This window comes from Heloderma suspectum, chromosome 3, assembly GCF_057233095.1.
Source record: "Heloderma suspectum isolate Gila_16-S chromosome 3, 16-S_ref, whole genome shotgun sequence".
In the NCBI taxonomy this organism is placed as follows: Eukaryota; Metazoa; Chordata; class Lepidosauria; order Squamata; family Helodermatidae; genus Heloderma; species Heloderma suspectum.
In genome coordinates, this window is record NC_139460.1 from 286,042,117 (window position 1) to 286,330,474 (window position 288,358).

A 288,358-nucleotide genomic window follows, 5' to 3' on the forward strand; every position below is an offset into this window, starting at 1 on the left:
TTTTTGCTACTCCCCCCAGCCTCTCACCCACATTTCCACTGCTTTCCTGTGAATCACAAAACCAATCTCTACTCCAGGTGCAAAATTAAGTTCTAACTAGCAATATGACCCAAGATTAACATAGTCTAATATAATTATCTTGACTACTACAAAGGCCACAAATGGCACACAGTGTATCTGGACAAATATTTTACATGAACAGTATTTCACAGCAGTCTAAGGACCAGAGTTTCAGGATTCACTCCATGAACAGAAACCATTCATCCCACCCTCCGGTGCATCCTGCTAGCCATCTAACCAAGGTTAGCTGAAAATCAGCATCTGTTCAATCCATATTCATTCAACCAGACGTTTAACTACACAAGGTAAACTTCCTCTTTCTACTCTTGCATTGTGACACCATGTGGCCAACAGAGCAGGCAATCCAGAACTCTTCCCAGGGTGCGCAATCCTGGTCAAAAACACCCAACAGAAAACAGCACTGGCAATTCCTAAAATTAGCAATACAATTTAAAAAATGTGTATATGGGAAAATATCATGTACTGAGAACCAAACTAAACAGTTATCTGTATTTTTTTAAACATTTGCTTCTGGTGTGGGAGGGGGAAGAGGCCTAATCAGCACTAAGATCACAACATGTAGGGCATGAGCCTAGGAAAAATAGTTCTGAAGCTGCCAATTGTGCCAGTAAGAGTATATGGCACCTTGGCCTGAACCATAACTATTGGTGTCCAGATGTTTGGCCTTAAGATGCTAGTTCTAACGAAGGCCAGACCAAGGTGCATGTGCACAAAGGACCTGTTATCAGCCCTTGGACGGGCAGCAGCTACCATTGTCATATACAGGCTTGTGGACCTTGTGAAAGACTAGTGGGGTATTATTTTTAAAAAGCATTACTGAGCTAGTACTTTCACCTCTGCATCTGCATGATGTCACTAGAATCTTGGAAGTGGGTACAGTCCCACAGCAGCCTTGTCTACAAGCCAGGACAAGGAGAGGGGTAGCAGATATTCTGCCCTGTTTCCAAGGACATCTCTTGTCTTGGCTGCTGGGGCTGAAGATGGTAGGACTGAACTGCCTGCCCCTAAGATACAAAGTTTGTTGTATATTTGTTTGTATGACAAGGCAATCTGATGCATTAGCACATGGAAACAATGTCTATAAAGTTCCTCTTTAGGCAGAATGACAAGGTAAGCCCACTAGAAGCCCACATGCTATTAATATTACCTCTCTCAAATGATTCACTTTAGTTTTCAAGGTAACTGTACCATGTCTAATAAGAAAGTGAGAAGGGGGGGATAGAAGATCAACTGGATGTTGTGCTAGAACCTACAAAGTGTTGAAATTAGTGATGTTTTGTATTTATTTTGAAAACATCAGATTGACTTGACCCTTTGTCCCCTGTGGTTTACTCTGTAAGACCTGTTTTCTGAAATGGAGAACACATGCAATGGACACTAACCTTTGACAGCTTTCTTCTGCCATGATGTTTTGCTTGAAAACAAGAGCAACCCCAGTTGTCTTTAAATTATTTTATTCTGTTCTAGAGTTCAGTTTTACTTCTCAGGTCACAAACAGCTGGATATTATTTTTCTTCAGAATATGCATGCTTTTCATTTCAATCAGATGCAAATACTCGCCCTGTTGTGCACAATCCTCACTTGCAGCATTTTAATAAAATACAGGATCACTTGAAATATACAGAAATAGATTCTTATATAAAATTTCCATAAAAAAATAACAGATATTTATTTATAAAGTGTGTGATACTACAAATTAACATTGTCCTGTTAGAACAGACACATATTTCTAATAGCAACGGTCTCACAGTAAAAGTATATGAGTTTCTTTGTATCTGTCTTCTGTCTCTTAAGACTCACACTATACTACCACATTTTTCAGACTTTTAACTAACTACACAAACTGTAAATATTATGTGGTAGTAAATTAAAATTATTCAAAAAGCAAAAAATCCAACAGCTTCTCTACAAAAGCATAGCAATAAAACAGGATTTTAAAGTATCTGATAGTTCATGAAGAATTAAATCTTCTGCACGTTCATTTACAAACTACAGACTAAACTTGTCACAGTGTGCTGGGCTGGTTTACATGTTGAGATATGTGTGGTAGCTGCTCCATGTGTACAGGAGCAGGCCACATGAAATATTGCATTATGTGACAAATTTCTATGCTGCCACAGTTCTACAGAGTGTGTATGTGCTGAGCAACATGTAAATAAGCCTTTAGATAATTTGGAGAAACATCACTATCAACATTTTGGTAAAGACAAGAATGCTTTTACACCAGATTCTGGTAGGAAAATAGGACACTTTATATCAAAAGTGATCAGGAACGGCGACATATAAAATGGCTGCAATTTATTAGAAAAAGCAGCTCATAATCCTCTGGCAATGTTACTGAAATGCACACAACAGCCTATTACCATTTTATTTAACTGTGTGGTTTATAGAACTGAGAGAAATAATCTTTCCCAATGCTGTGTCAAGGCTTAATTCATGTATAAGGTTTTTAGCATCACTTGTGTTAGTGACAGTAGTGTGTTCGTATGATGAGAATTACTGGTGGTAAGACTGAATTAAGGCATTTTTAAAATAAAAAATAAGCAATATATATTTTTCATAAAACATACAAATATCACACCTAGTAATGGCTCCAGTTTAAAAGCATTATTAAGAGCTTTTCAGATTGGATCTTATTTTCTGTGCCCACAGCAAAATTCCACGATGTGTATAACACAGACAGAAAATAGTTTATGAACATATTATTTTGATTGGCCCATATTAGTTATTTTTTAAAAAGTTTGAACTTTTCCACCAAACTTCATTCTCCCCCGCAATACTGGAGTACAAAAAGAACATAGCCAAAAATAATGAGCTAGGTCTTCTATACTATTGATGCCATATGGACAGTCCCTTTGGCTAAGGTATATATTGTCTCTTTCCCAGTTAGGATTGCCAGTTTCTTTTGATGAAATTTTAGGGTTCAGTCCAGTCCCATTATGAGTGCAGCACTTACATGTGGAGGGATTCCCAGAGGCATAACATTGTAAAGAATAGGGTGTCTGTGTACTCCTCCCATATCACTGTCCACCCCTTCCTACTCTGCTTGATCAAGGAATGCTGGCCTCCCATTCCCTATGCGTGGTGCCTGTGTGTGCAAACCAAGGGACAGAACAGGGTTCAGTTATGCTCTGTGAGTAACACTCTGCACGCAAATATTATGGCTGCAAAAGAATTGGACTGAGCTCTATTGGTCCAAAGTTTCCTTTTGAGCCTGATTAACGAATATAACCAGAGTTGTACGCATACTGACTTCCCTGAAATGGAGAAAAAGCACAGAATGTGGTATGCGGTACACAGTAAATCATTGCAAAAATAATACAGTCAAGAGAAATTATGGAATTCAATTTTCCCTGGCACAAAATTTGAATTGCCTGGGCACATACGTACAGAAAATGTTTCCTCTTGAACATACAAGTGGTCAGTAGTTTCATGTAACCTTTCATTTCAAAAGGTCCTGCACCAAAATGTATCAAATGTCTGTTAAAAATAAAAAATTGAACATGGGTAATTATGCTGATTTCTGATCATATGTACTTCCTAAGACCTAGATCCAGAATACCCACATGCAATGCAGGGGGGCCAGGTTAGGTTTCTTGGGGCGGGAGGGTCCAACTTTGAAATCTCATTTGAACTTGAAAGCATTAAAAAAACAAGATCCACAGCAACATCCAGAGCCTTGTTCTTGGATATACTCTAGATTTCAAAATGTATTTAAGAAAATTCGTTGTTGTTATTTTTTTTACACCACATAATTACCAAATTCTAGAATTCCTGAGGAGTATCACCTGCTGTCTGAAACACGGGAGAATGGACTTAATGTCCCTACTGCCCTTCCTACGGGAGTACAGGTACTGTGTGCAACCAGACCACATGCAATACTGCGATATCCTGTATTAAGACATACACAGCTAGCCTAGAAAGACCTACTTTCTGTACTGCACCAGTATTGTGCCCATTTGTACATGCAAAAGTTGCACATATGAAAATGGGTCTGCAGATCTCCACAAATCAACATGGAACTTCTGATCATTTGCATGTAGCCTGGTATTTCACAGGTTTGAGTGCAGAAGACAGAGAAATGAATATGCTGTCTTCTGAAAGCAGTGGGAATTAGGTATGTCAGAGCACATGCAGAACAGATGTGTCATACATGAAAGGGGAATACTGCTTTGAAGTAAATGCAACTTCAGTAAATATAATTTCCCACATTTTTCCCTAAACGTCCATCTGGCGGCATCTTATTCTATATTTCATGTAATAATATGAATAATTAATTACTAAGTAATTAATACTAATTCTTTCACTTGCTATAAGGCCCAGATGACAAAGGCAGACCTGCATCTTTAAACATGAGGCTGTACATTTTTGTATAAAATGGGAGCGGGAGCATGATTTCAAGGCCAAATAGTTGTGCAGATGGGGTCTTACAGGCTCTTTCCCTGCCCTCAGCTCCTCCTGATCAGGCACCAGCTCATATCGGGTATGAAAAGACACATGGGAAAAAAGCCATTGGAAGGATAGGTTGCAGGAACAAAAATGGCGGAAGGGGGGAGCTATGGCCCTTCAAAGTGAATTTAGCAGTTAATACTCATCTATAGAAAAAATAATTCTAGGATGAAACTAGTACATTACATCCCAAGTTAAAAAAAGTTTCCTTTTATTTTCCCAGAACTAGATCACAGTACTCTTGACTGAAATGGCTTTGTTTTATATATTAAAAAAACAAACTAAAAATGTCCTTAGATTATAGTATTCATCATCGTGAGCGATGGTATCTTTCCATCCATGCTGTTACTCTCAAGACTTTATCAGCACTGCATGATTTACAGCGACAGATTGTTATGGCTCTATAGATCAATTTCTTAAAACCTGAGATCAGAAGTGTTGCTACAATTTTACTTCTTTTAGGCCTTTGAGGAGAGTTGCACTGAAATATTTGCAATATTTCACAGGTCTAGCATACAACATTTAGAAAGCAAATTATTACTGTTTTAGAATATACTTCCTTATCATCTAAAACTGCTTGGGTTTGATAAAAATGCATGGAAAAAAGGTTACAGTTTTGCTACAGTTTAAACTCCCTTAACCTTTTTTTAAAAACCCTTTCACTATAAATTCTTCATTTCTGACTTTAAAAAAAATGAACATATGCACAGAGAATACTGTGAGTATTGTCCCACTGCTTAATAATGGATAGCAGAAAGGGAACATGGTATCTTGTTGAAATACTAATGCAAAATTTGGGATAAACTTAAAGTAGAAATTTTCAAGCTCAAAATATATTTGCCTGCATGAATTTATATTACTACTACTGTCCATAGCAAGCTGATTAGTATGAAACATACATCAATAGCCTCTCTACTATAATCTTATTAGACACTGTGGCATTAAAATATATTTTGTAGAAAAAACAGAATAGAAAATTGCTTTGATAGGAAACAATGAGCGTCTTATGTGATGAATGGGACAAAAGAGGGCAACTAAGGAAGCATTATCCCATGATACAGGAAGGAGTATGGTGCGCAGTCCCCCTTCTGCACTGTATTTTTGCTCTACGAGACCTTTTTGGAAGGTGTTCTATTCCTTGACTGTAAAAGAAAAGGCACTGTGGGCTAATCCAACTGCTCTGCATGTGGGCCTACTAGGGCAGGTGTACAGTTGCATACTGACTATATGCCTGTCAAAGCCTGTTGGAGGAGGGCACCCAATGGTTGTCTGTTACATCCTTTAAGGGGAATTTCAGATTTGCCTGGCAGATTACAGACACTGAGAGTCAGGTAGACTCAAGTAGCCACCCTGCATCAAGAAAGAATAGTATGTTTGGCCAAGGAGGCCCCTATTCAACCAACTGCCCAGGCCCCCTTGCAGCCCTCTCCTACTGGTAACGCTTTAGTGAGGACTAGAACACATAAATACATACACATAGCTGCTGATGCTCCATGCAATCTGAGGAGCAACCCATGCTCAAGGGCTCAAGATTGCCTCAATCTGCTGTGCAGGTATAGGGGTGGGGGAAGGAGAGAAGACCCATGTTACTCCTGTAGACTGGATGCAGGTACCAATGACACTGAATAGTGTCACACCAAAGAGTCCATTTTCCTGTTTGAGGCCCCCACATTTTATCCTATGTGCATAGGTTCAAGTACTGAAGTCTGTTCTTTTCTTGCTCTGTGAAAGTACACTGCCTGTACTTATTATAAGCAGCTTTCAGTCTGACAGTGGATAAATGTTTTCCAATCATTAACAAAATGCAAAGGGCATGAAGCAAAATGTGGAAGAAAGCTACATAAAGAACATAAGCTCACACAAATAGTGCACAAGAGCAGCATTTCATATGGCTGGTGTGTCTTTATTCTGGTGAAGACGAATCATCTTCATCCTCATCCTCATCATTGAATGAGCAGGGGGTTTCACCACGTGACTCTGAGTAGTGTGATGTTGCACTGCTGGATTGCTGACTGCTGGGGGCCAGCAGTTGTCCTGTTGCTAAGGCCACTTCAGCATCCAGACATAGTTCTGGATTTCCACTATCAAAGGAGCAGAAAGAATCCGCTTATCTGAGAGAAATGTTTCTTATTTAATAGCATTTTAGACTTGTTTTAAATTATAGTTCACCAAACTCTACTACCACTGATTTGCTTCATGCATGCATGTTCATCTCTCCTCAACTGTAGAATTAATCCATGAGTTGCAAGTGTGATTAAGCCATTACAGACCTATTTCTATAGACAGAACCTTCAAATGACCTGTCATCCAGTCAAACAATACTTTTCAAAGAAGTAGGAGTTCGCACATTCCACTGAGCTTCATTAAATGTTGAGTAAATCAACTGATGAGACACCAAGTGATGGTCATGCATATGTGAACAAGCCAGTCATTATAAATAATTTCATTTTTCCCATTCACCAAAATCCATAACATATATGTTTCAGCTTAAACCTACATGCATATTAACCTTAAACCCATTCACAGTTTAGAGATTAAACCAGAAATGTATACACCAAAAGGCAAACTAAGATGTATCTAAATGAGAATGTCTTGCTTTGTGCAGCACCGATGCAATACTTACTGAAGTAAAGGTTCTGGGCTTGGTTTTTCCCACAGGGAATTTCAGCTTGTTAACAACATAGAAGCAAATCATCCATTCAACATTTACCTTGACTTAAAAATAGCAGTATCCCCAGCTTTGCCCAAAGTAGAACCTGGTTGAGTCGAATTTAAAACTAACTCCTCGTTCATCCAACCAACTCCTGTAGACATATCTAAAAGAAAGCATGAAATCAATTATAATCCAACACACAGCACCTGCGATTTAAAAGCTGTATGGCGTAAACATGTAATAGCAGATGTTTACTACTTTTTCTGTTCAGAACCATGTTGTTTCCTTCTCTCTAGGCCAGGAATGGGCAATTTGTTTTGGCCTAAAACTCCTATCATTCCTCACCATTGGCTATACTGGCTAGGGCTAATGGGAGTTGTAGGCCCAAACATCTAATGGGCCACAAGTTGCCCATCCTGCTCTAAGCATCAGCCCATTCACCAAGCTACATGTCTGGAACCTTGAACAATCTCAGTTTTTATTTTACTCTGCAACCACAGAGCAAGTTCTTCCAAGACATTTAAAGCTAGAGGGACCTGCAATGCTCTATCTTCTCTCCTAGTTTCTAAGCTCTTTCTTATGTTGTGTACCAAGTGTACATGAACTTAGGTTGTGAGCAAGAGCTGTACCATCTCTATTTTCTGTACAGTACCTTGTATGCTACCAGGAGTAAACATATGTATGTTTACAATACATGCTGATTTGGGTAAAATCTGAAAGTTAAAACTCACATGAAAGCAGCATTTTGGGGATAAATTAAATAATTAGCTTATAATTCTTTACACAAATAATAGTGTAAAAGTTGTTATCCTGTGGTCTATTTTTAGTAGAATTGGCGCCAGCTTCTCTCTATATTCTAAGTAGGAATACCTGAGGGGTGTCTCCACCAGTGATTTACTCTGAGCTGGCTGCGTGTTGAGGTCGTTAGGGATACATGACATCGTGGCCATCCAGCAGCCACCCCAGAGCTTATCAGGGAAAACTCGCATTTCCTGAGACTGCTTAAAGTCCGATTCTTTTCCTTAAGTCAGGTACTCCGCATTGTAGTTGTTGTGTGCCCCAACCCCCACATTTGGCTCAGATATGCTAGCCCTGTCCAGGGGTGTTTCCTTCCCAGCACAAGCATATGTGTTGTCTACTCAGAAGTAACTCCCACTGAAGTAATTAATTTGTCCCCCCCCCCATTACAGCAATCAAGGGCACCAACTGGCTAGAAAGAGGCTTGAAGGGAAGCAACTGATTCTGAAAGGGCTTATGAGGTTTGAAGGGAATTAATTCGTACCTTCCTTACCAAGAAAGGGGCAGAGAGCATGGAGGGAGGAGGGCTCTTATTGGTTGAGCAGCCCCTGCCACTCAGATGACGTTCACTCCACACTCCCCCTTGAAGTATGTTATGTGATGCGAGTTGGAATGGTGCAATACCCACCAGCGTGGAGCCCTACCCAAACCAAAAGCAGCTCTTAGAAAAATGCAGGTAAGCCACTCCCCCCTTTACTTTTTGTTGTCATGGAGACACCAACCTGGATATCAAACAGGAGTTTGCTGATCTGAGTTTATGCACACTTTTCTTGCTACTTTGGTTGATTTTTCATTTCTTTTCCCATATCATGATTAATATCAATATTATTAGCAATAATATCGATATTAGCAATATCAATATTAGCAAAATTTTACCTAACCTCTTAGAGGATAGGCAAAATTTTGGGAAAACATAACTTAAGACTTATCAAAAAGAAACTCTAGTGAACTTTCTACCTAGCTAATTAGCTGCATAGTAAAATGGAAACAGGGTTTATTAATTCTTAAGTTGGAAAGAACTCAACCATCCAGAGCATCTTAGAAAACAAAACAAAATACGTTGTCTTCCAGACTTATCAGAGAAGTCATAAGCTGGGTGAAGCTTTGAGTCAAAACCTCTCCACCATAGTATGAATTAACTTAGCAAGGAAAAATCTATTTGAAAGTAGAATGACATCATAGATCCAGTGAAATGAATTATCTGGAGAGTCTTTGAAGTGTTAGCACAATGGGTTATTTGCGTAGGTCTAATGCGCTTTGGCTGTTCAAAAGGAAGGGAAAAGTTAACCTTTGAGGTATCTTACTAAATTAGTCAAATAGACATGCCGTTATTTTTTGCTCAGGAAACTTTAGAGGCAAAGGTAGAAGGCAAGGCTTTCTCTACACACACACACAAGAAACTAAGAACTATATGGCTCATTAACCCTTTCTAGATAATACAACGAAGGCTGCAGAAATTAATACAACAGAGGTAACAGTCATACAACATTCAAGATCTCAAAGGTTTATTCAATACACCTGAGAGGTATGCCACATATTTTAGCTGAACTATTTATATCCTTGAATTTTTCCAAAAAACTGCAGGCTATCAGATCATTTCAATATTATTGCTCTACTTACAGGAGAGGTGCTGAACAAATTTGCAGTGGGGAGCCCATCCCACTGGGCCCTCTGCAAGATGATGTCAGTGGGCGTGGCCACAGCCACTGACATTATTGCCCCACCCCATCCATTTTGCCTTTCTCTGTTCCTCTCTCAATATGGAGAAAAGGACTCCGCTGGCACAGGGAGGCCCAGTCAGTCCTCCCAGCACCAGCCAAGTCCCTGGCTTGGGACAATGCACGGTGTCCCTATGGGGGTGGTACACGCTGCACTAAAGGACTCAGCTGGCACTGGGAAGACTAGCCATTCCTCCCAGCACCAGCTACTTGCTGTCCGTATCCCCGCCATTATCTGTGATCAGAGATAAGAGCAGGGATTCCTCCAGGGGGTGGGATTGACACCAATCCCTCTCCCCTGGAGGAACTTAACAAGGCTCTACAGGCTAAATGCAAAACCTCTGTGGCCTGGACTAGGCCTGCAGGAGGAGGTTCGCATCCCTGTCTTATGAAATGCCTATATAAGCAAACATTTCAACATCTTACGTTTCATTCTTTAAGAGTTTGAAACTTCAACAACAGTGCAATAGTTTGTTCACTGTCAGAGTAAAGTTGCCATGTGGAACAGTGGATGGCCTGTTCAGAGTGATCAAAACTGGAAGCCTGATTCAAAGATAAACTCCTTAGATTTATGCTGGCTATCAGCACCTTAAATCAAGCCATAAATCAAGGAATGTGATGTTATTCTTGGAAAGCTGTTAAAGAGACATGCATACAATCAACATACCATTTGTTTTTGGCATTAACTAGCCACAACCATGTGAAAAGAAATACTTATTCTTATGTTTTCACTATCCTACAGTACTGGAAATAGAAATGGATTATGCCAAGGACAAGAAGAGAAGCTAGAAGTTGTTGAGAAAACAGTTAAAATCCAGCTACTATCTTCATCCTGAAAATGTTTACAAAGCACATTTAAAGCCACAATTTTGTACAGGCCTCTGATTTCAGTTAACGGTGCAAATCAGACCAAACTAGCCCCACTTCACATTTTGTAATTAAGTTATGGATATGAGAACATATTAAAAAGTCTTTGGAATAGCAGTTTGCATAAAGATAGATTCGATTAATAAACCACTCTCCCATGCTTCCCCAAGAAAGTGGCTCTCCTAAAATTGTGCGAAGAAAAGAACAGGGCCCATAGTGGGCAATGACTTGGGGGCTGCACGGACATATGTGCGCATGCACACACACGCATAATTCTCATATAGATCACTATTTCCTCACTGCTAATACCAGGAGAGAAATGGTGAACTTGATGAGGATCACTTGATGATGGCTTTAACCTTGCTCCTGCCCCTGCCCCCCACCCTACACTGCCTCAGCGATCCTGATCAGGAACATTGTCAGTATTGCTGGTGAGAGGGCATAATTAAAGCCTCTCCATGTCTGCTGCCCCCCCCCCCCCCCCGCAATCTTGATCAAGATTGCTAGGAGAAGTGAGATTGCAGCCTCTTCTCACACACCCCATTCCTAATCAGGATCACTGTTTTCCTGCTGCTAATAGCAGTGGGGAAACAGTGATATGTTCCCCACTCCATAGCTGAAGGCTGAATAGAGCTGGGGAATGGGGAAAAGTGGGCGGGACACTCCAGGGGTTCCGCAGGCTACACAGGGAGCTGCCAAGAGCAGTGTGCAGCCCATGGATTGTCCATATATGTATTAGAGCATTAAAAGGGCAGTTACATTCACTAAACAAGGAAACTTTAGTGAAACAATATTCAGGGAGACAATATGGTGTTGCCCGTTTGATAGCTTGTTCCAATAAACCAGGTATTTTGTAAAAATAAATGATTTAATATAGAACAGTTCATGTAGTTTAGCATCATTAAAAGGGTGACTGCAACTGCTGAGAGTACCCCGAAACAGGATCTAAATTCAGGTTACCTAGGGCTGTCCCACTCCAAACTACATTGAGTTATAAAAATCCAAGCTAACATTCTTTCCTTTAAGTTAGTAATGTAGCAATATTATGCAAATCAAACTGCATAAAAGCCAAGTAAGAGGAGAGTTCAGTAAGAACTGTAGGCGTGGCCCTATTCATATGCTTCTATATAAGAAAAAGCATGAAATCCTAACAAGTATCTACCCAACTCAAGTGAATCTTCCAACATTCTTAGGTTCCAACAGGCATGAGGTGAAATAGCTACATCCACACTGAGGAATTCATGAGAAAGTCAGATTCAGCCAATTAATAATAAATGGTGCAAATTTGCTGTTAAAAAGGTGAAATAAGGTTTAGTCAAGCTGCTTCATGAAAGATTGTTCATGAAAGATTTCTTTGTGCTACTCAATACTTTAAGTAAAACAGTTATAATTCCAGTCTGTGGGTATCCGAGCCTTTGGTAATGTGGTGAAATGGGACTTCTCTCAGCACTGCTGTGCTGTGAGAACATGTCATCATTATGAGACAGTACAACTGTAAGACAGACCTCTATCAAAAGGCCCTGCAAGTCTTGTTCCGTTCTGCCTCAACAGTCACCTATGCACAAATACAGGCACTGCCAGAGGGAGAAATTGTACTTTAAATTAAAATCACTCATCGAAAGTTAAAATCAAAAAGCCAAATTCTCACGCCTGGAAACGCAGAAGTTCTTCACATATGTATTTGCAACATGACTTGTATGAACTGAGGAGGTTGCGCAGCCTTGCTTGAACTTATGGAGAATGGTAGGAGAACACAGGAAGCTGCCTTATACTGAGTCAGACCATTGGTCCCTCTAGCCCAGTATTGTCGACACTGACTGGCTGTGGTTCTCGAGGGTTTCAAGCAGAATTCTTTCCTTGCCCTACCTGGAGAAGCCGGGATTTAACCTGGGGCCTCCTGCATACAAAGTATGTGCTCTATCACGCTGGGCTATGGCCCCTCCCAAGAGCACAATTCTTAACAGACCTCACATTCCAGAAAGGGTATAATTTCTCATATGTGGGAAGGAGAGGCCAACTGAACTATTACAACTGGAAATTATGTTGCGCAGATACAGTACCTTTATTCCAATATGGTTTCCTAGAATGCAGAAAGTCTGAGAAAATATGGACATAAAGGCAAGGACATGTGAAATTTAGTAGAGGGGGGGGGGTTCCAAATACAGTGGAGAGCAACTTCAATAGTGGCTCACGCTTGACTACATTTCTTTCCTCTATCTCTGCCATGCCCCACCCATCTTTTGTAAGAAGCTAAAGCCTAGCTGTCACTTTCAGGATAGTGGGCACCAAGCATGTTTTTGGAGCATCCCATTTTGTGTTTAAAGTATAACCGAATCCGCTCTATTTGTGTCACAGGTTGTTTAGCAGCAAGTATATGTGTGAAGGTTTGAGGCCTACAGAGGCAAGGAAAAAGGTCAGGCTTAGAATTATAGAATAGTCAGGTTGGAAGGGGCCTATAAACCAGCGAGTCCAATTCCCTGCTCAGTGCAGGAATCCAAGTCAAAGTATCCTTGATAGATAGCTGTCCAGCTTGATCTTGAATGCCTCCAGCGTGGGAGAGCCCACTACCTCCCTAAGTAATTGGTTCCATTGCTGTACCGCTCCAACAGTCAGGAATTTTTTCCTGGTGTTCAACTGGAATCTGGCTTCCTGTAACTTGAGCCCATTATTCCATGTCCTGCATTCTGGGATGATCGAGACGAGATCCTGGCCTTCCTCTCCTTGACAACCTTTCAAGTACTTGAAGAGCGCTATCCTATCTCCCCTCAGTCTTCTCATCTCAGGGCTAAACATGCCCAGTTTTTTCAGTCTCTCCTCACAGGGCTGAGTTCCCAGTCCTCTGATCATCTTCGTTGCCCTCCTCTGAATGCTCTCCTTTGTCTGCACCGTTCTTAAACTGTGGTACTCAGAACTGGACAAAATATTCAAGGTGAAGCCTCACCAGTGCTGAGTAGAGGGAAACTAGTACTTCATGTGATTTGAAAGCTATACTTCTATTAATGCAGCCCAAAATAGCATTTGCCTTTGTGCAGCCACATCACACTGTTGGTTCCTATTCAGCTTGTGATCTACAACAATTCCAAGATCCTTCTTGCTTGTAGTATTGTTGAGCCAAGTCTTCCCCATTTTGTAACTGTGCATTTGGTTTCTTTTTCCCAGGTGCAGAACTTGGCATTTATCCCTATTAAATGTCATTCTGTTGTTTTCAGCCCAGTGCTCCAGCCTATCAAGATCACTTTGAATTTTGTTTCTGTCTTCCAGGGTATTAGCTATCCCACCCAATTTTGTGTCATCTGCAGAGGCCTGGAGTTTTTCTGTTGGGAGGGGGTATCCCTAGGAGAAGGAGTTTCATTTCCGCGGGTAAGTTTCAGCTTCATTTCCCCCGTTAAGTATCATTTCTTCAGGTCTGAAGCCGTACTCTCAGTTTTGAGGAAGGAGGGTATATAAAGAGAACGAGACTAGAACCTCAAGAGGGAGCAGGAAGAAGCAGCCTGAAGAAGTCTAAGTACAGCTAGGGTAAAGGAACCTGCATTTTGCAACTTTTATTTTCTCTTAATGTCTTTTGTATCACTCAGCTCTATTGTGTAAATACCTTTAGTGTGATTTTCTTACTTTAATTTAGCAGTAAACTGTTGTGGTTAAACACCAGGTATCTAGAGTGTCAATCACCCCATGCCTACAGCCTAAACCCCACGTTATTGAGAAAGGGAAGTTTAAAATACGGAAGGTGGGACTCTTAAGGAGGCAAGGAACCCTTAACGAGTTGCTCAGGGGGTTGAGGTCATAAGGGGAACCTTGACAATGTGTTTTTAGGCTTAGCTGTTTTGTCACATGGTGTGTGGCAAGCTTCAGTTGAGCATGCATGGTGAAATGTGCTTGTTTCAGTTAAATGAAATTTGGTTCCAACCAGAAGAGTCTTACTGCAGCCAATCGGCCACTGCCACTGGCCCCTTCTGTGGTTCTGCCCATAGGCTTGTACCCTAGCTTCAGACACAATCTGTAATGTACCTTTTTATTGTCAGGATGTTTGCTAGTTTCCTGTACTGAAACTGTGTAGCACACCCTCTCATAGGGCTTTAAAAATATGTAGACACGCCCTTAAGTAGTAGAGTGGAAGTAGGAATTATTAATGGGACTACTTTGAATAAAAGTCTATTCAAGCACCTTGGTTCATTTACAAGTTCTGGAATCTCTAGCTGAAAGTTAATTATAGAGCTACCAGTTGTGCAAGCCTGCCAGGTTTCATAAGTCACTCAGTACTGCCATCCTCATGCAATCTGACATCATTAGAAATACTTTACTAAGATGAAGATGTGCATTTAATCATCAATATGCAAAACCCACAATTAGCTTACCTGTGACATAGTTTTCTAACGCTTTAGGCACTAGTGATTTAGCAGTTCTTAGGTCTTCTGGTGAGCATTTGCCTGCCTCTAGGCCAAGTGACATTCCCATTCGCTTCAATATTTCAGTGTCATCATGGATCTCGAAAGTATTATCAAAATTAAAAAGATATTCAAATCTGTAGGAGGGAAAAACGTGAGATTATTTCCTATGGAAGCTTAGGTGCATTTTCTAAATTATATGTTAATAAGTGTCCAAATACAATTACACTCACAGGATTACTTCATGAGTCAAATATGTATTAAAAACTTTGCTAGATTCAGCAAGAGGTCTGATAGCATTTGTACAACTGCCATCTCAGCAGGTTCAAATTATTATATTTCCCAATTAAAAACACTTTTTCCATGCAAGGCAATAGGAGTCCATAAACCTTTCTCCCTCATTAAACAGATTCAATTTGAGGAAACATTTTGTTTAAGCCAGAACCTTTTCTTGTACTAAACCCAATGGATTTTAAAGGTCATCTACAGAATCGTCACCAAAACACAGTATTTTCCTCCATGCTTTTTCCTTCAGTGTACGTATATTTCATCCCTACTCTGGACCTAGGCGATATAAACTGGTGACAATTAATGTTTAGGATGGCTTATCATTAGGAAAAGCTGTCCTTGAATAAATGTTTATTGTTAACAATCTTTATTATTATAGTTTTAAAAATAAAACGTTATATATACACAGTCATCAGTAAATTACATTACCAGTGTAACTCATTTTAGAATTACAGTAATTAAATATGCATATGCTATCAGAGAAATGTGTGTGCTTTACTTTCTCTTGCTTCTGGAGTTAACCATGCAGGGTAGGAAGATTAGTTTGAATATTTAAAAATCTTGAACACTAAATTCATAAATGTCAACTGGTAAATTAATTTTTTAGTCATTATGTCAAGTGATACTGTGAAAGTTACCAATTTATTTGCATTGTTACAGAAAAATAAACTGATAGGACAAAAATAAGCACACTATAAGCAGCAACAACTGCATACCTTGGGGCATCATAAATGGACTCTTGGTAGTGTGCCTTCATATAGGAGATGCTTATAACATAGGAAAACTACATGAATTCTCCCAAAGAGATTCTACAAAGCCTTTGCTGAAAGGTAGCAAATCAAGCCAAAATATTTTGCAATGAGGCTTCCCGATACTCCAGTTAAAGACAAGGGACATGCTGCCTGTTCAGTAGTTTACCAAGATACCACTGGTCTGTACCAGAGGCATCCTAAGAGCTGAGACTGAAGGGTCCATAAATATTTGCTGGCTGCAGTAGACAACCCATTATTTATGGTTGCCAGTCTGCTGTCCCTCCACCATCCCCATTCTCCAGTAAAGGGGGTTGTAGAAAATGAGTGTGAGGGTGTAACATGTTGTTGCTCCAGACTTCATGCTGGGCAGGAACACAGTCCAATGGCTTGAGATTTGGGCACCTTAAGGACCACTTTCTTCCATCTGTTCCTCCCCACATGCTCCAATCATCAACTGGGGCACTACTTCAAATCCCCCAACCTCATGAAGCTAGGTGAACAGCCATAAGGTCTAGAGCCTTTCTGGTGGCTGCACTGTCTTGTGGAATGCTGTCAACAGAGGTTTGTCAGTCCCCGACACTTTACTCTTTATGGCAGTACATTAAAGGATGGCTGTTTAAGAAGACATTTAGTTAAAGTTTTAATAGCCCTTTTTACAGCCCTTATGATGAACTGCTGTTTTTATAATGTTATTGTTGTCTGCTTAGATTCTTAAGATGATTTGAAATATTTCTGATCTTGGTTTGTTTGCCATCTTGAGTTCTCTTTTGGGGAAATAGTCATGATATAAGCTTCTAAAATAAATAAATACAAAATAAAAAATGAATTTCTCTTCAATTCTGAGTATGTGCCAGGCTGCAAGGCAATCAAAAGTGGCAAGAGATTCTTGCTGCTTTCACATACCTTTAAAGCACAGTGAGAAGCCAATTCTTTTCCATCAGGAGAGGGGCAGGATCATTCATTATGCTAGACTAGAAGGCACTTGTAAGTGGGGAAAGAGACTCTTTTCTCCCAGCCCAGCACCAGGTAGGTGAATGATTCAGTCCTTCCCTTAGGTTTAGAAATAGAATCATAGAGAAAGACTACAAATGACCAGGAGCCACATTATGCCATCTGATAACAACAGACGATCTGTTATTTTAGTCAGCTAAGACGACTACATTGTGCTTGTCATTATGTGGATGCTGGCAGTGGTATTTAAGATAAAGGAAAGTCCAATGTGGACAGCTTTAAATTCCAAAGTTCTGATGGATCAACTTCCAACAGAAAATAACTTATCTCCCACAGATTAAACAGCCTCCAATGTTGCTACAGGTTATGGCAGAAACACTGAAGAAATCTCTGAAAATAGGCATATATGCCAACAGAAATACATCACTGTGACACGTAATCTAGCAAATGCAAAACTTGCATGTATGATACAAGCAGAAGCAAGTTCTAAGTTCAACAAGTTCTCCATAATGTTTGGTGCATTTCACATCTGCCTGACATGTTTCAAGACACTGCAAATTTAAAGAGTAACCAGAAGCCACCCACTTACTGCAGAAGCTAGTATGCTTGCAGAAAGATAAATGAACAGGTTCCTAATAGGCACCCACTTCAACTGATATAAAAAGGGTATACTCTTAGCTGATCTGGAAAATTATAGGAGTAAGTTCAATGTATTTTTTTAAAACAAGGCTCCCACTCACTTTACATCTGATCCAAACTACCCCATCTGTGTAAAAGGTTATAATAAATCATAATTCCATAATTTGGAATTACTAATATTTTATACATCAAGTAGGGCCAAGCAGCACTGTGCTGCTTTTCCATGGTCTCCTGCATTTTCGATGAGAATTCTGCATATGCTTTTATGAAACATCTTAGTTCTTAAGTAAATATCTTCCTTTCTGAAGTTCCTTCACTGTTTCATCTAAAGCATCCTAAATGAAACAGAATTCACTGAACTGGAGGATATTAGAAGTTGTAGCTATGAGTCATTTTGGTGATTTGTTGCTTCTGGAGTGTGGTCCACTGCTCAAAAGCTATGGAAATATATTTACCCCCTTTTTAAAGTGTCACGTCTAAGAATAAATGCTGTGTCACAAATGGCTTCCACTTTCATGCTGCTGTCGAAGATAGTGCTCCCTTTTCTTTGATTACCTACATCCTCCAGCTTATTGCCAACATATTGTAATAGCTTTCTGTCCAGATGCTGAATACACCTGATAGGTCTTTGAAATCACATTTATCAACCTTGGATTACCAAGCCTTATTTTGCATTTGTGTATCCAAATCAGATGCATTTTATTTGCAATTATGGACTGCTCAGCAAAAGCACACATAGATTCAAATGCAGCTCTATGTGCCTTTCACATGATATACCCTGAATTCTCTTTATCTTTTGGAGAAGTTGCCTTCTGCTCCTTTGGTGCATGGTGCAGCATGACCATGGCAGAACTTCTTTGCCAATGAAAACTACATCAACGTATCAACATCTAGACATCCTTCTAAATTTTTTATGGTGTTTTTCATAATTTCTCACTGAAAGTTGAAATAACTTCAACTCCTTGATATTCCTTGTATTCTTTTAGGCAGAATATGCAGTTTCTTGATTGCTGTGTGGTGTGTAGTTTTTAGCTAGTGATGCAGTTCTCATTGTTGCTATTCACAGGAATGAACTTGGTTGATGCTTTGGAGAATTAACCTCATTTCTCTTTCTTAGTGGTCTGACTTATATGGGTGATAGACTATGAGGGGAAAATATATCTACAAATTGAAACGTGTGTTCACATGTTGTAACTTTCCTCAGTTGACTAAGGAATTAGTTGAGGAATTAATTGACTTAATTTTTTGTGTTTGAAATGAGTCCACACATGATACCATGGAATCCCAGACCAGGTGCTGCTTTGAGACCTAAAAAAAATTATGATGGTATCTTTCGATTTCAAAATACTTACTAAGCCATATGCAAGGCCGTCATTTAAAAATGTGATGTTGATTCCTCTAAGTACCAATATTACCTACATCTATATTCATCTGGTTCAGAATACAAATTTCTCCAGCTTGAAATGCTTGACTACAATATGAATTGAGCACCATTTCCCTGAGAATTTTCTCTAGTCCAGAATGCAACCACAGCTTCTGAACATTCAGCAAGGGGTGGGACATGTGTATTCTAGCCAGAGAGAGCAGAAAGCAAGAGAACCCTTCCTCTGAGATCAAAAGGGGAGGGATCACTTGCTTTGTCTTCATCCCCAAATGCATATCCCCAGGAAGAGAGATTTATGGAAACACACTAAAATACCAGGCTTACACATCTTTATTAGATGACCTGACACCACCCACTTGCAGCTCAACCTACTGCATTGTGACCATTTTGTTCCAGTAACTTTTTACATCACAACCTCACAGAAACAGGTGTGTTTGATAGAAATGGCAGATGCATTATTTAGGTGTACACATTTCAGCAAGAAAACCTAGGAAATCTGCATACCCTAGTAAGATTTAAAACATCAATTTGCTACCAGATTTAAGAAAAAAGGCTCTTAGACTTACTATAAAATAGGGTCAACAAACCAGCATGTGCTTCCATATCATACTCACTTGTCAGAAGATATGCTGCAATCTATAACTGTTTTTTTGCTGGTGTTTATTACTAGAAAAGGCAGTTGTATTGTAGAATTAACAGGTGGGAGTCCCCGAGTCTGATGTTCATTTTGTTGATTTCTTTGTACCAAGTTTTTGAAAGCAATTTGCTGTACAAAGAAGTGAAAATGATCAGATTTAAACACAAAACAAAATCTTTCCCAAGTTATTGTCTGGGTTCAGACTACCAGTGGGGGAAACGACACAGCATTGGTCATTTCCCCTCCCCTCAGCATGCTGGTTATGTGACTAGGATTACCCTAATTACCTGTGCTGCATTGTGGGTTGCTGTGTTGCCTGAACCTGGCGCGCTGTGTCGCTGTGGTAACTTTTCATCCAACCTACAACTCATTCGGTTGTAGGGGTTGAAGGGTGGGTGAAAAATCACCACAGCGGCATGCCGGGTTCGGACGACGTTGCGCGGGTAGTCCCAGTCATGCAAACGGCACACGGGGGGGAAACAACCAATGCTGCATTATTTTCCCCACTGATTGTCTGAACACCCCCACTGCCTCAGAATTTAATAAGAATGCCAACCGTAGGTGCAGCACCAGGTACTAGGAAAACCGACATTTTAGAATCCAATCAACAGTAGGTTTTGAACTATAGAATGTCAAACTAAACAAATGAAAGTTAATTTAGAAAACATCACTTAGCAGGGTGATGGTAGACAGAGCATGATATCGGATCTGAGACGCATTTCTGTGTTCACAGGTATTTCTGACAACATGGTAAGAATCCTTACAGGTTGTATTAGGAGTTAGGCTGTATTTCGGACAGGCATACAACTTAAGCATACAACTTATGTGGATGGCAATAACATTTCAATGTGCCCTTTGCGATTTAGGAATCCTTATATGTATAACAAAAACATCTGAGCTGCTTAACACTGTTAAACACAATGGTTTTGTATGCAAGTGAGATCTTAAATTTTGGAAAATCTACCTGCAGTAGAAGTTCTTGGAGCTGAACTCTCTTCTGTTTTATTCGTTCTATACGTCGTTGCTTCTCTATCTTCAAAAGGAATGTGAAATTAAAGATAAAGATACAAAAACAGTAGATAAATACATTGGTGTGCATCTTCCTCTGGATAAAGCTGAAATCTTTTGTGAAAGCACCAACTGTTTTAAGGGATCTGTATCACAGCCCATGATGTATACTGCAGAATTCCCAGAAACATTTTAAATGCCACCACGATCTTTTGCCTCATATGGATTAATAAATGGAGTGGGGATGTCAACAAAGTACATGTTAAACAGTATTTTCATAGGAGCCAGCGGTAACCAACTGGCAGTCTGCATAGTCATTTTGATTGAGCTCCAAATGGCTGTACAAATTTCAATCAGTACATGATATAAACGCACTTCAGTACTCTTTTATTATAAAGTAATGTGCAAATAAGAATGTGAAGAATTAGAATTCATGTAAATCCCCTTTTTATCAACAATGTCCACCAGTATACATTTCCCACCCTTTACTCACCTCTAGATTTTGACATTCTTGAGCTGAGTTTGTAGGAAGGCCTATCCATTTGATTTCTTTTTTCTCCTTCGAAATAATGTTCATTGCCATCAACACATTGAGGGCATCATAAACTCTCCGCCTAATATTCTTCTGATCATAAGCCTGCTTAAAATGCAGTAGTTAAATATATCATCAGCTCACTACAGATGTCAAAAATTATCCTTTTAATAAAAAATATATATCAAGGTTTCACCATACGGCTTGAATTCTTACTGTAGGCAGGTTATTACTGTGAACACTAGAACTATTATTTATAGCTAGGCATGTGGCAAACCAAGACACACACGCTGTCAAAATAGCAGTGATTCTCTGTCCCTATCACACACATCCCAGTCTGGTCTAGCCTACAAAAGGAGTGTTTTTCATTTTAAATTAATCTAGATCTTTGGATTTCTTTGAAATCTGCAAGATTAGAACTTTATCAGTGTTTCTTTATTCCAAGTAATGCCCTACACAGAGGTTTTCAAACTGATCTGCAGAAAGGTTGCAGAACAGTTGATAAAGGGAGGGTTTGCATGTCATGCTAAGCCACCCAGCAAATTAGCCATGGTGGCTTGGTTGTTTGCTGAACAACCCATGGTACGCCTGACAGACGATCGGGCTTCCCGTGGCTTGTTCTCCACCTCCTTCCCCCTCCGTCCTCCAGCCAGCTCCAGCATGTATCCCAGGTGCCTTTGCAGCAGACCTTCTCGTCTCCTCACTCCGGCTCCCTCCACAGCCTGTCCTTTCACCACCTTAAAAAAAAATTGGCGCTTTGAGATTATGCAAATGTGTTCATAATTTTTTAATGTTATTTTTTCCTTGTTCTTTTGCAAGTGCACAAGAGTCACTTGTCCATTATGTGTAGTCTTGCCTGGTCAATTTCCTTGTGTATTTCAGCTGTCAAACGGAGCACCAAAATGGAGTAGGTAACATACCAGGAGATTGACAAGATGAGGCTCCATATAGACTAACCTGAGCACCCTTGAGAAGGATCGGGGGAGAAATAACAGTAAGAGAAAGGAGGGAACCAACAGCAAAATACAGAATCACCAAAAATGGGGGGGGGGGAGGCAAATGGAGTAAGTGCACCAAAAGGGTGTGTGTGAGACAATATCTCCGCCTTGGCAACGCAATCCTCTTGCTTTTAAGTGCCAAACTGACACTTCTCAGTGTCCTCCACAGGTTACATGGTCCTCCTCCTCTCCACATCCGCTGATGTGCAGTATCCACAGCAGTAACTGCTCCAAAAAGGAACAGCGAGAATGGGGGGAGTTAATATCTCCCCTTTCTGGAGTCGCTAGAGAAGTGGGGAAGTGCTGAAAATGTGAAAAGGGGTTGTGATCCCAGTGGAGAGGGGGCCAGGATGAGAAGACAAGACAGGCTCTGCTGCAAAGGCACCTGGGATATGTGTCAGATCTGACTGGAGGACAGAGGGGAAAGGTAGAGGAGAATAAGCTATGGCAAGCCCGATCATCTCTCTGATGTACCGTGGATTGTTCAGTGAACAACCAACCCACTATGGCTTGTTCGCAGGGTGGCTTAGTGTGACGTACAAACTCATCCACTGTTACAGTGTCAGCTGAAGATGGGAAAGGAAAATGATGAAGCAAGAGGAAAGAGGGAATTGGTCTGCTTAAGCCCTTAACAGCTTCTAGTGAATAACCTGATGTGTGTGTGTGTGTGTGTGTGTGTGTGTGTGGTGGTGGTGAGGAAATACATGTTGTGTGATCACACACACCCCCCGCATTATATAGGGATGTTTCAGGAGGAAGTATCTTACACAGCTATAAGATGTGATACTTGAGCATACTATTATAGGGTTGTACAGAAAACAGTGGAAGGCCCTTTATGCAACAGGCCTTTTGCTCCCCCTCCATTGCAGTCCCATGAGCCCCCCCCCCCCCCAAAGTCTCATGTCACAGCAACCTCAGGAAATGTGGGAGTTTAGGGTGGGGAGAACAGGCAGCCAGAGGAGGGATTAGCTGAGTCACCTTGGGCGAACAAGACCACACAAGCTGAATCTGCCACATTTTCAGGCATTCCCACCTCCCACTGCAATCCTCTCAAACCATATTCTAAGCCTTGCCTGGGGGTCCCCCAACCCTCAGGAGAGGCTTTTCAGGGGGCTGCAGTGATGAGGAAATTCCCATTGTGTGAGCAGCCTTTCACTAATGTAATTTCTGTATATACCATTATAATCACTGCACTAGCAGAAAACACTTCCACACACTGATCCCTCTACCCAATTCAGCCCCTTGTACTTTTGGAAATGCAGCTCCTGAGTATTGGAGGACCCTGTATGTGTGTGTGTGTGGGGGGGAGAACAGTGAAAATCAGAAGTGTTTGCGTGCTTTTCACTAGTGCAAAACAATAATTGGATACAACCCAAAATGTTTAATTTTTATCAAGTCAGGAAAGCCAAAACACAGAGACATAAGAAAATATTTAATACTTTCTACTTACTGAATCTGAAGCTAAGTGGCTATTAGAATTTGCAAACTCTGATACGAGCTCATCTGCAACTTCATTATAAGATGTTGTTCCTTTACGTTGGACCTTTTCACATACTTTCATTGAAAAATGCCTTAGACCCTTTCCATTTTTATCTCCTTTTTTGCTTCTTTTACTGTGGAGAACAAAAATTCAGATCTTAAGTTGACCAATTACTGACTTTTCATAATAGGTACTGTCTTTTTGCTTGTTACTGCACTATTTGAAAATGGTTTATTTGTGGGGAAATGAAAAATGAATATGTATTGCTATAATCAGCCATAAGGTTTTAATATCAACCTTTATTTGATTTGTACTCCACCTTTCTACCAAGAAAAATGGCACTCAAGCAGCTGACAATCATAAACAAAATGTGATTAAATCAATAATAAAACAAATGCATTAAAACACAACAGTAACAGAATAAAAACAGCATCGAGCTGAACAGACCCACTTGCATGCCAAAGGCCTGCTTGAATAAAATGATCTTTGCTTGCAGGTGGAAGGACAGCAGAGAGGGAATGAACCTATCCCCCCCCTTAGCAGGGTGTTCCACAGCTTGAGAGCAACCACCGAGAAGGCTCTCTCTTGTGTCACCACCAAACACGCCTCTGAAGGTGGCGGTAACAAAAGAAGGGCATCTCCCAAAGATCTTAAGATCTGGGCAGGCTTGTATGAAAGAAGGTGATCTTTCAGGTCGCCTCTCCTTTTAGTGCTTTGCTGCCCCCCAGCAAAAAACCTTGTAAATTAAGCCAGGGATCGAAACCATGGCACCTGCAAGGACCCCTGAGTGCATTCGACAGACCCCGTTGTCGGACCCCCCCTCCCCACTTTTGCCTCCTGCTGTACTCAGCAGCTTCATTTTGTACACCAAGGCCATGCTTGCCTGTTATCCTGGTGATTTCTTGACTTCCTACTTTAGCATTCCAATCCCCTATGATGAAGAGGACATCTTTTTTTGGTGTTAGTTCTAGAAGGTGTTGTAGGTCTTCATAGAACCGATCAAAGCTATGGTTTTCCCAGTAGTAATGTATGGCTGTGAGAGCTGGACTATAAGGAAGGCTGAGCGTAGAAGAATTGATGCTTTCGAACTGTGGTGCTAGAGAAGACTCTTACGAGTCCCCTGGACTGCAAGGAGGTCAAATCAGTCAATCCTAAAGGAAATCAACCCTGACTGCTCATTGGAAGGACAGATACTGAAACTGAAGCTCAAATATTTTGGCCACCTAATGTGAAGAGAAAACTCCCTGGAAAAGACCCTGATGCTGGGAAAGATTGAAGGCAAAAGGAGAAGGGCACGGCAGAGGATGAGATGGCTAGATAGCATCACCGATGCAGTGAATATGAACTTGAGCACTCTCCGGGAAAGAGTGGAGGACAGGAAGGCCTGGCGTGCTATGGTCCATGGGGTCACGAAGAGTCGGACACGACTTAACGACTGAACAACAACAACAGTACTCAGCAGTGAGGAAGCAGGATGTGAGAAGGCAGCAGATTGGGAGACATCTCCAGATCTGCTGGCCTCCTGCTTTCCTACTCCTGAGATGGTCATGGAGGGAGGTATAAGGCTACACTTGATGTTAAAATATGAGCAAATGTTATTTGAAGCCCAAAACAGAAGCTTCTGTACGTGGCAGAACTTCTAGACAGATTAAGATCAGATTAGAAAGAGCTTTTCAATAAACATGGATTTTGTCTTCTGAAAAGAAGTGATAGTTTCCAAGGACAGTGTTATAAAATGTCCATTTCTACCTGCTTCCAACAGATGCTAGTTTTGGACTATACATGGAACATTCCTGACAAAGTTCAAACACATACAGTATATTACAGAATTATTTCATTATGTAATGCTAAATCTTCTTGAGTGAAAAACCTCATATGAAGAACAACAGATAGCATAACATCACAAGAAAGAAGAAAGCAAATACTACTTGAAACCTAGGATAAAAGAAATAAGAGGCACGCTCCTGTCGAAGATTTACACAACTTTAGTTTTGACAAGAGCGAGCATAAAAGTCCTCAAGAACAGAGGATTCCAGAACCAATCCACTACTACCCACATCAGCATGCAGTTTCCAAATGTTTTCTAATTCAGAGAATAGAAAGGGATTAAAGGAGACTGAGAACCTGTGTCAGTGGGCCATGCTTTAACTCCTTCAGGCTTTAAATGGCCTGTTAACGAAGAAAGCCTGGAACACCCTCTCTTGCAACTAAACCTCACAGAGGTCATTCATAAGGTATGGAACTGTAGCAATGTGCTCTGCACCGCAGCTACATGAATCCTTGCTTTGAGTAATTCCCCCCCCCCCCAATTGTAACTACGGGGGAAAAGTTCAGTGGATGAGAGGGGCCAACAAAACTTCTAGCAAGCTGTTAAAAGCAGAAATTGACAACCCTTAATATACGGGTCCCCTTCATGGAGCACTGCCTTGCTGTGGCGAAGGGGCTTGCGTAACTCAGTGAAGCCATAAGCTATGCCGTGCAGGGCCACCCAAGACAGACAGGTCATGGCAGAGAGTTCTGACAAAATGTGGTCCACTGGAGAAGGAAATGGCAACCCAATCCAGTATTCTTGCCAGAAAAAACCCCATGGAACGTATCATAACATTGTTCAGGAGGCAGCAACGAAATCCATCCCAAAGAAAAAGAAATGCAAGAAAGCCAAGTGGCTGTCTGATGAGGCTTTACAAGTAGCTGAGGAAAGAAAGGAAGCGAAAAGCAAGGGAGAAAGGGGAAGATATACCCAACTGAATGCAGAGTTCCAGAGAATAGCAAGGAGAGACAAGAAGGCCTTCTTAAATGAACAATGCAAAGAAATTGAGGAAAACAACAGAATGGGAAAGACTAGAGATCTCTTCAAGAAAATCGGAGATCTCAAGGGAACGTTTTGTGCAAAGACGGGCATGGATAAAGGACAAAGAAGGCAGGGACCTAACAGAAGCAGATGAGATTAAGAAGAGGTGGCAAGAATACACAGGAGAACTATACAGGAAAGATCTGAATGTCCCTGATAGCCATGATAGTGTGGTCACTGAACTTGAGCCGGACATCCTCGAGAGTGAAGTCAAGTGGGCCTTAGGAAGCATTACTAACAACAAAGCAAGCGGAGATGACAGTATTCCAGCTGAGCTATTTAAAATCCTAAAAGATGATGCTGTTAAACTGCTGCACTCAGTATGCCAACAAATTTGGAAACCTCAACAGTGGCCGCAAGACTGGAAAAGGTCAGTTTAAATTCCAATTCCAAAGAAGGGCAACGCCAAAGAGTGTTCAAACTACCGCACAATTGCGCTCATTTCACATACCAGCAAGGTGATGCTCAAAATCCTACAAGCTAGGCTTCAGCGGTATGCGAACCGAGAACTACCGGAAGTACAAGCTGGGTTTAGAAGAGGCAGAGGAACCAGAGATCAAATTGCCAACATTCGCTGGATCATGGCAAAAGCAAGAGAATTCCAGAAAAACGTCTATTTCTGCTTTATTGACTATGCTAAAGCCTTTGATTGTGTGGATCACAACTAACTGTGGCAAATTCTTAAAGTGATGGGAGTACCAGACCACCTTACCTGTCTCCTGAGAAACCTGTACGAGGGACAAGAAGCAACAGTAAGAACCAGACATGGAACAACCGATTGGTTCAAAATTGGGAAAGGAGTACGACAAGGCTGCATATTGTCGCCCTGCTTATTTAACTTATATGCAGAGTACATCATGAGAAACGCCGGGTTGGATGAATCACAGGTCGGAATTAAGATTGCCGGGAGAATTATCCACAACCTCAGATACGCAGACGATACCACCCTAATGGCAGAAAGTGAAGAGGATCTAAGGAGCCTCTTATTGAGGGTGAAAGAAGAGAGTGCAAAAGCTGGTTTGAAACTCAACATTAAAAAAACTAAGATCATGGCATCTGGCCCCATCACTTCCTGGCGTATAGAAGGGGAAGAAATGGAAGCTGTGACAGATTGTATTTTCTTGGGCTCCAAGATCACCGCAGATGGTGACTGTAGCCATGAAATTAAAAGACGCTTGCTCCTTGGGAGGAAAGCTATGGCAAACCTAGGCAGCATAGTAAGAAGCAGAGACATCACCTTGCCGACAAAGGTCCGTCTAATCAAAGCTATGGTTTTCCCAGTAGTAATGTATGGCTGTGAGAGCTGGACTATAAGGAAGGCTGAGCGCCGAAGAATTGATGCTTTCAAACTGTGGTGCTGGAGAAGACTCTTACGAGTCCCCTGGACTGCAAGGAGGTCAAATCAGTCAATCCTGAAGGAAATCAACCCTGACTGCTCATTGGAAGGACAGATAGTGAAGCTGAAGCTCCAATATTTTGGCCACCTAATGCGAAGAGAAAACTCTCTGGAAAAGACCCTGATGCTGGGAAAGACTGAAGGCAAAAGGTGAAGGGGATGGCAGAGGATGAGATGGCTAGATAGCATCACCGACGCAATGAATATGAACTTGAGCACGCTCTGGGAGAGAGCGCAGGACAGAAAGGCCTGGCGTGCTATGGTCCATGGGGTCACAAAGAGTCGGACACGACTGAACGACTGAACAAATATATGGGTGGCTGATTTAGCAATAGTCTCATTAGCAAATACAAACAGATTGCTTACTTGAAATTAATATACATACACTGTGTAGGCATAGAACCTATGTGTCTACAGGGAACCACAAAGAAGAACTAAAGCCAAACTGGCTTAGTGTTGGTTCAAAAATGATCATCTCTAGGTTCTGACTAGCCAGTTACCTGAGTTCTGCTTGGGAACTGGCCAACCTGCCAATGTAACCTGAGTGAAATGGTGACCTTGAACTATGGCTTTATTAGCTTATCATTGAGTGTCAGGGCAGAAGCACAAACAGACACAACTCTGCCTGAATCTGAGGGACCAGCACAGCAAGCCACTGGAGCTGATCCCCCAGCATACTTCTCCAGCTGTTTATAGTATGTTTTTAAGTGGGTTGCTGTTTGCCTTAAATAGTTAAATATAAAATAAAAAGTCAGATGCCTGGAACACATCACTGCTACTCTGGAGCAGGACAGACAGAAATTTATTGGATACAAAATTGTTACTTATTTAATTTATATCCCACCTTTCTACCAGGAAATGGCACTCAAGGCCATTATTAACTATTATTAACTTACAAGACACTGTTTTGATATATAATAATTAACTTACAAGGGACTTTTAGTTTGTCTGGAGAAAGTGGTCCAGTTTGGATGATCACATCTTGGCTTAATAATCCAAGGTATGTACGATCCTTTGGTTCATGCACAGAGCCCTTTTTCTCCTCTCTTTGCACAAGTCATGATTAAATCAGGAAATCTATAATTAACCACAGTTTATTTTGTCTGAACCAAGAAACGATGGGCAGTACCTAACAGGGCACTTAGGCCCCCTGCCAATTCTCTTGTGCCCTGCAGATTCCCTTCTGCAAGCAGCACCCTCTACTTATGCAAGGGAGATTTAGCGCTTGCAGGAAGAGCCTGAAATGATGGGGAAACAGTCGCTTCTGGAAGGAGACAGGTTGACGAAACTTGCATAAGGAAGTTCCACCAACCTGTCTCCTTCCAGAAACAAGCTTTTCTGCTCGTTTCAGGACTTCCTCTAGGAAGCGCTAAATCTCCCTTGCATAAGCGGTGGATCCTGCTTGTGCAATGGAATAAGCAGGACCCACCACTTGTGGAAGGGAATCAGTAGGGGTGTAAGCACCCTGTTGGATTCTGCCCGATAGTTACCAAATTAGTCATGACTAACTTCACATTGATTTCAATGGGTCTACTCCAAGTATGACTAAGTATGGGTCCAATCCACAGAATTCAATAGTTAAAACATGTTTATTAATACTATAACATGTTTATGATATTAACACCAATAGGTACTGTGCCTCTGTGCCAATACTGCCACTGTGCCTCTGCTCGTTCCGATGCACCTGCAAGACCAACTGCTAGCACAGGAGTGGGGGACCTCTTCTGCCTAAGGGACAAATTCAATTTTAGAGATGCTCTCAGGGGTCCCATTCCAGTGATGGGTGGGGCAAAAGGGGAGGAGCCAAAATACCAACATATTGTAGCTTAAAGGTCTTACTGCCAGTAGCTAAGTTTTAGGAGAGGGATTTCAACCCTTGAGAACTGGGGAAAAAACACACCAAAGCTGGGACACTACCCAACAACTGGTGGTCAGGGAAAAGGGTGTTGGCCAGGAGAAGGAGGGCATGGGTATCTGGGGAATCTTGGAAGGCTGAATTGGGACCCCAGGAGGATTGGATTTGGCCCACAGGCCTGAGGATCCCTATCCCTGTACTAGCACAACAGGAACTAGCACTTCTTAAAGAAACCCAGAAACAAATGGAAACACTCATTTCTGATATGGGACAGGTCTGCAGAGCTCCCTTCTGGGAGCTCTGTCAACCTGCTCCATTCAGGAAATGAAGATTTCTGCTGGTTTCTGATTGGTTCAGGGACCAGTAGCTTCCCACTGCACTAGCAGTAAGAACATATGAGCAGCCATACTGGATCAGACCAATGGTCCATCTAGTCCAGCATTCTGTTCACACAATGGCCAATCAGCTGTCGACCAGGAAAACACAAGCAAGACATGAATGCAACAGCACCCTCCCGCCCATGTTCCCCAGCAACTAGTGTACACAGGCATACTACCTCTGGTACTAGAGGTAACACATAGCCATCAAGCCTAGTAGCCACTGATAGCCGTCTCCTCCTAGTGTGTGGGCAGCATTAGATACTGCTCATTACCTTTGAAAATGAGCTTCACGAAGCATTCTAAAACTATGGCTTGAAGTGTGAGGTTTATTATTCCTAGACAAGATGCATCACCAAAACTACATTTGCTGGGGACTGAACAGTTGCACAACTTATGCATTATAAATATTTACCTTCAATAACTACAGATCTTATACGGCTTTCTAAAAATGGGTAGCTGAATTCAATTGCTATAAAATTTTATAGTTGTAGCCCCAAATTGTATAGTGATCCACAAATATTTGTACTAAAGTAATCAGAACTGGGCCTGTGGAAAGCTTCTACTAATTTAACCAGATTTTTCTCACAAGGAAGTTATGACTCATATTGCCTCCACACAAAAAATTCTGACACTGGTAAACTGTATTTTTCAAAGAAGATTCCAGATTTAAATACACACACACACAGCTCTAAATAATGTAATTTTATATTAAAAATGTAGATGAATATAGCTAAAGAATGTACAACAGAGCATTATTTGGTCTTATATAGTAAACTAAGCTATTTCAGGGGGTGGGGAGAACAGATAAGACTCAACATTAAAGATGGAATATTGCTACCAAATTCAAAAGCAGGCAGTATATTTTATCTTGAGTTTGGATACAGTCAACAGCAATACACACCTTCCTGAAAAATCCGATTCCATGAAGTCTCGAGTCCGTTTTCTGTCCCTGTGAATCAATTAAAAAAAAAAACCAAACTCAAAATATGTATTGTTACACTGTACTACACATTTTATATCCCAAAGTATGCAGATTCTGAATATTTTAAGAATTTCTGTTATTTTTAAAGCTAGTCATTATACCAAACATAATCTGCAAAAGATAATTATAACTGGGGCCCAATGAAATCAAGCTTAGCCTTTGACTTAAAATTGAGTCCAAATAACTTAAATGGGTTGGATTTGGATTTGTTTTGCTAGGACAAGCAACTGCTACAGAGGAGCTCAGATGCACTGGCTCTCTGAACACATGTACTTTGTGCTGTGCATTTCATTATTATCTTGACACCTTGGCTCAAGAATCCATTTATTTCCAGAAGGAGCAGAATGGAAAGCTGCCAGGAATGACAATAAAGTTCTGTCCTAGCTGGCAGTCCTGGACAAATATCTTATTAGGGAGTGGCCTTGAACCTTCCCACAGGGGAAGGGCCAATGGCACTGGTCTTTCATTAGGCAAGTGGTGCCTTTCTTGAGAACACCTGGGACTATCAGAACCATGGGTGAGCCAGAGCTGGATGACAGACTGCTGGAAGTTGATTTGTGCTGGCTCTTGCACTGCTTGTCCCTAGATGGCTCTTGCAACAGGCCTTGTCTCTTTTTTGATCTGTGTGGGACTTATGCAGGGATCTGGAGAGGAACCGATAGCCACAACAGTTCCCATACTCTCATTTATCCAGTTGAGCAGATGCTGTGTCCCAGATCTCTCTTTAATAAAATCAGGTCCCTTTTGGGCTATAATTTCAGTCTTATGCTCTCTTATCCAAGTTTGTTTTGGTTATTCATTTTGTTGTGTTGAAATGCTTGATTCTCAGACAGATCTGGGAAAGGGGAGCTTTACTCTACCTAATTCTAGACTTTGATGGCTCCATCTTCCTTTGCTAGTTATTTGCTCAAGATTTGTGAGCTGGCAGACTGCTCCATAATGATGGCTGTTTCTCCTGCCACTTTTCATGCCTTCATCTGTGCAATACCTATGCAGTAACATTGGTGCTTGGAAGTGCCTTTCCCCTAACATGCTTTCCTTTACTTGTCCTGACAAGAAGGGAGTTAAACAAGTAGCCATATGTACTCTGCTTGCTACTCTCCATCACCAGACAATAGGGAAGCAGGAAGTCCTAAAGGTTTGGGTGGATGGGCTGAAGCTGAAGATTTATTTGTCTCTATGTAGCTGTGAAATCCCATGGCCTGGCTAGAATGTATAAGACTGATAAAATTAATAGTTGTCAGCAGAAAATGCTACAGTAATAGAGAAAATGAACTCTCTGAATGTTCAGCTGAAACCCTGCTTCCCAGCAATTGAGGAGGACAGGCTTGGGAGTAGGTAGGAACCCCTTCTATTGGAAAAGGCAAGCAACAGCTAACCCACCTGCCCCTCCCTGCCAGATCGGAGGGATTAAATTGAAGGATAATTAATGCCATCCTGCATAACAGGGATAATTTTGCTCTTTCTAGTCAACAAAATAGGAGATAGCCTCTCTATATGTTATTCAGATTATAACTAGATACAATTCAAGAGATCTTTATTTTTATTTAATTTATTGCATTTCTATACCGCTCAATAGCCAAAGCTCTCTGGTCAGATGTTGGCTAACTAAGGGTGCAATCCTATTTGGATAGATGCCAGCCTCTGAAATTGGAGGCTGCTGACTATCCTATGCAGGGCAGCTGGAGCACAGAGGGGGTAATCTCCTCGCCTCCTTGGGGACTGCTCCCTTTCCCCCATCTCCGTGCTGCATTTCCAAGCGCAGCAATGTACCCAGTGTGGAGAGAACCACGCCAGCTATGAGGGGGCAAGTGAGGGGAGTACGGTTTCTGGTCTCTGAGGTCAGAGCCCTGGTTCTGACCTCAGATCCCAGAAACTGAATATTCCTGTTTGTTGTCTAGGGGGCACAGGATTGCTCTCTTCAGCAGAGAAAAGCAAATAAAGTCACAGCTACCCTATCTGTAATAACCACGATAAGGTATTTCACTATCTCTACACTGCATGGGTATTACAGGCATTTAGGAAGTATGAGAACAAATAAGTCAAAACAGTTGCTAGCAAAGCTTATTTTAATGCCAAAGTCCTGCTGCTTATTTCAGAATGTTTATACTTCATACTTTCTTTATAAGTTTATCAGCATGAAATCAAAATCTTTAAAAATTTAAACTGCATTGAATGTGTAAAATGTTTTTTAAACAGCACTACTCAGAAACTGTTCAGAACAGCTTCATGATAGGGTCCAAAAGGACTTCATTCAAATGACTTGAAGTTGAGCAGTTTTCAATGCAATAGCAGGCCATTTTACTGTTCACCAAGGGAATTTACGTTGGTAAAATAGATTGTGCTATATTTTTTATTAAAACACCAGACATTAAAAATTTCCCATTCTTATTGGGCCTCTTCCCTTTGCATCCCTCTCTAAAGTATCCTGTTTTCCCTCTGTCTACAGTGTCCTCTCTTAACCCACAATTTCATATGGCACATACCTTATTCAATAGAAATTTAAAGAAGTAGTAAGGACACTCTCCATTATTCCTCATCATCCCACAGATGAAATTATGTAACTTAATGAGCGTTGACCAAAATGAAGCAGCAACATGTTTGCACACAAGAGTCAAAAGGTGCATAACACATGCATTAAATGATGTCGTGAGCTATGAAGAAATCATGGAACTCCAAATGAACATGCAAGAATGAGGAAAGGCAAATTAATTATTTACCCTGGAATCCAGCCAGCGGCTTCTGTTATATGTGTCTGCATGACCATGGCTGGCGCTGTGGTGTATGGACTCCCAATCAGAACACCTCCTGAATTGGTCAGTCTTTGTGGCGTGCTTATAATCTATGAAAATTAGACACACAACAAATTAAACTCTGCAAAATAATTCTGTAACACATAAAAAGCTAATTAAATCTTATCCAGAGCTCAGATCAGAAAGGGATATTTTGATGATGATCAAGTCCACAGCAGACATTCCACTCCAACCATTAAAGTACCATGGCTAAACCAATTACCAGAGAAGAGTGTCATTGCCCTGCAAACTGTGCAAGAGGTACCGTTGCCTTTCTAATTTACCTTCCAGTGTATTTTTTTTAATATAATGGGTAGGATTCATGAGCAATTCATTAAGGAACCCTGTGCTTGGTTTCTGCAATACATCAGCTTCCCTTTTCCTTGTCATGCGCAATCCCAGCTGCAAGTCTAATGAAGATTTCTGTCATTACTGTGGATGAGTAGGTGGAGATTCACAGAAGGGGAAATGTGTTGTTGTTCAGTCGTTAAGTCGTGTCCAGCTCTTCGTGACCCCATGGACCATAGCACGCCAGGCCTTCCTGTCCTCCGCTCTCTCCCGGAGTGTGCTCAAGTCCATATTCATTGCATTGGTGATGCTATCTAGCCATCTCATTCTCTGCCGTCCCCTTCTCCTTTTGCCTTCAGTCTTTCCCAGCATCAGGGTCTTTTCCAGAGAGTTTTCTCTTCACATTAGGTGGCCAAAATATTGGAGCTTCAGCTTCACTATCTGTTCTTCCAATGAGCAGTCAGGGTTGATTTCCTTTAAGGTTTACTGATTTGACCTCCTTGCAGTCCAGGGGACTCGTAAGAGTCTTCTCCAGCACCACAGTTCGAAGGCATCGATTCTTCGGCGCTCAGCCTTCCTTATAGTCCAGCTCTCACAGCCATACATTACTACTGGGAAAACCATAGCTTTGATTAGACGGACCTTTGTCAGCAAGGTGATGTCTCCGCTTCTTACTGTGCTGTCTAGGTTTGCCATAGCTTTCCTTCCAAGGAGCCAGCGTCTTTTAATTTCATGGCTACAGTCACCGTCTGCAGTGATCTTGGAGCCCAAGAAAGTAAAATCTGTCACTGCTTCCATTTCTTCCCCTTCTATATGCCAGGAAGTGATGGGGCCAGATGCCATGATCTTAGTTTTTTAATGTTCAGTTTCAAACCAGCTTTTGCACTCTCCTCTTTCACCCTCAACAAGAGGCTCTTGAGATCCTCTTCGCTTTCTGCCATTAGAGTGGTATCGTCTGCATATCTGTGGTTGTGGATAATTCTCCCAGCAATCTTAATTCCGACCTGAGATTCATCCAACCCGGCGTTTCTCATGATGTACTCTGCATATAAGTTAAATAAGCAGGGCGACAATATACAGCCATGTCGTACTCCTTTCCCAATTTTGAACCAATCGGTTGTTCCATGTCTGGTTCTTACTGTTGCTTCTTGACCCTCATACAGGTTTCTCAGGAGACAGGTAAGGTGATCTGGTACTCCCATCTCTCTAAGAATTTGCCACAGTTTGTTGTGATCCACACAATCAAAGGCTTTAGCGTAGTCAATGAAGCAGAAATAGACCTTTTTCTGGAATTCTCTTGCTTTCTCCATGATCCAGCGAATGTTGGCGATTTGATCTCTAGTTCCTCTGCCTCTTTGAAACCCAGCTTGTACTTCCGGTAGTTCTCGGTTCGCATACTGCTGAAGCCTAGCTTGTAGGATTTTGAGCATCATCTTGCTGGCATGTGAAATGAGCGCAATTGTACTGTAGTTTAAACACTCTTTGGCGTTGCCTTTCTTTGGAATTGGAATGCAAACTGACCTTTTCCAGTCTTGTGGCCACTGTTGAGTGTTCCAAATTTGTTGGCATACTGAGTGCAGCAGTTTAACAGCATCATCTTTTAGGATTTTAAATAGCTCAGCTGGAAGACTGTCATCTCCGCTAGCTTTGTTGTTACTAATGCTTCCTAAGGCCCACTTGACTTCACTCTCGAGGATGTCCGGCTCAAGTTCAGTGACCGCACTATCATGGCTATCAGGGACATTCAGATCTTTCCTGTATAGTTCTTCTGTGTATTCTTGCCACCTCTTCTTAATCTCATCTGCTTCTGTTAGGTCCCTGCCTTCTTTGTCCTTTATCATGCCCGTCTTTGCACAAAACGTTCCCTTGAGATCTCCGATTTTCTTGAAGAGATCTCTAGTCTTTCCCATTCTGTTGTTTTCCTCGATTGCTTTGCATTGTTCATTTAAGAAGGCCTTCTTGTCTCTCCTTGCTATTCTCTGGAACTCTGCATTCAGTTGGATATATCTTCCCCTTTCTCCCTTGCTTTTCGCTTCCCTTCTTTCGTGAGCTACTTGTAAAGCCTCATCAGACAGCCACTTGGCTTTCTTGCATTTCTTTTTCTTTGGGACGGATTTCGTTGCTGCCTCCTGAACAATGTTACGGACCTCTGTCCATAGTTCCTCAGGCACTCTTGTCTATCAGGTCTAATCCCTTAAATCTATTCCTCACCTCCACTGTATATTCATAAGGGATATGATTTAGGTTATACCTGAATGGTTTAGTGGTTTTCCCTACGTTCTTCAATTTAAGCTGAAATTTTGCAAGAAGCAGCTCATGATCTGAGCCACAGTCAGCTTAAGGTCTTGTTTTGACTGACTGTATAGAGCTTCTCCATCTTTGGCTGCAAAGGACATAATCAATCTGATTTCGATATTGACCATCTGGTGATGTCCATGTGTAGAGGTGCCTCTTGTGCTGATGGAAAAGAATGTTTGCTATGATCAGCGTCTCTTGGCAAAACTCTATGAGCCTTTGTCCTGCTTCATTTTGTACACCAAGGCCATGCTTGCCTGTTATCCTGGTGATTTCTTGACTTCCTACTTTGGCATTCCAATCCCCTATGATGAAGAGGACATCTTTTTTTGGTGTTAGTTCTAGAAGGTGTTGTAGGTCTTCATAGAACTGATCAACCTCAGCTTCTTTGGCCTCAGTGATTGGGGCATAGACTTGAATTACTGTGATGTTGAATGGTTTGCCTTGGATTCGTACTGAGATCATTCTATCATTTTTGAGATTGTACCCCAGTACAATTCCCACCCTTTTGTTGACTATGAGTGCTACTCCATTTCTTCTAAGGGATTCTTGCTCACAGTAGTAGATATAATGGTCACCTGAATTAAATTTGCCCATGCCTGTCCATTTTAGTTCACTGATTCCCAAGATGTCGATGTTCAATCTTGCCATCTCATGTTTGACCACCTCCAGCTTACCTTGATTCATTGATCTTACATTCCAGGTTCCTAAACAATATTGTTCTTTACAGCATTGGATTTTCTTTTCACCACCAGACACATCCACAGCTGAGTGTCCTTTCGGCTTTGGCCCAGCCGCTTCACTCTTTCTGGCACTACACTGAAATACCCTCTGATCTTTCCCAGTAGTATATTGGACACCTTCCGACCTGAGGGGCTCATCTTCCGGCGTCATATCTTTTAGCCTTGTGATACGTTCCATGGGGTTTTCTTGGCAAAAATACTGGAGTGGGTTGCCATTTCCTTCTCCAGTGGGCCACATTTTGTCAGGACTCTCCGCCATGACCTGTCCGTCTTGGGTGGCCCTGCACGACATAGCTTATAGCTTCACTGAGTTACGCAAGCCCCTTCGCCACAACAAGGCAGTGATCCATGAAGGGGAAATGTACGGGGGACATATATGAGTAGGTAAGCTATGACCTAGTATCTCAGTCCCAGGGACAAAATCTATGGTTCACCCATATTTAACTGGTGTGTCTAGGGGCGAAGGACTACTTTCCTTCTTCTGTTCAAAGTCTCCAAATACTGAAGAACTTAAACACAAATACATTTTGTACAATGCACTAAATTCCATTTCAGATAACTCAGAAGGAGAGGAAGGAGCATGAGTGCAGATGAACATCTGTCAACTAATGCTAGTAACTAATGAACAACCTCATTTTCTTCAATGCTGTCTACTTCTGAAGCCAAGAGGACTTTAAAAAGCAACTTGTGATATGTCATAGAAAATGGGGGTTCAAAGGAAAAAACCATTAATTCCACATGTTGTGTCCAAACTGAGCCACCTTAATTCTTTGGATCCCAGCCAATGCAGAACACTGATTTTGTTGGTGGCATGTTACTTTTACTGGAAACATGTGCTTTAAGTGTGCATTTTTATGCATACTAGGGAACACTATATATACCAAAAATACATGACCTTTCATTGGGTAAGTCAGGGGTGGGCAACCCATGGCCCACATGCAGCCCTTAGGGGGTCTTCCCTGTGGCCCACAGGTGCCCTAGCAGTTCCCACCTCAAATTCCCCTTCCCACACCAGTCCCACGGTACCTTTTTTGTTTTAGGGCATAGAACAGACTTTTCACCACTCTAGCTGGTATTAGACAACTACCGCCTAGTTACAAATGCAAGCCTTTTTAGGGAAGGTTCTGGAGAGGGTAGTGGCAGAACTCCAGGCACTCTGGGAGGATACTGATTATCTAGACCCATTTCAATATGGGTTTCATCCAGGTTACAGGACTGAATCAGCCTTGGTTACCCTGATGGATGACCTTTATCGAGAGAAGGACAGGGGGAGTACAAACCTGTTAATTCTGCTTGATCTCTCATTGGCTTTTGATACCAATGACCAGGTTTCCTCCAGGATCGACTCCATGGGATGGGTATCGCAGGCATTGTTACAGTGGTTCCAGTCCTACGTGCTGGGCCAATTTTAGAGAGTAACATTGGGTGACTATTCCTCAGCCCCTTGGCAATTGAGCTATGGGGTTCTGCAGCGTACCATCTTGTCTCCAATGTTATTTATCATCTATATAAAGCTGCTGGGAGCGGTCATTGGGGGATTTGGAGCCAAGTGCCATCAGTACGCTGATGATACACAGTTCTATCTCCCTGTGACATCTGAATCAGGAGAGGCTGTGCAAGTCCTGGACCAGTGCCTGAATTCAGTGCTGGGCTGCATGAGGGAAAAAACCCAAATAGAATACTGGCAAGACAGAAGCCCTGTGGGTGAGTGGTTCCTGAGTCCAGGAGATAGGCTCTTTGCCTGTTCTGGTTGGGTTGCACTCCCTCTGAAAGATCAGGTCTGTAGTTTGGGGTTATTCCTAGCTCCTTCACTGTCGCTGGAAGCCCAAGTGGCCATGACAGCTCGGAGTGCCTTTACCAGCTTCAGCTGGTTCGCCAACTACATCCTCTCCTGGACAGGGATAGCTTGGCCACAGTGGTACAGGTGCTGGTAACCTCAAGACTGGATTACTGCAATGCACTCTATGTGGGGGTGCCCTTAAAGCTGCTCTGGAAGCTGGAGCTAGTGCAGAACGCAGCAGCTCAGCTCTTGTTGGGAGCTGCCCCTTTTCAGCACGTACCTCCTTTGCTGAGGGAACTGCACTGGCTGCCTATTCGCTACCAGGCCAGGTTTTATTACTAGTGTACCAAGCCCTAAACAACTTGGGACCAGGATACCTGAGAGAGCACCTTCTCCCTTACCAACCGGCCCGGTCACTGAGGTCATTGGAGGGCATGCTCCTGGTGGTTCCACATGGACCTATGGCCTGACAGGTCCACCAGAAGAAGAGCCTTCAGTGTGGCAGCCCTTTTTCTTTGGAATTCCCTGCTTCTGGAGGTCAGGCAGGTGCCTCCTGAAAATAGCACTGTTCCAGGAGGCATTCCTTAACTGACCAATCATGGTTTTTATTGGTATTTTGTTTTTAAAAATAGCATAATTTTAATCTGGTGTTTAATTTTTTTATCCTTTTACTGTTTTATCTCTTGTGTTCACTGATCCAAAATCTGTTCTAGATATGGAGCTGTATACAAGTATTGTAAATAAATAATTAAATAGCTTGCTGTATTCTATGGACTCTCTCTCAAGGATATTATTCTCGAGAGAGAAATAAGAATAATATCCTTGAGAGAGAAAAACCATAAAACACAGCAAGCTGGAGTGGCAAAAAATAAAGGCATTTCACTATCTCTACACCATATGAGTACTGCAGACTTTTAGGAAGTATGAGAACAAATAAGGCAAAACAGAAGAGTTGCTAGCAAAGCTTATTTTAATGCTGAAGTCCTACTGCTTATTTCAGAACGTTTATACTTCATACTTTTTAATAAGTTCATCAGCATGAAATCAAAGCCTTTAAAATTCTAAACTGCATTGAATATATAAAATGTTTTAAACAGCACTACTTTGAACCTGTTCAGAATAGCTGCATGATAAGAGCCCGAAAGGACTTCATTCAAACTACCTGAAGTTGAGCAATTTTCAATGCAATAGCAGCCCATTTTACTGCTCCCCAATTGGCAAAGTATATTGTGCTTTTTTTAATTAAACATCAGATATTAAAATACCTTGTTCTTGACAGAAAAGCCATGGAATACAGATGGCTAGAGTGGCAAAAGACTCTCTAGCCTTGCATACTCACTCAAGAATAAGGTTATTCTTGAGAGATAAACCACAGAGCATCTAGTTCTCTTTCCTTAATAGGGAGAGGAAAGCCTTCTCTGCCCACAGAGCGAAGGTCCTCATGAAGATCTCTTTGTGGAGGGGAGATAAAAAGGAAGTCTGTGCATGCGTGCCCGCATGCAAGCATGCGAAAAAGGAGGGGAGTGTGAGTGCACGGGAGGGGAGTATAGGTGTGTATTTGTGCATATTTGTGGAGAGGGGAGAGGGGAGAGGGGAGAGGGGAGAGGGGAGAGGGGGACCAGCAGCACCCCCCACTGTCACATGAGTCCCTCAGGGACAAAAAGATTACCCACCTCTGGTGTGAATTATATACGTGAAGTTGTCCTGATTTTCAGAATTGGGACCACACTTAGGAAACAATAGCGTTGGGATATACTTTACAGGATCAGGTGAGTAAACTATTAGGATTTCATATTTAACCCATCCAGTCTACAGGGCTGTTTGCATGATACGACAGTCCACTGTGGGGTATTTAACCCATGGTGAGGCTGCAGCTCGTACAGTCACCATTTTGAATATGCAACCCCCACTTGGAGGTTGTTGCATTATGCAAACCCAGTGAGCGTGGATTACGTGAGGGTTAAACAACTCTCACATAACCCATGATCTGTTTAATCCTTGCATAACCCCCGCTCACCAGGTTCACACAACTCCTGAGTGCGGGTTGCATATACAACCTTGTGCCTGCGGGCACTGTAGCTCGTTGTGAGTTAGCTGTGACATGTCGTCGAAACTTGGTCTACATGTTCTTCTTATCTCTGAGTCAAAAGATCTACAAAAACAGCATGATTTTGCAGTGCTGGCTATACCCTTGAGAAACTCTTTTGCAACAAGGTCAGCATGATGGGAGCATATTAAGCCAGATGCTGTTCTACTGAGAGGCCACCTTCTTTTTGCCACACATCCCTAACAGCAGAAGATGCTCTTTGACCTACTGGCTCAGGAAACTGCATTCACCACAAACATAATGGGGATTATAACAAAATCTTTGACTTCCCAATAACGGCTGTTACTTACACAAAATTTCCAGGTTTGCCATCATAAAAAGAAAACAAATTTAACTCTTACTCTGTTTAGAGCGAATTAAAATTTGATTTTTAAAAGAATTTGTTCTTGGTTAATATACAAGTATAGTTTACTTTGAACAGAGGCAACATGTAATTTAAGGTTTTCTTAAACTGTTTTAAACTTCGCATCAAGGCAGGGTACAAATTAGAAGGCATAAAATGGAAACAGAAATACAAGTAACCAAAAATTGCATAAACTTTTCCTTTCATTACAAAAGATAAAAATATCAGCAACAGTTTATAAAATGTAGACCAGCATCAATATTTAATTAAACGTGGAATATTTATTTAAAATAAGCAAAAGCCCCTTTCATACAGCTTGTAGGTCAAATGAACTATGATGTCAGGTCCTGCTCCTGACTTACATGTGTTTACTACAAGGTCAGTATAAAGTTTACATGTAGGACACTTAACTTTTTCTAGTTTCCCAACTGTGAACCCAGCAGTTGAACACACACAAGTTCTATGGAGATGTTTAACTAAATTTGCATAGGTGGGGGATGGGGCCTGTCATCACAATCCCCACAGCCACACACTCTCATTCAACTCTACATGCTATCAGAAAAGGGAAAGGAACCAGGAATAGTTAAGTTTCTCACAAATTTGCCAAATCATTTATGTAAATGACTGCTTGCATTTTAGCTAGTCTTATGGCAACTTACAATATCCCATGTGCATTCAGTGATTTAGGTCCTTCATTGCTTTTTTAGAGCAAATATATCTTTAAGTAATGTTGGATTAGAAAAGACAATAGGAAAGCTCTTCCTCACCTTACAACTTTTTATTATGAAAAGCTAAAATTGTGTAAGAATCCAATTCTTCTGAAGATGCCTGTTCAGACAATGGTAAAATCCTGGGGGCAAAATAGTGTCTAAACAGGCCCAGTTTCAGAATGTGAAATTATTTCACATGAGTAGTATTCACAGCATTTATGAAAAATGTACTGTATGTATACTGATTGTTTAGAAAAGATAGTGAGACTTGAACAAAGTTTAGCCACTCTGTATGGAAACATGCTTTTAAATAGAAATTACCAGAAAGAATATATACCAATCCCAGATATAAGCATTAAACAGATGTATAAACATTAAGCAAATGAGCTTCCACTACACATTAAATACGTGGTTGCTTGTGATGCCGAAGAAGCTGAGGTTGATCAGTTCTATGAAGACCTACAACACCTTCTAGAACTAACACCAAAAAAAGACGCATTTTCATCATAGGGGATAGGAATGCTAAAGTAGGAAGTCCAGAAATCACCGGGATAACAGGGAGGCAAGGCCTTGGTGTACAAAATGAAGCAGGACAAAAGCTGATAGAGTTTTGCCAAGAGAACATGCTGATCATGGCAAACACTCTTTTCCAACAGCACAAGAGGTGACTCTACACATGGACATCACCAGATGGTCAATATCGAAATCAGATTGATTATGTCCTTTGCAGCCAAAGATGGAGAAGCTCTATACAGTCAGTCAAAACAAGACCTGGAGCTGACTGTGGCTCAGATCATGAGCTGCTTCTTGCAAAATTTCAGCTTAAATTGAAGAACATAGGGAAAACCACTAAACCATTCAGGTATGACCTCAATCATATCCCTTATGAATATACAGTGGAGGTGAGGAATAAATTTAAGGGATTAGACCTGATAGACAGAGTGCCTGAGGAACTATGGACGGAGGTCCGTAACACTGTTCAGGAGGCAGCAACGAAATCCATCCCAAAGAAAAAGAAATGCAAGAAAGCCAAGTGGCTGTCTGATGAGCCTTTACAAGTAGCTGAGGAAAGAAGGGAAGCGAAAAGCAAGGGAGAAAGGGGAAGATATATCCAACTGAATGCAGAGTTCCAGAGAATAGCAAGGAGAGACAAGAAGGCCTTCTTAAATGAACAATGCAAAGAAATCGAGGAAAACAATAGAATGGGAAAGACTAGAGATCTTTTCAAGAAAATCGGAGATCTCAAGGGAACGTTTTGTGCAAAGACGGGCATGATAAAGGACAAAGAAGGCAGGGACCTAACAGAAGCAGGTGAGTTTAAGAAGAGGTGGAAAGAATACACAGAAGAACTATACAGGAAAGATCTGAATGTCCCTGATAGCCATGATAGTGCGGCCACTGAACTTGAGCCAGACATCCTCGAGAGTGAAGTCAAGTGGGCCTTAGGAAGCATTAGTAACAACAAAGCTAGCGGAGATGACAGTCTTCCAGCTGAGCTATTTAAAATCCTAAAAGATGATGCTGTTAAACTGCTGCACTCAGTATGCCAACAAATTTGGAACACTCAACAGTGGCCGCAAGACTGGAAAAGGCCAGTTTACACTCCAATTCCAAGGAAGGGCAACGCCAAAGAGTGTTCAAACTGCCGCACAATTCCGCTCATTTCACATGCCAGCAAGGTGATGCTCAAAATCCTACAAGCTAGGCTTCAGCAGTATGCGAACCGAGAACTACCGGAAGTACAAGCTGGGTTTTGAAGAGGCAGAGGAACTAGAGATCAAATCACCAACATTCGCTGGATCATGGAGAAAGCAAGAGAATTCCAGAAAAACGTCTATTTCTGCTTCATTGACTACGCTAAAGCCTTTGATTGTGTGGATCACAACAAACTGTGGCAAATTCTTAAAGTGATGGGAGTACCAGATCACCTTATCTGTCTCCTGAGAAACCTGTACGAGGGTCAAGAAGCAACAGTAAGAACCAGAGATGGAACAACCGATTGGTTCAAAATTGGGAAAGGAGTACGACAAGGCTGCATATTGTCACCCTGCTTATTTAACTTATATGCAGAGTACATCATGAGAAACGCCGGGTTGGATGAATCACAGGTCGGAATTAAGATTGCTGGGAGAATTATCAACAACCTCCGATATGCAGACGATACCACTCTAATGGCAGAAAGCGAAGAGGATCTCAAGAGCCTCTTGTTGAGGGTGAAAGTGGAGAGTGCAAAAGCTGGTTTGAAACTCAACATTAAAAAAACTAAGATCATGGCATCTGGCCCCATCACTTCCTGGCATATAGAAGGGGAAGAAATGGAAGCAGTGACAGATTGTATTTTCTTGGGCTCCAAGATCACCACAGACAGTGACTGTAGCTATGAAATTAAAAGACACTTGCTCCTTGGGAGGAAAGCTATGGCAAACCTAGGCAGCATAGTAAGAAGCAGAGACATCACCTTGCCGACAAAAGTCCGTCTAATCAAAGCTATGGTTTTCCCAGTAGTAATGTATGGCTGTGAGAGCTGGATTATAAGGAAGGCTGAGCGCCAAAGAATTGATGCTTTCGAACTGTGGTGCTGGAGAAGACTCTTACGAGTCCCCTGGACTGCAAGGAGGTCAAATCAGTCAATCCTAAAGGAAATCAACCCTGAGTGCTCATTGGAAGGACAGATAGTGAAGCTGAAGCTCCAATATTTTGGCCACCTAATGCGAAGAGAAAACTCCCTGGAAAAGCCCCTGATGCTGGGAAAGACTGAAGGCAAAAGGAGAAGGGGATGGCAGAGGATGAGATGGCTAGATAGCATCACCGATGCAATGAACATGAACTTGAGCACGCTCCGGGAGAGAGCGGAGGACAGGAAGGCCTGGCGTGCTATGGTCCATGGGGTCACGAAGAGTCGGACACGACTGAACAACAACAAGGGTATTTTTAGAAATACAATGTTTTTAATGTACAATCTTATTGTTTTAAACTGCTTCTGTTGTTGTACATTGCCCAGAGTGGCTGGGTGACCAGCCAAATGGTCAATTGATAAATTTAATTAAAAAATAATAAAAAATAGATACAGAAACATCTGCACTCAAGCAAAGTACGTGCAGGTTATCTTGAACCAAAAGTAGTCAGACTTTAGCAGCAATTTGTACAGGAGACCATGAGATGCCATTAGCATAAAATACTTTTAGTACACAATCCTATGGAAATAGTTGGCAGCCTCCAAAGTAGGAGGCTGCCAAGTATCCAATGCAGGGTGGCTGGAGCACGGAGGCAATCAGAGATGCATTTTCGCGAGATGGGCGATTTCACCTGTCTAGCTATGGCACTTCCAAGTGGGAGGGAAGAAGGCTGGGGTGAGCAGAGGAAGCTGCATTAATGCAGTTTTCCCAGTCTCCTCCCCTTCTCACTCCTGGGACCACCCCTTTTTCCTCTTCACTGTGCTGCGTTTCCGAGTGTGGAGACATACTGAGAGCCACACTGACTAGAAGAGTGAGTGGGGAGCACAGTTTCTGGGCTTCAATTATTCTTACCTCAGATCACAGAAAAAGAATTATCCTATGTCCCCTCACACACTGTCTAGGGTTATAGGATTGCTCTCTTAGGCATTTAACTTGGTTTAGGCCAGTTTTATCTGGAGTTCTAGGCTCAATATACCTTCAATTTGACCAATTAAAGCTCTTGCCAATAAGCATGGGTAATTTTTTGGAGAAAGCAGTAAGTATGTTCTACCGTTTGTTATGTTGTGACACCCACGCAAAACAAAACTTTTAAACTACGATCTGGTTAACAGAACCAGACAACCCACCATGGCTGATCAGCCACAGTGGGTTGTTATGTTGTGTGAACCCAGCGTTGTTTTTGCAGAGTAGCCTATTTTTCACAAACAAGCCACACTGAGAACCCCTGATTAGTTTTAGGGTTGTTCATACCCATGGTGGCTTGTTGTGTCATCTGAACCCAGCAGGGCGACTTCATCGTGGGTTGTTGGGAATAGCTACAGAGCTGCCCAGCCAGAGAGACAAGAACCTCTGCCTCTCCTCGCAATCTTGATAGTGCTGCTGCCATTCTCCCTCATCCCTTCTCAGTGCCCTCCACCCCATGCTCCTAAAAATAGCAAAGAAAGGACACTGGAGACTGTCCTGAATGCTTTCACAACTTTTCTTTTTATTTTCAGTTCTGCGCAAGTGTGAAGGAGCAAATGTCTACAGCTTGGAAATTTGCATAAATTTCCATTTTACTGCTATGCTTTGAAATTGTGCAACTTTTGTCTCTGTTTTACTGCTCTGTCATGATATTTGTGTATGCTTAGTGATCCCACTCACTGCTCGGTAACCCATATGTACATGTGACACTTAGGAGGGAAGCAACAAGGAGGAAGTGGCGGGGGCGGGGGAGCTGAAAGTGGCTGGCAACCACAGGAGAGAAGGCGCTTTGCTGGCAGGTGTTCTTACGTCCATGTAACATGAAGCAGCCTTTAAAAGAAAAGGTGTTCATTAGCAAGGGAAGAGCCGAAGTGAAGGACAATGACAATAGTGGATATCATACAGGTGGTCTTGTGAGAGCACAATTCCCCCCCCCCAATTAAAAAAAACTTTGCACTGCATTACTACATTCATAAGGGGTCAGAAAATTAATTTCATTTGGTGATCTGATGTGGGGAGAGAGCAACCCCAGTGAACCAATTGCAGAAAGGGTGCTGACATAGGGACAAAGGAAACAAGCAGTTCTGCAGGAAAGTGCCTGGGATACATGCTGGAGGTGGTGGGAGGACTGAGAGGGACTAAGGGGGGAAACAAGCCATAGCAAGCTACAGGGTGCCTGACTGTCTGTTGGGTTAGTGAGCAAACAACCAACCCATGGTGGCTTATTCACAGGGTGGCTTAGCATGATGTGTAAACCTGCTGATCGTACCACTCACCAAGTAAATTATCTGTGCCAAATGTCATTCTAATGGAATAAATAATCTTGCTTTTATGATAACATTTTCAGGCTGAAAAAGCAGATCTTAACCTCCTTCAGCTCTCCACCAAATTAGATCACAAATATAAGCACTCAGGTGTGATATCAAAATACATCTGTTAATATGTTCAGAACTGAACATGTTAACACGTTTCCTTACATTGATATTCTGTATTGCTGATGTCACAAATCATGTCTCAATAAACAAGTGAAAGGGCTCAGAAGTGCTAATGTTATTCTAATAGCCTTTTCTAATGTTATGTTTGTAAATCAGTATACAAAGCTTTCCCATTTCAAGACTAACTTAAAGTGGATATTTTCCATTAAACAATTTAATAGGAGACCACTAACTGTACCATCATTATATCCTTTGTCAACTAGTAGAATATGCTTAGACTGAGAAAGCTACAGTTTATGTTGTATTTGAATACCAAACAGAGGCTAGCTTCCAGATGCAGTAATCTTTACTTCTGCTCTAACGCCATCTGCTGTAAAGACAAAACAATGTAGATTACAGGATGCATTCTTCAAAATAACTCATCCAAAAACAAGGACAAAGCTACTTTGATCTTTGCCCTAACAGTTTGGCCCAGGCATTGTTCACCTCCTATGAAGCTGATTACTTAGCCCCAATGCAGATATAACACTTCCAATCTAATAAATATATTTAGTTGACTGGGAGCATGCTGCTTGTGGGCTCCTTTTCTCCCATGCTGGGCCACAGATAAGTCTAAAAAGGAGAGAGAAATGGGCACAAAAGTAAAGTCCTCTCTGCAATTCAACAGAGCACAATGTTCCCTTGAGACCAAGGTAGCTGACAAGGAGATGCTGAGATAGGCATGGAGGTTTGTGGATGAGACCTTTGGGGATGTGATAGCGATGTTCCACTCCCAGCTCTTCTGTTATCATGGAGGATGAGCCTCAAGGAAGGAGAACATCACTCTGAGGAAGAAGGAAGCGATCCCTTAAAAGACACGCATTCCTTGGGGAATGAGCTGATATCCTCTCTTGCTGAGGATATGCTTCTGGGAATGCAAGGGCTCCTAGTAGTAGGTGATTTAGTCTTTAGACAAATGGGTTTGTGGACTGCATGGTAAGTTGCATGCCTGGTGTAAAGGTAACAGGTGTCATGCTTTGTCCAGATAGGCAGGTAGATAGTACTGAGGAGAAGCCAGCAGTCATGGTGCACATCAATGCCAATGACATTTATTTACAACATTTATATACCAATTCTAAACAGATTCCAGAGTGGTGAATAATAAGATAAAAGGGATAACAAAAAATATTAAATATTTTTTTAAAAATCAAAGTATCAGTAAAAATCATGGCTGGTCAATTGAGGAAGGCTTGTGGAAATAAACGTACCTTCAGCAGGCATTGGAAACAAAACAACGTTGATGCCTGTCTGACATCCAGAGGCAGGGAGTTCCACAGAGAGGGAGCTACCACACTGAAGGCTCTACTCTGGGTGGATTCCAACTGGGCCATAGGTCCATGTGGAACCACCAAGAGCGCCTCATCAGATGACCTCAGTGACTGGCAGGTTGGTAAGGGAGAAAGTACTCTCTCAAGCATCCTGATCCAAAGTTGTTTAGGACTTTATACATAGTAACAAAACCTTAAACCTGGCCTGGTAGTGAACAGGCAACTAGTGCAGTTCCCTCAGCAAAGGAGTTACATGCTGAAAAGAGGAAGCTCCTGACAACAGCTTGGCCTGTTGTTATTTGAGGATTGTTTCCCCCTCAAACAAGCCATGCCACCCAGGTTCGGACAACACAGCAAGCTGCGCCTAGGCAGGTAATTAGGCAAATGATACCCGGCATGCTCAGGCACATGCCATGGCTTGTATAAGCCGTGGTGATAGTGTAAACTGAGTCACTACGCATTAGTTAACAAAATGTAAAAGGAATTACACTATGGACTCTACATTTCTACAATGTCATCTTCCATTTCAACTTTCCCATCTACAATCCTCCCACACCGAAGAAGTCCCTCACTTATTGATATCCCAATCATCACTGTAAACTCAGGACTGGGATGACGAAGAGTATAAAGAGTAACTGCAACACAGCCAGACTGAGTTTGGATGATCACCAGGGGAAACAGTGCAGCGTCAATTATTTCCCCCACCCCCGCGCACACCGGTTGTGTGACCGGGATTACCTTAATTATCCACACTGCGTCACGGGTTGCTGTGATGTCCGAATCCAGTGCACGGCACGGGTGTGGTTCATTTCCACCCACGCTACAACCCATCCTGTGAAGTGTGTGTTGTAGGGTAGGTGAAAATGAACTATGCTCACGCTGCACATCAGGTCTGGATGACACGGAAACCCAAGTTGCGGCATGGGCAATTAGCATATTCCCAGTTGTGTGACCGTAGGGGCAGCGGAAACAACTGATACTGTGTTGTTTCCCCTGGTGATTGTCCAAACTCAGCCATCGTGTTCTTGAGCTGACCAACTCCAAACCAATTGTCAGTTATAGCTGGAAGAGTTTCGCAGTTCATCACAAGAACAGATTTTGAGTGAGGTTACAACAACCTATTTTCTGTGGAGTTCAAAAGTCTTATCAATTGTGCTGAGCCTCAATTCTGACATACATACACACACTTCTGCGTGTAACACCCAGTCTCAGCACGTATTAGCTTATCTCTGTTCTCCACAACACACCAGAGCCTTTGTAAAAGGTAGCAACCTGCACTTTTATACATTTCAAACCCCAGCTGCAAATGAATTCTGGTCTCAAATGCAGTTCTGTCTGCTAGAATGATTCATTGCTTGGGGAGATGTTGACTGGGTTCAGTTGTCATTGAACTGTGGGCAGTTTTATTATCTGAACCCAGCCATGTTAACAAACCATGGCTTGTTAACCAAGAACCACCCATGAAAATAACCCATGGTTTGTTGTTGGGCTGTAAACTATGGGTTGTTCATGGTTATTACACCATGGTTTGTTATCACAGCTGGGTTCAGACAACACAATAACCCACAGTTCAATGACAATCCACACTCAATCCATACTCAACTTTTGACTTTGGGTTATCATGTTGCATGAACCATCATATGAATTATAGGAGAAAAGGATACCTTAATCTGATACCTGATCAGACTTTTCAGAATTGCCAACAGCGCAAATGATCATTTCTGAATATTAAAAATAAATGATAAAGGATGCCAAATGAACTTTAGTATTAACATGTCCATAGAAGACTATAAAATAGGCAGTCTGAGGAAACACTTTGCTAATCAAAATACAGAAAAGTAGCTTGTAAATTGCCAAACAATAAAGTGTAAGTTAATCAATGTAAAATCAAATGCATTTTAAAGATTGTACAATACATATCTAAATAATGTTAGCTGCTTCTCCTATTAAATGCAGTTTGAAAACTGTTGTTTTATTCTTTTAGGCCACAACCACATGCCACATATGGCTTCTGTCCAGCCTACTACAGGCAGCCATGCCTTTCCCCCTTCTCCGTTTAGTTTGCACCCCCCTAAGCTGGCCACTCAGCTGTTCCCAACTCAGCAGTAGGAAGAGACACACACACACAACCCAGGATCTCAGCAAGCAGGGAGGGGAGCTTTAAACTTTCCCCTTCCCCACATGCAGAGATGGGGAGGGGAAGTGAATCTCTGTGTGGAGGGTGAAAGCATGCATCAGTGTGTACCCATGGCTGTCAGGGGTTTAGAGATGTGAAGGCCAGGGAAAAAAAATGGAAAAATTTGGGGAAAAAACCCAGTTTTTTTAATGTTTTTTTTTTTTTCAAGGACCATTCCCCCCCCCCCCCCAATTGAACAACTTTGGATTATGACGTATTTCCTTTTAGAATTTAAAACAAGGTGTTTATATATTGTTACCAACCCTTTACTCCTTCCACTCCAAAATAATTTCTAAAAACTATGTAATAAAAAGACTTTTATAGAAAGACTAGAGAAGTAAAATGTCTGGAAATAATGAAGTCATGGGGGAAAATATTTTTTAATCCTCTCCGTAAGACTCTCAGCATAGTTATTTCTTATTAAAATTCTTGATCTTTCAGTGATAGACATTTTGGGATACTCCAAGTCCTGCTAAGTTTTCCAAGATGTGAATAGAGTCACCATATCATAATATGGAAGAATATGTACAGTCTTAACAGTTTGGGTTTTGTTCTACAGTGTCCTGTGTTTCTGGACTTGTCTTCCTTGGCCTCCAAGTCTTCCTGCTTCTTCTGGCTTCTAGGATGATTCAGATATTCAGGGACTACTTGCTGAAGTTCCCTCTAGTCAGACATAAACTAGAAATCTAAAATATGTATAACTTGGTTTGCTACAAAATTAATCATGTTTGGTATATTAAAGTTTTAAAGTATGGTTTATTCAGACAACAATAAATTTACTGAGAGCCCTTTTTAAAGGTTTCAAATATGATAATTTTATGAGCAAACCATGTTCTACATAATATAACTTTTAAGAACATAAAGGTTGCTTTACATTCCTAAAGCAGCCTTCCTCAAACTGGTGCCCTACAGATGTTTTGGACTACAATGGCCAGCATTCCTGACCACTGGCCACCCTGCCTGAGGCTGACAGAAGCTGAAGTCCAACTATTTGGACGACACCAGGATGTGGAAGGCTGTCCTAAAGCAACAAAGTAACTTTAGATCTGTAAAGAGTGCTTTAAGAATTATTGCTTATTTTTCATCCCCCCCTTCTGTTTTTTCCTGGGGGGGAAAAACCCAGTAAAAAAATGCTTCCACCCCTCCCCATGGCTTCAAAATTTCCAGAAATTTTACATCTCTACATGGGATAGGATGGAGGTATGTGGGGGGCTGCTCAGCCAGGTCCTGCCTATACCCTAGCCTTCCATGTGGCCTTCCATACATAGAAGACTTGTTGACTTATATAAAGAAGACTTAAATATATATATTTATATATGTAAGATTGAAATTTACAGGATGGTCACATAAAGGCAGAGCTGATCTATATGATCAAGCAGGATATAGGCAACACATTTAAGAATGGGATACAAGCATTTTTTTTCTGCTTCCACCATCACAAGAAAAAATATTCTAATAATACACAGAAAATGCAGTGTAGACATAGATCTTTTACTCTGTTATTTAACATAAAGAAAAAAGTGTTAAGTGGGACAGAAATGCAGGGTAAATTTCCAAGAAGCCATACGTATATTATGGGTTTTCTCTTTTTACTACTACTGGAGCTAAACCAATGGCATCTATTTGTTAGAAGTGTGATTTTTGCCAAGAACCAAGAATACAATGGGCATGTGTTTACACTATGCAAGGAAATGATTGCAGGTGAGTAGTGGGAAACACTGTGTAATTGTTTCTGTTTAACCACTTAGTACAACAGCACAATAAGTCAATATCAATCAAGAACATCAACAGAATTGAATGTATTAATAATAGTAGTTATACTGGTGCTTTCAAAATAATCTTTCTATAGAGCATGCCTAGAAATCTGTGATACATAAAGGATCAATTCTGGTGTTCTCTTCAGAATCCTAAATGTTATACTAGCAGTACCTATACTCTTCCCACCTCAACACATCAGTTTACTGCAATTACCTATCCACAGAATGTATGAGACCATTGCTATTTTGTGTTCACCATGAAATAGACCAAAAAGGTGTCTAAAGCAGGACATTCATAACTAGTTAAAGGTCTGCCAAGTATTAGTTATCAGATACATAGAAAATCTACCCTATGTTTCTTCCATGTAAAGCTGCTAAAAGCAACATTACTTACCATTTGGGGTGCAACATTCACACTGATTGGTGCTAATGTTTTTGGCAATATCTTAGTTGGCAAGTTGGTGGTAGACTCTGGGAGTGCAATTATGGAAAAATACTTCCTAAAAAGGAAAACCACCACCATTATTCTCTTACAGAGAGAACTACATGCCTACACAAACGATTTTGTCTCAATAGCAATGTTACTTAGCAGACAGACAAACATGTTCCAACAAATGAGAAAAACATTATTTAATTTATAACCCAATTTCCTTCCAAGGAGTCTGTCCTCACAACTCTGAGGTAGGTTATGCAGATATAGTGACGTGCCCAAAACCAGCCACTGAGATTCACAGCTGAGCAGAGTATGCAAACATGATTTCTCCACACAAACACCCAACACTAGCAATTGTATCATAATGGCTCAAAACCATGGGAACAAAAATGAGCAGTGCTTTACGTAAAAGTGCCTTAAACGAATTAAGAGCTGTATGGAAGCGAAAAAATATTTCCTGCCCATAGGCTCACAACCGAATCAATACGATACAAAAGGAAAAAGGAACAGGGAGGGAAGAGGAAAGTAAACACTGGACCAGTATTTTTTCTGACAGGGGGGGGGAGCATATATTCTTCTTGCTCTCCAGTAGAGAGCAGCTGATGGGACAATAGCGCACTCATGCATTCATAGTGCTTGGGAGAATTTAACTCTATTCATGCAAGCTCCACCTATCCTGGAGGAACTTTGGTTCAACTTCTATTGCTTGAAATGGCAACAAAGGGCAAGGAGATTCTACCCATCTGAATACACATGCAATTCCTCTTCTTCCCATTCAAGGAATAAAAGGCATAGTGGGAAAGGTAAAGCTTTGTGAGAGATGTGAAAGTTTGAAAACTTACAGATGCTCTTAATCTAAAGATATGGCTCAATATTTTTCATATTCTACAATCACAGTTCAAACAATAATTACTGCTTTACTTATCAATTCTAAGCAAGTACTCTCATGAGGAGTAGAGGGAGACCCACTTTTGCTTCTGTTAGAGATGAAAAGCCATGTTGACTAAAAGAAAAATTCCAAAATCCGTCTTCACTGTAATACCTTTATTAGGACAACTCAAAGGTTGCAAAACACTGTGCAAGCTTTCTAGTTCTCCAGAACCCATCTTGCCTGATGAAGAGATTTGGAGAACTTGAAAACTTGCACAGTATTTTGTGACATTTTGAGTTGGTCTAATAAAGGTATTACTGTGATATTGATTTGGGAAATTTTCTTTTGGAATCATAGGCAAAGTTACAGAGGGAAAAACCTTTCCACATCATACAAAGTTTAAACACAAACTTTACCCACCCCCAAACATGTTTCCTTTCTAAATCAGAGCTAAGAGAACTCTTGATCTGATGAATCCAGAGCCCTAATACAGTTACATGTCAGTGCAGTAGCTGAAGCTGTGCATACATAGCCTTCATCAGATAATCAGCGATTGTGCCAGTCAGCTGTTTGGAAGGACTAAATCCAGCCCCTCAGTTGAAACAGCTGATTGGCACGTTCACTGATTATCTGACCAGGGCTATGTGTGTGCAGCTCTAGCAACTGGATTGAGAAAGTGGAGCGTGGGCAGAACCCATCTGCATATGTGGTTCCTCACCCAGTTAGGGGTAAATGTGTATATACTGAGTGGAAACAAGGGTGGATTGATTTAAATCAAAGCAATTTAAATCCATGATTGAAAGTATGATTTAAATCAGCAAGAAAAAACGTTGAATTAAATAAGTGATTTAAATCAAGTTTTCCATTGAAACTTTTTCATATATTTCCTGAACAATGGTGCAAATGTGACCATTAAACCATGTTAGTTTACAACTAAATAGAGTATTATTGCACTGTTTCATTCTTACAGGCTTTGCATCTCTTTGTCTCGCTGTATATATTTTCCATGCTTTCCTTTTACCTACTGAGAGAATGGCTTTAAAATATTCCTATAATATTCTCATGACAGTTGAGGTTGAGAGGCAGTGTGGTGTAGTGGCTAGAGTGCTGGACTGGGAGTTGGGAGATCCGGGTTCTAGTCCCCACTCAGCCATGGAAGCTCACTGGGTGACTTTGGGCCAGTCACAGACTCTCAGCCCAACCCACCTCACAGGGTTGTTGCTGTGAGGATAAAATGGAGAGGAGGAGTAGTATGTACACCGCCTTGAGTTCCTTGGAGGAAAAAAGGCGGGATATAAATGTAATAAATAAATAAAAATAAATAATATAAATAAACAACACAATATTATTATGCATGTCTACTCTGATATAAATTCCACTGAGTTCAGTGGGGTTTACTCCCAGGTAAGTGGGTATAGGATTGCAGGCTTAATATGAGAATACAGGAAGATACATCCTGGGCAATTTTGTTTTTTTTTCTTTCCAGTACTGCTTCCTTTCATCTTCACTCTGTCTTGGCCCAACCTTGCCCTCACAAAAAACAAAGTAGCAAAGAAAAACAAAATTCCCATGACTGATAGGTGAAAGGAAAGTTTGCTAGTTATTGGACTTAAAAAAAAAATCTCATTTGATTTTTTTTAATCCATTTTTTTGGATTTTTAAAAGCATTTATTTGTATCCCCAATGCTATATTGTGTCTCTCTCTTAATTCCTCTGCTGTGCTTGGCCCAATTCCACCATCACATAAGCACAGAACAACAAACTTTTCTAGCCTGTGTTTTTGCACATATGACTTTAGTCAGGGAAACAGAAAGCCCAAAACTTTCAAGAAGCAAGAGATAGTAGTTCGGCTGGACAAAGACATTTTCATGAAACATGCCCATGTTTGATTGGTAGGTAGCCTCATTTTTATTACATTACAAGTATAGGTTTAGCATGTTTATTATGAGATGTAATTGTTACTATGTTATTTTTTATGTTTGAGATAAATTTGGTATTTTATTTATGATGGGTTTTTTAAAATAAAAAATAGTTTTAAATTAATAAGTCCCCGCCCTTTTAAAGTAGACCAATTTTTATCCCTCCAGTGGAAGCAATTTAAAAATATGTTAAATAGCCTGATTGTGAAGTTATTTCTCTGATTAATATAAAAAGATCTCAAGACACAGCCAATGTAAATGGTCAAATAGTAGGTTGGTGAGACCTTCTACTGACTTTGTGTAGTAGCTAATGGAGCCCTTCCATGGGTGGCCCAAGCCTGCTGGCCCCGGTGCATGTGCAGCTGGCCCCGGCAGAGCACACATAGCCCCTACCTCCAGGGGGAAGTGCCACAACAAGTGGAAATGCTTGTTCTTGGAAGGGGCACGCACCACCAATGGCGGGGCCGGCCATACATACACCAATGCCAGTGGGCTCTGTCTACCTGCAGAAGGGCTCCACTGGATAATACCCTTTAATTCTATTTATTGCAATTCGGCTATAGGCCCTTCTTAGTTCTCACTTCATGTTACAGAGCAATTTTGCTCAGATTGCCTTTGAACAATATTCAAGAATTTTCTGATGTTAAACAGATTGTAACTAAAGTATCATACTTGAGTCTCCACAAACACGGCTAACTACATGAATAACTGAACAGCTCTCTTACAGACAGTTCCAGAAGTTGTTAAAACTTCTACTTCTACTAGACCTACTTACCTTTCACAGGTTTTCTATGATTTTCCTTGTTTCTTTGCTATTTCCAAAAGTTGTGTGATCCATTCTGGGAGACTGTTTTTCAGCGTCTAGATTCTCTGCTCACTCGATTGTGATGCAAGATCAGTTCTTTATTTAGGTTACCAATCTTTTGCGATTAAACTACAGGAAGATAATAAATTCAGTATAACAGGACTCCAGCACAGGATCAAGTGTAATCACCTGGATTAAAAAAGAAGAGGTTTTATTTGTGAAGACCAGCATATTCAGTAAACAGTGAAAGTATATTTCATAAAATGTTAAGCCGCCATTGTGCATTCAGTATTATGAGGAATACATTAACCATTTGACCCCAACAAAAACTCCCCCACTGCCTTGGGTCTCCCGCTCCTATGCATTTGGATCTTATTTAGCAAAGCCAAAGGTTAATTTAGATACTCCAAGGAAATAACTGTAGCCATAATGCAAAACAGACATTCACACATTATGGTGGCAAATCATGGGTTAATTAATCTGTCATAATTGGAAGTTGTGAGCATGACATCCAAACCTGGACTGAAGGGCTGTTTAGGGGCTAAACAACCCACCAGTTAACCCATAGTTTGTTGTTGGATTAACTGCTGGGTTGTTTAGCCCCCTAAACAACCCCTCAGCCTGGGTCCGGATATCACACTGCTGTAGCTGCTGCCGCCACCAACACCAGGCCTTCCCTGCGGACTTCTGCCTGGCAGACCGCCAGTCCCTGCAGGACCAGGCCCCCAGGTACTGAGCCAGCTGTGCTGCTTCCATCTGCCCCTTCCTGGAGGGGCTACATAAGCTGGCTGGCTGAGGTGGCCTGGGAGAGCCAGGCCGTGCAGGAGAAGTTGCCACCACCAGGGAAGAGGCATCCCTGCTGCCGCCGCCGGGCCAGCCGCCGCCGCTGGGCCAGCCGCGGCTGCGGCTGGGCCGGCTGCGGCTGGGCCGGCTGTTGCTGCTGGGCCAGCTGTTGCTGCTGCTGCTGGGCCAGCTGTTGCTGCTGCTGCTGGGCCAGCTGTTGCTGCTGCTGCTGGGCCAGCTGTTGCTGCTGCTGCTGGGCCAGCTGTTGCTGCTGCTGCTGCTGGGCCAGCTGTTGCTGCTGCTGCTGCTGGGCCAGCTGTTGCTGCTGCTGGGCCAGCTGTTGCTGCTGCTGCTGCTGGGCCAGCTGCTGCTGCTGCTGCTGGGCCAGCTGCTGCTGCTGGGCCAGCTGCTGCTGCTGCTGCGCCAGCTGCTGCTGCTGCGCCAGCTGCTGCTGCTGCTGGGCCAGCTGCTGCTGCTGCTGCTGCTGGGCCAGCTGCTGCTGCTGCTGCTGCTGGGCCAGCTGCTGCTGCTGCTGGGCCAGCTGCTGCTGCTGCTGCTGCTGGGCCAGCTGCTGCTGCTGCTGCTGCTGGGCCAGCTGCTGCTAGACCTTGTGTTTGTTTCTGGAGAAGCGGGAAGTGACCTGGAAGTCGGGGGTATATCCACCACCCCTTTGTCATGGTCAGATCACTATCTGGTGACATTAGACTTCTTAGTTCCACAACCCCTCCGCAGGGGTGGAGGACCCATTAAAATGGTCCGCCCCAGGCGTCTGGATTCCTGAATACGCTTGGGGATTCTCCGGAGCACGCTAACGGCCATTTGGTCGAGACCCTGGTGGGTGGCTGGGATGCCACAATCACTGGGGCATTAGATCGGGTGGCTCCAAAACGCCCTCTCCCCCTGAACAGGGCTCGGACTGCACCATGGTTCAATCCGCGGTTACGAGCTCTGAAACAGGAGGTGAGACGGCTAGAGCGCCGGTGGCGGAAGTCTCGCTCCAAAGACGATCAGACACGGGCTAGAGCTGTATCTTCAGCCTATCACATGGCGGTGAAGGCAGCAAAAAAGGAATATTCTGTTGCCTCTATCGCATCTGCAGAGTGGTGTCCCAGGAGGAGATTCCAAGTGGTCCAGAGCCGGGTCAGTCCTGTGGCTCCGGAAGCACTGGAGCATTCTAAGGCCTCATGTGAGGCCTTGGCAAGGCACTTTGCAGATAAAATCGATCAGATTAGGAGTGTTACTCCGTGCTCTGTGGATACAGTTAGTGAGCAAGAGGCGGCCTGTGGCAAACCAGTTTTGTGAGATCAGTTCCAGCTTCTTCCTTTTGATGAAGTGGACAAGGTGCTTTCATCTGTAAGGCCAACCACCTGCTTACTTGATCCTTGCCCATCTTGGCTCATTATGGGCTGCAGAGAGAGACACTGGGCAAGGGGATCAGGGCGGTGGTGAATGCCTCCCTTGAGGAGGGAGTGATGCCATCAGCCCTCAAGGAGGCAGTGATAAGACCGCTCTTAAAGAAGCCCTCCTTGGATCCCCAAGTTCTGAACAACTTTCGCCCAGTCTCGAATCTGTCATTTTGGGGCAAGGTGATTGAGCGGGTGGCGACGATGCAGTTGAAGCCACACTTGGAAGAAGCCGACTATCTAGATCCATTTCAGTCGGCTTCAGGCTTGGGCATGGGACAGAAATGGCCTTGGTCGCCTTGGTGGATGATATGAGGAGGGCTCTGGATAGGGGTGAATGCTCCTTCCTTGTTCTTCTCGACCTCTCAGCAGCTTTTGATACCGTTGACCACGGTATCCTCCTGGACTGCCGGGAGGGGTTGGGCATTGGAGACACCGTATTGCGGTGGTTCCAGTCCTTCCTCTCCGGCAGGTACCAGAGGGTAGCACTGGGAGAGGAGGCTTCAGACCCATGGCCACTCACTTGTGAGGTGCCACAGAGTTCCATCCTCTCCCCGATGCTATTTAACATCTATGTGAAGCTGCTGGGGGCTATCATCAGGAGGTTGGGGGTGCGGTGTCATCAATATGCGGATGACACGCAGCTCTACCTCTCGTTCAAATCTTCACCAAGGTTGGCCGTAGAATCCCTGTCCAAATGTCTGGAGACGGTGAGTGGCTGGATAAGGAGGAATAAGCTGAAGCTGAACCCTGACAACACCGAGGTACTTTTGGTGGGAGACAAGAGGAGGTTGGGGGACGTTGACCTGGTGTTGAAATGGGTACGGCTACCCTTGAAAGACGAGGTCCACAGCCTGGGGGTCATTTTGGACTCCCAGCTGTCCATAGAGGCTCAGGTGTCAGCTGTGAGCTGGACAGCGCTGTATCAACTCCATCTGATACGGCAGCTGCACCTCTTCCTTCCCCACCATCTGCTCCCATCAGTAGTACATGCCCTGGTCTCCTCTCGTTTAGACTACTGTAATGCGCTCTATGTGGGGTTACCCTTGGAGATGGTTCGGAAGCTGCAGCTGGTACAGAACGCAGCGGCTCACCTGATTAAAGGCAGCTGCCAGCAAGATCACATCACTCCAGTGCTGAAGGAGTTGCACTGGTTACCAGTTGTTTTCCAGGCCAAATTCAAGGTGTTGGTTTTGGCCTTCAAAACACTATATGGTTCCGGCCCAGCCTATCTCAAGGAGCGCCTCCAGCAACACCAGACAGGCTGCTTAAAAAGATCAGCCTCGGATGGCCTTCTCTCTGTCTCATCAGCCAGGACAGCTAGACTGGTGGGGATGAGGGAGAGGTCCTTTTGTGTGGTGGCCCCCACTCTGTGGAACTCCCTCCCTAGGGAACTCTGCCATGCCCCCTCTTTAATGAGCTTCCACCATGCATTAAAAACGTGGTTGTTCAGGCAGGCATTTGGGGTGGGTTAGGGTATTTTAGAAAATGTTTTATTGTAAAATTTTATTGTTTTGAACTGTTTTATTATATGCTTTGTATATCGCCCAGAGTGGCTGGGTGACCAGCCAGATGGGCGATTAATAAATTTAATAAATAAACAAGCCTCCAATTGCACCAGAGGATGTTAACAAAAAGTGAAAGCGGCTGTCACGCAGTGCACATCCAAGGCAAATTGTGAGCTAATTAATACATTAATTAATTAGCCCACAATTTGCTGCTGATGTGCGAACAGGCCCATAAACTACTGAAACAAATTTTGGCCATTTGAAGCAGTAAGTGAAGTTTGCCTATTCCCAAGGCATTATAGTGCAAAAATACAAAAAAGCATTGTATATTTTTATTCTACTACAACAGTGCAGAATAATAATAACTACTACCAGCTAAACACAAGGACAATAACATATCCACCAAAAATACTATGTATGAGAAAATAAATAACCACACAGAGGTTGCAACAACGTCTATGTAGAAAGACTGTAGTATTAGAACAGTTGCGGGATGGAGAGGGTGCACATGTGCTCTTCAGCAATGGAAGTTACAACTTATCAAAATTACAAGCAACTAATAATCTGGAGCTTCCTGGCTTGATTGTTGACATGAATGTCAATGTTAATAACTTATCTTGTTCACACACCTATTTAACTACTGAACTTATTCCTCTTCTTATTCTCTTAACAACAATTATCAGCTCAATTACTCCCCTTTCACAGATATAGCAATGCATGCAGTTACTGACTTTGCTTCTCAAATAAAGTGGTAAAAGTAGAATCTGCAAACATAATTCAGCTCTGTGTATATACATGTTCAAGTATTGCTACTACATTTTAAACAGATCATTAACTAATTATTTTTATTTAGCACATTTATATCACCCTTTCTTCCACCATGGAACTTAAGGTGGCAGTTATAAATTATAAGGTTTTTGATTAGGAAGTACCGTAAGTCTCAACAACTCCTGGAAGTTAAACACTCCTAGTAAACAAATTAGTTGTGCTTGGTTTGAAACAGAAAGCTGGAATTACCATGAAGTGTAGCACAGAAAAGTTACCTCTTCTCTCCTTTGGAAGGCCAAGCCAAATAGAATAGCTTTGGTCCCATTCTTTACCAGTCAGAGAGGAGGAACCCTTCAGACACAGGACTTGACTTCAGCACAGCGTATGCTAGAACAAAACAAGTCTTTCAAACCACAGAGGACTGAACAAGAGGAAAACATGCAGTAGGAAAGCAAGGAGGAATTCCAAGGAGTCCCTAACTACTTCAGGGGTACCACGCAAGTGTAATCTGCAAAAAAGGAGCACCAACCCCCTTCAACAGTTGAGAAAAGTTCCCCAATATAATATGGGAGGAACCGTATGCTGCACTCCCTGCTGAACAGAAGAACACTTCATGTTAAGTCCAACTTCCCATCCACAGAGTGACCTCAGCCAAGGCACGCTTATTAATTCCATAGTGGCGAAAAAGGTAGAGGGATTTGCCCAAGTAGCCACCTAGAAATATTTCAGAGTGGTGCATAAGTATGCAAGGCAACTGAGGTGGCTGCTCCCCTCACTAAATGTGGCTTAATCCCTTAAGGGGGGCATGAACCTGAGACCTATAGGTGAAGGCAATACATTCCCTAACTCATCTGTTGATGGTGCACCTGGACCCTTTTTTTTTTACTTTGTGCTCCATTCTTATACAGCACAAACAAACCATCCAGAGTGTCAAAATGCTTCAGTCTTTTTGATTTATACCCTGCAGCCCAACAAATGTTAAGCTCATGCCACTTTTCCTGGAAATGCGTTGGGAATAAAAAGTCTGGTAGCATAACATCCTGGGATCTATGGAAGTTAGAGCTTACTTTGGGAATAAAGGTTGGATCCAGACAGACTACTCTATTTCAGTAGACCATTCACAATTCCTGTCTGAGAGTGACCCAAATTCTCCCACACTCTGGCCAAAGCCAACACCACCAGGAAAATAATCTTCAGGTGAGCTCCCTAATGGGAGCAGAATGTAAAACCCATGACAGCTTGAAGCACCAAGGTCACATCCCAACTTGGAAATCAGTGAACAGGAGAAAAGACAAGGTGTTCGCCTCATAGAAAATGCTTCACCCCTGCTTTGGAAAATTTATTTGGACGATTTGACAAAAACTTACTGACTCTAAAGGGTCCATCATTGGACTGGATGATGTCGTATGTCTCTAATAATCTTCCTGTTCTACTGTTCTAAAGTACTGTTCTACCTTATTGTATACCCTTTTTGTGACCACAATTTGTTGTTTGTTATGTTCAGTTTTTGCTATTTGTACCAAAAATATATGCAGTAAAAATTTAAACTAAAAAATTGCTTCACCTGTGGAAAACCTGTGGCAAAATTGCTTTACCTTGGGTACCATCCATCACAGTGTGCTACCCCAGGTGACTGCTTTTGTTGTGAGGTTATTGGGAGCCAGCCCTTCTAAAGACTTATAGGTCTTATAGGCCCCTTCCAACCCTACTATTCTATGATTCTATGAAGGCTAGATCTGGAAGCTAGGCTATCTCAGGAATAACCTACTTGTGCCTACACAATGTCTGGAAGGCAATCCAAGTCATCTGGTATATCTTGTGGGTGGTATCGTATCATAACGCCAGGATGGTTTGCATTGCCCCTTTCAAAAATCCAGTTGGAGGTCGTCTGGGTGCATAATAGGGCCCTGGGAAAGAAGATGCAGCCAAACCCAGATTCTCCATGGAGGACTGACACTAAGGTCCATAACTTCCAAAAACCAGGGGTAGGATCCAACAGTGCCTGACTGCTGGCGGCCAACACCACCTTTCCCGGTGCATGCATAGCCCCTTCCACTGGCCCCTGAGATGTGGAATTTCCAGGAGCAAGCCCTCAAATGAGCAGAAATGCTAGCTTCTGGAAGGGCAGGCTGCACTTTTCCACATCTACTTTTAAGACAGTGCTTGCTAATTATTCTTTTCCTATGCCCACTCCTCATTCAGTTAGCAATCTTAAATGGCAGAATACTTCATCCATTTAAAATAAAGACTTTGGGCTTCGGTATTTCGAGTTTTTGTTCTTGATAGAGTCATAAACAGTATCTTTGATTCACAATCACTAGCTTAGCTCACAGTATTATGAAAGGAAAACAGTTGACATATCCCAATTTTGAATTTCTATTTAAGTGGCAAACTATAGTAACTTCACCACTCCCCCAGCATACTGCAGTTATCCCACATTCACCTTTCAGGAAAGATTTATTTTCACACTATGCATTTAGTTCAGTTTTAAGGGGCTGGTGAAGATAAAGAGTATCCAATATATTCTGTAAAATGCTCACACAGCAGAAAGAAACCAAAATGATATCTTGCCTGGTCTAAAGAAGCATGCCTCTTTTATTGCAGTACCAACACTGCACAGTCTTTGTTATCATTCAGAGAAAACTTGAGATGGTGTCAGACATGAATAAGCAAATGCAGAACCATTCTATTAACATCTGGATATCTAGAATACCAAGAAGATGCTTTGGGAAGATTGTGTCAATTTACTATAAACACTTAAAAGTATTCTATCTCCCAAATTAATTTTCAAATTCCCTTTTTGTTTGTTTTAGGAAATACCCCCCCCCGCCTTCTTAGGCTCAGAAGACGACTTTGATTCCTCCTTTTTTGAGCTCTGGCCCTCTTGGAAGCTTCTCAGCCATCATAAATGTAAACGAGCACCCAGGTGTGGGTGGGTCTGTAAAGCCCATGCCTAGGGTTCGGCTAGGAGGGGAAGTAGACTTGACACTTCTACAGACCACAGTGAGTGGGAGAGAGTCTTTGCTACTCCCTCAGGAAGGCTGGTCAAGATCTATGCCATATCTGTCACCAGAAATCCACCGCCTCAAGCACTCCCTTCTAGAGGACAGCCCAAAGTCTGTCTTGATGGTTACGCCTGGTTTTGTAAAAGCCTGGCAGTGTACGCACACGTCCACTTTATATCCTTCCCAAAGGCAGAAGAGACACAGGGAATGCCCATCTGTGGGTGGGAGTTTACTCCCACAGCAGACATATTTGTGGAAAAGTACCTGCAGGACCCTGAGGTGATGAGACAATCGAAAAGACCGTAAACAAAAATAACAAAACCAGAAAGATAGAGATAACAGTAGAACAAAAAGGTATGAATAAAAGCCTCAGTTGTCAAAAATAGTCTCACTGCATAACAACAGAGGTTTCCAACAAGGCTACCACAATGGTGGTCAAAAAAGAACTGAGGGAACAGGCAGGAACTCGCTAGGCACATGCACACTGGGATGGTGGGGAAGGGTTCTCATCAAAAAATCCTCAGCAATAGAAGTTTCCTGAATGGAGTTCTGTGCAGGTGGAGAGCCCACATGCACAGAGACCACAAACAAGAACTGTTATATTCTTGGCACACTGGTGGATATTACCTTATTCCATCTTTAATTGTGGTCTTCCCTAATCCCTGACAGGGAAAGAAAAGCTATTAAACATTACAGGGAACCTTCCAAACAAAGTGAGCAGCTAACAGTGATAAAGGGAAGGTATAGTACACTCCTCCCTTCCCACCCAGAGTGGGAGTCCTGGAATTTCTAGATCATAACATGAAACAATAATTCCAGTCTGTCTGACCAAACTTTGAGGTAAGGGCACAATTCCACAATCTTGGCCTTACCATATTTCTTAGCTAATTTGAAATGAGGTACCAGACAGTTTATTTTTATAATAGCACAATCTTTGCAACCACAAATTGTCTATGAGTGAAGGAAGAAGTTCAATATCATAACCTCTTCTCAGCTCGAAGGACATGCACCAACACTATATGGAAAAGAAAAGACAGACACTTACCTTTGTAAGTGAAGAGAGACAGAAACTAAGAGACCATACACTGAAAAAACTAGAAAATATTAGTAAAGGGGGAAAGGAACTTGCACTGCAGAGTAAACAGCATTTGTGGCAAAAGATGTATATATATATATATGTGTGTGTGTGTGCGCACGCATGCACACACATATTAAAACATTTTTCAGATGAGGATCAAAGAACAGTTGCTCTTCTGTTAAAGTTTAAGGGCGAATGGACTATGCCACCTGCTAATAACTTCTAGTAAGTTCACTGAAGTTTGCTGAACTATTGTGGACTTTGGCATTTTAAAGACCTTCAAATATTTAAAATGATCTGTCATAACCAATTGCAAGTGCCAGGAGACATTTCTCAGAGAAGAAATCATTTCAAGAAAGTCTGTAAAACTCAGTTATCTTTGTCAGTGACCTCTTAGGTCAATACTAACATTTGGCAAGCTTCCAGTCTTATAAACAGATTTTAACAGCTCAAAAAGCCAGCCAGTGTGACTCCACCATCTGTCATGACCTCCTCTGTTTCAGACAGAAGAACTCTTGAAGTCAATGTCAAAATATAGTCTTTTTCTCTGGGCTTATAATTACTACCACAGAGAATAAAACTGAAGCATAAGGTTTTTTAATCTATCCAATTTCTGTTGAAAGTGAAATGAAAAACCAAGCAAAGTTTTGCAGTTCAAACGAGATCTTTAGAGAAAATATTCACTTCTGTAAATTGGTCAACAAATTTCAATCACAACTGAATTTAGAAACTAGAGTTATTTAAGATATATTTTAATTAGTGTACAAACACACTGCAGCATTTACTATAATGTGGGCCACTTTTATCTCCATGCCTTGTATATGTGGGAAGCCAAAATGTGTGAATCAATAGAACCAACAAAAACATGTCAACCCTGGCCACCCAACGCCATGGATGCCCTACCCAGGCTAGCAACAAACAATGACATCTGCCTGGGAATGGATCACGGTCGCTCTCTCCCAGGTCTGCCTGCATCTCTGTGTACCCTTAGCATCCGGCACTCCAGCCCACCATACAAACACAGGAGTTTCTAGCTAAAGGCATGACTTCACCGCAATTTTATCTGTTTCTGGATTTGCATTCAAAACCTGGATAAGAGTGCTTTGGCTTGGTGAAGCCACTAGTTGGCCACTGTGTGAACAGAATGTTGGACTAGATGGACCCTTTGTCTGATCCAGCATGGCTCTTCTTACGATCTTAATTAAATTTGTTGGATCGTGTAGATATGTTTAATTCTACGTAAGAGGTGATAACAAGTTTGTTGTGCTGTTGCATTAGAGTATTTTGCATAGATCTTCAGCAAGGGTTAAAATTTATGCTATATTTCTTGTTTCCTAAACCAGCCTGCAATTTCTTATACATTGTTAAATTAGGGGTGTGTGTGGTAAACCAAAAGCTCCAAGGCCAGGTGCTCATCCAAGACCCAAATGACACCCCTCCACGTTAGCCATGTTGAGAGGCTCATACAAGCCCCCAGAAGTATCAACTTCCCTTTTTGGCCATGTCCAGACTCTCACCCTGCTGCCCATCAAAACCCAAAATGTAGGGGTGTGAGGAGTTCTAATTCCACATTAGGACCGTAGGCTTCCATTTTTACCCCACCACAATTAATTTTACTCAAGCTTATTAATTAACCTCCTATCTAGAGTGGATTTAGAACTCATTACTACTAATCTGCAAAAATAATGCACCACTTCTCAAAAGTGTGTGGTTTTTACTAAAGGAAGAGTGCTCCTACTAAAAGAGTAATACCATTTTTTCCTCAATCCACAAGTCATGCTGCCCAGTACCTGACCGTATGCAGGCACATATGACTGTGGTCAAAGAACATGGCAAACTATCCTGCTGAATGTTGGTACTGGATTGGGATAGGGGCAAGTTCAGGACCACTGCACATACCCACAAAATTCAAAAAAACTACTTGCAATATTTCTTTAGGCAAGATTAACTTTAGCGACCAAAGGGTAAGCAGATGAATTCAGCCTGATATCTCAGCAAAGCCAATATTAAATTTCCATTTACCTGGGAGTCCAGCCTCAGTTAACTCAATGGGATTTATTTCTGAGCAAAACATGGGTAACAACAGACTACACGATTGCCTTGCTAAACATACTTCAGTCACGGCACGCTGAACACTGCTGATCATATTCCCAAGCAGACATGCTTAGAATCAGGCTCTAAGTAGTTAAAGCAGTAGCCCGTATTACACCAACTTCCGTTGCAAGTCGGCAAAAGGCAAAATAAAGGAAGCTGGGGAAGCAGGATAAACAAAAACCTTCAAGCCCCAAGGCGGGTGCAACAAGGCTTGTCGGCGAGGTTAATGGTGGGTGGATTGGTGGGGAGAGAGAAGAGACTTCACCCTACCAGCTCGGCAACCCATACAAGCAACTTGGTTATATATACAATAGTGCACCTCAAATCCCAGCCCTGCTGGATTCCAACCCTCATAAACAAATAACCCAGTTTTCGCCATCCATTTGCGGAGGGGCCCAGAGAGACACAGACCTGTGTGCGCACTTTCCAACCAGCAGCAATGGTGCCCAAGGCCCCCGCGACCGAGGCAGGCAGCGATGCTCCTGAGGCCCTGCTAATCCCAACACGCGCCCAGGGCTAGGGCTAGGGCTAGGGCTGTGGCCGGGGCGGGGGCGGCCGGGCGTGAAAGCCTCCGAAGACGACGACGACGGGAGAAGGGTCGGAGGGCGTGTAGGGGGGAGAGCTGAAGGCGGCTGCCTCAAGCGGCGGCCAGGGTCGAAAGAGAGCACCCCCACTGGCCAGGGGAAGCACATTCACAAGGCTGGAGGAAGAGGAGGGGACGCGGAAGCGTCGGGGATGAGCCTCTCCTCACGCCGGCAGAAAGCTACCTCAGGGCGCGCTGAACGGGGAAGAGGAAGGGGCGGCGGGGCGCCGTCGAACAAGCCCAACCCACCTCTCCTCAGCCCGAGGGCCACCGGGAAAGGGCTGGACTTAACAGGAGTAACGACGGTCCCCAAAACAGAGGCGCCGGCTTCCGTGAGGAGAAAAAGAAAGCGACCGTGGGGGCGAGCACGGCTCTGGCGCGGGGGTGGGGGAAGACCCCAGGATGGAGACGTTTCCCTCAGGACAGCAACGGCTCTCGCCCACCTCAGCGCCGGCCGCCGTGACACCGTCGCCCTCGCCACAGCAGCCCGAGCAGCCGCCACTGTCACAACCGCTCGCGGGCTCCCTCTTCTTCTGCAGGTCTCCCCCGCACAAGCTTGGCGGCGTCTGGCAGCCGAGCTTGCCCATTGGTCGGCACGTCCGCGCGAAGTCAGGCGTCTCCGGCTTCCCATTGGCGGGCGGGCCCGTGTGTACACAACCTGCCCGCCGCTCAGCGGAGGAGGCCAGGGGAAAGGGGCGGGGCTAAAGCCTCGAGCGCACCTGTAGCGACTACCGGGGGAAGAGAAGGGGCGGGGTTTCGAAAGTCGCGCATTAGAAGGTGGCGCCGCCTCCTGCTCCCGGGAAGAGTCCGCGCCGGCTTCAAAGGCAGGCTTCCCTGCGTTCTGGCCGCCGGTTCAGTTTAATGAGGCTGCGGCCGCTCAGGCGCAACCCCAGCAAAGGTGAACTTGCGAGTATGTGAAGCAGGCTATTTAAAAGCACAGTGTCTTGTGGCAACTTAAAGACATCTGACATCACAAATGGTAATATATTGTTTTTTTAAAAAACACGGACATATCAACCTATCAGGAGGCCCTGCGCTGGAGGTGGCCATCCTTGAAGAAAGGCGTTTCAGAGAGACTGATGCGAAACCGAATTACAATTCATCAAGAAATTCTTTGCATTTGGGTCTTAAGCAAGATAATGGTTTCCTGTCCCACTACAGATTTAATTAGCTCAGCATTGCTAGGTTGATAAGTGTTATCACTACTGGTGTGAAAGGTCACTGCACATATTTTGCATACGCTGGCACTGTATTTTTACATTTCATTTTCGTGCTCACAATACCCACTGCTCCATGTGTATGTATACTTGAAACTCAGAACAATGTGTGCATCCGCTGAAGTGGACTCTAGGACACAAAGGCTGTGCCAAATAAAAATTTCTTAGTTGTAAAGGTGCCACAAGGATCCTGCTGTTTTTGCTGCAACAACAGATGACCATGGCTACTCCTCTGGCCATTACCTAAAGAGACCTCAGATTATATATTATGGCCAGACCCAGTCCATCTCACAAAAACAGTTAAGTCTACTCCACAAATTATTTGAATACTTGGATTTGTGTCACATATTGGTAGTTGACATCTTCACATTTACTCAGGCCAGGTTACATTTGTGACAGAGTTATATGTTCCTTTAACTCACAGAGGTTTAAGCTAAGCCAAAGGATATATTTTTCATTATTTGTTCCCAGGAAGTAACCAAGAAGTAGAGAATCACAGTCGCATAGAGGCTAACAGCCCAGTCCTAAGCATTTTATTCATAGGGAACTCCGAAGTTCAATAGAAGTGCTTGTAGGGTTGTGTTGAAAAGCTGCAACCTTCCTGGCTGTAAACCTCATTGACGTCTAAGAAAATGGTACAGGAGCAGGAAGGATCTAGCTTCATAGAATATTTTCATGCCCCAGTTTAGTGAAATCACAGCACTATCCATATTCAAAAATAGGAACACAGCTGAATTCAGTGCAATCCATGGGCATTAAAGCATGCCTAACTCCATAAAGGATTGGATGGTAAATTGAACTTTCAAGGCAACTTTTTATTTTGACATTTGAAGATCCAACTCTATAGGATGGAAAACAGCTTCCCAAAGGTGAAAAGGAAGTTCCTAGTTGTGTTTGGAACAGCATCCAGGTCTACTGCTTTCAAGTTGTAAGTGCTTCAGCACAGAAAAAATACAAGTCTCCATTACATTTTTTTTTCTCGGCTAACAGCAAGTCAAGGGCATCTACAACAGACCAGACAAAAGAAGTCTTATATGTTTCTAAGCAGAGCAGATAAATGAAAGAGGGAAATATTTTGAATGAAAAAAGATAGCTGGAGAGCCACACGTAATCTCAAAGGCAACATTATCCCTTATTGATGCAATTAAATGCCTAGGGAGTCTTAGTACCTCTAAGCAATTAAGCAGCAAGTTTCCTTGTCAACCTAAACCAATTCCCATTTGGAGTTGCCTTTTTCATGACACAGGGGAACACTTGCTGTGACATGACCAGAACAAAGTATCAATACACAAAATGATTAATCTTGAATGCAATAATTATATGGAAAATAAGTACATTGTATGTATAGTTTCAAATAGTTTCAAGCTTGGAATTTATGCTTACATTGATATTCCAATGTACACATTTAACGAAGGATTACAACGTAAATTAAAACATACTTGATTTAGCACTTGGTAACCGCTAGTTTCAGTTTACAAAACACATGTCTCCCAAATTTAATGTTTGATACAGATCACAGGTCATTCATAACATTTAAAATATATTACATAGTGTTACAAATGTCTCAAACACAGAAGAGTGGTTATAAGTAATAACCATCTCCATTTATTCAGAACAGTGCAATGATTTTATTAGAGAATTAGGAATCTGTTAGGTGTTTCTGCAAGCTAGAGTCAGCTAAGTAACTGTTTATAAGTTAATGTTCTGCCATAGAACTGGTCTACATGAAAAATGCTGCTCAAACGTTTAGTTCTTCTGCACAGGCTTGCTTTCTTGCTCTCAAACATACATACACAAATTCAAGTCAATCCAGGTACAACGGTCCACAATATAAAATATAAAAATAAAACCTACTACAAATATAAAATATAGTTCCTTAGATGCTCTAATTATAACCTGCTCTAGACACAGAGAAAGTAATATAGTACAGATTATCATGGAAAATCCCCCGCTTGGACCCTTTCCCTTATTCAGGCACTTGAAGACCATTGCTATGGTGACATATGGCAGGATAAACAGAATTCTGCCCTAAAAATTCTGACTACAACCCCAGATGCTCCTATTAGGGCAACATCATTCATTTGATTTCCATGCTTAATCGCACGTGCATATAATGTCTGTGGTCCTGAAGTACACACACCGGAGGTTTTCTGAAGGCTTCTCTACATGATGATGCAAAGCACAACCTAACCACATCTTCTCCTTTATCTTTTCCTTGTGGAATTCCCACTGTGGCTCTGTAGCAATATATCTAGTTCCCACAGCATGGGTTACAGATGGAAGGTAGGGCCTTGCTGGAGAGGAGGAGGCTGTATGGCTATATACCCCATTTTCTTGGCTTAAAGAGACTTTTGCCAAAGGTTGTTTTCATTTCCCTACAAAACCCTTTTTTATATTCCTCTCCTCACCTAATTTACCAAAAATAAACACCCCCCACCCCCCATTCTTTGCATGCTGAAGGTCCCAAGTTCAGTCACTGACATCTCCAGGTAAGTCTGGAAAAAGTCTCCTGTTTGAAACCCCTGAGCCATTGCCAGTCAGCACAGACAATGCTGAGCTAGACTGACTAATGATTTAACCTGGTGTAAGACAGATTCCGATGTTCCTAGAGCAGGAGTAGGCGACCTTTCTGGGCCCGTAGGAACATTTGGTACTTTAAGAATCTGTCCTGAGCACCACTACAAAATGGGTGTGCTGCAGATAAAAGCATCTGCCTGCAGCCACTTGCCATCTTCATTTCCTAAGAATGTCTCTGAACTCCATGTGTGGCCCAGAGGCATTTGTCGGAAAAGAAGATGGGAGCAGCCAGAGGCGCTCACTTTGCTTTGAAATGATCCCAGGTGCCAATAAGAAACATTATTTTTTAAAAGATAAATACCATGTGGGAGGGGTAGAACACCTTAGTGGGCACCAACTAAGGTGTCCAAGGGCACATTAGTGCTCACAGGCACCATGTTGCTTACCCCTCTCCTAGAGAGCACATGACATGACATGAGGCATGGCACCAGTCAACAGATATCCATGACACCCTGACAACTATTCTATGTAGGATTCAGTTACAAAATGATATTCTTGTTGGAGGGAAAATACATTTGACCAGTGAGAAAATATTGGAATGGTAGAAAAATGCCATTTCCAGGCAACAAAAAGTGCTACTTGCATAAAGAAGCTTGGATTCCAACACACCTGTACTATTATTGCCCTTAAAACAGTGCTTGGAAATGGGCTGGGAGTTTTCCCTTTGAGTGGCGCTTTATACTCTTAAAAAAAACCCCAAAACACAACACCTCGAGTCCTTTTAAATAAAAACACCAAACCTTTTGGCAGGAGAGCTGCTAAAGAAAACATTAGACATATATGCACTATTTCACATATACTCTATCTTGCATATTTTATATTGAGATTAGATTAGGGGGTGAGGTGGGGGAGACAGTGATTGGGGTAAGGTTTGAAGTATTTAAAGTAACAGATGTGCACAGTCAGGGAAAACTGAACAGCAGGTCAAAGGAATGGCCCTGGTTGTGTTGACCTTCTGGTAAACAGAAAACAATCTCAGCCAACTCTGGATTTGGAAATATATGCAGTAACCGCTTAAACGTAAAAGCTAAACACCTATTAGTTCCCCCAGCCCCAACCCTTTAAACATGCAGGACATGGAATAAAGGGCTCAAGTTACAGGAAGCCAGATTCCGGCTGAACATCAGGAAAAACTTCCAGTTAGAGCAATACAACAGTGGAACCCATTACCTAGGGAGGTAGTGGGCTCTCCCACACCGGAGGTATTAAGATGAAGCTGGACATCCATCTGTCAGGGATGCTTTGACTTAGATCCCTGCATTGAGCAGGGGGTTAGACTCGATGGTCTTATAGGCCCCTTCAAACCCTACTATTCTAAGATTCTATGAAAAGCTAGGATTCTGAATTCCATAGATTCTGCATTAGTAGTGATATTTCACAAGCAACAGCCATAGTGTTTCCTAAATATTTCCCCACCTCCTAGACCAGGTTGGGAAACCTGTGGCCCTCCAGATGTTATTGTACTACAACTCCCATCATCATCTGACTGCTGGCCATGCTTGCTGTTGTGACTTAAGAGTCCAACAACATCTGGAAGGTCACAGGTTCCCTACCCTTATTTTAGACATGGCAACAGCTTACTGATTTCCAACATCATTTGGATATTAAAACTTTTTCCCCCTGGTACACAGGACACAATTTTTTCAAGGCCTAACAGATCAGAAATGAAGATCATCGTTGCAAAGGGAGATCAGTCTCCATATTGGGTTTGCACTCTCAGTGTTTCCTTGTGTGAATCAATGCTCAAGTTGGTAAGAAGCCCCATTCCGTACTAGATTACATTTCTTCTTAGGTCTTTTGCATATCATGACAGCGTAGATGAAACTTTAAAATAGACAGAGAGTGAAATACGTTTTGCTACTCTCCACTCTGCCTCCTACCTATAGAGTCTCCTGTTTTCAGGCCAAACTAGATGTGTGAATGCATTTCTGTCTCTTTCATCCCCCCGCGCCCAAATTCTGTGTTTTTCCTACTGACTCAAATAGCAGATTTCCCCCCATCTCCATGAATAGCATTTGATTTTTTTAAAGAGATGTTGTATACACACATCTCTATCATCACATCTAATTTGGCCATTACAGGAAATAATCCCTTGGGACCATACATAACACTGGCATTCATTCAATCTCTTGCCTACCATATGGTGAAGTTTCAGTGGGACAATTGATATATTTTGAGTAACGTTACAGAAGACTAACTGCAGTCCGCTCTAAAGCAGTTGGAGCTGTGGGTTATATTATCCTGTAAAACCAAAGTTTCATAGATATTAAAGATACTAAAGTTTTGCACCAATCTCATCAGTGGGGCGTCTGACTGTACCAAGAGAGAGAACGTTGAACAGCTTTTATCCAGTTACTCATTGCAGGTTCATATTCCTTTGGCTTCTTCTGTGGCTTAAAAACCGTGTCAGTTTGTCTCAGCTTTTTCAGTTGTTCTTTGTTATTCCAAAATCCTATAAACAAAACAAAAAACACTATCAAGTTGACTATAAACGTTGTATCAGGAACAAGTGCAGAGGTATACATAAATCTAGTTTTAAGAATAGTAGAGCTAAGAAAGGAATTAGTCATAACATCTATAAAATGGGCATTTTTTTAATATTCTAGAACTAAATTACAGAATAATCTAATCTAAAAGAAGCACGCTAGCCACCAATAAGAAGCACGTAATATCTACTGAACTGAGATGATTTGGTATGTGTGAATACTAATACAGCCATCACCTGCAGCTTTTCTTGTGAGGGGCGATTAACAACGCGGTCCCTAAAACACTAACATCATTGTACATGAACTTGACCTTCTATTTGGGGCTATGCTCATGCTACTTGTGTACAGCTACTTGCATTGCATGAAACCAAACTTTCCTTATGATAAAGACACGTATGGAGGCCCCACCTACATATAAAGCCTCCAGTCTGCCCTTGTACATGTATTTTTTATTTTATTTGATCCATTTCTTAGCCACCTTTCAAGATCATAGTCTTCCCAGGGCAGCTTACAGCATAAAAATATTGTATTAACAAAATCATATTATGCATAAACAAATTTAAATAAAACCAGTTACAATAAAATAGCATTTCCCTTCAATGGGAAATCTACAGAGGAAAAGGTCTGATCAAGGTTAGTTCAAGCCCAAATCAAGCCAGGAAATGAATGACAAACCTACCCTTGACAAAGTAAACCTCAGAAAGATTCCTGCCTCATAGTGAGCCTCTCCAAGATACACCTGGCTAGCCTTGCGGTTCAGACGTCTATGCAGGTATTGTGCAAGCAGACCACTGTAGATTACCAAACCTCATATTCTGCACAGAGATAGCCACAAATGACAACACTGAGATTCTTGGGAGTTGGGAATGAAATAGGGAAAAAGTAGAACTGTATTTCATCTTCTGTCTCCTCTAGGCCATTATGGTGATGTGCCTGATGGTGACAACAGAATATATGCAACAGCTCCTTACTTTCCTCTGGGCTCTTGTGACATCATGACTACTTTGGGGGGGAGAACAACAATTTCCCTATGCAACAATTGCACAACAGGTGATTAAGGGTATTAAGTCTACTAAACGCATGAAAGCTATATGCAGGCAGGACCTCCGTATGTCTTTATCGTAAGGAAAATTTGGTTTCATGCAATGCAGCTGTACACAAATAGCATGAGCATAGCCCCAAATAGAAGGTCAAATTCATGTAAAGTGCCTTACAAATAAAGGTCAGCACCATAACATTTCAGTGGAACTTGTTCAACTTAGAGCTAGAGCCTACACAGGCTAATGGGAGTTGATGTCCAAAACATCTAGAGGGCACTGCACTGGGAAAGACTACTTTGCATCATAGTATATCAAATACTCTGTGCACTTACATACTAAATCTTATGCTTGCAAGTGATTACTTTGATAAGCTCCCTCTTCTAAAAGTGGTGTGCGTCCTAGGAAAGGACTTTTAGTAATCAACGTGCGCAGTGCAGCATGCAGTGTTTAGTCAATATCCAAATTACAGCACAGTTATGAAGGTATTAAACATAAACAAATAATTCTGTATTCTAATTTCACTTGATCAAAGTAATGTAGGTGGAAAACTAGGCAGCATGTCCTATAGAAACCTCCACTAATACTCATCACCTACAAATCTTTGCATTATAATATGGAATATGTACACAACCCCCCCCCAAATATAGCCCCTTCCCTAATTTTCAAGCTATATACGTACCTACAGCAAGGCCTGCTAGAAAAGCTGCTCCAAGACAAGACATGTCTGTACTTAGAGGCTTGTTTATCGTTTTATTAATTAAATCAGAAGTCATTTGCATCACAAAATTATTTTTACTGACACCTCCATCAGCTCTGCGAGAGGGAGAAACAAGCAGAGAAAAGTATTTAAGGGATTAAATTCCAGAAAATCTTCCTGATCTAAGTTTTATGTGCAAGAGACAAAGGAGCCTCTAGCAACCATTTTCTGTTGCTAATTCATCCCCAATCATGCCAAATACATAAATATTTAAGCTGTTAATTACTATATCCCAATTGTGCTGGCTACGTATTCTGTTCCGCTGTTCGGTTCCAACTTAACAACATATAAACAGTAGACCAAATGTATTAGTAGGGTAGGCCTGAGAGGGAAACTACAACATATTGTTGAACATCCAGCTTGGGGCCTTTTAGAGCTTGCACCCATTCCCCTTAGAACCTTGTGGATTTAATACTCTGATGCTTCTCTCCCTTGCTTCTCCTTTACCAAAATGCACTTTACAGATGCACAGAATTTAATGTTTTGGCAGGTAACATCACCTCTAGTGATTTAGTAGCCTCCTGCTACTGCTAAAGGAATGTTATTGGTTATCATGCGATTAGCCACTCAGGCAGCTTCTATACAGAGGGCTCCTAGGGCTACCCATCTTCGCTGTTCCACTGTAAGCTACAAGCAGAATCGCAACAGTTTAGGGGTCTAGCACATTTTTTTGCATGTACAACTTGCTATGTTCTGCCCACATGGTGGCCACTATATAGCTCTATGGCCAGTGTTCTCCCTTTCACCAGCCCTCATTGGTTGCCACCACCACCCTTTCCCCAACATTTTGAAGTGGGTGCTTCTCAAAATCATTTTAGCACTCTGGTGTGTGCGTGCGTGCATGTTCACAGTGTTCTTTACTGTTTTTGAAGCAGTGCAATTGCAATTAAAATAATAATTAAACAATGCCTACAGAACAGGGCAAGGGGATTGCACCTAAGCTAATTTCTAAATAATTCTAATTATGGATCATCTTATAACACCCATACATTTCACCTTGGAATGCCTGACCTCTAGTCTAGTCATTTTCACCACCGGATCTAGTCAGACAAGCTGACTGTATTGATTTGACTGCAAACTTAGCAGTCATGGGATAAGAGGAGAGGTCCCTTTATGGATTGGTAACTGGTTAAGGAAAGAAAACACAGAGTAGGAATAAATGCTGAGTACTTCGAATTGAGTATGTAAACAATGGGGTTCCCCAATAATTTATATTGGGATTGGTACTTTTCAACTTGTTTATAAATGATCTGGAGTTAGGGCTAGCAGTGAGGTAGCCAAGTTTGCTGAAAAGACCAAATTATTTAGGGTTATTAAAAGAAAAAAGAGATTGCAAAGAGCTCCAAAAGGATCTCTCCAAACTGGGGAAGTGGGCATTAAAATGACAAATGCGTTTCAATGTAAGCAAGTGTATAGTGATGCCTATTTTAGACAAACAAACAAAAAATCCTAAGTTCACATATATGCTGATGGATCTGAGCTGGCAGTGACTGACCAAGACAGAAATCTTGGTGCTGTGGTGGACAACTCAATTAAAATGTTGACCCAGTGTGTGACTACTGTGAAAAGTGCCCTTATAGAAATCTATCATGCGACCACACTTGGAACACTGTCTACAGTTCTGGTCACTGCACCCCAAAAGATATCACAGAGCTTGTGAAGGCCCAGAAAAGGGCAACTAAAATGATGAAGGGGCTGGACCAATTCCCCTGTGAGGAAAGCTTACAATGTCTGGGACTGTCTAGCTTAGAATAAAGGTGAGACATTATGAAGGTGTACAGAATTACTCATGGTGTGGACAAAGTGGATAGGGAGAAGTTTTTCTCTTTCACAGCACATTGTTAAACTATGGAATTCGCTACAAGATGTAATGATGGCCACCAACTTGGGATGGCTTTAAAAGGGGATTAGTCAAATTCATGAAGGATCAGGCTATCAATGACTACTAGTCATGATAGCTCTATATTACTGCCAGTATCAGAAGCAGTATGCCTTTGTATGCTGGTTGCTGTGAACGCCAGTGGAAGGGTGCTGTTACACTCGTAAGAGGGTGTTGTTGCACTCATGTCCTAGTGTGAGCTTTCCATGGGCATCTGGCTGGCCGCTGTGGGAAAGAATGCTGTACTAGATAGGCCTAATCCAGCACAGCTCTTCTTATCTAGTGAGTTTCACAACCTAGCTAGAAAATTTGTCAACTTGATTTTCCCTGCTTGTCAGCTGCTAGATAGCACACTTGCAGTAAAAAAAATAAAAAAAATAGTGCCCACATAATACTGTTAGAAAATTGCAGCCTGACAGGTTTACAGCTGGAAACTAAATGTGTATTCACAAGTGATGCTGTTTTCAATGTTATCTACTAACAAACATGCAGATGTTTAAAGACTGTCTGGAAACTTCAGTTAGTTGAAAATGTAGCTGCATGAAAGCAATCTGTGTTGTAGTATACAGAAGCATCCCAAGTATTTCATCGGCTTAAACTCTAATAGAAATTATCTCTTGTTTTATTCTAATGCTTTATTCTAGGCATAAGTGTAATATTCTTGAAATTACATTACAGGAACATTAAACTAAGGACGGTGACCCAAATCACGTCCAGAAGAGGACAGTCAAGCTAACAACATTCTAAATTTCCAAAAGGTAGGCCTGAAATCAGTGGTTTGCCAAGGCAGTATATGGAAGGTCACTAGGCTGCTGACAATAGCTTTGTCAACAATATACAGGAAACTAGGTGGTTTTACTATCTATTCAGGAGGATAAAATCAACAGGTAGGCTCCAAATAAATACACAATTCCATCTTGGGCCTTTAAAAAAAGTATTGGGGACTAAAGAGATAGATCTCATAGAATCATAGGGTTGGAAGGGGCCTACAAGACCATCGAGTCCAACCCCCTGCTCAATGCAGGAAGCCTGATTCCCAGGCTGTCTCCCATCCAAGTACTAACCAGGGCTGACCCTGCTTAGCTTCCAAGATCAGATGAGATCAAGCACATCCTAGATAGACAGACAGAAAAACTTTAGTTCCCAATACTTTTTTTAAAGGCTGAAAATGGAATTGTGTATTTATTTGGGGTCCACCTGTTAACTGGAGGAAAGGTAGGATATAAATATAACAGACAGATAGGTATCTTGCCTTTCCTCTAAGGAGCCCACATGGCATACACGTTCCTCATCCTCTTTTACTTTATTCTCACAACAACCCTGTGATGTAGGTTAGGCTGAGAGTCAGTGGCTGGCCCAAAGTTGCCCAAAGTTGAGTGGGGTCTTCTCAGTCCCTGTCCAACATTCTAACCACTACACCACACTGGCTCTCACACTGCTATACATACATACATACAACCCCCCCCCCCCACACACACACACAAATGTACAACTGTTGACATTTTAGACATAACATGAACATACCGAATGGATGTGAGTGGAATGCCTACATCTTTTGTGATGGTATCATAGAGCTGTTTGTTTCTTGCAAAAAAAGAAAAAAGGAATAAAAGCATTTATACAAAAGTAACATTAACTTTAGAAGCATAGTATACTGTGAACAAGTTCAGTCACAACTCGCTAGATAATTAGATACATTTTCAGAATGGGTTTATGTCAGCTAATGACATAAACTAGAGCTGCTCAGCAATTCAAAGTACTCCATATTCCCTGTCTATATTCTATTTATATAAAATATTTTTAGGCTGTTGTCCTCAAAGGTTAAAGCAGCATACATACATTCAACAAAGCCACAGAGCATAAAACATAATTAAAAGATACTACAAGTCAGCAGGCAAGCTACAAAAATCAACCAAAAGCAAGTTGAATAAATAAAGTTTTGCATCACTTGAAAAGAGATGAGGAGCTCCTGACCTCAATAGGTAAAACATACCAACGCCTACCCACAAAAGTATTAATCACCCTACTCTGTGTGCTATTGTTCTAATCTGATATCCTGGTCTGTGTACCATCAGATAATGATTTTTCCCAATTATTACTGGTGCATGGACTCTGCATACTACCATGGAAGACAGAGGTCACAACTAAAATTAATATACTTTTTACGAAGTTATAAAGTAGGAACACCCATTTGCATGGGCAGATAAGGAACCATTCTCCAGTCTTTTAAGTAATCAAAATATTGACGCAATCACCACAATGGCAAAGCATTAACAATTATCACTGTGGTATATTTTGTTATTTGTCAGCCATTTATCCAGCCACAGATGGTTGTCCATAGTGAAGTGAATTGAAAATTCTAGCTGCTCAACTTGAGTTTAAAACTTAGGAAGCACCCTGTTTTCAGAGAGGTTCTACTAGCTAATTTGAAGGCAGAAGAGGAGATACTGCACAAGGAGTAAGTGAGCATGTGGAGATTTTAGGAGGATAAATGATGAATTAACAATAGAACCTCGTAAAAAGAATAGAGGTAGTTGGGATGCCAAAGATATGAGGCTGGATCCAGAATTGCCCTTCTGTTTGCAGAGTTGCCCTTCTGTTCTCTTTCTGTTTGCAAAAAGGACTGTGATCCAGTGGAGAAACTTGCTGGAGGAAGGCAGGCGGGAGGCTGTTTTTGACAATTCCTCCTTTGCCTCCTCCCACAGGGGGGCCCTACCTTCCAGAACAGATTTTCAGGAGGTACAATGGGTTGCAGAGGGAAGGAGGAATTGGCGAAAATCACCTTCCCTCCTCCTCCTTCTCCAGAAAGAATGTCCCTTGAGTTCTGCTCATAGGGACTCTGGATCAAACTCATTGTCTTAGTCTAGGAGATTCTAAATACAAGTGGAGACTCAAACAGGAGATGCAAGTGGAAGGCTGAAAGGCATACAGTAAAATATCCTTCAGGCAGAGAAGGTAGCAGGGATTGGGTGGAGGAGTGCAGGCAAAGGCAAGCACAGGGAAGGCAGGCATGGAGATGGAGAATTAGGAAATTAGCTTCTGTAATTTCTGAAATTGTATGCCCTTCTGTGTAATGGTTCACTTTTGTTTTACATGTATGACTGGCCATGACATGAATGTGTATTTTAAGGTGGTTGCTGTTTTTGCCTTCATTTGCCAGTGAGTGGGCTTTTTTGAACTAGAAGCATGGAAGTGGAGATCCGTATCATTTAGTAGAAATTGGGAGTGCCCCCTGGTGAATTTTTTCTGCAAAGATGTCAACTCTGAACTACATAGGAACAGAGTGACTGGGTTCACACAACATGCTAACTCACACTCAGTGGTTGAGTGTGGGCTTTTGCTGAACTGTGGTTTGTTTGTTGAACAAAGTTAGTGTGTTGTCCAAACACAGGACATTTTCTGCAGGGTGGCTTGTTAACACGTAGTGTGGCTGTTAACTACCCTGAGCAATCCAACAACAAACCATGGGTTCTCAAGGTGGCTTGTTCAAGAAAAGTAACAAGCTGCCCTGTGGAAAATGTCCTGTGTTCAAACAACACACTATCCCACAGTTCAACAAACAGCCCACACTCAAGCACTGAGTGTGGGTTAGAATAACAGAATAGTAGGGTTGGAAGGGGCCTATAAGACCATTGAGTCCAACCCCCTCCTCAATGCAGGAATCTAAGTCAAAACACCCCTGACAGATGGCTGTCCAGCTTCATCTTGAATGCCTCCAGTGTGGAAGAGCCCACCACCTCCCTAGGTTAGCGTGTTGTGTGAACAGTCCTATTATGTCAAAGCTTGGAAACTGAGTTAAGATGGAAGCAGACTGGTGGCATGGATTGATGGTATCTGTATGTATATGCCAACCTTCCCCAACCTGGTGATTCCATGTATTTTGGACTACAACATTCCGTATTCCTGACCACTGGCCATATTGACTCAGGCTGATGGGAGTTAAAATCCAAAAATTTGGAGGGTACCAGATTGGACAAGGCTGGTTCATGCATATAACTGACCAAGAGTGTGTTGGGGAATCTTAGGGTCAAAACAGACGTTGCTTTCAATCCATATCTAGCAGCTACAACATTGGTATGTATCTATCAGCTTTGTAGGTGTGGAGGGACCAAATCAGGACTCTAGTGTGAGGAATAGAGGACTTTTAAGATCTGGATTGGGGCCCCTGCACCTACTCTAGAGTAAAAACCTGTAGCTGCTAGATATGGTTTTAAAGTAATGTCTGTTTTGGCCCTTAATTCAGCTAAGGTAACAGCACTGGCAGGTAGCCTGACCTAACTATAAACAACATCATATTTTATCTGGGCATGTCTGATCTAGTACCTGAAAGCTATAGATTCCAACACAGCTCGAACAAGATGTTTTTTGGTGGTGGAAGGTGTAATTCCCATAAAAGAAGTACATGCATATGGGTCATTCACTGGAATCTAAAATAAACAAGATATGAAAATAAGATATGCATGAATATATTCTGCCGGCAGATGTTTAAGAATGGACTGAAATATTAAGGAAAAAAATAACTTACAGATGACAATAAGAGGCAGCATAGTAAGAAGAAGAAAATTAAGACAGCAGTAAGCAGCATATAGGCATTTATCTTACATCTTGTTAATCAGAATGTAATTTTATAACCATTCTAATTCTACACTCATGTGGAAGACACTGAAGGCTGAATGGAATATATGTTTTATGATGAACTCTCACATCTAGGAAAAAGAGTCATATGACACATCAGTAAATAAATCAAGGGTAATACTTTTACCTGCAACCCACTAAAAGATGGGACAAAGCAAACTCCTCCTGAATTTACTAGGCTGTGGGCCATTTTTGATGTCTCTTCAGCACTGGCAAAAAGATCTGTGAAAACACCCATGATGTGGATTAGCGTGAGCACACACACACACAAACATCTTCATCTATGACAGGCAGTATAGTGATATTTTAAAATATATGTATGCCTTAATAAAATCTCAGTAGAATTTTTACAGCATGATGAGAAAATAAACATCCTTGGAAGTCAGAAGAAATCTAAAGGACATTAGAAAAAACTCAACCAGAAAAAAGCTGAAAAGATTCTGCAGTCTACTTTCAGCCATCCAACTGCGAGCGATATTAAGGTTACAATATACACAGTTTTTCACCATTTCTATTTTAAAAAATACAGAACAGCAGGTTTTAATGTACAGATATTTGCCTTAAATTTTTAACATAATATGGTGTCTCAACTGGCTTCTGCATCATAAGAAAGCAGATGGCAAAAGAAATGCTGAAATTTACAGTGCTAGAACCATCAAAAGGACAAAAAAATGAAACCACTTTATCCCTACACTGAGAAGTCAGCAACATAGCAATAACCATTCTTTACAGCCTACATTTACAGGCTCAGAGATTTAGTTCACACTACTTACCTAAGCTCTGCGCCCATTTTATAGCATTCCCAGTATCAGAAGCATTGCCTTCAGCTAAGTAAGTCACCTCTTCTCCAATTTTCCAACCAACCAATGGATACAAACCTTAAAGTAACAAGACATGAATTATTTATTTATTATCAATTGTATCCAATGGTGCCTTTCCATTCGCAGCTTCTGATCCAGTGGAGGCCTCCACTAAGAGAAGGGGAGGGAATTTTAACCTATTCCCTCTGCTCCCTATAGCAGCAGAGAGCAAACTTTTGGGCCCGTGGGAGCATGTGACAATTTTAGGTGGGTGGGTGGCCATATTTTCTTGCACCCCTTTCCTGGATTCCCACTTTTCTTCCCTCCTCCATTCCTCCTCCTCTGCTTCTTCCTGCTTGTGGTTTCCTTCCCACACCCTGCTCCTTTTCCCAGTTGCCTCTCCTGTCTTATTCCTGCCCCTGCCCCCCGCTACCTCCCTTCTCACTCCTGTTGTGAGGGCAGAGGAACTTTAGGGCAGGGACTGGCAACCAGGCGACCAGAGGTGCCCGCCAGGACCCCCCAGTGCACCTGCCAGACCCCTTTTGTCCCCCACCACTCACCTGCACTGCTGCCTCTGTCTCCCTCCATCCTTACCTCAGCAGCATGAAAGCCAGAAGATGGCAGGAGATAAGATTCCCGATCTGCTGACCTCCTGCTTCTTAGTTGCGGAGCACAGCAGGAAGTAGAAGCTGCAGTGCGGGTGAGTGGGAAGAACAAAAGGGGTCTGGCAGTTGCATGGGGGGGTCCTGACAGGCACCTGTGGGCACCAGGCTGCCAATCCCTACCCTAAAGTCTCAGAAAATCTGCTTTGGAGGACTAGGGGACCCTCTAATACAGTACAGCAGGCATGGCAGGGAAAGGGGGAATTGCTGACAATCCCCTCTCCTCCTATAAGTGGAAGCTTCTGCTAGCTCAGAGATCCTTCCTGAACAGAAAGCTTCCTTCCATTTGCAAAAGGGCACCACTGGATAAGCCCTAGATTTTTATTCCACCACTTCTCTAAGGAGCTGAGTGTGCTATACATTGATCATGCCACCTACCGCCACTTTATCCTCATGCCAACCCTGTTAAATAAGTCAGACAGTGACCCAGTTTGCACAACAAAAAGCATGGGTTAATCAACCCATTAATCAATCAATTAATTAATGGGTTAATTAATTAATCCAGTAATAATTAATTAACCCCTGATTTGCCAGGTTGTGTGCTGCACATGAGACACTTCCGCTTTGTGACTGTAGGTTGCTCATGCCTATGGCCCAATTGCAGGTTGCTTATGCAAAGCGGAAGTAACCCATGCACAGCACACAGCCAAGCAAATCCTGGGTTACTTAACTGCCGCCATGACGTGCGAACCGGCGGCCGTGATAAGAGCCCTCTGTCTGGAAGAACCCTCTCTCTATCAAAAGGCATTATGGAGCTATTCCATCTTTTCTTCCTTAATGGGTTTTTTATGGCAAGAAAAAAAAAGTGGAATAAGCGATGGGAAAATATGGGAGAGCTGCATATTGAAGACACTGTCTGGACCCTTTATAAAATTCCATTAAAGAAGCACTGTGGTTGCACAATAAAAGCCACAACTGGAAGCAACCAGAGACAAAGTGGCCCAAGGTCACCCCGTGAGTTTCATGGCTAAGTGGGGATTTGAACCTAAGTGGGTTTTCATAGTCTAAAATTCTAGCCGCTATACCACATTGGCTTTATAAAAATATTATTTGATGACATGTCAACATTTAGATTCTTTCCAAAGTTCCTAATGTTAGAAAATATTCACATGTACTTCTAAAAATATATGGTGTCTGTCTGTGTGCGTGACAGACAAATATCAAAGCCATCCCAATATTAAATCCAATATGATCAGTGTTTTATTAAACGTATACACTGAAATGATGTAGCCACAGGCCCTTGTTGGTGTCTGAACTCTCTTCAAAATAAGCATGTGTGCATGCATGCACAATGTCTACTAAGGAGAGGGCATTTTCAGTGGTGGCAACCTGGTTGTGGAATGACCTCCCCAAAGAGGCTTGCATGGTGCCTACATTGTGCTCTTTTTGGTGCCAGGTGAAGACCTTTTTATTCTCCCAGACTTTTTAGTTCTTCAGTTTTGTTTTTAAATGTATTATTGTATTTATAGATCCTTACCCTGCTGCGGGTTTTTACTTGGATTTTTACTTTGGTTTTATTTTGTTTTAAACTTTTAAAAGAGAAAAAAGAGAGCCAGGGCCTGCAGGAGAAGCCACCACCACCACCGGGGAAGAGGCGTGCTTGCTGCTGCTGCTGGGCCTGCTGCTGCCGCCGCTGCCACCACTGCCACCACCACCAGGCCTTCCCTGTGGACTTCTGCCTGGCAGACTGCCAGTCCCTGCAGGACCAGGCCCCCACGTACCGAGCCAGCTGTGCTGCTCCACCTGCCCCTCTCTGGAGGGGCTACATAAGCTGGCTGGCTGAGGTGGCCTGGGAGAGCCAGGGCCTGCAGGAGAAGCCACCACCACCACCACTGGGGAAGAGGCGTGCTTGCTGCTGCTGGGCCTGCTGCTGCCGCTGCCGCTGGGCCTGCTGCTGCCGCCGCTGCCACCACCACCACCAGGCCTTCCCTGTGGACTTCTGCCTGGCAGACCGCCAGTCCCTGCAGGACCAGGCCCCCAGGTACCGAGCCAGCTGTGCTGCTCCACCTGCCCCTCCCTGGAGGGGCTACATAAGCTGGCTGGCTGAGGTGGCCTGGGAGAGCCAGAGCCTGCAGGAGAAGCCACCACCACCGGGGAAGAGGCGTGCTTGCTGCTGCTGCTGGGCCTGCTGCTGCCGCTGCCGCCGCCACCACCACCACCAGGCCTTCCCTGTGGACTCCTGCCTGGCATTTTTAAGGGGATTTTAATTGTTTTGTTTGTTTGTTTTATTTTGTTGGGGGGATTTTGTTGTGTTTTTTGGGGTGGGTAGCCTGCCTGATAGGCGGGAGCGAGGAGGCATGTGTCCACCTGATGGAGGCAGTGGGGGAGCGTTGGGGGCCAGAACATACCGAGGCTGGGCGGCAGGCACTGGCGGAGCGCTAGGGGCAGGCCAGGTAAGGGGAACAAGGGAGAGATGTGTAGTATCTGTCCCCTGCTCCGGGCCTGTCCAGAGCCAAAGGATGGCTGGGGGAGGCATGACCCCATCTTCTGGCCTTCGTTTGCTGCTCTGCAATGCCAGGTCTGTTACCCAGAAAACCTCCCTCATCCATGACATGATCCTGGATGAGGGTGCAGACCTGGCATGTATTACGGAGACCTGGCTGGCCGAGGCTGCTGCTCCAACCCTTGCAGCCATGTGTCCAGCCGGATTTTCGTATGCACAGCAGCCGAGGGCTGGGGATCGGGGAGGGGGAGTGGCTGTTATCTACCGAGAGTCCTTGGTCTTCACCAGACCCCCTCTCCGGGAGACCAAGGTTGCTGAGTGCATGTACTGGAGGTTGGGCCCGAAGGGCAGTCTGGGGATTCTGCTCGTGTACCGTCCACCCCGCTGCACGACTGACTCCCTGGCCGAGGTGCTGGAGGTGGTCTCTGATGTGCGTGTACAGTCCCCTAACTTATTGGTGTTGGGGGACTTCAACGTACATTCGGAGGCCATCCTCACAGGAGCACCTCGGGACTTCATAGAGACCATGGCCTCCTGGGAGCTGCACCATATTCTAACTGGGCCCACCCATGTAGCCGGTCATGCACTAGACCTTGTGTTTGTTTCTGGAGAAGCGGGGAGTGATCTGGAAGTCGGGGGTATATCCACCACCCCCTTGTCATGGTCAGATCACTATCTGGTGACGTTGGACTTCTCGGTTCCACAACCCCTCCGCAGGGGTGGAGGACCTATTAAAATGGTCCGCCCCAGGCGTCTTATGGATCCAAATGGATTCCTGAACGCGCTTGGGGATTCTCTGGGGCACGCCAACGGCCACTCGGTCGAGACCCTGGTGGGTGGCTGGAATGCCACAATCACTGGGGCATTAGATCGGGTGGCTCCAAAACGCCCTCTCCCCCTGAACAGGGCTCGGACTGCACCATGGTTCAATCCGCGGTTACGAGCTCTGAAACAGGAGGTGAGACGACTAGAGCGCCGGTGGCGGAAGTCTCGCTCCAAAGACGATCAGACACGGGCTAGAGCTGTATCTTCAGCCTATCACGTGGCGGTGAAGGCAGCAAAAAAGGAATATTATGCTGCCTCCATCGCATCTGCAGAGTGGTGTCCCAGGAGGCTGTTCCAAGTGGTCCGGAGCCTGGTCGGTCCTGTGGCTCCGGAACCACTGGAGCATTCTAAGGCCTCCTGTGAGGCTTTGGCAAGGCACTTTGCAGATAAAATTGATCAGATTAGGTGTGTTACTCTGCACACTGTGGATACAGTTAGTGAGCAAGAGGCGGCCTGTGGCAAACCGGTTTTGTGGGATCGGTTCCAGCTTCTTCCTCCTGATGAAGTGGACAAGGTGCTTTCATCTGTAAGGCCGACCACCTGCTTACTTGATCCTTGCCCATCTTGGCTCATTATGAGCTGCAGAGAGAGACTGGGTGAGGGGATCAAGGTGGTGGTGAACGCCTCCCTTGAGGAGGGAGTGATGCCATCAGCCCTCAAGGAGGCAGTGATAAGACCGCTCTTAAAGAAGCCCTCCTTGGATCCCCAAGTTCTGAACAACTTTCGCCCAGTCTCAAATCTGCCATTTTTGGGCAAGGTGATTGAGCGGGTGGTGGCGGTGCAGTTGAAGGCACACTTGGAAGAAACTGATTATCTAGACCCATTTCAATCGGGCTTCAGGCCTGGGCATGGGACAGAAACGGCCTTGGTCGCCTTGGTGGATGATATGAGGAGGGCTCTGGATAGGGGTGAATGCTCCTTCCTTGTTCTCCTCGACCTCTCAGCAGCTTTTGATACCGTTGACCACGGTATCCTCCTGGACCACCTGGAGGGGTTGGGCATTGGAGACACTGTATTGCAGTGGTTCCGGTCCTTCCTCTCCAGCAGGTACCAGAGGGTAGCACTGGGAGAGGAGGCTTCAGACCTGTGGCCACTTACTTGTGGGGTGCCACAGGGTTCCATCCTCTCCCCGATGCTATTTAACATATATGTGAAGCCGCTGGGGGCTATCATCAGGAGGTTTGGGGTGCAGTGTCATCAATACGCGGATGACACTCAGCTCTACCTCTCATTCAAATCTTCACCAAGGTTGGCCGTAGAATCCCTGTCCAAATGTCTGGAGACGGTGAGTGGCTGGATGGGGAGGAATAAGCTGAAGCTGAACCCTGACAACACCGAGGTACTTTTGGTGGGAGACAAGAGGAGGCTGGGGGATGTTGACCTGGTGTTGAATGGGGTACGGCTACCCTTGAAAGACCAGGTCCGCAGCCTGGGGGTCATTTTGGACTCCCAGCTGTCCATGGAGGCTCAGGTGTCAGCTGTGAGCTGGACAGCGCTGTATCACCTCCATCTGATACGGCGGCTGCGCCCCTTCCTTCCCAACCATCTGCTCCCATCGGTAGTACATGCCCTGGTCTCCTCTCGTTTAGACTACTGTAATGCGCTCTACGTGGGGTTACCCTTGAAGACGGTTCGGAAGCTGCAGCTGGTACAGAACACGGCGGCTCACCTGATTAAAGGCAGCCGCCGGCGAGATCACATCACTCCAGTGCTGAAGGAGTTGCACTGGTTACCACTTGTTTTCCGGGCCAAATTCAAGGTGTTGGTTTTGACCTTTCAAACCCTATATGGTTCCGGCCCAGCCTATCTTATGGAGCGCCTCCAGCAACACCAGACAGGCCGCTTAACAAGATCAGCCTCGGATGGCCTTCTCTCTGTCCCATCAGCCAGGACAGCTAGACTGGTGGGGACGAGGGAGAGGGCCTTTTCTGTGGTGGCCCCCACTCTGTGGAACTCCCTCCCTAGGGAACTCCGTCATGCCCCCTCTTTAATGAGGCATGCATTAAAAACGTGGTTGTTCAGGCAGGCATTTGGGGTGGGTTAGGGTATTTTAAAAAAATTTTATGGTAGAATTTTATTCTTTTAAATTGTTTTATGGTATGTTGTACATCGCCCAGAGTGGCTGGGTGACCAGCCAGATGGGCGATTAATAAATTTAATAATAAATAAATAAATAAATAATAAATAAATAAATAAACTTTTAAAGGTGTTATATTATATTTTATGTTGAATTTCAGGATTAACATTTTTGTGAACCACCCAGAGAGCTATGGCTATTGGGCAGTATAGAAATGCAATAAATATCCAAAAGGCTATTTCATGCACGACCCAGAGCTTACATGTGTCCAGGGACTTTCCTGGTGGAACAGGCTGCCAACTTCTGCACTGAAGTGTTTTGCCAATTTTTAAAAAGGAAGAAAAAGAAAGGCATGCCTTTCTAGACCCATTCTGCTCTGATTTTCAACCTGGGTATGGGACCAAATCCACCTTGGCTGCCCTGATGGATGACCTTTATCGAGAGAGAAATGGGGGAATGCAACCCTGTTAATTCTGCTTGATCTCTCATTTTGATACCATCAACCATGGTATCCTCCTGGATCAACACTGTAGGATGGATATCGGAGGCACTGTGTTACAGTGGTTCCAGTCTTACTTGCGGGGCTAATTTCAGAGAGTAACATTGGGTGACTATTCCTCGGCCCCTTGGCAATTGAGCTATGGGGTTCCACTGGGTACCATCTTGTGCCCAGTCAACATCTATACGAAGCCACTGGGAGCGGTCATTAGGGGATTTGGAGTCAAGTGCCATCAGTATGTTGATGACACGCAGCTCTGTCTCCCTGTGGCTTCTGAATCTGGTGAGGATGTGCAAGTCCTGGATCAGTGCCTAGACTCAGTGATGGGCTGGATGAGGGCCAATAAACTGAAGCTGAATCCTGGCAGGACAGAAGCCCTGTGGGTGAGTAGTCCCCAAGACCATGAGATAGGCTCACTGCCTGTTCTGGATGGGGTTGTACTCCCTCTGAAAACTCAGGTTCATAGTCTGGGGTACACCTAGATACATCATTGTCGCTGGAGGCCCAAGTGGCCATGATGGCTCAGAGTGGCTTTTACCAGCTTCAACTGGTTCGCCAGCTATGACCTCTCCCAGACAGAGATAGCTTGGCCACTCAGGTGCTAGTAACTTCATGATTGGACTACTGCAATGCGCTCTACGTGTGGCTGCCCTTAAGGCTGGTCTGGAAGCTGGAGCCAGTGCAGAATGCAGCAGCTTGGCTATTGACCCTTTTCAGCGTGCAACTCCTTTGAGCAAACTGCACTGAGCAAACTGCACTGGCTGACAAATTTGCTACCGGACTAAATTTAACATTTTGCTACTAGCGTATATGCCCTAAACAACTTTGGACCAGGATATCCGGGAGAGTGCCTTCTCCCTTATCAACCGGCCCAGTCACTGAGGTCATTGGAGGTCATGCTCCTGGTGCTTCTACATGGACTTACGGCCTGACAGGTCCACCAGGAGAGGAGCCTTCAGTGTGGTGGCTCCCTTTCGGTGGAACTCCTGCCTCTGGAGGTCAGGCAGGCATCAATATTGTGCTACTTTCAGCACCTGCTGAAAACATCTGTATCACAAGAAGCCTTCCTTAATTGACCAGGCCCAGTTTTTATTGGTAGTTTGTATTTATTTTTTTAATATGGTTATTTATTCTTTTTTATTTTTTATTGTTCACTGCTCTGGAATCTGTTTAGATGTAGAGTGGTAAATAGAAGGTGTAAATAAATAAATAAATGCTACATCACCACACTATCAAGTAACCAGGTTTAACAATGCAAATGTATTCACCAGGCTTTCCCAACCTGGTGCCCTCCAGATATTTTGGACTTCAAATCGAACCATTCCTGACCATTGGCCATGCTGGCTGGGGCTGACAGGAGTTGTAGTCCAAAACATCTGGAGAGGACCAGGTTGGGGAAGGCTCTCTAAATCAAATACAGAGGCTACTGGTCGTATTCACAGGTGAGTTTGTGTATTAGCATAGAGGAGAGCAACATCTGCATGCCATTCTAAGTTTGGGAGTTTAATCTTCTCCCCACATTGGGATAGTTTGTCAATCTTCACCTTAATTGGTTAAAACCCTTTCTGTACCAATTAAAGGAGTTTCCCCATTTCAAATCTTTTTGTGGGTTAGCAACATAGTGCTTGATGAAAGAGCTTTTTCATGTACCAGGAAAGACTTTCCCTTTGGCTTACACAGAGGTGTGGGTGGGTGAGTGTGCATATGGTAACTTGAACCATTGACCTGTGCTTTATGATTCTTCTGCTCTAAGAGGCATTAGTCGTCTTTTTGATGGGGTGAATAAATGGGCTATTTTTTCTTTATCAAATTAAATACAACATCATAGATTAGGTGTGTACGAAGCTTCTATTTCCTTCTGAACTTCTCTACTCTTTAGGTACCATGTAAATGTATTTTTATTGGTATTTTTTGTTTTTTTAATATGGTGTTTTATTCTTTTTATTTTTTATTGTTCACTGCTCCAGAATCTGTTTAGATGTGGAGTGGTAAACAGGAGGTGTAAATAAATAAATGCCATATCACTGCACTATCAAGTAACCAGGTTTAACAATGTTCTTTTTAACTTTGATTACTTTTTAAATTATTATAATTGTACACCTGGGGTTTATTCACACTTGCCCTCCCAAGCCTGCTTGGCTGAAAGTGAGCCATAATAGGATTTCTTTTTAGGCTCTTTTATTGGGCAGGTATTCTCACGAGCCTATTGAAATTACTGAGATGATGGCTGCTAATAAGTTTTCTACAATTTGGGGGGTCCTCTACTTTATTTTGAATCCTCCACAGTCACACTTTCCCAAAAGAAAAAGGTACCTAGTGGGAGCATTCCTGACCCTTTTCAGGAACAAGTGAAAGTGCATTTAACCAGCATTAGCTGGTACACTAGCTGTGTCCTTTTTCTGCCTCCAAAAATAATTGAAACTATGTTTTAATAAATCCATGTCATTTTACTAGCACAAGGATTGAGAAGTGTTGAGAAGTAAATACTAGTAGCTGTACCAGTTGCAAAAAATTTCTCAATCGTGTGTGTAACTTATGATTTAGTAACTTCGTTGATCAGCTGCTTTACCCAATCTCAAGATTTCACAACTTCATATTAACTTTGTATTAAAGCTATTAGAGATAGACTGGTATAGTAAGTGAGAAAGTTGTTCAGTTTTGAAATCCTGACTTGGATTCCTGCATTAAGTAGGGGGTTGGACTCAATGGTCTTGTAGGCCCCTTCCAACCCTACTATTCTATGATTCTATGAAATAAAAAACAACAGAAATCGTGATAACCCACAGTTTTGGAGTTATACATAATAGAAAAACATGTTTCTCCAATTATTTTGATGAAATTAGCTAAAAAATTGATTTTTTGCTGAATCTGTATGGTAAATGCTTTAATTTAAAAAACAAACAAATATAAACTGGCCGAGTGGAACTCGAGATATTGATTGCTAAAGAAATTACTTCACATTTTAATATATATCTATCTATCATGTGGTGAAAAATTTCATAACAGAAGTGCACGTAAAGAATTCCAAGTGCTAATTCAAGCACTAAATGTTGATTTTACATTATTTATTTAGCTCTAAATGTCTTTGCCATTCCCCATCTTCAGTTAGTAAATTATGTGCTTGATCTGCATCTTTAAAAGTATCATATACTACCCCATTATATGTTCTAACATCTTTATAACTGGTAGCACCAACAACATGTTGTAATAGTAATCTTAAGAAAATACCTTTCTGTATCTGAAGGAAATACACCATACATTCTCCCTAGACAGGGAGAGCCCAAAGCAGCCCGCTTGGGGTCCCAATGCAGCCCTTCAGGGTTCCGCAGATAGCCACATACCCTTTCCCCTGATCACCATTATGGTTTCCAGGCTTTTTCCAGTTTCCTGTCCATTCTAAAAGGTCAAAATGCTTCTCCTAAGGCTTAGTGACTGGCAGTTAAGAGCTTTAATCTACAACAGGTTGGTATTTTTGATCCTCCCTTTTGCCTATGGCTCCGCCCACCACTGGAATGTGGCTCCCAACAGCTTCTCTGAAATAGAATTCAGGGCATACATCCTACAGCATGCAGTAGAGTTAGGGATGTGGAACCTCTGGTCTGTGGGCCAAATGCGAACCTCCGCGCCTCCCAATCCAGAGCTCCAGGCTCTTCCGATGCCACACCCCTTCATTGGCCCCACTCCAGGTTACAGATATCATTTGCTCCAACTACAATTATTGATTCCTTCCAACTACAAAGAGGGGTTCACACTTGTTGGGGAGGGACAATGCCTGGATGCAAATTTCTTTTTTCTCCATGTTGCGCGCTGGACAAAATTAAGAGTCGCTTCTGTAGCTCCAGCCATTTTTGCTCTGGCCCCACCATTTTTGCTCTGGCCCCACCCACTGCTGGGATGAGGTGAGGGAAAACCCTCAGACAGGTTTTGACTGAGGTAATGTGGACCTCAACAGGAAATAGGTCTCCCACCCCACCCGTACAGTCAGTACAGTGTTGGAATTAAAACTGGGAGGCACCACGCTATGTACTCAGTGGAGTACATCCCCCCAGACTTTCTTGGGAATATTCCTGTTCGTACAGAGCACAACCTGCAATAGCAATGGTGGGGAGCATGCGTACATTAGCATCGCAAGGTAATTGCATTGCAACACAATGAGAAGTGAGACCGTGCCTAAATTAAAAACGTTAACATTTAATTATCAAGGTTTTAACTAATTTTTAAAAATGGAATTATTTTTCTGCCATTCTAGACATCAATAGTGAATGTATGTGATCGTGTATTGCATACCCGTTTGGCTCTGCGATGCAAATTATTATACACTTTAACAAATCTAGGCATCAGCAGCTTTAATTTGAGACCATTCTGAACTTGATCAGATAATATTTAGGGGTCGATACAGAATGAACAAAAATTGGTGCTCCTTACTAATATATACATACGGGGAGGGAGGGAGGGAGAGAGAGAGAGAGAGAGAGATTGAGATTTATTAATGTTTATGTTAGGTATTTATGTCCTGCTTTGTTAAAAAAAAATGGAAGTAACTCACAAAATCAGATGGAAAAAATGAAATACGGCAAATTATGAGTATACCCTAGTAAGTAGGTCCAAAACCTGATAGCTTTTAATTGTGGTTTTTAGGAATTTTTCAGAGCAAACTTATACATGTTTACTCAGAAGTAAGCCCCTTGAGTTCAATGGAATTTACTCCCAGGTAAATGTGTAGGCCCTTCCGCAGCCTGGTGCCCTCCAGATGTTTTGGACTACAATGCCCATCACCCTCAGCCAACATGGCCAATGGCCAGGGATGACTGAAGCAACGCGCCAAAACACCTGGAGGCATCCAGGTTGAAGGAGATAAATTCCTGTGGAGGAATTTAAGACAAAATTCCTCCACAGGAAACTGAGCACGTAGACACCAGTGACAAGCAGCTAGAAATGGGAGAAGTGATTTGGGAGGTGAGTGGCTGGGTGACAGGACTCCAATTCACAATGGAAGTTATATGCACATACATTTGGTTGTTTCCAAATGAGTTTTTGGGGGGCCTCAGTTGTTCATAGGTTCTTTCCCTTCCCCAAACTCCAGTTGCTGATCTGACCGCTCCATCTGCTGACTAACACAGCTAAAGGTAACCCCTGTTAACTCTAGAATAAGTATTCTGGAGACATTGAAGATGGTTTGCTTGACTTATTAACGTACAATTTTATCTGATTTGTTTTTATTACATTATTTGTCAATTGGTTTTTTTTAACATCCTTTTTGTAAGCCACCTTGTGTCCACGATGGTTCCTGTCAGCCACAGTTTTAGAACACACAAACACAGGCTTACCTTTTCTAGATGCATGGACTTTGCTTCCGGTGTTAATATCCCAAAATGAACCAGTCCCCATGGTGACCTTAAGATCACCAATATCAAAACAGCACTGTCCAAACATGGCTGCCTGTTGGTCTGCCACCTACAGGACAAAAGTCAGACAAGCAAGCTGTCAGATAGAAATCAGCAGCTGCCCTGGACAACATTCAACATTTGAAGTACAAGGAAATTGTTGCTATATTGGAAAACTGATATCCTAAGCTTTTCTTGAAGTGAGGAAAAGCAACGGAACAACAACAACAAAACACCTCCGGCACTTAGCTTGCATAGTCTTGTATCATTAGCCCAGGGATGCAAAACCCCAGCCCACAGGCTCCCCAATCCAGCCTACATAGCCTCCTGGGGTTCCTTCAGGGTGCGGGGCAATTTGCAGCATGCAGCCCCCCCCCGGGGGGGGGTGCCAGGTGCCACGTGAAGCCAGCTGCTCCTCCTAGCACCAGCCAAGTCCCTTTCTCCATGCTGGGAGAGGCATGCATCTCCTACATGGTGGCTGCAGAACTATCAAAAGAAGCAAAAAGAGTGAGAATCCAGTTCAAACTGATTACCTAGACCCATTTCAATTGGGCTTTCAGCTAGGATATGGGACTGAGACTGCTTTGGTTGTCTTGGTGGATGACCTACACCAGGAACTGGATGAGGGGAGCGCAACCCTATTCGTTCTCCTGGAGCTCTTGGCGGCTTTCAATACCAACATCCATGGTATCATTCTGGACCACCTGGCAGGTCTGGGCCTTTGGGGTGTTGTTTTGCAGTACATAGGAAGCTGCCTTATACTGAGCTGGACCATTGGTACATCAGCCCAGTATTGTCGACACTGACCAGCAGTGGCTCTCCAGGGTTTCAGGCAGGATTCCTTGCTAGCCCTACCCGGAGAAGCTGGAGATTGAACCTAGGACCTGCATGCAAAGTATGTGCTATACCACTGAGCTACAGCTTCCACCCTCCTGTCCTTCCTGTCAAGCTGAGTCCAGAAGGTGGTGTGGATTACTCTTCAACTCAGTTCGGAGCTTTGGAATAAGTGCCACCAATACCCATCTTTACTGCTCTTGGCCACCTAACATCAAGGAAGCAGTTTAAACCCTCAAATCATAGCATCATAGAATAGTACGGTTGCAAGGGGCCTATAAGACCATCGAGTCCAACCCTGCTCAGTGAAGGAATCCAAGTCAAAGCATCCCTGACAGATGGCTGTCCAGCATCATTTTGAATGCCTCCAGTGTGGAAGAGCCCACTACCTCCCTAGGGAATTGGTTCCATTGCTCTCACAGTCAGGAAGTTTCTCCAGATATTCAGCCGGAATCTGGCCTCCTATAACTTGAGCCCATTATTCTGTGTCCTGCACTCTGGGATGATCAAAAAGAGATCCTGGCCTTCCTCTCTGTGACAACCTTTCAAGTACTTGAAGAGTGCTATCATATCTCCCCTCTTCTGAAGGTTAATCATGCCCAGTTCTTTCTCCTCACAGGACTTTGTTTCCAGCCCCCTGAAAATATTGTCTGGGTTTGTTAAAGGATTGGATGAGGGTGACCAAGCTGAGGTTAAACCCAGACAAGATGGACATGTTGCTAGTCAGTAGAAAGCCTGACTCAGGATCTTGCTTCAACCTGATCTGACAGGGATTGTGCTCCCCCTGAAGGTCAGATCAGTAGCTTGGGAGTGTTTCTTGATCCTACACTGTCCCTGGATCTTCTGGTGGCAGGGAGTGTGTTTGCACAAATATGTTTGGTGCACCAGCTGTCCCTACCTGAGACGGCTGGACTTGGCAACAGTTATCCATGCCTTGGTTACATCACGTTTAAAGTACTGCAATGCACTCTACATGGGCCTACCCCTGAAGAGTGTCCAGGAGCTTCAGTTGGTGCAAAATGTGGTAGCTAGGCTGCTAACCAGTGCAAGGTATTAGAATCATACCACGCTTATCCTGAAGGACCTGCACTGGTTCCCAGTTGCTTTCTGGGTGCAATTCAAGGTGTTGGTTAAACCTTTAAAATGCTAAATGGCTTAGGACCACACTATCTAAGGGACCACCTGTCTTGCTATGCATTTTCCTGAGTACTAATATCTGCACCCAACAGTGGCCACAAGACTGGAAAAGGTCAGTTTACATTCCAATTCCAAAGAAGGGCAACGCCAAAGAGTGTTCAAACTACCACACAATTGCACTCATTTCACATGCCAGCAAGGTGATGCTCAAAATCCTACAAGCTAGGCTTCAGCAGCATGTGAACTGAGAACTACTGGAAGTACAAGTAGGGTTTCGAAGAGGCAGAGGAACTACAGATCAAATCGCCAACATTCGCTGGATCATGGTGAAAGCAAGAGAATTCCAGAAAAATATCTATTTCTGCTTCATTGACTATGCTAAAGCCTTTGATTGTGTGGATCACAACAAACTGTGGCAAATTCTGAAAGAGATGGGAATACCAGACCACCTTACCTGTCTCCTGAGAAACCTGTAAGAGGGACAAGAAGTAACAGTAAGAACCGGATATGGAACAACCGATTGGTTCAAAATTGGGAAAGGAGTACAAGGCTGTATATTGTCGCCCTGCTTATTTAGCTTATATGCAGAGTACATCATGAGAAATGCCGGGTTGGATGAATCACAGGTCGGAATTAAGACTGCCGGGAGAATTATCAACAACCTCAGATACGCAGACGATACCACCCTAATGGCAGAAAGCGAAGAGGATCTAAAGAGCCTCTTGTTGAGGGTGAAAGTGGAGAGTGCAAAAGCTCTCAGGCAAGAGGAGGCTGGGGGATGTTGACCTGGTGTTGAATGGGGTACGGCTACCCTTGAAAGACCAGGTCCGCAGCCTGGGGGTCATTTTGGACTCCCAGCTGTCCATGGAGGCTCAGGTGTCAGCTGTGAGCCGGACAGCGCTGTATCAACTCCATCTGATACGGCGGCTGCGCCCCTTCCTTCCCAACCATCTGCTCCCATCGGTAGTACATGCCCTGGTCTCCTCTCGTTTAGACTACTATAATGCGCTCTATGTGGGGTTACCCTTGAAGATGGTTCGCAAGCTGCAGCTGGTACAGAACGCAGCAGCTTGCCTGATTAAAGGCAGCTGCCGGCGAGATCACATCACTCCAGTGCTGAAGGAGTTGCACTGGTTACCACTTGTTTTCCGGGCCAAATTCAAGGTGTTGGTTTTGACCTTTAAAACCCTACATGGTTCTGGCCCAGCCTATCTTAAGGAGCGCCTCCAGCAACACCAGACAGGCCGCTTTACAAGATCAGCCTCAGATGGCCTTCTCTCTGTCCCATCAGCCAGGACAGCTAGACTGGTGGGGACGAGGGAGAGGGCCTTTTCTGTGGTGGCCCCCACTCTGTGGAACTCCCTCCCTAGGGAACTTCGTCATGCCCCTTTTTAATGAGCTTCCGTCGTGCATTAAAAACGTGGTTGTTCAGGCAGGCATTTGGGATGGGTTAGGGTATTTTAGAAAATGTTTTTACTGTAGAATTTTATTGGGTTAAACTGTTTTATTGTACGCTGTACATCGCCCAGAGTGGCTGGGTGACCAGCCAGATGGGCGATTAATAAATTTAATAAATAAATAAATAAATAAAGCTGGTTTGAAACTGAACATTAAAAAAACAAAGATCATGGCATCTGGCCCTATCACTTCCTGGCATATCGAAGGGGAAGAAATGGAAGCAGTGACAGATTTTATTTTCTTGGGCTCCAAGATCACCGCAGACGGTGACTGTAGCTATGAAATTAAAAGATGCTTGCTCCTTGGGAGGAAAGCTATGGAAAACCTAGACAGCATAGTAAGAAGCAGGGACATCACCTTGCCGACAAAGGTCCGTCTAATCAAAGCTATGGTTTTCCCAGTAGCAACGTATGGCTGTGAGAGCTGGACTATAAAGAAGGCTGAGCGCCGAAGAATTGATGCCTTCGAACTGTGGTGCTGGAGAAGACTCTTACGAGTCCCCTGGACTGCAAGGAGGTCAAATCAGTCAATCCTAAAGGAAATCAACCCTGACTGCTCATTGGAAGGACAGATACTGAAGCTGAAGCTCAAATATTTTGGCTACCTAATGCGAAGAGAAAACTCCCTGAAAAGACCCTGATGCTTGGAGAGATTGAAGGCAAAAGGAGAAGGGGATAGCAGAGGATGAAATGGCTAGATAGCATCACTGATGCAATGAATATGAATTTGAGCACACTGCGGGAGAGAGCGGAGGACAGGAAGGCCTGGCTTGCTATGGTCCATGGGGTCACGAAGGGTCGGACACAACTTAACGACTGAACAACAACAATATCTGCAGGAGAGGCCCTTTTGCAGGCATCATTACCCCAGAGGCCTGTTTGTCGCACATGCGGGAAAGGGCTTTTTCTCCTGTGTTGCCCCCAAACTATGGAATGCACTCTCTCAAACACTATGATCCCCGCCCCCACTCTCCTGGCCTTTAGAGAGGGTGTAAAGTCATATCTTTTCAATTTAGCCTTTCAAAATGTGAAGTTTTAATGTTTTTACTATTCTAGTTTTTCCTTAATGTTTCATTGCTTTAAATTGTTGTACACTGCCTTGATGGCGTTTTATCAGATAAGGCAGTACATAAATGTTGAGAAATAAATAAAAAGATGCAGGATCTTGCAGCAGTAACTAGGGAAGGTAACCCATAATGTCATAATCCTGCCAGCCAATGGAGGGGTTTTTCAGTCTCTGCTGTTGCTAGTAATTATAATTTTATTCTGGTTGTATTGTTATATTGTGGTTTTAATGCTTTTATATTTTATATTGTTTTACTGTGTGCTTTTTGGTTTTAATTTTTGTGAACCACCCAGAGAGCTTCAGCTATTGGACAGTATAGAAATGAAGTAAATAAAATAAATAAATAATAGTTTAAGAATTGTACATTAATTACTGCAACAATTCTTGTTCCTACTGCTATTATTTAACAGAATGCAGTTATTGAACTGCACGAAATCTGAGAGTTAGGCAAAATCCTCATTAAAAAAACACCCTTTGATTCAAGAGTTATTATCATTTTTATTGAGTTTTAATCACATATTTTAAATGTAATCTGCGAGCACATAAAAATATTCTAACAAAACGCAAACATCACATAGGAAATCCAATTACAGTCAACAAGGATCACAGGGGGTTCAATATATTAATTTGTTGTTCAGTCGTGTCCGACTCTTTGTGACCCCACGTTTGCCATAGCTTTCCTCCCAAGGAGCCAGCATCTTTTAATTTCATGGCTACAGTCACCGTCTGCGGTGATCTTGGAGCCCAAGAAAATAACGTCTGTCACTGCTTCCATTTCTTCCCCTTCTGTATGCCAGGAAGTGATGGGGCCAGATGCCATGATCTTAGTTTCTGATCTTATGATCAGGATCTTAGTTTAGATGCCATGATCTTAGCAACAATATACAGCCCTGTCGTACTCCTTTCCCAATTTTGAACCAATCAGTTGTTCCATGTCTGGTTCTTACTGTTGCTTCTTGACCCTCGTACAGGTTTCTCAGGAGACAGGTAAGGTGGTCTGGTATTCCCATCACTTTAAGAATTTGCCACAGTTTGTTGTGATCCACACAATCAAAGGCTTTAGCGTAGTCAATGAAGCAGAAATAGACGTTTTTCTGGAATTCTCTTGCTTTCTCCATGATCCAGCGAATGTTGGTGATTTGATCTCTAGTTCCTCTGCCTCTTCAAAACCCCGCTTGTACTTCCGGTAGTTCTCGGTTCGCATACTGCTGAAGCCTAGCTTGTAGGATTTTGAGCATCACCTTGCTGGCATGTGAAATGAGCGCAATTGTGCGCTAGTTTGAACACTCTTTGGCGTTGCCCTTCTTTGGAATTGGAATGTAAACTGACCTTTTCCAGTCTTGCGGCCACTGTTGAGTGTTCCAGATTTGTTGGCATATTGAATGCAGCACTTTTACAGCATCATCTTTTAGGATTTTAAATAGCTCAGCTGGAATACTGTCATCTCTGCTAGCTTTGTTGTTACTAATACTTCCTAAGGCCCACTTGACTTCACTCTCTAGGATGTCCGGCTCAAGTTCAGTGACCGCACTATCATGGCTATCAGGGACATTCAGATCTTTCCTGTATAGTTCTTCTGTGTATTCTTTCCACCTCTTCTTAATCTCATCTGCTTCTGTTAGGTCCCTGCCTTCTTTGTCCTTTATCATGCCCGTCTTTGCACAAAATGTTCCCTTGAGATCTCCAATTTTCTTGAAGTGATCTCTGGTCTTTCCCATTCTGTTGTTTTTCTTGATTTCTTTGCATTGTTCATTTAAGAAGGCCTTCTTGTCTCTCCTTGCAATTCTCTGGAACTCTGCATTCAGTTGGGTATATCTTCCCCTTTCTCCCTTGCTTTTCGCTTCCCTTCTTTCCTCAGCTACTTGTAAAGCCTCATCAGACAGCCACTTGGCTTTCTTGCATTTCTTCTTCTTTGGGATGGATTTCATTGCTGCCTCCTGAACAATGTTACGGACCTCCGTCCATAGTTCCTCAGGCACCCTGTCTATCAGGTCTAATCCCTTAAATCTATTCCTTACCTCCACTGTATATTCATAAGGGATATGATTTAGGTCATACCTGAACGGTTTAGTGGTTTTCCCTACATTCTTCAATTTAAGCTGAAATTTTGCAACAAGAAGCTCATGATCTGAGCCACAGTCAGCTCCAGGTCTTGTTTTGACTGACTGTATAGAGCTTCTCCATCTTTGGCTGCAAAGGACATAATCAATCCGATTTCGATATTGACCATCTGGTGATGTCCATGTGTAGAGTTGTCTCTTGTGCTGTTGGAAAAGAGTGTTTGCTATGATCAGCGTGTTCTCTTGGCAAAACTCTATTAGCCTTTGTCCTGCTTCATTTTGTACACCAAGGCCATGCCTGCCTGTTATCCCGGTGATTTCTTGACTTCCTACTTTAGCATTCCAATCCCCTATGATGAAGAGGACATCTTTTTTTGGTGTTAGTTCTAGAAGGTGTTGTAGGTCTTCATAGAACCGATCAACCTCAGCTTCTTCGGCCTCAGCGGTTGGGGCATAGACTTGAATTACTGTGATGTTGAATGGTTTGCCTTGGATTCGTACTGAGATCATTCTATCGTTTTTGAGATTGTACCCCAGTACTGCTTTTCCCACCCTTTTGTTGACTATGAGTGCTACTCCATTTCTTCTAAGGGATTCTTGCCCACAATAGTAGATATGATGGTCACCTGAATTAAATTCGCCCATGCCTGTCCATTTTAGTTCGCTGATTCCCGAGATGTCCATGTTCAATCTTGCCATCTCATGTTTGACCACCTCCAGCTTACCTTGATTCATTGATCTGACATTCCAGGTTCCTAAACAATATTGTTCTTTACAGCATTAGAATTTCTTTTCACCACCAGACACATCCACATCTGAGTGTCCTTTTGGCTTTGGCCCAGCCGCTTCACTCTTTCTGGCGCTACTTGGAAATTCCCTCTGCTCTTCCCCAGTAGCATATTGGACACCTTCCGACCTGAGGGGCTTATCTTCCGGCGTCATCTCTTTTAGCCTTGTGATACGTTCCATGGGGTTTTCTTGGCAAGAATACTGGAGTGGGTTGCCATTTCCTTCTCCAGCGGACCACATTTTGTCAGAACTCTCCACCATGACCTGTCCGTCTTGGGTGGCCCGGCATGGCATACCTTATGGCTCCACTGAGTTATGCAAGCCCCTTCGCCACAACAAGGCAGTGATCCATGAAGGGGTCAATATATTAACCTTATATTAATCCACAGAAGTTCTTCAGGGATTTAAGATTCAGTTGTAATTACCGAAATGTATCTCTCCATATCTGTTGATGACATGATGGTAGTTTTCTCTGGGAACCTTGTTTGTTAATAAAGTCTATGAATTTATACCAGGTTGTATGGAAGGTGTCAGATTGTTTTTGTTGTCATTGTGCCCTTATCTGGTTAATTAGTTTTTCAGCCAACGCAATATTCCAAAGGTATATTCCACACATTTATTGATAGATCTGCAGACTCTTTCCAATTCTTTGCTATTAATTGATGAGATGCTACCATCATAAAGGTCAGCATTTCTTTGTCTGGGAAATGTTCATTGGGGCCAATTTAGCATCTACGTGAGCCTCCACTCCTGTTATATTACTACATTCTTGAAAGACTTCCTTCCAGAAGCTCCTTTGATTCAAGAGCTGAATCCATGTTAAGAGGCTCCAAATAGGTAATAAGCAATTGTTGTGTTAACTGTGTTTTATTTTCATGTTGTGTTTTAATTAAGATTTTGTTTTTAATCTGGATTTTACTGTTCGCTTCCTTGAGCGCCATTTTTTTGGCAGCAAGGCAGGATATTAAATAAATAAATAATGTCAGCCATACGTAGTAGAGTAAGCAGGTTCACCTTTAGTTTGAAATTTCATTCTGCAGACCTCTAGAAGGATTAGTACATTTTACTCAACAGCCAGCTGGATCTAAATATATCTCTAAGGATAGGAGAGAAAAAGCTTTTCACTTACCAAAGCTGTTATTGCAACAGGCGCTCCAAAAATTTCAGCATCAACTGATCCATAGTTATGACTTAAAATAAATGTGAAGTTTAAAGGTTAGTGTTCTCAAGTCAGTAATAAAGCTGCAACAACTGAGCCAATTGAATTTTATATATTCACTGGTGTGAAAACTGTGCCACTTCTAAATAGTACTTGGTTGTGGTTTTATTTAATGTCTGCTTCTATATAAATGCACAGATATTTATGCTTTTATTTAAAAAACCGCATACATTCATTAGGCCTTCAGTCTTACCTCGTGTCCTCTACGGGGGGAAAAAGTGATATCGGAATGGAAAGCAACTTCCTAAGGAATCCGCTCCACTGCAGCTGAAACCCATGTATAAGAAAAAAAATGAGTTAAAAGCAATAAAGAGTAAACATTGTAACAACGCTGCATAGAAAACAAGTCATACCTTAAAAGGATCAAAAAATCCAGTGGAACTGGCATTCGAATAATCTGTAGCATATACTGCACCTGGGCATTAAAAGGAACAAATACAGTTGGACATTGTATTAGATACAGTGTCTATGCTCCGGAATTCCCTGCCAGTACATTATTAGACAAGCACCAACCTTTCTAGATTTTCAGCATCCACTAAAAACCTGTTGTCCCAACAAGCTTTCCCAGAACAGTGATCTTGTCTTTTTCCTTGCTATCATGTCTTCTAAGTTTTATACAGTACTTTATTATGGTTTTATACTGTATTATTTGTATAAATTTCTTGTAATGTAAGTAATTCATACATATTGGGAAGTAAATAAATACATAAATAGGACACAAGAAGAAGATTACAGTGAAACCGTTGAGACTAAACTTCAGAAGCCTGTGTCCTGCTCAGTATATAATTCTGAAAAGCACACAACTATACTCATTTGCTACCATTTAGACTGTGCATTCATTATCCTTGGGGAGACCAATCCAAACCCTAGACAGCATCTGAAGGAGATAGGATTTTTCAGTTTCCCAGCTCCAAGCTCGTAGACAGCACTATAAGCTCAGAGCCAGGAAACCTCATAGCCAGGGCGGAGAGAAGCGCAGTGGCTGCCCCTCTGTGCTCGTAACACAGAGCATGGGCAGGGTGAAACGGTTGTGTTCCTGGGGGCGGGGAGGGGAGGAGACCACAGAAGCTGTTTTAGACAGCTTCCTATACGGTCTCCAGCCCCCTCCCAGAAGCTGTGCTTAGATGCCCGAAATCAGGCAGGGCAGCCAGAGCACAGACAGAATCCTCTCCTCTGTGATTCAGCTGCCCTGCATTGGTTGGGTGGTCGCCTCCAACTTCAGAGGAGGTTGGAGGCGACTGTCTATTTCAATAGGATTGCACCCTATGACGATATTTTCTTTCATTTCTATCTAATACAGAACTGGGCAGTTTGTTCAAGTTAGCATTCTTCTACTGTTACCATTTGTTTACTGGTAACACTGCTCTAGAGATACTGTACAGAATAGAGGTGAAAGAGTAGCCCCTTTCCCATGTCACTCACATGAAGGGGTGCTCACGTGATCAAGGGGCAATGGGGACATGCCACTGAGCCCACCCCTGTGGACACCTGACAGGGGAAAGCCTGTGTGCGGAAGCTTCCCTGAAACCTGGAACCCTGTGCAATCGAAACTCCAGGTCCTGGGAATGCTTATGCACATGGGGTTTTCTCTTGGAGACATTGATGTCTAATGAGAGTGAGTGTGGTGTAGCGGTTAGAGTGTTGGACTGGAACTCGGGAGATCCGGGTTCTAGTCCCCACTTGGCCATGAAGCTCAGTGGGCGACTTTAGGCCAGGCAGTGAGTCTCAGCCTAATCCACCTCACAGGGTTGTCGTGAGGATAAAATGAAGAGGAGGAGGACTATGTAAGGTGCCTCGGGTTCCTCACAAGAGGGAAAAAAGCAGAATATAAATGTAATAATAATAATAATAATAATAAATAATGTGTGGATGTAGGGGGCAGGGAAGATGTGTAACCTGGGACAGCGTCAGCAGTGCAGCCTCCCTGCCCCTTGAGCACCTTTTTATCGCCTGATCGCCCCTTCACAGAAGTAATGCATGAAGGGAAGCTAGGGCCTTTGCTCACCCGGCTATAAACTGAAAGCCAAGGTAGATGGGATGGCAGCAGGTACATTTATTAAATTGTGCATCTGCCCCTTTCATGTATACAGTGTGGAATGGGGCCTGATTTTTAACATCAAACTGGGCATGTGGCTGAGGGGGGTTAAACTCTTTCCTCTGCTCTGCTACACCTCTGTGCTGTTGATTGCCTGAACTCCTTTTCTCTGCTCATTTCTAGGACACTGAAAGTGACTGGGCTGAGAAAAAATGTTTTGGATTATGGAAGTAAGGCACAACAGGGTTCAGCTCCTCCTCCTTGATCAGACTTTGCCCAATTTTTATATGTGAACAGGGAAGACACATGATTAAATCAACACAGCCATCATTTCTAGTGTGGTCCTAAGTTAAAAGACATCTCTCTGGTCTGGAGGGAGTAGTTAAAGACTAATGAAGGACCAGTGAGGATAGAGGAAAGGAAGGCAAGGCTATTTCAAAAAAGGAGAACTCAGGAATAGGTGGTAGGGTGGGAAAGATGGTGCTTGATAACAGAACTGAAGCTTTCTTCAGAGCAGAATTTGAGCTACGTCGGCAAAGGAATTTTTGTGTTGTTACTATGCAGAGTACACATATTGGTTTAGACCCAAAGTTGTGCAAATGGAAAACCACCCATGTAAATGAACTTTCCTGCCCCTCCTCCCCCTGGCACGCTCTAAAAAGCCTCTCCTGAGAGTCAGGGGGCCTCATGAATGGCAGAGGCCATGTTGCAGAGGGCTGCAGTGGGTGACTGACCCAAAATCAGGCAGAGGAACATTGTGAGAACAGAGTCCACTTGCACAATGTTTAGATTTGTGTGTGTCTGTGTATGTACACACACACACACGCGCGCACACGCGCTTCCTTTTTTGTTTAAATCACCCTTCTCACCTTTGGTGAGTTTATATAGTAGCCATGTGTCAAGTGTTCCAAAACAGCAATTATCATCTTTAGTAGCTTGTTCTACCTGAAAAACAAACAGACCACATTTCATTTCAAGGCAGCAGATATAGCTGACTTCAATATAAATTATGATAGAAGTTGCATCAAGTAACATTATGTTATCTAACACCAAACTGAAGTGCTATTAGACTTAATATAAAGGTTTTCAGATATTACTGCCACATACACACCCACACACATGTGCACTTCCCCACACACACGCCTACATAGGTCTGTGTCATGCACCCACTGGATGTCATGCACCCACTGGAGCAGTCCTCCTCAGAAGAAGAGCTAGAAGCCCCAGAAGTCCAAGGCACCTCAGGCTGCCACCAGACCCACAGGAACCCTCCTGAACCCTCTGCAGGGCCATCCCGTCAGGAGAGAGGGACTCTGCCTCTGAGGCAGAGGCGGAGCAACCCACTGATCCCCTGCAGCATCGTAGCTTGCAGTGACAGGCTAATAGGGCTCCTGTGTGAAGGAGAACTCATCTCCAGAAAAGGGCTCCTGAGGTGTAAGGGCTCTGGAAAGGGAGCTCTGATTACAGCAGCTGGGTTCTAGGTGGGCTTTGTGTTTAAAAGTCTTCACCGAAAACCCAGCCAGTGTTGGAACAACTTGGTCCATCCCGCCTCTGCTGTGTACCTTGCCTCCTGTACTGTGGCCTGTGACTGATGCTCTGTTTCTTGACCTTTTGGACTGCCTAACAACCCTGCTTCTGGATTATGTAACATACCCAAGTGATTTACTGTGTTTGACCTCCTGCTTATTATTGTGACCACTCCTGCTGTTGCCTGATCCTCTCGTCTGCCTGCCTGCCTGCCTGTGTTCTGACCTCTGCCTGGATTTTAGATCACCTCTGTTGTAGCCTGAACCCCACTGAATAATCAACTGTAGGCTTGAAGGTTTGTTGAGTTCACTGCAGGTAGACTTTACTATAGTCAAAGCAGGACTGAGAGTGAGAGAGAGAATGAATATATATGGCTTTATGAGTGTTAATGATGTAGCCCTGCCTTCCCCAATGCAGTGCCCATGGATGCCACTCTGCCCATGACACCTCCCTCAGCACCCCCCTGCCACCACTGATTTTTTTTTTTTTAAATTTAAACCAAGGCTCTCTGGGCATTGCAGCACTGGTCTCCTCCAGCCACACCCCACCTTTATTTCTCTAGGCCACCTCTGGTGCTATACTGAGGCAGTCTGAGGAAATGAAAATGACAGTTGACTGGAGCCTTATAAGCTACTGGTAAAAATGCATAAGAAAAAAAAAAGCTGGTAAGCTGGAGTGGGGAGTGGGAGGGGATGTGGAGAGGAGTGAGTGGGCTGCTGGTGGGGGGTGTAAGAAAGAGAGAGTGTTTGGGTGATGATCCTGGGAGAGAAAGAGAGGGCCTGCCTTCTGAAAAATGGGTGTTCTGTTGGAGCAGAAAACTTCAAGTTTAAAGAAGTGGCTTTGAATCACCTCTGCCACATACTCACATTCTCTGTCATGTTATACATCTCTCAGCCTCACCAGTTTGCTTTTTGTGAAATGGGTGTTTTGCAACTAGCCTTGCACCCATGACAGACATTTTCTGCAAACTTCCAGATGTGGCCACAGGCCCAAAAAAGGTAAGAAACCCCTGCCCACTCCTGGAGTAACAACATACATGGTAATTATACCAAAGTGCCAACTTTTTTGCCAGGAAGTATCTGAGGTTTCTTGCACTGTGCCATCTAATTATTGATGCTATCCAAGTTAGAGACATGACAGCTATCTTGGAAGCTATTTTCATCACGTGTTTTTAGAGAAGAGCCCAAAAAACTGGACGTGGGGAAAGAATTGAGTACAACATACAAGTACAGAGCATGATATCCATTTCAATAAACTAGAAATAAGTTCAATTTGGAATTAATAATTCGACAGAAAAGCAAACCAATACTTAAAATACAAATGACATAGCAAGCTGTCACACTTTCTAATGAAGTTTACTATAAAATTCATGTTATTTGAGTAATATGCATTACACTGTTATGCCAATTATATAAGCTAATTCACAACTCAATATAGAGAATATTAAGACACACCTTACCTCAGATATATGTTGTAAAACCCAAGCCAGTCTTAAAGAGATATGCTGCGTTGTAAAATTATGATAACTTGCTAACAAAAATAGACCATTCCGCGTGAAAAAGTGCAACAGTGAACAAACACCATGCATTGCCTGTTCCAAAACAAGATGGTTTGGACAAATATTTAGTCTTTTTCCTACAGGGCTTCAGTTAAGATTTAAAAAAACACCAATTACCATACACACAGTCTAGGTCAGTGTTCCCTAACTGGGTGCCTTCCAGATGTGTTGGACTACAACACCCATCAATGGCCATCCTGGCTGGGGGATTATGAGAGCTGTAGTCCCAACATTTCTGGAAGGCACCTAGTTGGGAAAGGTTGATCCATATGAACAGAACAATTCTGATGGAAAACGTACATAAAATTTCCAAAGAAGGTTTGTTAAAAAAACCATTTCTGCAGATGCATGTTGTGCATGGGGTGGCAGAAAGGAGCTGCTGGGTTATTGGAACCAGTCCAATATTCTTTGCCATGTTAGTCTCAAGGAAATGTTGCTATTCAAAATAATCCTTTGCTGCCCGGTATGAAGCAAAGTTGGCTGGTTATTTCCCAGGTGACTGGTAGGACCTCCAACAGCCATTTTGAGACTTGGTCTACATGTGGAGAAGGAGAGTAGACTACTTCATTTCAGACTGCACGTGGGGAATTGCATCTTTAATACCCCCAATATTAAAAAAAAAATCCTGCCAATACAAATCTAGCACAGCAGGGAAAAAGGTTCTGTTCTAGACATTTGCCAACTGCGCTGGTTTTCTGTTTGCAGGGAGGTTATTTCACATAGGGGAGCATTCAAAAATGCAATCCGCAGTCTTAAGTGACGGAACCCATTCCACCACCTCCGCACTCTACCACTTCATTTTGCTGCTAGTACAGACCTCAACCCGTCTCATGATTTAACCCATTCCTTTCAGAGGCTGGAATGTATCTGTGCCACTCTCCCTAAAACCAGACAACAAAATCTTCGTGCAGGCAACCATGACTATTAATTTGTTACGTTTATACTCCACCTTTCCTCCAAGGAGCCCAAGATGGCATGCATGATCTGCCTCCTCTACATTTTTTCTTCCCCCCCTTTCTTTTAATCGTTCTTTTTCATTTCCATTACAATACATGTACATTATGTATCTGTACAACTTTGTTCAACAAATGCATAATAAATTATATATCGATTTACAAGTTATCCATGCTATTAACAATGATAAGATGTACATATTTTAACCTTAAGAACAAATATATAAGCTAAACTAAACTTTTGCTGCTATTTTTTATGTTTGAAAACAAGCATTACAGTTTGTTACTATATATACCTTATTTGTTATTTTAATCATGTATAGTACCTTCTTGTGTTCTTATGATAACCACAGAGTTTCATAGTAGGGCGCCTCCTCTACATTTTAACCTCACAACAACTCTGTGAGGTAGGTTAGGCTGAGAGTCAGTGACTGGTCCAAAGTTACCCAGTGAGCTTCATGGCTGAGTGAGGACTAGAACTCCGGTCTCCTAAATCCCAGTCCAACACTATAACCACTATATCACACTGGCCAGGGCCAGCTTCTTATGAGGCAGGGTGACTCCTCCTGCCTCAGGCAGCAGAGCGGAAAGAGCGGCAAATTACACACTCTCTTCTGCCCTGCCAGGAGATCCTGCTGCTGCTGCTGCATGCCACCCACCCCTGTCCAGCACTCTAACCACTACACCACACTGGCTCTCTTGCTTCTATAAAGCAAGAATAAGTCTTGCTTTATAGAATCTGCACTGTTCCAAACCTAGCCCAATGAGCCAAACTACATGTTAACCCGGGAGACCCATGATAGACTCCTGCTGCTGCCATTTTTCTATTTTACTAAATGCAGCTACAGAGTGATGGGGAGGAGGAGAAGAACATACATGTTTAACTCCTTCAAGCTGCTATTTGCTCTGAGGGGTGGTTAGAGGAGGAAAGGGTTAAACATCCCCACCAGCCACACAGTTTCTCTGATAAAACAAGCAGCCCAGCCCCACCCCACGCTGCATTTAGTAATGGAAATAGTTGAATGATCTGCCACAGACCTCCCACGGTGTACTTGACTCCAAATCAAATCTTTTAAAGAAGCAATACTGGTAAAACTTTGAGCCAAGTATTCCAACGTGCCTCTGAAGAACAACATCATGAATCACAATCCTCGTCTTGGTGTTTTCAAGCAAATGTGCACACTCGCTCACACACAGACATACCTCTTCCGTATAGTAAATGCATATGCACTACTTCACCTTCATTGAGAGAGATCTGTTCCAGGACTGTATAAGTTCACCAGCTCTCATGTCTTGCCAACTTATGAAGTTATGAAAAGGCTTTCCTGTCTTCCTGGAAAAGTACAGATGGCAGACGTTACAGTAAACGCTCAGTGTCTCCAGTGTACGAATCTGGATCAGTATAATGATCCCCACATTACAGATTCAGGATCGGGGCAGGATGGCAGTTACAAGAGCCGATGGGGAGATATTAGCTTGCTGAAGGCCACTCAGCAAGTTCATGGCTAAGGGCCAAACAAGACAAGATGGCGGTAAACACCTGTTCCCTTCCATATGTCTGCCCCCATTCTTATATAAACCCATTCATATATATAAAATGGGGAATGAGGGGGTCTCAGTTCGACAGCAAAAGGAGAATGTAAAGGGGTGCTGAATCCCCCCCTCTTCTGCACATTACCTCTTCTGTTGCCCTAGTGACTTTTCTTCATTCGTAGTTCACTTCTGGTATCAACGTTGCAAACAGAGAAGTGGCCAGAGCAGCTGACTAAGCAAAGGGAAGGTGCAGTAACCCTTTTTCCTATGCTCCTTTTGTTATTAAATAAGACCTTTTCCTCCCAGGGTTAGATGCAAATGGGGTGGGCACAAAAATGAGAGCCCTACATTTACATTTGAAATAGAGATTTCTAGCTCATTCCAGTGGATGAACCCAATTGTCAAGATCCATTTCAATGTGGTTTCAAGCCTCGTTTGGAGAGAGAAACTGGGCCAGTTTGCTGTTTAACCCTCAAACAACCCCTGCTGCCTGGGCTTGGATGCCATGCCAAACAATGGCACCCCCCCAACAGGGGTTGAACATTCAAAATGGGCACTAGCATGTGCTGCAACCCACTTTGGCTTAAATAAGTCATGGTGGGTTGCAGTGATCATGCAAACCTGGTCACTGCCTTGATTGACCTTTGTTGAGAGAAAGACATTTTGATTGCAACCCTGTTGGTTATGCAACCCTGTTGGTTATCCTGGACTTCTAAGTGGCTTTTGATACCATCACATTGACCATGGTAGCCTTCTGGATAAGCTGTACTAGGTTGGGTGTGGGAGGTCCTGCTTAGTGGTGGCTCTGCTCCTATTTGGATAGTCACTTCAGGGAGGGGTCAGGGAGCTCAGACTGCCTCTGACTTCGGAACCAGGAATCTGAACTATCCTATAAGAACATAAGAACAGCCATGCTGGATCAGACCAAGGTTCCATCTAGTCCAGCATTCTGTTCACACAGTGGCCAAACCACTGTCAACTGGGAACCCACAAACAGGACACAAGTGCAACAGCACTCTCTTGCCCATGTTCCCCAGCAACTGTCTAGGGGCCACAGGATTGGTCTCTAACATGCTGTTTTTGTATGTGCAGAGCATTTTTTTTGTGTAGAAGTTACATGTATTTCACAAGAACTCCTATATCTACACCAGGGTAATTAATTATATTTTCATCTGAAATAATGGGTCTAGTTGCTGACAGGTTACTATAATCATAGAGCTGACACTTATTTAACACCACCTGAATTTAATGGCATAATCCTGCCTTCAAGATCCTCAGTGCATACATTTTTATTAATTTTGCTGATAGATCTACTTCAAGGCTACACATTGTGCTTATGTGCAAACAGAACTAGAAGAAGCTTAAACTATTTATTTCATTAAGAAATAGAAGCTCTGTGTGAACTATGAGAATTTAATCCCTTCTCAAAGTAATTCGAGCCAGCTAAACCCTACTGAAGTAACACACACCACTTTCTATGGATTAATTAAACTTTTAGCAGAATAACTGGTTTTACAACTGTGAGATTTATTCAGTTTAGAGTTGAAAAGACATGCCCATTGCTATGTCCCCTTCTCACAGAATTATACCCTACACAAAAACTGGAACTGAGAATTAGTACTGTACATAAAAATATTCTTAAAGAGTGTTTTCTACACCACACTGCTTCTCCGCTTACTTATTGCTACAGCTCTTCCAAGGATATACAATATTCCCATAATTTATTCACATATTATTCTTTGATTGGAAACTATTAAAGTATTGCATCCTCATTAATGAGTTCACCAGTAAAAGAAATCATGATAGTCACATTCTTAATATCAGTAATATTCCTGAAACATATGTAGCTGCATTATTACTTTTTACTATCACTTTACAGTTTAGCTTACTTCATCAGAAAAGGCTTTGAAACAGACTTATAGTTTTGGCATACTGGTCAATTGTCCACCTAATATTTAACAAGTTGGGGCCCACAAGGATTCAAACATTCAACGTGGGTGGAGAGAAGAGGCAAAGCAGAGAGAACAGAAGTGTCTTCCCCACCACTTTTTGCTGTGAATTCATCAAAGGATCTATGGAACCAAGTTGGTGAGAAGATCTTGGGGAGGCCAGTTGCATATCTCAAGAGCTCCCAGGATATAACATTGGGCTTCCTCAGAGTCCCATCAGTCAGAAGCTCCATGGAACCCAGTAAGTGGATATATTGGCCCCAGGAATGTAACCAAGTCACCTGTAGTGTTAGAGGGGGCCTAGAGATCCATAATGCCTTGCTTAAGTTCATTATTAGTGTGACGAAGCGTTAAAGGGCCTAAAGCACGGCCTAGCACATTCCATACTAATCAGTAGAATATCTAACCAAGGTGTGCCTGGGAAGTGACGTTTGTTTACCTTAAAGCTACAGGTGGCTGCGCTGAGAAACAAGTGCTGTCGGTCTATGCTGGGAACGAACACTGGGGGTGCTTGTTGCTGTCATGCTGCCTCATTGCTAATGCTAACATGTATGGTATAAAACCCATTGCAGCCAGGAAATCAGAAGACGTTTACTTCTTGGGAGGACAGCAATGACAAATCTTGATAAAATAGTTAAGAGCAGAGACATCACACTGACAACAAAGGTCCGCATTGTTAAAGCAATGGTATTCCCCGTAGTAACCTATGGCTGCGAGAGCTGAACCATAAGGAAGGCTGAGCGAAGGAAGATAGATGCTTTTGAACTGTGGTACTGGAGGAAAATTCTGAGAGTGCCTTGGACTGCAAGAAGATCAAACCAGTCCATACTCCAGGAAAGAAAGCCAGACTGCTCACTTGACGGAAGGATATTAAAGGCAAAACTGAAGTACTTTGGCCACATAATGAGAAGACAGGATACCCTGGAGAAGATGCTGATGCTAGGGAAAGTGGAAGGCAAAAGGAAGAGGGGCCGACCAAGGGCAAGATGGATGGATGGTATTCTGGAGGTGACAGACTCGACCTTGGGGGAGCTGGGGGTGGCGACGGCCGACAGGAAGCTCTGGCGAGGGCTGGTCCATGAAGTCATGAAGAGTCAGAAGCGACTGACCGAATAAACAACAACCCCATGGCTCTGGGTTCAGAGAAGCTGTCTGATTCAACCATTGGGTACACCTGTGTGCTGTAAGTTACTCAATAAAGTACTCCTTGTAAGTAAACCTGGGTCTGATTTATCACTATCTTGACACGACTAAATTAAGAGGTCGAAGCCCATGGCCGGGGCAATACAGTAGAGAACTCTCAGAATACAGCAGTGATGTCCTAGTACTCACAAGTCAACTCCTTAGGCTGGCAAATGTAGTTCTCCTTAACCAAGGCAATCACCTTGCTGTGGACCCAAGGCCAGTGTTTGTGCACCTTCTTCTGCTGCCACAGGTATTCCCCAGAGGGATGAGAAAACCATGCCACAGGTATTCCCCAGAGGGATGAGGAAACCATATGTCTAGATCTTATTTTGGGGGGGTCAGGAGGCATTTGCACCCCTGACATTTTTTAGCAGAGGTAGCGAATTCAGAAGAAGCACTCTTACCCTGCTTGATACTTCAGCTTGCCAACATCCATGTCGGCACAGGATTTGGCCATGGTGAATCAAGTCTCATGTAGGTGACAGACCTCCTTCTAAAAGTGTATTTCAGAAGGGCGTCATCTGCTAGTGAATGAGGCCTTCTTGCTTCTCAATCCTGCACAAGTCTGAGGAGAGTCTACACCAGGGGAGGGCTGCATGCAGCCCTGCCATCCCCCAAATATACCAAAACTCAGTTTAAAAAAACCTTTTTTGAAAGGAAAAAAAAAGGCATCTGTAGTGGCTACAGAGCACCAACATCGTCAAAGCTCACTTGTTTGCAAGCTAATTTTGACACTTTGGGCACCCTGTAGCTGCTACAGAGCACCAATGTATGAGTTTTTTCTAAAACTAACTAATTAGAAAAACACTTTTTCTAATAATGCACCTGCAGGTACATTTGTGGCCCACGGGGGAGGGGTGTTCTGGGAGGTGGAAATGGCCGCTGGACCTCCTGAAGTTGCCCATTCCTGACCTACACACACCTATATGAGCAACTATTGTTTGCCTTACAGCATAATGACAACTGCATTTTCAAACATTTATCTGTTATATGCAGTTTGCATTTTGTTTTAAATGAAACAAAATCTGAAATTTTTATACTATGTGGAGTTTCAAACAAAAGCCAAGAAGGGTTCTTTGATTTTTTTGAATATAAGTGACATACATTTGCATAACACTGTTATAAACTGTTATACTTATTTTAAATTTTCATTATGTTGTTCCATAACTGGTAACTAACTTGGATTATGCAACCGGCATAACTCTTTTGTGGTTAGATGTTTACTAAATTAATTCAAAGACTCCATTGTTGTTCAGCATATTTGACCAAGTACATTTGGATCAAGTAGTCAATCTGATCTTGTGTTATTTGTTTCAGAAAGCATCCACAGCTACAAACAAAGCACAAGAGAATCAAGCATCTGTTATAACCAGCATGCACGCTACATACTTGTTCCATGTAATGAAAGTTCCACGCTGTGTCGAGAGTCCAAGAGCAGAAATTTGGTTCACTTGAATTCCTGCAGCTAAAAGAAAAGTTTGAACACTGAACAAGTGAACAATTACAGCAATGTAGCTCTAGTATCATAAATGGTTCATGCATACATTCATAGGTAATTTAATTGAAGTTAATTTGGCAAGACAATATGGCTAATGAAATAGTCATGGGCATGTGATTCAAAGGAGGTGCATGGTGTCGGGGAAAACCAGCTTGCTTCTTTGGCAGTAGGAGATGCTGCTGTGAACACAGCTTGGAATTTTAGCAACATGGCCTGGGAACAGAACGATCTAACAAAGATATGCAAGAGTGAAGGCACAGAGATATTTTTAATTAATGGTTTAGGATGGGTACAAAAATACAATTCCCTGCAAACCAGGATAAAATTCTATGACATTAAAGATTCTCTACCTGAGGCGGAAAGTTTTGATTAGTTCTAGCATGCTAGAAGGAGGAAAGAGTTCTATTACTTTTTTAATTTGACCGTATAAGATGTCATATAATTTATCCTCTTCTGACTAACTTCTCAGGGCATCCAGATGAAAGATTTGTAATCAACTGTATTTCAGATAAGGCCCCACGTATCACTGTACAGGTGACTAACTTCTGTCTAATTGCTATGCAAACAAGAGCTCAGCTGATTGACCGTATAAGCTAAATTCAAGAAATTGTCACCTCTGTCCTGATATTTGTGCATTTGTCTTTGTATTTTAACCTGAACAAGTCTAAACAACCATAATAAAGAGCATATGTATTTGACTATGTTTCACGTGGTAATCAAAGGAGCAACTTAACATAAACAGTATAATGTATAGCCCAACTATGGATCTTGGATTTCCCCCCCTCATGGACCAACACTATCTTGGTTTTCTTTATTAAGATACTTTCTTATAGAACAGTTACAGGGCCTGTTCTTGCCTCTCTAACACTCTCCCTCTGTCCTCTCCTCACTTCCTGTTCCTCCTTCAAATTCCATCTCCCCACTACTCTCTTCTCATTTCCTCTTCCTCCTTCAAACTCTACCGCTATGTTACATATTGTAACATATGCCTTTTTTTCCTTGCTGTCTGAATCCATTTTTAAGATGGATTTCATAAACGCACCATCTTAGACATCTAGACAGTTCTGCATACTACCATGGCACATTAATAAAGCAGAGGGAAGCTAGAACACATACAAATTAAACATGTACGTTTCTTGTGAAGGAGAACACCCCGATACTAAGGCTGCAATCCTGTGCACATTTTGAGAGTAAGCCCTGTCGATTTCAGTCGGGCTTCTTTATTGCATTTATACCCCACCTTTTTTCCTCCAAGGACCCCAAGGCAGCTTACGTGGTCCTCCTCCTCTCCATTTTATCCTCACAACAACAACCCTGTGAGGTAGGTTGGGCTGAGAGTCTGTGACTGGCCCAAAGTCACCCAGTGAGCTTCATGGGCGAGTGGGGACTAGAACCCGGATCTCCCAGCCCAACACTCTAACCATCACACCACACTGGCTCTGAGTTTACTTCTGAGTAAACTGGAACAGGATTGCGTTGCACTATTTTAGACCTTTTTGTGTGGTAACAGGCACACATACAAGAAAGGACAGTCGCATGGAGCACAGAATATAAGCAACAGAACGGGAAAAACCCCAAGTGGCAGATTCCAATAATGCCCACCCACTAGAGGAGCTGGTCACCAGTTCTGGTCCATGTGCAGCCAGCCCCACCGATTCCATTCTACAAGCAGCCCCTACCACTTGCCAAATGAGGATTTAATGTGGGTAGGGACAGAAATACCAGCACATTTTAGCCTAAAGCTCTTACTGCCAGCAAAAGCCTTAAGAGAGACCTTTCAACCTTTTAGAACGGGGAAAATTTGCACAAAAGCCAGGAAACCACCAAACAATTGGAGGTGGGAGAGGAGGCGATGTGGCCATCCGGGGAATCAGGTGGGCTGGATTTTGTCCTCAACTCTGAGGTTCTACCCCTGGTCAAGAGCACCTCAGGCAGTTCTCTGAAGCCCAAATTAAATATAAAATTGCAATTAATGTATGTATTTTTTTGTTATGCAAATAACAGCCAAGGAAAGCCTATTTCCATTTTAAGGAAAGCCTTGGGAAGAAGTCTTAGCAGCTTTTCTTGAAATGCAAATAGCAGGTTCTGATAGGGAATTTTGTTTCTCCTCACTATCCCCAATGATGCTTCCCAGCAGCTGCTATTTGCCTAACAAAAAAACACACCCACATTAAGAGTTTAGCCAGAATGAAGGAGCTTTGCTGAGCGGCCATTTGGATGATTTCTGTGAAATACTTAGAGTGGCTACAAATATATTTCTCTCTCAGATACCGACTAATAGAACATGTGTCGGATTATATGTAATTTATACATATACATATCCCTGCTTGAACCTAGAATAATTGTTAGAAATTGTCATTTAGGTATTTGGGGGAGTTCTACGTAATACTTTGCTAATTTTCATTTCTGGAGTTAGTTGCAATCCTATTACACTTGCCTGGGAGTTACCCTATTGAATACAGTGGGATTTACTTCTAAGTAAACACATACGTATAGGATTGTGCTATTAGACACACAGCCTCACTCAATAACTTTTGATGTATGCCTAGTTCTTAAACGTGTTAGTGTACGTCCTAACATTCCTACAAGGTAGGAAACATGATGTGTCTGTTTATTAACTTTGCTTCTGGATTATTATTTTTAACATATTGGTATTGTTTTTATATATTGTGAGCTGCGTTGTGAAGGCTTAGGCCTTGAAAAGTGGTATACAGATATCAGGATAAAATAAACATTCTAACAATTATGTTTTGTAAGGGTCACTAGTGTTTAGTTGCTTGTTTACCTTGAATTGCCTCTTTAATCACACCAACAAATTGTGTCCACAGATTTTCAGGGTCCAGTTCAACCCAACCTACCTGAGGATGAAGGACTTCTACCTAGTAACAGAAAACACAGGATTACCAAGAAAGCAGAACCAATCCAAAAGCATGAATTATGGTGGTCTTGATTAACTTAAAAAAGGCCACTTTATATTTTACAAAATTCCTACACTGACAGCTCTTCTGTGGACTTAACTTCCATATTTACAATTTACATTGTATTACAATTTGTATTGTGTACTTTAACAAAGTACACACTACAATTTTTTTTTTTGTACAATGTACAGCACGTTAAACACAGAAATTAATTTTCAATATACACATAAATTGTCACACAGGATGTTGGAACATGCAGCTTCCATGCAAACTGCATGTTCATGTGGTGAAAAACCTGGGTGTACAATCCTCATACATGAAAAATTACATGCCAGTCTACACAGAAGGAACTTTATTTGAATTATTTTTACCACAACCTCCCCTACCTTCAAGGCAGTGTACAGATCAATACGATACAAAATGACTGTATTTTAATGGTATATTAAGTGTGTTTTTAGTTTTTAAAAGGTATGAAAGGCCAAAGTAGATCCTTTTTACATATCCATGGTAGATAAAAAGACATCTGGATCACATTTAATCCCGTCATATTTACAATGCTCCCTAGTCTTGGCTCAGAATAGAAGATAAATCATTGGAAAATTAAGAGGTTTTATTTACATGTATGGAGAATCTTTTGCAGTTACTAGGCAGAAGAGAATTGTGTTATCATTGCAGCAATGTTAAAGTAACTGAGTTTTGTTGCACTACCAACAAGCAGGAGCTCTCTCTGAAATAGCAATTAGACAACTTTTAGTGATACCTATGAGATAAATATTTCATCTCATCTGAGTCCCATTAACTTTGCATCTGATGAAATATAAAGAATATATGGAAGAAAAGCAGTCAGCAAATCTACAGTCAATCATTAGAACCAACAAGAGGTAGATTGCCACATTCATGATCATGAAAGCTTTACAGTCCACTGGTGGCCTGCCATAAATTAAATTAGTTCCAGCGTAGTTTGATCTGGAGTAACAGTTTATCATACAGCTTTTAGAAAATTCTTGGAAAATTCTTGGAAAATTCTAGAAAAAGATCACTGTTGTAGAAAGGTTGCTTCACTGCCAATGGGGCAAAAAATGAAATAGCTCAAGCAATGCAGGACTATGCATATTTCTAGTTTAATAGAACCTGCCTTGTATTAAGTCAGAACATTGGTCCATCTAGCTCAGAACTGTCAAGAACAGCAGCAATTTCCCAGTGTTTCGGATGCAATGAATATGGACTTGAGCACGCTGCGGGAGAGAGCGCAGGACAGGAAGGCCTGGCGTGCTATGGTCCATGGGGTCACGAAGAGTCGGACACGACTGAACGACTGAACAACAACAACAACAAGAGATTGAACCTGGACCTTCTGCATGAAAAAGACTGGCATGGATATCGGAGAAAAACAGTTGGATTGTGAAGTATTTGCAACTCTGGCTTAATGCACCCCTTCACTTAGTTCTCTGACTGGTTTTGTCTCTGGTCTTTTGACTGCAATAAAAAGAACAGAACTTCACTTAGTTTAAAATGAATTTTGTAAAATTCTTGCTGCTTAAACAGCCTGTCTCATAATCTTCATGTTGTCGTTTAGGCCTACAATCTCATAGAAATATTAAGAAAATACGAAGCTATATTCACTATCATATTGATTTAATATAGCTGCCCTCTCATTTGTCTTTTTCACCCTGTCCTCTTCAACTGCCTGTTCGCTCTTCACTCAACCTTAAATTAGCGTTCGTTAACAAGTCAGATGAGACTCTGTGCATCTGCTCTCTTTCCTGTCTTTGAAAGAGTAAAGAATGACTTTTGGAGCTTCAAAGCAGTTATATTGGGAAAAAATCAAAGGAAAGAAGCTCAGATACAACTTAGGGAGCAATCCTATGCAAGTTTAGACAGAAAAACGGCCTACAAATCCCAGCATTCCCCAGCCAGCAAGGCTGGGAGTTGCAGGCCTTTAACACGCATAGGATTGCGCCCTTAAAGTATTTTATTTTAAAACTTAGAGAAACCCCATTGTTTAGACTTGTAGATGATGCCTTATTTTTAAGTTAAGGTTTGAACTTTAGACAGTTTGTTTAAGACTGATAATTAGAGACATTTTTCTGGTTAGCAGTTTCTACGAGCTAATGAGATTTTAGAATATAAAGTCCTATCTTTGGAACCGCTCAGAAAGGTCACTTGAGACAAAGATTTATAAAAATCAAAAGGAAAGCTTCTAAGGAATTATTAGAAAGCTTTTGAAATGTTTTTTACTTGTTAACATTTGTATATTTTGTATATGTTCTGTGATCTCATACCATACCTCATTATCCTGTAAATATTGTTGGATTGTGTCAGAGCTAAGCTAAGTTTTTATAATGAGCTTCTCTCAAGTTTTTTTTTTAATCCAGATTTACTGTTAATACAAATACCTATCAGACCTGCAGAGCAGGCGTGTTTCGTTACAGAAGATTTTCTATTGCCTAATTAGCCAATCAGCTTAGTGCTGACCTAAATACCAGGGCTGTGATACTTTCTCCTAAAAGGGGTAGAAGCGTGACAGTTTGTTCTTTACAACTGAGCTACATCCCATCCCCATTGCAATTTCCCTTCGTTACAGAATTCAATTGTGTGAGAACAGCTTATGTTCCAGCTGAGCAGGCAATGTCCAAATAATGAACAAACTGGATGTCAGAAATGGAAGATGTACAGATTTACCAGTGCACTTGGGTACAGGAATTAAAATGTTAGATTTCATATGATTGTTGTAAGGATGTATGATATGAGGGCTGAATTCACTCAATGGGCCTATTCATATGCTATGCTAAGCCATGATGGTTAGGAGTTTTGAGCTAACCATGTTGGCTTAGCATGATGTCTGAACAGGCATCTTTCCCCACCATGGTGGTGTAGTAACTACGTTCACTAACCACTTGCTGCAAGATGGTTAGTGGGCTCTACCATGGCTTAGTGTGACATCTGGCTTGCCCCCATGGTCAACTGACAGCTGCCATAGAGCTCCGCAGCAAGAACAGCCAAAGAAGGAATAGCCACACCAAAATGACCAACAGTGATAAGCACCAAAATGGTCAACAGTGCAAAGGCCACTGAGATGCATGGTCACCCATCCAGAGGACTGTGGGTTCCTGTGGGAGGGAGGGTGGTTGGAGAATGGTTAGTTTAGCCACGTTGCAGAACATGGTTAACTTCATATGTGGTAGTAGCACTCGCAGTGGTTAGTGGTAACTACCATGCACCATGGTTAGCCTAATACTCTTCCCCAAAGTGTGTCTGAGCAGGGCCATTTTGTCTCACTATCATAATTCAGTCCATGGACTTGGGAACCTCCAGTACAATTGATTCCAGGAGTGCATAGATCTGCCAATGGGTGTGTAGCCTAGCCTAAATGACATGGCAACAATGACCACATACTGTCACCTTCATCTGAGAGAGATGCATCTAGCTGCTGCAATTTGTAACTGTGACTGCTTGCAATTGGTGCTTCCACACAATCTCAAAACTAGGCAATGAGGCTTCCCACAGTTGTGTAGGGCCACCAGCTCTGAACTGGCCCCATGACACATGGACTCTTAAATACAATAGAAGTGATAAAATAAGGTACATCATAAGCTTATACCTTTAAACATTTGAATTATTTTGCATCAAAAAAAGTTAAATCCTAACAAGCTACATTCTTCAGGCCCACACAGACGATACTGAGCAAGTAGAACAATGTAAACATTATACTATGCTCTCCATATCAACCTCAGCACATTACTCTGGTAAGCAAAACCTCAATAATAGAAAGTGTGGGTACCTTTTTAGGGACCCAGCCTCTCAGCCAAGGGCTTCTACTAACAAAGCTGGAACTAGGACCACTGCCAAGCTGTGGACCTGCACTTTCAAGAACAGCACAAACCTTTCCAGAAGAGGTTGAACACCACTTTGCTGGACCTGAGAACCATTTACCTCAGGGGTGGGCAACTTCTAGACCAAAACATCTGCAGGCCCATAAGTTGCCCATCCCTGATCTACCCACAGTGCAACTATCATTATTAGGATTCAGCTTCATTAATTGGCCTTCTTCCAGCCCATTACCAAATCTAGGTGCTGGTTCAGCACCTACACCGCCTTAGCCAATTCTGATGGCAAAAAGAAACACAATGGGGTGTCATCACTTCACTCCAAGTTCTCAGATGATTTCATCCAGTGGCTTCATATAGATATTAAAGAGTGTGGGGGATAAGATGAAACTTTGCAGGACCCCATAACATAAATGAATTGTAATGCCATGGGTTGAGCAGAAATCCCCCAATATCACCTTCTGGAAATTGTCCTGTAGGTAGTAGTTGCCAGAGTGGAAACTGAGCCCATAGACCCCCAGGGCAGTTCTGATTCTGAGGAAGAGCAACAACCCGTGGGACAGGAGCTCGCTCATCTGTCACAGGCACAGAGGCAGGGAGAGATTCCGCCTGCCTGCATTCCTGAGGGAGAGAGTGACCCTGGCAGCGAGAGAGCAGGGGATGGGGCCTTGCTGGACGCTCGGCACAGACGCAGGGAGTGACGTCAGATGGAGGGTGCCGAGAGGAGGCGCTCTGCTCGCTTGGCGCTAGAACAACGGTCGCATCCTGAGGACCCAAGGGTAAGAGGGAGGACCTCTCCATAGCCCATAAGCTCAGAATCTTCCTGCCCTCCTCCTTCAAACAGGGACCAACTGCCTTACCTGGAGCTTAGGCTACTCTGCTAACTACCCCAGTGCAGTTCCTTGCTTAGTCATTGGTGATTAGCATCTAAAAGAGTCATTAAGTTGTAAAAGGAATAAAGCCTTGGAAAGAATCCTTTTCGTCTGTGTTTTGAGTTGGCTATTGGAGGGGACTATAAGAGGCAGCTAGGGCACTCCTGACAGTAGTGGAACTACCATGTCACCATGCCCTACACTCAGCTCAATCCAACAAGATACCCTGGTTGATGGTAACAAATTCCACTGAGAGGTCATGGAGAACCAACAGAGATTGTGTATCAGGCTGACTAAGGCTGTTTAAGTGCCAAAACAAGGCCCGAACCTGGATGGAAATGGGTCCAGATAATCCATCTCATGAAAGACTGTCTGGAGTTGGACTGCCACCACCCTCTCAAGCACATTACTAGGGCTATTTGCAATTACTAGGGCACTAGTTGTTTCAATTGTATGAGTCCAGAGAGGGTTTCTTAAAGAACTGTCACACAACCACCTCCTTTAAGGCAGTTGGGACCACTCCCTTTCATAAGGAGGCATTAATCATCTCCTGGACCCACCTAATCTATCCCCTTCAGGTAGATGTAATTAGCCAAAATAGACAAGGATCAAGAAGATATGTGGTCTGCCAAATGCCCTTATCTACATCCTCCAGCTGCATTGACTGAAACTGATCCCATACAACTGGAGCAGGCAGTGCTCTGGATGCCTCCAAAGGAGCTGCTCTAATATTAATGTCAAGGCCAGAATGGATACTAATGACTTTATCATTTAAGCATCTTGTAGACTTTCTTCAGTAGGCCTCCAAGGGCTCTAATACATCCTTCTAGAGTTTAGGTACAATACATTTTTCACTACCCAAAAAAGCTCAGCTGGACAGCTGCTTGAGAATGCAATGGTGGAAGAGAAAGAACATCATCACTTTGCCACCATCACTGCCATGAAGTAGGCCAGATAATGCACTTTCCCTTCTGTTCGATCATATTCACAAAAAGACTTGTGCCACTTGTATTCTAGTTGTCTCCCAGCCTGTTTAATTGCACTCAGCCTCAGGAAGCCAGCACTACAGCACAGGAAAGCATGCTTGGGAGCAATCATGTAGCCACAAATGAGATTTAAAGGGCAATATGATGCTCTTAAGGAACAACATTAGGAGGTTCTGCTTTAGGAAAAGCTTATCTGAATTATCAACACAATCTATTGCATCTGGAGAAGTGTTGCTGGTCTATTTTTAAAAGGTTGTAAAGAACAATGAAGAGATTCAACAGGTGTGGTCACAATACTATAAGAGCACAATCCTATACATGTCTACTCAGAAGCAAGTCCCACTGATTTCAATTGGGCTTACTCCCAGATAAGTACAGTATTACAACCTAACCCACACAGTTCTGCTTGTGTCTTTCACCACAGGTTTACAGAAGACAGTGATGAAGAATAATCACGTGCAGGGCATGGAGAAGCAATTGCACCAGATGACTTGCATAAAACTTACATCATTATCAGTTGAGAGTTAAGTGTACCACGCCAACAGTACTAATCAGATCAAATATTTAGACTAACATTTGTTTAAAATGAAGTGTGTGAGCTTGCAGAGGCAATAGCAACAGGTTCCCCACAGAGGCTTTTTGTGAAAGAAGGGGGGTAGTTGTAAGTAACTGTGTGGAAGCACATGCTTAATGTAATGTGTAGTTTGACACTGAGAATGTGCTGGGAAGTACCCTCATCGGAGAACTATATTATAAGTCCTCTGTCTCAGAAACATATCATTGGACCATAGTCAAAGAAGGCAAATGCAGTTTGCAACTTGGCTACTCACTTGGGAACAACTACACCACAAGTAGCAAAATGCATTAAAAAACCCAGTTTAAACATTTTTATCAGTACAGCATAACTGCATTTCCAAGCAATATGTGGGGCCTGTTTTCACAATCAGCAAAAACAACCCCTGGACTTTGTCTTTTAATCCACCACAGATTTTGCAATCTGAAACCTTCCTCTGTCTTCTAAACTCAGTTTGGAAGGTTTATTTTCTTGATTTAGAAAAGTCCATGATAACAAAGCTTGAGAATCCCTATACTGTAATAACAAGAGTGGGTTTCACTAAAATGTGCTTAGTGCACTCTAGCACTGCAGTGTTACACTCGGAGCATAGCAGGAAGTACTTCAAAAGAAACAGCAAGTACTCTAAAAAAACAGAAGTCTTGCGGCACCTTAAAGATTAACCAATTTATTCTGGCATAATTTTTTGTGGACTATAGCCCACTTCAGCAGGTGCATGGAGTAGTATGGAGAGTTTCAGATTTATATACAGTACGGGGGTGGGGCGTTTGTGAACAGTGAGGTCAGAAGGAAATTCAACACAAAGCATAGAGGGTGACAATCAAGTTATTAACAGCAGTCTTTCACACTGTTACTGATAACAGGATTCTACACATTTACTGTTGCAGACACATTTAACATAGCATTCCCTCTCTTATGTGGACTATTTGGGGTCAGGAAGGTTGCCACGTAGCCTGCTGAAATGAAATATACAATCTCTGTGCACGATGTTATCACCTACCTACTACACAAGAACACGGAGCAGGGAAGGAGGCAGCCACAAACTATGCTCCAATAGGACCTAGAAGTTGTAATGTGCTCTATACATGAAAGACTATAAAACCAGCTTGCTGAAAAATTAAGATAAGTTCTTCATTAATGAACTACTGATTGACAGCAGACCCTCTACTACCTTGAGGAGAGAATAATAGGGCAGGAAGTAGCTGTTGCTGGTAGCAGCGGTGGGGAGAATTATTATTTTTTAAAGCAGGAAGGGAAAACGTTAACAGTGCAATCACACACATGTCTACTCAGAAGTAAACTCAACTGAGCCTTAGGCTGCAGTCCTGTAGCCACCTATCTGCGAGTTAGCGCTACTGAACTCAAGGGGGCTTACTTCTGAGTAGGCATATACAGGATGGCATTGTTGGGGCGCAATCTTGTAACACTTACCCAGGAGCAAGCCCTAATGAACACAACGGGACTTGCTCATGAGTAAACTCGTAGGAAGTTTTATCGTACGCTTACCTCTTTCCCCAATATAGCCCGGCCACAATTCTTACCTGCTTAGTACTAAACCCTTTGACCACGGCCGACTTGTCATAAACATGGCACCGGATCACCGTGCTGCCCACGTCGACCCCCAAGATATATTTGGTGGGGCGCTCCGCGGAGGCCATGGAGGAGGCGGCGGCGGCGGCATCTCCCTCCAGCGCTTCGGCGGCGGTCAGTTTCATCCCGTCCCCCGTCAACCACCAGGCACTCGGAGCTGTGCGGCGCGCAGAACAGCCCCGCACACGCCCTGGCTGCGGAAGGAAGGAAGGAAGGAAGGAGCAGCCCCTTTGAGGGCGAGCGAATGACGCTCCTCCAGGAGAGGTGGGCCTACCAGGAGAGGAGAACGGGGAGGGAAGGTGGAGGCGGCAACCGGGTCAGCAGGGGATTGAGGCGGGACGGGGCGTGAAGCGAAAGAGTTAGCGGGGAAAGAGAGCAGCGGTGACGCGGGGAATGCGGGTGGCGGGCTGAGTCATCCTGCTGGAAAGGAACCTGCACGGCTCCACCGCTATGGGGCTTCCTCAGGGGAAGGGTTGCAATCTCAGCGTTTAGCTGCTACGGGCTAATCCTGTGAATGCATACTCAAAAGTAAACCCCATTGTGATGTTAAAAAAAAGAGAGAGTTCTACGTGGAGGAAGGGGCGGGATCCAAAACCCACAGCCGAGCTTTGGCTCAACCGCAATGCCACAAGAGGGTGTGCAGACTCGAAAGCGTGCGCGGTCTTTTGTGGCATTTTTAGCGGGCCCTCATCAAGGTATCGCCTAGGCCTGCATCGGCACCAAATAAGTGTGCGTAGGGCCGCAGACTTGGGCTGCTTTCTCAGGGTTTCTAGGGGCAGCCGTTGTGGTGTAGTGGTTAAGAGTGTTGGCCTAGGACTCAGGAGATCCGGGTTCTAGTTCTCATTCGGCCATGAAGCTCACTGGGTAAGTTTGGGCCAGTCACTGACTCACAGCCTAACCTACCTCACAGGGTTGTTGTAAGGAAAAAAATGGAGGACCACGAATGCCACCTTGAGTTCCTTGCAAGAGGAAAAAAGGCGGTATATAAATTAAGAAAATGAATGAATGAATAAATAAATAAATAAGCCTCTGAGTCGCAGGATGAGGGAGAAGGAACAGAATAAGGAAGAGCAATGTTCTGCCTCTTGACCAAGCTTCTGTTGGTAACTCCCTGATAATGTTTCTGAAACCAACCCTAATCCTTAAAGAGGCCAATTCCCTCCCCCTTCATTTTCCTTTTAATTGACTCCCTCAACATGCTGTGGTTTAAGATCTCTCAACAGTCAGGTCCTGAAAATTGACTGGTCCGTGTTGGGCTGCATTTCTGGATTAAAAACAAGCCTCTTTTAGTTTGCTAAGGAGTCCCAAAGTATCGCTTGCAAACTGATGTGCCCAAAATCACCCAAATTCAGCATTAGAATAAATTGTTTATTTAAAGCAGTTTTTACCTTGCTTTTCAGTGAAAAAGACACCTAGAGCAGATAACCCTGTTAGTCCTATTTAGTAGGATTAACACTGGATATAACACATAGAATCAATAAAAACAAGGCAGTCCCTGCCTGCAAGCTTACAATCTAAGAAACAACACAAAAGGAATAAAGAGGAAAACAAGCAAACTCCAGCACCAATTTTTAAAAGTGACATAGTTTTTATAATGACCAGCACCAGGGGCGGAAAAGCTTCAATGGAGAGAGAAGAACCCAAATGGAGCTGGTCTCTCAGGTAAGCAGAATGATGGGAATCTAAGGTTACAATCCTACACACATTTACCTGTTAAGCCACATTGGACTCATGGAACTTATTTCTGAGCAGATATACATAGGATTGCATTGTAAATTAATCATTTGCTATCCTTTATTCATTAAAATTTAGTGTACCTGAAAATCTGCCACCTGAGCTAGTCTACCTGACCCTACCTTATTTTAATCTAAGAGCTCTCTATACACCCATACAGGTATGTCCGTACACACTGACCCTCTGGGCACTTTTGACAGAAAATAGAACTTTGAGGGTTAAGACAAGGGTTTTTGCTAGCATCTTTCTTATTCAGTTTTTATATTAATATTGTGGATGAACTAACTTCTACCTCTTTCCCCGTCATAGGACAAGATCTGAGATGCAGAAGATATGGTCTTGTTAGCCTTTACACAGATAGCAATGCATAGATTATTGAAAAAGCTGGGAACTTATTGTAGAACTCAATTTTTAAAGATCAGTAATTATAAAACTAAAATTATGGTGTTTGGGATACTTTTAGCAAAGACATACTTTTTTCCTGGAATAACTGCATTGCACAATTCTCAAGTATTTTGGGCATACATTTTTCAGAAGATCAGTTTTTGAAGGCACATAGATAGGCTATTAATTTGGCTGCTTCTAGGCTGGTGGAAGTTTGGTGTACCTTTAAAACCAAGGGAGGTCAGTTGGCACAGTCCGCATTGAAAATATTTGAAGGGATGATCTTAGCACAAATCTTTATTGTGCAGATCTGAGGTTGTGTAGAACAGATGATCTGGAGGTTATACAGAATAAATATTTAAGATGCATTTTAGTCCTTCCTCATAGTATTCCAGCTACTCTTCTTCATGCTGAAGTGCACCTACCATAAATTTCTATCAGAGCAAACAAGGCAATTTTATTTGAAAAGTTTAATAAATATGGATGACCACCATTAGAACAGAAAAACAGGTGGTTGGGCTTTTTCCTGTTTTGAAAGACTGGCCCATTGCACATGCGCGCGCGCGCGCGCTCTCTCTCTCATATATTGGCTTCCTTTCATTTAAGGGAATCCAAGGTTAAAATTAGAGATTGATTTTACTCACAAGTCTTTGTAAATTTCAACTCTGAGGGAGCACCCTTCCCAACTGGGTCTATCAGCACAGAGGAAGGAAGGTGAGAAAATGGGGAATATTTTTTAAGCAGAGAGAAGGGGAAAAGTGAGGAGGTTTACAAAATATAGGTAAAGTCCAAGGGAAGACAACACTTCTACAGAAAGACACTGTCCTGAGAGTAGGCAGGGAAAGAACTGGGGGTGGAGCTGATGGACACAATACTGTAAAGATCACAGTCATGTTATCCTTGCCTCCCTGGGCAGTGCCAAGATTACCTATACATTTGGATGCCTCCTCTCACCAAAAAGAATTAAGTGAACAGTCCCTATATCAGCATTTAAACTGTTACCAGAAATGTTTAAAATAGCCTTTCCAAACCTGGTGCCCTCCATATGCATTGTACTACAACTTCCACCATCCGCAACCAGCAGGGTCACTGGCTATACTGAGTGGGGATGATTGATGGGAGCTGCGGTCCAAGACATCTGGAGGGCACCAGGTGCGGGAGGCGGTTTTAAATCTTCCCTGCCTCCATTAAAAGCAAATCAGTGGATTAGGTGATCTTGAAAGGTAGAGCTGAGTTATGAATGCACAACCCAAGTTTCAACCAATATCTGAATGTAGACAACACATACTGAATTACTGAAATACTACATTGATAAACTTATATCCGGCCCAGAAGAAACTCTGTGTTCATTTGTTCCTAATTGTGCTCTATCATAGTAGCATTTTGAGTTAGATTTCAGGTTTGTTCCTGCTTTCTTCCAAATTTTTCTGACAAGGAAACAGCTTTAGAATAAGTGAACTGAATTGCATTTTCCCAGCCTCCCTTGAAAAACAGATGGCCCGAATCCAGAATTGTAGTATGACTGTGGATATGAAGTTTCTTTTAGCTTGATCTTAATGTTGAACAAAGATATAAAATTACCCAACCCCCCCCCAACCCATTGTAACATGCAACTTAAGCCATGTGTCATGTCAACTGGCCAATGAAAAAACAAGACTACTGAAACACAGAATACTTTGGTTTACATTTTTAATGCAAGCAGACAAGGTCAAGTCTTCTATAAAATTATTGTATTAAAGTTGTCCAGAGTATTTAATCCATATGATTTATTCCTTCAATGTATATTTTTACATTTGTATTTAAAATACCTTTGCACAATCCTTTGCACAACTACATGCTAGAATTCTGAAATGCACAACACTATACACAAAAATACACTTCATATTCATGCCAATTTTAAACATTTAACTTGGCAGATAGACAAAGTTCTTTTTTAAAAAAACTATAAAAATGTGCACATAAGTCTTCCCTTTCAGATTTTAATAAAATACTGCTCTGTACAAGATCTTAGTGAAAAAATCCAGCATTTACAAAATACACTTTGAGAGAAAATGAGCAATATACCTTTACAAAAACCAAGCTGAAATAATGAATAAAATGCTGTATGCCAATTATTTATGTCTTAGATGTCACACATCTAAATACTGGGCAGCCAGTATAAGGAAACTAATACTGATCCTGCAAATTAACAGAGAAAATAAAACACATTGAAAGATACAGATGCAAAGCATTGATGACAACCAGGCTGATGAAAACTTGTTCGGCAGTTTTACTAGAATTTAAAACACAGAGGCCCTGGTATAAAGATACCAACAGATAGATAGTTTTGCTGGTTCTGAGATATCATCTTCAATAAATCCTTCTTTAAGGTGTCTAGTTCTAGAATACAGACAATAGAATCCATAGTCGGTCTTACAGAATTTAGCATGGAAGAAGAGATTCCATTGCCCAAATCAGTGGAGAGTTTAAGGATGCAAACAAATGAAAATTCTAAGTAGTATATCAGATACATTGGCAAGTCAAATCAGTTCTCTCTTCCATGAGAGTCTGTATCCATAGTCATGCTCTAGAGACCAAAGTAAAGAAATACCATACAACCTGAGTTGAGAAAAATAATTTAAACTACATTAATGAGCAGAATATGTCAGATCTTATAAATGGAAATATGTCTAGATTGTGCCCCAGATTAAAGCACTTTTACATCCCATTGATCTAAATGCTAGCATTAAGCATGTGTTCCCTCTTAAAGTGAAATCACTGGGAAAAGCATTTCTCACTTTAACTGGATTATGCCCATGGTTATGTGGTATGTGCTCACTTCCCATACTGCAATGTAAAGAAACCCTTAAACTAAGGAACATTCTACAGTTTTTGCATGAACGTTAATTTGCATGACAGAAAAATCACATACACTATTGTTTGAGGGGTGGTACTAGTATATTTTGGCTTGGAGCCACACAGTGAGAAGCTTACATTTAAATACCTCTGTGATGATATACCTGGGGCTAAGATGACACTAATGTGACTGTTCAGACATTATTTCCCTACATGGGGGTTCATCTGGAAAAACTAATCTGTGATATATTAAAGTCTATACACCCTCACAGTACAACTGCTAAGATTGCTTGTGCTAAAATAAGACTGTGGCATTTTAAAAGTTAGCGATAAAACAGTATCCTTCAGCTTTCTATGTTATCTCCCTCAAATTATGAAACAATGTATGCTGAAGAACATTAGACTATAGGAAGACTGTATAGTAGAACAATGACAATGTTTAAATCTGAGTACTAGTTAGACTGGGTTGATCGTCATCCTCTTAAGAAAACTGTAAAATGTAAATCTAGCCTACAGAAACACACTTAATTCTGAATAATTGGAAAGATTACTCATATTTATGAAAATGCACGATTGGATGGACCAGAACAAGGGAAGTACTAAAAGGTATTTTTAAAAAAAAATTGTGTAAGGAACAAAATCAGATCCGTGGTGGAGAATGTGACCCTGTTTGGACATCCCAGTAGCATCCTGTGGCAAATCAGGTGTTAATTAACCCACAAATTGCAGGGGCATGTGCTGCACCTGGGCCACTTCCTGTTTGCATTAACAACCCTTGAATGCTGCCTTCAAGAGTTGTTTCCTTGACATCTGAACAGGGGCAGTTGGGGTTGTTCCTGGGTTAAACCCCAACGTAACCCAAGAACAAGCTATGGGTTAACCTGGGGTTGTTATGTCTGAACAGGACCAATGTGTTAGCTGAGCTGTAGATAGGAATCATTCCCAAAATTACAACTTGCAACAATTATGGGGTACCTCTTAATGTTTTCATTTAAATTACTCCGTAAATCATCCCTGAAGCATTTATTTACTCTGGTTTCCTCTATCAGTGGCTTTTTCATGGTGCCATTTAGATAAAGACAGTATATTACAATAATTCTAGATGGACAATGTCCAGGTTTTTAAGCTGTTTGGAATAACTCCTAAAATGAATCTTACACAAAGCAAAGCTGGCAGTGCCACAATAGTTAGAATGTATTCACACTATCAGATCAAAAGGATCTGGAAATATAGAAATCAAATATGGGGGTTACATATATATAAATCACTTTTAGAAGTTATAATAATTAAAAAGGAGACAAAACAATCACGCCTTATATTGGCTGAAATCTTTTCAGTTTAAACAAAGGAATTATAAATTAGGGCTGCGATGACAATATTATTGCTCCTCTCCTGGAATAGTATGTAAAAGCCACTTTTTAGAGACCTAGGCACATTGGCTAGGGTAGAGTTACCTTAATTCAGAGTTTCCTTGTTTGTATCAGATTAAGTCAAACTCTTTAGTGAACATAATTGTTTTTTAAAAATAATGTAATTGACATAAAATATTAACACTTCAAAGCATCTTTTGAATTATGCTTCTAATTTAAAATAGTATTTATTGTTTTATAACGCTTATGGAAAAATAAAGGCATCCATGTACCATCCTTATTCTGAAGATTTGGGTGCACCAAAATTGACAGCTAATTTTCTTGGCTTTCGCTTGGAAGAAACATTTGGTGTTGATTTTTTACGAGATGCAATTGAGCTTTGAGAAGCTATTTTCTCTTGAAAAGACACTATAGACTGAGCAGCTTGAGGAGGAGATCTTAAAGGATCTGAAGCAGCATCCTGTGGATTCAGTTTTGTAGTGTCAGATACTGACTGTTCATTCCTTAACTGCGCATCTTGAAGAGAAGCTGGGAATTCCTTAGACTCAAAATTAATCTTGCTTGCAGCCCTTTTTTTAGTTACCTTTAAAAAAAGAATTAAGTTTACTCTTCTGAAATGTGAGCAGTATATATAAATGTGTATATACCTGTGTGGTTGTTGTAAAACATACCTGCAACGGTATAAATTGATTGTGTGTGCCAACTGGGACAGTCCCTACAAAAGGCATATTTCCAGGATATGAACCAGGATAATAAGGTTTGCCATGAACTGGCATTGGTGCTCCCCATGGCACTGGGCCGAACGCATGAGATGGTGAAGGAAACATATTACCTGTGAAAAGAATTAGCTCATTTTAGATTCCAGTACCAATTCAAAACACTGACAGTTATTACATCTCCCCCTCCCTCCCATCCAGTGAGCTGCTGGAAGAGGGACAAATTGTACTGGCCAGAGATCTGAACTGAGCGCTTGCAAAGACCTTTGAAATTAGGCTGAGGGCTACATTCAGTTCTATGTCCACAGGTTGCCTACCCAAGGGCTAGTAGGTGGTCATTGCTCAACATCTATGAAAGTTAATTAAATAGTGTCTATATTTTCAAAGATTCAAAATATGATTTACAACTTTAATGTATGGAAAACATTGATTCCTGCATCCCTCACACACAAAAAGTTAAAATTGATCAGATTTACCAGTGTGCTGGGTGAAGACTGGAGGAATGGATCCAGGTGGCACAAGAGCTCCCATAGGTTGATAATTTGGAAATACTGGTGGTGGCAGCGGCGGCAGAGGTAAATTCATCCCAACAGAGCTCTGCATGAAAAAGGATACTTAATGTTTGTGAAATAATAAGCATAGCTAAGTAATACATGGAAAAAGCCATTCCAAGGTTTTCTAGAGGGTTTTGCCTACTGGTCTCACCAACTGTTGTAAAGCAAAAAATGCTGCTTTCTCCTTAGCTTCATTTTCAGAATGACATTGAGGTCCATGTACTAATAAACCATTTGATAGTTTTACTTGACAAACAGTCATTGTCTAGGGAAGAAAAACAACATTGTGTTAATAAGTAACTTTGTTTTTCATACAAGATTTAAACAAAAAGTGGGTAATTTCTTTGCCTTGTAACCGTGAGGTAACTAATTTTTATGGAAGACTAGCTGAGGAGCAGGAATTGATATTCAAAGCATTGATTAAGGGCTACATGCAATGTCACATGAGCAGATAGATGGCCACTCATGCAACAGGTCATCCCCTTGCTCTCATCCCCCATGTGCCCCCCAGATTTGCTCTGGAGGGTTCCACAGCCCTCCAGAACAGATTTCAGGCACTGATGGGGACTGCAGAGACATGGTAAATCTGTTCTGCCAGCATTACCTGTTCTGATCAGACAGACATCATTGGATCCAACCCAATGGCTATAAGTGAAAGGATTTATAAGCTAATGGATGTAAAGTTTGGGGAAACATACAGAACACTAAATAATGTGCTACAGGTATTTTGCAACTCTCATACCATGATTCATGCAATTATGTTCAGTATTGTTTTGTTTTATTTTTAGAATTAAACAATGACAATCTTTTTTCTGGAGTTTCAGTAACTAAAGATGATGGTTTATTTGTTCAGCTGATCTACTATTTAAAGCTAAGCTTACCTGTGGGGTTCTAAGGAATGAGAAATCTGGCTGCAGCATTCCAACAAGCGAACAGATACGAGAAAGCTCAGATACTGGAGTAGACAATGGGTTTGGGGGTCCAAGAAGTGGGTGGCTTCCAGTTTCTATAGACTGACTGTTCTGAGACCCTCCTGTGCTGGGGGATCTGTTCATGAAAGCTGCTGTCAGCGATATAAAATGAATATGTTATCAGTGTTTAAAGAAATCAAAGGTATTTAGTTTAACTTCCTTGAATGTGAAATGGTAATATAAAGGCAAGTAACATTAATTTTAAACATCTCTAAGGTGTTTCAATAATTTCTTCAAATATAAAATGTTTTGTGTACATACCTATCTTTTTCGTATGTTTATGTTGTGAGGCAGGCTCATGAGAATCCTGCCTACAAGTGGAAGTAGAAACTTCATTAGTCGTTGTCTTTGCTTCTGCTGCATCAGAAGCATCTATCTTCAAAATTTCTTTGAGCATCTGTGTTCCTTTCTTTAAAAGAAACTGAAGTTAAATAGTGACACACACACACACACACACAAACACGTGGCTATACATTATATTCATCTTTACTTAACAACAGAAACCAAGGAAGTTAACTCCAACTTTGCAGCAAATACAAACACATGATACAAACCATAGCAAAAGATTGTGGAGACAAATGCTCTTCATTTGTTGGCTGCTTGGAATAAGATGACTGCACTTCCTTTTCTTTGAAAATATTCAGAGATGCCAAAATGTCTTCAAGTTCAGATCCATTCTAAGGAATTCATATAGACAGAAAGGCAGAGAAGATTAGATTAAATCCCACTGGAATTAATAGGTTTTAAGCACTTAACTGTGTGCTGGAAACTTACAAGGTCCCCATTCATTATACGTTTGGAACAGTTTTGCCCATGTTTCTCCACTGTGCGCATATAGTTCCTGTCAATACTGCCGTGAAGGAGGAAGGCTGTGTTGGTCAGGAGCTGTATGTGCACACTGGAGTGCATGTGGGTCATATTAAACATGTTTAAAGCAAAGCAAGTAAGTTATAGAGATTCACAACCCGCCAGTAATCCATACAAAGCAGCTGAGGTCCTGATCCTTTTAGTAGTTTGATGTGTCGTTTCACTGGATTTATTTGGCTGGGCAATGTATACATGCAGGCCCAGCATCAGGCATTGGCATGGGTGGACAGGTGCCAAGGGCCCATCCCTGCCTCAGCTACCATCCTCTTCCTCGTCTACCCTGCTGGCTGCCCCAGCTTGTGAATATAAACGCCATGGCCGAGCCTGCAGCCAGTCCCTGTGGAAGCCCATTTAATTTTTTTTTTAAAAAACCTTACATTTTGAGTAGCAGCGATTTGAACCCATTAGAGGCAGCGGGGGGGGGGGGGCGGCAACACAGCATGTGAGGTCACAGGGCAGTCTTTATGCTGCTCCTGTAGCCTCACAGGCTGAGTGGTTCCCCCCACCTGCAACGTTCAGATCACTGCTACTCAAAAGTTAGGGTTTTTTTAAAAAACAAATGTTTAAAATCACATATGGGGCCTGCAGGCTCAGCCAGTCAGCAGAGCTAGCAGAGGAGGAGCCACAGCTGTGCCCACTGCAACCACCATACCAGTTTAAAAAACATCTGGGTGGGTTAGCAAGGGGCTGCTGTGGTTGCAGGTGAGAGCAGCAGGAGGGTTGGTGGCCAAATGGGTCGGCAGGCGGCGGGCGAGGATCTGCCGCAGGAGGGTTGGTTGGTGGGCAGGTGAGGGGCTGCAGGGGTGGGGGTGGGCAAAGGTCCACAGCAGGCAGGCGGGTGGTGGCAGCTGACCAACAGGGGGCTTCAGCGGCAGCCCACTGGCAGCACTATACCGAGGGCTGACCGGGCTCTGCCGCTGGGCCCGCATATATTGTATTTCATGTATAAAGCAATTTCTAGTGTTCTCACCAATCCTGTGAAATTATTATTTCTAGTTGTGTCGGAGCAGAAAGATAGGGTTCTAGTGGGAAATCTAGTGACTCTGGCTTATGCTTAGGAAGTGGGGAGGGAGACCAATGCATCCTCAGGTTTAGAGGTTTCTGGACAGTTCTGCTGTGGCCTTCACTGATGCAATCCCACATGGGAAGAAGTCCATGAAGAAAATCAGATTTTCAATTATTTAAATCTAATACGCTATTGTCTTGTAAAAAAAACTTTTCAGAATATACTTATGTACATGATAATATTTCATACCTTCTTGGTTATACTGGGCCCATCAACTGAAGGCTTTTGTTCTACTGGCACATTTGGCCCTTCATTCCTCTTCAAAAGCTTCACGTTATACTTATGAACACCTGAAAAATTCTGAGACAGGCTAGAATGTTATTTGTATTCCAACATTTGAATGTTAGGTTAAATGTAAATTAGATTAAAAAGGGTAAAAGGTCTTTTAACAATCTGATTCTTTCACATGCAGGGATGACAAGTTAGATCTCACATCACTTATGACGAACTACCAATCTTTTAAAACCAGGTGCTAGTTGCTGAAGCAGTTTAAAAACCTTAAGTTCATGAGCCAACCCTATACAATTATACTCCTACAGGGGTCATCACCCTCAAGTTGCTGTTTTTAAAAAGAGTGTGTATGTGTGTGTGCACGCGCACACATAGTGTATATTATTATACACACTCCTAACAGGGAGCCAGAAAGGCTGCTGTCAATTTAAACTATGGTGAAGACCCAAAGAAATCCAGGGATAACCAAGGATTTATGTACAACCCAGTACTATTTTTGCCTTTGGTTTTCATTGAACAGTATATCATTACACTGTATCACCAAATTGCTCTCAAAAGTGAAATGCCATGAGATATGAAGTGGGAGAAGACAGACTGCAGTTTAAGGAACTGCCCTTTGAATGACTGAGCATGGCTCTTATGTTCTTACTGTTGATCTGTTAATGGAAGAGTTATTTTAGATCAGACAGTCAAGGCCTTTATTCTTTGTGTTATAGTAAGCAATATCTTTTTCAGAGCCATTTATGTGGCCCACAGCCCCAGCCCCATGATCCCAACAATCATGCATTATTACTGCATGCCCAAGCAAGTTTGATCTGGTGTTCCTTAACAGGGATGTTCAGATGTCAAGGAAACAACCCCTGAAGGCAACTCAACTAACACACTGGTCCTGTTCAGATGTAACAACCCCAGGTTAACCCATAGCTTGTTCTTGCATTAAGTTGGGGTTGTTCAACCCATGAACAACCCCAACTGCCCCTGAAATGAAACCAGTGTCTGTGCCAATCAGGCCTCCAAGGAGAGGGCATTCTACAACTGGGGTGCCACAGCAGAGAAGACCACCATAGTGTATGTCTCATACTGGTAGTATGCAGAGGAGGGCCCCTCCAACAGAATTATGCAAATCCCCCTGGCACACACAGCAGGGGAAATAAACCACTGTGGCTTATTTCCCCCTCCGTGATCACGTGAATAGGTCCAATATCTTGTGATAGCAAATTCCATATTTTTACCTATGAGCTGTGTGAATACTACCCTTTATCCGTGCTGAATCTCCCATCATTAACTTTCATGGAATGATCCTGGATTCTAGTATTACAAGGGAGGAAAACGTCTTCCTATCCACTTTCTCCATGCCATGCATAATTTTATACACTTCTATAATGTTTCCCCATATTCACCTTTTAAAAAAAAACTAAGAAGTCCCAGACATTGTAACCTTTCTTCATAGGGGAGCTGCTGTAGTCTCTTAATCATTTTGGCTGCTGTTTCCTGTACCTTTTCCAACTCTTGATATTCCAATATCCTTTTTTTAGCTGCAGTGATCAGAACTGTACACATATTCCAAGTGCAGACACACACATGATTTGTATGAGGGCAGTATGGTATTGACAGTTTTATTTTCAATTCCTTTTCTAATTATGCCCAACATAGAATTTGCTTTTTTCACAGCAGCTGTAGACTGGGTCAACATTTTCATTGAGCTATCCACCACAACCCCAAATTCACCTCTTTCTTGAACAGTCACCACCAGTTTGGATCCCAGGGACTGTTTGCCCCAATGTGCATCTCTTTACACTTGCTTACATTCACTTCAATTGCCATTTGACCAGTTTGGAGAGATCAACAGTAACTAAAGTGACCTAGGAAATATGTTCACAGAGCTACAGTTATCAAAATTCACATGCAAAATGAAATGAATACAATTACCAGTTTATTTGATACTTTATGTGTTTGACCTTCATTTCTTGAATCTTTAGCATCTTCTTTGGCTACAAATACAGAAGTTCATAATATCAGCCAAACAAGTAAAGACTATTTTGTCAAACACAGTTTAAAAAAAAGAGACTGTGAGATTCTATAAATGCCAACTCGGGGAATTCCCATTGAGGTCAATGGAGCTTAATCCCAAGTAAGTGGATATGATTGCAGCCAGTGTGAACCTTCTTGGCTCAACCCAATTTACCTTTCCCTACTTCCTTCTTGCTTTCTCTATGAGGACAGTATGACAAAAGTGATGGGATGTGGAGAACTCCAACACTACAATGTAATCTCTCAATGGAATGAAGAAAGCATATTCTCACTCTTTTGCTGTTCTCCAATATGCTTGTAGTGCATGTAGTAATTGTAGTTTTGGAGTTCTTTGATAAAGCTTTGTACCACATTCCATCCCTTTTGTCAATAAAAAGATAAATCAAGATTGAGCTAAAATAGTAATTTCACAGCATGACAATAACATGAAATAAAATTAATATTTTTTTTCTTTGGAGGCATTTCTTGGGAGGGGGTTTCAAGGGGTAGGTCATAATAGACCCATGCCCTTCATGGCTTATTAAATCAAACAAGGAGGGGATGTCTGGCTGGGTCCAGGAGGTTGTAAATTCCTCCTTGAGAGAGGAAGTGGTGCTAGCCTCTTTAAAAGAGGCGGTAATCAGGCCACTCCTGAAAAAGCCTAACCTGGACCCGGAGGACGTTAATAATTATAGGCCAGTGGCCAACATCCCCTTCCTGGGCAAGGTGCTTGAGCAGGTGGTTGTAGGACAGCTCCAGGCACTGTTGAATGAAACAGATTATCTAGATCCATTTCAATCGGGCTTCAGGCCTGGTTTCGGAATGGAAACTGCCTTGGTCACCCTGTGGGATGACCTCTGCTGGGAGAGGGTGACCCTGTTGATTCTTCTGGACCTCTCAATGGCTTTCGATACCACTGACCATGGTATCCTGGATAGGTTATCTGGGTTGGGAGTTGGAGGCACTGCACTGGTTCCTATGTGGATGGCCGATTCCAGAAGGTGGTGCTGGGGGATTATTGCTCTGTGCCATGGCAACTATGCCATGGGGTTCCACAGGGCTCTATTCTATCCCCCATGCTGTTTAACATCTACATGAAACCACTGGGGGAAGTTATCCGGAGGTCTGAGCTGAGGTGCCATCAATATGCGGATGACCCCCAGCTCTACCTCTCTTTCTCATCAAAACCAGGTGAGGCAGTGGCTGTTCTGAATCAGTGTCTGGGCACAGTAATGGAATGAATGGGGGCCAATAAACTGAAACTCAGTCCAGACAAGACGGAGTTACTGTTAGTGGGTGGTTCGTCTGCCCAGCTAGGTGACATTCTACCCGTTCTGGAGGGGGTTTGCATTCCCCCTAACGGATCACGTTCATAGTTTGGGGGTGCTCTTGGACCCAGAACTGTTACTTGAGGCACAGCTGAACTCAGTGGCATGGAGCACTTTTTATCAGCTTAGGCTGGTATACTAACTATGCCCTTATCTGGACAGAGATAGCCTAGCTACAGTTATCCATGCTCTGATAACTTCTCATTTGGATTACTGCAATGTGTTATTTATTTATTTTATTTATTTATTGCATTTATACCCCGCCTTTCTCCCTCTCGCAAGGAACTCAAGGCGGCTTACATTATCCTCCTCCTCACCATTGTATCCTCACAACAACAACCCTGTGAGGTAGGTTGGGCTGAGAGTCTGTGACTGGCCCAAAGTCACCCAGTGAGCTTCCATGGCCAAGTGGGGACTAGAACCCGGATCTCCCGGCTCCCAGTCCGTCACTCTCACCACTACACTACACTGGCTCTCGTGGGGCCGCCTTTGAAAATGGTCTGGAAATGTCAGCTGGTCCAAAATAGGGCAGCAAGACTGTTAACAGGGACTGGCCAACGAGCTCATATTATGCCAGTACTTTTCCATCTGCACTGGCTGCCAGTCCATTTCTGGGCCCGATCCAAAGTGCTGGTATTAACATTCAAAGCCCTAAACAGCTTGGGTCCCGGTTATCTGAAGGATCGCGTCCTCCCATATGTGTCTGCCTGGACCTTAAGATCATCCTCAGCGGCCTTTCTCCATGAGCCCCTGCAAAGGAAGTGAGGCGGATGGCTACTAGGAGGGGGGCCTTTTCTGCTGTGGCACCCCGGCTGTGGAATGAGCGCCCTAGTGAGGTTTACCTGGAACCTACATTGTATGCCTTCCGGCACCAGATGAAGACCTTTTTATTTTCCCAGGCATTTTACCTTCCTAGACTTTAGCTTTGCTGTTTTAAATCTGTATTTTAAATCTCTGCATTGCTGCTAGGTTTTACTCTGGTTTTATTCTGGTTGTGTTGTTATATTGTGGTTTTAATGTTTTTATATTTTATGTTGTTTTACTGTGTGCTTTTTGGTTTTAATTTTTGTGAACTGCCCATCCAGACAGCTTCAGCTATTGGGCGGTATAGAAATGAAATGAATAAATAGCAACCCCTCTTCTCCACCTTAAGTGTCACTTGGAAAAGAATTGGAAGACACCTCCAGAAATCAAATGCTTTCCAAAACTTAATCCATAAATTAATAAAGGACAATCAAACATTCAGATAAGGGTACTTACATTTCCTAAATGATTCCTGTTTTCGTTGTTGGCCTTTGAAGCTACTCTCATTAAAGCCCGGTTTGCAAAACTGGCCACTGGTACTTAGCTTTATGTATTGAGGTAAAATTCCACCCTAAAAAATGAGATTTTGGGGGGGGATACTTTTTATTCTATTTTTTATCTTTATAAATGAAATAAACAGTATCAACAGCCTAATCATTATCTACAGTTTCCCAACAATACAGTATTCTTAGGGCACAGCAATAACGACGAGATTTTTCAGTAGCAAAATCCTGGATAGGAATTATCTCAAACATTACATCTACTTCAACATATAAACTAACCTTCTCATGCCTATTTTGTTGGGTAGGCTGAGGCTTCCCAGAGCTTTGCAATGATTGCCAAATGTTGCAAAATTCATCATCTTGTTTATTGTGAGCCTGATGGGAAGGAAAAATAAAACCAACCCCATTATGCAAGATTTGCTGTGATGAAATGTATTAATTCCGCAATTAAAAGACCAGCTAAAGCTGGGTATATTTCTGGAGTCACCGAACTTCTTTTCAGAACATTACTATTATCTCAGTACTAGTCATGACCTAGCTTCAATAGCTTAATAACTGGACAAGTAAAATGGCGGGGGTGGGGGGCCAAATGTCACTGACATCAAAGATGATTTATTACTAATTGTAGTCACTTAACCCAGACCCATAAAGTCTGCTGGGAGTAGTCATCCACTGCTTCACCATGTCACCCCTTTCAAGAGGTAAGCAGATAAGCTCATCTTTTCATGAAATTTTGCCCCACAATTGCTATTACCACATTCTCTGGCACACGCAGCACATCTAAATTGTACTTCATTGGGCCATTCCCAATGCTTTCTCACCATTTCAAACACATAGGACCCACTCCCTGGTCTTTAATCCCACCAGGTCCCCCATCTTCTCACTCCCTTTCATACATAACCCTCCCAAGCTCCCATTTGGTGCCCATTCACTTTAGCCATTTCCCCCACCCAGTTCCTATATACACTTCCCTCCCTAAAACTCCATATGGCTTCCTTCTCACATCATCAGTAAGGCAGGTTGGTTCAGAACTAGCTACTACTACCATTTTCATCCTAGGCCAGACCCAGCTTCTGGAAGTGGCAAGGGGTCTCTTGTCCATAGGACACTTGGTTTCGACTTTAAGTAGCCACAGCCTTTTAAACTTGACTCGGTGTGGGATGACTCAGGTTGTAATCCTATACCCACTTATGTGGAAGTAAGCTCCACTGAGCTCAACAGGACTTACTTCTGAGTAGACATGGATAGGATTACACTACTGGCCCTCTTCCTTTTGTAAGGACATGTAGCAAGTGGGTTGGATCCTGACTTAGTCATGCTTAGAGCAGACCCATTGAAATCAATAGGACTTCAGTCATGACTAATCATAGTCCCATTGATTTCAAAGGGTCTACTCTAAGCATGACTAAGTCTGAATCCAGCCCCATTATGTTCTAGATTGCCAGCTGACTGTGCTAGTTGTCACAGCACTGCCAAGCAATATAAGAAGCATGCAGGTTTCATATTTAAAGGGTTATATTGTTTTAGGCCTGATTTTATTCTAAGTAGCCTTGTGGTTTAACCAACCAAAAGGTGAGGTATACGTTTAGTTCAATTTAATTAACTGAGATTACTTACTTTTGCAAAGCACTGAAAGGTGGAAAAATATATCACTTTACTAGTATTAAGGCAGCTTGATTATTACAAGAACAATTGAAGCTACAGAATAACCAATCTATATTAAGTAGTTGTGAGTGTATACTCTGAATCAAGGTAAACAGGAGTTTTGCTTTTAAGATGGAGAGCTATCAGAAAATTCAGTCCCATTGACATATAACTGCATCTCTTCTTATTCTTTTTTATATTTCATGTTTTTCTTCTGCCTACTACAACTTCTCTTTGGAAAACATATAATCTAATATGGGTGGTATCCAATTAACCCTCCCACTGATGTAACAGCTTCTGTGGAACTGTGAGGGGGGAAATTCCACCACCACCCCTGCAGTATGCCCTCAAAATCTACTGAACAAGATGGGGGATGATTCAGTGCAAATTTGGGAGGCAGCAGGGGGAAGGAGAGGAGGTGAAAGTCCCATTGTGCAGAGCAAAAGACTGCTTGTATGAGATTGGATTTCACCCTATATTGCTTTTAACTGCTATTATTTGCTGTATCACGTTTTATTCTTTCTTGTTTATTGTGATTTTCTTATAGATGTTTTAATATGGCATTTTTATTGTGTTATGTAATTTTCTGTTTTGTCAAAGGCATTGAAAGGTGGGGTAAGATACGCTAAACAAATAAATTATAATAGACACATCATGTTTTCTTTTCCGCTTTAGTATTTGCCCGTGCTTGCAAAAGCCACTTTCTACCAAATGTAATATAGATGTATGAGCTTATATAAGAAGCTAAGTAACACCACTTACTTTAAATTTCTGATTGCCACTTAAATAAGCTCCTTTCTGGATGAAGCTGGAATTTCCCTGGTTTTCAGCCTTGATACTGTTATGCTGTCTTCCATTCAATTGCTAGATTAAAGATTAAGAAAATAAAGTAGCTTTTCAATTTTTCTTCCTCTTTAAAATATTCCTTTGAAATATAGAATATTCCAAATAAATATAGACATAGTCTACACTGCATCAAATGAAAATCACTGAAAACAACGTCTTCTACTGGCCAATATGTGTGCATGTATGTATGTGTGTAAAAATGTGTGCGTTTCACCAACAGTAACTGCTTTGGGACATTTCTTTACCTACTTTGCCTTTTTCAATAATGTTATAGGACAGAATCTATCCCAAATTCATACAAAAAGAAACATATCTAATGCCACACACGCATCCTTTCCCCCACCCTCAAAGCACATCTTAAGAGAAATGAGAATTCCAGCTGTCATGTTATGTAAATCTGGATGAGTTTGAACTAGTTAATTATTACTGTAATCATTAAACCTTTTCTAAGCTTTACCATGAACAAGAAAGTTTAGTAACTTAGCATTCATGGATATCTATGTTTAGCAATATCTTAATTTCTGGGACATAATTTGAGGAATAACGAAATATGGACTTACTCGAGTTGGAACAAAGAGGGAACGAGGGGAATGGTTGAGACCTCCTAGATGTGCTTTTTGTGAAGATACAGAAAATGATTCGGGTGAATATGAGCTGTAGGGACTCACAGCTGGCTGGGGTTTGACTATGGCTGTTAGCTTCTGATTTCCTGTTTCAGACCGATTACCATGAGAAAGGTTAATTAAGGCACTAGCTGGCATGCGGTATCCCCTGGCAGGTGAGCTCCTAAAGGAAGAGAGGAAAGCTAATGAAAATAATTGTTTTAAGTTATGCCAATGGTGGCTGGTCAGGACATATCCAGCCCAAAATTATATGGGTAGGAGATGGTTGGGATATAGTACCAAATCTTAACACTGCTACTAATGGAGAATAACAATATAGCACACAAAAGTCTAACCTAAGAAAATTGGGCTCACATCCCATCTTTATGAGGACCACCGGGTGATCTTCAGAGTGTGTGCTCTTGACCTCTATTCTATAAAATGAGCATTTATAGTTTTTCAAAGGGTGGTTGTTAGAATGAATTAAATATGGACTGTAAAGAACTTGCTTCACTAGAAATAGTACCTAAAATTTCAATACCACCTTCCTGTGCAATTATTTCATGTTTCCCTAGAACCTACTGAAACACACTAAAAAGACGCAAATACATTTAGCTCTCTCAAACAAACCTTATCATTAAGCCTCCATGAAACTCTTCATCAAAGAGTACTTCAAACAGCACATCAGATTCTCTGCTGGCTGAAGAAAATATGCACTATAAGCAATCACTATTTATCAAATGTGAAGATACTAGACAAAAATTAAGAATTCTTGATTACTGCTACTATTTCTGTCTTCAAACAATATTGACTTGTAGGGCTGTTCCAGACAGAGCTACATTCAGAGGTTAGGAATGCTATTTCAGGGCTTCCAAGTTTGACATGCCAGACTTGCTTCAGCTGTTGGTCCTCTTGGTCCAAACAGCTGACTGTTTAGATAAAGCAGGAAGACTGTCAAATGATGTCCAGCTTTGGGGAGAGCCATGAGACACGTAATAGCCTCAGGGAATGAAAGGACTGGGAGAAAGCTTTACCATGTGAGCCAACTTGTTGAACCCGTCTCAGAGATGTTTGGGTTCTGTGGGACCTCTGGCAGGAGCATATGCACCACCTCCCCATAGATTGGCATGAAGGGCCGACCCAAGTTCCTGATGTGGGAACCCTATATGACAGGGGTGGGGAACCATATTCTGTCCGGGGCCCAGATTGCCCCCCAAGAGCGCCCCCCCGGGACAGATGACATGAGGGGTGGCCCCCATCAGTGATGTAAGGGGTAGGAGTTCACCGCCTGACATCTTCAGGTCTCTGGCCAATACTAGTCAGTGTGGACAATACTGGGGTAGATGGACCAATGGCCTGACTCAGTAGAAAGCAGCTTCCTCTGTTTCTATGGCTTCTGGTATACTGTCAGCGGAATTGCTAGAGGCAGTGGTCCCTTCTGCCATTTGCAGGCTTGCTGTTTACTCCTCACTAAGGGACATAGTGAGGTCTGAAATGCTACTGCTTGTCTTGCACTGGTCTAGACTGACAGGAATAAGTTGTGGCCAGCATCAGTCATGTCATTGATGGGTTGCCTGAACCAGGGGCCTATGCTAGGACATAGTGTACCTCATGGCTGAGAGGCTGACCCATTTTGCTGGGTAGAGACCTCATCTCTCCTCTAATAGACTTTTTAAAAAATTAAGTATCAGAGAGCAGAGTATGTGGAGTGATCTCACTAATCCCACTCTAGAGCCCTTGAACAAGCCTGAAGCAGAAGAGAGGGATTATTCCCTTTGTCCCTGGTTGACAAGCTGATGAAAGTTGAGGGAAAAAATAGAGGGGAAAAACAGCTTAAGCCTCAACTCCTGAGGGGATTTCAGGAACAAATTATTAATGTTACTCTCTTGTAAAAGATGGGGCCACAACTAGAAGTGCACCTCTCTCCCAGAAGGGGAAGGTTTTTTTCCAGATTGGCCCTGCCTGCTGCCAGAGGGGAGGGTTAACCCTGGTGTCTATTCCACTACCTACTGACTGAGAAGGCTAATGTGTATTGATGGCCCCATATAACAGCACTAGCCACCTTTGAGATAAAACCTTCGTATCACAACTGCTTTGACCAAAGGTGCATGAGTGAAAGGCTGCTTGTGGAATGAGGGTTTTCCACTCACTGCTCTCCACTGAGCCCCCTGTGCCCTCCACAAAGTCTCTCCAGAGGGTTGGGGGATACTCCTGAACAAAGTGGGTTATGGCACAGGGTGCTACAGTGAAGCAAAAGAAATGTTCAAAATTGAGCAAAAACACCTTGTATGAGCAACTCCACTTACACAAAATGCCTGCACTTGATTTGGGGCAATTTTCCTGTCCCACTGCAGTCCCCTGCAGTGCAGTCCATGCTTTCAAGAAGGTTTCCTGACCCTCCCAGGGACCTTTCAAGGAGAAGACAGCCCCATTGTACGAGTAGCCTTCAGCTTGCACAACTTTGGATCAAACTCAATATTTTTAAAACAATGCATTCATTAACTCCAGTTATATTCAATAAATGAGTTTCACAATATTTTAAAAACAGGGACTGCCCACAAATTATAGGCATAGTATAACCTCCTTTAATTCCTATTACAGTCCCACGAAGTCCAAGGGGAACTGAAAAGCTCTCTCTCACATTCACGACACGGTCAAACAGTCGATATTCTGCATCTCGATCTGGTATAATTCCATGTTGTTGTTCTAAAGGCTGATTAAAATGAAACACTTAACTATAGTAAAAATGTCCAAATATGAGTAGCTATAACACTGTGGAATAGAATTAGTGACATATGCCTGTAGAAACATTAACCCTACATACATTTAATCAAGGCAGAGATAAAATGGTTAAATTGTGTACCACATACTCAGTTAACCAAAATGACCCCCGAAATAGTAACACTGTTTTCTGAAAAGATGATATATTTATCAAACACTGCAGTACATTTGGCCTGTGTGAACTGACTTGAGCAATACATACTAAAGCTAGTCTACATAGAGCAAATTGGCTGTGCCATTTTCAAAATGTCCTGCACAACAGCTCCAGAATCTGTAGAACTGAGGACATCTGAACAATACAAGCTGATGTGAAGTACGTGAAAATCTCAATGAACGTTTCACCCCTATGGATGGAATAACACCCAACTGCTGGCGATGAATTGAATGTTGAACATGTTAATGAATTATTCACTCAAAAGTAGGGCATTCTATGAATGATAAAGTATTCTATTTAGATGACATCATACCAGAACTGTATTTGTCATTTAAAAAATAAACCAAACTTACTCTGTATAACAAGTGAGGTTTCACTGTCACACGCACTTTCTTATTACTTTTTCTTTGCTAAAGGAAAAACAAAAATGATTAGATGAAACCATTCTCTAATTATCATTGCCTTGCAAATTTTTTTAAAAAGTCACATGTCACAGCCCAAAGCAGCTAAACCCTCCCGCTTTTCTCCTACATAATAATGCGATATTCTGATAAACCATCAACAGGTTGATATTCAACTAGTGGTAGCACCCACCCTTTGGCACCCTCTCCCATGTGTGATTCGAGAAGCTGAGTTTTATATGCTTCTCGAAAACACCCTTGTTCACACAAGCTTTCACTCACTCTGTTACCACCCTGTTTTATTGTCATGGCATTGTAATGTTTTCAGCTATTTATTATTTTTACCTTGTTTCTGTATTGTATTTTAATGTGAACCACTTATGGATTTTAATATATTTAGCAGTATAAAAGTATTATAAATAATTAATTAATAAAGTGCCCTTGCCAAAAGAGCCCATTACGCAGGTGATTAGTTATGTCAGCAATGTAATGGACATTAAACTTGGGAGAGCCCAATCTTTCCAAAACTAATATATTCTTTAGAGCTGGAGTGGGAAATACGTGGCCCTCCAGACGTTGGTGGACTGAAACTCTCATCAGTCTTAGTCAACATAGCCAATGATGAGGGGAGTTGATGTCCAACATCTGGAGGGCCACACATTTTCTATCTCAGCTTTGGAGCCCTTAAAAAAACCTTACTATAAATAAAACAAATTTGAAGGTACATCATGTAATGGGGATAGGGTAGACCTGATGTTTGAGAACAAAAGCTTTCAAACTTACCCTAGGTATGTGTAGGTTTCTGGACTGGACATTATGCAAAATTTCATAGGAGAACAATGTATGCCATACCATCTGTATTGCATACAGATGGTCAGTTATATACACCGATAGGGCAAGTAAGCAGATAAAATGCCAATGTCTTCCTTATTGCCATAACTCAGCCTTTCCAAACCTGGTGCCCTCCAGATGTTTTGGACGACAAGTCCCAGCTTTCCTAACCATTGGCCATGCTGGCTGGGGCTAATAGGAATCCAAAACTTCTGGAGGGCACCACCTTGGGAGATGCTGCCATGACTTACAGAGCAGGATACAACCAAAAGTTAAGCTCAAACTATTGTGCCAGTTCACTGAAAACAACTTTCCGATAGCATTAACTTGAACCAAACTTACAAACTTATTCTATGTACTGAAATTACAAGACACATCTGTAGTTCCACTAACTTTTTTTAAAAGTACCTTGCACTTTTCTATTTCTTCTTCAATCTTTTCAACGATAGCTGCATCCAAAATGTGTAAATCACAAGAGGAACGTGAGAGTGTACTGACAGGATGAGCCTTTAGCCATGCAACGATTTCTTGAACTTTCTCAGCACTACATTAAACATTATTCCACATCAATAAACATGACCAAGACTTAAAGCTTAAGCATAAGTCAATTATAGAAATGTGTCAAGTAATCCAACCACATACTATAAAGATTTACATAGTGTTCAAGCAAGCTTCAATAAGCTACTAAGGGTGCAATCCTATCCATGTTTAGACACAGAAAAGACTTACAACTCCCAGCATTCCAGAGTTGTAGGCCTTTTCCCTGTCTAAACATGCATAGGATTGCACCCTTAGTGATTTAAAAGCTTACTTATACAAGAATATGTCACTTAAAGAAAAATGTCTAGTGTATACCACCAATAGAATCATGCACACACACACACAAAACAATGATGGAAAAGTAAACAGTAATACTTATTTGCTAGATATATCAGTTTCTTACTATTGCTCCTTAAAGTAAAGCTGGGGTAAATATAACATCCATAAACATGTTTATTTCAGTATAGAGCCACTTGGTGTATATTATTCAGGTATGGTTAGATATAGTACTGGAAGAAGGTCTTGTCCAAGTAGTTCCAGTAAAGTGCTGGAAACACTCTAGAGATTATGCTTGGATACTAGCCATCCTATTGTACAGCAGATCCAATTACGCAGTTTTTGGAGTTGGTCTGAGGTGCTGTACTGAATTTGCCTTGACTTAGGGTGCTTAGGGTGAGGCTATTGTGGTGCCATTACCCTGCCTTATTCATGGACATTACAGGGGGGTCCAGATGACATCATCTTCTTCTTGTGACCCCCCCCCCCATGTTTTCTTACTGCTTCTTCCATATTTTTCCTTAATGCAGATAATCAGCTAAGGAGAAAAGGGCAGAACAGATGCACAATGCCTTCTGATAGCTAGTGTTAGGAGCCCTCTGTCTGGAAGAAGCCTTATTTGTTACATTTTTTGTATATTCCTAGAGCTCTATCCTGATGCTTTAAGGTATTACTAATACATATAGTTTTGCCTTAAGAACCCCCCACCCCACCCCCAAAATTGTATTTCATCTGGAAAAACACACCATTGTAAAACATATTGGCAAGCCCTGATTAAAAACCTCTATTACCGTAACACAAATTTAATTCTTGCCAAACTTCCATTAGGTGCTACTGGAAGAATGCAAATATTTTAAGAACATACAGGGGGGTTGTATATTATAACAGTGCCTGAGTATTTCGGATTCATAAAAAATGTAAATAGTAATATTTGCAGTCTCAAAAATTCCAAGTACTGCAGAGATTTCCAGGGCTTTAAATTTTTCTAAACAGTTCTGGTATAAGATTTTTTTTTCTCCAGTGTTGAGCATACTCTCAGATTAAGATGGCAAAAACCAAGTTCTAACATTCTATCATGTTGGGTAAGTTTGTTAAAACATGGACAGCAATGTTGAGTCAGCATGCTGTTGAATTGGATGTGGGAGGATGTAATTGGAATCAGTCCCCTCCAGGCCCCGAGAATGGGTAATTGATGCTGTTGCCTCTCGACATTCCAGCCATCTGGCAGTAGCTGGGCAGCCCAAATACAGTAAAGGGTATCGCATGCAGAAGTTCCCCCTACACAAAGTACTCTTTGGCTTAATCCAAAATAGTGATCATCATGTAGATGACCCTTGGTAGATCAGGGGATTTATCTACTATTCTTTCGAAAGTTATGAACAGCTTACCCATTCTCTTCTTCACCAGGCCAAATATCATCTTCATAGAATATATCTTCTTGGCTGTTTTTGGCTAGGTAACTAAAAAGCTCTGGTATCCTAATAAATATATAAATACATTTAATTAGATTTTTCATACTTCTCTCTATACATTTCATAAAAACACCTACCCATACATACTTGTCACCTGTCAAACAAGACCCTCCCTTACTGATTAATATGGTCAGAATGCAGGAAGCTTTTCCAACTTTTTGCATTATTGCTGCCCACCTCAGGTATATATGAAGTATTATAATGCAAAGCATATGCATTGTAAAGCCTAGTTTAATGCTTACCTTTCTAAATATTCAGCAAGGAGTTGCTCTACTGCAGAGGAATACATCCACTCATTTCCAACCTTTTTAGTATAACCAGGGACTTCTTCATTCTTTTTATTGAATTTTAGGTTCAATCCCACATTTGCTTTATGGTCTCCATGTGGACTGGAAAATAAAAATTAGAATGCCAACAGAATGCTAACTGTATTTTTGGAGAAATATCAAGGTTTTAGTGATCTCTTATTCTTTACAAACATATTACTAAGTGTTTAACCATTAAATCTAGCATGGGAGTTTACTCAGTTACTGAATTATAGAAATATTTTACAATACAAGATGATAGATGTATGATCTAGCTTTAGTACAAGTCAATTTAATAAATTATCACAATCCACATAATGTGGGTTTAGTCAAGTGTGAACTTAGTTTATTTAGTGAATTTCCTTCTGAGAAGATCTTGTAGTTAAGCAAGAATTCAATCTCTTTTAAAGTTCCTTAGTTTTCTGTGGAAAGTAATGGGAAGAAGAGCAGGGTCAGTGAATAATGGCAAAAGGTTTAACTGAGTTTGAACCATGTAGGCAGACAAGATTAGTAAGAGGCTGCTGCTTTAGTTGCTGCTGCTGTTAGACAACACCGAACCATGCTCTATGCATCTGTATCTGGAACACAGTCATCACCACAGCTCAGCCTGGACCCTTGACCTGCAAAGTAAGCTCTGCTTCTATGCCCCAGGTGGCTTTTTCTTCACATTTCCTTTTTTATCTCTTTCCCTATAAAAGATGTTCAACCCGACCATGGAAAACAGGGGCAACACAGAAAGAATATCAGCCATCCAGGAGACCCCTCCCCCAATGCTGCTTTTAAGCTCAGCAAAACATGGTAAAGGGCATCCCCGTTCTTATGGGAGACAGGAAGAAAGCTGAGCAGAAGCAGTTCTTTCAAAACATGTGGCCACCATCCCTCACAAAAAAGAACAGTTGATAGAGATTGCTTCAAGGCTTGAGAAAAAGTTATTACATCACCACTTTAATATTATTTAATATCAGCTTAAAATAATAAGTTGCAGCTTCCTCTCCCCACTTCCATGAACAACTTAAGTCATTAGACAATACATTGGCTTGTACCAGTGGACCTGTTGACCAAAAACACTTCAAGGCTTGGAATACCACTGTGATGCTATCTACTCAAAATGAGCAATAGTTACCATTATTTATAAATTTGCAGTAGGAAGTAACTCCCATTCTTGAGGAACCTCTTTTTTCATCTTCTTCACCACATAAAATTCTTCTTGCATATACATCTGCCTTTTGAGTATATATGAAATGTAAAAGCGCACACACTACTTTTCTCTTTACACCAGGGATGGGAAATGTGTGGCCCTCCAGATTTAGTCTGTCTGCAACTCCCATAATCCTTCATCATTAGCTATGTTGCTAGGGCTGATGGGAGTTACAATCTAACAACATCAGGCCTTTTTGTAAGTTCCCCATCCCTGTCTTTCAATATGCAATCTGCTATTTTCTCACCAATGTCACATGCACAAATGATGGTACAATGCACACATGCAGGACTTCCCCTGCATTCATTTTTCTTGTTCATCAAGGCCCAATTCCAAAGAAGCTAGTAGCAACCAGATCAACAGCATTTTTGTAGGCTTGGCTTTAATCCAAAAATGCAATTAGATATCTTCCTGCAAAAAGGCTTATATAATCTGTTGGTTTAGATGTTGTTTTTATTCTGTAATGGTTATGTCTTTATTGTATTTTAATGTACTTTGTTGTTTTAATCTATTTTAAATTGTTTTTGGAAAGCCGCCTTGAGTGCCAGTTTTTTGGTAGAAAGGCAAGGTATAAATCAATCAATCAATCAATCAAATAAATAAATAAATAAATAAGAAACTCAAAGCTTACTTTCTTCTGGATCCTCTTCCGATAAAAATGCTTCCTGTAAATCTTGACACAAGATAGCCACTCACTCCAAGACGACTGGCCAACACATATCCAGGATTGTACTTCACAGAATATTTCTGAAACAATAGAAGTTGCATGGTGGAGAAAATGAAGAAATTGTTTTTAGAACCTTAGTAGCCCTGTTAGTTCCTTGTGGCAAAAATAAGGTGAGCTGTAGCACCTTAGAGGACAACAGTTTATGGCATAAGCGTTCATGGGCTAAAGTTCACCTCATACATCTGATGAAGTGGATGTTAGTCCCTGAAAACATATACCATAATAAATCTTACATCACTTCTGGTAGTCTTGCATCTTTAAGGTGCTGCAAGACTCTTTGCTATCTTTAGAATTCTAAATCACTTCTGTTGGTCTTGCATAATTATGTTTTGAGGGCAAGAAATACAAATATCAGCTTCAACATCCCCCCCACCCCCGGTAATCCTCCTCACAATAAAGGCAGTATCAAATGAGATATCTTAAGGTTAATCTGTACTTCTGATTTGGCAATTTTGCACTAAACTGCAAGTCCAGGAAGAAGAAAGCAACACGTTGCACAAAGTTGTGTGGGCTGATATACCTCCTTCACCTGTAAGGATGGCACTGTTCATACATTCCCACCCCCACCACACACACACCTGTTGAGCTACACTTTCCCTTCTTCAGTAGCAGACATTTCCCAGAGTTTTTAGAGTAAAAGTCCTACATGTGTATTTGAGTAATAACTAGCAGAATGTGGCCTCAGCTGTTTTCAGCATTAGGATGCTATTGCTCACACGTAACTGGAAGTAATAAAACTGCTAAGCACAGCATTACTAAACGTTAAACTACCAGCACCCACATACTTCACATGGATTGGGCTTCGAGTTCAAAACATGTTTTTAGGAAGCCAATTCTAACTCAAATTTACACGATTTAAAATTCTGGATCTGGATCAAACTTTATCATGTAACCACTGAATGATATAGTTTTATTGTTCCAGTGTTGTAAAGCCTGTGTTAGAAAACTATGGCCATGATACAAAGAACCACAGAATTAGCTTTGTGAGCCTAAGAGGGCTACATGTCAGTTTTTCTGAAATAGCAGCTCCCCATACTACCAGTAAAGGAGCCTTTCAAAACCAGTTAGTACTTTAAACAAAAATCACTGGACAAGTGCAAACACAAATCCCGTACATGAGCTTCAGCAGTTCTTTGGATTCTAGTCTGTGTGTACACAAAGAACTACCAATATGAAAGAAACCAGTAAGAGAAAACTATTCAGTAGTGAATTCCAGGAAGTTATATATACAGTGTTCAAATACAATCTACAGGCTAAGATGAAATACGCAAAAGTATATGCATTGTTAGAGAAGTAACACTTACATGCTGATTCTGTATTAAGACATCCAGCTGAGGTTCACATGGAATGTTGAAAACAACACGGATTCTACCTTCTAAGATAACATCAGATGAATCCTGTACCTTAAAGAAATGTTTTTAAGTTATTCAAACACTCAAATTTAAGCCGATTTCACCCAAACCAACCAATGAAAATTTTATATGATCAAGTAACAGCAAAGAAAAGAAAGTTCCTTCACAAAAAGATGGAATCTAAAGCAAGATTTAGCAAAGTGAAGAAATGCAGGAGGTACGATAGCTCCAAAAACACTAGATAACAAAATCATTCCAATCTAGCCCAGTTACAGTTTAATCATGTAATAAAAGCATGTAGAAGGAGTTCCACTTGATTTCTGGAAAAATATTTGAAGATTTTTCAGTACTAGTTATAATTTAAAACTAACTTCTCCTGTACAACCGTAGTATGGTGTTCCCAGCATGAAGACTGTACATCCAAGAGAGAACAAGTCGTCCAGAGTTTTGAGTTTAGAGAAGCGGGAATCAAACGTTTTTATATCCTGCATGAAAAAGCAGAACAATCTATCATGTTAGGATAACTGACATTTATTAACTAGGTGTGCAATACAAAACAGTGATCCTCTGTAGAACATTCTACTCTAGCATCTGCTTGCTCTTCAGGGAAGTTATTAACCCCAGAAATGTTTTGAGCATGTCTATTAAACTGAAGTCATTGAGCTGTACAACTATTTTCCAGTCTCAGTTCTACAGCAGGCTCTGAACAAGGACAGCTCAATAATTCCTAAGGAAAAGGGAAGATGATTCTATCTCCTCATCATGTACCATTGCATTCTCAAGACAGAGATGGCAGGAGGTTAATCGTGATAGTGGAGGAACATGCTACCAGAACAAAGCTGCTTAGCCACATCTCTCAGTGGATGCAGTAGTCTTGTAGGACTTAGGCTACAGCAACAATGAGGCAACAGGCATCTCGATATAATTATGCATGCCTTTCCTACATTCAAATGTTTAAATTTAAAAGTTTATTTTGAATCTGAATTTTATTGTAGGGATGGGGAACCTTTTTGGGCTCCAGGGCCTGAATGCCACCTGGGGAACCTCCCAGGGGCATCATGCCAGAGCAGAAGGTATGGCCAGAGCCCAAACTGGGCATGACCACCCATTCACTCTCTTTCTCTCCCTGTCCCCTCTTCCCAGCACCACCTCCTTGGCTGATCCATGCAGATCAGTTCACTGGGGGGGGGGGGGTTTCCATCCCCATCATGGCAGACTGGGCAGGAAGGTTTAAACCTCCCCACCCAGGGTGCCATAATGGGAAAAGTGCTGATCTGCATAAGACCTTTTTCCTTGCCTGGGGAGAGGGGCTGGGAGAAAGCACTGGTGGGCCAGATGGGGAACCATGTAATGAATATAGTCTATTACCTGAATTGATACTTATGGAAAACTGCCAGCAAAATGTAGAACTGAGGAGCTCACCTTGACAATTGTTTGGTATGCAAAAGGCAGAACTTGCTTGGACCATTGCTTCTCCAAATACACTTCACCACTTTGATTTAACTGGTATCTACGTCCAGTTAGTAACTGGGCATATACAATTACAATTGTTTCATTAATTATTACTCCTTTTCTTCTCTGGTAGCTGGCAGAAAGAAGAAATTGTACAACAAATTAAAAGGTGCATAGTTAAAAAAAAAAAACAACAGGAAATCTGACTTATCTCAAAACTGATTACAATTCAAAGAGCTGATACTCCAAAACCACTGAAGTAACCTATAACCTTTTACATGACACTCTGTGTGGAGTGACAGTTTCAAATGAAAATTATGCACTCCCAAGTTACATAACACGCAACCACTGTAACTTTCATGTAAACATGTATGCTATAGAAAATAGGGAAGACTTATTTCAGTCAGCAAGACTTACTACTAAACAGTAGACAACACATGAACCCTTAGGCTCTTATGACACTACAGAGAAACCCAAGTTTTAAAAATGTTCCTAGCTCTCTTCATTATGGAGGTGGTTTTAAGAGTGAGATGGCAAAAAAACTCTAAAGGACTGGAAGTGGTGAGTCAACGTAAAAGCAAAACGAAGTCCACTATCTTTTCCCATCTATCATGTTTCTTCAAGGGCTGTCTCAAGCTTTTCACAGCTTTTCACCAAGGAGCTCAGTGTCGCTGTTTTAGGTTCATTCTTAATGTCTTGACTCTAGAAACTTCTACATTGTCCAGGTAAAGTATATCAAGTAAAAGCTGGACATTCAGGATAATAAAGTTGACATGGGTTGTCTTTTTTGATGTACTATACACAATAGGTGGGGTTTTCCATGCCCATGCAATGAGCATGGGAGCTGCAGAATATGCAGAGGCCTTCTTCCTATCCAGACCCTAAGCCATTCAAGGTATACCTTTGATTGGCCATCCCGAGCCTTGAAGAGGGGAATTTCCATGCCAAGGCACTTCTGTCACTGGTAAATACATTAATGCTCATTAGCATCTCTTAGTTAGGGACCCATGCCCAGAATTTGCACCTGGACTTTCCCCTTTACACCTGGCACGCTTACTAGATACCCCCTTCCTCCTCTTTCATCAGAAGGGAAAATTCCTTCTCCGAACCAAGGAATAATTTCAAGTTGATATTCAGTTTGCACCCCCCCCCCTCAGAATAGCTGATCTTCCATAGTCAGCTTCCCCTGCCCCATCATTTTCCTTCCCCTAGTCTTCCCTACCCCTCTAGGTCTGTTTTAATTATTTTGTACTTGGAAAATTAGGGCTCAAGAGGACCTAACAAGGCATCACCATCCTTCAGTCCCTGAACATGACCTCTCTGTGGCCTCAGTATATTTTAAGGGCCAGGGTACTTAGTGATTCATAATGTTTAAGGAACAGTCCCTATAACTCTGCTGTTCTGGTCTGCAAAACAAACTCCCAGATCACAGAAGATATTGAAGGATACATTTTCCTCCGTTCTGTTTATCTTCAAATAGGTAATATTTGCATCTCACTCCTCTCTTCTCTCTCTTTTGATCACTCCTTCCTACACCCCACATACAGTTTACCTGTGTCTCAGCATTCAGGTCCCTATCGCCATTCCAAGTTAGACCTCTCACACATCTATTTAACCCCCCGTACTCTTAACTCCTTATTTAGAACAGACTCTGCTCCTTCCATGCAAACCCCTCACATGCATCTCTGTCTTAGTCTTCTTCCCACCCAAACTCCTCCACTGAATTAACTAAATAGTGGCCTGTCCCATTTCAATGCTGCCTATGTGTACATACCTATACTTTCAATAAAGTGTACTGGATTATACTAATCCCTGGCTCTGGGCTCACTGCTAGTCCCCACTTTAGGCAACCCAGAGTCAAGTCTGTTGCTTATTCACCACTTGGGCACCCTGATTCTTGCTGCTATGCACCTTGATTCTAAGCTAGAGGTCCAACACATGTCAAGCACATGTCAAGCCCTACAGATGTTCATTCATGTGCACATGTATACAAGGACAAACTGTAACAGAGGGTAACTTCTCAATAAGATTATTATGCCCAGTGACTTGAGTTTAGCATCCACCAAATTGGCAAAAGTAAGCTGGAAAATAGGTGTGGACATCTACATTTAATTTCATTTATTATATTTCTATATCATCCCATAGCTGTAGCTCTCTGGGCAGTTCACAAAGATTAAAAACAGTTAAGAATACATTATACAAAGTGCAAAACCATTTACATAAAACCATATAAACAGACAGCACACACACAGACAACATATCTAAAAACAATTTTTAAATCACAATACATTTCTAAAGCACTTGCCTTAAAAAGCAATCTGTCCACCCCTACAATGAAATCACAGTGAGTTAAAAGACGCTGTCAAGCTTTAAACACATGAGGACTGGTATCTTACTGTTCTGAAATTCCCTGGATTTCTTTCAGCCATATATTCTGTTCTTTATCTCCAACACATGTTACTTTAGTAGGTGGCACAGCATTTCCCATATAGAGTTTCTGTGTTCCAGGAGGCTCCTCCAAATTAAACCTTAAAAATAAATACGCACTTAACAAAAAATAAAAATAAATCTACAATTTAAATTTGTATCTTATTTCTAAATGGGTGTGGGTATGTGGGACTAGGTTCCTCTGATTTCAGTGAAACTTACAAGTGTGCTTAGGATAGCAGATGAAATTATGTTAGAAGTGAATTCACTTGCTACAAATAAAAAGATAATTTTAAAAATGAAAAGCATTTTTGCTTTATTATAGGTATTGACGATACAAGCAGTGCTTTCTCATATGCAGACAAAGCCTGGCTCTTCTCCATCAGCAGAGAGAAAAGCAGGTGATTAATGCTTTGCTTTTCCATACAAACTGTTCAAATTCTCAGTTATTTTTAATATAGTTATTTCAAAGAATTATTACAACAGCCATTGCTCTGAGACCATGCCATCTGAAGTTTTGTTTTTAAAAACAGATTTCTGAGGAAACAAGTGATCAACCTTCCAAGGTAGTGTTGCTTACTTAGTTTCACCATCTGATACAGCAACAGCTCTGGCTTCCTCCAGGTGTGGCCAATTAACAAAGATTGATTTCCCAAGCACCAAACTGGCTACATATTCTACACTCTAAACAAGAAAAGCAATTGGTTAGCCTACTAAAAGAAATCCATGCCAAATATTAATGTATCTAGCTATATCACACAAACCAGTAACAAACAACTGCTTAGGAACTGAAAGTAGTAAACCAGAAACCAATAACAAACAATTACTTAGGAACTGAAACTAAAATCTGTTTGTTGGATTTCATTTAGCAACAAAAGAAATAGAGATTTTTAAACATAAACTTGCTGTGTGTTCCATTCATATGCATTTTAGATTCAGAGGTGAAACTCTGGTAACAGATCTGTTTTTAAACATTCATAACACGAACATTACAAAAATATTATACACACACACAATGGCCCTGCTGTGTTCTGGGAACCACACGTGCAAGTATTCACATCCTAGATGCACACAAGGTAGCACCAATGACCAGGGACCCACACATTTTGGCTGGTGTTGATAGCCAAACATTTTTGTTGACCAGGACTCTGCTCCTTCCCCAAGCTTGTTGCTGGGGAAAGGGGTGGGGAATCCTTAATGCAAAAACAAGTCCCAAGCCTTCCTCTCCTGCTTGGAGCTCAAAAGACAGGAAGGATTTGTCCCCATGTAGCAGCCATGTCGGGGGTCAGACTAAGTGGTCTCATGTTCTTGCTGAGCTAGCATAGTTTGGCAGAAACAGCAATGTAGAGACTTCCCCTGTCAGCAAGCCGAATTGCACAACACAGTCATGATTTTGCCTTTTTGCTTACTGCAAGACTGTATCCTTGTTCTCAAGATAGAATGTCCTATGGCCCATTTCCTGTACTATAAACAACTGTACCAACTGTAAAACCACAGGAGAGGGGGTGGGAGAAAGGGTCACTTGTGTGTCATCATCTCTATAAAAGTAATGTGTGGCTATGCCTCGGGGCTTCTGCTCTTTGGAAGTGATTCCAGCCTTAAGCCCGCGCGTTAAATAAAGAAGTACTCATTTTCCTTCACTCCGTGGTCTCTCTGACTCTGATTTCTGCTACATAAATGGTGCCGTGACTCGGATGTGGCAGGCTCTGAGCCAGACAGGTGGCACTTGCCTGCTCTTCTTCGCCGCACCAGGAGGGAGACCTCGGTGCACATTTTCCCTTCTTGGCGCCACCAACCTTTTTGTCGGGTGAACGGGAGACCACTTGTGCCGGGATCTCCTGAATGGCTGTGAGCATCAAGGGAACCCCAGCGAGCGGAGAAAGGAATTTGAGCCCTGCCTGTATCGCAGCTGCAATTGAGTTGAAACCCACATTGGAAGCCTTCAGGAGAAAGGCAAGTATATAGAGTAGAAAGTGGGCCCCGCCTTTAGGGAGAAAGGCCACTGGGCAGAAAAAAAGAGGGCCCCACCTTAAGAAAAAGGTCAGTGTTGGTAGAACCTACTCCTTGCGGGTAGAAGGTGGGCCTGATCACACCCCCGAGCGGGTGCCAGTACTCAGCGCGGACAGGACTCAGCAGGAAGCTGAGGAAGCTGGGGAAGCCGTTTTTCCGCTCTAGTGAAAAGTGGGTGGCAGGGACATATGAATGCAGTGGAGAGATTGATGATTGTGTGAGTGGCTACTGCGGTTTCTGACGCATACCGTTGACCGTCCGGGTGCCCAGGCCAGTAGCAAAGTGCGTGGTGTGAAATTCCTTTTGTGTCGGCCAGTGAGACCCCTTACTCACTGACCAATCCCCTTTCCCTCCTTGTGTCTGTCTTTATCTTAGGAGAGAGGCTATGGGAGGTGGGGGAAGCAAGACTTGCACCCCCTTGAGATGTATGTTAAAAAAAAAAAGGGAAAAAGATTTTTTAAAAAGGATTCAGAATAGAGAGAGGGAATAGCAAAAAAGCTCAAGGTCGAGCTGAGAGGAAAAAAAGAACAAGATCTGAGGCTGTTAATCAGAGAAATGTTGCAAGACAGCCTGGCTTTTGACGAAGCATGGGAGTGTGAGGCCGAAGAAGTAACCATTAGCCTAGTGCGCCGGGAGGGGAGCAGGAGAATTGCCCACAACGTTCTGAGTTGTGCAACATCATCACCTCGCCTAATTGAGATGAAATCCCTAAGAAATGGAAACTGAAAATGAAGACCCAGAAGATGAAGGCGCAAAATGAAATAAAGGTGAAGAATCCGCCCCCAGGGCACAGGCTAGACCCCTCTTTGAGTGGAAAGTGTGCCATAGGACGGTCCCAAGGCAGAATGAAGCAGAGAGACCATGATGAAGATCTCTGTCAAGGTAGCCGTGTTTAGCTTTGAACTGTCCAAGAATTTCATAGAGCCTGTAGACCATCAGCTATATGATTTCTGAAGAGCGTAACCATTAAGCTTTTGCCGTGGGATTCCCTGCAATGAAGAAATCTCACTGATTTGAGTGTCCAGTGTTAAACTGCCTGAGTGTGTGTGCTGAAGAGACCAAGAAACCAGACAGCATGTTCCTGGCCAAGCCAAAATTATGCTACTACCATGCTCCTGGAAGCTGCAATAAACTGTGTAAGCTGGGAGACCCAACCTGATTGAGAAGAAAAGAAGATATTGGAGTAACTGTCTTGAAAAACAGTGAAATCTGTGTAGCTGGCTGGCTGATGCTGTCAGTGATGTTACAACTTTAAATTAAGACTGTTTTCCTGTTTGAGACCCCAGCGAAGAAAGCTAACCTGAGTTATTTGTTGCCCGTGCCAAAGCAAAGATTTGGCTGCCCTGTACCTCATCGTGTCCTGTTTTAAGCTTGGGATTTACAAATACAAACAAACTGGGAAGCTTGCCTTTGAAGTGCTGCAAGTCACCCCACCGCCTCCCCGAAGAAGATTAATGGCTGCCTGAAAAAAATGCAAGTATAAGGCGATGCCCATCACCCACCCAGTGTCCTGAGTTTCGGCACTTTGCTTTCGTGTACCAGATTAAAGGAAAGAGAAAAAAGAGTAAGTTTTTAAAATGTCAAAGTCTGTATGAGCTTATCTCCGTCAGCGTTCTCAGAGCCAGGGGGAGTCACCCAACTCCCTAGCTGGTCTGGCCTTGGCAGGCAGAGAAGCTAGAAAAGATGTCTGTGAGAACCTGACGGAAGTAAAATAAAATTTACAGAGGAGTTGCCCAGGTTAAAGCGTCACGGCTAGAGAGCTGAGCTGTGCCGCTCTGTTTAGACAGAGGCCTTGCTAAAAAGTAAAAGGCCCTTGTCTGTCAGAAGGGGTGTAGGGCCACACTTCCCCTTTTTTAAACTGATGCAAAAGTGGGGAGCCTTTGCTGGAAACATCTCATCTTCATTGCCCAGAGCCTTCTCTGTTTGGCTCCATCATCTGGGCTTTTTAGAGACACGCTGCACATGGACTAAAATTTTGAATTGTCAAAGACTTGCCATGGACAGTGCTGTGAAGCTTTTCATAAACTTGAACTCTCATTGCTGTAGACTGTGTGTCTGTGTTTGTAGTCAGCTCAGTGTACAGCAGGCTAAGTTTGATCTATAACTTTTAGATTTCCTTCTGCCAGAACTGATGCAGCATAGAGTTGCCAATGCAAAAATGGTGACCTAAAACTCTTTGAGTGTGTGAGTATGCCCGTCCCTTGATTTTAATGGGCCCTGAGCTTTCAGCCAGAAGAGCAGTATGACTGCTGGATCTGCTCCATCATGCCTTACCATGCAAAAAGTGTTTTCCATTCATTGTGTTAAATTGCAAAAAAAAGTTTATTGTGTATATTTTATGATTTCTTAGATATCATAAAATATATGTGATATTTGCAGATGTTTTTACTGTTAGTTGCGACTCCAAATGATACTGAGTGTGGTTCCCAATGGTTGACAAGTAGAAAGAGAAAGAGAAATAGAAAAAGTGGCAGACAGATAGAAAAGGGAAAAAAAGAAGAAAAAGGAGGCAAGAAGCAAAGAGAGAAAACATTTATAAAGAAAAAGCGTGGCCATAGTTGCCCAAGGGTAAATTGGAAGCAGCTGATTATGCCTAGAGCTTATTACCAGGGTATAAAGTAGCCACAATAATGTCATAGTTCTTTAAGATGAGAAAATGTAACTAGAAGGAGAAGAAGAGCCTATCCCAAATGTGCGTCATTGGGACTAGTGTAGGGCAGAAAAGTTTAAGTAAGTGAGTTTAACTTGCAAAAAGACAAGGCTGGTGCATAGAGCGGGAAGTTTTATATAAAAAGTTTGAAACATGATCTGCAATACAGGCAGATCAGCAAAAGAGAGAAAAAGCAAGAGAGGGAGAGAGATTTCTCTCTCCCAACACACAAGCGGGGCTAAAGCGCCTCACCCAGTATCAAACTCTGCTGTTAGAAGCCATGAGGGCAAGAATAAAGAAGGCAATTAATATAACCAAAGTGTCTAAAGTGCTGCAAAGTGCCACCGAAGCCCCCAGAGTGTACTTGGAGCGTCTTTTAAATGCCTATCGCCAGTATGCCCCCCTCGACCCAGAGGCCCAAGAAAACGTAGACGAAGAAATGAAAAAGACCCGGCAGAGGCAGAAGATTCTTAAGAAAAAACCAGTGTGCCCAGTGCGGACAAGATGGACATTGGTGGCGTGAATGCCCAAATGAAATAAATCAAATACACGAAAGAGAAAACTAAAGGGGCCAGAACGGGCGAGGGAGGAGACAGCTTAGTTAGCAACCAAACTGGAAAGCAGGGGTCTATAAAAATGTATAAAGAAGCCCCCTTCATTAAAGTGGCTAAAGCCAAAAGTCTTAAATGAGACAGACTGGGCCCCCTTAATCTCAGCCCCGGGAAGCCCCTAGTCACTGCCACTGTGAGCGGCCATGACATTGACTTCATAATTGACACTGGAGCAGCATCAAGAGCAAGCAAACGTTAGCCTTAAACAAGAAGTCCAAACACTGGGCAAAGTTCTTCAAGCCCAGCGTCGCTTTGTCTTAGAAAATAAGCCCCAATTCCCATTACAGAGATTCATCCTTTCCAACCAGGAGATAAAGTATGAGTTAAAGAGGGAAAAATGACCCTTTGACTCCCAGATGGAGAGGACCAAAAACTGTTATACTTTCCACCCCCATAGCTATAAAAGTAGCTAGAATTAAACCCTAGATACATTGGACACGAGTCAAGAGAGCGAAAGGAGGGGAATGGACTGTAAACAGACATCCTAAAAATCCTTTAAAAATCATTCTGAAAAGGCAGTAAGAAGACTCAGGCTAGACCTTACTGTGGGCACACCTGGAGACTGTCCACCCAGCATACGGTCAGACCTGCACCTGGAGAATTGAAGAAGGGGACTAGACCCTGCTGCAGCTAGCCAGGTGAATAGCTGCCCGGCGTACGGTCAGATCCCAAAGAAGATCAAACATGCATGTTGTAGTGTTAGTAGTGTTGTATTGTGTTTCCCTAATAAGATGTAAAAAAGGGGGGGCCTGCCCCTGGAGAAGGTAGTTTGTCCCAGCAATTTGCTGATAATTACTGGCTTCACTTAGCTAACATCACTGGGATAAAGTATTTTTGTTTACCAAAAGATATACCTGCAAACAGGCTTATTAGCACGTCTAATATCTGTCTGTAACCATCCTGAAAGAATTCAAAAAGATACCATGTTAAGAGTTTATAGTGTAAGTTTAACTTACTCCCAAAATGCTGATTGGGGCGTGGTTGCAAAGATCCTACCCCCTACAGAATTTACGCACCCCCATTGTTGCTGGAACAAATGCTACGTGTGCGCGAATGCTCAATTGTCAAAAATCTTCCGGAAAATGTAAAGCTATCCCTGGTCCCCCCCTTCCACTGTAATGAAATTCAAAATATATATTTTAATGAGGCCCACATACTTTTGCCTCATGGATAGTTTTAGAGATGTGGTTCCCGCACTTGGTCATTTATTCCTGCCAACTTGTCCGATAACCAACCATGTTGCCTCAGTCGCCTAGTGCCATTCTTTCCCCCGTGGCCTAAAAAAATCTGTCAACGGCAGCCTCAAGCACTGCAACTGACTGAAGATTGTAATAGTCATGTGCAGCTATACTCTGACTCGGAAAAATTGGCCTTAGCAATGTCACTAGTTGGTGTTCCAGGTTTAGCCTTGGCTGATGGTCTGAAAATCAACCGGTTAGTGTGCAGCTTGGCCAAAAGTATAAATGCCACCTCACAAGCATTGTCATTATTAAATAAAGAAGTTGCGTGATCTAAGAGGTGCGGTTCTAAAAAATAGAGCTGGCATAGATTACCTCTTCTTCATCATTTGGGTTGTGAGACACACCAAAAGCTCTGTTGCTTTAACTTAACTGATAATGGCAATGCTGTAGATGAACAGATCAACAAACTGCACCAAATAGTCGCTGACATCAAAATAGAGCAACATAATTGGCTCGACTGGTTGACCTCTTGGCTTCCAGATCTCAGCTGGCTCAAAGCATTATTTGTTCTGATTTTACCAGTAGCAGTGGTAGGGGTACTGTTATGCCTCTGCATCCCCTGGTTTATGCGTTGCTTAAACAATCTGTTTATTGCCTCAGCCACAAAAACAGCTGCCCGCTATGCTTTAATAGCTCAACAAGATATTAAGTAAGAAAGTTGCCATAAAAATCCTGTGTTATGCCTTGCCAACCGAGATGTCTACTTGTGTAATGAAATGCTATAATTGTAATAAAATTATGCATTTAAGGGGGGAATGTAGCAGCCATGTCGGGGGTCAGACTAAGTGGTCTCATGTTCTTGCTGAGCTAGCATAGTTTGGCAGGAACAGCAATGTAGAGACTTCCCCTGTCAGCAAGCCGAATTGCATGACAAAGTCATGATTTTGCCTTTTTGCTTACTGCAAGACTGTATCCTTGTTCTCAAGACAGAATGTCCTATGGCCCATTTCCTGTACTATAAACAACTGTACCAACTGTAAAACCACAGGAGAGGGGGTGGGAGAAAGGGTCGCTTGTGTGTCATCATCTCTATAAAAGTAATGTGTGGCTATGCCTCGGGGCTTCTGGCTCTTTGGAAGTGATTCCAGCCTTAAGCCCGCACGTTAAATAAAGAAGTACTCATTTTCCTTCACTCCGTGGTCTCTCTGACTCTGATTTCTGCTACACCCACAATTGTGCTGGGCTTTGCAGACCCTTAGAAGTTCAGCAAAATTCTGGGCATCATCCCTTCCCACCTCTCCGGCTTGGTCTTGCTCCTGCACTTCTAACAACTTGGAAGTACAGTTCACAAACAAGCCCCAGCCTTCTTCCCAACTTGAAGCTGGGGGGAAAAGTGCTTCTGAGGACTTTCAGAGTGCCACGCAACTGTGGGGACAACCACTGCTCCCCTCTCCAGATCTAATGTTCGGAAGCAGGCTTAGGTTGTTTCACTTGCCATGGCAAGTGAAATTGTGGCCACTGCCAATGACCAAAGGTGATGCCAAGTGCAAGCATTTCCCATGTAACAGTAATCAATCCACACCACGAGGAACAAGCATTAATACAGCATGTCATCCCATACATGCACGTTATCACCAACACTATTTCATGCCACAGGCAGGGAAAATGCAGGGACATCAAGATAAAACCTATTTTCTGAAAAATCTAGCCAAATAAGCACTCTAGGCACACAACTTGCAAAACAGATTACTGTTTCTGTATGTTCCAAGACTGCTAATGAGGAAAAGTGTCTCTGATGATATGCACATCACATTACACTCGTCACAGTCCACCCAAGATCTCTGACCAGGAAACCTCTTCCCAAATCTCCTCCACTATTAAGATGTCATCCCCATGCTACCCAGAGCTTGGACTAAGAATATGTGCATTAGCCTCAGAACCCACTATCAGTGCTGTGGGCTCAACTGTGGATGGTATCTCCCAACATTCTTGAAGTACAGTTCCTTCACTACTGAGTAATCCCAACAAGGTCCCAGACAACTTAAGACTGGTGGACTGGGCTTGCAGATGAGGTTTGATTTGTGTATTTTCAAAGGAGGTTATCACTGTAAAGCCCCGCCCTTTGTTTTGTGCATACCCACAGCTGAGTATCCAGCGCTTGGGCTGCTTCTCTAATAGGAGACCATCACAAAATCAATTTGAAAAAGCCAGACACTCACCAGTTCCTCTGAATCTTCTTCAACCATAATTTCCAATAGCATATTTTCTCCGTGGCTGCTCTGCTGAAACACTTGCACCCCACTTTTTTTAAGACAGAACTAGGATGGGGAAGAAAGGCAGTATGTACAATAAATGACTGCCAGAAAGTATCTGACATATATAAAATTTAACTTCTACATAGATATATTAAAAGCTTCATTTTACCTTATGATTAAGGTGCTTCAGAGTAGGAAAACCGCAGAAATACAACTTCTTCAAATCCACTTTAGTTATTTTATTATGGGCTATATCTACACGCCAAGCATCCAAAGACATAGCTTTATGCCTACAAAACAAGATCACACACTCATAACAGCTTCAACACACAACTACTCTAAAATGGTCTCCGTATGAAGAATATAAACATTGTTTTTAGAAAATATATCAAAACACTGTACCTTTCATTTAACAGAAGTTGAAAACAAGCACATTATTAAATTTAAGGCAAACAGCCAGTCAGAATGAAAGAAAGACTATTATGTACATGCTATAGAATCTTTCTTTGGACATTTAACTCCACTACTTGATATCTTTTTTGACTATATGAGGTAGCAAGGATAGCTTTGTTGTTGTTGTTCAGTCGTTCAGTCATGTCCGACTGTTCGTGACCCCATGGACCATAGCACGCCAGGCCTTCCTGTCCTCCGCTCTCTCCCGGAGCGTGCTCAAGTTCATATTCATTGCATCAGTGATGCTATCTAGCCATCTCATCCTCTGCCATCCCCTTCTCCTTTTGCCTTCAGTCTTTCCCAGCATCAGGGTCTTTTCCAGAGAGTTTTCTCTTCGCATTAGGTGGCCAAAATATTGGAGCTTCAGCTTCAGTATCTGTCCTTCCAATGAGCACTCAGGGTTGATTTCCTTTAGGATGGACTGATTTGACCTCCTTGCAGTCCAGGGGACTCGTAAGAGTCTTCTCCAGCACCACAGTTCGAAAGCATCAGTTCTTCGGCGCTCAGCCTTCCTTATAGTCCAGCTCTCACAGCCATACATTACTACTGGGAAAACCATAGCTTTGATTAGACGGACTTTTGTCGGCAAGGTGATGTCTCTGCTTCTTACTATGCTGCCTAGGTTTGCCATAGCTTCCCTCCCAAGGAGCAAGCGTCTTTTAATTTCATGGCTACAGTCACCGTCTGCGGTGATCTTGGAGCCCAAGAAAGTAAAATCTGTCACAGCTTCCATTTCTTCCCCTTCTATATGCCAGGAAGTGATGGGGCCAGATGCCATCATCTTCGTTTTTTTAATGTTGAGTTTCAAACCAGCTTTTGCACTCTCCTCTTTCACCCTCAACAAGAGGCTCTTTAGATCCTCTTTGCTTTCTGCCATTAGGGTGGTATCATCTGCATATCGGAGGTTGTTGATAATTCTCCCAGCAATCTTAATTCCAACCTCTGATTCATCCAACCCGGCATTTCTCATGATGTACTCTGCATATAAGTTAAATAAGCAGGGTGACAATATGCAGCCTTGTCGTACTCCTTTCCCAATTTTGAACCAATCGGTTGTTCCATGTCTGGTTCTGACTGTTGCTTCTTGACCCTCGTACAGGTTTCTCAGGAGACAGATAAGGTGGTCTGGTACTCCCATCACTTTAAGAATTTGCCACAGTTTGTTGTGATCCACACAATCAAAGGCTTTAGTGTAGTCAATGAAGCAGAAATAGACGTTTTTCTGGAATTCTCTTGCTTTCTCCATGATGCAGCAAATGTTGGCGATTTGATCTCTAGTTCCTCTTCCTCTTCGAAACCCAGCTTGTACTTCCGGTAGTTCTCGGTTCGCATACTGCTGAAGCCTAGCTTGTAGGATTTTGAGCATCACCTTACTGGCATGTGAAATGAGCGCAATTGTGCGGTAGTTTGAACACTCTTTGGCGTTGCCCTTCTTTGGAATTGGAATGTAAACTCACCTTTTCCAGTCTTGCGGCCATTGTTGAGTGTTCCAAATTTGTTAATTACCCATTTTTCTCAAATGTGTTCTTACCATAATATATGTATGAAGCTAGGGGCCTACTTACACAGACATGTGTTTCTGAAATCAATGGGATTTTGAGAAAACTCCCACACATACCTAATAAAAAGGAGGCAACATAGCAGTAGTGCTCAATGCATCGCATCCTTTGCATTAAAAAAGTAGCACTGCAGTCTTACCTGGTATAGCATCTTTCTATAGAAGGGAACTTCTCTGGCCATGGTGACAGGTACTGGAACTCTGTATCTCTATCATACAAGTACATGAAGCACTCACTGTGCTTATTTCTTTGCTTTTCTTCTGCTGTCAATAATTTATTACAGGATTCCATTGCTTCTAACAATCGCTTCTAAATAAAAGATAGCATTTGGTAGATGTTTTGCACATTAGGTATCCTGACATTCAGAAACTTTTTTTTAAAAATACTAGGCTGGTTCCAGAGTTAGATGAACCTAGTTCACATTGAAATCAATGAGACAAGTTATGACTTCAGTTAATGTGCAGCTTGTCTACCAAATGATAAAACATGATAACTTGTCCACTGATTTCAATGGGAACCGTGGTGGTGGTAGTGGGAAGGGTTAACCACGCCCTCCCCTTGGTCCTGATTCAATGGGAACTAAGTTCAAGTTACTTAGTCTGCATCCAAACCCACTGTCTTTTTAACAAAAGCAAGAACAGAAAGGAGAATTATCCTGGTTTAGCATGTCAGTTCTTGTTTGAAACAATCTTATTTTACTCAGAATTAAAGGCTACCTAGTTAAATGAGGGTGACTTCCCAGTAAGGCCAGAACAGACCTTAACACTCACCAGATCAAGGTGTAGTATGAGGCAGCTATAGAATGGTCCTGACTCCCCCCACCACCCCCCATTTAGATTTTTTAAAATGGCTCATTAACTGTTTGCATGCAATTAATATCACCTCTAGTTTGGTCCTAAGTCCTTCAAGGAAAGAATTCAACATTCCATGCAGCAAGAATGTGAAAGGGTATAAGAAGTTCTAAGAAGACATCAGCTGAAATCTATTTGTTAACAGGTGTGAAGGGTTACCTTAAGATCAGAGAAGATCAGAGAAATTTCTCACCTCATCAATAAATGGGATTAATACCACAGCTTCCCATTCTTGTTGCTTTCCATTTAGATCCGTTTTAAATTCTGTTGGATAATACTCAATAATGGGAGAGTCTTCACTGGTCATCAAATGCTAAGGAATAGAAAAGGTATGATTCAGATTTAAAAAAAAGTATATGATATTGACAATTTAAAACCTGACATTGGCCCTTATTTAAGGTAAGAACATTTGTATGGCAGAAATACCAAAGAATTCAAAACATGGACCAGGTCATTATTTTCAAAGATAATCACAGTACAAAGAACATACATGCAATGCAAGATAGAATTAAAATTATCTTTGTAAAATAGAAGTATGGTACCATTAATGATTTCGGCTTAAATTGAAGAACGTCGGGAAAACCACTAAACCGTTCAGGTATGACCTAAATCATATCCCTGATGAATATACAGTGGAGGTGAGGAATAGATTTCAGGGATTAGACCTGATAGACAGAGTGCCTGAGGAACTATGGACGGAGGTCCGTAACATTGTTCAGGAGGCAGCAACGAAATCCATCCCAAAGAAAAAGAAATGCAAGAAAGCAAAGTGGCTGTCTGATGAGGCTTTACAAGTAGCTCACGAAAGAAGGGAAGCGAAAAGCAAGAGAGAAAGGGGAAGATATACCCAACTGAATGCAGAGTTCCAGAGAATAGCAAGGAGAGACAAGAAGGCCTTCTTAAATGAACAATGCAAAGAAATCGAGGAAAACAACAGAATGGGAAAGACTAGAGATCTCTTCAAGAAAATTGGAGATCTCAAGGGAACGTTTTGTGCAAAGACGGGCATGATAAAGGACAAAGAAGGCAGGGACCTAACAGAAGCAGATGAGATTAAGAAGAGGTGGCAAGAATACACAGAAGAACTATACAGGAAAGATCTGAATGTCCCTGATAGCCATGATAGTGCAGTCACTGAACTTGAGCCGGACATCCTAGAGAGTGAAGTCAAGTGGGCCTTAGGAAGCATTAGTAACAACAAAGCTAGCGGCGATGACAGTATTCCAGCCGAGCTATTTAAAATCCTAAAAGATGATGCTGTTAAAGTGCTGCATTCAATATGCCAACAAATCTGGAACACTCAACAGGGGCCACAAGACTGGAAAAGGTCAGTTTACATTCCAATTCCAAACAAGGGCAACGCCAAAGAGTGTTCAAACTACCGCACAATTGCGCTCATTTCACATGCCAGCAAGGTGATGCTCAAAATCCTACAAGCTAGGCTTCAGCAGTATGTGAACCGAGAACTACCGGAAGTACAAGCTGGGTTTCGAAGAGGAAGAGGAACTAGAGATCAAATCGCCAACATTTGCTGCATCATGGAGAAAGCAAGAGAATTCCAGAAAAACGTCTATTTCTGCTTCATTGACTACGCTAAAGCCTTTGATTGTGTGGATCACAACAAACTGTGGCAAATTCTTAAAGTGATGGGAGTACCAGACCACCTTACCTGTCTCCTGAGAAACCTGTACGAGGGTCAAGAAGCAACAGTCAGAACCAGACATGGAACAACCGATTGGTTCAAAATTGGGAAAGGAGTACGACAAGGCTGCATATTGTCACCCTGCTTATTTAACTTATATGCAGAGTACATCATGAGAAATGCCGGGTTGGATGAATCAGAGGTCGGAATTAAGATTGCTGGGAGAATTATCAACAACCTCCGATATGCAGACGATACCACCCTAATGGCAGAAAGCAAAGAGGATCTAAAGAGCCTCTTGTTGAGGGTGAAAGAGGAGAGTGCAAAAGCTGGTTTGAAACTCAACATTAAAAAAACGAAGATGATGGCATCTGGCCCCATCACTTCCTGGCATATAGAAGGGGAAGAAATGGAAGCAGTGACAGATTTTACTTTCTTGGGCTCCAAGATCACCGCAGACGGTGACTGTAGCCATGAAATTAAAAGACGCTTGCTCCTTGGGAGGAAAGCTATGGCCAACCTAGACAGCATAGTAAGAAGCAGAGACATCATCTTGCCGACAAAGGTCCGTCTAATCAAAGCTATGGTTTTCCCAGTAGTAATGTATGGCTGTGAGAGCTGGACTATAAGGAAGGCTGAGCGCCGAAGAATTGATGCTTTCGAACTGTGGTGCTGGAGAAGACTCTTACGAGTCCCCTGGACTGCAAGGAGGTCAAATCAGTCCATCCTAAAGGAAATCAACCCTGAGTGCTCATTGGAAGGACAGATAATAAAGCTGAAGCTCCAATATTTTGGCCACCTAATGCGAAGAGAAAACTCCCTGGAAAAGACCCTGATGCTGGGAAAGACTGAAGGCAAAAGGAGAAGGGGACGGCAGAGGATGAGGTGGCTAGATAGCATCACGGATGCAATGAATATGAACTTGAGCACGCTCCGGGAGAGAGCGCAGGACAGGAAGGCCTGGCGTGCTATGGTCCATGGGGTCACGAAGAGTCGGACACGACTGAACGACTGAACAACAACAACAACCATTAATGATACACATGCCCTTTAAAAATATTACAGCCTACCTGGTAGCATTTTGGTAGCAAATCTTTGCTAGCTGCTGGCAGTACTGCAAGAAGCTGTTCAAATGGCATGAACGGTTTTCCTAAATCCAAATGAATCTTCAGTTCACTGATTTTGCGAATATCTGAGAGGTAAGGTGCGTAATGGTAGGGGTAGTACCTACAGGGAGGAAATACACTATTTTAGTTCTTCAAAATACATAGATGCACAAAAGCACATATATACTATAAGCCTATTTAACCTAATAGCCTAGAGGCAGGAGGAAATATCTGGAACAGTGAAAAGGTGTGTCACTCAGGCAGCATTATTCTGAAATGGGAAAACGTTGGTTGGGGTGAGAAAGAGAAGTTCAGCTTTTTAATACATGATAAGCATGCCAAAATGTATAATCTAAAACACACTTGATCCCACTTGATCTGGAGTATCTTTGGTAAACATCTTACCAGCTCCATGACTGAACCCCATGGTAGTAGTAGTGCAATATCCACTGTATTGCTTGGACGTAACATTCTGCCTGGTCAGCCAGAAAGTCACTAAAAGAAAACAAAGGATATAAAATTATGCTTTCCTGTGTTATCTTTTAACTTATACGTATAATTGAGAATGAAGCTGTTTTAGCAATTAAATCCAGCCATTTCAGAGACCTCAAAAAACCCAGTGAGGTAATACTTACTCTGAAACTACTTCTACACCCATCTTTGTCATATAGTATGTTCTTTTGTATTGCCTAAACTCTGTCTCAAACAAATCATCTTCTTCTGGCTCATCTTCTAATGCAGCTAAAATAAAATAAAAAGACATTTTGAGTAATTAACTGTTGCTAAGCTCCACAGTTAACATAATCTGTGCTGTAAAACACAACATAAACTTCAAAAGCTGTAGGCTAACAAACCTACAAAGCCAAATCTCAGATTTTGAAGCTGGTACAGCCTATAATTATTGCCTCTATAGTAAAACAGTTAAGAACATATGATGAACCTTGCTGGGTAAGACCAAAGGTCTATCTTGAGAACTATTAACATAGTAATTTTAGCATGCCTGAAGAGCTGTGCACACAATGGGCAGATTTCACAGGTATTGTATCCATTTTAGTTGACCAATTTGACCTATATTGTATTTATATATAATGGGCAGTATCCAATGCAGTGTGAGTACTAACTTAACGTATGTTATTCTAAATCACCTCTAGCATAATGGCCATGGCGTTAGCTGGTGTGATGGGACTCCCTAGAAAGCCTATTACACCAGCTAACACTACTGGTGTTGCACTAGAGGTCCCTTATGCTAGCACAATGTAATTTACATCAGCACTTGTGTCACACTGGATACTGCTCTATGTTACAAGTTGATTTTGAGAAACAATGCATTTCTAAAATGGGAAAATTTTCCATGCAATATAGCACCCCACATTACTGGTTGCCCTCCCAACAACTGGTAGTGGATTACTGCCTCTGAACAGAGGTTTAATTTAGCCATCATGGCTAATAACTTTTATCCATCTAAGCTAGTGGCCATCACCACATCTTGTAGCAGTGATTTCTGTAAATTAATTGTGTACTGTGTGAAGATGTGCTTTCTTTTGTCTGTCCTAAACCTACTGCCAATTTCATTGGGTGACCCAAATTCTATACAAGAAATAGAAAAAAAAAACTTCTATCCACTTTTTCTATGAATAATTTTATAAACCCCAATCATTGTTTTATTATTTTATTGATTGGTTTTATTGTATTTTGTTGATTTTATTTTTGCGAACTGCTTTGGGATTTATTTATTTTAAAATGAAAAGCAGCATAAAAAACCTGAAATAAATCATTTTTCCTCCTCAGTTGCCATTTTTCTAAACTGGAAATCTGCAAATACCTTAGGCTTTTCCTTGTATGAAAGACGCTTCGTGTAAGAGGAGTATGGAAACCCTACTCAATGGTTTTAGCACATCAGTATTGCTTGTAATCCAATGGTGTCCATCCACAATGAAATACCAATACCAACAGAACAAATTTCAGGCACCCAATCTCTATGGAGCAGATTTTGTAGAGGGGCAGGAGGGTGCAGGGAGGAGGAGAGCAAGGGAACATTCCATTGTTCCACTCTCACAATGTTGGATGTAACCCTATGTAGATCACCAACCAATCGTGAAGAACTCATCATAGAAAAGATGTAATCTGGAAGCATGCATTGAGAGAAAAACTTCCCATACAAAAACCTGAGATTATGTGAAATATTTAGGTGACCACTTCATCACAGGCAAAACACCAGTACAATCGTGCTGTTTCATTAAACTTTTGTTTTTTCCCTTCAGTAGCAATTCACACCATCCATTTAACATGCTAAACCAAGTATTTAATAATAGCTTGCTAAAAAACCTATTTTACCTACTTCCAATTGAACAGTGAGATATATCAATAACTGCTGACTCTCATAGATAATTTGTGTACAAACGTTTAGACGTCACAATAATTTTGGACTCACTTTTTGAAGTTGCTACATTTCCATTGTCAGTTTTCTCTAAAGCATCCAAGCATATGGCATTTTCCTGAGCCTGTTAAAATTACAATTCATTCCTCTGAGATAACACAGTAATATGCATACAGCATCAATACAAAAATGCAAAGTTAAAATCAACAGAGAGATTTCAGTGGTAGAAAATCAAAGCTCCCTGTCAGCTCATGTAAAGCTTTATTTTGACAAACATTCAGAAAAACCCTAGTGTATCAGTTTAAGTAAATGTTCATTGTACAAATGACTATTTTGATCACTGGGATTACAATTTGAAGCACATTTACTTGGAAGCAAGTTCCACTAAAACATAAGTGGTATGGTTAGGTTTAAGTCAAAGGGCAAAATCCAACATCGTACGAGTGGACTTCTGCTTGTGCACCTGGACTTTCCCCTGTTCTCCTCCCCATGCAGCCCCAGCACCCTCCCAAAACTGCTCCAGAAGAGGGTTCGGGGGGGGGGCATATGGGGAGCTGCAAAAGGGACAGAGCATTGCCCCCTCCCCATTCTGCTGATAGAAGCCATTTTGTTGGCTGGAGGGGTTAACTGGATACTACCAAAAAACCCCACTATATTGCCCAGAACAACTTTATGCTGCTAAAATGTATGAGATAGAGGATATTAATATAGTAATTTATAGTGTTCCCTTCATGAATTATATTGTCTGCAAATTTAATCGATCTTACAAACATCTCAGTTACTTTTGAGAGATGTATCCCGTTCTGTCAGACCCTATGAGTTGAGGGTGAGCGAGGCAAAGACAGAAGGGGAACAAAACAAAGGCTGTCTACAGCCAGCAAGAGGAAGTCTCCTAGTTATTCAGACCAGTAAACAAACCCGAGCCATAAGCTTTTATAGGTGTTAAGGAGTATCACTAGACCCTTTCTACCCTGTGAGTGCAAGTGTGTTTCTTTGACTGGCTTCCTCCTTTGGTCAAGGCACAGCCATGATGCCGAGGCTGTTTAAAGCCAACAGCAGCCTTGTCCTTTTCAACACATTAACAAATATACATCAGACATAAAGGCCGCATGCATACATTAATACACATATATTGTAAAGAGCATTGCATGCTATGAACACTAAAAACTAATTTGAGATTTAAAAATGTCTGCAGTAAGCAATTTTTCTCCATACACAGATTGAAACATTTAAACTAAACCACTAACCTTGCGTTTCTTTTGTTTTTTTGATTCTTCAGCTGCAATACCAGCTGCTTCATTCAGATATTTATTGCCCACTTTGCTTTCAAACCACTTTAGATCTACAAAGACTTCACTGAAGTGTTCACGATCAAACTTGATGGAAGAAAAAACACATAATCCTTATTTAAAAAATGCTCTGGAATATGACATATAAAGTGCAGGAAACACACCTTGATTACTGCACAAAATGATGAAAAAATCTACTGAATCAGTTTCTCAAGGACTGTATCTATTCGAAGCCAAATCTCTTGAAGGAGATATTTTGTCTCCAAAACCTATTCTCCCCCGCTGCTCCCGCCCCCACCCCCATTTTTAACTGTAGCTGAAAAAGTTCTGCTTCTACAAGAACTTGCCACCTATCTTGATTAGAACATTGTTCTAACAGCCTATTTGTTCATCTAGCACAGCAACTGACAGAGGCTCTCTAGGGTCTCACTCAGAGAGGGGTCCTTCCCACCTCCTGCTTGATCCTTTTAACTTGGGATGTCAGGGATTGGACCTGGAACTTTCTGCAGGCAAAGTATGTGCTCTACCACTGAGCTACAGTCCCATCCCAATTAGCTACTGGAACAAAAATATAAAAATTTTAAAACTGATTATTATTTTGAGTGTGTGAAGAGTAGGAGGGTTAAAGCTTGACCACCACAAGCTTTCACTATCCTACTTTAATGGGGCTACTGTGGACTCCAGCAGCTCTTTGAAATATTTGTAGAACATTTTTTGCAAACCTGAACCACTTCTTATTCCGTCTGTTCCTCAAAAATTTTGGGGTCAGATGTCCTGTGGTATTTCTTTTTGTTTCCTTTCAGTGTACATATGTAGCCCATAATATGTGAGGTGGAGACCTGCCTTTTTTTTTTTTTTAGAGTGGATGTACATGTTGGAAAGCAATGATCAAACATGGCTCCCTACAGCACACAATCTCATATATGAGTACACTGCGTATACATATAGTGTGCCTGCTAATTCCAAAGTGTATGAAGCTGCCCCAAGGCTTTCCATCATGCTACCTTTAAAGTTTTCAAGTTCACGACAGCTAGTAATCTGCTTTTATTTTATTTCTTAAAATGAAATTAGATTCCCAGAACTCTTCAAAGAACTTGCAAGCTGTACACATATGTGGGACATTATGCTGTGACTTTAGTTTTGTACAGTACGAAGAATATATACTTACATCTGACAGTTTTGTAAGATATTTCTCGAAGCGTGGCAAGTTGAGGTGCCCACTTTCATTAATGTAACCTATCAGAGAAGCAAAAGTATGATTTATGCTTCGTCATGGCTGCCTTTCCTATAGATGATATTCACACAGAGTTGGATCCAGACTTGTGTCTATGCGAACAGAAGCGCTCCTCCTGTTCACAGATGAAACTGTGATCCAGCAGAAGCTTCCCATTGGAGGAAGGGGATAGGACTTCCTGCCGGAGGAAGAGAGTGGGGTGGAAATTGTCACTGATTCCCCCTCCCATGCCCAATGCACCAGAACAGTGTCAGAGCTGGCGCTGGGGGAATTGGCAATTTCACCCCTTTCTCCAAACCCAGCAGAACTCCACTAAGTAAGTCTGGATCCAAACCATAGTGTCGAGGAAAGGCAATGCGTAAAAAAAAGCAGCTGGTATTTCCCAAAAGTAATAAAGTACAGGACATCAAGATTAAATGCACTGTTTTCTTTCCCATTCTGCCATTTCTTTTGTAATAGTTTTAAGGGCTTGCCACAAGAAGGAACTTTCAAGGCCTATTTTGCAGTAATTATCTGACAGATTTCTTACCTCCAAGTTCAGGCAATATAGCCATGTATGTTCTATAAAGCAGTGGCAATGCATCATGGTTAATATGCAAATGAGGTAGATGAGGGATAAAATCATTTCCGACAAGGAAGCCCATTAAGATCCAGTCATCTATTATTCTTTCAATTTCATACGTAAATGAAATCTTGCCCTGATAAAGGTAGATACAAATACTTCATGATCAATTTCATGAGCAAAACATTTAACCATTTTCTCATGTGGTCCATTCATACTTACTTTAACTGGTGAAAATTCATAGTCAATATATTCTCTCATTAATGACAAGTGCAGTAGATGAAACGTTGTTTCTTCTGGGGCACACGCCCTGTAAAATTATTGGATACAACTCAGTTGATTGACATTTAGCATTTTATACAATAATTCAAGTATTTAAACTTTTAAAGAAAGTGTTCAGAACTATGTAGCAGTTTAATTTCTTTTTAATGCAATTAATATTTTTGCAGGAGGTTACCTTTGTGACTTTTTGCCACCAAATCGAACCTCTTCTCTTAAAAGGGAGAAATGTGGCTCATGACTCGTCAGTCCAAGCATAATCTGTTGAAAGAAGCATTTTCAAGATTTTTTCCATAATCAGCCATTTCAACAACATTGTTTGGTAAGCCATAAATTATGAGTCATTTCAGCAGCGTGAATAATCCCTGATCTAAGACTATCTCACTGTGATCCACGCATGCAGTAGTGTTGCCAAGTCCCCTCTTTCTGACAGTGGCTGCCACACTACTGAACAACCTGCTTTCAATAACCAGCCAAGCACAAAATGTTGCAGGCAGGGGAGTGAAAAAACCCACTTTACATATGATAGCACTCAGGATCACAGCCATATAAATTTATCATTCAGAATCTCATTTATTCCCAAATAAACAATGTATATACTTTTAAATGAACATACCAAGTCAGCATCTAAACCATACAGACAGTGCCTTGTGTTTGGATCATGGTCAAGCTTTGCTTTCTCTGACCTTATAAATTCCATAATTTTATGTTCCCCTTCTCCTGGTGTCTGACGAAAAGGAAAAAGAAAATTAGTAAATACTGCTTCATTGAAAAGTAATTTAAGAAGTCATTATTAATGAAAAATGTAACCTCATGGCCTGATAAGTAGACAGTGACGTCTTGCCAGGATTTGTCTGTGGAAATCTTCATATTTACAAAATACTTCAGGTGTTCGTGCAACCTGGCCATGAATTCAGTCCCTAGTAATAGAAATCTAAAAGTTACACCTTCATACAAATCTTTCAATTGTAAAAGATTAACAATGAATAGAAGTGGGACACACACAAATACTTCCTTAAACTAAATTTTCACACAATACCATGATACGGCCTTTTCAGAAGCACAGGTAATATTTAAGATTGTAATAAAATCAAAGATGTAAGCCTACAACTGAACTATGAATGCTACAGAATTCTAAATGAAAGATGTATACCTGTGACAGAACTATGAACTGTACAGAATTCAAAAATGTGATTTGGGATATAATGGGCCCTTTTATTTTGCTTCAACTGCTTTCCTATTTCCAGTAAAGACAGTCTCAGATGTTAATGTACAAAGGCCTTCTTGATCCAGATTTCCTAGGGAAATAATTTAACTTAATCCCGTCTTGGAATTCTGCCTGATCCAGAAAATGTGTGATTTTCTGTACAAAGAAAGCATGGAAGAGCCTAGCAGAGAATAGAGATAGGGAGGAGAGAGAAGATAACGCAGTTTAAGGTAAACCTTTGCCCCTACAGAGATAGCATTAAAGGAGGGAAGTTTACTTTATGGACCAAGACACAGCATCCTTGGAATTGTCATCTGAGTTTGCAGGGGAGGAATTCTTTGATTTTGTACATGGAAATCTGGTTTTTTTTTTTCACCATAAGGTGAAGTGCCCTAAAGTGAGCAATAAACTATAGCTGAAACATCCAGCGTTGTGCTCATTTTCTGTGCTATGATTTTATAGCTTTTTATTTTTAAGTGAGTCTTTTTGTTTCATTTGATACATTTTATCTTGTGATGCAGAGATAGAGACTGCCTTAAATCAAAAAACCAAACATGGGAAAATCTTATAATCTGCAGTTGAATGGCTAATGCCTCCAGATTAAAAAAAGATATGGAAAGAAACTTCAGCTGTCTATGGCCACAAGTAAATTCTATATACTATGTATTCATCTGATTTCCAGAGTTGCCCATGAATAAAGACAGGCATCTGCCATTGTAATCATAGCCCCCCCCCCCCAACACACCCACACACACACACTGAAGTTCTGTTAGTTTGGTCTACTGGTGCAACTCATGAGAACAGTTTTATAACAATGACCTTGATATGGATTTGTTTCAATGTTCAAATCATTTATTTCCAAAACAGTCCCACTGAGTTAACAGCTTGAGACCTTTGGCACTTTTGAAAAACACATCCTTTAATTTTGAGCTATAGGATTCTCATGAGGGGCAGAAAGAACAAAGCAATTCCAGATGGCAGCTTAGCACTTAAAGGTAACATAATTAAAGAGTGAGCAGACTACCCTACCTGGTGTAATACAATTAGAATCAAATCTGGCTTCTGTGGGAAGAACTTCTCCTTTATCTAATGCCTTCTTTATTTTGTCTTCTGCCTCCTTTGCTGACCTATAACAGTATTTCACATTTTAGTGTGGTAAAGAATTCCAATCCCTACATATATGTACATTATCCTAGTAACTTCACAACAACCCTGTAAGGGTTAGGCTAATATTATCCTCCATATTACGGGGGGGGGGGGGGGGTTGGATGGGGGGGGAATTGACAGATAGTGGCTTGCTTAAGTTCACTTAGGCTGCAATCCTATACTCACTTATCTCTGAGTAATCCTCATTGAATGCAATGGGGTTTACTTCTGAGTAGACATGCATAAATTGTGCTTTTAATGAATTACAGCCATGAGATTCAAATAAGGGACTTCCTGCCCTGCATCTCACACTCTTACAGTACAATCTTATGCACGTTTACTTGGAAATAACTCCCACTGTGTTCAATGGGGCTTACTCCTTTGTAAGTATATTTAGGACTGCAACCTTTCCTTCAGAGCAGGAAAGGCAGGCAGATGTGGGTGGGTAGGATTGGCTGCCACTACCTGAAGGGAAAGACCAGGTGGGTGCTGCTTGAAGGCACTCCATGTGCCTTTGGGAAGCAGTGGGCAATAGCTCACAGTTTTCAGGCCTTTCCCACTGGAAATAACAGGTGGAAGCATTCAACACTACACTCCCTCCCATATGGTCTTTCCCTTGGGAAAGACTGGTGGATCAGAGCATTGTTCTAAAGGCACTCCATGTACCTTTGGGAAGCAGCACCCTACAGCACACACTTCCTCCCCCATACAGACTTTTTCTTTTTCTTTAGGAAAAACCAGGCAGAGGGGAGCTTTGCATGGTATTTCCCAAAGGTGTACGGAAAGCTTTCCGGTAACAACATATATTCTTCCAGGTCTTTCCATTGGGAAGTGCTGGGGGGCGGGGAGGGGGAAAAGAGAGAGACCTGGTGAATACAATTGTTGGCTTGGCCAGCAAGGACAACCAAAAATTCTAGACACCAGGAAGGACTAGAACTTTTCTGGAACAAAGGAGGGATTGTATTAAGTGAGCAACAAAAACAACATAATTACACACTGGAAGTATGACAGAACGAAGTGGGAAAAAAAGGAGGGATAAGAATGCACACACCGAAAACGTCTGCCACGTTGCTGGTTCATTTTTGCTCTTGGAGCTACTCCATCAACTGCCATGAAGAAAACCTTTCTTGGCTTAATAATGCGAAACAATACTTCCAAGTAGTGAAATATATCAGCAAAGATCTTGTCTTCAGAGATTCTGAAGTGCACATCATCATCATTAGGGTGTGAACATTGATGAATAATACCATTCATGTCCAGGTACAAGTTGTCAAATTCTGGAATCTAGAGAATACATTTAGCACCATTAATCACCTAAAAGGGAATTGGCAGTTATTCACATGTCTGGTGAGAAATTATATCCTCCATCATACTCAGTCATGTCAATCCACTATTATTCCTGCTGATGTGTTTCCATATCTTTATTTGAAAAACGTATTTCCTGTGTTATTGATTAATTTCATCTTAGTTCTAGAACTAAGATGAGTGAATTCTGGAATTGGTGTTTATAAATTCCCAGTTTTGATAGAAACCGGGTGGTCTGATTATTTACATGCAAGTAAAGAAATATGTTCCACTTAATGAAAGCAGAGAAGTCGGTAATAGTTATTTTCATAACAGATTTTGTTTTGAGATCTTGAGAATAAAGAAGAGAACCATCCAAAAATGTCAAATAAGTCTTCTTACCTACTCACAGTGGATGTGTAGAGACTACAAATTTGGCAGAACTATAAACTCCTAAGTTGATTTTCTGGCCCTATGCTGATAGGGCCAGAAATGCAAGAAATGTCTGAAAAATAAAAATGGTAATTTCCCCTCTTCTGGCATTAATAAACAGGCTCCAGTATCACCTACTGCTATACTCCTCTCTTTCCTCCTCAGAAAACAGCTTATTTTTAATGACAGTGGTAATTACATTTTGAAGCTTTCCTCAAGTGTACACAGGGCCTAACATAACTGTACTTTTCCTAAGAAATGTAGCTAGAGGCCTCATTATCCTATCACACTTTCCTGAAATCCCCCCCTCCACTTATTCTATAGTGGATTAGAGAGGATTTTGGCACCTATTTCCAATAGTTATGATAATCCCACAAGTAAGAGAACTATGTATCTTAATCCAAGCAAGCAAAGTAAAATTTGTTATGAATGTCTTAGCAAGGGTAATTCAAAATTAATACACAGTATAGAGAACAAGCTCATTCTTTCCATTGCATGGAAAGTTATTTTAATATACATGCTATTACTTTCAACCACCTCTGCAGCTACCCTTTTAGTCTGTTTTGTAGCCAGTTGTAGTATGGGGGGGACTTTTTCTTATTTTTGCAAAAGTTTGCTGAATATGTTTTTTCTACTTCTGTGGGCAGTCACCTCTTCACAACTATAGGGACAATGTAATGGGACACAGCAGCCAACCTATACCTGGTCTGACTATTTGTCCAAAGAAAAATACAGAAGAAGTTGATTCCAACAACAAGAACAAACAATCAAATTGGGATATATAATATAGAATGAATAAATTCAAAAAATACTTTACAAATACATGTAATAACTTTTATAGCCTCAGAAAACCTTGCCTCTCAAGCAAATATACCAGATCCTTCTGGGGGAAGACTGTCCTTGCTCACACATAATACATAAGCCATGATGTGGTTTGTTGAACTCTGACTTGCTATTGTTGGTTCGCATATCATGATAATTTAGCATATTTACTAAATACATGTAAAATAAACAGGATGGATAAAAAAATAATTAATTTAAAAAAATACCAAAAAAACTTAATTTTTATTTAAATTGATTTTACTTTAAAAAGAAAACATCATAAATAATGAATTGCTCTCTGACTTAAAAAATAACATAGCTACAATTAAATATTATCATAAACATGCTACCCTACACTTACAGTCTAAAAAAATAAAGTTGCCTACCAAGCAAACATAGGCATTAATTTCAGTTTTTCATTTCATGAAAATAGCTCTTTCCAGCCTAACAACTCTTGCTGCTTGAAAGTTCTGGGGTTTCACATGTGCAAAGACACAGGCTAGATAAGATTGTTCTTCTGTGCTTATTTAGTGGTGGAGTTGGGACAAGCAAGGCAAAGGAGTTCGTTGAGACAGAAAGACAATACAGCAGGGTGGAAAGAAACTGATGCTTAAAATCAATTAAAAATGGGTTTTAAAAATTCAAATGGATTTTTTTTTATCCCAGTAACTTGGCAAGGCTGGGCAAGACAGAGTAAAGGAGAAAGGAGCAACACTAGAAAGAAAAAGAGAAGACAACACTGTCCAGTGTGTATTTTTCTGTATTATCATACCAAGGATGCAATTCTGTACCACCTTACCTGGGAGTAAGCCGCATTGAACTCAGTGGAACTTATTTCTGGGAAGATGTGTATAGTTTGTGCTGTTAACCTCCAACTATCATGGGTGCTTGTCATAGGAAAGACCCTGGCCTGGTTTGCACTATCGCCACATCCCACTGTGGCTGTTTTTAGGTTGTGTATGGTTCGTTAACCACGGCAACAACCCACCCTATGCTGGGATCGAACATCATGATAAGCTGCAGTGACCGCCTACTGCGGCTTGAATATTTACAACGGCTGCCAGCACACGCCGCAACCCACCATGGTGGACTGTGGGTATCATGCGAGCCAGCCCCCTATAAGGGAACTTTTAAAGGCTTTCCCTCTATAGAGAAAAATAATAGCCTGCAAAATATATACAGTAAGACAAAGAGATACTAAGTCTGTTTTTAAGAATGAAACAGTGTAACTAATAGTTTATTTAGTTGTAAATTAACATGACTTAGTTGTCGGATTTGCACCATTGTTCATATATTTCCTGATGAAGTTTCAATGGGAAACTTGACTTAAATTAACCTTTTTTGTTGCTGATTTAAATCAATCCACCCTGATAAACAACAAATCTAATGAAGTACCCCATGTTATTTTTTTTCCCCAATTCACCACAAGTAATTGACCTGAAATATTTGGGGGGGGGGAATTAAAGCACACCTAGTGTGATTTAAATGTTATATTATGTAGACATTTTTACAGGAATATTTGTAAATATTTAAAGATGATAGCATGCACTTCCCTTACATTGTTTAAATGTAAGAAAGAAACAAAGGTAGCAAAAATTGTTGACACGGTAATTCAGCCTTGTCAAACCTGGTGCCCTCTGGATATGTTGGACTACATGACTGGCTGGGGATGCTGAGAGTTGTAGCCAAACACATTTGGAGGATCCCAGGTTGGGGAAGACTGCATTAATTTGAGCAACCCAAAGAACTGTGCATGATATGCTGACAACTGCTCATTTATTTCAACGGAGTTCAACTTTTTCCACTGATATTGTTGGGAACACTGCTAGTTTTGCTGTCACTGCTTATTGGTTACACTTCTCGCTGAGACATATATGTATTTCAATTACATATATGTATCCTATCACACACTTGCTAGAGTTAATAACCTGAAAAACATTAATTACAACTTTGAAACTGCTAAGCTTGCTTAATATTGTATTTGCAACTGGCATCCATTCATTGTTATTAATGAACTAATGTATTGGAAAACTGTTGACGGAAAAAGCATTGGAAAACGTTCTGCCCCACATCACTGAATGAAACCTCTAACTCGCCCAAGCTGTAATGTGACATCATTAAGAGCTCTTACCAATAAAGACTGGCAGGCAACAAGGCTGAGAGTCCTGGTTAACATTTATCTAAGTGACCTATACCACATGTGATGTTTCTAATGCTAACTACAAAACCAATGCTACTGCCATTAATGGACACCCACTTTAAAAAACAAAAAGAGAGACCAATAGAGAAGATTAACAAATTCTGAGAAAACATATGGCTAAGTTCACATGTAACACTAAGCCATGATTTATGTTAATCATGGGTTGCTACTTTAGCTATAATTGACCTGGCTCGCACTTGACAACCCATGGCTTGCCATACATGAATGAGCAAGAGTGAGTGTACTGTCTCCCATGCACCCACCATTTCTGCTTTTATTGTACCACCTACAATTGGCTGATCATAGGTTGTTGAATGTGATGTGCGAACCTGGATCGCTGGGTTGTTTAGGGGCTAAACAACCCAGTAGTTAACCCATGGTTTGTTGTTGGGTTAACCGTCAGGTTACTTAGCCCCTAACCTATGAATGAGCCAAGGGTAAGTTGTTAATTAAAAGTGGAAGTGCCTGGTGCTCTGCAGGCAGCATGCTTGCTCTCTCCTGCTAATCCCTAACAGCCCATGGGCTGTCGTTATGTGCAAACTGCTCGAGTCTTACAGATGAGCAAACAAACCATGGGTTGTTTTCTCTCTTCCTGGTTTGTTTCTCTTGCCCATTTTGCCATACTTCAGAGCGGTTTCATTTTCAGTCTGCTCTTACTGGGAACCTCTGTTTCAGGGTGGACAGCAGCACAAACAGGCCAGGGATAAGCCACGGTTCTGGGTTCAGACATCATAACAAACATAACAAACAAACTTTGTAAGCCATCAATAAACCATGGCTTCTCTCTGCAGTTTGTAGCTGGTTAACAAAACATGGTTTGTTTGTGGGGACAGGTTCAGATGCAATGGGGCTGTTTGTGCAACAAGACAGCCCAGCAAAAATGATTTAGCCCACAGCGACGCTGTGGCGTGTGCAGCTGCCATTTTAAATATGCAACCCTTGCTCGTGTCGTGTGAGCCCAGTTGTTGTGTCGTGTGAGCCCAGTAAGCATGGGTTATGCAAAGGTTAAGCAACCCTCACATATCGTGTGGTCTGTTATAGGGTTATGTGAGGGATGTTTATTATTATTATTACATTTCTATACCTCCCCATAGCCAAAGCTCTCTAGGCGGTTTACAGAAATTAAAACATTAAAGACAATATAAAAAGTTTAAAAACCATTTACATAAAAGCACACAGGCAATATACACAAACAACATATAACTAAAAACAACTTTGAACTGTTAGTCATAACTAAAGACACATCCCGGACCAATTAAAACTCATCATGTGCTACCAAATGCCTGGGAAAAGAGATAGGTCTTAACCTGGTGCCAAAAGATAATAATGTTGGCACCAGGCAGACCTCATCAGAGAGCTTGCTCCACAGATTGAGAAGGCCCTCTCCTTTGTTGCTGCCTTCCGAGCTTCCCTTGGAGCAAGCACTCGGAGGAGGACCCTCACATAACCCATGGTCACTGAGCAGGGGTTGGATATGCAACATCGTAGGTGAAATAACCTACAACAACTTGCAGTGTCTCATCTGAACCCAGTCAATGACTCAGTTCTCATGTCACAATAAACCAGAATTCGGGGTAACCTTGGCTTAATGTTTACATGCAGTATGCCTGTAGTTTAATTGTAACAGACTGTTACTGTAACAGACTGTTACTTTAACTGTAACAATTGGTTGTGAAACACTGCCATTATCACCTCTAATGTTTTATGAGCAGCATTAATTTAGAAAAAACATTGCTCTACTACTTTTAGAGAGATCTCAAGCAACTTATAGTTACGTATCGTGCAGATAATGCATTTCTACTGCGAAATACTTTAAAACTCTTAATATTGTAATATTTATTTAGATTGCCACCATGAGAGGTTTTACTCAAGGGCAGCACAGAAATGTTGTTTTCCTGGTACTCACTACTTTTCTTCCTTTTGCTCATTTGAATACCTCCAGAGATTTAAATTGCAGCCATACATTATATGAATTTCTCATTTTTTTATCAGGAATCACAAATGCTGTGGAAAACTTCATGGATATTATTAAATATTCAAGGAGGACAACTCCAGGAAACAAATGAAGTACATCTACCACCAGATTGGCCAGAGCACTTCAGCACTGTGTGGTGATGGCTACCTACCAGTTATAATTATGCTTTGCTGGTGTGAAATTGTAATGGTTATAACAAGAATTGTACTCTGTTAACACATAATTACTTTTTAATTTTATCATTTAAACGAACTCACTGGGAACTTTGAACTCACACATACTGCTGTAAATTTGTGCATGTACAATGGCTTGAGTGCAATGGTTGAGCAGAACCCTGCTTAGCTATCAAACTGACTTCGTGGATTTGCGCAAGTCATTATCACTCACCCTAACCTAACTCACAAGGCTGCTTCAAGGCTAAAATGCTACTTATCTCTTCAGAGATAAACAATGTTAACCAAAACAATGATGCATTGGGTACCATAGGCACTTAACAGTGCAATCCTATACATGTCTACTTAGAAGTTCCACTGAATTCAGTGGGGCTTATTCCTAGGTAAGTGGGTATAAGACTGCAGCCTAAGTTCATCATCTTTAATAACACTCACAGATGTGTCTATCAGCACTATTGCACAAAGACAGTGAAACTGAAGACACCTGAAACCTGGGGTGCATACTAAGGGGACCCTAGGGGTGTGTTCCTCAGGTTTATTTGGTTTTTAAACCACATTAATTATACTTAATTTAAATGTCTATATGGTTGAATCCTGCATTAACATCTTCACCCAATAGGGGCAAACTTCTCTAACCAGCGCATAGCTTTGCAGTCAACACAGTTTGAAGCCAGGGGGGAGTAGTCTGAGGAACAAAGTAATACTGCTGCCCCTCCTGATCCCACCTGAGACAGGCCCTCCTCAGAGGAATGGAATGGACAGATTCCTCCCTCAGGGGGGCCAGTGGGTGTGGCTTCACTCAGATGGGGTAGGCACAATATGGCCAACTCTGACAGCTGCATAATGTTGTTTAAAACTAAGGGCTATTTCAACCCATACAAAGCTGAATCTGTTCACTAGTTTAAAAAATGATGTGAAGACTAACAGAACACTTTCAAAGAATTAAAGGAGAAAATATGACTACATATTTTCAGTGCTGCAAACTTTGTACTTCTGTGCTAGAATGAGAAACCATAATACAAAATGAGCTCACATTAGAAACAAACGTGAAACAGATTTGTTAATAATTTCCATAAAGAAATAACTAATTTAAATATAACACTGTGAGCTGATACATATTTCTTCCAGGCACGTTATTTTAATCCTGTATTCTTATAAATTAATATAAACTACAAAAAATACATTGGAAGCGACACATCTGTATATTATCATGAAGTCCAGCTCTAAGCATATTAATTCAAAAATAAGTAAATAAAAGACTTACTCCTAGTATACCTACTACACCAGACTGAAGCTTAAGAGTGCAATCCTATGCATGTTTAGACAGACAAAAGTCCTACAACTCCAAGCATGCCCCAGCTAGCATAGCAGGCTGGGGAATGCTAGGAGTTGTAGGATCTTTTTCTATCTAAACATATATAGGATTGTGCCCTTAAAGCAGCAATTAGAGTGCAATCCTACCCATGTTTAGACAACTTCCAGAATTCCCTAAAAACCTGCAATTGGTAGACCGCCAGAAGACATTCAGGTTAGGAAGCAGATAATAGTGGTTGGCAGTGCAATCCTATGTGCACCTTCTTGGAAGTAGTAGTTCAATGGGACTTCCAGGTTAGTTTGCATAGGTTTACAGCCTGAGCAACTAAATACTTTTGGCAATGCCATTCCGGTTCACAGGTTGCCAGTCTCTTACATGTCAACAGCCTAGATAGACCATTTTCCACCATCTTCACCTTCCTCCTACTAGGTATATTCAAAAAATGAAGTACACAAACTAATTATGGTTTTAAGGCCCTGCTCTTCAACGCTGATATAAATTTTAAAAGATAATGGTTAGTTGCAGTAAACCTGAGTTCCTAGTGTAATGTGCGTGATTGTGGGTTTAACAGAAGTACAAAATTCACAGTTGGGCAATGCTTTTATTAGGACTAACCAAAACTCCACAAAAATGTGAAGGCTTTCAAGTTCTCTAGAACTCTTCATCAGGCTAGGTGGTTCAAAAAGCAGGAGATGGAAGTACGTATTTTGTTGGACTATTTTCTAGTACTATGGCAGGGCACAGGTTCTCCCCCCCCCCCCCCCCGCTACACAGAACTGTTCGTTAGGCAGAATAAATGAATGCTAACGCCGCAGAGGTTTTAGGCGGCTGCGGACGCGAGTATTTCTTGCCCCTCCTGTTCGCGGCGCTTCACATACACGGGCCAAACGACGACGTTGCCCGGAATCAGCGGATGCCGGTGAACGTTCACACAAGTTATGGGCATACACGGAGCATTAGCAGCTTTTTGCGAACCGCCGCTGCCTCAGACTCAGCCACTTCCAGGCGACGGGTCAGGGCACGGTTGCCAGAGTGTCCCCGGCGGGAGAACCCGTGTCAGGCGCAGTCCCGCGGACGGACCTGCCCGTCACGCCAGGGAACGCCGACTTCGAGAGAGGAGCGTCAGGTCGCGCCTTCTCCTCCTCAGGCAGCGTGCGAAGACTAGCGAGGGTCCCCACGACAGACCCTCCGCCACGGAAGTGGGAGAGAAGATGACGCGCAGCCATTTCTTACCTGATGCTCCTTCACCACCTGACTGAGGCAGGGATACCGCTCCGAGACCCACCGGTAGAACTTCGGGACCCCCATCGCGGCTCCTGCGTCTCACCTCAGCTGCCCGCTCAAGCTCCGGCCCTGCCAGACCAAACCTCTGCCCTTGCTACCTTCCCTGTCTCTAGCTGTCTGACAAAACACTTCCTTCCGCTAAGGGCCTGAGGCAGCCATAGAGTAGCTCTCGCTAGAGCGGCCGGCTCTGCGTCGAAGTCTAAACCAGGCCGGACGCGAGCGCAGCACGCACGCCCTACTGGAAGCCGCGGGAACTGCAAGCTTACCATTCCCTTCCATCGCTGAAACTGCCAGCCAGTTGTAGGGAGATGGTGGAGGCAGGTGACTCGGATTTCGGTGGGCCTGAATATCCATCCTGGGTTTCAGGCAGAACCAGCCAGAACTCTGAGCTATCCAAGGTACTGAACCATATCTCCAAATAGGTTCAGCACCTTGGATAGCTCCTTTAGAGTTCTGGCTGAAGCATAGAATAAATTCACAGCCCCACCGAAATCCGAGCCACCAGCCTCCACTGGGTGGATGGCTGAAGAGGCAGAAGGAAATCTTTCTCCCTTCACTTCTTTCTTCTCACACTCACACAAGAGGCTGTAGCAGGATGGAGTGATTTCTGGCCACAAAAATAAAGAAGACCAATCAATCAATAAAATGAATTATTTTATTTGAACAATGATGCAGAACAATACACCACCCAATCATAAACAAAAGAGACATTGCCATGTAATCACTAACAATTCAAAACAAAATAAAACGGGAAAGGGACTTGGATAATAGGGCTAAGTTTCTTGCTTTTTGTCAGAGCACCTGCACCTGGCTGGCAGAAATCAACAGGTGCAACCTTTCTCCATTAAAATGATTAAGGGTGAAATCTTATGCATGTTTAGCCAGTAGAAAAGTCTGACAGTTCCCAGCATTCCCCAGCCAGCCATGGTTGGCTGGGAGTTGGGGGACTTTTTTCCTGGCTAAACATACATAAGATTGCACCCTAAGAGGACAATCCTATGCCCACTTTCCTGGAAGTAAATCCCATTGAACTCACTTACTTGCTTCTGAGTAGCGTTGAATAGGATTGTGCTCTAAGCCTGTACTAACACTTAGCTGGGACTGGAAGTAAATCCCATTGAACTCAGCAGGGCTTACTTCTGAGTAGATGTGTAGGAGTGCATGGTAAGTGGGAAAGGGAGCTTCTTCCCCTGTGGAATTTGTCACACAACTGTTGAAAGCTACAGGAGCCCTGCGGGAAAGAATGCGGGCACCCTAAGCCAGATCATAAAAAAGCAGCGCAGGGACTCAAAGGGACAGATAGTGGGAGACAGCAGTGTCACTATGTTGACACACCTCTCATATTTTTAATAGAAGTGCAGAAGCAAGAATTTCAGCAGGTGCATCTCTCACCTTGCCTGCATCGCAAGTTATACCTGTTGAAACGTCATTGTCCACCAGGGCTGGGCAACTTGTGGCCTTCCAGATGTTTTGGCCCACAACCTCCATAAGTTCTAGCTAGCACAGCCAATGGTGAGATATAATGGGATTTGTAGGTCAAAACATTTGGAAGACCACAAGTTTCCAACATATGTTCTGTGGAGTAGGCAACCTGGTCCCCTCCAGATGCTTGGAACTACAACTTACATAAGCCTCAGCCAGCATGGCCAATGGCCAGGGATTCTGGGAACTGTAGTCAAAAACATCTGGAAGGCACCAGGCTGCCTACTCCACAACTGAGCCTTGTCTTCTTTTGCTTCTGGTTTCACACACACTGTCCTGATCTTCAAACTCTCAAGCAAAGCCACTTAAATTCTCAAAGCTCAGAAAAGCAAGGCAATTGATAACATGTGAAATTGGTTTTGGTTTTATAGAATGCACATTTTTATCCCAACCCTTCTCTAAGGAGTGACATACATACTTCATCCACTCCCATTGTATCTTCACATTCAACCTGAGTGTGTGTATGACCAGCCAAGGCCACTCTATGAGTTTGAACCCAGCTCTCGCCAGTGCAACTCTAGCACTCTGTTCAGTGACACACTAAACATAGACAAGAATAGAGCTGTGGACTGTGTTTAACATTTGGAGCACAGCCATTTCTCTGACATTCCAGTTTAACAATGAGCAAAGGCTCATACCTTTGGCAGAAGACCAGATTTGTCTCCCTCTGCCATCTGAAGTGAGGGCAAGTAGGTATTCTCTTTGAGAGGCTCTCCTGGCTCTCACTCCTCTCTATCATTCTGTGAAGTCCTTTTTGTTTTGGAAGACATTTGGCATGGGAGAAGAACTTTGCTGTTGTAGGGTGCGTTTTTAATATTGTTTCTCAAATTAGCACACACCCATTTCCCTTGAATTTGTCTAATTTTTTACTGGGCATGAGTGCACATACACATAGTTCGCCACTTTGAACATTTAGTAACTAATCAGAAAGGCAAGATACATTAAAAAACATTTTCATTAGTTGTTAAAAGCAACAACAAATCTGTTACAGTATTACTGGACATTTTGCTTGTACATCATTTGTTGTTGTTCAGTCATTAAGTCGTATCCGACTCTTCGTGACCCCATGGACCATAGCACGCCAGGCCTTCAGGTCCTCTGCTCTCTCCCGGAGTGTGCTCAAGTTCATATTCATTGCATCAGTGATGCTATCTAACCATCTCATCCTCTGCCGTCCCCTTCTCCTTTTGCCTTCAATCTTTCCCAGCATCAGGGTCTTTTCCAGGGAGTTTTCTCTTCGCATTAGGTGGCTAAAATATTGGAGCTTCAGCTTCAGGATCTGTCCTTCCAATGAGCACTCAGGGTTGATTTCCTTTAGGATGGACTGATTTGACCTCCTTGCAGTCCAGGGGACTCGTAAGAGTCTTCTCCAGCACCACAGTTCGAAGGCATCGATTCTTTGGCGCAGCCTTCCTTATAGTCCAGCTCTCACAGCCATACATTACTACTGGGAAAACCATAGCTTTGATTATACGGACCTTTGTCGGCAAGGTGATGTCTCTGCTTCTTACTATGCTGTCTAGGTTGGCCATAGCTTTCCTCCCAAGGAGCAAGCGTCTTTTAATTTCATGGCTACAGTCACCATCTGCGGTGACCTTGGGAGCCCAAGAAAATAAAATCTGTCACTGCTTCCATTTCTTCCCCTTCTATATGCCAGGAAGTGATGGGGCCAGATGCCATGAACTTTCATGATTTGAAAATCATGCTTTTGCACTCTTCACTTTCACCCTCAACAAGAGGCTCTTTAGATCCTCTTCGCTTTCTGCCATTAGGGTGGTATCGTCTGCGTATCTGAGGTTGTTGATAATTCTCCCGGTAATCTTAATTCCGACCTGTGATTCATCCAACTCTGCATTTCTCATGATGTACTCTGAATATAAGTTAAATAAGCAGGTCGACAGTATACAGCCTTGTCGTACTCCTTTCCCAATTTTGAACCAATCGGTTGTTCCATGTCTGGTTCTTACTGTTGCTTCTTGACCCTCGTACAGGTTTCTCAGGAGACAGGTAAGGTGGTCTGGTATTCCCATCTCTTTAAGAATTTGCCACAGTTTGTTGTGATCCACACAATCAAAGGCTTTAGCGTAGTCAATGAAGCAGAAATAGACGTTTTTCTGGAATTCTCTTGCTTTCTTCATGATCCAGTGAATGTTGGCGATTTGATCTCTAGTTCCTCTTCCTCTTCGAAACCCAGCTTGTACTTCCGGTAGTTCTCGGTTCACATATTGCTGAAGCCTAGCTTGTAGGATTTTGAGCATAACCTTGCTGGCATGTGAAATGAGCGCAATTGTATGGTAGTTTGAACACTCTTTGGCGTTAAAATAAAGTTTGTTAATGCTGTCTACTGAGGACCCTTAGAGTCATTTTTTTTAGACTTTTTGTCGCAAGATACCCCTTGAAAGGAAATTTGGGCCACTGTGGGCTCCAACATCCTGGGTGGATTTGTTACGATGTTATGAAAGAGAACAAATAATATTTAATGATCCTGCTCCCACTAGAATCCTGACTGAAAAAGGTTGCCTTTAATCCTACGAATAAATGGTTTCAATTTTGTTTGGCGAGTAGAAAAGAGATACAATTAAAAGGATGCAGCCAATGAGCAAAGTCAACCACACAAATATGACCCAGTTAGCATGATCAAAACAAGTGATGGTGCTTGTTTTAATCCGCAGCATATGCTGAACACCATTTTGCTAATTACCCACCCGGGCATAGCTTGTCATGTCGTCCAAACCTGGGCAGCATGGTTTGTTTGAGGGAATGCCAAAATGGTAATAAACTGGCATGTATAGCATCCAAATCCTGTCCACAAACAGGATTTTACATCTGCGGTGTAGAAGAATTTATACTGGGTGGGTTTGCATGATCATGGAGGGAAAATAAGTCACAGTAGCTTATTTTCCCTCCCTGTGTGTACCAGTCACGAGCTGCCCAATTAGCGTAATTACTCTCACCGCAGATGTATGGGCATGGGTTGTTGTGATGTCTGAAGCTGGCAAGGGTGGCTGGGTGGGGTGGTTTGCAAACCACCCTGAAAACCGTGGCTTGTTCTAGGGTTTCAGGGTGGTTTGTAAACCACTTCAGCCACTCACTCACGCTGGTTCAGATGTTACGACAACCACGCCTGGACAGGGTAATTATAGTAATTAGGTGGCTCGCGACCAGCACATGCAGGGAGGGAAAAAAGCCACTGTGGCTTATTTCCCCTCCATGATCATGCGAACCCAGTCACTGAGAGCACTTTATTACCATTTTGTTACTCCATCCACCATGGAAGTTGAGGCACTTTCAAAAGTAATTCTGAATGAGGAATGGCAAAGAAAGGTAAATGAAGTAAAAACTCTTGAAAGTTCTTTAACAGGTTCTCTGTATTGTGGTCCACGTTTGAAATAGATCTTATTTGTATCTAATGAATGAAAAGTACTAACTTAAGCAGCAATGCCAATAGTGAACATTTTGCTATCATTGCGCATACCCATTTAATATATGGTGGATTTTAGATTCAAAATACAAATATGGTGCACTTAGCAGCTCATATGCTGTATTCAAACTGTTTAAAACACAAGTTTTAACTACAATGATCTATATAAAATGGCTTTTCAAATATACAAGTGAAAATAGTATTTATATACAAGTATACAATATAAACAAAAGCATGCATGCACTGAAACACAGACCTGCATTGGCAGAAATTACCAAAGTAGAAACTGTAGAAAATGTTAAAATTGTTTTTTCAGAAAGCTACATCTCTTAAAAAAAAAAAAAATCAGTAATAGCAACTAATTTGCAAATGACAACATTTCACATATATGGAGCCCAGCCAAGGTACATTTGGCACAGCAAGTTCTCATCAGTTGCATCTTGAATAAGATGGTGAACATGTCCTTCAATTGACAAAGGCAGGCCCTTTACTCTATTCCGGTTTTTAATCACACCTTGCAGTCGCTGATCTATATCCAGGACATGGGTCTTGGCCTGAAAACAAGGAAACAATACTTGAGATGACAAAAGGATGCCATTAATATACTAGAAGCTAATATTTCAGTAGTAGCAATTACATAACATCATAAGAAGAGCCATGCTGAATCAGACCAAAAGCCTATCTAGTTCAGCATTCTGTTCGAACAGTGGCCAACTAGCTGCCTGCAGGAAGCCCACAAGCAGGATATGAGTGCAGCAACAGTTCACCTAAAGCTCATGTTCCCTAGCAATTGGTATACAGAGGCATTACTGCCTCTGATACTCAATGACTAACAGCCATTGATGGCCATATCTTCCCTGAATTTATCTATTCCCCTTTTAAAGCCATTCAAGTTGGTAGCCATTACTACATCTTGTAGTAGCAAATTCCATAATTTATCTATGTATCTGGTATCTACACCTCTCCCCATCCCGCCACACCAAAGCAGTGGTAAGAGCTACTTGTATCCATTTGTGGACACAGATTTCATGTATGACTTGTGTATTCTTCATATACATACTGAAAAGGCTAATTTCGAAATAGCCTTTTCATTCTCCATTCTTAATTGAAATTGAAAAGCTCCACTGAATCAGGTTGACAGGGAGTGCCTCAGAAAGCTATCAGTCTTACATAACCATATCCCTCTTGTGGTAATATAAGGACAAGAGTCAAGCAGTACATTCTAGAAAGCTTAAATGAGACAAGCACATTAATGCACTTCACAAAAGCGGGTCTCACTAACTATATCTCAAAGCTCTTCACATTAGTGACTGCTCCCATCCTATTGTCTGTGCTTGGTGGAGAGTGAATGTTCTGTCACATACATCTCACATGCTTCATCCAAGAAACACAGGATGGTTTACATGGTGGGCTCTCATTTTGTCCTCAGAATGAATAAAAGAAATGAAATGAAGTATGAATGCAAAAATAAGAGCAACAAATTTGGCAGAGATGAGACTGGGGTTTTCAGTTATTTTAAAGTGTATTTACAATACACTTTTTATATTCTCTTAGTTGCCTAATTTATACTGTGTGGCCTCGTGTTCAAGGATCATGTATCCTATGCATAACAGGTGCTCCCCAGCAAAGTCTTTTGAATAGCTCCAATAACTGCATCCAGTTTAGTGCTCCTGAAGTCATGAAATTGGAATATTAATGTAATCATATTGAAGACTGAGCCAGCATGGGTAAAATCAGATGACTGAGATTGCGAGGTTTAGGGCGGTTATATCTAAAGTATTGCTAGACTTTATAACAGGAGTCCCCAACCTTTTTGGACCTGTGGGCACATTTGGGAATTTAAGAAACTGCTGTGGACACTACCACAAAATGGCTACCATGGAGGATATGGCTAGTCACATCATCACTGCTGTGTGGGGCCTGGCTAGTCAACCGTGAGCTAAAGAGGGGTGACAGAGAGAAATAGTGAGGCTAGAGGTTGGGAGGCAGGGAGAAACAGCAAGGCAAAGGCGTAGAGAATGACCAAGGCTAGAGGCTATGCGCGGGAGAAACTGTGAGCTAAAGAGATGGGAGGAAAACAGCAAGGCTAGAGACTGGCAAGGAGGGGGAAATAGCAAATCAAAGGGGTAGAGGGGAGAGAAAGAGCAAGGCCAGCAGCTAGAAATGGGGAGAAAGAAGACTGGCCTAAAAGTTTCCAAGGTTTTACACATCTGGAGGGCACTAGGCTGGGAAACACTGCTATACAGCATCCATTAATGAAAAATCTTAGCTTTTTATTAAAAGTTGCTAAGCCTTGCCATTGACCTGGTCCGCACGACACGACAACCCATGGTGGATTGTCAGCCTTGTTTGTTTCAGGGTGGCTTGTCATGATGTCCGAACCCGGCATAGTGGCTTAAGCATGGGTTGTTAACACGTGAACTTGTCTACTGATCTGGTTTGGACGACACGACAACCCATGGTGGGTTGTCAGCCATGTTTGTTTCAGGGTGGTTTGTTGTGATGTCTGCAGTTGGCACGATTTCCTCAATGTGGTTTCTTAACCACACACAAACCACCCTGAGATCCCATGGCTTGTTGTTGGGTTGTTCAGGGTAGCTTCTTTTCAGGGTGGCTTGTCATGATATCCAAACCTGGCAGAGTGGTTTGTGCCTGGCTTGTCGGAAAGGGCCAAAGAGCTGCCTGGCAAAAGCAGCAAAAAACCCAGTCCCTCCTTGCGATCTCACTAACAATAGACACTCTCTCTATTATGTCTTGAAATGACACTAGTCAATTTACTCGTCCACTTCATCGCCTCCCTAGACAGCGACACCTTTTTTTGTTTCACCTTCAGGGAGATTTACACATATTTAACATTACTTTTTTAATCTTTGGGGAGATTTACAGAAATTTAACTTTATTTATTTGTTCATTCATTCATTCAACTTCTGAGGAAGTTTGCACACATTCGCTAAAGAATAGTAACTACTGCACTTAGGCATCAAGTGAGAGATTTCTAAACACAGAATCTGAGTTTTTGGCAGACAATGGGAGCCAACAGTCCTATCTATACATATGCTCTCCCCTGCCCACATTCTCACCTTTTCATTGACAATTTCTCCTGTTTCATTCACTAGGGTTTTTGTATTGCCTCTCACTGGTTTACTCCACTCCACAAGAGGATCGTGGAGAAAAGTCTTCAAGACACTAGGTTAAGATACAAAAAAAAGGAAATTAATTGAGAAAAATTATTTAGTTGCAATTGTAGTTGAGATAGAAAAGAAACATATTTTTAAATATTCCAACTTCTGCTTATTTATGGTTACACTCTACTCTTCCTCTAAAAAGCTCAAAGCAGCTTACATGTGGTTCCCAGGTAGACTTCATTCAGGCAACTAACAGGGGCAGATCTACTTCGCTTCAACAGCAGAATTGTGCCAGGTACTCTCAGATCATTTGATCAAGTTGATCACATTTGATTTAGGCATGCCATCTTATTTTTGGCTTTCAGAATTAGGCATATTTTGTTCTAATATATAGCTGACAGCACAATCCTATGCAACTCTACCCATTAAGTTCAATGGGACTTACTTCTAGGTAAGTGTGTATTGCATTGCAGCCTTAGAGAGAGGGTAGTGAGGATCTTGGGAAACATGAGCAAAGTTTTGGCCACATCTTCTTTCTCACTGCATGCGCCCCTCATGCCAGATAAGCTGTTCTTGAGATTGGAGCACTCTTGGAAATATTGTGAAATGTGGCATGCATGGGGGCACTGCAAGAGGGGAGAAACAACCCAACCCCCGGGAATCCCCCCCACCCTGCTTGCACCAACTAGCAACCCACTGGGGCTGTTCGCACAACGTGATGGTGCAAGGCGTGTGCATCTGCCATTTTGAATATGCAATCCCCGCTTGAGGGTTGACATGGTGTATGAACCCAGAGAGCATGAGTTATGTGATAGTTAAAACAACCCACACTTAACCCATGGTTGAGTATGCAATTTGGTGCCCACAGGCACCACAGCTCATCATGGGTTAATTAACCCACTGAGCATGTTGTCTAAACCCAGTCATTGAGTTCAGAGGGGGGTCACAGAAACAGAGGGAAAGAACATGTATTGCAATGATACCCATTCATCATTACAAGCCATAATCAATGCAGTGTAAGATGATTACAGCAATGCAAATTACATAACTCCTTTCTTATGCTAAGACAGAGCATTAAGTAACTGCATGTACCTAGTGATTGTAGCTATATGCTCTGTAGAAATATTATTTTTTGCTAGGTAAGCAATTTGCAGTGGTTTAGAAGAATTTATATTGTAAAATTAGATAATATATGAACTTCCCCGCTCTAAATAAAGGTTGTTACTGCACCTCATTAGTGGCTCTCTCTGGTCACGCATAAGTCTCAGTGTAACTTCGCAAGCTCTTTGGAAGAGACCTTCTGTCCCCATTGGACCCATTCCATTGACCATATTATGAGTAAGACGAAACGGAACGATCTCCGGAAAATCAAAAGTCTCTCCCTTCAAATTAATAACAAAAGGATTCATTCTGGAATTTCATAAGATTTTGCTTCTTTCATAGTGAAAATTAATACACTTTTGCATAATTGCTGTAATTCAAACAAAGCTTATCCAAATGACACTGCAGTAAAATTCACACCCTTTCACATTTATATTACAATTAATAATACATGTTTTGAATGGTGATGTATCTTGTTTTTGCCACACTTTTTTGTGAACTGCCTTTGAGTATAATGTATATGTAAAAGCAGTACACAAATAAAGTGACAATGCTTTTTGCTAGCAACTCATTTAGTCTCTGGATGCCAAAATGAAATGAAACAGTCTTTGCAAAGGCTGAAAGATAAGCTGTCCTTGAAAAATTACAAGAATGCCTTAAACAGGCACCATTTCAGCACATTCATAACTTCAAACGTAATTATTTCACTTATCAAGCATTCAAGAGCACATGTAATGTTTGCACAAGTTCTTTTAAACAATGCAATGTAATTTGAAAGAGAAAATGGTATCCAATTAAAAGAAGAGGCAATAAGGTAAGTATGTAGTTTCTCACTTTATTGAACAGACAGTTGAAATCCACATGCACACAATCACCCGTTAAGGAATCAAACAGAATATTTTCTCCATGACGGTCTCCAAGTCCCAGTATATACCCAACCATTGACATCACTGCAGTGGAACGACAATATGCTGATCTGCTGCTATACCTAGAAAAAAGAAATACCACTGGATTTTAAGATCACTTTGTCCTTTTTGAAACAACTATAGGATAAATAAAGTTTCTCCACACAAGAAAGAAACCTGCATAATTCATTCTCAATGTCAACCCTACCCCACCCCCAGGTAGCTGTGTGGACCATAAGAAAAATTCCAAAACCCATATTAGTGTAATACATTTATTAGGCCAATCAAAAGATCACAAAAAATGTGCAAGCTTTTGAGATCTCCATCAGGCATTACAAAAAACATGTTTGGATGGAGGCGGGCTGATTCTAGCATAATTTATGATGATTAAAAAATGCTTTATCTTCATAGCTTTTGCGGCATAAATTTAATTTTCTTTTCAATTCCTTGACATTACAGCAGCATAATTACATCAGTGTGTGGCAAAAACAACAACAACCCAAAAACTGACCATGAAGTGGGATCAGGGAATTTTCTCAGAAACCATTCATGAAAAATTGGAGGGTGCCGAGGAAGTAGAGTTTCTTTGTAAACTTTAAGCTTTTCAGGTAAAGGTGTTGTCTTTGGAAGCATACACTGCCGTAGCTCTTTTCCAGTCATGTAAACACCTATAAAAGAAAAATCAGTTATACAGGACCGGTTTGCACACCAAACAAGCCACGGTGGCTTAAATATGTCATGGTAGCTTAAATAAGCCATATTGGCTTGTTTTAATCCCTGGCGCATGCCAGCAAAGTGCTGTTTCCCAAATTACTTGCCCAGGCGCAGCTTGTCATGTCATCCAAACCTGAGTGGGACTGTTTGAGGGGAAAACAACCCTCAAATAACCCTACAACAGCCCATGAATTATTTGAGCATTGTTTTCCCCTCAAACCAGCCATGCCACCCAGGTTCCAATGTCATGACAAGCCACGCCCGGGCAGGTAATCAGGAAAATGGTGCTGGCACACACTAGGGATTAAAACAAGCCATGGTGGCTTATTTAAGCCACCATGGCTTGTTTTGATTGTGCAAACTGGGTCACAGTAAGCGAGCACTGTGCAGCTAAGGGAGCTAACAATGACTGGTTGAGCAATGCAGTGAACCAACACTGCTTCTACCAGCCCTAGCGTGGGATACAAAATGCTGTATTCTGAAGGATTTTACAACATGCCACTCTCCCCTTTCCATGTGTTCTGTTCTTGACCACACACTTTTTTTTCCCATTTAGAAAGGGCTTTTTTTTCCCCCAAAAAGGATTTTTAACAGATTTTTTTTACCTTTCTCCTTGTATAATTTGATCAGGATATTTCTTAAGCCAGCTGTGTTGTTCACCCATTCAATTATTCCACATTCCTCATTCAGAGGAATAACGGCATAGGTCCGGATGTGGAGTTCTCTTCTCCGTGACTCAGCATCCTTTCTTAAACACTATGATAGAAATGTATCACCAGCCATGAGACCAATATAAAATCATTTCGTTCCCATATCAATTCTCTCTCCCCTACAATCTGAAGCTCAGGCTTTGAATTTTTACAAACTGAGTGTACGTAACACACACGTTGCTTTCTTCTTTTTCTCCGAAAGACATCCCTTATAAAGAACGTTGGATCCGAAGAGGTAAAAGAACAGAAGCTGTGATCCAGAATCTAATATTATTCATTATTATTTATTAAAAGTACTTAAATATTGCTTTTTTGCCTACCAAGACTTTCAAAGCATCATACCACAACAGCAAAATCAAAGCAGAAATGGCACATTCTTTAAAACAAGCCAAAGAGCAACATTAATATCCATCCCAGGCCCAGCGAAACACTGCCAATTTTACCGCCTGTCAAACACGTAGTAAAGATGAAGCCAACCTGACCTTGCTAGGGAGAAAGTTCCATAGTCAGAGTGCTGCTACAGAATAAGTCCTCCCTCTTGCACCCACCAACCTAGCCTCTCTTGGTGGGACATAAAGAAAGACAGACAATATAAGCTTCTTTAAGCAGTGTGCAGAGGCTTGTGTGTTGCTGACAGGACTTAAAAAAAACAACTGCAAACTTATGCAGTGTTATGAAACTTAGCTGAGTTGCTATTCGGCCATAACAACTTATGGTTTAAACAACCCACAGGTTGTTGTTACATTCTAACTGGGCCACAGACAGACCCAGTGGGTATGAAAGGGTTTGGTGGACTGCCAGTGTCCAGGTTTTCAATACACATAAGAGTGAATGAACCTTATTTATCAGGGAGTTGAACTCCATGAGTCGACAGTCCTTTCTTAGGTCATCTTTTGGCTTGCACATCATGATATAGGATTTCCCATCAGAACCTTTTAAAGTAATCTTCTTGGGTTTCTGGAGAGATGCAAGGATTTCGACCTAGAGGAGAAGACAGGAACAAGTACTTTCGCCTCCTTTTATAAATGTATACCTACACCCTTTTGCTGAAATTTACAACTAATCCATACAATCTCAAAACTTTACACCAAAATTTTACAGATACTGCTATGCAGAAATGCTCCTCTGAGCTCCAGCCCGTGCCCTTCCCCCTTTTAAAATACTTGTTTCCTTTATTTATTTGATGCTATTCACTTCTGCAGCCAAACAAATAACCCTTATCTTGAAAAGCAAACCTGTGTCAATATGTAAAGGTGTAACACTTTGAGTAAGAACCAATAGATACTAACTGTATCACCAAAACCAGCAATATAAGCCCAACATCCAGGAAAAGGATCATGGCTGGAATGTGTGCCAGGAACTGAAGGGAGAGTTGGTATCATTACAGATTGCAAAGGAATAAGGATCTCACTAAAGGTCTGCTCTTCTACCAGCTTCTTGAGACTTTTGAAATGAATAGCCATGCTTAATGTGGAGGCGTTCCCATCAACCTGGAAAATGTAAGAAATACTGCTCAAACGACAATGCAAATACTTAAAGATATTGCCACCTTATGGGTTTCTATATCTTTATTTCCCAATTAGTAATATTCCCAGCTGTTCCCTCACTTTTGTGTAGTGTGATTGAACTTCACCCCCACAGTATAAATTCAGGGAAGTGCCATGTGAGTTAGAGATAATTTGAATGCAATAATAAAACTGAGCATTTTTTTCTAGAAAAAATCCCCTGAGTTAGAAGCAATATAGCATATCTCACTGCTGACCTCTTAATACCAACATGTGCTAATTTATAACTTACGACTGGCATCCAATTCATGCCCCTCTGCGGACAGAAGGCAGCTCTCAGGGAAATGGGGAGAGATTTAAGACAATTCTCCCCCCCCCCCCCGAAATCTTCTCCAGAGAGTTTTGGAGGTACTGGGGGCTGCAAGTGGGAGGAGGAAAGGAGGAAATTCCTGAAATCTGCCTCCCTGCCTGTTCTATTAACAGATGCCTTCAGTCAGTGGAAGGATACTAGCTTGATATCACCTCATGTCATTATTGAAAAGGTTGCCACGGAAAATCCAAGTAATTATTTTCATGGGCTTATTTTTGTTGGGTTGGATCTAGAGTATGTTAGTCATGCTTTAGTCATGAAATCAATTTAATTTAGTCATGAAATCAATGGGACTTAAGTTAGTTGTGACGAATTTGTCTCACAATGACTAACTTAAGAGTAAAGAGTGACTAACTTACTCTGGATCCAACACTTTGACCTGGTTTGCATGATCACTTGCAGCCCACTGTGGGTTAAGCCATAACAAGCTGCAGTGCCCATGGGCACCAGATTGCCAATTCAGGCCCTGGCTTGTTGTGTCATCCAAACCTAGCGGCTGGGTTGCTTGAGGGTTAAACAACCCTCAAATAACCCATGGGCTGTTGTAGGATTATTTGAGGGTTGTTTAACCCTCAAACAACTCCTGCTGCCTGGGTTCGGACATGAGAAATCATGGTAACCCCCTGCCAGGGTTTGAATATTCAGAACGCCTACCTGCACACACAGGAACCCATTAAGCTATGGTGCGCTGCAGTGATTGTGCAAACTGGCCCACAGTCTATGATACTGTGATCTTTTATTATCCCATTTAACAACTTAGGGTGCAATCCTATGAAGATCATTGCCTGGCGCACAGAGGGGATCCTCTCCTCTGTGCTACAGCTGTGCTGCCTTATCAGCTAGATGAGTGATTTCGTGTGTTTAGTCGGGGATGTCGGGGGGGGGGGGGCTACGCAGTGCATAGGAAGCCTCATAAAGAAGCTTCTGCGGTCTCCTCCCTTCCCCGCCCCCAGGACTGCCCCTTTTCGCCCTCTCTGCACCCCATTTGCAAGCATGGAAAAACAGCTAGCATGGAGAGAACTTCTGGGAACTGAGCTCGGAGTCCCAGAAATCGAAAAATCCTATGGCCCTCTAGACAGTGGCCATAGGACTGCTCTCCCCAATATTGTAGAGAGAACACACTAGAATCGATACTCTGGTTTCACAAGGCAGATAAGCCTTTTTAATCTGGCTAGCAATGCTAAAGAGCTTTTTATATAGAATAAATATTACCGCTTTGTTACACAGCTCTAGGAGTTTATCTGTCAGACGAGCTGCATCCCCAATAAACTTTCCCAAAGATGCCTTCATATGAATGGCTTTGTTGAAGATTTCCTTGCATCTGTTTACACGCGTTGGATAAGATGACTACAAACAAACAAACAAACAATTTATTTAAAGCATTTCCGTTTCCATTCAAATTCAAAGTTTCCAGGGCAGTTTACAATTACACACAGCCACACACAATAAGACAGTTTGGAATTGTAAAAACATGGCACTAAAACAATTACAGCAGAAAAAATAAAATAGAGGTTAAACACCTAGGAGAATGAAAATGTCTTTGCTTAGCACCATGGCCGAAAAGGCCGTCTCTCCCGTGGCCACCTGTCCCACTTCAGATGAGGGCCTCTGAGGAAGATGGTAGTGTATGAGCAGGTTGATGTGGGAGTAGACATCCCTCAAGCATCTAGGTCCCAAGCAGAGTTAACATCTTTAACAGCAGAGTTAACAGAGTTAACTCACTATAACCCTGGGGTCTCGTCCCCACAGACACCTCTCTTGGCATCTGATAGGTTCCCTGCTACTCCTGATTTTAATTTTGTATTTAAAGATCTTTTAGACTAATTTTTTAAACTGGGAGTGAAGTGCTGCCTTTCAGCACCATCTTATTTGGGTTCAAAAAAGTGATTCCGTGTTTTGAGCTCAGGCCCCATTTCTGCCTTGTAATTAGTCCAAATCTTAGGCAAGTTGCTTATCTTTTAATCTCACCACTTTCCTTCTGGGGAAGTGACAGTTTTGTGAGCAGCCATTTTATGAATGGGCAAGCCCTCCCCCTTGGCAACCATTTTGTGAGAGTGTCCATGACACTCTCTCAAAACTCCAAATGTACCCACCAGCCTAAAGAGGTTGGGGATCTCTGCCAAGCTGTTTCAAAATGCTCAAAGTAACTGCAGCATATCCTGCTGCAGTTAGGTCAATTATCATTGATCGTAACATTAAAGAGATACGGAAAGTTAAGACTGTCATAACATTTGGGGATATTCTCTTCTCGTTGTGGTCCATCTCCCTGATCCAATACCTTGGGTACACATAAAACCGGCTGTGTATATGGAACAACTCAAAGAAGTGGGCAGCTCCACATGTGCAAAATTATTTGTGCTTATACCTGACATTTGAATTGTGTGCTTTTTTCTTTTGAAGGGCAAAACAAGCCTAGCTAAAAGAGAAATGAAACTATACTTATGAAGTTACCTTAGATACAGCAGTCATCATCCACATAGCTTGTTGAGGGTAGGCTAGAAAAACCTTGGCAATGATTTCCATGAGAACAACGAAGACTTCGTCGTGGGAGTGGCAGATTCGGGAGATCAGCTGAGAGAAAGCTGTCAGAAACTTGTAAGGAGCCAAGAGTTGTGCATGCTCTGTAATCGCCTTGTTGATTTTAGCCAAGTCATTTTTCATTTGTACACGATCATGGCGACTAGCTAGACGACACAATGCACAACAGCAACATCTTATTCCACTGAACTATGAAACACACACACACACACAATTAATTCCAAACCTATGAAACTTAATTCCAAATCTTCACTGGCATTTACTGTTAAAGGACAGGGACAAAACATACAAGGTCACTATCAGCTCACTGCTGGGCACTCCCATCCAGGCTCCAACTTTTATAAAGAGAAGCTCCAATTTCTGTGCCCCCAAACTCTTGAAAGTAGTGAAAAGTCAGTTTCCCACTATCCCGTTGCATTATATACTTAAACACAGATCAACTGAACTTGTTTATAATTTCATTTTCAGAATGGCTTCCTAGCGAGGGCAAAATGAGCAAACATGATTTCAGGGCCTTGCCGTTGCAGAATTTTATCCTCATTTGATAACAAATGATAAGGCTATAAAATTGATGCAATGCTATGTGTTTTCTCTCCAAAAGTTGACTGAGGACCTAGAAAGCCATCTGGGTGTTTTTCCCCTTATCTACTCTGCCAACCAATAAGAACACAATTGGAACTGATGTGGTTTCTGGCTGGAATGTACTATGTACTTTAGCAGTTCCCCACTGGCAAGCATCTCTGCAAGCCTTGCAGCCAATATACATTTTCACAATCGCTCTGGAACTGAGAAGCAGCCAACAATCCGATTCTACTCGTCACCACTATGGCATCCTTTATACCGTGTGTCAGGTACCCGGATACTGTGTGTCAGGTACCCGGCCCTTGGCTTTCTTTGTAGACAAGCTCTATTTTAAGTTGCCAAAAAACAATGAAACAGGGAACTGAAAAAGGAAAATAGACCTGTAAAATGAGTATGTGTGAGGGCTGTATTTAATTTAATCTTTTAAATGCTTGGATAGCACTTTAAAGGTTTGGGCTGAACTGTAAGCACTAAAGTTGTCTGGGCAAATCAAAATGCTGCATCAATTTCTCTATTCAAATATTATCACAGTGTTAGGATTGGGCTCACCACCTCTGCAGATGTGCCTGAAGAAGACGTGGGAACTGATTCTAAGTGAGACGGGGACGGGGAAGTAGAAGGCATTGTTGAGGCATCAAAGTTGCAGGAGCCCGGTGAGAATAACAGTGACAGAGAAAGTGAAGCCCAGGTGCCATCTAATTAGTTGGATGACAGCCAGGCTGGGCCCTCTGAAGTTGTGGGAGCGCAGGCTTCTAACGAAGAGGAGGAGGGGGTGGAAATAAGAGACGCAAGGGTTAGACATCAAATGAAAAGGGAGGAGCAACACAAAGTCATGAGGTGCTCCAAGAGACTTGCGGCAAGGGAGGTGACCCCACAGAAAGACCCACCTTGAGGGTGGGACTTGGACACCACTCGGTTTGAGAAAGAGGGTCCGTAGTAGCCAGCGGCAGTTTAGTAGGAACTCTAATTCATAGTCCTTTATCCCAACTAGCTACTTCAAGCCTACTGTATTATGCAAAGCTTGCTAAGACAGGTTGTCACCAATTGCTGCATGAAGATACTATCTGTAGCCTGAAGCAAAGCATGTTTGCTTGTGGTTTGCATAATAAAAAGTAATTGACTAAAAAGGCAACAATGTTAGGGAAGGCTTTCTAGGCACATAAAAGGGCATTTAAAACAACCTTTTCCTCTGTCAAGCCATTGGGAAAATAAGTCAAAGTTCCACATGATTCTGTCAGTGTAAAAAAGTAGTGTACATCAAAAGGTACAGCACCACAAAACAGAAGCAAACTAGGAATCCAACAGGTGTGGAAGACTGATTAATCCAAAAAATAAAAATTCAAACCCAGTATGTTTTGAACACCTAGCTCTTCAGCAGAGGAAAACCAGCTATCTATGATAAGTGTGTAGCCAGTGTTGTGTAGTGGTTAGAGTGTTGGACTGGGAGTGGGGAGATCCAGGTTCTAATCCCCACTCAGCCACGGAAGCTCACTTGGTGACTTTGGGCCAGTCACAGACTGTCAGCCCAACCTATGTCACAGGGTTGTTGTTGTGAGGATAAAATGGAGAGGAGGATTATGTAGGCCACCTTGGGTTCCTTGGAGGAAAAAAGGTGGGATATAAACGTAATAAATAAATGAATGAATGAATGAATGAATGAATAAATAATTTCCCAGACAAAAGTGGCTACAAAAGAAGCCTACTGCAATGGCAGCTTTAAATGATCCGTTTTGGAACCTGTTTTCTCTAGAAATTATCATAGATGTCTAGTTTTCCTTGTCCCCCAGTGAAGAGCCCAGTACAGGAAACCGAGTATTTATTTTTAAATGCCCTACCTTTGTCACAGTCATATGCTTTTGCTCCAAAGTCAAGCCACAAAGACAGCATTCTTGGCATCGACTGATAGATGAATTGGTTTCCGAAATGTAACGATCTGAAATTAAAATACCGACTTGTAAGCTGTCTCTTTTATGCATTTCCTGCTTTTTATTGCTGTAATTGATGTTGTTTTATTGAATATAGTATTAGGATTTTTAATTACATTTTGTGTATTGCCCTGGTCTCATAAGATAAAGGGCAGTATAAAAATAGTTAATAATTGAATAAGAATAATCTTTATTATAAATGGGTTGCATCCCAACCATGTTCTGCAAACAGACAGGCTCCTTCCATTCATGGAAGGCTTTTGATATAGCAGATGATCTTGCAGGAACAAAGGGAGGAGACAGTTTTTGCCAATACTCCCCTCCCTTTCATTATTATGGAGGATCCTCCAACCCTCTGGGGCAGATTTTCAGAGGGCACAAGGACTGCAGGGAGAGAGCATCCAAATTGTACTTTAAACCTGTGGCACTCCAGGTGTTGTTGGGACTACAACTCCCATCACCCCAACCACTGGCCCTGCTGGCTGAGGCGAATGGGAACCGGAGTCTAACATCTGGAGAGCCAGTTCCCCCACCGTTCCTTAAATAAGCTCAAGACCAGTCATCTACAACGTAGCGACATCTGTCCATGTACATAACCATGTGCACTAACTGAACAACCACTGTGCCTTCTGACCTTCCAAAGTGAATAACGATATACTTAATCAGGTCTCCCTGTTTTTCCATCTTGTTTTCTGTTACTGTAGGCATCAGTTTATCATAGTATTTAGCAAGGTAGAAGTGTCCATTCTCCCATTCTGGCAAGCAAGCAGTGACATCCTGGAAAAAAATGGGAAAAGGTTTTATTTATAATAAATAAGAATTTTATTCAGCCATTTACATTGGAACAACATTCTTTAAAAGCTAACAGACAAAGGTAGAAAAGTACACAAATGGCTAAACAAATGATGTACCTCTACAGCTAGATTATTTACAACTAAGGCTGCAAACTCTACTTTCCTGGGACTAAGACTCACTGCGACATACTTCTGAGTATTTGTTTATTTAAGGGATTTACAAGCTGCTTTTTAGGGCCATGGCTCTACAAGAGTTGTAAGATACCAAACAGCATTATGTAGGCAATCCACAGGAAGAAAGCTGTTATAGACAAGTTGTTACTTAGCATTTGGAGGTTAGTAAAAAACATCCTTAATAAGGCTTTAAGTCTTGTTTAAATGATTGAGTAGTGAGGGAGAGGCAAAACTTTTATCATTTACCTTATATTTTTTCATTACTGCATTACTCTCAAAGTTGGCTGTTTCTTCCATAAATCTGCCCACCAACAACAGGGCCTGCCCATGGATTAGCTTACTTTTCGTATCAGATGGTACTTGGCTATCCGGAAAACATAAGTCAACCCCCTTCTGAAGAATGATAAGACCTTGATGAGCTTCACCCTAGAAAGACAAAGGTCAATAACAATAATTCAGCATTTATGTTATTAATTTTACCAGAGGGAGCCTTGTAAATACATTCATTCATTCACAATGTTTATATACCACTTCTCATTTGGAAACAAATCCTGAAGTGGTTTACAAAAGAATTTAAAAAGCACACATGAATGAACAAAACACACACACACACACGTATCATGAAGCTAGTATAAAGATAGCTCTGGCTGGGGAAAACCAAAGTAAACAGATATTTTTTCAATGAATGCCTAAGACATGCCAGCACTGAGGCTGCACATTTTTCAGAGGGGAGACCATTCCACAGGGCAAGAGCCACTGCTGAGAAGGCCCATCTCCATGTCGCTGATGAACGGAAATCCATAAGCTGCAGCATGGACAACAGGGCCTCGCCTGAAGATTATACTGGTCTGGGAGGTTCGTATAGGGAAACATTCATTGAAGTAACCTGGTCCTGAATTCTACATCATGATCAGAGAGTTCCATATAGCCTATATGTCAATTCACATATGAAAGCCCCACTTAATTTTATTTTTTCCCTTTCTATAAAATGTTCAGTTTTCTCCAAACAATCATGTATACAGGAATAGAGCTGGACAGAGAAACATTAGCATGAATTCAGCAGTTTATGGAGATAACTGGCAGCTATTTCTGCAATCACAACAGTGGTTCTTCCAGCTGGTCCAATTCAGTGTGCAATGAGTTGGGCCGGCTGACAGAATTTCCATAATTGGGGGGGGCATAAAAAACACATCTGTGCAAATTACGGCCACAGATTGTGCAGATTTGCATAATTTGCAGCATTTACAGTTGCAATTTGTGCAAATTATGCAAATTTGCAATCGTAATTCGCACAAATCTCTGTTTGCACAAATTATGGCCAGGACAAAAAAATGCATTAAAAGTTCCCGGAACCTGGGGAAACCGCACAGCTTGGCTCACAAAAGCAAGCTGAGTTGGGCATGCCACAGAAGTCTGGTGAGGCCACGGACATCCCTAATCAAAGGCTATTAGCCATGATAGCTAAATGGATCCTCCACATTCAGAAGCAGCTGCTGGTGGACAACAGCAGGGTAGGACTATTGTCTTTATGGCCTCTTGCAGGCTTCCTGGAAGCATCTGACTGGCCTCTGTGAAAAGGGATGCTAGACTAGGTGGACCTTTAGTTTGATCCAGCAGAACTTTTCTTCTTGTATACTTTTGCCAAGTTTTCCAGTATAACAGATGGAATTTGCTCCCTTTATTTAAAAAAATGAAACTTAGACTGCTCAGGATTCTAATGTCCATATACCTTCAACCTTTCATTATTGTTTTATTTGGTGACACAGCTATAACTACTCCATTAAAAACAGAGGACTAAGCACTATGAATTATTTTATGACTATGCTGAAACCACAGCAAATTAGTTCAGCTGTAAAATACTCTCCGTAGTTTAATCCTCAAAACCTATAATATGCTCTCATTCAAATACCATTTTGTTTAGTGATCAACTTTCAGTAATTCTACATCTTTGGAAACTATTATTAAACATGGCAAGGTATTAGATTTTTCTCTAACTGCATTACATAACACCACTTGCAGGGTGAGCTTCCCCTTTGCGTTTTAATTTAGAGTGACAATTGCTCTAAAAACACACTTATGAAGGCTGCACAATAATATATGCTACAGAACAAATCCAATAAATATAGTCAGGCGTAATTTTGTTTACCTTGGACCAGAGCCACTTGGCTCTTTCCACGTATAGTTCAGATAACTTGGACTCCCCAGCATTGAGGAGAGCATTATAGGCTGTTTGGTGATGACCAGCTTTTCGAGCAACCCTGGCACTTTGGAGCCAACATTCTCCCATCTCCTCACTGTAATCCTTGCTGTAGGTATATACAAGAGCCGCTTATGAAAGCCATCAAATAATACACGCCGAAGAACAAATAATTCTAATTCTACAAATTTAGCCAATCTTAAGGACAATTACACCTGCCACCCATTAGCTTCCAAGCCTACTTCAGCTACTGCTTAAAAATTAGAGAGCCCTATAAGGCCTTGGTCCCTGCACATCTTCCCATATGAACTTTCCTGCTCATCAGGAGTTCTACCCCATATGTAGTATCACTTATGTGATGGCATGCAAGTTACCTTCTCTGCAATAATCCTGATACTAATATATTTCCTATTAAGGAAGGGGAAGAGAGATCAAACTTACTAACCTTTCAAAAATGGTGCTTCTTTTTGTTTAAAGAGGCATTTGTTGGAATTCAGTGTTCCTTACAGGCCAGGTAAGCAGCAGATGGTTTTATTCTAATTGCATTGTATATGACACTTCTAATCTTTGTAATATTATTTTTACTTCTTTACTTCTTGTTGAAATCTTCCACGAGCATTTTTTTAAAAAAGGACTGAGTGAGATATAGTATAATATAAAAAGAAGCTTCAACTGAAACTACACACACACACACACACACACGTAGTTGAAACTACTTTTTATATTATACTATATCTCACTTGGTCCTTGTAAAAAAAAAAAATGCTTGTGGAAGCTTTCAGCAAGAAGTTCCACTCTGGTTTATCTTTTAGGTTCACTGGGGATGGTTTTCTCTCTGATTTTCATGGCAGCATGGTGGTTAAACTATGGAATTTGCTACAATAGAATGTAGTAAGGGCCACCAACTTTGATGGCTTTAAAAGGGGATTAGTCACACCCTGGCTACTAGTCATGGTGGCTATATAGTATCTCCAGGGTTAGAGGCCGCACGGCTCTCAATACCAGCTGCTGGGGAACAACAGTGGGCAAGACTTATAGCCCTCATCTAACCTATCTGTTTCCCATAGGCCTCTAGGTGGCAATGGTGGAAAACAGGGTAAGATAAGGCTTCGATCTGATCAAGCAGGTCTCCTCTTATATGTTTATGGTCAAAACATTCACAAACTATGAAAGCTGTGGTTTGATTCTGACTCATCCTCAAACTGGACAGTTGCCTCTAGATCTCACGGGTGCTAACTAGGATCACAGATTTGTGTATTACAGGCCATTTAAACAAATACATCTGGCCTATGCAAGATCAATAGGCTCTGGGCATACGGACTAATTCTAGCCTGAAGAACCCATTTGGGGTAGCAAACATAGGTCCAAACCTCCACTCAGCCATGAAGCTCACTATCTGTTAGCTTAACGTTTACTTCACAGGGTTGTAGCAAAGTGGAGTAACCCCGAGTGCCTTTCAATACACAATTCTGCTCCTGTTTTAGAGAAGTAATTGGAAGTAAGGTTTCTCTCTGTTTAACTATTACATTCCCGTTTTAACCTATAACTCACATAAAGAAGACAGCAAAAGCTAAAGTTCCAGAGTAGAATAAACATGGTTTCACCTTTTAGTGAGGCTGAGCAAAGCCCGCCTAAGTGCCAGGATGGGCTCTTTAGCTCTGTATGAATTTTGGGTCATTTCTATACGAGCATACCAGTTCAGAGAATCTTTACCACAGTTGCGATCAGGTTGTTGAAGCATTGGTCCAATGCTGTGCTCAAGCTCACACAACATGTGTAACCTATGGTTAAAAAATAAAAACAGCCAGACAAGCAATTTCCTTTAGATTAGAAGGTGCCTAAGATTGTTGTTTCATTAACAGTCTACATGAAAAAATCTTCTCATTAACATTAGCAGGAACTCATCCTGGCACTGGTAGGCGTCATCATCATCTCTATTTCATCCAGAAACCTATTGATATCCTGGTGCCTGAATATCCTGAAATCCCATACAAGAACAAGTATGGCCAACAAGTACACAACTCAAATCTCAGCTCTAAATGGACTTGCTACGTGGCTCCACTCCAGGCGTAGGCAACGTGGTGCCCGCAGGCACCAGTACACCCCTGGACACTTTCTGGGCACCCACCATGGTGTCCTACCCTGCCCATTAAAAAAAAAAAAAATCTGACGAGCAGCTTGGATTGCGATGAAATAGTTGGTGCTGAAAACTGTGGGTTCAAACGAGTTGGGGGTAGAGTTAACAATACTAATCTACTTTGCAGGGTTGTTGTAGGGATTACTAAGATCATGTATTGAAGCACTCTGAATGCTCAAAATACATAATATAAACGCAGTATCATCATGAAACACATTCTGTTCCTTTTCCTAGGCTGCAGTAGGGAAGCTTCCTAACAACTACTGCAGTTTCTTCAGGAATGTCATGGTTTGCTGCCTACTTCACCAGGAAGCTACGTTAAAAGTGGAAACATCAAAAGAAATGTGCATGGAGCAAAGAGATTACTCAAGTTCAAATTCAGTAACATTACAAAAATATGACTCGGCCATAAATTATTATAGCAAGTGCATGATTTTGACTAAGTATGAGTCCAACTTTTGTCCGAGGACTTATTTTTTAACATGGGTATATTTATGTATTGAAATTCTTGCTCTGGTCAGGAGTGAGATGGGTAAGAAAAATCCTTGAATCCCAAGATAAATAAATGTTTCTTTAAATTTACATCATCCTTTCAGGGAAAAAATGTGCAAAGAAAAAGTAATATTTAACAGCTTCAGACACTGAACGTATTGAACATGCAAACAGAAACCAGACTACACCTGATAATATATTCATATCCTCGTTGATATGAACCCCTTTCAAAACTTGCTGCTGACAGTGGAACTATCTGCTCTGCTCGAACAACTTTCAAGGTTTCATAGAAAGTGGCAGGTTCCTTCTTTTTAGCCGATAGCAACAATTGTCCAAGCCTAACACTCCATGTATTAGACTTCCCATCTAATAAAAAAGTAGAGGAAACACACATTTCATTTTAATACAGTCCAGCTAAAAAAAATTAAAAATGTTAACTATAGATTGATATTTGTTTAAATTAAATTTCAGTTTATAAGAGATTTGCAGCATATACTACAGCACCAATCTATCAACTTCAATCTTGGTATTTTATTTGCTAAAGATACTTTTGGCACATTTTTGTGAGAACCTTTTACAAAACTATAATAATCAGAAATGGTAGAGGCTTCGAGATGTTTTAATACCAATGAAAATCTTACTGATGATCCAATTAATACATGAATAGCTGTTTCTAGTTTTATAGTTAACATATATGAAGCTGCCTTATATTGGCTTAGACAGGTGGGCCATCTAGCTTAGTATTCAACAGATGGGCTTTGACTTACTATTTATTAAAATTGTTTATATCTTGCATTTCATGATTAAAAAACCCTTCCAAGGAGGCTTACTAGTAAGACAGCAATATATTAATAAAAACCACTAAACACAATATTAAACGTTTTAACTATATTTGTACTTTTTGAGCTGTTACTGTAGTTGTATTTTTGAACTTTCTGTTAGCTGTCTTTTTTTAAGGAAAGGTAGGATAAAATGAATGAAATAATGTAGGATAATTTGGGTTTCTTAAGAAGATTTTAAACAAACTTTATTCTTTGGAATACACTGGATTCTCTTCATACCTCCCCTCCCCCCTGCAAATTGCAATGTTTTCAGAATTATTGGGTGTGTTCCTTCAAAAATGCCTCAAAGCCTTTAAAAAGGAGGTAAGAAGGACTAGTTTACCAACCAATGTTGCATCAACCAAAAGTAGCACCAACTGATATACTAAGAGAGGTATTCAGTTGGTGTCCTTCTGTTGACCAAAGGCATCCATCAGCATGAACAAGGGGTGGGGTTAGGGTTAACCCTTCCCACCTGAAGCCCTCTGCCCCACCTCAAAAATCTGCTCTGGGGGGTTGGGGAACTTCTTGGAACAGTGTGGGAGGAGGCACAGGGGGGAGGGGAAATCACCAAAAATTGTCCCCTTCCCCCTTCCATTAGTGGAGATACCACTGGATACCACCCTATGTAAATAGAGGGGGAAAGTGAACTGCAGCTAAAACACAACAAATATGAAGGCGTATTATCTATCTGTTCCAAATAGCAACCTGCAGCTAAGTAGTTTTCCAGCGAATCCCACTGTGTCAGCTTCCAGGCTGCCTCCACTCTATACGTGTTTAATTCAGGTGTCCACTCAGGTCTATTAAAAGGCAGAAAGCAAACTTAGGTTAATATACAAAATATGGACTGCTCATAGTTCCAGCGATTTCTTTGTGTGATTTTCTTATCTTTTATAAGCCAACTCAGGCAACTTTTCTTGCAAAAAGGCAGCATATAAATTAAACTCACAGTGTATTTGAAACATTCCAAATAAGCTAACAGGTAGGGGAATGGTATTCTTTCATTTCATCTAAGCTAATGGGAGAAAAGCTAGTGTATTAATAGTTCTGGATACCTTGTCAGCAACACATTTTCCCAAAAGGCATTTTTTCTGGAAAGGTAGTGGGAATTGGCACGGTCAAGTCTCCCTGCTCGCCAGACTAGATGCACCCTCCTGACTGTGGACAGTACTCAACAGGGCTGCTCCACCTCTGTTGGTTCCGTTGCACTTGCTTGCGCCCTTCTGCAAACTCCGCTGATTGCCTCATCCCAGAAACAAGTGTTTCTGCTGCTGCTCGTTTCTGGGCTTATTTTTAGAAGCACGAAAGACCCATTGTGCGAGTGATTGCTCTCATGAGTCCATGGGCACAATAGGGTATTACCCATTGCTCCCTGCCCCTTGTATGCCTTGCAGGCCATTCCTATATTGTTTCCACCTATGCAATTCATGCACACAAATTGATGGCCCTCTGAAGGCTCAGCTATGCTAATTAAGTTTCCTCTGAACCAAGGAATGCAAAGCTACTTCACAATCTAGTTAGCATTGACCATAGTGAATGTCAGCACACATATCATACTAATTATATGCTAATCTAAGGCTAAGGCATATAACAAAAAGGAGGGAATGGGAAGGAGTTTAGCTTTCTGAGGCTAACTCGTGATGCTCAAACAGTGGTTTCAGGGAGCCAGTATTAGATCTCCACCAAACCCATTCATGTTAGTATATATAAAGCTTTAAATCATTTAAACAGGGAACATATCAAACACATTACCTCCTAGCAAGTACTCCATTCACTTGAGTGATTACGGTAGATAACTGCCCAAGACCCAACATAGACTTCACCACACCATGATAATGAATTATCTAGAAGTAGAAAAATAAAACCAGAACTACACTTATATCCTACCTTTCCTCCAAGGAGACCAAGGCAGCATAACCCCCCACCCGCACTCCGGCCATTTTATCCTTACAACAACCCTGTGAGGTAGACGCTGGGCAGGTTTGCACAATCACGGAGCGAACACAAGCCATGGTGGGTTTCAGGGTTTGTAAACCACCCCAGCCACCCACCCTCGTCGGGTTTGGATGTCATGACAACCCATGCCCGGTGAGGGTAATTATGCAGCTCACGACTTCCACCATGGAACTCAAGATGGCTATATGTGGTTCCCAGGTAGTCTCCCCTCCAAGAACTGACCAGACCCAAACTTGCTTAGCTTCAACAAGATGGCTGCCTCATGTGCTTTCAGACTATGGCCTGGGACTATCTTCTCTCCATAATCAAGCGAACTGGTCAGTGTAACTTCAGTCTGGAACCTGACAGAAGCTTATGCTCACTGAAATGCACAATGCATCACTTGTTAAAGAGGCAGATTGAGATTTTGATTTCTAACTAAAAAATGAAGTTTAAAATGCATGAAGCAGGCTGAGCTGAGGGAGAGCAGGGCCATTCCACCAGCCCTGCTGAAAGACTATCGCACTTTTCCCTCCCTTTCCCCCCACTTTTCCTTGTGTGTCATGTCTTTTTAGATTGTAACTGCCTTGCTTTACTGAGTTTACTGAGTCCATGTAAGCCACTCTGGGATCCCTTTTGGCTAAGGAGTGGGATAAAAATACTTGAAATCAATCCAACAAACAAACAAACTAAGAAACTATTGCTTATTGCTGTGGTTCTCCAGAGACAAATGAAGCTATAAAATATATGGCTACTGTGTGATCTCTAGGGTGAAGTTTTACTTGACATGTATTTGACTGTAACTGCATTATTTTAAAGGGGAAAAAAGAGTGGGGGGAGAAATGAGTCTGTTATGAGTTTTACCTGCTCAGGCTCTAGCTGAATTGCTCTATCATAGCAAGCGGTGGCATCTCTCAACAAGCCAATGCTTTCATGTTCAAGGATCTGCTCTTTGAGTGATGGCTCTGCCTTCCGTATTGCACTCACTCCTTCCACTCCGTCTGGCTCATGCATCGCTGCATACAATTTCTTTGTATGAAGAGGAAAAACATTTGTCACTGGAAAGCATTCTGCCAGCAGGGCATTTGTGAGGCAATATCAATGTAAAGCAGGGGAAGGCAACCTCTGGCCCACCAGCCCAATCCAGCCCACAGAGGGGTAAGCACTCTCTGCAGGTCCCGCCCCACTCCCTCCCACCCCGCCCCCTGAGGGGGGAGGAATCTATTATCTCCAATTGGAGGTAACAAAGAGATTCCCTGTTGAGCTGCTCATCCTCCATCAGAGAGAAAGCCCCGCAAAGGGGAATCCCTTTATCGCCAATCGGACATTAGTGATAAGCTGCGGATTCCCACGCAGCACTCCTGCAAGCCCTGACCAAGTCCCTTCCCACCCTGCTTGCATCCCAATTGGGACGTGAGCGGGGGTAACGTTTTTATTCTTGTATTATTTAGAATATTTTTTGGCCACCTTTCAGGGCAGAAGCCCTCTGGACGAAAAGTGGTTGCCCTCCCTGGATTTAAAGCTTTGTGAACATTTTTCCTGGGTAATATTCAAATGGTGCCCTTCCACACTGCGTCATAAGTTCAAGGTTCTAGTTAAGCATTTTTAAATAAATATTTAAAATGCATTTGTATTCGTTTAAAAGAATTTTTGAATTATTGCCCAAAAGACATCTTCCAGTTGAGCAGTATATGAATTTAATAAATAAAACAAGCATACTGCCAACTTTAAGACTCATTCTCTCACTTTTCTCTGAAAAGTGATACTGCCATTTTTTTCTTTACTATTAGATGTTTTATCAGTCTATCAATAAAGATTTTAAATTATTGAATTGGAATTGTCAAGTGTTTACCTCAGTATAAAACGTGTCTATTCTGTATCAACACTCAAACTTGAATAATCTTCTCTCTACTCTTCTCTCATCTGATGTACCTGCTCTTGGCTTACCAGCAATATGATGCAGCTTAAATGAAATTGGATTCACAGAAAGGTAATTCTAGGTATACGTTAAGCTCTGACATTATTCTACAAGGGAACTATATTCCACTTTACCTCATAATGTCAATGAAAAATGGTAGCAAACTAAAACAAAGCAACAACTCATTCTACAGTAAACCAGATGGAGGAAGTGACAGTCTGAAACACGGAGGTTCAACTTTGTTTTACATCATAAGAAAATGCTAAACCTGCAGAAATCCAAGGTGTTCTTGAATGTTTTGTTTCTTTTCCATGATGAACGATTCGAAGTGCATTACTGCTCTTGTGTAGGCTTTGGAGCGAAAGGAAGCTGCAGCCAGTGTGTCCTGAGGGATGAGGTCAAGAAAGCGGACAACACTTTGATATTCTCCATATTCCTCATTTGGTGCTGTGAAACAAGAATTTTAAAAGGGTGTCATCAATACTAACATTCTAAACGTTAAGCCTTGAAGGACTTAAGAACATAAGCAGCGCCATGCTGGATCAGACCAAGGGTCTATCTAGTCCAGCATTCTGTTCACACAGTGGCCAACCAGCTGTTGACCAGGAACCCACAAGCAGGACATGAGTGAAACAGCACCCTCCCACCCATGTTTCCCAGCAATAGGTGTACGTAGGTTCACTGCCTCTGGTACTGGAGGTATCGAATAGCCATCAAGACTAGTAGCCATTGATAGCCTTTTCCTCCAGGAATTTTTCCTCCCTAAACCCCTTTTAAAGCCATCCAAATTGGTGGCCATCGCAACATCCTGTGTTAGCGAATTCCATAGTTTAACTAAGCGCTGTGTGAAGAAGTACTTCCTTTTATCTGTCCTGAATCTCCCACCAATCAGCTTCATAGGATGACCCCAGGTTCTAGTATTTTGAGAGAGGGAGAAAAATGTCTCCCTGCCCACATTCTCCACACCTTACCCTCCTTTTTCCCCCAAGCTAAACAATCCCAGCTGTTGTAACCTCCTCTCATAGGGGAGATGCTCCAGACTTAAGAAAAGGATACCTAAAAGGATCGCCTGCCTTTTAGAGGCAAATTTAAATGGATACCTCAACACTAACACTTTAAATACAACTGAAAGAAGAGAGAATCACCAACCTTGCGATTCTGCATTGCTCTTGTTCGACTTGCTAGCAGCTTTCTCAGCACTCAGCCTTTGGAATTTATACCTGGCCCACTGTGTGAGGTGATCGAGCATGGAGAAGACCGTCTGCGTGCTTAGTTGACTCAGATCTGAAGCACTATCCTCACATCGTCTTGCACAGGTGTCATCATTTTTCAGAACAGCCATGATTTCTGCATGAACCTGGATAATGTTTAATTAAAGAAAAAAAGAACTTGGAATTTTTACTTGCCAACAATTCAAGGAGTGGGAATGTGCCTCTATCTTGCAAATTATTATTTGCCCCTTTCTTGGCACCCGCCAAGGTGCTCTACCCCTCCCACTTTTATGTTGTTTAAATTAACACATTTTCTTACCAGCAGCTGGGATTGCTGCAAAATAGTGCTGTTGGTGCTGAAAACTGTGAGTTCAAAGGATTTTAATATGTTGGGCTCAGCCCCCACCTTTGCCATGTACTCTTTTGGGCAGATTACCTATCCTTTACCACACCTCCCATTGCAGCCATTTTGTGGTGGTGCCCAGGACAATTTCTCAAATTGCCAGATGTGCCCACGACCCAAAATGGTTGCCTACGCCTGTCCTATTACTATGGCAAGGCAGAAGAAGGCATAATGTAATAGCCATTCTCTGCTGTTTGGACATGAGGCCTGCCTTTGCCGATGACAAGAGTGCTTCCCCTTGGACTTATCCAAAAAGGCAACCCTTAATTTAGCTGGAGATCAGTAGCAGATTTTGGAGAACACTTCTTAATAACGTAATATTGATTAAAGTACAGCAACATGTTAAGGATGGTCTCTTGTGGCAAAGGATGCAACACAAATGACCCTACATAGGAATGCCCAGAGACCTTCATTAATAAATGTATGGCATTACTGCTTAAGGGCTCACAGTATATATGGTGTGCTAAAATAATTTTCTAAAAGTTTAAGAGTGAGATTCAGACCAAAGTTCTGAACAAGGGTCACAACACACAGGCCGCAGTTATCACCAAGAACAGCACAACAATAGCGAGCTGAATGTCACAACGGCTTTCTGTTTTGCAGTTATCCATGATTCTAGTCAGGTGGAATGTGTGGCGATCTGTATTGGGAACTAAGGGAAGTTATTTACAGATGTCTTATCCTGGTGTAGTGACAGCAATGAGAATACATTTTAAGGACTTTTGGAAAGTCTACAGGTAAAGGGGGTCTCACCTCTTGCTGATCCTCCTGACTGCATCCCAAAAGAAAATAAACAAGAATGTGGGGAAGGAGATAGATTGTCACCTTGTAGTCATTCTTCATCATAATACTGCAACAGTTGAAAACCTTACTGGCAAGATCATGTCGCACCTGGAACAAAGACTATATTTTCAGTATAAATGTATTTCGAACGGTTTATTTAGAACGGTTACAAAGTTTACAAGTAACATTACAAAGTGCATCCAACTATTACCTTAGTTATAAGGTAGCCAGCCCAAGTTGCGGACCATTCTGCAAAGTTTTTGCCTAATTTACTTAAGTAAATAGGCTTCTTGACCTTCAACCAGTTTACAGCCTTCTGATAACTCTTGTATCTGTAAATGTAATTTCCAAAACTTGTTAGCATGTATTAACCCAAGAGAAAAGAAAGGACAATGAACCACCATTAGAGCAGCAATTGCATGACATCTTATTCTGAAATTTCTCATTAGATCTTACATCTTTGCACTACTATCTACTAAATGAATCAGAATGGATGAATAATACGGCATATCTTTATTTTTTAAGCCATGTTTTAGACATTCATAAGAAGGAATTGTTTCAGAAAAGGTTAAATATATACACAAAGGGTGAACATATCAGAGGTCTAATTGTAATTCTAACATTTGGACATGCTTGTCTTTGAATGATCTGCAGGTTTGTTTTAAATCTTATTTAAGATAACAGAGGGAGCAATCCTATCAGGATAGGTGGCTGCCTCCGAACTCAGAGGTAACCGCCTATCCAATGCAGGGCAGGAGGGGCATGGAGGGGATCCTCTCCTCTGCACTTCACCCGCCCTGCATTCTCGGCTAGATGGCTGATTTCGGCTATCTAGCCGTGGGACGTTGGCTCACGGGGTGGGGAGACCGGATGACGCACAGGAAGTGTTGTACTGGCACTTCTGCACTCCCCGCCCCAGGGAACACCCCGTTTTGCCCCACTCCGCGCTGCTCTCATGGGCCTGGAGACAACCCACACTGCCTACGAGGCGGCAGAGGCGGTTCTCTGGGAACCAACCAATCCTATGGCCACCTAGCCACTGTCTAGTGGCCATATGATTGTGCCCTAAACATGTTAAATGAAACACAATTTCTTTAATGTACAATTATACTCAATGAAATATGGTAGAAGGGGTACATGTGAGGGCTAGCCTGGATAGTTATTTAAATCTTTTGTTTTAAGTCCAATTCAAAACACTGAACTTATTTTTGGTGTTACCTACCGTGTACTTAAATGAGGTTCCAATATTTCCTGAATATGATCAGGAAACATTTTCCAGAGCTTGGAGCCTGAGCAGTCACTGGCTGTATCCCTACAACCGTAGATAGATAGTAACTCCTAAAAAACGAATTACATGAACACATTAGTGCAGCATAAGACAAATTATCCACCATGAATTATTCTTAGGAAATTAAAAAAAAAACAGAAAAAGACTTCCATGCCTAATGGATACTAGATACATTAGCCTACATACATTAAATATGTTAAAGCCATGCCCTAGGACATCCCTTCTCCACCTCACATGCTCCAGTTCCCTCTTACTGCACAATTTGTGATAATTACACTTGGTTGGGAAAATTATAGCTTGCCTCCAAACTAGAGCTCGAAACCATATTTTGAGCTGGTTTTCCAACTATGGTTTTTGCTAACATTATGTTGCTGAAGTTGGACATTATGATAATTATTGGAAGCTAAGAAATGAGGATGACATTGGAGTGTGAGTAGAGGGGAGAATGCACAAGCCCAGATTTTGGCCCCCAAAAGCCAAACCCTGGCTTTTCCCGGAGATGTAAACCCAGCCGTTAAAGTGATTGAAGTTATTGAATTTAACAAAAAGCTGTTTATTTAATTTTTGTTTTGAGTGGATAAAACTTTTATGGATGCACTTAATTGAAGCTACCAGCTAAAACTACGTAAGCCAATAAAGAGAGTGCAATGAAGACCCTTTAGAATCCATAAACTCGTAAGTTATTTATACACTACAGCATCTTTCAGTTTTGTGCATGAAAAGTTATCAATAATAACTGAAAATAAGATGCTTGACAACAACCACTTTGGAGACTTTAAGAGGAAAGGAACATATCCAGCATCAACTATTTTCCTTTCAAAGGTGTTTATAAATCAGCTAATTGGAAGCAATGTGAATACCCTGAACTCTCACCTCCCTCTTGTTACTGCTGGTTGGAAAAACATTTTAACAATTAAACAACACTGTTTTGCGAGCTTGGAGAGGAAGCTGGTGTGGTTCTCTCTGTGCTGGCTGCAAGGGGGAGGGGACTTGGATTCCTGGCTCCGAGGCTGGAGTGCTGTCTCCAGCCTTGGATTCAGGAATCCGAACTATCCTATGCCCCAACACCACCACTTTGTCTAGGGGCATGGGATTGCTCCCTAAATTTAATTTGTTATGGTGAAAAATTATAAAGAAAAACTCCAAGCAGCCTATATATTCTACCTACATCTCGGTTTATAAGGTAATGGGGAAAATAAACATAGATGTTAAATGTACTACTCTCTGTCAATAAGTAGATTTAACTCCAACATGCTTTTTTCTTCTTTCTTTTTGTTGGTTTAATCTTGCTTTGGAAAACTAATAAAATCTTTTTTTTTAAACTCAACAAAAAACAGTTATAATATTGAATTAAACAACACCACAGCCATAAATATGAAGACAAATCAAAATAAATACTTATTCTATAGGTTCTTCAATACAATTGCCCAGATTTAAACAGAACAAACACCTCACTATTAGAGTTAAGGCATAGAATAGAGAAGTTTTTCTTCTCTCATGCTTTTTAAATAGTTTGGAATTTATGATATGTCCTTTTTGTTTTTATTATTGTTTAGGACATGAGCTATTTTTTATTGACCAAGTCCTTTTTTTTTTTTAGTAGAACAAGGATTAATAAATGCTAACAAACAAACAAACCATCCTTACCTGAATAGCATATGAGGCAGAATCTTGAGCCCGGACATTATCAGCATAAGCAAGGAATGCTCTCGTCAACTCAATGAATAACCCATGGGCAAAATGTGGATCTTCTACACCCGTCTCAGGAAAGAGATATTAGATTTCTTAGATGATCAGTTTTGTTAGTACCCTCAGTCTTATCACTATGAAAGTCTAGTTGCAAACTGGGACTGAGAAATGGAAAGGGCTAGCATTCTCATAGGGTACTGGAGCACACAACTACTTTCAATGAGAGAGCCATAGTATTTGGTCAGTAGTCAGAAACAGTATCACCACAGAAGGATTTCTCTACTGACTCTGTGCAGCCCAAGAGGAGGGACTGGAAAGAGGATAAGAAGGGAACATAGTGGCTCCCCACATCCCTTTACAATGCTCTGAGACTCGGACAAGGCATGAAAGCAAGCGCCCTCATTCATCTGTGAGAAATCACCCACACACACACAAAACGTTGGAAGTTCATTCAAGATATTGATGTATCACAGTCACATGCTGCATAAGCTCTAGAACAGGGCTGGGCAACTTGCGGCCCTTCAGAAGTTTTGGCCTACAAGTGCCCTCATCCTTCACCATTGGCTATGCTGGCTAGGGCTGATGGGAGGTGTAGGCCAAAATATCTGGAGGGCCACAAGTTGCCCAACTTATAAGCGCAACCAAGGAAACCACAAGTGTACATTTATATTCTTTACTATGTAACTTTCGGGTGGTAGTAAAATCTTGATATTAAAAAGAATATGCCAATGGCATTAGAGAAATTCCAGCATTGACATTCCTTACCACAAATGTAAGCCCTTTTCCTTGGTTGTCGCTTGTGGAGAAGTCCAACCTGCCTGGATCAACAGCTCCTAATTCACCTAAACATTCCCCACAAAGCAGCCGTGCATGAGAATTCACATCCTGACAGCCAATTAGGAGGACGGTCACCAGCTGGGAAATAACTGGCTCAACAGTTTCACTATCTGTTGCATATTTTATCAGTTTCTCCTAAGAAAGGGAAGGGGGAAACAAAGCAAATAAATTATAAACACAGATTTTATATTCCAGTGCCTTACCATTTTTATCTTGCCTTTCCAGCGTTACAAGGAAAACAATGAATGTACAAATAAAATAAAACACTTCATTTAGAGCCAAGCTAGACATGGTCTACGAATGCAGAAGAATGAGATGAGATGATAGAATCTTAAGAAATGGAAGAATAAGACTGCAGGTGGGGAGAAGATGCTGCTTGAGAAAAGCTTTCCTATATTGGGAAAAAGAAACAACTTTAAGCAAGTTAAAGGGAAAACCCTAGCAGGTCAGGGCTGGAAGATTTCTTGCCTGAAACCCTGGAGAGCCGCTGGCAGTAACTGTCAACAATACTGAGATAGATGGGCCAGTGGAAGGCGGGTTCCTCTGGTCTTAGGGAGCAACCTTATCCCAGCCTGCTCCTTGATGTGCTAGATTTCTGCTTATTGGAAGTTTTATGAAGGGGGGGGGGCGCATGTATCTGAAGTAAATGACCTGGTTTGCACATAATGGCAAATCCTGGGTTGTTTAACCCAAGAATTGCTATGGCTGAGTGGAAGCGAGCAAGCACCCTGTCTCCCATGCACTTGTCACTTCCATTTTTAATCAACAACCCAGGAACACTCCATTCCTGGCTTGTTATCATGATGTCCAAACCCAGGAATGCTCAGTTGTTTAAGGGTTAAACAACCCACAATTAGCCCAACAACAAATAATGAGGTTGTTGTCAGATGTCACGGCAACCACCCAGGAATGATTGAAAGTGGAAGTGACAAGCACGCGGGAGGCAGTGCACATGCTTGCTCTCACTTGGCCATGGCAATTCCTGGAAGAAATAACTCCGGAATTGCCATTACAGGCTAACCGGGCCATAAAGTCTATTCTACCACCTAATTCTGCTCCCAGATAGACTAGGCTCCAGACACTATGTGCACCAGTTGCTGGAGAACACAGGCAGGAGTGTGCTGTTGCACTTGTGTCCTGTTTGTGGGTTCCTGGTCGACAACTGGTTGGCCACTGTGTAAACAGAATGCTGGACTAGATGGACCCTTGGTCTGATCCAGCATGGCTCTTCTTATGTTCTTATGTTCACTGTAGGCAATGAACATAGGAAGGTGCCTTATACTAGGCCAGACTTTTTTGCATCTGTCCCAGTATTTGTCCACTCTGACTTAGAGTGGTTCTCCAGGATCTTAGGCAGACAGAGGTCTTTTCCATCACCTTCTGCTTCAAATCCTTTCAGCCAGAGAAGCTAAGGAATAAAGCTCAGATCTTCTGCATGCAAACCATGTGTTCTGCTACCAAGCGGTGGTCCCTCTCTTGCACAGCTACCACCAAAAAACTACCACCATGCATCAAGTTCATCCCCCCCCCCCCATTATGCCATGTTTTCTTACGTCCTGCCATTGGCAGCCAACATCATGGTGTATCAGAAAACATGAAGCCATAACATGCTATATATATCCTAAGGCAGTGGTGGGGAACCTATTCCCCTTCCCTCATCCCTGACCTCTAGTCATGCTGGCTGGGGCTAATGGAAGTTGGAATCAGGGGGTGTACAGGTTCCCCAACTGTGTTCTAAGACATTGCAGAAGGCAAAGGGAGGAACTAAATGCAAAGGGTAGCATTCAATTAACCCCCTTACACTAATGGAATGGTTTCTCCCCTTCCCCCTTCCATCCCCTGCATACCCTCAAAACCTGTTCCAAAGGTTGGGGGAGCAGATTTGAGAGAAGCGGGGCAGAGGAAGCTGCAGGGGGGAGAGTAGAGGAGCGCGGGTAACACTGGATTTTGATCACAATGGAGAGGCTCCAAAGGATGTATAAAGGTTTCAGGTTTAAACTTGGGCATCACCAGTAAAGAATCTCAAGTAGCGGAACTGGGAAAGACCTCTCCTTGAAACCTTAAAGGCAGCTGTCACTCAGAGTAGGGCACTCCAGGCTGAATGGACCAACAGTGTGACAGGTTTATATATCAGAGGAGCTCTCTCTTATCCATGGCAAATCAGTGTTGAGTAATCCAAAGGCAAGGCAAGGCTCAAAGCAAATGAACATTAGAGAGAGTGCGTGGGAACGCTCCCCATTGTCCATCAATCACTCTGTAAGCACATGTATGCACATTAAGGTGGATACTTTAAAACGGATACTTTAAAAAAACAGGGAGAAAGAATGCACCACATACAAGTCTGTCTTCCCCTGCCAGGCTGGCATTGAAACGACCAGCTTGCTTACTGAGTCACAGGTAACTGAATATTACATAATTTATCTAGTATGGATCACCTTTCTTAGCAATGCTAACAAGAGAAAAGGAGAAATAAGACAGCAAACTGCAAGAATAAGTGAATGAGTGCTTTGATAAACAGAAAGACTATCTCTCCTTTTTTGATGGGAGCAAAAAAATACTATTCTGATATAGATTAGAGAAGAAAGGATTAACAGAAACACAATACAGCTATTTTATACTCAGGATTAAATAATTTTCCATATCCTTCACTCTAAAATCAAAGGACAACTTTGTTAATATAAGGGGTAACTAAGGGTGCAGTACTATGGGCTGTGCCCTCGTTAGATGGAAGCCTCCAAGCTCAGAGGCTTCCAAGTATCCAGTGCCCTGCCAGGATGCTGCCAGCAGGGTGGGAGGAGCAACACAAGCAATTTTCGCCTCTCCATCCCCTTTTCCTCTCCCTCTAGATAGGCCTCTGAGCCAATCTCGAGTAGTCGTACTGTAGTACTGTGGGGGGTAGGGCTGGAGCTGTATCCTGGCCTCTCCTCTCCCTTCCCTGCCCACTGGAACACCCCTCTTCAGAACTCTCCAAGGTCCCCTGAGGCTATTCTTGTGACCTCAGAAAGCAGCCAGTGGGTTTTTTTCTGTGGCAGCTGCAAGGGGGTCGGCGGGCGGGGGCGGGGATAAGATTCTGGACTCCACCTTCCGAGGTTGGAGTAGTGTCTATGACCTCACAGGGGGGACTCCGAAGAATCCTATGGTACTTGGGATGCTCTACTAAGACCATAGGATTGCTCTCTCACCTGTTTCGCTGTTAGCTGTACAAGAGTAGTTCATTTCAAAACCAATAGTAGCATTTACTGCTGTTGTACCAGTAACCTGGCTTCTCCTTACCTGCACCCATATTCATAAGGTATTTTTAGAATACTAGATAAATTATGTGATATTTTACAGTGCAATCATCTACATGTCAACTCAGAAGTAAGTCCCACTGAGTTTAACAGAGCTTATTCCCAGGTAGTGCAGCCTTAGCTACCTGTCACACAGATTCTGAGCTTCACAGTTTTACATACTTGGTTTTTATATAATGTTTCCTTCAGACTAGTGAGAGCATGGATCCGAACATCTACATTCTCATGCTGAATAGCTTTCATGGAGAGCTGGAGTGCTGTCTGCAAGTCTGTGCTCCTGGATGTCTCCTAAAGGGGAGAACACAAAGAATGTTTTCCATTGTTCAAACCCATACAGCTGGGTATAGGCAACATGATGTCCATGGGCACCAATGCATGATGCACATATTTCTGAGTGCTGACCAAGATGCCTTAACCCTTCCCACTTTTTTAACTAACATTTTCCCCTTTACTGACAGCTGGGATCACTTCAAATAAAAGTAAGGGTCTCCAGCTACTGTCATCTTAATATTTCTGGGTCACATGTGGGGCTCAGAGTCATTCTTAGGAAATAAAGATGGCAGTTGGCTGTAGGCTGATGCTTTCCTCTACAGTGGACCCAGCCACCAAGAAAAAGAAAGGAGAAAATAAAAAGTGACTCCTGTCTGTTCTGTCTAATAATCTGGAGGGAGTGCTAAAGAGAGCAGTGGGGAACTAAGAAGGGCAGTGGTAAGCCAGTTGCAGAGGTCAGGGAATCCAGCAGAAAGCCAGTGGGACCAGGGGGAGGCACCACCTGGGAGCAACTGGGGGGTTGGAGAAGGATGTGTGCTTGTACATCTGAAGGTTGTGTGCTTTTATGGGCTGTGTGTGTGTGTGTGTGTGTGTGTGAGAGAGAGAGAGAGAGAGAGAGAGAGAGAGAAACGGAAACAGTTGGAAGGGTGCACATAATATTAGCCCATGGTTTATTTAATCCATGGTTGTTATCCTACCCAGGGTTTGTCTGGCAGATGATCAAACAAATTGTGCCTTTTTCTCAGTCCCTGGGTTGGTTGGTTGTTTCCCTCCTCCTTTGCCTGCTCCCTCCCTGTATCTCAAATGCCTTTGTGGCACTGTAGCACTGGCATGTATAGCAGCTAGGGTGGTGTGTGTTTTTACCACTCTTGCCTGCCACCACTGTAGCCTGGGGAAACAACCCACAAACAACCCAGATTCGCATGTAATAACCACCACCCATGGTTTAAACAATGCAGAGTTCACAACCCAACAACAGTCACTGACCTTCACTGGCCAGTCACTGACCTTCAGCCTACAAAAGCATCAAACAGGGTTGTTGTGAGGATAAAATGGAGAGGAAGAGGACCATGTATGCCACCTTAGGCTCTTTGGAGGAAAAGGAAGGTAACAAAATAAACTGTGTTTATGTTTAGACAGAAAAGGTCCTACAAGCTGGCTGAGAAGTGCTGGGAATTATAGGACTTTTTCTGTCTAAACACATATAGGATTGCGCCTTAAATAACTAAATTTACTACAGGTTCAAGTAAAGATGTTCAGTAAGCTTATCTGGTGTGATACAAGCTGTTTATATTGTTCCACTGTTCACCTTACTATGGCAAAAGATGTGAAGAATTCTTATAGATTAATTGTTAGAAAGATTCCTCCCATCGTATTTAAATTCACACCAACACGGGAATGTTACTCTTTAAACATCAGATATCCAATAATTCAAAGATTCTTTTAGAAAAATATAATGGAATGAATACCTTTCTATATTCCTGAAGAACTATTTGAATTTCTTTTAGTTCAGGATGGTCGGGTAGAAAATATATTTCATGTAGGAAGTCTTGTACTGCATCCCTAACCAATAAAACAAAACAAATACAAATAATATTTTATTTAGACCCACAGTGCAATGAAATAAAAAATAAAATAAACTGAGAAGAGATGGACAATGGTACACTTCTGACCCCACCATTCACCACCCACCAATAGAATGGTGAAAAGGAGAATTTCGGAAAAGCATTTATTTATACCCCACCATTCCCCCGAAAATGCCCAAAGAATAAAATCCACAGCAGGGTCTATCTAGTCCAGCATTCTGTTCACACAGTGGCTGACCAGCTGTCAAGCAGGAAACCACATGTAGGACATGAGCGCGACAGCTAATTACTGCTTATTATCCATGTAATATAATAAGCAATAACACAATCAAACTGTATAGGTTGGGTGAGGGGCTTCAAGGCCCACAAACGCATTGATCCGGCCCCTCCATATGACTATCAGAATAAGCTATACAACATCGTAAAAGAACAGAATTATGCAAAGCAAATCATATAAAAATTTTGAATTTGCATAATTTATACAGGTCACAGCATTTGAATTCCCTTGGTATCAAATCTTAAATATTCTTTGCACAGAATACATGCAATCCCAATTGCAGCTCTCCTACAACCAGAGTGCAAGTAGGCCATCTCCACAACATTACTCCTCTGTGGAACGCTCTCACAGAGGATGCAAGTTCACCCCTGCAGCCTTGGTATTCAAAAAGGCTTTAAAAACCTCTTCATTTCAAGTGACTTAACTGATGTGATTCTTTTGGACATGCTGCTGATTTATTGACATGGTTGAAGAAAAATGGTTTTATGCTGGCTGAATTGGATCTTAAAGCATAATTGTTTATTCCTGGATTTTTTCTGAATATTCGAGTTTCTAATACAATGCTAGATTATTGTAATTTATGATTATATAGTTCTTCATGGACTTGAGAGGACACTGTCCACTCAAGTGTCTTATATTTAAAATAAATCAGTAAATACTTTACATTACAATACCTGTTCTCAACTATGAGAAAACGGAAGACTGCTGCTGTTTCTTTTGGCTGAATATGTATGAGGGGCAACAGAGCTACTATCACATGACTGAGAAGGGAGCCCAGGTGAGTCTGGTCCAAGCATCGTACAAAGCAGTCCCAAGCCCTAAATAAAGGTACAAAAAACACCCCCCCCAACAAGATAACATATACATATTTCTCCGTACACAGGCATTTTAAAATCAATCATAAGATGTCTGTATCAGATTTATGATGCTTAACATTATACACTGCAAGGATTCACTAGAAGACACAGTCATAAATCATTGTTTCAATACATAGCTTTCTTACTTGCAGCACAACTCTGGGAAATCATCTTTGTATCTCAGCCCCGTCCTGAGTGTTGTCATCATCTTCACTCTCACTGCACTTATATGCTTGGGACCCATAAGCTTCATTAAAGCCATCAAACTATTTAAGGCCTACAGTTGAGAAAAACAAACTGCTCTGAACATCAGTCAAATTGCATGACAAAAGTATGCATGTTAACAGCCCTTTATTCTCTACTGAATAATAGGTAGGAATAGGATTTCTATCTATTTTTATCAGGCTTCAGAAAGTTTAGCAGTGCCCCATTTCTTTCTTGATTCCAGACTTATACCTGTGTCAAATGGTGATCCATATGGGGGTTATAAAAGGAACTCTCAGGTCCCTGCCACAGTTTTAATTTGGTCATTTACGTTCCCCCTGAGGTCCCCAACAATACTAACCACACCCTAATTTTTGCCCAAGCCCACCTATTTCTGCTGTATTTCTTGCCAGAGGTAGGGTTAATGAGGATTGTATTGAACCTAGTTCCTAGGGACATCATGGATGGAAGCAGTTGAAAATAATTTTAACACATGAAGGAGTAAACAAAAGAGGTTCACATTGCCAAAAGCAAATGAAGCTGCAGAGAAAATACACAGATGCTGACCCTTTTAGGCATTGCCCAAAGCCCTTGAGTGTTAACTGGAAGACCATCTTACTAGCCACAGAGTAAACCCCACCTTCAATCATCCATGGCTCAAGTAACTACCTCACAAAGTTTCCGTCATTAGTGTCAACTAACCTTTTGGTCCCTCAACTTGATTTGTAGCAGAAGATGGCAGAAAAAAAATTGCCTGGAGAAAACTGAAAGCTCAACATGTACCTATGTCTGGTCTACCTTCGACAGAGGGTTTACTCACCATTTTCTTATCTTCAATTCCAATACTGGAGCTCAACAACTGCATGTTGAAGAAGGCCAAGATGCCCAGCAATTTTGGTTGCAGATAATCAGCCTAAATATTGATTAAAAATAATGTTCCGAGACTATTTTGAACTATTTTAAAAGAGACTACAGTTAAAATTTCAAAGTACGTTCACCCCTTAAAGATAGAATTGTATTTTGGCCTCTGCTCCAGAACAAGGTAAAACATTTCCCTCCCTCTCAATCTCATATTGACTATAGAGAAGACAAAGTAAGAACTGGATAAAGAGGCCACTTTAATCTGTAGGTGCAATTTTAGCTCTCCGACGCACTTGGAGAGTGCGACGCTTCCCTAAACTGCTGACCTACGTTCATCAAGGAGCTAATGCTTTCAAACACAGCCAGGTTGGCAGTGAAGTCAGGGCTCGCAGGGACATAGCACGTGTAATTTTTTATTAGCAGGGATGCTGACATCAACTGCCACCCCCCTCAGAATTTCCTTTCCCCTCTGAGCTTAGCTGCAATCCTCAAAGTCACTGGGGGGAAATGAATTTTCCCATTAAGAATATATTGTTCCCTGTTGTAATGTAAAATATTTTGGGATGGCTTGATCTTGAATGGGCAATTAAGACTAATTAGCTTTACAAAAGACCTGCTTGTAGCAGATGAAAAATCATCAGACTGGTTTGTTGATAAGGATCAACACAGCTGCCTGAATTTCTGGACTTTCCCTTGGGGCATGGCTATGGCGACTGTCATGATAAGCACCTACACTTCAACATTTACCACTGCACCACAACAGGTTAGTCCAGTGCAGTTCTGCATTTAACAAAGCTAATCTGGTTGGGATATGTGAAAGCATCATAGCAATTTACTTCTTACTAGTACAAGAATCGCACTACTGCAGAGTGTCACTTAGACAGCAAACTGCAGCAATCAGCTGCTTATTCACTTTGCTGATTTTCTCCATGAGATCCTTAAAGTTATTTCCCGAAATGCAATGCATCCCTGTTGTCTACTGAAAATGACATACCATAAGACGAGAACAAGCCGTCTCCTCTCTCTAAGAACCACTGAGGAAACCACGATGGCACTGCTACTTACCATGCGCTCAGGAGATGTGATGTCCTTGGGGCCCTGATAAGGATCGTCATTTGAAGCAAATGAAGCCAGAATTGATAAACCATTGAAGACCTGTTGATAGTGTTCTCCTAAGCGTAGCAATAATTCATTATGCAATCCCTGATAGTCCTGTCTCAGCAAACTTCCCAGTTCTATCTCAGTTTCATTCTATAAAACAGCACCAATGGGGGGGAGATAGCTTGACAGTATACAAGCAAATGCACAACATAAAGACAGTAAACTAAAGAAATGCAACCTGACTTAAGTATTACTGGGAATGGAATTGTGACCCAATGATTAAGCAAATGGAAACTACTGCAGCTTTCCAGGAGAAAATGTGCTCTCAACATCCATGAGTAAACAACTTTGGGGCATGAATTGGTCTTGGTTATGCAGCCAGAAAGAGCAGAGGCTGTTGACAGAGGGCCATTTCCTGACCGAATAATATTATATTTATTTGTTTTTATATACAGGAAGATCCTAGGATATCTTAGGTACACCAGAAAGGTTCAATATGCTTGCAGTGAATTCTTAACTTGAGGATATCATGTCACTTATTTACATTTCAATACAACCCCCGATTTGATCATTCTCATTGATCCAAAACATCATGCGCAAAGCTCAAAATTACCTTGAGATAGTGAAGTGCTCGCTCTAGCTCATCTTTACTACAGAAGCAGACTAAATGAGAAAAGATGTACTTGAAGTTGTTGATGAGGATCTCTCTGCGGTTTACATTCAGCTGTTTTGCTATTGTTCGGATAAGTACAGAAGCTGCAGGACTAGCCTTGGCAGCAAGATCAGGCAAGAGAACTTGGAGAATCCGCTGGCAAAATAAAGAGATAGCCACTGATTTGAAAACTCATTTCCTTCCTTCCTGCCACTAAAAATACACTTGTAAGCCTATTGCTTGTAAGAATGAAAAGTTCTAAGCCAGCCTTTCCCAACCTGATGCCCTCCAGATGTATTGGACTACAATTCCCATCACCCATGGAGAGCATGGCAATTGGGCCTGCTGGCTGGGGATGATGGGAGCAGTAGTCCAAACATCTGAAAGGTGCCAGGTTGGGGAAGGCTGGCTGACAGTTTTACCAGCATGAAAAGCACAATCTCAGCTATTTTTCAACAATGTAGAAAACCTTGAACAGCTAAGATTTGAAAACCCCTACAGTGAACAAGTTTAATTGGTCTGTTAAGCCTCCAAAAGGGGCTGACATGGCACTGGACTACTTTCCCCCCATAAAGCTACACTCCACTGAGGGATTTATTACTAGGGGTTTTGATGGTTAAGGGCCAAGTAGATGTCACAACAGCAGCCCCATATATTTATGCATATGCTTGCTGTGTTCACATATAAAGCAGGGGAGCATTTACTGTTTATACAAAAAGGATCACACAGGTGAGGGAAGCTACTTCCACCCATTCACCACCTTACTCTGCTGCGTTCCATTGCTCCAAACACTTTTCTCCTCAGCTTGGATCTGAAACCAGAAGTGAGCCAGAACAAGGAGAAAAGTGCATCATACAATGAAGCACCGTGAGGTAAGGGCAGGGGAGGGCTTAGCTCCCTTCATGGGCAAACCCCTCGGTCATGTAAAAAATAAATAAATACTCGCCCTACTTTCCACTTGGACAGAGACAGTTATAAATAACATGTAGCTGCTACATCATGCCAAGTTCGGCCCCTCAAGTTCCCCCTCCCCAGGTTTTAGAGCTAGAGGCCTTCTTTGCCCTCTGGACTGGTCTTTCCAAACCAACATCTCCTGTAAACCTGTGCAAAAACCAACTACCTATCCAGAGGTGGCTGTAGGTTTCAAGTAATCTTGACCAGAGGTGAAAGTCTTTTACAAAACACTTTTTACTCCAAGTTCAAAGACACCTTCCTAGATAAATCTGGGAGAGGGGCGAAAGACAAGGGCTGTCAGGGTAGACGGAAAGGCCTTGGGGGAAAGTCATCCCTCGTTTTAGCTTTCCTTTCTTTTTCAGAAATGAACAAATGTGGGAACCCAATAAATCTTAAGTACTCCGTAATGTATAAAGATAAAGTTTTGTGAATCCATAATGTTCCATTAGAAAACTGAGGAGATAACACATGCAAACACTTATAGTATGGAATATTATAAACTCACATTGAGAAAACGATTGAGGTCTGGAAAATCAAAAACATTGGCAATTTCTGATAACATGTCCAAGGCCGCCTCCCTTTGATGAGCAATCTCTTGCTTCTGCATTTCATTGCTTTGGTGGGGAGTGCTAGAAATCATCACCATCTGACTGGAGTGTAGAGATTCCACTAAAAACTAAAGCATTGATAAATACATTTTACGGTTATTTCAGCCATACAGAATAGAACGTTGGATATGGACTGTGAAATTCCATTCTGGATTGGTGTGAAGGACATGTCCAAACACTGAGCTGTCTCCTCTTATTGCCCCAGAAGGCAGGGATCACATGAATAGTGACCTTTGAAGGAAGTCCTTTGATCCTCCAGCTCTGCCTCCAGTTTCCATATATGGCTGTGATTGAAACAGAATACTTAAGAGTAAAGATCAGAAAAGCAGAAAATAAACCCAATAGGCAAAAAGCATCCATCTGGAGAGCAAAGCAACAACATGCAGAGTTGGCCAATCAGGTAAGGAAAATTATGTCAGCGACATGAAGGGTGGGATTGGATCTCTCCATCCCACCAACTCAGAATGGACTGGCGTGCTATGGTCCATGGGGTTACAAAGAGTCAGACACGACTTAACAACAACAACAAGCCAACTTTTCATCCTCTGGTTCATGGGAAGAATCATCCAAAGACTGAGATGTCTCCAAGCTACTGTCTCCTTGCAAGTGGCTGAGGGGTTGACACTATCCAGGAAGGACCACACTTTGGAGAACTCAACTTCTGAAGGCAGCCTCCACTGAGGCAAATTTGTCAGTCCTGTGGTGATGGATATGGAGATGGCAGGAGGGCAATCTGTGTACCACCAGAGTGGCCAGAAGTGCCATGCTTTGGAGAAAATGCTTTAGATCGGGTGTTGGACCCTAAGGATAGCTCGCTGGCCTGGACTGGACCAATGCCAGCAAAGAGAACTGCCTTCATAAAGTGTTAGGCTGTAAACCCAAGTCAAGTCCTGTTTGCAGGAAGGCCAACAGGTTCTTGATACATAGAATAGTAGGGTTGGAAGGGGCCTATAAGGCCATCGAGTCCAACCCCCTGCTCAATGCAGGAATCCAAGTCAGAGCATCCCTGACAAATGGCTGTCCTGACAGAATGGCTGTCTTGAAGGCCTCCAGTGTGGGAGAGCCCACCACCTCCCCAGGTAATCGGTTCCATTGTCGTATTGCTCTTACAGTCAGGAAGTTTTTCCTGATGTTCAGCCGGAATCTGGCTTCCTGTAACTTGAGCCCATTATTCCGTGTCCTGCGCTCTGGGATGATCAAGAAGAGATCCTGGCCTTCTTCTTTGTGACAACCTTTCAAGTACTTGAAGAGTGCTATCATATCTCCCCTCAGTCTTCTCTTCTCAAGGCTAAACATGCCCAGTTCTTTCAGTCTCTCTTCATAGGGCTTTGTTTCCAGTCCCCTGATCATCTTTGTTGCCCTCCTCTGAACCCTCTCCAGTGTGTCTGCATCCTTCTTAAAGTGTGGTGCCCAGAACTGGACACAGTACTCCAGATGAGGCCTAACCAGTGCTGAGTAGAGGGGAACTAGTACTTCCCGGGATTTGGAAGCGATGCTTCTATGAATGCAGCCCAAAAGAGCATTTGCCTTTTTTGCAGCCACATCACACTGTTGGCTCATATTCAGCTTGTGATCGACAACAATTCCAAGATCCTTCTCGCTTGTAGTGTGGTTGAGCCACGTATCCCCCATCTTGTAACTGTGCATTTGGTTTCTTTTTCCTAGGTGCAGAACTTGGCATCTGTCCCTATTAAATGTCATTCTGTTGTTTTCTGCCCAGCGCTCCAGTCTATCCAGATCACTTTGAATTTTGTTTCTGTCTTCCAAAGTATTAGCTATCCCGCCCAATTTTGTGTCATCTGCAAATTGGATCAGCATTCCCTGCTCCTCCTCCTCCAAGTCATTAATAAAAATGTTGAAGAGCACTGGGCCCAGGACTGAGCCCTGGGGTACTCCACTCGTTACCTCTCCCCAGTTTGAGAAGGTCCCATTGATAAGCACTCTTTGAGTCCGATTCTGTAGCCAACTGTGGATCCACTGGATCGTTGTTTCATCTAGCCCACTTTGAGCTAGTTTGCTCATCAGGATATCATGGGGCACTTTGTCGACAGCTTTGCTGAAGTCGAGGTATATGATGTCTACAGCATTCCCACGGTCCACAAGGGAGGTTACTTGATCAAAAGATGAGATCAGATTTGTCTGGCAGGACTTGTTTTTGACAAATCCATGTTGGCTTTGAGTAATCACGGCATTGTTGTCAAGGTGCTTCCAGATGGATTGCTTTATGATCTGTTCCAGAATTTTCCCAGGGATTGATGTCAGACTGACTGGTCTGTAGTTCCCAGGTTCCTCCTTTTTACCCTTTTTGAAGATAGGGACAATGTTAGCCCTCCTCCAGTCATCTGGCACTTCCCCCATCCTCCATGATTTCTCAAAGAGAATAGACAGTGGTTCTGAGAGTTCTTCTGCCAGTTCCTTTATGACTCTAGGATGCAGTTCATCTGGCCCTGGAGATTTGAACTCATTCAAAGTAATGAGGTGTTCCTTGACCATATGCCTGTTGATCTCAAGCTGCAATCCTGCCCCTTCAGCCTGTACTTCGCCTTTGCCAGGGGGGTCATAGACCCTCTTTTGGGAGAAGACTGAGCCAAAGTAGGAATTGAGCACCTCTGCCTTTTTGTTGTCATCTGTTATCATTTTGCCATCCTTATTTAATAGCTGGAGCACCATTTCTTTCCTCTGCCTTTTACTATGTACGTAGCTGAAGAAAGCCTTTTTGTTGTTTTTAACATCCCTTGCTAACCTCAGCTCATTCTCAGCTTTAGCCTTCCTGATGCCATCCCTGCAATTCTGTGCTATCTGCCTGTACTCTTCCTTTGTTACTTGGCCTTCTTTCCACTTCCTATATGTGTCCTTTTTTGTTTTCAGGTCATCCCTACCTAAGCTTTTTGTGAAGCCACATTGGCTTCTTCTGTTGTCTTCCACTTTTTCTTCTTGTTGGAATTGCTTGTGATTGTGCCTTGAGAATTTCCTTTTTTAAAAGCTCCCACCCATCTTGGACTCCTTTTCTCACTAGCATCGCTTGCCATGGGACCTTACTGATCATTGTTCTGAGTTTATGAAAATCAGCTTTCCTAAAATCCAGGGTATGCGTTTGACTACACTCGGCTTTTGCTTCCCTTAGAACCAAGAACTCAAGTACAACATGGTCGCTTTCCCCCAGAGTTCCTGTAACTGCTACTTTATCCACTAAGTCATCTCTGTTGCTTAGGATCAAGTCAAGGATAGCCGATCCTCTAGTTCCTTCCTCTACTTTCTGTAGGAGGAAGTTATCCGCCACACAAGTCAGGAATTCCCTGGAGGGGCCATGTTTGCAGAATTTGTCTCCCAACAAATATCGGGGAAATTGAAGTCCCCCATTACTACTACATCATGCTTCCTTAAAACATTGGCTATTTGCTTTTCAAAAGTTTCATCCTTGTCTTCTCCTTGATTGGGTGGCCGGTAGTAGACTCCGACCACCAGGTTCCTTTTATTCTTTGCTCCATTTATTTCAACCCAGATGCTCTCGATGGGGCTACCAAGCTCCTCCTCCTGTATTTCTGTGCAGAGATATGTATTTTTCACATACAGCGCAACCCCACCTCCCTTTCTGTTCCTCCTGTTCTTTTTGAACAAGTTATATCCTTCAATTGCTGTATTCCAGTCATGAGAGTCATCCCACCAAGTCTCAGTTATACCTATCAGGTCATAATTTCCCTCTTGTATTAAGAGTTCAAGTTCGTTCTGTTTGTTTCCCATACTCTGGGCATTAGTATATAGACATCGAAGACCATGTGCTTCATAGTCTGGCTTTCTTCCTACATGTGTCTGAAGACTATTATTGGGCGCTATCAGAGCTGTTCTTTCCATTGCAGTGCATGCGCCTATGTCCATTGTTACCCCCAACAGTACATCTCCCTTCCCCGTAGGATTCAGTTTAAAGCCCTCCTGATGACGTTCTTCATGCTGTGGCCAAACACATTCTTCCCATCCTTTGTGAGGTGCAACCCATCCCTAGCCAACAGCCCATCTTCCAGGAAGTATAGCCCGTGGTCCCAGAATCCAAATCTCTCTCGTCGGCACCACCTTCGTAGCCAGTCATTCACCCGGAGTATTTTGCGTTCCCTTTCTATCCCTCTTCTAACTACTGGAAGGATGGATGAGAAAACTATCTGGGCCCCAAAGTTCTTGAGTTTCCTTCCCAAAGCTTCAAAGTCTGACGTGATCTCTTCGTAGCTCCGCTTGGTGGTATCATTTGTTCCCACATGGATGAGAAGAAAGGGATACCTGTCAGTGGGCTTTATGAGTGCAGGCAACCTTTCAGTCACGTCTCTAATCTGTCCTCCCGGGAGACAACATACCTGGCGAGTCCATGGGTCTTCGCAACATACTTGGGTCTCGATCCCACGCAGCAAGGGGTCTCCCACTACTACCACTCTTCTCTTCTTCTTGTAGGCCTGGGTTTCATCGCCTCTGTTTGACTGACCTTTAGCCTCTTGCTCACTCTCATGCAGGTTCCCCTGTGATTCTTCCTCTGCAGGCTGTCCTCCAGTCTCATCCGCAATTACCTGGAATCGGTTCCACAGCTCCACTGCTTCCACTGGTGCAGAGTGGCGTCTAGTTCTTCTTCTCCTGTCACCCTTTTCCAAGGAGTATCCTCTACTCCATTTTTCTTCAACTCAGCATTTCCCACTGCCTCATCTTGCTGATGCTCTTCAAGCTTCTGGTCTGCCCTTTGCTGCTGTAGTTCCCCCATTCTGTCCAAGAACTCTTTGTGTTCTCTTATTCCCCGGAGGGTCGACAGTCGCTGCTCCAGTCCACTTACTTTTTCCTCCAGCAGCGTGATCAACTTGCACTTGTTGCAGGTGTAGGCCATGTTGTTCTCAGGCAAGAAAACAAACATTGCACACACCTTGCAGGTCACCACCACTGGAGAGTCTTGTCCTTCCATAGCCTCTTTTCCCTTTTTGTGTCTAGCTTTGTGATTGTTCTAGACTAGCCTGTGCCTGCTCCTCTACTCAGTAGAGGTTAAAAGCAGAGTCCCACTGGTGTGAAAGTGTGCGTTACAAGACAAATAAATGGAAAAAAGTTAGTTAAAATAAAAAATAAAAATAATTTTTAAAAAAAGGCTTTAGAATAAAAGATGGATTTTCTCTTGCACCAATGAGTGAAGGTTTTGCATGTGGCTTCATACCTAGGTACAGTGGATGGTCTCGAGGAGGCGTGGCTGTGCTTACCATGTCTGTGGAGAAACTGAGGTGCAGGAGAGCTTCCCACTCAGCCTCCAGGTGGCTAGGTGGAGTCACTCAGGATTTGGGTGCTGGATGTGGCCCTGAGGGAAAGGGTCTGGACTGGTAGGTAGGAACCAAGGGCCAGACTATGCCAATGGCAGAATTTCCAAGAACCACAGATTCCTTGGCCAGTGTGGGACCACAACCAACGCTTGCCTGAATCTGACTTTCCCTAGAACCCTGGAGAGGAGAGGGATAGGAGGAAATAGACACAACAGGCCAGGAAGAGGAAAGTGCCTCCTGGTCCTCTTCCCTGGGTGTGAGGAAGTGAGCAAAGATGCAAGGAAGCTTGCTGTTTTTGGGAGAAGAAAACATGTCTACGACCATAGTGCCGAAGCGGGTCCAGAACTGGAGGAGGAACTGTTCCAGAGGCACACTCCCCCAGGTTGAAATGTTGTTTGCTGAGGAAATCTGCAGTGCTGAGGACGCCCTGAATGTGCAGGGCTGAGACTGACAGAATGAGAGTTCCACCTCTTAGGAGTGTTGCCTCGTTGTGGAGTGACAGGGATTTTGTGCTACCTTGGTGATCGATATTGGCCTTTGCAGATACATTGTGTGTTCTGACTAGAATGTATTGATTGGTAAGAATCTGGGAAAAATGTAACAGGGAGAGATGGATCAGCCAGAGTTCCAGCCAATTGATCCTGTAGCTAGCCTCCCATGGGGACCAAGTCCCCTACACTACCTAGTTCTAACAATGACCCGCCCAACTTGAAAGACCAGTGTCTGTTGTTAGTATAGCCTTGGTGGAATCCCTGAGGGGGAGTCCCTTCTCGAGACTGGATAGCTTTCCCCACCAGAGGAAGGAGAGCTTTACATTTGGAGGAGAAATGGACATTTCTGGATTATGGAGCCATAGTAGTGGGTGAGAATGAGGATGAGCCCATGGATGGACTTGGATGCAGGAAATCATGAGGTCTTGTAGGTAAGCTGAGGTCCCAACATCTGCTAACTTTTGCCTGCGTATGGAATTGATCTCATGTAGGAGATTTTTTCTCCATTTGGGGGCCAGACAAATCAGGCTCTGTTCTGTGTTCATCTCTGCCCCTTTGACAAATTATTGTTTGTGATGGTCGAAGGTGACTCTTCCTTGACGGCCAAGGTCCCATCCCGTTAAGAGTCGCTGTTGCTACCGCCGCATACTTCCTCCTGCAGGAGTTGTTCTGAAGGATCCAGATCAATAAGCAAGTCGGGCTGGGAAGCAGTGGGACCAGTCACTGTGAGCAAGCTCTGGATAGTCTTACATGGGTGACTGGTGTACTTCCTAGCTTTGCAGGCGTGGCTGCAGAAGAGGAATCCTTCCCTGCTGGAGCCATGAGAACAGAGGAATGGGGAAAATGAACGAGAAAGCTGCTTTTTTGTAGTGAGGCTGAAGAAGACCGAAGTCAGAAAACAAAGTAAGTATCACGGGTTGAAAAAGCAGTACTTCAGGAATGTTAAAGGTTTTTTTAGAATATAGAAAGGAAGAGCTTCAAGAGTAATCACTGCCTGGGGCGAAGGCAGAAAAGGAAACCAGAGATGGAGCTGGAGGACCAGGACTTGATCCCTGTTTTCCTGAGCAGTGAGAGGTGTTAACCCAATCCTTGGAGGCCTCCTCACCCAACCACAGAAATTAGAATTCTTATTTAGGACAATTATGTAAAAAATAATTCAGCTGACTAAAGAAAGGAAACATTTTCACCATATCAAGCTCCTTAACAGTTCTGGTAACAAATGCTGTCCCAACCGGAAACCTCCTGCCTAACTCAAGAAGATACAGCCCAGCTTTCCTACCAACACTGATGTTGTAAGCACTGAAATTGTTTCAAAAGATTTTATTTCAACAGCCACTCTGGCTTTGATCCAGAGCAAATATGATTCTCCTAATCTTCAGTCATGATTAAGGGACTGGGAGTAGGCTGCAGGATTACATACTGACCTGGTTCATATGTTATGGTGGCAAATTGAGGGTTAATTAACCCACCATACACTGGGTCACGTGCCCAGTGCATGCTGTTGCCGCTTTGCATAATCAACCGCCGATCAGAGGTTGTTTTGTGATGTGCGAACCTGGACGCTATGGGTTATTCGTGGGTTAAACCACCCACAGTTAACCTACAATGAGTTCTTACATTAATTAACCCACAATTTGCTGCCATTATGTGCAGAAGGGCCCACTGCCTCCCACCAGTCTCTCCACTCAAGCAAATTCCTTACAGCTTTAAATATCATTAAAGTTACAGCTGCACCAACCATTGCTAATGCTAATCCCTGTTAACGCTGGTGCAGACAAAACCCTTAACTACAATTATGCCCACTGTGGGAAGGGCAAGGGTAATGTATGTACAATATATGAGGCTGCTGGCAGGGAGCACATGATCTCATGACCCGCTCTCAACCACTTCAGTGTGATTAGACATCAGGCATGTTACATTTGCACCAGCATCATGGGTTATTTTGAAAGTACATGAGCCAGACCACAGCCCTCTTCACAGTTTCAGTGCATATCATTTGCATAAGACTCGATGAACAAGATGAAAGGGAAGAGGATTTCAGACCCCTGCAGTACTCCAATAATCAAAGGTAAATAAAACATGCTCTCCCTGTGTTGTTAGTAATTCTTACCTGACAGATGGGTTTCTTGTATTGACTGAAAAAGACTTGTAGTTTTACAGACTTGGCTGCAGCCAAAGTTCTGATTTCTGTATATGCTGCTCCAGCCACAGATGCCGACTTGGACAATAAGCAATGCAACAAGTGCAAGAGTGCAAAGCGCACCAAATCCCCTTTCGCTGCCCTTAAAGAGGAGAACACAAATATATGTTATTGGAATGCAACATTAACACACTAAGGATAATTCATGCAGAAAAAGGATGTGAAAATTGTATCTTTTCATTTGATTTGCTCACCAAATGCAGCATTATTGTCTTAAATACTGAATACTTTTCTTGCATGTAAAGTCTCCTCAAATAGAAATACTTATGGATGTTGGAAACAGAACCACTAAAAATGTACCTTCCAATATCTCCTGTTGTGAGAATCAGTGAATCCTTTAGCTCACTATTTCGTGATATTTTAGCATTTGTATAGGCTTCTTTCATTCTGGAAACAAAGAGCTGAAACAGAAAATTTGAAAATATTGTATATGTTATTATGATTACATCTTGAAATAGCTCTGCATTTCTTGTGGGCTTCAAGATACTTAAGAAGTTCACCTCTTTGATGAATCCTTCCTCAGAGCCTGAAGAATCCAGTATGTATTTGATGTGATCACTAAAGGCTACTCTTACATCTTTATCTGGATCTTCCATTAGCTTCAGGAAAGCCCCAACAATGGGTTTTACATTTAATTCATCTTTTCTGAAGTCTAGGTGTTTACAAAGTAGAGGAATGTTCTCTATTAAAACTAAAAGAGAAAGTAAGAAACAGGAACACATTCAATACTTTTCAAGCATATGATCAAAATTCGTATTATTTATTTATCTGAAATATTTTTATGCTAGTCCTCAGCCAAAAAGTCTCCCAGCGCAGCTTATCTATAGTCAATTAAACAAGACAGACCCTGTCCACAGACCTACAATCTAAGACGACACAACACATAAGAGGAGAAAAAAATATTATTTCAGCAGGTACGGTAGAACAGCCCTGCTTCCCCCTCTCATCTCCCTTAACACAGCCTGTTGGAATGGCTACTGGTGGTGACAGTTGAGGGAAGAGGCGCCTTCATGGGAGAGGTCTTCAGCAGGGTTGGCAGAATGGTCCGGCTCTCCCTCTTACCTCCCTCAGTTCAGTCTGCTGGAATGGCTGGTGGTGGTAACACAGTGCAACATTACATTCATGCATCTAAAACATGTCTTTTCAAATACTCAAAATTTATAATTCAGGGTCAGTCCAAATTTCAATTATCCTCATAAAATGGTAAGATAAAACCTCAAGACTGGTTATCAAGTTCACTCACAAAGGTCCAGTTTGCACACAAGGGTAACCAGTTTAAAAAAAACACACAAAACCCTGCATTACCATGAGCGAGCCAGTGTGCTAATGAACATGGCTTGATTGCTCCTGCTTGGCTCTTCCCACCAGCAGGAGTAGCTAAACAGGCCAGGGATGCTTCACCCCTGGCTTGGTTAGTGTTATGGCCAAACCCGGCACTCTGCCTTGACTTTCCTCTGACCAGCCAGAGCTGTAATCCAAGAACAAACCCTGGGTTACACCTCTGGCTTGTTGGAGGAGAGACAAGCCAGAGTTATGGTTTCAGATGTAACTCTAACAAAGCCAGCGATGGAGCATCCCTGGCTTGTTTATCAGCTCACGCTGGCAGGAGCCAAGCAGGAGCAATCAAGCTGTGGGGACTAGCATGCTGGCTCGCTCACGGGAACCTAGGGTTTAAAAACACACACACCTGGGTTACCATTACATGTGAACCTGGCTAATATGTTTGTCCACAATTCTCAACTGTTTGAAACAGCTGCAAGGTTGTATTTTAGGTTTCCAAGCCTGGATAACATGTATGTTACACGGCTATTTTATCTCCTCTTACATTTTAGCTCAGAGATAGCCCACAGGCAACACCCAGCACTAAGCCAGCTACCCCACCTTAAGCCAGACTAGGACAAGGCAGGTGCCTCTCTTATTTTCTGGGAGGAGAACCTGGAAGTTCAGAAGCCGCACCATGCGTTTCCTTCATAATAATCTCTCAGTCCCTGGGGAAGAGCGACAGAGGCTGAGAGAGTCACATGTTGCTTTGTACTTTCTGGCACCATTTCCAAATGAGAGCAGCATCCACTATGCTGAAAGCAGCACACTGAAAGCAGCACTACTGAGAGGTCCCCACGGAGGCCTCGGCATAATTGCAAAGGCCTCAAAGAGGACCTCTCATCTCCCAAAGGGAGAGATGCCTGCAAAGTAAAAAGCAAAGAAGCATTCTCCCGTTCTTCACAGCTTGTAAGAAGCTATCCCTGGCAACTATATGATCCAGAAGAACAAATGGAAGGCTCTTGAAGGCAGGGAACTCCACATATGCATCACTGTTTGCATGCCTGTAAGCCAGGAATGAGCAACCTGTACCCTGCCTGATGTTTTGGCCTAGACCTCCCATTATTCCTCATCATTGGTTATGCTGGCAACAGCTGATAGAAGCTGTAGGCCAGAACATCTGGAGGGGCACAAGTTGCCCAGCCCTGCTGTAAGCAATCACTGGATCAGCTTTAACAGCCTATATACTAAGAGTGAACTCAGATGCTGAGCGAGAATAGCCATGTAGCTAAAACAGGGGTACTGAAAAACAAGGGGGAGATATCAGGATGCTTGGGGGAACCGCAAGGTTTGCAGAAATAGAAAGCTCTTTAGGAAAAAAGCCACAAAGGTGCACTCCCTACCCCAAGCAGCACATTGAGGAATGAGCATGCTCAGTGGTCACAGAATGCCAAGTGTTGGGTATGGGGGAGAGGGAGGGAATGGACTATCCTGAAAGAAGACATGATTGGCTGGCTGGAACACTGAACAGGAGCATTGCACACTGCAACGTTTTGTTGCAGTTCCCACTTGAAATGTTAAAGAAATAACATGCAAAGCAGGAGAAGAAAAGTAAAAGAAGAGAAGTATATTCAAAGTAACTTACCAAGCTTTACCGAACTGGCTATGTTGCTTTCAAGAAGATTTAAAAATGGCTTAAACACATCAGCTTTCACAGCACACATTTCCTCACGAGAAGGAGTCACAACAAATCTGCTGCAGAGCATGCCACACTTTTGGGGCTGGATGTCAGGTTTAGTTAAAGAAGGTCTTAAATTAAAGTTGTCAGAAAGACAGCAAGCCAAGCTGCCAATGATACTGGCATAAGCTTTCTGGACTAATAGAGATTCATCTTGTATGTTGTCTCTGAAATTAAAAAAGAAGAAGTGTCCAGTGCTTTTTCTGAATGCACTGTAGTAGTATTTTCACCATGTTGACTGTGTTTGGACAATCAAATCCTGGCTTAATAGCCAGGATATGTACAAGTTTCATGGCCCTGCACACAGTTCTTTTGCTCCTTCTTCACTCCTCCCTTCAAGTGAAGAAGAAAACAAACCAGAAACGTATGTTTACCATACGTTCCTCTTGCATTTGAACCAGGAAACTATGACTATTGCCTTCCAAACAAGCCAGGATATGATGCCACAGTTTAAGGTTGGCTTCCAAATCCTGGCTTGTTTGAAATGGTTCAGAAGTAACAGGAAGCGATGGTTAACTGTACTATCTGTTCATTCGTATGAAGGGAGGAGCAAAAGGAGCTGCATGTGAAGGCACAACACTCGGGCAGATCCTGGCTGATTAAGGCAAGATTTGGTTGTCCAAACCAGGTCAGGAAGTGTTGCCTGTTGTACCACTTTCAAATCTTCGTATTCATGTGTGCCATGTCATACATATATTCTCCTAACACATGTACAATATGCATACCTGTGCACACCTTCCCTTTAAAAACACACACACTAACCCTTCAAATACTTGACCCAAAACGGTCTTCCCCCTTACCTCGTAAACCATAACAGGGCTTTCCTGAAATCAAGAATATGCACAGATGCTAGATTTTAAAAAAAATTGCTATGGTTTCTGCAACTTGTCTAACCATGCACTTACTGTGGGTGAGAGGAGGAAATCAGGAAAAACATTCCTTCTCCTTCCTCCCAGACTACCATAACCCCTGAAGAATAAAGCAACCCCATCCCTCTCATAACTCAAGGTAATCAAGCCAATACTGGAGAAGCAGTGGAGGAGTGGGCCAGGTATGCTGACAGAAGGCAATGCAAGTCTGGCAAGCAACAGGCAAGACTTCCCTAGAAAGAGCTGTCTCCAGACACCTTAATAACTCCTGATCCACCACATCACTGTGAGTGCTGCCTCTTCGCAGGGCTAAGGCCCTGACTCAGCAGCTTCTCCCAGGACTGCCACCCCCTCCCAGCCCAATTGTGTTATCTTCTTGGGCTGGGGGCACAAAAGCTAGGCTCCTGCAGGGCTGTCAGGCCACACCTTTCCTTGGAAGAGAGAGGAGGACCCCAACCAAGAACAACTGCAAGGTGGAAGGAAGGAGAGGGAATCTGCTGCTTGCTGCTACCTCTGCTTCTGCCTCTGGGACTCCTGATCCACCACATCACTGCGAGTGCTGCCTCTTCACAGGGCTAAGGCCCTGACTCAGCAGCTTCTCCCAGGACTGCCACCCCCTCCCAGCCCAACTGCGTGACTTCTTGGGCTGGGGGCATAAAAGCTAGGCTCCTGCAGGGGTGGGACCGACACTGGCGGGACCGACACCAAAGGGGGTCGCCCCTTTGGGAGAGCCACTTCAGGGGAACACGAGGGCAAGAGCCCTGCCCCTTGTCAACGGAGGGGTGGGGGTGTTGGTTACACATCTATCTTCAGTGGGATGTGCTTCAAAGAAAGGAAATTAAGGGACCCAGGCAGCAGCCATCACAATTATACAGGGAATAGGGAGATATGGTGGGGGGAAGACAGTTGCTTGTTCAGGGGAGTGGGGGCCTTAACAAGGTCCTGGTTGTCCCCAAGCAGTCCCCCATACAAATAACCTGGATAGCCTTGGCAGCAGTCCCCCTGGGTTGAAAATACTGTTGGTGAATGGCAGGTCGGTGAATGGTAAGACAGCAGCCATCCAGGACTTGATCCTGGATGAGCATGCTGACCTGGCATGTACTACAGAGACCTGATTGGATGAAGCTGGGGGTGTTAATCTATCTCAGCTTTGTCCCCCAGGGTTTTCTGTAGAACAGCAGGCTAGACCTGGGGGGCGGAGTTGCAGTGGTCTATCGTGATACTATCCCCCGCACCAGGTGCCCTGGCCCACAGTCTACTGGGTTTGAGTGTGCATACTTAAAAGTGGGTGCTTGGGACAGAATAGGGATTCTGTTGGTGTACTGCCCACCCTGCTGCTGAACAGTCTCCCTTCCTGAGCTGTCTAGAGTGATCTTGGCGGCGGTGATGGGGTCCCTTTGGCTTGTTCTGCTAGGAGACTTCAACATACATGCTGAGGCTGCCCTGTGCAGTGGCAGCCTCAGGACTTCATGTCTTCCAAAACTCCATCCTGAGGAGTGCCTCAGGACTTCATGTCCTCCATGACGACCATGGGTCTTTCCCAAGTGGCTTCTGGCCCCACTCATACAGCAGGTCACAATCTAGACCTAGTTTTCTATGCTGGGCAGGATGACGGTGATCTGGGTGTGGAGGAACTTTCTGTTGTTCCGTCATCATGGACAGATCAGTACCTGGTGGAGTTTAGACTCACTGGAACTCAGTGCCTTTGCAGGGGTGGGGGACCGATTAAGTTGGTCCGCCCCAGGAGGCTGATGGATCCGGATGGTTTCCTGACGGCTCTTGGGGATTTTCCTGCTGCCTCGGCAGGCGATTCTGCCGAAGCCCTGGCTGATCTCTGGAACAGGGAAATGGCCAGGCAGTGGACACCATTGCTCCTGAGCATCCCCTCTCACAGAGTGGAGGCAAACCAGCACCCTGGTTCTCTAGGGAAGTGGCAGCGATGAAGCGAATGATATGGAGACTAGAGTGACGTTGGCGGAAAACTCAGAACAAGTCCGATCGAACACGGGCTAGAGCTTATTTGAACGCCTACTCTGTGGCAGTGAGGGCAGCACCATTGCATCTGCAGGGAGCCGGCCAGTGCAGCTGTTTCAAGTTGCCAGGAGCCTTCTACATCCTGGATGAAACTTCTGACCACTCAACAGCCCACTGTGAACGATTTGCTCAGCACTTTGCTGATAAAATCGCTCGGATCCGTTCTGACTTGGATGCTGTAGCTGATGCAGATCCTGTGGATGTCACTTTGGCTCCTGCTTGTTCAGTGTTGATGGATTCTTTGCAATTTGTGCAGCCCGAGGATGTGGACAGGATCCCTGGAGCGGTGGGAGCCACCACATGTATGCTGGATCCTTGCCCCTCCTGGCTTATTAAAGGGGCCAGAGGAGGATTGGCTGAGTTGACAACGGGAGTGGTTAATGCCTCTCTGGATCAAGGCATTGTTCCATTAAGCTTAAAGGAGGAAGCTGTGAGACCTCTGTTGAAGAAACCTTCCCTGAATCCCACCATACTAGATAACTATCGTCCAGTCTCTAACATACAATTTCGGGGCAAGGTATTAGAGCGTGTGGTGGCCTCCCAGTTCCAGGGGTTCCTGGATGAAACAGATTATCTTGATCCATTTCAATCTGGTTTCAGGCCTGGGTATGGGACGGAGACAGCTTTGGTCGCCTTGGTGGATGACCTACGTCGGGAACTGGACAGGGGGAGTGTGTCCCTGTTAGTTCTGCTGGACTTCTCAGCGGCGTTCGATACCATCGACCATGGTATTCTTCTGGGTCACCTTGCTGGGATGGGACTTGGAGGTACTGTTTTACAGTAGCTCCATTCCTTCCTAGCAGGGCGAACTCAGAAGGTGGTGTTGGGGGATGCCTGTTCTACTCCGTGGCCATTAACTTGTGGGGTCCCTCAGGGTTCTGTTCTGTCCCCCATGCTATTTAATATCTACATGAAACCGCTGGGAGAGGTTGTCCGGAGTTTTGGAGTTCAGTGCCACCAATATGCTGATGACACCCAGCTCTACTACTCCTTTCCACCAGATCCCAAGGAAGCTGTTTGGCATCAGTAATGGACTGGATGAGGGAGACAAATTGAAACTTAATTCAAACAAGACAGAGGTGTTCCTGGTCAATCAAAAGGCAGATCAGGGAATAGGGATTCAGCCTGTGTTGGATGGGGTTGCACTCCCCCTGAAGACTCAGGTTCGCAGTTTGAGGGTGCTCCTGGATTCAGCCCTAAGCCTGGATGCCCAGGTTTTAGTGGTGGCCAGGAGTGCCTTTGCACAGTTAAAACTAGTACGCCAACTGCGCCCGTTCCTGGAAATGTCTGATCTGGCCACAGTGACACATGCCTTAGTTACATCCTGTTTGGATTACTGCAACGCGCTCTACATGGGGCTTCCTATGAAGAGTGTTTGGAAACTGCAGTTGGTTCAAAGAGCTGCTGCCAGGCTGTTGACTGGGGCTGGCTACAGGGAGCATACAACTCCCCTGTTAAAACAGCTTCACTTACTTCCAGTCTGTTTCCGAGCACAATTCAAAGTGCTGGCTTTGACCTATAAAGCCCTATACGGCTCCGGTCCAGGTTATCTGAAAGACTGTATCCTCCCTTATGAACCTGTCCGTGTTCTGAGAACTTCTGGGGAGGCCCTTCTCTCAGTCCCACCATTGTCACTTGCACATTTGGTGGAAACCCGGGAGAGGGCCTTCTCAGTGGCTGCCCCACAGCTGTGGAATACCCTTCCCAGGGAGGCTAGGATGGCTCCCTCCTTGATGTGTTTCCGGAGGCAGGCTAAAACATTCTTGTTCCAGCAGGCCTTTGGGACATAGTTGGAACCTGGGGGTAAGCTGCTAAAATGCTGTTTTAAAATGCTGTTTTAATGTTTTAATGTAATTTTAATTGTATTGTTGTTTAATTATATTTTAATTTTTGTATATTTTCATACGTTTTAATTGTATGTTTTAATCTTTGTAAGCCGCCTTGTGTCCCAATACTGGGAAAAAGGTGGGGTATAAATATAATAATAATAATAATAATAATAAATCTAAAAATCGGAGATGCTCCACCAGGTTGCCAGCAATACATCTCATGTACTTCTGAACTAGAACCATATAGGGGAAAAGCCCTTCCTCAAACAGAGGGAGTGAAGAAATTAAGAGGTTGCTGTCATAACCCATAACACATCCCATCTCTAACCCTTACAACAGAGCAAAAAACCAAAAACAAACAACTATATTGGAGCATATTTTGGGAAGGAATATAGAGCATGCCCTCCCCTGCATTAACCATATACCATTGCAGCCAACACACTAGTATTTTACAAGATTCTACTATATCTCTTAACTGCAAGTCATTCTCCTCTACCCAAAGTTTGCTTGAAGTCATCAAATATTACATACAAGCAAGGTGCAGGCAATGTGGTGCGGGATGTTACACCTGACTGGTGCAGCAGGATAGGAAATCCTTTAACACAGTTAGCTCTGATAACTTCATGGGGACTCTGTAGTGCACGCTGATAGACAGAATGTCTCCACTTCAGATATAATTTTTTTGGAATCAGAGAAAGAAGAAACACACTCTTTGACAGAGTCTCAGGTGCTAAATGGAAAGATACAGAAGCACTGTAAGGTCAAGCATACACTTTCTCAGTGATACACAGATACATTCCTCATCTTAGAATTGTTGGAAGTTCAGGAGCTCAACATATATCATTTCATTCGGAGAGTTCTACCGTCATTAAGGCTAATTGTTTAAAAATCAAACCTTAATTTTAACTAGGTGGCTATGCAAGCCAAACTTCTTATGCCAGTGTTTTTTCCACATAGCTCACGGGCTTTTAAATGCTGCATTCAAGCTGGAAAATATGTATTTTTCTAACGGGGAAGGGGGCATCATATAATTAGACAAAGTTATCCACACTCTGGTAAATATCCAGGAAGGATTACTGCAGTGCGTTTGACATGGGGCTGCCTTTGAAGAATACTTGGACGATTCAGTTGGTGAATACAGTAGCTACAATGCCAACCTGGATTGGGAGAATGCAACACACTTCACAAATCCTAAGAACAACTGTACAAGCCCCCAGATGATTTCCAGGCACAATGCAAAGTGCTGATTCTAAATACTCTAAATCAGCTTTCCCTAACCTGGTGCCCTCCAGATGTTTTGCCCCAGCCAGGACGGGCAATGATCAGGAACGCAAGGAGTTGTGGTAAGGCACCAGAATGGGGAAGACTGCTCTAAATAGCTTTATTTTCTGGCGTAAATCTGTCTGAACAATGAGATCCTATTTAGAGGTCCCTAGGACCTGTCAGGATTCCCTTAGCCCCCACTTCACTTCAACACCCAAATATACACAGACAAGAAGCTTTAGTCTACAGCTTTTAATCCATTACTTTACAGGGTCATACAGGTGCAAATTCTCAGAGACTCTCCATCTACAAAGGAATGTCTTCAGGGGATTCAAATGGAATTTACAACAGTTGCCCACCGTTTGAAGAGGGAGGCGGTCTCGCTAGCCAAACTTAATGGGGGGAGGTCCCTCTCTTGTCGTGAGTCCTCTAAGCGCAGCTTTTCAGGCAAGGCCAATCAGGTATACCATCTAAGTTCCACCCCTGCCTTCTCTCTCTTTGCTCTGCACCTGGCATCTATTAGGTCCTCCTCCTGTTCGCTGCCTCTCACGGGGGGTGGGGGTGAGGAGGAACCCTCAAGCTCAGCCATCTGGACATTTGTAATCTGAGAAGCAGGCTTACTCATATCTGGACTAGCCTGGGAAAACATCTCCCCCATGTCTGATGGTTCTCCTTCAGAATCTGAACTGCTATCCCAGTCTCTGCGCTCAGAAACACCCCTGACAGGACCCAAGACAGGGCCTATTCTGTTATAGCACCCTGACTTTGGAATGCTCTTGACAGAGAGGAGCCTGGCACCAACATTAATATCTTTTTAGTATTCAAAGTGAAGCCCTTTTTATTTGCCCAGGACTTTTAGATGTTTTAGTGTTGGATGTTGTTTTATCTTATCACTAGCATTTTAATCTACTGTTAGCCACTCAGAAAACCAGCAGGCTGAAGGGTGGGACAGAAGTGTTCAAAATAAATACAATTTCAAAATAAAATACTGCTGTTACTTACAAAAGTGGCTTGCTGTATTTTGGCTCAAAGCCAGAAGATCCAAATTAAGTGCAGGCAGCTTGAATGAAGGGTCATCAGAATGGCTAGAAATCCATGGCAAAGATAGTATTCCAAAGAGGTTTTCAATCATCTCATCACTGAACTTGATTTTAGCTTGTGAGGCTGGAGGAAGAAACACACGTGAGCAATTGAACTCAGGTGGCTTATAAAATACATTCCCCAACTTGATGCCCACCAGATATTTTGGATTTTGACTACCATCAGCCCCACCCAGCATGGTCAAGGATCAGAAATGTTGAGAGTTGTAATCCAAAATATCTGGAGGGCACCAGGTTGGGTAAAGCTGAAACAAATGCATACGTTGCTGACAAAACAGGAGCACCAAGTCATTTAAAGCGAGGTCATAGCTCAGTGATTGACTACATGCTTGCTATGTCTAAAGTCCAAGGTTTAACTCCTGGCACATTTAGCTAAAAGGATCCCAAGCATCAAGGCTGAGAAAGACCTCTGCTTAGGCCTTGGAAACCAGCTGTCAGTCCAGGGTAGACAGTGCTAGACTAGATAGACCAAAGGTCTGATCCAGTATAAGGCAGTTTCATATAGTCTGCTAAGCTTCAATGCACTATGAAAACTCATTGTGACTGCACCTTTTATTAAGGGCTATTTAATGTTTAAGTTTACAGTGAACAACTACTAATATTTTAAATAACATCTCACCTTGCATATAAAGTAAGGCATCAATTATTTTCACCACTCTTTGGATCACTGGTTCTAGGTCAGTTATCCGTGAGGCAGGCTCTAAAAGCTTCCAGCAAACTTTCATTGCTCTCATGATAAATTCTGAAGAAATCCACATCAACTGGACATGCGCTCCTGACTCTGAAGACCCAACAGTATTATTATCTTTATGACTGTGTACGTTACACAGATGAGCGACTTGACAACCTATGCTATTAAGGAAAAAAATGAGAAATCACCCAGTCACAGAAACGGCTTAATCAGATGTCATGTTTAAGTTCAGTACAACCACTGTTGTCACATCTTAAGAATGGAGACTGACCACTTCCCAGATCAGCAAACAATCTGACACAGCCCAATCCATTTCACAGCTCAACAACTACACACCAAGATCTTACAACTACTTCTTCTTCCCCACTGTACATTCCTCCCACCTAAAGATTTGGATACAAACAACTAGGAGGAAAATCCCCCACCAAAAATGCCTTATTTGTCAACACAAAAGCTGGCATACAATGAGTAGTATGACGGTTTCTACAGAGCATCTGATCAACAAGTCACTTACCATAACTTCGTATTTTAGTTTTTAAAAAATACAGTAACTAAAACTACAGCATGGAGATGTTTACAAAGGAAATTTCACAGATACCATCCAAATGTTTCCAAAATTCAGATAAGGCAAAAAATTGTCACTTTTGACGCTTTTACCTGTTGAAATCTTGCATACAGTGTACCGTGCACAAAGCAGCTAGGTGAACTATTAAAGCAATACCATCTATGGCTTGCAGAACGTCCACTGGAAGAACGTCTTGTTCCAAGAGCAACAACAAAGATTCTGCTTTCTTGCTTATATCATTCCACAGCATGCTCTTCAGTTTCATATCTACACGGTTGGGGCTATGAATCAACAGATTATTTTAGAATGTTTTCTTTACTCCTACTTTTTTGACATAAGATAATTAAACTATGCATCAGTTTCTAAGGCAACAAAGGGGATATCTTAATGTTCAAAACACAGGGCAACCTTGCACTTGTCAGATTAAGCTGCAGTAATAACTTGCACCACTGCAACATAAGCATTACATGGTTTTTGGCAAGGCTGGCTGTTGCATTTGTGTTACTTCCCACACTACCTCAGTATTTATTTTAGCAACTATTTCAGCTTAATACAAGTATTTCAGCTTAAGTGGCCAGGGAAAAATGCAGGCATGAGATAGTCAAGATAATTTAATCTCTTTAAAACCAAAATTAAGACGCATATGTAAAGCAGATGCAAAGACAAGGCTTTCAAGAATACAGCAGTTCCATCATTTATTGCATAATTAGCTCTAACCCAGTGTCTATAGAAATAGCTAGAGTGAAACATACTCTGGTGGCTTTGGAGACTTTTTAGTTTGCTTTAAGGACAGACTTAAACGTAGCCTTTTTTCTGGAACTTCATCATTACTGCTACTGCCCCCATCAGTATCAGATGTGTCTGGATGATTGCTACACTGCAGCTCCTGGATTATCTCGGCTGCTTCAGTCTTCAAGGCCACATAAAGTGGACTCAGGAGATACTAAAACAGATAAAACACCTGCGTCTCAATACTGCTGCACAACTTTCTCTTATATATTTATAAAAGGTCTCACAACTTTAGAGAGACTTAAACAGAATCAAAATAGGATCATAAAATTAACTAATTACTTAGTTAATTTAATTAACTAATTTAGGGAGCAATCCTATGGCCGCTAGTCAGAGGCTAGACGGACATAGGATATCTTGTTTTCCGGAAACCGACCTCAGAGCCTGCGCTCCGAGGTCGGTTCCCAAAGAACTGACCTTCCCCCCATTCCGCACTGTCTCACAGGCAACACGGAAAAGCCCCATGCTTTGCACTCGCAAGAGGAGCATGGAGTGGCCAAAAAGGGCCCCAGGGGGCGTTGCGGGGCGGGCAGAAACGCCGGTATGATACATCCAACGTGTCGTACAGCAGCCTCCTGCCCCATTCTGCCCGCCCATGGCTAGACAGCTGCAATTGGCTGTCTAGCCAAAAATGCAGCGCAGGGGAAGCGCAGAGGGAACAATCCCCTCCGTGGTTCTCCTGCCCTGCATTGGTTCAGAGGCGGCCACCTATCTGTATAAATTGCGCCCTTAGTTAACTAAAATTACTTCCTATTTGTGTAAATTCCCTTGCAATCAGAGATGGACTATGTATGCAGACAGGATTATTAATGTCAAATGTTTTAAGCCAAAATTCTTTAATCTGTATGACATTTAATTGTAAATTAAGATCCTGCATTGTTATATTCTATTAAATCAATACCTTTAAACTAGCAATCATCAACTATAGGCCCCAAATCTAGGCCTTGAAGTGCTAATGCACTTCAGGCATTAGATTTGGAACCTATAGTTGCTTTAAATGACTTAAAAAACCAGTTTGCCAGCAACCCTAGTTACCTACATGGGGCCATATCCAATACTGCTGCTCGCCTCTGCTGGTTCTGGGACACACTGCAACAGGAACCAGTGCTTTTGAATGAAACAGGAGAAACGAGAAGAAATGCTTGCTTCCAGAAAGGGAGAGGTCAGCGGAGCTCTCTTCTCGAAGCCTTACTGACCTGTGCCATTACAGAAATGAGCACTTCTGTTCATTTCCAACTGCTTCGGGAACCGCTATGTTCCCATTGCACTAGCAGTACTGTGTGGGCAGTACTGGATATTGCCCATGATCCTCACACCTTTTTTTAGATACCATATATTTCATCTTTTGACAACTGGGTGTTGACACAATCTAATAATTTAGTATGCTATGCACTTTACTGCACCAACACATACTACTGTACAGTATGTCCAGTCCCCAATCCTGAAGTGAGGGCACACACACACACAGGGAGAGAGGGTAAGGTGGATTCTATACACATTTTACTGGGTTCCTTGTAGCCCTAAAAGTCCACCTGTATGGATCAAATGGCAGGATCCAAGCCTGATATTTGCCATATTAGAGAGGAATACATTAATACAAAGCATATTGTAACCCATATTAATTTATAAAAAGTATATTAATTTTTGAGAGAACTTCGGCTATTGGGCAGCATAGAAATAAATAAATAAATAAATCCCACACACATGTAATGCTTGGGCATTTTCTGACATTCTTTACACAAGCTGTAACTCTGTGTCCTTCCATCCAAACACAACAAGCAAAGGTTTCATCGTGGTTGTTTCTCCGCAGAACTCACCTCCTGCTCCACTTGGCTCCCAACAACTACGACAAAAAATTTGCAGATGCTGTTAATACAGGTCCTTCTAACTGGAACAGCAGATTCATATCCAGCCGGCACAAACATCATGAAATACTGCAGTATGTGACATAAAGCTTCTTTCATCTTCTCAGACTGAAGAAGACTCAATGCATCAGCTTCAAACAATGTATGGAGTTTTTCCAGTAACAAGTTTAGATAAATAGGTTCAATATTCTCATGGGTCTGCAGTTCAAAAGGAAATAAAGCCCTCATCAAGATTAACAGTGGATCCTCATAGAGTTCCAGCTTTGCAGCATCCATTTCAGGAATGGACTGCAAGATTCCAAAAAGCATTGGGAAGAAACTGCTGGCTAGCTCTTCTGGAGGCCCTCCTAGCTGGACCAGTTCTGTCAAAAAGGTTATGCTCAAAACTTTGACTTTTGGACTACCATACTCCAACAGGGAACACCCTATTTCCCAAAGGGTGACATCCTGCCGTTTAAAAAACACATAAGAAACAATGTCAGTAAGACTTCTTATCAAAGTTATTTCCAAGCATTCCACATTTCTCATGTCCATTAACTGTAGTTGGACGGAAGTTAAACAGCCCAGATGTATGTTGGAGTTGCACAAAAATCTGCTCACAATCACAGGCCAGCTCAATACATCTCCCTGGAACTGCATCTCCATTTTTCTTCCATGGAGTAAAATCAGATCTTGAAGAAGATGCAGCAATTCTCTGGTCAACAAGTCAAATATGGCACAGTTTTTGACTTTGAAAAGACACAGTAAAGAACAAATTACATTACTAATATTCTCATGTAAAACGTGGCAGTTTGGAGCAGCAGCAATCCTCAAAAGCCTTGCTATGATCCATTTGCTGAATTCTAGAGAGGGGAGATGAAGGGGGAAAGTTGTTATGATTGCAACCCTATTCCACTGAACAGTGGGATATTTCCAGGTAAACCAAGGATGAGGAACTTGTTGGTCTACAACTCTAATAACCCCTGATCATGGGCCATGCTGGCTGGAGCTGATGGGAGCTGGAGTCTAACAACATATAAAGGGCCACAGGTTCCCCCACCCCTGAGGTAAGCCTACATATGAGCAGACTGCAATTCTTACAGTATCTGATGCACCTTACAGGCGTTTAGACAATCAGTTGAAACCAGGTTGTTACATCAGGAGTATGGGTAGGATTAGTTTTATTTCCCTCCTGGTTTGCTGTTGTGATATCGGCCCTGTTCAGATGCACATTGGGGAAGGGTGGTTAGGCTAACCATGGTGCATGGTGGTTACCGCTAACCACTGCAAGTGCTACTACCACATATGAAGTTAACCATGTTCCACAACGTGTTTAGACTAACCATTCTCTAACCACCCTTCCTCCCACAGGAACCCTCAGTCCTCCAGATGGGCACCCATGCATCCCAGTGGCCTTTGAGCTGTCGGTCATTTTAGGTGGAGCTACTTTGGCTGCTCTTGCTGCGGAGCTCTATGACAGCTACCAATTAACCATGGAGGCAAGCCAGACATCACACTAAGCCATGGTAGAGCCCACTAACCATCTTGCAGCAAGTGGTTAGTGAACGTGGTTAGTCTGTGGTTAATAAACCACCATGGTTGGGACAGGAATTTGTTCAGACATCACGCTAAGCCAACACGGTTAGCTCAAAACTCCTAATCATCAAGGCTTAGCACGATGTTTGAACAGGGCCACTATGTTGCTGCTGATCTGGTTTGTTGCTGTTTTGCTGTTTAGTTTTTGTTTATTTGAATATGTGTATTGATTTTATATATCCTCACAATAAACATCACAATAAAAGTATTAATATATATAAACATCACAATAAATTATATGTATAGTGAAGTTTTTTATTGTGATACTTTTGGAGGCTTTTTGCAACAAAGGAGACTATAAATAGAAATAAAGAGAAGAGCTTAATGTGTCAGTCAAAGACTTACTTTCAAACTGTTTTCAAATATAAAATGAATACAACAATCCTCAGTCAACTGCAACTTAGCTCCCCGAACAGCAAGCCCCTCAATTCAACTTCAACAAGTCTTTCATTCAACTCAAGTATCTACCAGTGGCATACGAGACCAACGCTCTCTGCTGTGACTACAATGAGACTTCTCTTCCCTTCCTGGAGTTAGCCTCAAAAATATTCAATTAGCAGTTCTAATCTCCAGAGAAACAAGGTTTCCACCCCTAGCCTCAAATTGCGGCTTTGTCTGTACTGTCAATTCACATCACAAGACATTTCACATGGAAAAAAATAAACCCACGCTGAGGATAATGAAGTTACGCCAGAATCCTAAACATTTCTACCCAGAAGCAAGTCTCATTGACTTCAATGGGTCTTACGCCCATTGAAGTAGGTACAGGATTGCAGCCTCAATCTTTCTGATAATTTAGCTTAAATGCTGAGCAGGATATCAAATTTAAAGGTTACAATATGCTGTTGAACAAGAAAGATGGCATTCCGCCCCGTTTCTGAAATTCAAGGAAGGTAAGAACAGTTCCCTGTCAACTACCCTGTCACCTGCTTAGGGCTGTCAATAGGAACCAGAAAGAACAGCTGTAAGGCTGGAAACGAAAGTCAAAAAAGAAACAGCTGCACCAATTAAATTCCCAATGTGTTTCAAAGGGAAAAACTCTTGGACATTCTTTTGGTGGATTCCCTCGCCCTTGCTTCTGCCAAAGAAGACTGAAAAGTATTCTACCTTTCAAAAAAGTATTCTACCTTTCAAACAAGTAGTTTGAAAGGCAGAATGCTTTTCAGTCTTCTTTGGAAAAAGCAAGGGAGAGGGAATCCTCCAAAGGAATCTCCAGGAGTTTTTCCCTTCGAAACACATTGGGAACTTAATTGGTGCAACGGTTTCTTTTTTGACTGAAGGCTGTCTATCTAATCCAGGTCTGGAGAAGCTCTCCCTGCCCAAGGGCCAAATTCAATTTTGGAGAAGCTCTTGGGGGCTGCATTCCAATGGTAGGCGGGGCCGAAAGCCAAGTGGGGAAAGCCAAAGGCAAAACGGGCGGAGCCAAAACACCAGCATATTGTATAAAAAATCCCAGCATATTGTAGCTTAAAGCTCTTCCTCCTAGTAACAAAGCTTTAGGAGAAGCATTTCAACCTTTTAGAATGGAGGGCATGGGGAACTGCACAAAAGCCAGGAAATCATCAAATGATTGGTAATTGGGGAAAGGGGTGAGGCCAGGGAAAGGTGGGGCCAGGGAAAGGTGGAATGGCCATCTGGGGAACCCAGGAGGGCCAGATTTGGCCCCCAGGCCTGAGGTTTGCCACCCCTGACCTAATCCTTTGCAGAGTCGATATCTGAATCCACCAAAGCTTTCTGAATTGCAAAGATAGAACAGCAATGTTTCCAGAAACTCACCAATACAGCTGGACTCTGCATTGCTTTGCTGATGAGTTCCAGTTACATTTATAAATATAAGTGGAGATGATTTCATGATATGCAGAATGAAGTCAAGCAACATTACAGAACTTGGCTGAGACTCAGTTTTCTTGACAAGCTCTAGAGCCACTGAAAAGGAAAGAGATTCATTTTACGCTATAGTAACCTGACAGATTACTTCTTGGTTCAAAACAATTTTACCGTTTCTTGTACAGGATTGCTCTTGCAGCACAGCTGAAAAAAAAAGTATTCTTGAAAGTAAATTTTGTGCTTTTCATACATTCTGAACACCACCCTTTCTTATTTTCCTCAAAATTACAGAAACATGGAGGGAATTCAAATACGAACACTGTACTTAGTTTGAGTATTTCCACAGGGACCTTTGACTGTTTCTAGAGGGACACGTCCTCTTGGTGCAAGCATATGCTGCATTCAGATGTCACAACAGACCTCCATGTGTGAAGAAAGGAAATTAAAAGCTTATGTTTGTAACAAACAATAGTTACCAGTGTTGTCTGAATATAGGAAATTGTAGTTGAAAAGCTAGAATTTCAAAGCAATATCAACCCATTATTTGATATCCTCTTTTATTAACTGAGGCTGCAATCCTAAACACATTTACTAGGCAGGGAATAAGCCCCACTGAACACAGTGGGACTTCATTTTCAGTCAAAATGCCTAAGATTGCACTACAATTATGGGGTTGCATCCATCATTAGACCTACTTACAGCAGACCCATTGAAATGAATGGGACTTAAGGTAGTCATGATTAACACTGGATACAACCCATAGTTTGAGCAAGGAGCACTTTCTCGTGTTGAGATGACATGTGAAACTGTGGTTTATTACAAACTATCAACATACATGTTAAACTTCTTCATATCGTACATGGTAGAGGAAGAAAGGGAGCTGAAGCAAACAAAGGTGAGGATCATGCTTGCTTATTTTCATCACAATAAACAATGGTTTGTGGTGGCATCCAAATAATCTTTGCTTGTCTTTAAACTCTCATGTGCAGATGAATCATACCCATTGATCACCAACCATAACTTGATGAGAATCACAAGTTCTATGACTAAACACAATTGGCTGAAGGTGCAAACCTATGCACATTTAGACAGAAGAAGTCATCTTTTCTGTCTAAACATGCATACGGTTGTGCCCTGAGTCAATTACAATTTTTTAAAAATCCCCCCACCCCCCAAAACGGTACTCCCCCCCCCCCACGCACACACACTGGATGTATGTTACTTCTCCATTCGCCACCAGCAGGACTTTCCCTCTTCTTTTTTCAACTGTGTTGCTATTCTTCAATATGCATATTCAATTGGAGGGGCTGCTTAATATTTAAGAATATGCCCACTCCTCAAGATATGGGGACAGGACAATGCATGACAGAGGTAACACATGCTTTGAACTTTTCAAAGTCTAGCCCCTTTAGTAATTAGAGCCTCATTTTACTCACCAACATCTACATCCAATAAGATTCGATCAATGAACTGGCAAAGTATTTGTCTTGGCTTCTGAACAACAGTACTGTATTCCTCTGGACTTGCACTAGAATTAGATTTAAAGTTACATTTGTGTTTCCACTTTAATACGTTACAATTCTTTTTAAAAGACACCTTAACATTCCCAACCACCTGCTACATGATAAAAAGACTCAAGTAATTGATGAATAAATCTTGAAAGCAAAATCTCATGACCTATCAGCCAATATTACAACATCCACCTCTTTGAAAAAGCACCAAAGCATTATTATACCAAAACTTATACGCTGTATCAGCCTTTCCCAACGTGGTGCTTTCCAAAAGTTTCAGACGCAGGATTGCTAACTATTAACCATGCTGGCTGGGGCTTTGGGGAGTTGAAGTCCAAAACATCTGGAAGGCACCAGCTTAGGGAAAGCTATGCTATATTGTGTACTGTTTAATTTTGTTTTTACATGTATTCTTTTAATTAACTATTTAAAAGTCTTTGCACAACACAATGATTAAAATGCTGAATTTCAGGCATAGTACCAACTTTTGCTCAGAAAGAAGCTCCGTTTCTCCTTTACAACTAAATTGTCAACTGACAAAGAATCCCGGTTGCCTAAATCTCATGTAGACTGTGAAGCACTTCAAAAAGATTATCTCCAAATGTGGTGTGTAGTCCACATAATGGTGGGGGCGAGGGGAATCAAAGGAAGTAAGGACCAAGTGATACCCACCAACTGAAACTGATGGGATCTAAATTAGCTATGGCTACTCCCGGAAGATCTTGGGGGTCATAGCAGCAAAGATCATGTCAATGTGCTGTGGCAGTAAAAATGTGCTAAGAATTTTCCAGCAGTAACAGCAGGGTGCAACAGTGTTTCTTCATGACATGAAAAGTGATGTTGAAAGTCAATGTTCTGGGTGACCAAGGTTAAATATTAATGATTTGCACAATAATGAATACAACACATGACCTAGTGTGTCATATTTATAACGCATGACCTCAAACGTTTAGCATTATATCTGAACATAGACACCAGCATGATGCTCCTCTAACTCTAAAACCAGATCCAGAAGCCAACTTCAAACTTTGGCTTGTTAGAGAAATGACAAGCCAGGAATCCCACTTCAGACATAATGCTAAGCTTTTCTATCCGGGTAAGTTCAAGGTTAGTTTAGCCACTCCCACTTGTAGGAGAAGCCAAGTAGGAACCATCAGGCAGCATGCGCCAGTATGTTTGCTCACGCATGATAAGCCAGGATTCCAAAGAATTCTTCTGGCTTAGTGTTTTGTGTGAACATGACCATTGTGTAGACGTTAATATATTTAGATTACATTCAGATATTTTAAACCATATACATAGATGGTTTTTAAACCATATACATAACCAGCTCTAAACATAGATTTTTTTTTAATTCAAAAACCCAATTTAAATACACTTGAAAAAAAAGTCAGGTGATCATTTTTTGCCCAGCCTGCTACCTACTCACTCTTAAGAGCCAAATCCTACACTCTATAGTGATAACAAAGCATAGGATCATATCTCCTGGTTCCAGCAGTAGCAACAGCAACAACAACATATAATAACTTTTTATAGGTTGATATTGTTCATTGTGGTTTATTAAAGTGTATTTTGATGTTATTTGTAAGCTGCATTGGAAGGATTTCTATTCTGAAAGGTGGATATAAATAACTGTAAGTAACCAAACATTCATCGCTGGCATTACTGTACAACAGCTGGCCCATGGGCCAATTGCGACCCATGGCACATCCTCACTTCCCCAGGCTCCTTCTTCTTCCTGCCTGCCCACCACTGCCCCTGAAGCTCTCTCTTCTCATATTTTCCAACAGAAGAGCAAGGAGAAGCATGTTCCATTGGGAGCCACCACCTCAAGGTACCAGCTCTGAAAGCTCCCCCCACCAGGAAAAGTAAGAGGGGGGAGAAAGCTCTGGGAGCCACCACTTCAAGGTGTGCATGCATGAGAGAGAGGGTGGGGAATAGGTGGATGGAGTGTGTGTGGGTGGTGGTGATGATGACTTTAACTTCAGATAATCTCTGTGGTGATGATCTTGAAAGAGTCTGTGGGATGGCTCTGGCCCTATCCACCATTTTGTTTACTTGTTTTATGTATTTAAAATATTTTTATCCCACTGCTCAGCCAAAAGGGCTTCCAGAATGGCTTACATGTGGTCAACAAGACAGTCCCTTCCTGTAGGCTTAAAATCTAAAAAGACACGACACACAAGGAAAAAGAAAGGGAGGGGAAAAATGCTTTCAGCAGGGCTAGTGGAATGGACAAGCTTCTCACTCTCATCTCCCTTAGTACAGCCCACAGTTGCTAAGTGGTCCCCAACAGATTACCAATGAAAGGATGTGGTCCTCAATGAAAATAGGTTGTCCCACCCTGCTGTACAAGCACAGGCCACAGGAACTTTTGTTGTGATGATAAACAAGAAATGTGTGGAGAGAGGGGCATACCCTAAAGATTAGGAAACAAGCCCCTGCCTGTCATGCTAACATAGATAGCAAGGGGAAAGTAAAGGGGTTTTCAGGGCAAGTGGAGTACAGTTGGATCAGCACATCGTGACTACATACATAATAGCTTGTGTCATAATCATACATATTTGATAGTATTGGGCTGCCTGAAATTCTAGGGTTATAATTTTATAAATAAGGATTATGAAACTGTTATGCTGGTGTATGTTTGCCTTCTTTCCCTAACATAGGAAAATATCTGTACACAGATATCTGCCACAAAATTCAAGTGAAGAATACATTTTAGCCAGTTAAGAATGCCTTAATAACAGGAATAATTTCATTGTGCAAAGTTACTGCATAGGATGGCAAATAGCGGTGCTATCTTATGATAGCTGGATTCTAGCTCTGATACAGATTTATTCCTTGCTGTTGCACACTTGGCTTTTTAACTTAAAAAAAAATGAGAAGAGGTTTTTTTCTTTCATTCAGGCATTAGTCTCTTTTAAATATGATGCAAATAGGATCATATAGATTATGAGATTAATGTTGGGGCATGATATATTAGTATGGAAGGAAACATAGGTAAAACAAGAAGTGCTGGGGCTGAAACAGCAAAGAGTTCTGATGCTGAAGAGGATTAAAGACACTCTCCTATGCATGTTTGGGCAGAAAAATGTCCTACAACTCCCAAGATCCTCCCGCCAGCATGGGATACTGGGAGTTGTAAGACTTTTTTTCTGGTTAAACATGCATAGGATTTTTAAAATAAAACAAAATGTGAAATATTCAGAGGCTTGCAAACAATTTTTCCATCTGGTCTGCTGGTCTTATCTAGTCTGCATTACTAATTGCACATGGGGGGTTGAATGTAGCTAGCATATTACTACAATTAAAGATGTCAGGTGTGAAAACTACCTGGAAAGTTCCCATGGAATGCATGACCTTTCCCCCAGCCTGAGGCCCAGTTGTGATTCCCTAGTGGAGAAAGAAAGAGGCTGGCTGTGGCTGAGGAATGTTGGGAGTTGTCTGACTTTTTTCTGTCTAAACATGAGTAGGATTGTGCCCTACTCCCCTAGCAAAGCTGAATCCTGCAGCTTATCAAGAAGTTCAATTCAAGATGATGGGGGTTTTATTGGCTTACCAATGCTAGAGATGTCATCAACAACATTTATATACATTTAATCTTTAATGCAACTGTCAAAATCTCAACTTTTTGTGTTTCATTTCTCCCTAATGTCACTGCGTACAATTCTACCCACCACCATAACCATGTGTGTATACACACACACACACACCTGAGAATAAGACTTCCCACATTTGATGAAGTGGACTCTAGTCTCCATTCTCCAAAAGCATATGTCCTAATACATTGGTTAGTGTTAAGGTGCCACTAGACTCTTTGTTGGTTGTCCTGCATATAACACTGTTATAGATAAGGGGCCCATGCCAGGCACATGAGCACCTGTCTCCAACAATCCATATTAGCATAACACCTTTATTAGGCCAACCAAACATTCACAAAAACATTTTCAAACTTTTGGAATGAGCTTGCATATTCTTTGTGGCCTTTTCATTGGCCTCATTAAGGTATTGCACATATATGGATTCTGTATTTTTCTTATAGTCAACACAGCTACCTTTGTTTTTTCTCTCTAACTAGTGGGCTGGGACCCCCAGGTGGGTCGCACCCTGACTTAAGAAGGGTGGTGCCACTGGTGAAACAACACTTGCTATTTTTGTTTTATTGTTTGTTGAAACTTTAAAGAGAAATAGAAAGATGGAGGAGAGAAAGGAATGGCAGAGAGAGAGAGAAAGAGAACACAAACACAAGAGTGTATAACATTTTAATACTGCAAATGTATACCTGTTCTATTCTAAAAGCAAAGGAAGCCACAACAACTAATAAATGGTTTGTCCTTCTAAAAATACTACCACACCATGGATTTTGGATTTGTTCTAAAGTAGTTTAACTATCATGTTTCCCACCTCCTCTCCTCCCGTCTTGGGAATTGTAGCTTAGTGCAGGGGCTCAGTATCCCGTTCAAGACCTCTACACACACACACCCTTTAGCCATGAAGCGCTTACCGATTATCTCTCAACCTAACCTACCTCGCAGAGTTGTTGTCATGATAAAATGGAAGGGGGTAGAGAACTGAGTATGCAACCTCGAGCTCCGGGGGGAGGTGGGCTATAAATGCAACCAAGAAAATAATAACCCCCCAGGGCTTCCACGGAAGAAGAGAAGCCAGGAAGAGCCTTGCAGGCAAAAGGAAGTCTTTCCTACTCCCAGTATCTCGGCCTCAGACCTACCTGCCCAGTTCCCTGAGGGCTGGGATCATCGAGGCCATCTCCAACCCCTGGTCTGCCATTCTCGCTGCCGTACCCTTCCCAGCTCCTCTCCCGCCAGCTCAGTTTCGACTTCACACCGTTCCCGCCTCCTTCTCTCGGCTAGCATGAATGGCAGACCCCGGTATGGTGGCTGGCTAGTGCCAAGCCTCCTACAAACGCGTTTACCTCCTCTTCGTTCTCGCTGCTGCACAAACTCGCACTGCGTTCGTGCTTCGTCCGTCAAGAAACAATAATAAAATAGTGACCGAATAATATTATATTAATTGCTTCCAATGCAGGGGGAAAGACCAAGGGTAGGGAGATATTTAGGCTTGAAGCCAAAATAATTACATCAACTAGGGCGCAACCCTATCCATGTTCAGACAGAAAAATGTCCTGGCTGAGGCATGCTGAGAGTTGTAGGACTTCTTTTTTGTCTGAAACATGCATGGGATCTCCCCCTTATCGAATACATAGCCCTCGCGTATCCGCTTTTACGCTTAAGTAATGTACGGTTCTGCCCACACACGCGTTGCTTTTTTCCACTGCAATTCTATGCACGTAGGAATAAGTCCCACTGAAACTCAATGGGGCTTACTTCTGAGTACAGATATATAGGATTGCATTTGTACTCCTAGTGTCCTCCAGATGTTTTGGTCTATAACACCCATGATCCACTGGCCATGCTGGCTGGGACTGATGGGACATGTAGTCCAAAACATCTGAAGGGGACCAGATTGCCTATCCATAACATACCAGGGCCGCAACCCGGCGCGTGTCTACTCAGAAGTAATCCCCATTGGGTTCAATGGGGCTTACTCCCAGGTAAGTGTGTATAGTAAGATCGCAGCCTTACTAACAGGATAATGTAACTGCATAGAGGGGATTGCAGCCTTACTGGCGGCAGGTCTCTGCATAAATACAAAACTAAGTAAAAACGCTCCTTTCCCTTCTTTTTTTGTCCTCTTTGGAAATGCCAGCACGCAGAATGCAAGAGGAAGAACGGGCATGTTGCTGGAGCCATTCAACAGCGCGCTATTGGCACGCAGCGCGTGTCAGTCAAGGCCTTCCGGGCAATCACGCCCTCCGCTCTCCCTCGAAGGCCCTGACCCGTCCTCAGCGCGGCGAGCGGAGGAGGCTGGCAATCATTAAGCCGCGCGACGGGAAGGCGCTGTGTGCCGCGGAGAGCCGCCCTGTTGATGCTTTCGTGTTTCAGAGCTGAGCTCTGGCACTCAAAGCTGTTTCCGGCGGGCAACGCACCGGGTGAAATGGACCTGACTCGTAGGACCCCTGTGCAGCAAGCTGGCAGATACCCCAGAAGGAAGGGGCTCATTTGTAGGCCACTCGTTTGTCTCTTGGTGCCCAGCTTGTTCAGCGGGACACTGGAATAACAAAGTAGTTCGCATAGGGAAGGGCGTTGCTAGTCCTGGGCCCATGGGGTCTGGGCCCTGGATCTATTCCCCCAGGCCCCGAGTCTATTCCCCAGAGCCCTGAGTGTCCATTGATACCAATGGAAAGTTTTCTCCTTGGCCGAATTGCCACGCAGGGGGTATTTTCAAAGGGGATTTTGCTGGGAAGGGATAACTCTCCTCTTCTGCAACCCCCCTCCCACAGATCTCTCCCTGCATGGCAATTAAGCTAAGAAAAAAACTTACTTGTTGGTTTGGGATGATCTGGGGCAGGGTGCACGTTAATTGAAGAATTTATTTTATTTCAGATTATTTGGATGAGAAATTAATTAGCTGGCTTTGTCTTCTGAGAAATTTAAATAAATCCTAATAATTATTTCTACATGTGCATATATAGATCTAAATCAGTATATGCAGATTTTATGCAAATTTGTCTCCCATGGGTCTGGGCCCCAAATCTTTTAAGTGCCCAGCAACATTCTAATGTTAAGTCTAATTTAAATCCCATTCATTTCAATGGGTCGACTCTTAAGTAAGACTAACATTAGATACAGCCCATTTATTTCATTACCCATGCTGGATTTTTGCATTTCAAACCCCAAAGAAAATGACTCTCTTATCGTGAACCAGCTGAATTTGCTGCCTCTGCAGAGCATATTCATGGTGTGTGAGTGTGAAATAAATGTATGCATTGTAGTCCAGGTATTAGGAAGGCTGGAGAAGGATTTTTGAGTGCAGGGATGTCTGAGAGGTGCTTTCCAAAAAGTGTCCCTAGCACCAGCCCCTTCCATAATGGCAGGAAGAAGAGTTGTAATAAACGAGCAACATAGGTTAGCTGTTGATGACTCATAAGCACCATAAAAGTGTCTGATGTGACAATGTCATCTCTGGGGGCTTCTGGGACACGGGCCCCATCTACACGAGCCTTTTATTCTGGGGCGGGTGTGAGTCGAGGTTCCTCAGGACAGATGATGCAGTTGCCACTTCGCAGCTATCTGTGGTTTTCTCCCAGAAAATGCGGATTTCCAAGGAGGTGTTTTGCTGCGATGTTTTTCCTTTGCTGTGGGTTTCCCCATGGTTGCAAGCCATCTGTTGCTTCTCCGAACCGACTTCACATTTTGCAGTGGGCGTGTTGTAGGCATGCATAGTGCTTGTGTCACTCTGTGACGCCCCTTTACTCCCCCCGTCCCTTCACAGCTGCACAGTTAACAGAGGCACAGAGAGGCATTTTCATTTATTTAATCACACTTTTGCACATTTTTGCAGCTTCATATCTTCGCAATGGTTGCCCAAGGGCCGGGGGTGGTGGTCTTGGGGGAGGACCAACTTTGCTCTGGTCACCATTTCGGAGCGATGAGTAGGCACATACCGCTCACGCTTGTGAATGTGAACCATCACAAGAGTCTCAGGCTGGGAAACCGACAAACAGATGGCGTGGAAACAAAGGAGCACAGAACACCCACTTTTTACCTAACGGACGGAAAGTCACAACAGAACACCTAAAATACAAAACAAGCACTGAAGTATGGCACCCCCACGATCACAGGACTGCACAGTTGCACATTAAAGTATAATCATATATATATAATGGCAAAAAAAGAGGGCACAACCGAGTCTGTTAGGGAAGCGTGCAGTAAATCGCAAGTGTATCCCAGCAAAAACTAATTTGAAGCTGAAATGCTGCACAGTTGTGACAGAGTGAAGGGTGAAAGCAGTGCCATGTAGATGGGGCTCTGTAAATAATCCCCCTTGGTCAATATACTACAGACTTTGGGCAAAACGTATTTGAATCATAATGTTATTATGTACTTATTTATTACAATTATTACCCACCTTTCCTCAGAGAAGCTTAAAGTGGCATACATGGTTTTCCCCTCCCTATTTTAATCTCACAACAGACCTGTGAGGTGGGATAAACTGAGAGAAAGTGTCTGTCCCCAAGTCACCCCAGTGAGCTTCATGGCTAAGTGGGGATTTGAACCTAGGTCTTCCCAGCCCTAGTCCAACACTCTAAGCACTATACCACTGGCTCTCATGGCTTTATATAATTCCTGATGTACTAGTACATATTTAGTCAGGATAGTTCCCTTCCATGTAAATAAGGATCCGTATAGATTTGAGTGTTTACCCTCTCTATATTCATACAGACTGTAATTGCGCAGAAGTATGGATGAGAACAGAAGTTACATATTTTACGGCCTCACCCTAAACATGTTTACCTGGGAATAAGACACGCTATATATGTCTACTTAGAAGTAAGCCCCATTGAGTTAAATGGTGCTTACACTCAGGTAAGTAAGTGGGTATAGGATTGCAGCTTTATGATTTTAGTAATACAGTATTCCAAAACTGTTGAAGTGGATATATTACACAATCAGACAATTAGATGTACACAAGAAAATAAAAAATGCATCTTTAAAGGCGGGGGGCGGGGGAAGGAATCTAAACCTTAGTCATGAGTATGTTTCTTTTGCAAACCAGAAGCAAAGATCTTGTGTCTGGGGATGATGGAAGTTGTGGTCCAATACCTCTTGAGGGCCAGATTGGGGAAGGCTGGTGTAAGGTATTGCGTAACTGGTATAACATATAACAAAAATATAACAAAGGTACAGACACCAAGATTATATATAATGTCTTTAGTGGACCTCCCTTTCAACAAGTTTAATAAAGTTAACAAAATTGATGGAACCCAACCCAAAGTGTGCAGCCCAACCTTATCCATATTTACTCATCAGTTAATCCCACTGAGTTCACTGCTTACTCTCAAGGAAGTGCATCAAGTGCATTGCACTAGGGTGGAACCCTAAACACACCCCCGAGTAAGCCCTATTGCCCACAGTGAGACATACTTCTAAGTAAACATGCGCAGCACTGGCCTCGCACTCGTAAGCATATTAAGTTCCACTGATTTTAGTGGTGAAAATGAACCCTGGACAAAACGGGCTGCCAAAGTCGCCAGTTCGGAACTCAGTGAAAGTTACTCTTTCGTCTTTTTTTTTTTCCACGCTGATAATCACTGGAATTTGATCCCATCATGACAAACCACAGACCCTCCTCCCGACTCTTGCAGAACGCGTTCTTCTGATCTGAACCCGCCTCCCTTCTCCGGGAACGCAAAGAGATTGACTTCTACAGCTGCCAGTCACCAGTGTTGCTGCGACTGCCGGCCGGCTGCGGGTGTCCCGTACTTTACAGCTCTTACAGGAGCCTCGCTTGGCATTGGAGCTGCAGCCAAATCCCGCTGCTAGTCGCAGCAGTTATTGGAGCGGTAGCAGGCAGGTGAAGGCGGCCATCCCGACCCCCGCGTGTTACAGGTACCTTTTTCCTTCAAGGGCAACGAGAGTGTGGCATCATCAGTTTTGCATGGTTTCTTCCGTAAAGCCGCGGGGAAAACTGTTCATAATGGCAGGTTTATTTTTAGATGTCCTAAAACTTTTGCGGGTTTTGTCAGTTTAGTTTGGTGTATTTTAATTTAATGTTTTTAATTGTCACAACCGTAGCCTTGGTCGTAAACAAACTTACCTATTTCCAAGAAATGTTAACAAGGGAGGATTTGCTGGAAGTATTCTGAAGTACAAAGCAAGTCAGCTCTTCCTTTCATAACCAACAAAGGCATGTTTTCAGGGAACTGATAATGTATGCAACAGAGTAGCATTTTCTGTTATGAATTATTATTATTAAAGAGCAGTGGAATGCTATTTGAGATTGTGTTGTGCCTTATACAGACAGGTTATAATAACAGGCAAAATATATATTTTGCTTCCTCTACCTTGTATTCTTCATAAGTATGTGTATTGTAAGAGTGAGGGGGAATGCAAAGGGAAGGTGTAAAACCAAAGTTTAAATTCCTGAGGGAAAATTATAGTCATTTTTTTTTAAGTTTATGAACAGTTTGCTGGCAGTGCTTATTATCATGGCCATGAAGGCAGGGCTGAAATACAATTCTCTGCATATATGCTGATTCTAGTGCCTGTTTCCCCAGCGCTGGAGCTGTTTTTAATACTTTATTGGAAACAAGATGAACATGCTTATCAGAAGTAAGTCCCACTGAGTTCAATGAAACTTCATCTCTAGTAAGTGTGTTTATGATTGCAGCTGAAGAGAGCAAGTTTGTGGCCCAGTTTCTCATGGATGCTTTTGAGAGAGCTGTTGGCTGTTTGGTTTTCATTCATAACTAGCCACACCTAGACTTCTTTATTCTTCCATGTAATATACATGCACGTGAATTCAAGTATATTTCTTGTTGCCTTATCCTTTCAAAGATCAAACATGTATCTGAGATTATATGAAAGAACTGGGACTTGTCTAGGCTTTCAAACGTGACATCGTGTTTACTTTTCAATTTTTTTCTGCAATGTTTGATCCTTGGAGAGGAAATTAGCAACATATAACCTCAGGATCTTCCTTGATGCTTATTGTGTAGAACAGGAATGGAGGCAAATGAAAAATTAATGTAGTGCTGCTATGGACTGGAGCGAACCAGTAATAATGCATGCTGGAAATTCTCAGTTATCCCTATTGCTTTCTGCAGAACTTAAATACTTATCTAATATGTTTCTAGAACTTCCCAAGGTGACTTTCCTAACATTAGCTGGTATCACATTGTGAGCATTAATACTATCGGCTCTCAAAAGTTGAATGTAGATGTCCCTAGAGAGGCAAGGGAGGTGGTGGTGGTGGAGGAAATATGAATTCTTTCCTAATGCTTCCTTCCCAAAGAGTGAGTCTTCAGGAAGCAAATTGCCAGTTCACTCATGGCCCATCACTGCAATAATTACTCCTAAACCCCAACACCTAATTATCAGTGCTGGAGTTTTAATAAATCCAAAATCCACAGGTGGACAATACCTTTTCTAGGATCAACCAAAATGCCACAAAAGTTTCTACAAGCTTTTCCATTCTCCAGAACTCATTGTCAGGCTAGGTGGTAATAGCAGGGGATGGGAGAAGAACAGACAAGTACAAAAATTAGGCCAAGATGTTGTACCTATGAGGTCTGCAGTTTAGACCCAATCTCAAAATGGAGGTTGCAGACTGAACGAACTAGTCACTGGTAGGTGTTGCAGGTATCAGATTACATCTAGCACAAAGAAGCAGTGGCTGACCCCTATTTCTGAAAGTATAAAGGCTGACTGTAGTTCAGATCTGACTCTTGCAGAGGTTCCTGGGTAGGCAGAGAGCAGAAGTAAAGAGAAACATGACAGTCTTCATATTAGTAAAGCTGGTGATTAATTTTAGGTGGTGCACTAGGTAAAAAAGTAGTATTATGTAGTATTACCTAATGATCGGAAGGAATGGGGTTTAATAAGTTGTCCTTTTCTGCCAACCTCTTGATTTCCCTTGTATTCCTCCCAGAACATTCAAAGTATGATGCGAGCAGAAGTAGGTTGATTTCTTCTCCTAGAAGAGAGCAAAGCTGTACTCTCCCTGGTGAACTGCCTGTTCTTACTTCTCTTAGGACTGGTCTGTAGTTTTTCAAGAATGTCGTGTAGACTGTCTTCCCAGAATGCCTCTGTCCAAAACGGCAATACAGTTGGTTGGTCTGTAAGAGGCAAAGTCAAGAAAACTGCTAGCGTTATTTTCCCCTCTGAATGATCTATATGCTTGTATTCTTACTATTTGTAATAAAGAAATAAGGCACTAAACAAGCCCCTATAGAAGCACTTACATTTTTGTACCTACAACCAATAACTCAAGAAAAATAAATTCACCATTTGACTCTTCTCTACATCCAGATCACCCAACCTGTCCTGTTTGTTCAATTATCTATTCAGGACTTTGGAGGTGAAAATTAATAGCTTTAGGGTGAAACAAAACAAACAAGTTATTTTGGTGCAGACTGACTATACCATCAAGAAAATAACAAAGCTTCTACCGAAATACTGCCTGTTGTGACATGAACTGGGTCTGAAACTTAATATGTTGTATTGCTGACATCTTCTAGATATCTTCTTTGCTCCAGACTCAGTCAAAATGGTTTAGGTAAGACAAGAGCATTCATCCCTTTCCAGGAAGGAAAGGAGCAACCATACCATGAAAGCTGCTTAACTTGTATTTTTTGCGCTCAGTAGTATGATATTGCTTAATGGAGGATAATGGGCAACTTCATCCATGCTTGGACAATAAGCAATGAAGAGTGTGAGCCAGGTAGGCAACCTGGTGCCTCCAGATGTTTGGGACTACAACTCCTCATAAGCCCTACCCAACATGGGGAATGGTCAGGGATTCTGAGAATTGTAGTCCAAAATATCTGGAGGGCACTGGAGTGCCTATCCCTTCCGATTAAAATGTCTCTGCCATCTGGGCACTATGGCACTCTTGATAACCAATGCAAGCACTAACAGTTGCATCCATATATGGTAATGAAAGTGTCCGCCTAACTGACAGGCTAGGCAACTCACCTTTGACCACACTGCGTTTTGTTATCTTCTCAGAACAAACATTAATCACTTGCAATGATGAAGTGAAGGGAGGTTCTTTAGAGCAATAACTATGCTCCTATCTGGGCAGAGAGAGCCTTGCAACAGTTATTCATGCTCTGGTAACCTCCCGTTTGTATTATTGCAATACGTTATACCTGGGGCTGCCTTTGGAAATGGTCTGGAAACTTCAGTTAGTCCAAAAGAGGGTGTCTAGGTTGATACAGTCATATTATGCCGGTACTTTGCCATCTGCACTGGCTGTCAGTCCATTTCCAAGCCTAATTTAAAGTACTGGTTTTAACCTTTTGAGCCTTTAATGGCTTGGAGTTAGGTTACCTGAAGGAGTGTCTCTTCTTATATCTACCTACCAAGACCTTAAGGTTATTGACCAAGGTCCTCCTCCAGCTGCCCTCACCAAATTAGGCGAGGCTTGTGGCTACAAGAAGAGGACCTTTTCAGTGTTAGCACCCCGTCTGTTGCATGCTCTCCCTAGAGAGGCTCACCTGGTGTTTACATTATGGTAATTTTGGCATCAGGTGAAGACCTTTTTATTCTCCCAGGCATTTTAGGAACTGTTTTTAGAGCTTTTTGATCATAGTACTTTTATTCTGCTGCTTTTTTTTTTACTTTGGATTTTGTGCTGCACTGTTTTTAAAACTTTGCTGCTGGTTTTATTTTATCTTGATTTTATCATGTGCTATTTTTATAATTGTTTGTTGATTTGTATGTTATGCTTTTAATTTACCTGTACACTGTCCACAGAACTCTGGTTATTGGATGATCTATACATGTAAGGAATAAATGTAAGAAATAAAATAGCTAGCACCTTGGGAGTTTTTTGACACGTGTTTTTATGGATTTTCAGAGAGTAGCTGTGTTAATTTGGCACAGCAAAACAGCAAAGAGTCTTGTGGCACCTTAAAACTCTAACAAATGTATTAAGGCATAAGCTTTCATGGACGACACTCCTGCATCTGATGAAGTGGGCTGTAATCCCCGAAAGCTTATGCCATAATAAATGTATTAGAGTTTTAAGGTGCCACAAGACTCTTCGTTATTTTTATGAATGTCTTTAAACCAATTTATGTTTTGAGTGAGAGCCTATAAACAACATACCAATCAAAAAGTAAAATAGTATAATTGAAAAACTGTCATAAGGCTTAAGCCACTAAGGGCACAATTCTATGCTTGTTTAGACAGAAAAAAAGTCCTACAATTCCCAGCATGCCCCAGTCAGTCTAAACGTGCATAGGATTGCAGCCCAAATTAGCTAAAAAGGTAAGAAAAAGACAGACAGACAGAAAAGAAGTAGTATTGTATTGCACTGGGGGATCTACGTGAGGGATTTACATCAGTCCAGCTGCACCTCACCCCTGGGCATAACACATGATGTTCCCCCCTCTCCACAGCAACTGCAAGTTTTCATGCCGTAAAACCCACATTTTTGCAAAGTCATTTTGTGATGGCTTCAGTGCACTTGGGGACACTGTGTGATCTCAACTAGTGATACTGGCTTTGGTGCCAGCTGCGGGGAGCTCTGATAGGAGGAAGGGAAAGTTGAATCATCAAAGGGTGAACAAGAGGAGAGGAGTTGGCTTCACCATCCACTGATTGTGTTTTGTTTTTTCCAAAAGGACTCTTACTCCAACCATAGAAAGTTAGCACATTGCTTTGGAATGACTTTTTTTAAATCTCCACTTCTGTGCATGTATGCCTCAAGGAACAACTGAAAACAGCCTGCTAAATATGTCTACTCAGAAGTAAATCATATTGTCTTCCATTGCAGTTACTCAGCATGGGAGGGGAGAGAGGGGTGGGGAATTGGAAACTGTTTTGCCTTTTGTTTTAAATCTGCACTTATCAGGTGGAGCAGACCTGTGCATAAGGTTACTGAGTTTTTTTTTAAAAAGAAGCTTGTTAATGCTGCAAGACTCCACCCAAGTATGCCCGAACTAATGCGGTTTCTTGTGCAGTCTGCCATGCAAAAGCAGTTTTTTTGGTTCGTACGCTGCTTTAATTGGCTGTGTGTGCCATGGGAAGAGCAAATCCTAATTGATGAAAATGCGGTTTTAAACTGAATTGCATTGGAAAGCGTCTCCATGCAGCTTGCCTCTTTGTTACATAAAGTCTGTAGCACTCTTGCCCTGGATTTACACAGGTCTAGGATGTAATCCTTACATATGTGGCCTAAATGTGGTCATGTTACCATTGTCAATGTGTTACATGTGTGTTTAGGTGCAACAGGATCATGGCCTAGATCTTTATTTAGGTTCTGATCATCCAAATCCTTCAGCACACACTGCTGATATTTACTTCCAGTAAGCAGTTCTACACACATTCAGAATAATAAAAATACAAGGTTGTACAGCGTGTTTGATGGACTGTTATATTTGCAAATTCATTGAGCAAGGATTTATACAAAACCTGCCACTTCTTTTGAATGTTCCTAAACTCACTAAGGATAAACTTAACCATTGACTAATTGGCTTTAAAAAAATTCAGTATCGTTGATACTGTTATTAGAAGCAGTAGTTAGATATGTGATAGTCTTTCCTCTGGCTATGGTACTGTTTTTGTTCAGAGAAATACAAACAGTGGCAATGCCTGTTTAAGCCATATCATATTTAATGCAGCGCATTACAAATGTTATGCCATGTTTTCAATTTTTTGTGCTACACTGACATCCATAAATGGTTGTCTTGTGCATCATGTCATTCATAGCTCCTATACCTAATGTTTATAACAGAACAGTGTCTAAAATTCCCACAGGTGTGCTGTAAATAATTCAGAATTATTTTTTTCTTATTGCCACTGAAGACTTACACACGTCCAGTTATACATGTCTATCTTATACATGTCTATTCAGAAGTAAGCCCCATTGAGTTCAATGGGGCTCACTCCCAACAAAGTGGGTATAATAGAATTGCATTGCCGCAGCCTAAGATTGACTACAGCGTATCAAATGTTATTGACTATTTGGGCCTCATTGGGTCTTCTCACTTTAGTGAAGACAGTTACAATCAGTGTCTTAGATCCTAAGATAAATTAACTTAGGCTACAGTCCTGTGCATGTTTAGACAGAAAAAAAACCCTACAATTCCCAGTATGCCCCAGCCAGCATGGGAGTTATAGGACTTTTTTCTGTCTAAACGTGCCTTTAAGGAAGTTCACAGAAGGAACTTGCCAGTCTGGAGGGTTGGGGGCATTCTTGAACAATCCAGGATGGGACATAGGGGAGGGAACAATTTCCCCAAATTGGATAGACCTTTGCCCAATTTGGGGGTTATTCCTTTCCCATGCAGCTCCTCATACTTTATACATACATTGTTCATGCCTGCTGGCCCTCTGGAGAGGCTTTTCAGAGGCTGCAGGGTTGAGGAGGGAGCAGGAAATTTTCCTTTAGTTAACTTACCTTAGCGTCTAAGCCAAGATTTTTACAGTAAACATTTAGTAAAGGAGTCTTCCCTTCAGTGAGCTTTACATGTTTTCAATGTGAGCGCCTTCCCAAGTTACCTAATTATTCAATACATTAAACCAATTTGAGCCATAATGACCTTCTCCATTAGGTAACAGTGACTATCCTTTACAATGCCTGTTTACTACAGATGAAAATCCTGCATGGTTTCCTGGCTTTCTATAACTATGAGTTATTCTAGCCATATACATGTTTCTAAAAATAATAAAGGTGATGCATTTCAGCCACTCATCTATATGATATCTGAAGAATAATTTTCAGTTACATTAAACCTCAGAGATAAGCATTTATAACTGTTTGGAATATAAGTCTTTGGAATATAAACCTATGTACTTGATGGAGGGCGCCCTAGCCAGTGTGGTGTAGTGGCTAGAGTGTTGGACTGGGAGTCGGGAGATCCAGGTTCTAGTCCCCACTCAGCCATGGAAGCTCACTGGGTGACTTTGGGCCAGTCACAGACTCTCAGCCCAACCCACCTCACAGGGTTGTTGTTGTGAGGATAAACTGGAGGAGGACTATGTATGCCTCCTTGGGTTCCTTAAGGTGGAAAAAAGGCGGGATATAAATGAAATAAATAAATAGAAACTTGCTTCAGTATTCATCCAAATATAGTGTTACCGTTATCAGCCAAATGTGTTCGCAAAATAAATCTGCTCCACTGTCAAAGTCAATTGTTCAAAATTAATGTAACTGAACTTTCTCAAAACCTTATATCAGGCAGTGCTTATAATAAATTCAACTTATTGGGTCTATCTATTTATCAGGAAGATTGTATTTACTTGAATGCTTCATTTGAGTCATGATCTGTCTTTGGTTTTAACCTCAGCTGTTCCAGTTAATTCCAAGGACATGTTTACACTACAGACTTAAACTAGTTCCACAGTCATTCCTCTTCCCAGAAGACCCCGAGAACTGCAATTCTGTGCGGGGAAGGGGAGTGGGGGGAGGCTTGGGACCTCTAACAGAAAGTTGTCTGCATTTCACTGAACTGCAATCCCCTACATGTCTATGAAGAAGCAAGTCCCATCTAGTTTCACTAGAGCTTACTCTCAGGATTACACCCTGTTAAACGCTATACAGCCAATATTGATGTAGATATTCCTCAAGAGGTGGACTGACCAGTGTGGTGCGGTGCTTAGATTTGGAATGGGGAGACCCAGGTTCAAATTCCCACTTCACCATGAAACTCACTGGCTGAGTGTCTCCATCGAATCAATCTTGCTGGGTTGTTGTTGTTGTTGTTGTTTTTAAAGTAGGGGAGAAAACCATGTACGCTGTCCTAAGCTTCTTGGAGGAATGATGGGATAATTAAATAGAGTGAAAGATTGTAGGTATATCTTCAGGCTTCAAGAGGTGAGCTAGGTACAGAATTATATAAGGAATATAATATGATATTCTTTGTCTCAAGAGATGGGACAGGCAGGGGAATGAAAAAACACAATACTGATAGTTATTGATGACAACATTCACCAGGGACTGAGGAATAAGCAGTGCCTAGTTTATAAAATAAAAGGTTCCAGGGTTCACAACTGTCTAGAAGTAACAACATCTGACATGGAAGCACTTATTCCTATATATGTAAGAACTGGCTGCTTTTACAGTGATGCTGGAAAGGGTAGTCCAAGACAGTGTGTCATCCTAAGTGGCTGCACCATGTGATCCAAGAGATACAAGAATCCATCTGGCTTTGCAGTGGATTCTGGGGAGACCCTCTCAGATCACATGCTGCTTCAGTGATGCCCCTAAAACCACTACTGCGCCAAGTAACTGCTTGGGTTGTTTGCTCAACGAGCCTGGTCCTAAATGCACTCTACATATGCTCAGAGCACTTGCCTCATCCCAGTGTGAACCCCAACACTGGAAACAGGTTCTGGGGTTCAGCCTGGTTCAGATTAAGTTCTGGGGATATACCATTTGGTGGTCTTGATGAAGAATTTTCAGTGACAAGAATAGTGGACAGGGGGTGTAATTACAGTCAGTAAGAGTCAGTAATTACAGACAGCACTCTAAAGTAATTTCTGCAATGAAGCAAATGGTTTGAGAAGTGGAGTTTGACTACTTTTAGGACTGTAGCACAAGTGAAAAGCTTTTTCAATGAGAAAAAATCACAGTACATCAGGGAGTTTTCAGATGTGCTAACATCAGTACAATTATATAAACTGCTGACTAATTCAATCTTTTTAAAAAATTCAATCCAAAGTCTGGCTCACTGCCATTCAATTCACATTCTTAGTTGTACTCAATGTGTAATTTCTATTTGTAAGTGCAAACCCATTCTGGTTTTGCTCACACTTTCCTGTCATTAAATTTTTTTTATCCGAGCCTTCTTTATCACAGCTTTTCGAATCCTCTAATTTTGCTACCAAATGTGCTCTTCATCAAAATCATGCTGTTTAGAATGTTAGCCTGTAATTTTCCTAATAGCTTACATTTATAGACATGTTTTCAAGCTGGAAGCTTCAAGCTCTATTATAAGCCACAGATGTCCTCTTTTGTATCTATTACTTCTTCTTCCCCACCATGATCTCTTTGTGCACTCCCTATGGCAGTTTTTTGATCACAGCCTGTCAATGCCACTACTGTTGTTTCCCAAAGTAGGTCAAGAGAGAGAGAGAGAGAGAAACATGAGGTCTTGCATCCCCAAGAGGGCTGAGCGTACTGTTTCTGCATTTCTCCTTGTCTCTGCTAGCAGGGGATTGTAGAGCAGAATCTGAAGGCTCATCCTTTTCTGAAGAGAACAATCTCCCACATTATGGCAAAGTGTGCAACATTTAGTGATAAGGAAACCATAGAGTGTTGCATTCCCCCAAATTATTTTATGTATGAATGATCAGAAGTGTGTGGCTAGTTGCTAGGAACTTTAGGGTGATTTCTCTTTATGAATGTGTAAAAGTTATCTTCCCGTCGTCTCTTCATAGCATAAAAGGGGTCCTTCTTGTGTACATGCCAGTATAATGACATCAGAGTAGTAACATCCAAAGTAACTAACTTTGTTTATACATTTGTTACTCCAGTTCTATTACTTTGGTTTATAATTCTGTTCTGTTAACTATTCCCTTTCCAGTTCCTGATGACATAGTGATAGAAACAGTGATCATCTGGTCACCACCCAGAAGAGTCAGATGTGATGTGGGCTACAGATGAAGTGTCTACTCCATAAACATTCCAAGTGCAACTCATAATGTCTAAGTGCACTTGAAACATGTACTAGTGCATTCACTGGCCTCAGCTGCCACTTTAATTACTGGCATGTTAACACTACATGTGAATGGGCTGATATGCATGGTCAGGGCATTTAAATGTGATGAGCTTATGCACACATGGTACGTTTATATGAGTAAAAGCTTTTTTGTGGCTTGCCTCACATCTGTTTTGTCTCTGTGAGGGAAGTGTAGGTACATATGTCTCTCCTATCCTAGTTTTGTTGTTCAACTACAGTGTTATAAACCCTGTGTAATGATCTGTAGTTTAAACAAGAGTTCTTAAGCCATATCAGCTACAAAAATGAAGGAAGGTTGTTTTTTTTAATGGAAATGTTGAGAACAATCCAACATGCTAATTATCGTAACAGGCAATGTGTCAACTAGTCACATAAGAACTGCCAAATCAAGTCAGACCTATGACCATCTAGCAAAGCTAGTGGCCAATGCCTGGTACATGAAAGCAAATGCAGAAGAAGTATTTAAAAATAATCAATTCCCTTTTCATTTTCCCTCAGCTTATGGCCATAAGACTGTGAACAGATGTACATAGCTTAAGTGGTGAGCCCGCTTTGAATCCATACTCTGTCTCTTTTTGAACATGTGTACAAACTTCCAAACTGAATAAAATTCAGGAGCAACCAGTTCTTTCTCTTGCCAGCTGATGGAGGTTGTGCAGACTGATTGGCTAGCCTCTGTGGCAATCTCAAAGCCGTTTCCACCACCACCCCCGCCAAGAGCAATGTGTCAAGTTAAAAAAACAAACAAAATATGTGGCTTTTGAAAACGCACCCATCTTAAGTCTGGAACCTCAGCTGCCAAGAACCAGATGCCTCTGCAGAGTATCAGAAGGGATGCTTTTTGTGGGCTGGCATCTTTACTACCAGTCAGCCCCTGAGTTCACCTTCTTCTGCCCCCATCCCTCTGAAGGCAGCCTGGGCTACCTAATCAACTGCCAGGGACAGAAGATACTGCCATCAACACTTCCATCATATACATCTAATTTATAATACCTTTTTTGGATTAATTGTAAGGTTCTTTGGGAGCCAATCATGGCTGAAAAGTTGGGTATAAGTATAACATATAAGATACACACCCACCCATCATGAATCGCAGCTACTTTCTCCCAAGTAGCCCCTCCCTTCTGAAGAGTAGCAGAGGTTCTGCCTGAATTCTCTTCTTTGAGCAGCTTGGCTGCTTGGTCCCATGTGTTGCCCAAACTAGATGTGATGTTAAATGAGCGCAAACATCAGGCTGGTTAAATGTGTATTCTTTAAGGTGGGTGGGGGGTCAAGATTGGGACTGCAGGGAAGGATCCTATGCAGCACTCCCGATTAAAATTACAATATGCGGATGACACGCAGCTCTACCTCTCGTTTAAATCTTCACCAAGGTTGGCTGTAGAATCCCTGTCCAAATGTCTGGAGATGGTAGTGGCTGGATAAGGAGGAATAAGCTGAAGCTGAACCCTGACAAGACTGAGGTACTTTTGGTGGGAGACAAGAGGAGGTTGGGGGATGCTGACCTGGTGTTGAATGGGGTACAGCTATCCTTGAAAGACCAGGTCTGCAGCCTGGGGGTCATTTTAGACTCCCAGCTGTCCATGGAGGCTCAGGTGTCAGCTGTGAGCCAGACAGCACTGTACCAACTGCATCTGATACGGCAGCTGTGCCCCTACCTTCCCAACCATCTGCTCCCATCGGTAGTACATGCCCTGGTCTCCTCTCGTCAAGACTACTGTAATGTGCTCTACATGGGGTTACCCTTGAAGGCAGTTCGGAAGCTGCAGCTGGTGCAGAACACGGCAGCTTGCCTGATTAAAGGCAGCCGCCAGCATGATCACATCACTCCGGTGCTGAAGGAGTTGCAGTGGTTACCAGTTGTTTTCCAGGCCAAATTCAAGGTGTTGGTTCTGACCTTTAAAACCCTATATATCTCAAGGAGTGCCTCCAGCAGCACCAGACAGGCTGCTTAACAAGATCAGCCTCGGATGGCCTTCTTTCTGTTCCATCAGCCAGTACAGCTAGACTGGTGAGGACAAGGGAGAAGGCCTTCTCTCTGGTGGCCCCCGCTCTGTGGAACTCCTTCCTTAGGGAACTCCACCATGCCCCCTCTTTAATGAGCTCCTACCATGCATTAAAAATGTGGTTGTTCAGGCAGGCTTTTGGGGTGGGTTAGGGTATTTTTAGAAATATGATGTTTTAATGTAAATTTTTATTGTTTTAAAACTGTTTGTATTGATGTACATTGCCCAGAGTGGCCGGGTGACTGGCCAGATGGGCGATTAAGAAATTTAATAAATAAATTTAATAAATAAAGACACACATCCATCCAAGTTGCTATCTTAATCCCAGGGTTTGGAGGGGGGGGGTGAGTGTGAGTGAGTGTGTGTGTGTGTGTGTGTGTAAGAGAGAGAGAGAGAGAGATTTCATTGGGACCACAGTCCCAAGCATGACTCTGATGACACTGCATGATGTCATGATGACACTGCAATTTAAAAAACAAAAATTAGGCATCTTAAACACATACTTGCATTTAATGGCACATCTGCTTTGGCCCTCTGTCAAAATATGGACCCTGCTTAAAAAATAGTTGCAAGCCAGAGATATATCGCTCTTGGGTGCTAATCTCTTCCAGCACTAGGTTACTATCCTGAGCATACTCACTTGGAAATGAACCCCACTGAAAACAATAGGACAGGCTTCTGAGTAAACATGGCTAACACTGGAATGTAAATTGATCAATATTTTAATTAAATAGTACTTTGTACATATAACCTCTGCTTATGCAGTTTCTATGAGGCTTAAAACATCCAGTTCATAGAGGTTACAGACACATTAAAGATCTTTGAGGATCTTTCAATAAAACCTTTTATCCATTCCAGTTTTAATATTTAATTTGATTTTAAATGCTTAAAGAATTTTGGTTAAGGCGTTGATGCCTTAAGCAATTATCCTTGCTAAGAAAATGCCAAAAGTCCAGAGGGCATGCACATTTAATAAGTATTGTAATTTTGGTTACATTGTTTTATAAACTGGTGAATCTGCAGAATGGAGGAAAATCAATACTGTGGAAGAAAGTTTTTTTAAAAAAATTCCATGTCAGAAAATCCTGTCTTAGTTGTAGTGTAGCATCTTAGTCATCTAATCGAAAAATCTTTTGAACCATGTAGCATTGTGCCAGGAATTAGCAGGGTACCAGAAGGCCATATTCCTCTGTAATAAATACTCTTAGTTGTCGTGTTTTAGATTTCTCAATAACATGAATTCCTAAGCTTTGACTGATGACTAATTAACTTTCTTGCATTTGAGAGTGTAAATTTGCTTCCTAAACTGGAACCTTTTTACATTTATACTGATCATTACATTACTAGCTTCTGGAGTGACCTTAAAATAGCTGATTAGCCCCCAGTTTCACCACAGGAGTTCTAGTCTCTGTAGAGATTGCTTCCAATTCACAGTGAAATGAAAGCTTAGTTCTCACTGAGGTGGTAAACCTGTGCCTGGGCTGCTCCATTTAAAACTGCAGGTAGAGGCTCATATGCGTAAAATACTCTTACAAATAAAAGCTGCAACCACATAAAAGTTGGGGAGAAAAATACTCTAGCCTAGCCTTTTCCCTGACATGCTAGTTTTGTATGTGCAGTGAATTGGGTTTTTTTTATGGAACTGTGTGCAGCCATGTGAGCCCATACTTCTGAAATCTCGGAGTGCTTCCAGACAAGGCTCTTATCTTGCCATCACCCAGCCTCATTCACAAAATTTAGGGGGAAGGCAGATGACATCATCTTCCACTTGTATCCTTCCTGTTTTTTCCAACCATATCTTCTGTCGTTCTTCCTACTGCAGAAAATCTGTTAAGGGGGAAAACGGTGGAATTGCTGCACAGTGCCTTCTGATTGGTAGCATTAAGAGCCCTCTGACTGGAAGCACCATATAGCTCAGGGTAAAACTACACACTGCATAAAGCATGCATTTTAAAGCCCATGCTTACAACTGCCGACTGCCCTTTTCTTTGTTTTTTTGAGGTGACAACACAGAATGAGGTGGTAGAATCCTGTAATGATATAATGAGCAGTACCATTTCAGGCTGCAGGCAGTGGCTGACATTTTCAAATGCTGTGTGTGTGTGTGTGTGTGTGTGTGTGTGTGTGTGAAATCCTTCTTGCAGGTAGAAAACTACCACAGCAAGGAGTGTTTTTGTTTTAACTTACAGTGACTTTTTTTTTTAACATGGGGGAGTATTCAAAATGGTATCTCACACCTGCAACCTAAAGTAGTAGAGGCTACTCCTTACAAGTAGTTGAGTTCCTCAACCCAAGATTCTGTGTCATCTTTCTGCTGCTTGTGTAAAATAGGCCTTAGCTGAAACACATTCACTATCAAAGCCTATGTTTGTAAAAATAAGACATATGATCAGGTGAATGGTAGCGTTTCTTCCTATACAAACTTTGCCAGCCCCAGCACAAGTCCTCTTGCTGCCTGAGGCAGGAGAGAACATGCGCTACCATATTATACCCCCTTTCGCCATCGCACATACCCCTTCCCTGTGCTGCCACTATCACATCTACTCTATGGCAAGCCGTGTGGCTGAAAGAAGCAGCTGTGGGGATGTTGTGAGAGCTCGCCCAGCTTTCACAAGACCCAGGCAAGCACGCAACAGCCCCACAACCAATTCTATTGGTCATGTGGCTCTCCATAGATGATGTGGCAGCGGCAAAAGTAACAGTGCACATGCAGCAAGGGAAACAGAGAGCAGCAGGCTGCTCCAGACAGCCTCTCTGACTGCTCTCTCTGTGGCATTGCCATAGCAGAAGAGTGGCTGGTGGGGCTCTCCAGAGCACATGCTGGAGGCAGCAGGGTAGCAGCAGCAGGCCCTCCTGGTGGTGGCAGGCAGGGGGAGTGGCGTAATACACCACTCCTCCCACTCTGCCACCTGATGTAGGTGCCTCACCCTGCTTCATGGGATAGCCGGCGCTGAGTAGGGGTAACGCTGGTGTCAGAGGAAACCACGTTAGTTGCCAGACCACGTGGTTCTTTTCAGATTTTACTGGATCAGCATGGGAAATAGCCTTGAGTTGAGGGACAGATCGTTTTTCAATTTTGTTTGTTGCTCTAATTGTCGTGGCTGTTTAGGTTTTTATCTTTTTATTCTGTAAGCCACACTGAAGATCTCCAGGTGGAAAAGCAGCGTGTGTGTGTGTGTGTGTGTGTGTGTGTGAGAGAGAGAGTAATATATAAAAAGAGGGCTCTCAGTTTTCTGACTAAAAAAATAAATTACTAACTGCCTGGGGAAGTCATCCAGTAGTATATCTCAGAAGGGTTTAGGGTCTAGCAAAGCAATAATCAATTGAAAACGAGTATTTATAATGGAATTTTTTAGACAAGCTGAGATGTATTGGTGCCACCGCTAGCTCTGCTCATAATAGTAATTCAGAGGAAATGTTATCTTAATGCTGCCTGTTCCACAGCATCCAGCTGTTCTATTGTAGTGTTTTCTTGCTGAAGCAGAATACTATACAAAGTGCATGTGTGCTAAGATCCTTTTAAATCAGGCAGGCTAAGCAAACTGTGAAACTGATACTATTGATGAATTTAGGTAGCTGTTTTATGTATGAATACTTGAGGCACGTGGCTTAAGGACAGGGGAGAAGGGGTAGCTATGTCATGTGAT

The 288,358-nt window shown here is 42.2% G+C and overlaps 5 protein-coding genes across 30 annotated transcripts in view; 1 reads left to right on the plus strand and 4 right to left on the minus strand.

Annotated features, from left to right (window-relative positions):
* Positions 1-1,526: 1,526 nt before the first annotated feature.
* On the minus strand, positions 1,527-68,317 carry TFDP2 (transcription factor Dp-2). Of its 15 annotated transcripts, none has more exons than XM_084847197.1 (12): positions 68,150-68,243; positions 56,455-56,673; positions 52,851-52,956; positions 33,805-33,926; positions 31,004-31,051; positions 23,591-23,753; positions 21,104-21,247; positions 20,567-20,635; positions 19,580-19,731; positions 14,922-15,088; positions 7,241-7,346; positions 1,527-6,611 (listed from the first exon to the last, which is right to left on the minus strand). In XM_084847197.1, exons 3-12 carry the CDS (start codon positions 52,851-52,853, stop codon positions 6,434-6,436), a joined length of 1,152 nt encoding a protein of 383 aa, XP_084703323.1. In that variant the 5' UTR covers positions 52,854-52,956; positions 56,455-56,673; positions 68,150-68,243; the 3' UTR covers positions 1,527-6,433. The 15 variants fall into 15 exon arrangements, with proteins under 15 accessions (XP_084703323.1, XP_084703318.1, XP_084703325.1 ...); XM_084847192.1 differs by having other exon boundaries at positions 21,104-21,250; XM_084847199.1 differs by having other exon boundaries at positions 67,956-68,243.
* A 1,911-nt stretch (positions 68,318-70,228) lies between these two features.
* GK5 (glycerol kinase 5) lies at positions 70,229-127,552 on the minus strand. Of its 2 annotated transcripts, none has more exons than XM_084847188.1 (16): positions 126,506-127,552; positions 118,573-118,666; positions 115,679-115,754; positions 110,862-110,955; positions 108,571-108,702; positions 106,454-106,529; positions 103,903-103,964; positions 103,743-103,816; positions 103,460-103,520; positions 94,931-95,057; positions 83,071-83,175; positions 82,425-82,519; positions 81,986-82,089; positions 79,187-79,246; positions 75,706-75,839; positions 70,229-73,952 (listed from the first exon to the last, which is right to left on the minus strand). In XM_084847188.1, exons 1-16 carry the CDS (start codon positions 126,677-126,679, stop codon positions 73,798-73,800), a joined length of 1,623 nt encoding a protein of 540 aa, XP_084703314.1. In that variant the 5' UTR covers positions 126,680-127,552; the 3' UTR covers positions 70,229-73,797. The 2 variants fall into 2 exon arrangements, with proteins under 2 accessions (XP_084703314.1, XP_084703315.1); XM_084847189.1 differs by having other exon boundaries at positions 70,276-73,952; positions 75,710-75,839.
* Positions 127,553-130,344: 2,792 nt separating this feature from the next.
* Positions 130,345-190,947, minus strand: XRN1 (5'-3' exoribonuclease 1). 2 transcript variants are annotated; one of them, XM_084847187.1, is made up of 43 exons: positions 190,782-190,947; positions 182,399-182,631; positions 181,231-181,328; positions 179,805-179,914; positions 179,611-179,721; positions 179,173-179,255; positions 178,938-179,025; positions 178,683-178,851; positions 178,088-178,155; positions 176,878-177,006; positions 175,685-175,754; positions 173,889-173,994; positions 173,659-173,748; positions 173,218-173,374; positions 170,699-170,818; positions 169,794-169,963; positions 167,812-167,932; positions 167,607-167,705; positions 159,516-159,619; positions 158,905-159,036; positions 156,479-156,641; positions 155,428-155,541; positions 155,009-155,107; positions 153,609-153,724; positions 151,717-151,863; positions 151,391-151,480; positions 149,595-149,730; positions 148,308-148,364; positions 147,600-147,732; positions 145,650-145,719; positions 144,978-145,203; positions 144,334-144,435; positions 142,207-142,302; positions 141,881-141,995; positions 139,212-139,273; positions 137,241-137,351; positions 135,673-135,795; positions 135,380-135,527; positions 135,029-135,207; positions 134,299-134,412; positions 134,070-134,190; positions 133,549-133,709; positions 130,345-133,460 (listed from the first exon to the last, which is right to left on the minus strand). In XM_084847187.1, the coding sequence occupies exons 1-43, from the start codon at positions 190,854-190,856 to the stop codon at positions 133,155-133,157; spliced, it is 5,322 nt and encodes a 1,773-aa protein (XP_084703313.1). In that variant the 5' UTR covers positions 190,857-190,947; the 3' UTR covers positions 130,345-133,154. The 2 variants fall into 2 exon arrangements, with proteins under 2 accessions (XP_084703313.1, XP_084703312.1); XM_084847186.1 differs by having other exon boundaries at positions 135,029-135,210.
* A 4,723-nt stretch (positions 190,948-195,670) lies between these two features.
* On the minus strand, positions 195,671-268,297 carry ATR (ATR checkpoint kinase). 6 transcript variants are annotated; one of them, XM_084847181.1, is made up of 47 exons: positions 268,162-268,297; positions 263,358-263,449; positions 261,871-262,020; positions 258,472-259,361; positions 256,618-256,808; positions 255,958-256,146; positions 255,229-255,461; positions 254,512-254,673; positions 252,778-252,976; positions 247,422-247,681; positions 245,017-245,207; positions 244,817-244,917; positions 244,427-244,598; positions 236,447-236,617; positions 234,949-235,143; positions 234,300-234,332; positions 233,194-233,286; positions 232,316-232,446; positions 231,987-232,130; positions 230,919-231,012; positions 229,342-229,467; positions 225,818-226,024; positions 225,011-225,124; positions 223,298-223,413; positions 222,287-222,407; positions 222,046-222,183; positions 220,828-221,035; positions 219,947-220,125; positions 218,625-218,789; positions 217,578-217,669; positions 216,534-216,625; positions 215,193-215,370; positions 213,980-214,156; positions 212,325-212,484; positions 210,425-210,604; positions 209,845-209,987; positions 209,121-209,218; positions 206,617-206,849; positions 205,378-205,512; positions 203,580-203,780; positions 203,128-203,271; positions 202,186-202,336; positions 201,378-201,534; positions 200,796-200,949; positions 200,091-200,242; positions 198,816-198,921; positions 195,671-196,289 (listed from the first exon to the last, which is right to left on the minus strand). In XM_084847181.1, exons 1-47 carry the CDS (start codon positions 268,218-268,220, stop codon positions 196,116-196,118), a joined length of 7,851 nt encoding a protein of 2,616 aa, XP_084703307.1. In that variant the 5' UTR covers positions 268,221-268,297; the 3' UTR covers positions 195,671-196,115. The 6 variants fall into 6 exon arrangements, 5 of the variants coding, with proteins under 5 accessions (XP_084703307.1, XP_084703306.1, XP_084703308.1 ...); XM_084847180.1 differs by having other exon boundaries at positions 234,300-234,485; XR_014789589.1 differs by having other exon boundaries at positions 195,672-196,289; positions 203,702-203,780; positions 234,300-234,485.
* Positions 268,298-272,788: 4,491 nt separating this feature from the next.
* The window catches only part of PLS1 (plastin 1), an 81,735-nt gene continuing 66,165 nt past the window's right edge, over positions 272,789-288,358 (plus strand). For 3 of the 5 annotated variants that reach the window (XM_084847212.1, XM_084847211.1, XM_084847209.1), the window contains exon 1: positions 272,789-272,902. The gene's annotated coding sequence lies outside the window, so the exon portion shown is untranslated. Of the gene's footprint in view, positions 272,903-273,570; positions 273,626-284,078; positions 284,169-288,358 lie in introns of all 5 variants that reach the window. The other 2 variants (XM_084847213.1, XM_084847210.1) reach the window with 2 other exon arrangements.

What these genes read in the sequence shown, in the direction of transcription:
- XRN1 (XM_084847186.1), bottom strand. Translation starts at nt 190,856, where the DNA reads ATGGGGGTCCCGAAGTTCTACCGGTGGGTCTCGGAGCGGTATCCCTGC. An exon ending in CATTCCTTAGAACCCCACAG is followed by an intron (nt 134,413 to 135,028) that starts GTAAGCTTAGCT and finishes TTTCTTCCCTAG; the next exon opens with ACAATGACTGTTTGTCAAGT. An exon ending in AGTCTTCACCCAGCACACTG is followed by an intron (nt 133,710 to 134,069) that starts GTAAATCTGATC and finishes TTCTTTTCACAG; the next exon opens with GTAATATGTTTCCTTCACCA.
- ATR (XM_084847180.1), bottom strand. Translation starts at nt 268,220, where the DNA reads ATGGCAGACCAGGGGTTGGAGATGGCCTCGATGATCCCAGCCCTCAGG. An exon ending in ACATTGCCTGCACCTTGCTT is followed by an intron (nt 247,682 to 252,777) that starts GTATGTAATATT and finishes TTTTAATTTCAG; the next exon opens with AGACAACATACAAGATGAAT. An exon ending in GGAAAACTACTTAGCTGCAG is followed by an intron (nt 215,371 to 216,533) that starts GTTGCTATTTGG and finishes CTTTTTTATTAG; the next exon opens with ATGGGAAGTCTAATACATGG.
- TFDP2 (XM_084847190.1), bottom strand. Translation starts at nt 68,293, where the DNA reads ATGGGCAAGCTCGGCTGCCAGACGCCGCCAAGCTTGTGCGGGGGAGAC. An exon ending in TGCAGCATATCTTCTGACAA is followed by an intron (nt 15,089 to 19,579) that starts GTGAGTATGATA and finishes TCCCTCCTACAG; the next exon opens with ATTTGAATATCTTTTTAATT. An exon ending in ACTGCTATTTTTAAGTCAAG is followed by an intron (nt 6,612 to 7,240) that starts GTAAATGTTGAA and finishes CTCCTTTGATAG; the next exon opens with TGGAAATCCAGAACTATGTC.
- GK5 (XM_084847188.1), bottom strand. Translation starts at nt 126,679, where the DNA reads ATGAAACTGACCGCCGCCGAAGCGCTGGAGGGAGATGCCGCCGCCGCC. An exon ending in AAGGGTTTAGTACTAAGCAG is followed by an intron (nt 118,667 to 126,505) that starts GTAAGAATTGTG and finishes TTCTGTTACTAG; the next exon opens with GTAGAAGTCCTTCATCCTCA. An exon ending in CCCCCCGTAGAGGACACGAG is followed by an intron (nt 103,521 to 103,742) that starts GTAAGACTGAAG and finishes ATTTATTTTAAG; the next exon opens with TCATAACTATGGATCAGTTG.